Source organism: Rhinoraja longicauda, chromosome 6 (assembly GCF_053455715.1).
Source record: "Rhinoraja longicauda isolate Sanriku21f chromosome 6, sRhiLon1.1, whole genome shotgun sequence".
NCBI lineage: Eukaryota > Metazoa > Chordata > Chondrichthyes > Rajiformes > Arhynchobatidae > Rhinoraja > Rhinoraja longicauda.
The window spans coordinates 52,338,917-52,627,274 of NC_135958.1; the positions used below are offsets into that span (position 1 = coordinate 52,338,917).

Sequence of the window (288,358 nt, forward strand, 5' to 3'; positions counted from 1 at the left end):
GTGCAGATGCTACCTTATACCAAAGATAGACACAAAGTGCTGGAGTAACTCAGCGGGTCAGGCAGCATCTCTGGAGAAAAAGGATGGATGACACTTCAGGTTGGGACCCTTCTTCAGACTGAAGAAGGGCCCCAACCCGAAACGTCACCTGTACTTTTTCTCTAGAGATGCCGCCCGACCCGCTGAGTTACTCCAGCTCTTTGTGTCGATCTTCGTAGTAAAACCGTTTGACGTTAAAATATAGAAACTTTGAAAGATGATTCAATCTGCAGGAATGAGCCTCCATAGTTTCCAAACTCCCTTTCCCCAGGAAGGAGTGACTGACTGACGATGATTGAACGTAAATCTCATTATTAAAAGCCTCCTTGAAAGCCATCCTTTACTCTCTGCGCTGAGTTTAATGGATGCTAAATGCACAAATGCGGCAATTACTTGAAATTCATGGGGGTGCCGACAGCAAGCCTCGGTTTTCGTGAGGTTAATGGACGAGCGGTCCAAATTGTCTCACAATTTGTAGCAATTGGCAAGTCGTGGCATAAATCCTCCTCACCACAAATTACCGGACAATTTACACGCCGATAAGGACACATTTTTCAAATTTGCCATTATTTTTTTTCAGAGTATTCGCTGCCTTTGTGTAAAATAAATTTATTGAGACCGTGATCCATAATATAGTCTGGTGGTGAGGGAGTGATTTATATACCCACACTGACAACGAAGAGAGGAGAGCATTTTACTTCCACTTAGTTTAATTAATGGCATAGTTTAAGGTGAATCTAGTTTTCTTCATTCAGAATGTAGGTAACTCATCTTTACTGCATTGAGCGTTCAATAAAATGATACTACAAATTGGGAAAATGCTAGATTTGAATAGCAGCCTCTTGATAATCAAAATGGCAGGTACTGGATGTTTTTTAAAACGGGAAGGTTTCAGATGCCCTTACTGTGTGTTTATTCATCCTTTTCATCTTCTTTCAAATCCTCAGGTAACAGCAACCAATTCATTGTTGAATCTTATCATATCATATATATACAGCCGGAAACAGGCCTTTTCGGCCCTCCAAGTCCGTGCCGCCCAGCGATCCCCGTACATTAACATTATCCTACACCCACTAGGGACAATTTTTACATTTACCCAGCCAATTAACCTACATACGTGTACGTCTTTGGAGTGTGGGAGGAAACCGAAGATCTCGGAGAAAACCCACGCAGGTCACGGGGAGAACGTACAAACTCCTTACAGTGCAGCACCCATAGTCAGGATCGAACCTGAGTCTCCAGCGCTGCATTCGCTGTAAAGCAGCAACTCTAACGCTGCGCTACCGTGCCGCCAGCCAAAGACAGCAGTCAAGAGAGGCATTGCATTGATGGCGGCACGGTGGCGCAGCGGTAGAGTTGCTGCCTCCCAGTGCCAGAGACCCAGGGTTGATCCTGACTACGGGGGCTGTCTGTATGGAGTTTGAACGTCCTCCCCTGTTTTCTCCGGGAGCTCCGGTTTCCTCCCACACTCCAAATACGTACAGGTTTGTAGGCTAATTTGGTTCAGTAAAATTGTAGCATGTGTAGGATAGTGTTGGTGTGTGGGGATCACTGGGCGGCCCAGATTCAGTGGGCCGAAGGGTCTGTTACTGCGCTGTATCTCTAAACTATAAACTTGGAGCATAAAGAATGGCAGATCAGATATTTGAAAGGTCCTTAAAATAGCACACAGTTCACCAAGCATGTTTTGCCTCTGCTAACAGCAACTGATACAAGCAGCATCTCAGCAGAGTTCCAACAATACTGTGGGAGTGCTTGCATCAGATGGACTGCAGTGGTAGAAGAATGTGGTTCGCCATCACCTTCTCGGAGGCAGTTACCAATGGACAATAAATGCTGGCTTTGCTAGTGATGTTCATTCCAGAACAATGACTAAAATAAAGTTCACGTAAATGTTGTGTGCGGCAGCAATAAACGAGTAGATGCACAGTTCCCTCTTGGCAAAGGTCGACAGCAATGGAGGAATTTGGATGGCACGGTCGAGTTGCAGCCTTACAGCGAATGCAGCGACGGATACTCAGGTTCGATCCAGACTACGGGCGCCATCTGTACGGAGTTTGTACGTTCTCCCTGTGACCTGCGTGGGTTTTCTCCAAGATCTTCGGTTTCCTCCCACACTCCAAGGACGTACAGGTTTGTAGGTTAATTGACTGGGTAAATGTAAAAATTGTCCCTAGTGTGTGTAGGATTGTGTGAATGTGCGGGGATCGCTGGGCGGCGCGGACTCGGTGGGCCGAAGGGCCTGTTTCCGCGCTGTATCTCTTAAAAAAATCCACTGCATGAATGCTCAAGGGCATCTGAAGATTAAGACCTCAGACTTTGGATGAAACATTGTCTACCAGCAGCGATGCAAGAAAGTCAATCATATGATGGGAATAGCCAAGGATGCAGGATCTATCAGTGTATTTCACATTTGACCTAAAGCTGCACCCGTCAGCTACCCTCATCATTCAGTGCATGGTAACACAGCTCCCATTCTCCTAGACGTGAGGTTGGCTTGTAAGTACAGGTTGCTACAGCTAAAATAGGTGACAAACAGGTCACTTTTCCCGACAGGAGCAATAACATATCCAATAATTGGTGGGAGTGAATGTTCACAGGTTCATCAGTGATTGGAGCAGCATTAGGCCATTTGGCCCATCAAGTCTACTCCGCCACTCAATCATGGCTGATCTATCTCTCCCTCTCAACCCCATTCTCTTACCCTCTCCCCATAACCCCTGACTAATCAAGAATTTGTCAATCTCCACCTTAAAGATATTCATTGACTTGGCCTCCACAGCCGTCTGTGGCAATGAGTTCCACAGATTCACCACCCTTGGTGAATGTTTGTGGATGTGGAAGGAATGTTAATCCAAAACGTTGCTTTGTCCAAACTGATGCCAGCTTTCTCAAGTAGGATGAGAAATGATGAAGGTGCGGCACTCGAGCATGAAGAAGTGTTCCCTCTGGCGGTACATCAAACGTTTTGAATCTCGTTGCATGAGATAGGAATTTATAGTGTAATGAATAAAGAGACAGATCTTTACATCTCTTGCTGGAAAGGTTCAGGTGTGATGTAGACTTGTCCTCCAGTGCTGCTACGTTATATCTATGGTCATGTTGGTCGGTGCTAGGAGCTTCAGAACAAGAGTGTGCCCTTTAATGTGGACTAACTGCGAAGGCACACATCCGTGATCTCATTACATTCCATACTGCAGTCACCAGTCAAGCTGCCACCACTGGGGTGGTGTTACATTGGCACCCCAGTCCATCAATCCTGATGTTTTTAAAGACCTGCATTATCTGCAGTTTAGAAGAATGAGAATGGTGATCATTTTGGAAACTGGTCACTCATCAGCAACCAAGAGTACAGTCTTTGGTTTGAGTACAATTAATCATCTGGTAAAGTAGCACCTAAAGATGCACCAACTTCAGTGATTCCATTGATAATAAATGATTGAGGTATGACAAAATGAGGTGTCACGGTGGCGCAGTGGTAGAGTGGCTGCCTTACAGCGCCAGAGTCCCGGGTTCGAACCCGACTACGTGTGCTTGTCTGTATGGAGCTTGAACCTTCCCCCAGTGACCTGTGTGGGTTGTCTCTGGGATTTCCGGTTCCCTCCCACACTCCAAAGACATACAGGTTTGTAGGTTAATTGGCTTGGTATAATTATAAATTGTCCCTGATGTGTGTAGGATAGTGTAAGTGTGCGGGGATCGCTGGTGGGTGGGGACTCAATGGGCCAAAGGGCCTGTTTCCGCGCTGTATCGCTAAACTAAACTAAACTAAACACATGGAAGTTATTTCCCACGGCTCAGTTATCCTCTGGTTACTTAATCTTACTGATTTGTTTTGTATTATCTTATATTTGTGCATTTTGTGTTAATGGCCCAGCAAGTAGAGATTGTTCTGTTGCCATTACATATGACAATTACACACTCTTGACTCTCTTAACTCTTGAAACTCTCAAATTAGGACTCATAATCCCAAATTAAGGGATCAAACGTTTGGGACTGTAACCTGGGATTGATTTTCTATTTGGGAGGCTGCTAAACTTTGCAACTCCTGCAATACCTTCTCATACATCTTGTTTCCCTCTCGCCCGACTCTGTCCGAAGAAGGCTCTCGACCCGAAACGTCACCTATTCCTTTCCCCCGGAGATGCTGCCTGACCCGCTGATTTACTCCAGCCTTTTGTGTCCATCTACCGACACTACAATTGATACACTCTCATACAGATGCAGTGGTCACAAGTTATGGTTTCGGAACGGAAAGACGAGGCGACCTGTGGAGACCGTTTAGCGGCCGGGCGAGTGGGCGCTGGGCACGGACTGACGGCAGCTGCAAATGCAACCAGCGGCATCCTTTTGCTCCAGTACCTTAACTCTGGCCAGTTGCTGAGTGTAATTGAGTTAAGAATGCTGTTTTGTTTTAAATTTGTGGGAAATCTACCGAACCAGCCCAAATGATCAAGTAATTTCAAATATAAACTTACACTCAGTGCAAAATGGGTTTCAGAGATTCGTTGCTTTATTTATTTTAAAGTCCATTAGGATGCACAGCCCCTGCTTAAATCCATCACCGTTGTGAGTCTTCGCTCATTGTGTCCATATGAGGCTAGAAATGTTAAGTTGTATTTTTTGAGCTGCAAGGGCATTAATAAGCATGAATTAAAACCTGGTAGATTGACACAAAAAGCTGGAGTAACTCAGCAGGACAGGCAGCATCTCTGGACAAAAGGAATAGGTGACGTTTCGGGTCGAGACCCTTCTTCAAACTTATCTATATACTAAAACACTTGTTTGTTTGTTTGTTTGTTTGTTCCTGAACTACAGCCAACACGGTACATGATAGCGCGACAATTTTAGGCCCACCTTACTCACTGTCGTCCCTTTGGTGCTAATGGAAGAAGTTTCATTGAAATCGGTATTATATTTTTTAAGTTATTCACATTTTAAAGTTTAAATCTATCTCCTAGGGATGGAGGGGGGAAGGAGGGTGGAGGGAGGGAGGGGGAGGAGGGAGGTTAAGGGGGGTTGAGGGGGATGGAGTGAGGGGGATGGGAAGGGGGAGGGGAAAGGGGAGGGGAAGGGGGGAGGGGAAGGGGAGGGGGCGAGGGGAGGAGAGGGGGGAGGAGGTAGGGGGGAGGGGGAGGGAAGGGAGAGGGGAGGAGGGAGGGGAGGAGGGAGGGGAGGGGAAGGGGAAAGGGAAGGGGGGAGGGGAGGGAGAGGGGGAGAGGGGAGGGGGGAGGAGAGAGTGCTGCACCAATGCAGGGGAGGTTTGGGCCCAGCGGGTCCACTTGGTCTAGTGGTTTACTTATAATTTATCCGTGTTGCACAGCAATCTAATCAAAGAATGGTTCATTGTAGTTATTTAGAAAATTAGTTTTCACTTATTTATAATCAAGATTACTCTTGGATTAGCCGCTCCAATTAAAATGATTATTTTTTTATGATAAGCCCATTTCCAAAACACACAACGTTGCCACACTCAAATATATCAAAGGATTATTAAAAGAAAACTTACACTTTCAAACACAGTCCAATTGTGCTGGTTCGCGGCAGTGTTTGCATTTGCTAATTTGTAAGGAAATTTGAGCAAACTCTAGGGGGAAAAGGCATTTCCAAAACTGGGCGCAAGGCAATTGCGTCACTAATTTCACTCAAAGCAGAAACTTGACTCATGTTTACTGAGGTGTGATCGGTTCCCAAGATTATCCAGCGAGAATGATGAGAGAAACTGCCTCTTTATGCTTTTATGCTATTTCAAATGATGCATTTGACAATCGATATCTTTATATTTCTACAGAAAAGCGTAGCATAGTGGCGCAGTGGTAGAGATGCTACCTTCCAGTGCCAGAGACCCGGGTTCGATCCTGACTATGGGTGCTGTCTGTACAGAGTTTGTACATTTTCCCAGTGACCTGCGTGGGTTTTCTCCGAGATCTACAGTTTCCTCCCACACTTCAAAGACATACAGCTTTGTAGGTTAATTGGTTTGGTATAAAAGTAAATTGTCCCTAGTGTGTGTAAGGTAGTATTAATGTGTGCTGTATCTCTAAACTAGAACTGAAAAAAAAATTAACGTTGAAGGGCTAAGGGAGAAAGTAATATTGTCCAAATAAATAATATTTTGACAGTTCTTTTGCAGAAGCAACACATATTTGACTTGATTGTCCTGTGCAGTTGATGTTGTATTGAGTTGGATGTGCAGTGCCTCAGGGTTGCTGAAAGTAACATGTAACATATTAAGTAGAAAATCAGATGCTATGCCTCATGTCAAATATCTCTTTTGCTGGGATCATCAAGCTCACAGGTCTAATTGCATATACAATTCCACATAGACCTTTAAAATCCTAGGTATCATTCACGTGACAGCCAGTGGTGAAATGAAGTGCTCTAGAAATAGAAATCAGTCTTCATCTTCATCTTCATGACAAATAGGTCTAGAATCGAGGAAAGGAATGACCAGTGACAGGACATCTTACCCCTAAAATCTGTACTTTTGTTATATCGCATGGAACTTTAACTCCTTACCCCAGCAATCGTAAAGAATTTATGTTCAACCTGTCAGCTACATCGGTGGGGCAACGAGAAATGAGTAGGCAATGTTAGGATGAAAGCAATAACATGCCTAAGGCATTGGTGATTAGTCTGGCAACTCTTATTAGTTTAGAAAGGGTGCGAACCTGCCACAAAAATGCAGCTTATTTGGGCACAGCAGAAATTACACAAGGTTAATAGATTCCATTAAAACACTGATCAGTTTTTTATTTATCCCACTAAATAAAATTGTAGTCTAGAAATCAGTTTTTGGGTGCATCAGCTAAATGAGCAATATATTGGTGTCTGGCCACTGCAATCCACTTCTGAAATATGGTTCTACTGGTTGCAACAGATTCATCTTTCAGAAATGGACTACAATGTACGGCTAGTACCTGTTGTAATTTAGGACATGCAATTGATTACTGTCCTTAATGCTGGTTCTCTGAGTTACAAATACATTGCCCTGTTCAACAAAAGTTCAAACTGATATTCTTCATATTCTGACCTCACAATTTGTATGAATATATTTAATTCCTTTTATGGAAAGTTAAGCTAAATATATTTGGGCACATATACATGCTGAAAATTGAACAAATATATTTCTTCCGATCAAGAGAGATTAAGTTTGACATGTCATTTCTACTCACTAGATTTTCCTTGAGTTAACTCAAAAAACGGAATAAATAACAGATGCATAATCTTTCAGTTCATCACAGTGAAGTAGAGACTGCTGATTACAAATGATATTGTTATAAATACCCGTAAATTTTATTAAATGTGTGCTTTTTAAAAACTCATAAATGAGGTAAAAGAAATAATCCGGTACAGAAGTAAAGAAATCTCAGGTAAAGAAATCTGTGAATAAAATATTAAAGTAACACAAAGAATTTGCAATTCTGTAAAAATAACAATTTCCACTTACGATTTTGGTAGTTTTGAGATAAATGTCTAAACCTCTAAATAATTACGTTAAACTGAACTCTAATGCAAAGGTCTAAATTGCTCATTCTATATTCTCGTCTAATATGTGACTATTGGTTTAAATAAATAATTCAGGAAAAATCGACCTTTGAACAAAAGGATAAAGCATTCTTGCTTGCAACAGCTTTCTGCTTAAATTTATCAGAATATCTTTCATTTTTTTCAATTATTTTATTATTTATAGTCCTGTTGTGAAATATCTTACATTTTTAACATTTCAGTTATCCCAGCCAAAGTTCTGTCCTGTCATTTGGTAAAACTTCATGTTGAAAGGCCTGTAGAAGTCTCTCAGCCTTCGAATGACATCTGGGTCAATGTTGGGATGAGTTCTGCCCTTTGTTTTGCCCAGGCAATGGGGCTTACTGCTCCCCTCTGGCTTCTTCAAGCAGAGAAACCCTTTTGTCTTGTTGAAGTAAAAATGTTTGTCCGTGATGATTCTCTTCAGACCCAGGAAGTCTTGTACTTTGCCCAGTTCTCTGGCCGGGTCATTGATTAACCTCTCGCCACTCACAAACAAGATTTGTCCCATTGGGAAATAGAGAAGCCAATTCTCCAGGTGCTTGGCATAAATACCAATCTGGATAGCATTCCAGGAGGTATCAATTAAACCCGAAGTCCTGTTTTTGAAGACCAAACTCTCAAAACTGGGTATGTTGGGTTTCTTTGAGAGAGCTTGTGTGTAGTCAGAGATAGCTCGGGTGACCGGATCCCGGACCACCAGTATGAGTTTGGCGTCCTTCGACATTGCATAGATTCGGGCAGCTGCTTCCTTGGTGACAAAATAACTAGGGGTCTTCTCCATGGTGACTTGCCCATCGAGTGTTTTCGGCATCAGGTTTCTGTGGAAATATAAATTTGCATTTTATAAAAATATTGGAGTTTTACTTGTACTCATTTATAAAACGACTCACTAAACCTTGTTCTAATATGATCAAAATAGAAGTCAGTTTCATTGTTCAATGGAACTTTAATGTCACCTGTAACTAGGTGCAGTGAAATTCCTTTGTTGCTCACAGTTCATGCTAGGTACCCATCATACCTTGTTGAATTCCCCTTTGAAATCATGGGCAGCACAGTGGTGCAGCGGTAGACAATAGACAATAGGTGCAGGAAGAGGCCATTCGGCCCTTCGAGCCAGCACCGCCATTCAATGTGATCATGGCTGATCATTCTCAATCAGTACCCCGTTCCTGCCTTCTCCCCATACCCCCTGACTCCGCTATCCTTAAGAGCTCTATCTAGCTCTCTCTTGAATGCATTCAGAGAATTGGCCTCCACTGCCTTCTGAGGCAGAGAATTCCACAGATTCACAACTCTCTGACTGAAAAAGTTTTTCCTCATCTCAGTTCTAAATGGCCTACCCCTTATTCTTAAACTGTGGCCCCTTGTTCTGGACTCCCCCAACATTGGGAACATGTTTCCTGCCTCTAACGTGTCCAACCCCTTAATAATCTTATACGTTTCGATAAGATCTCTTCTCCAGGGATACTGCCTGACCCACTGAGTTACTCCAGCACTTTGTGTCAATGGTGAGAATCATTGCCCATGATGGCACCCAAGCCAGGTGACTTTGTGTGCTGGTCACAGAGGTGGATCTGCAATCACGCATTACAATTGCTCCACTCTTATAAGCCTCTACACTAACAGCAGTATTTCTTCCCTTTATCATGTATTTGTACACTATGGATGGCTCGAATGTCATCATGTACTGTCTTTCCACTGACTGGTTAGCACATAACAAAAGCGTTTCACTGTACCTCGATACACGTGACAATAACCTAACTAAACCTAAACTAACCTAAACTAAACTAACCTAAACGACACTAAACTAACCCAAACTAACCTATCATTCATGTTGAGCCTGGGCCGTGTTAAACCTGACACCAGTACAGTAGACTCTCCAAATGGGGCAACTCAGCTGTCAGGAAAAGACGAGGTAATTATTTTTTGTATTGTTTACTTAAGTTAATTTCAATTTGAAGTCAGTTTTAATGTGTGTGTGTGTGTGTGTGTGTGTGTGTGTGTGTGTGTGTGTGTGTGTGTGTGTGTGTGTGTGTGTGTGTGTGTGTGTGTGTGTGTTCTTTAATTTAGTTTTTGTTTTAGAGAAACAGATCCTTCGACCCACTGAGTCCACGTCGATTACCTTGTCACATTAGTTTGCATTCACTTCCTACACACTGGGAGCAGTTTTACAGCAGCCAATTAACCTCCAACGCCGCATCTCTTTGGGATGTGGGAAGAAGCTGGGGCACCTGAAGGAAACCCAAGTGCAAATTCCACACGGGCAGCACCCGAGGTCAGCGTTAAACCTGGGTCTTTGGCGCTGTGAGGCACCACCTCCACCAGCCTCACCATTGTGCATTGTAGAAATATAGAGCCAGCACCGCCATTCATTGTGATCATGGCTGATCATTCACAATCGGTAACCCGTGCCTGCCTTCTCCCCATATCCCTTGATTCCGCTAGCCCCTAGAGCTCTATCTAACTCTCTTTTAAATTCATCCAATGTATTAGCCTCCACTGGCTTCTGTGGCAGAGAATTCCACAAATTCACAACTCTCTGGATGAAAACGTTTTTTCGCAGCTCAGTTTTAAATGACCTCCCCTTTATTCTTAGACTGTGGCCCCAGGTTCTGGACTCCCCCAACATTGGGAACATTTTTCCTGCATCTAGCTTGTCCAGTCCCTTTATAATCTTATACGTTTCTACAAGATCCCTTCTCATCCAGTGAATACAAGCCCAGTCTTTCCAATTTTTCCTCATATGCCAGTCCCCCCATCCCGGGGATTAACCTTGTGAACCTACGCTGCACTGCCTCAATAGCAAGGATGTCCTTCCTCAAATTAGGAGACAAAAACTGCACACAGTACTCCAGATGTGGTCTCACCAGGGCCTTATACAACTGCAGAAGGACGCCTTTACTCCTATACTAAAAATCAGGACCTCTTTACTCCTATACTCAAATTGAGTAATAGTCTATAATATATAATATGAATAATATTTTTTTTACAATTTCTCTATTTTAACTTGTCTCAAACAGGCCTGTTATATCAAAGATATTCATTTAATAGTCATTAATGGCCATGAATTTGGGGACACATATTAGAGCTATTCTGTCTGTGCACACACCTGCTACCCTATATCGGCCCCTATACTACATGCCAAATGCTGGTAGCTTTGATGCTAGTAGAAGACTGCAATGAGATAGAAGACAAGGTGGAACAAACAGCATGGCTTATGTGCAGGTCTCCAGCAATGATGGGAGATCTGAATATTTGCCCCCAATAAAACATCTCCAGATTTCTTAAGGAAGCATGAGCAAGAAAATAAAATGTTATTACCTGCCAAAGTATGATATGTACCAAAAGGTAATCCCCATGTAAAGTATAGGCATCTAGATAGTTTATGTTCATAAGTGATACGAGCAGAATTAGGCCATTCGGCCCATCAAGTCTACGCCGCCATTCGATCATGGCTGATCTATCTTTCCCTCTGAACCCCCATTCTCCTGCCTTCTCCCCATAAGGGTTGTAAAGGGTTTGATAGGCAGATGATTGGAACAAAGGACAGAGATTAGAGCAGAATGTGAAAGAGACAAATTGAAGAGTTGCAAATTGTGAAGCCAGAAGAAGGAACGTAATAGGAGGTGGAGGGGAGGGGGAGGGGAGGGGGAGGGGAGGGGGAGGGGAGGGGGAGGGGAGGGGGAGGGGAGGGGAGGGGGAGGGGAGGGGGAGGGGAGGGGGAGGGGAGGGGGAGGGGAGGGGAGGGGGAGGGGAGGGGGAGGGGAGGGGGAGGGGAGGGGGAGGGGAGGGGGAGGGGAGGGGGAGGGGAGGGGGAGGGGAGGGGGAGGGGAGGGGGAGGGGGAGGGGAGGGGGAGGGGAGGGGGAGGGGAGGGGGAGGGGAGGGGGAGGGGAGGGGGAGGGGAGGGGGAGGGGAGGGGGAGGGGAGGGGGAGGGGAGGGGGAGGGGAGGGGGAGGGGAGAAATAGGTGTGAGTTCCGGCAAGTCACATCCACGTCTGAGAGTATATTTATTCACAAAATGCTGGAGTAACTCAGCAGGTCAGGCAGCATCTCGGGAGAGAAGGAATGGGTGACGTTTCGGGTCGAGACCCTTCTTCAGAACTGCAGATGCTGGTCAGGCAGCATCTCGGGAGAGAAGGAATGGGTGACGTTTCGGGTCGAGACCCTTCTTCAGAACTGCAGATGCTGGTCAGGCAGCATCTCGGGAGAGAAGGAATGGGTGACGTTTCGGGTCGAGACCCTTCTTCAGAACTGCAGATGCTGGTCAGGCAGCATCTCGGGAGAGAAGGAATGGGTGACGTTTCGGGTCGAGACCCTTCTTCAGAACTGCAGATGCTGGTCAGGCAGCATCTCGGGAGAGAAGGAATGGGTGACGTTTCGGGTCGAGACCCTTCTTCAGAACTGCAGATGCTGGTCAGGCAGCATCTCGGGAGAGAAGGAATGGGTGACGTTTCGGGTCGAGACCCTTCTTCAGAACTGCAGATGCTGGTCAGGCAGCATCTCGGGAGAGAAGGAATGGGTGACGTTTCGGGTCGAGACCCTTCTTCAGAACTGCAGATGCTGGTCAGGCAGCATCTCGGGAGAGAAGGAATGGGTGACGTTTCGGGTCGAGACCCTTCTTCAGAACTGCAGATGCTGGTCAGGCAGCATCTCGGGAGAGGAGGAATGGGTGACGTTTCGGGTCGAGACCCTTCTTCAGAACTGCAGATGCTGGTCAGGCAGCATCTCGGGAGAGAAGGAATGGGTGACGTTTCGGGTCGAGACCCTTCTTCAGAACTGCAGATGGTTTGTTATTATTCCTCTTACATTCTAAAATATTTATTCACATTCCCAATAATAATTTGCCTCAGGTTCTGATTTATGGATTTAAAATATTTTCATCTCGGTAGTTCCGTCCTGCACCCCTTCCCCTGGGCTGGGAACTTTAGTTCATTGTTTGCACTCTTTATTTCATCCTGCCCCTAATTGCCAAATCGTTTACACCCAATATAAATAATGGCAGCCACAAGATTGATTGCCTTCTTCCATTCCAAACTAGTCCCATTTGCAATTATCCTTTATTTTCCCAAATTAAATCAATCTTCAATCCTGAGATAAAGACAAATTAAAACGCAAGTCTGTTCGTAAAGGAACCCAATTATTCACACAATACGCTCGCTTCAGCTCAATCCTAATTGAGTCTTCATTAATCTGCCAAAGTATTTCGAGACTGGAACAAGACTTCAGAAAAGTCCAAATTAAAATATATCCAATTTGCAAGTCTTTGCATCACAACCCTGTAATTTTCACTTGGTAACGTAAATTCAAACGTAAATAGCTGATTTTTTCCCAAAAAACACTGATTGTTCACGGTATTGATTTCATGTGGTTGGCTGTGATACACACTGGCCATTTTCTGTTTGCTGTGATCATTCATAAAAGAAAATAGCTGGACTGTATTTTATGAATGATACATGTTTTGGCATCATTACATTTTACACTGTAAATTAACGACATGATTTGGTTCACTGCAACTATGTGTTTCAATCACAAGTATGCTTGGTTTAAATTTACGTTAAGATTTAGATTTAGAGATACAGCGCGGAAACAGGCCCTTCGGCTCACCACGTCCACGTCGCCCAGCGATCCCCGCACATTAACACTATCCTACACACAGTAGGGACAATTTTTACATTTACCCAGTCAATTAACCTACATACCTGTACGTCTTTGGAGTGTGGGAGGAAACCGAAGATCTCGGAGAAAACCCACGCAGGTCACGGGGAGAACGTACAAACTCCGCACAGACGACGCCCGTAGTCAGGATCGAACCTGAGTCTCCGGCGCTGCATTCGCTGTAAGGCAGCAACTCTACCGCTGCGCCACCGTGCCGCATAACCAGTAATGAGTACAACAAATGCTAGAATGTATGAACTGCTATTTTAAGTTTTGAGTTTTAGTGATACAGTCCGTGATACAGTAGTGAACAGTCCATGCTGACCAGTGATCCCCAGCACATTAGCACTATCCTACACACTAGGGACATTCTTTACAGTTTTATCAAAGCCAATTAACCTACAAACCTGTACATCTTTGGAGTGTGGGAGGAAACCGGAGCACCTGGGGAAAACCCACGCACCCACGGGGAGAATGTACAGCACCCGTAGTCAGGATTGAACACGTGTCTCTAACACTGTAAGGCAGCAACTCTACCGCTGTGCCACCATGCCACCCCAATGTATTCCTGTAATCCATGTAAACTGTATTCCTCTCTGCGGAGACTTGCAGCATCGGCCAGAAATTAGCCTCGAGGCACTTTACAGCCAACAAGGCACTGGCCATTTTGTGGGCACAATAACAAGGAGGCCTTTGATTGAAGAGAATTGCTTTCAATCCTCAGCACCACGTGGCTTCCCCTAAAACGTGGTTTCAATGTCAGGTCATTTGTTCCCCCAGCAAAACCCCCCAAGGCACATCACCGCAGAGGCTATTGGAGTGAATCAGAGAGGCAGAGAGATGAGGTTTACCCCAGTAGCAGCCAGCAGCCTCACACCTCCCAGATGGAGAGGTTGGGTCGTGGAATATCAAAATATACTTCCCCACTCCTGCTTTTCATACCAGCAGGGAAAGCAGATCAACACTGAGTTATTGCTGACTGATTTCTAAGTGGAGTCCAATGGCAATACAGATGGTGTGAAGTTATCACCTCCGTTCAATTAGCATAAGAAAATAACTGCAGATGCTGGTACAAATCGAAGGTATTTATTCACAAAATGCTAGAGTAACTCAGCAGGTCAGGCGGCATCTCGGGAGAGACGGAATGGGCGACGTTTCGGGTCGAGACCCTTCTTCAGACTGCTCCGAAGGTCAGGGCTGAAGCCATGGCTCTGGTGCTGTGAAGCATCAGCTCTCCTAGCTGTGCCACTGTGCTGCCCTACACTGAACAGACAAAACTAGTTTAGTTTAGTTGCGTTGAGTTGAGTTATATCCATTCTAGGTTGAACTGAGGCCACTGAGGCCACCTATCCTGATATCTACCACCACACGATCTTTAAAACCTGCTGTACTTTGATATTAAATGCCTCCAATAACTCCTTTGGCCCACAATTGTCCTTAGATGTTCACTGGTAAATTAAAAAGCTCCAGCTTGTCCCTTGCTGAAAATATGAACTTATTTCTTTCTTTCAGAGGGTGCCTGGACTCCTGTGCATTTTGCTGTTTTCTTACTTGTATTCCCAGATTTCCTTTTAATCTCAACAAATCACTGACGGGTGGCACGGTGGCTCAGCGGTCGAGTTGCTACTTTACAGTGCTGAGACCCAGGTTTGATCCTGACTTACGAGTGCTGTCTGTACGGAGTTTGTACGTTCTCCCTGTTTCCGCGTGAAGTTTCCCCGGGTGCTCCGGATTCCTCCCGCACTCCAAAGGTTTGTAGGCTGAGTGGCTCTGGGTAAAGATTGTAAATTGTTCCTAGTGTGTAGGATAGTGCTGGTGTATGGAGATCACTAAACGGCATGGACCTGGTGGGCTGAAGGGCCTGTTTCCACACTCTCTGAATTAAACAGTGCCACATTAATTGACCATGCGGTGTTGGTTGCACCAGAAGATAAAATGTGTAAAACTTCTACCTGTTTCTTTTCATTCTGAAGATGAACTACTGAGAAGAAAAAGTAGGATTTTGGAAAAATAGATTCACTGAGGGATTTACTGAAGTACAAAGTGAGAGGTGGGAAGATCTGGAGAAACTTACATTGAGTTAATCTGTGTAACTCAACAGAGTGGTGGTGACATAACTGGGATTAATATTAGGCAGCTGACAGCTTTGCATATCAACATCTAGACTTTATGGTCATTATGATGGGCATTATGTGCCACAGCATTGGAAGGAGCTGTAATGAGCACCCAAGGCGACAATTCTAACAAATTGATGTCATCTTTGTTATCACTATGAGTTGCCGATTTACATACAGTACTTTTTCAGAACACAGTGAAACTAGAACAAAGAAAACAAAATTTCAGAAAAATATGCCGTTGCTTTATCTCCTGTTTGACGGTATTATTGAGATTAAAAAAGACTCAATGTGCTGGAGTAACTCAACTGGCAGTATCTCAGAATGACTTGAATAGATGACATTTCGAATCGGGACCCTTCGGACTGATTGTAGAGGGGGGAGAAAGCTGAAAGGGAGGTGGGGGTCAAGACAAAGGCAGGCAAGGGATTCTCCCCACCACTGAAATCAGTCCGAAGAAGAATCCTGTTGTACTTCGTGGTCCGGTACCTGTTGTACCTTTAGTGACTCTGGACGGACCACAAGTACACGTGTATTAAAGGTTACAATGCTGGAGCTCAACTCCAGGCTGTTTATTCCGTGGTCATCTGGATCCAGAGTGACCACCCAATCACACCAACCTCTTATATACGCATTCCTGCACATGCAAACAAAGTAGTCCATGGGATACACAAAGTAGTCCCAGGCAATATCACAACATCCCCCTTGTCTTATAAAAGAAATATATATATATATATATATATGTAACAACAAACTCTAAACACAAACGTTTTTTTGAAACACCATAAAACATTAACAAATATCAACAGTAACGTGCAGGTTTCTTACTGGCACGTCCCGAACGTGTCACATAATCCCCATCATCATTACGGGCCGGTCGTTCCTCCGCTTCACATTGGGTCTCAACCCTATCGCTGTCTGGGGGGACACAATGGGGACCAACCCCCGGCTTCTCCAGTGGAAGATCTCTCAACTGCACTCGATTCCTCCTGAACCGATTTCCATTCGGCGTCTCAATAATGTAAGACCTTGACTGGGGTTCGTCGCAGACCGATCTCACTTCTGCTGGAACCCAGACCTGATTCGCTCTATCCAGAACCCGGACCTTCTGTCCAGCGTGCAATGGCAACAAGTCATGTCTCTTAACCGAACTGTCAAACTGTGCCTTCATATTCTGCTTACGCTCCTCAAGTCGCTCAAAGGTCCTCTGCCCTTCGTATGCCTTGTTCATGTCAAGGTTCGTGGGGAGAGGCGTCCGAATCTGTCTTCCAAACATCATCTCCGCCGGTGACGGTAACTTGGAATCAATCGGTGTAGTGCGCAAGTTGAGTAAAGCTGCTGCTACACTCTGTCTCGTTGCCAAGGACTTCTTGATAACAGACTTCACCGTTCGTACCATGCGCTCAGCCAGCCCATTCGACTGAGGGTACCTAGGCGACGACGTTGTATGGGTGATTCCCCATTGCTTGCACATGGACTGGAAAGCTTCACCCACAAATTGTGGACCATTGTCGGAGATGATATCCGTCGGTGCTCCTAGTAGACCAAACATTGCAGTCACCATATTAGCAACCATGGCACTCGTGGTGCTAGTCAGTCGGTTCACCACCGGAAACTTGGAATGGTAATCCACCATGACAAGATATTGAACGTTGTCAATTTCAAACATGTCCATTGCTATTTTGGTCCAAGGTGTGACTGGTATCTCATGTGGCATGAGTGTTTCCCTCATTTGCTCTGGCATGTGCATCTGGCACGGACTACACCTTCGGACAAGGTCATCAATGTGTTGGTTCATGTTGGGCCAATAGACCATTTGTCTCGCTAGAAGTCTCGTCTTCTCAATGCCTTGGTGGCCAACATGAAGTTGCTGCAATACATCCTGTCTCATCGACTCAGGAATGACTACTTGCCGTCCTTTGAAAATGGCCCCATTTGACATGCCCAACTCATCTCGAAAAGACCAGTAGGGCCGCAGGTCGGTAGGTATCTCCTGTAGGGTCGCCGGCCATCCGGAATGGACATACTGCATAACCCTATGCAGTATAGGGTCACGACAAGTTTCTGTCTGCAGCTCCACCCTTTTGAGTTTGCCGAAGTGTATCAAGTCGACACCTAGCGTGTCCTCGATGTTGTCGAAGAAGATGCTCTCTACATGTAAATCGAGATCTATGCTCTCTGTCTTCTCCGGATTGGGCAGCCTGCTGAGAGTGTCAGCAATGATCATCTCAGCCCCAGGTCTGTGCTCTATGGTGAAGTTGTATCCTTGCACCTTGATGAGCAACCGCTGCAGTCGGGGTGGGGCACTCGTGAGTAGTTTGCCGCAGATAGTGACAAGAGGCTTGTGATCAGTCAGCACCTTAAAATCCCGCCCAAATAGGTACGTATGAAACCTTGTGATGCCAAAAACCAATGCAAGGGTCTCGCGTTCAATATTGGAGTAGTTGGACTGGCATGAAGACAGTGCCTTCGAAGCGTACGCAACAGGCCGTCCTTCCTGCGAAAGGCATGCTCCCACTCCTTTCATTGACGCATCTACCTCAAGGGTGACAGGAGCATCAGGGCGATAGTACTGGAGGACAGATTCCCCCTGTATGCAGCTCTTCAGGTTACAGAACGCCGTTTGGTGGTCTTCTTGCCACAAGAATGGGACATGTTTCTTCAGCAAATCCCTCAAAATGGCGACCAGGTCAGCATACTTTGGGATGTAGGGCGATAAAAAATTCATCATCCCCAGGAACCGTTGTAAATCTTCCTTATCTTGTGGTGTTGGCATCTTATGAATGTCCTGCACCTTACCAAGATCTGGCCGAATGCCTGTGTCTGAATATATTGTCCCGAAGAAGTTGATGGAGTTAGCCTTCACTACGCACTTAGCACTGTTGAAAGCTAGTCCTTCCCGGGACGCTGCCTCTAACAGCTTCTGTAGATTATAATCATGTTCTTGCGCTGTGGATCCCACTATGACAATATCATCCGCAATGCAGACGCATCCAGGAACCTGTTCTATGATCGTGTCCATACGCTGCTGGAATATATCCTGACTCACCGACAAACCGAAAGGCAACCTCCTGTAGCAATACCTGCCAAAAGGCGTGCAGAACGTGGTAAGTTTTTGGCTAGCCTCATCAAGTCGGACAGACCAATAACCCACTTTAGCATCGAGTTTGGAGAACAATTTCCCATTGGCAAAAGCCGGATTGATCTCCTCAAGTGTCTGGATCTTGTGCGGGCAACGTTTGAGACTTGCATTCAAACGCTTCGGGTCTAGGCATACCCTGATTGACCCATCCTTCTTAACGGAGGTGGTTATTGAACTGCACCAGTCCGTGTGGTGAGTCACCTTTCGGATGACTCCATCATTTTCCATCTTGTCCAACTCAGCCCGCAACTTGTCTTTGAGATGGATACTACATTTCCTTGGCGCATCAATGTGTGGTGTGGCCTCCTCCTTGAGATGAAGGGTGGCTGGCCCCTTGAAGTTGCCAATCCGATCAAACTGATTAGGCCACCTCTTCATTAGGTCCCCCACCGAGTTGAAACTGTCTTGCTCCTTCCGAGCATCTGATGGGTGCTCCTCTGTTCCCATAGCATGTATCGTGACAACCTGAAGTTGCTTAATACCTGGGAGGCCTATGGCAGCGGATCCTGCCACGTCTACCACGAAAAATTCCTGAGGACACCACATCGACCCTTGGTATCGGCACGAAACGGATATAGTTCCAACACACATGATTTCCGTCCCATTATATGCTGTCAGACGGACTTTGCATGGTCGTAGGTGCTGCTTGTATTTGTCATTGGGATACATGTCTCGTATGATCCGAAGGGGAAGAGTATTTCCTCCAGCCCCGGTGTCTATCTTCACCTTCAGTCGATGTTGCCCCTTCATTGACGGGCATTTGATGTTCAACACCGCAAATGCCTCATCACCCATTGGAGGCATCCTGTCCATACCTGAAATGGTGATATTATGGAAAGACATATCCGATCCTTCCTCTTGACTGTCACAGCACGATGCATCACCATCATGGGACTGCTGCTGCACCTCGTCAACTCGCTTGTATTTGCCCCTGGACCATTTAGATGGGCGCACAGGATCCACTTTATTCCTACAGCATTTTGCCCAATGCCCTTTCTTGCCACACTTCTTGCATGTGTCGCGATACGCTGGGCATTGCCTGGGCTTATGAAACAAATCACAGTAGCCACAAGGGTTTTGTCTCTCATCCTGCGACTTCTGTTTCGTCGACCCTCGTGTCTTGACAGCATCAATATGGCTAGACCCGGGCTCTAAATTTGCAATGCACTGTCTGCCCGCTGCAATGGCCTCATACTGCCTGCCTAACGTAAGCACCTCTGGAATGGTGTGACCTTTAGGCTTCTGTATAAGCTCTCGCTGTAGACCTTCATGGGGCGTGGACGTGATTACCAACTCCATGACTCTGTCAGTGAGCTCCTGCTCAGTGAAGTCACACTGGAGACTTTTTTCGCGACACCGGGTCACAAACTGAGCAAGCAACTCCCCCGGCTTCTGGCGATACTGCATCAACTCCAACCTGTGGACCCTGAAATTTACCTTCGTCCTCAGCTGGTCCTCAAAAAATGCCCATATGCACTCCGGTTTGCTCCGATCCTCCACACTCAGACCTGACGCATTCAAACGACGAAGTCCTTCCACTCCCAAAGCGATTTTTATCTTCGTGGCCTGCTTAGATTCCGATGCAACTTCTAAGTCTTCCAGGCACAGTTGCAACCTTTCCTTGAACAGGGAGAACTCAGTGGGGATGTCCAGCACTTGCCAGTTCATTTCAGGTAACCGAGACATATTATTTGCACTATATGGCGGAAACACGGTAACTTGAACAATTATAAACAAAACCAAAAACAACCGTATCACAGGACCCCAACCTTTGCTATCAGCAAATCTATAGCACTATATGCATTTACAGAAATAAACATACATATACCATAGTATTAAATGCAAACAGTAATCTTGCAGTATTACACACAGATAAGCACACAAAGCAATGTCCAAATCTTCCCTTCAAGAAGCAGACTGGCCGTGTAGATCAGCGTAGCGTAGGCTCTAGATGGGTGAAGGTCGCTGCTCCACTGCGATGATCTGCCTCGCAACGAAGGGGTCCAACGATGGGCCCGCAACGATGGGCTCCAATGATGGGCTCGCAACGATGGGCTCGCAACGATGCAGCTCCCAGCTGCTGTAACCGCGGTGCGATCGGGCCTCGGCTGCGGTGCGCGTTGGCCCCGCCCACAGGTGCTCCCGGCCGCTGCCGCTCAGTCGACGCGTGCTGCCGCTGCCTCGGGCCCAGGGCCTTCCCGACTCACCGGTCGCCGCGCCTGGGTAAGGATGCAGTGCCTCGGCCTTACCGGTCGTCGCGCCTCCGTGGGTGGTCGGTCCCTCCGGTCGCCGAACTCCCCTGCGATGTCGGGTCTCACCGGTCTCTGCACTCCCCCGCGATGTCGGGTCTCACCGGTCCCTGTCGGTGACGGTGTCGTCGTCGGTGTGGGCCTTCACACACCTCCCTCAGCAGCTTGCAACGTCCCGTCGGCAGCTCAGCGCTGACTGCAGATCAGGTAAGTGCACATACACGGTAGGCCCTGTCGAGAGGCAATCCAGCGTCCCGTACGAGCTGGAAACTACTCTTTATTTCTGTTTCTTTCCCCTATGGCACTAGTTTAATTATTTTCGTAGTATAATTTTCACCAAAAACTTTTTTAATTTTTTTTTTTTTTTTAATGACTTGTGAACCTTTTCCGCTTGGGTTTCTCTTTACCTTTCTAGGCAAATCACCAAACCGCTGCCACCATGTTGTACTTCGTGGTCCGGTACCTGTTGTACCTTTAGTGACTCTGGACGGACCACAAGTACACGTGTATAAAAGGTTACAATGCTGGAGCTCAACTCCAGGCTGTTTATTCCGTGGTCATCTGGATCCAGAGTGACCACCCAATCACACCAACCTCTTATATACGCATTCCTGCACATGCAAACAAAGTAGTCCTTGGGATACACAAAGTAGTCCCAGGCAATATCACAACAGATCCCAAACCAAAACGTTGCCTATTCATGACCTCCACAGAGATGCTTCCTGACCCACTGAGTTACTCCAGCACATTGCGTCTTTTTTTAGTAAACCAGCATCTGTAGTCCCACATGCCTAGTACTATTGAGATATTCAGTAGATTAAAACATTTGGACTGAGGTGACCATTTTGTTTTTAAAATGTCTTTTATATTTGAAAATATAGAATGGCTTGGCATAAATTTCTGGATAGAATGTCATAGACTTTTGTCAAATTCAAATGTTGTTCTCTGTTTACCTGCACAAGAGTGATAGACTATCTATCAATATCACATTATCAGGAAGAAAGGCTGCAAGGTTATTGAAACTTGTTCTTCCTCCAGAACTTGACCTCAGGAACAGCATCCATACATCTTACCAGAGTGGATATCAGTAATTTATCGGTCGTTAGACTTTAAAGATACAGTGTGGAAACAGGCCCTTCTGCCCACTGAGTCCGTGCCGACCAGTGATCGTTCCAGTACACTAACACTATCCTACACACTAGGGATAATTTTATAAATTACCGAAGCCAATTAACCTACAAACTTGTATGTCTCTGGAGTGTGGGAGAAAACCGGAGCACCCAGAGACAGCAAACATCCTACGTGATCTCTCCTTTAGTTACAATTTTACATTCCTGAGTAATATTCTCGCATCCTCTCCAATACAATCACATCTCTCCTGTATTGCAGTAATCAGCCCTGGTTGCAGCACAGCATCCGTGGTCTTTTTCTTAGAAAGTCAGAGTGGCGCAGCACTGAAATAGGTCCTTTAGCCCACCAAACCACCACCACCCATCTAGCACCTTTAAGTGCTCATCCGACACGAACCCCATTTAAATTTTCTTGCATTCTCATCCACGCCCTTCTTCATCCAATCGTCCAGAGTCCCTCAACATGGTCGATACTCACTCACAGACTAGGCCAGTCAACCCCCAAACACGCACATCTCTGGAATGTGGGAGGACACCGGAGCACCCCGGGAAAACCCACGCGGTCACAGGCAGAACGTACAAACTCCATACAGACAGCACCCATGGGATCGAACCCGGGTCTGCGGTGCTGTAAGGCAGCAACCCTACCGCTGCGCCACTGTGCCGCTCATTAAATGAATAATTCTTTACATTTTATATTTCATCTAATAAAGAAACCCATTCTTTAATGGCTTGTTTTAACTATCCTACCTACCTGTCCTGCTCCTTCCAAAGTCCTGTGGACCTGAGGTCTCTCTATGGCTTCGCATTTCTCATTCTTCGCACAGATATCGTACGTTCCCTTGTCTTGTTGCACCTGTCAAAACTAATTACTTCATATTCCCCTGGTTTAAGGTGCAATCCTCATTTTCTGGCCCGAATGACATTGTAAACTTTTTTGGCTCTGTCATAATGACTCAGCTACTTTTTAAACCATCTGCAAACTTCATTATTGTGACACCTACATATAAGTCTTGCATCTGCGACAAAAAGCAAGAGCTTTTCAGACTGAAGAAGGGTCTCGACCCAAAACGTCACCCATTCCTTCTCTCCCGAGATGCTGCCTGACCCGCTGAGTTACTCCAGCATTTTGTGTCTACCAACATTGGATCCTGTTTGCCACTTTCCATTGGATTCCAACCACCTTTATTTTTATGATCATTCTGTCAAGAGTGATCTTGCCAAAAACCATGCTAAATCCACATCGATTCATTGATCTTCCTTGCTAGCTCCTCAGAAATTCAGTCAACATGACCTTCTCTTAGTAAGTACAGGAAACCCTCATTAGAATGGGCCATGGGGAGGGGGTGGGGTGGGTTGGGAATGGTATTCATTATTGCCAATTGTCTGCTATAATTGAGTAAGATATTATCATTCTAGAAGCAAAGAACCGCAATTGTTAGTTAATACACAAAAGGACACAGAGTGCTGGAGTAATTCAGCAGGTCAGTCAGCTTCTCTGCAGAACATGGATAGGTGACGTTTTGGGTTGATACCTTTCTTCAGACCCTCGGTCCGGAACCGGGCCTGGAGTCCGGATGAGTTGACGGCCCGGCCTGCTGGTGGCCGGGGGAGAGGTGAGAATCGGCGGAGTCATTGGTCGTGGGCTGCGGGCGGCCGGAGTGCAGGTAAGGGTCAGCGGTGGTGATGGTGGTGGTGGTGATAGCAGGTGAAGCCTAGAAGTGGCAGAGGAAGCTGTGTGGGCCGGCGATGGTGGCAGAAGGCACGGCCTGGAAGTGGAGCGGGCGGGGGGTGGCGGGGGCATCTGGCAATGTAAGCGGCAGTGAGGCGGCGCCGGCCGGGGGTGGCGTCCGCAGCCAGCAGTGGGGGGACATCTGCCAGTAGGTCCATCCACTATAACCAAGATCCATTGTAAAGAGGTGTGTTAAAATGAGGGTTTACTGTATATGCTGACTGGTCCTGGTTAAGCAGTGCCTCACTGAATTTATACAGCCCCTCCAAATTAATTCCAATCATTTGTCCATCTCTGAAGTTAAATTTACTGGGTTAACATAGAACACAGAACAGTACAGCACAGGAACAGGCCCTTTGACCCACAACGTTTGTGCTGAACTTGATGCCAAGATAAATTAATTTCATGTCCTGCACATGCACCAGATTCCTCCATTCCCTGCATATAGACAATAGACAATAGGTGCAAGAGGAGGCCATTCGGCCCTTCGAGCCAGCACCACCATTCAATGTGATCATGGCTGATCATTCCCAATCAGTAGCCCATTCCTCCCCATACCCCCTGACTCCGCTATCCTTAAGAGCTCTATCTAGCTCTCTCTTGAAAGCACTCAGAGTATTGGCCTCCACTGCCTTCTGAGGCAGAGAATTCCACAGATTTACAACTCTCTGACTGAAAAAGTTTTTCCTCATCTCCGTTCTAAATAGAAACATAGAAACATAGAAAATAGTTGCAGGAGGAGGCCATTCGGCCCTTCGAGCCAGCACCGCCATTCATTGTGATCATGGCTGATCATCCCTGATCAATGCCTTCTCCCCATATCCCTTGATTCCACTAGCCCCTAGAGCTCTATCTAACTCTCTCTTAAATCTATCCAGTGATTAGGCTTCCACTGCTCTCTGTGGCAGAGAATTCCACAAATTCACAACTCTCTGGGTGAATTTTTTTTTTCTCACCTCAGTTTTAAATGGCCTCCCCTTTATTCTAAGACTGTGGCCCCTGGTTCTGGACTCCCCCAACATTGGGAACATTTTTCCTGCATCTAGCTTGTCCAACCCCTTAATAATCTTATATGTTTCAATAAGATCCCCTCTCATCCTTCTAAATTCCAGTGTTTACAAGCTTAGTCGATCCAGTCTTTCAACATACGACAGTCCATATGTCCATATATGATATCCATATGTCTTGTCTAAAGTGGACACAAAATGCTGGACTAACTCAGCGGGTCAGGCAGCATCTCTGGAGAAAAGAAATAGGTGACATTTCAGGTTGAGGCCCTTCCCCATGCCTTATCTAAAAGCCTCTTAAATGCCACTATTGTATCTGCCTCCACCACCACCTCTAGCAACATGTTCCAGGCATCTACCAGTCAGTGTAAAAAATTTGCCCTGCTTTAAGGTTCACCCCTCTGACTTTAATGCTACAGTCTGCTCCCAAGTTATTTGACATTTCCACCAAGGCAAAATCTAACAGTCTGCCCTATCTATGCCTCTCATAATTTTATATACTTCCATCAGGTGTCCCCTCAGCCTCCGATACTCCGAGAGAAAATGATCCAAGTTTATTTTGAGTGAGGGTTATTTTAACTTCGTTTATACATTCTTCCCAGTTAAAACAATGACATCACATCAACAGCCCTCCAATTCTGTGGCAGCACTCCTGTAAGCCAGGGATAATATAATATGGAGCACAGAACAGTACAGGACAGGAAAAGACTCTTCAGCCTCTACCTATACTAACCACAAAAAGCTGGAGTAACTCAGCTGGACAGGCAGCATGTCCCGCAGAGTTACTCCAGCATTTTGTGTCTATCTTCGGTTTAAACCAGTATCTGCAGTTCCTTCCTACACATTTCGTCTGCACTAACCACAATGTCCATCTAACAAATCCCATCTGCTCGCCCCTGGTTACTGTATATCCGTCTATTCCCTGCCGATCCATGTGTCTGTGCAAAATAACACTGCTAATATTCATATCATCTGCAAATGTACTGATCGGACCACCTACATATCTATTCAGATAATTTATATCTATCATTAACAACAAAGGTCCCAGCCCTGATCCTTGTGGAACACCACTGGTCACATGCCTCCCAGTCAGTGACCCACCTTTCCACCTCCACCCTCTGTGTATCACTTTTACTATAACAACATTTAAAAGACATTTGGACACGTGCATGGATTGGAAAGGTTCAGAGGTTTATGGGCCAAACGGCAGGCAGGTGGAACTAGTGTAGATGGGGCATCTTGGTTGGCATGGTCAAGTTGGGCTGGAGGGCCTGTTTCCATGCTTTATGACTCTATGACTCTGTGGCCAAGCCAATTTTGTATCCAGTTTACCAATTCACCATGGATCGCATGTTGCTTAATCTCCTGGACTAGGCTATCATGAGATACCTTGATAAATTATTTACTAAAATCCATGCAGACATCATCCACTGTCCGACTATCATCAATCATCTTCATCAGTTCCGCAAAAATCTCAATACAATTCGTAAATCTGGGCCTTCCCTACACAAAGCTATGTTGACATTCCCCAAAGGTCCACGTTTTACCTAATGTGAATAAATCCTGTACCTTCTCCAATAACTTCCCTTCCACTGATGCGAGACTCAGTTTATTCCTTCTCTTCTTCTTTTCTCTGTCCACCTGTTTACAATCCATGTCGGTATATTATCCCCAATCCTTTTTGTGCTTTAATTCTGAACACCAAGCTTTCGGTTGAAACTTTACCAAAGGTCTTCTGAAAACCCAAGGTCTCCCTTATCTACTCCAGCAGTTACATTCACAATGAAATTCCAATAGGTTTGTCAAACGCGATTTCCCTTTCAAAAATCAGTGGTGACTCTGTCTAATCTTGTATTTCTATTTTCTAAGTGTCTTGTTTTCATGTTGACTAACATTTTCCATTCTGCTGATGTAACACGAACCAGTCTCTACTTCTTTTGTCTTCTCTCGACTCCTTGCACAAAGTAGTTTGGTTACATTTATCACGCCACAATCCGCAGGAATTGTTCCATAATCTGTAGAGTTTTGCAAGATGACAAGTAACGCATCCTCTGTTTCCATGGCTTCCACTATTATTATTTTGGGATACCAATTATCAGGCCCCAGAGACATTAGCTTCCAGTCCCGTTAATTACTCTAGCAATATATTTTCACTAAATATGCTTTCCTTTAATTCCTTTTCGTTACTCTTTCTATCCTGGCATTTCTAGGAGGTTATTTGTCTTCTTCTTTCATGAAGACAGAACCTATTAGCACCTATTTTCTACGTTTCTATATTTCCAATATGTCCTGATATCTCAATTGGCCCAATTCAAATCAGATGAGCAATCTAGCAAACAGCAAACCATTGAAGATCAGTCTGAAGAAGGGTCTCGACCCGAAACATCACCCATTCCTTCTCTCCAGAGATGCTGCCTGTCCCGCTGAGTTACTCCAGTATTGTGTGTCTACCAAAGTATTTGTATCATTGTTGTGTCATTTCTTTGTTCGCCATTCTCCCATTTCCGTAAGTTTATTGGCACATTAGGAGACCAAAATATTGTTATATTCCAGGTGTGGTCTTTGTAACTTTAGTTTAGGTCAGTTAGATACAGTAAGGAAACAGGCCCTTCGGCCCATCGAGTCCACACTGCCCATCCATTACCCGTTCATACCAGTTCAATGGTATCCCACTCTCTCATCCACTCCCTATGCACCAGGGGCAATCTTTGGGATGTGGGAAGAATCTGGAGACCGAGAGGAAACCCACGCAGTCACAGGGGGAAAGTGCAAACTCCACACTGACAGCACCCGAGGTCAGGATCGAACCCAGATCTCTGGGGCTGTGAGACAGCAGCTCTACCAGCTGCAGTAGTGTGTGGCACTAACCCTAGCTATACTGAGTACCCTAACATTGCTTTTTTTCTCCATGTCCTCTAATAGATTTGTTTAATGCAAATGTATATATCTTAAGTTTTAAATGAACACTCATCTTAACATTTAATTGTCACAAGGAAGCGAGTTCCAGATTTTTATAATGACCACCAACCAGTGAAAAGAGTGTATATTGTGTAGGAAGGAACTGCAGATGCCCATTCAAACCAAAGATAGACACAAAAAAGCTGGAGTAACTCAGCGGGGCAGGCAGCACCTCTGGTGAAAAGGAATGGATGATGTTTTTGGGTCGAGAACCTTCTTCAGACCTTCTCTATATCTCCCACATCAGTTCCTGCTAATACCCTAAAAAAGTTATGAGCTAGGCATTAAAAAATAATTGTCATGCTTTCAGATATGAGAATGGCTCTGTTTGTGAAAAATAGGCACGTTTATGAAGATGATCATTTATTTGCTCTCTGCCAAAAGCCTTATTTTGAACACAATTCTGCTTCAAGGCCTCATTTGTAAATATACTGCACTGCAAATTGCACAAATAAAATATATCACACAGCACAGAAAGTGGTCTTTCAGCCCATTGAGCCTGTTCGGGCTCTTTGTAAGAACAGACATGTAAAGAGTGTGGCTTATAACCTGAGCTTTACAGTGTTGCACTTCTTTTGAGATTGTCACCATGCACACATCTGTTTGTGTGTTTGAAATCTATAGCGATGTTATACTAAAGCTAGCTGCTTTTGGCAAGACACAAAGGTTTCTTTTATTTACAGTTAATGTGCTCATGGTTATAAGATTGTGGGTTGGATCAAGAGTGCAAGAGTAGATTATTAATGATTTACAGCTGTTTTCTGCCACTTCAATCTATTTTGAAGTTCAGGGAATTCAAAATGCGAAAGTCAAAAGAACAGTTCAATTATTTATTAAAACTGCTGGCACTGGTTGAAGGAGAGCTTTGTGTACAATAATTCAACCCATAATAGCAGTGCCCAGCAAAGCATGTTACATTCTGAAAGCTAAATCTAAAATGAAAGGGACTTGCAGGAACCACTCAGTGCGATGCCTTGGAGAAGACCAACTGCGGATATTCTTATAGATTGACTCTCGCTGGGAATCCGCTCAATAATCCAGACAGGTGAACACTAGTTTCCACTAGTGGAGAGTCTAAGACCAGAGGGCGCAGCATCAGAATAAAAGAACATACCTTTAGGCAGGAGATGAGGAGGAATTTCTTCAGTCAGAGGGTGGTGAATCTGTGGAATTCATTGTCACGGCAGCTGTGGAAGCCATTGGGTAACTTTAAAGCGGAGATTCACAGATTTTTGATTAATAAGGGTGTCAGGGATTATGGGGTGGAGGCAGTGGAATGGGGTTGAGAGGGAAAGATAGATCAGCCATGATTGAACAGTGGAGTAGATTCGATAGGCCAAAGAGTCTAATTCTGCTCCTATTATGATACGATACAATACGATAGAACTTTATTTATCCCGGGAGGGAAATTGATCTGCCAAAAGTCATGAAACACAAAGTACATGAAACATGAAATTAAAGTGATGAGGGCAAAGGATTGGGGATATGCAAAGATTTGGGAAGGTGGGGGGGTGGGGGGAGAAGGGGAGTCAGTCTACCCCACGACAGAAGGGGGAGGAGTTGTACAGTTTGATAGCCCCAGGGAAGAAGGATCTCCTGTGGTGTTCTGTGCTGCACCTTGGTGGAACCAGTCTGTTGCTGAAGGTGCTCCTCATGTTGACCATTGTGTCATGGAGGGGATGAGCTGTTCGGCAGATGCTCGGCAGTTTGAGGAGCATCCTCCCCTCCAAGACTCCCTCCCATGAATCCAACCCCACCCCCCAGGACGGAGCCAGCCTTGCTGATGAGTTTGTTAATCCTAAATTATATTACTTGTGAATTTACGTTTATGTGGCTTTGAAATGTCATACCTGAATTACAGCTATTTTATTCCAGACTAGCTGCCTTGTCAGACTCGTATATATGCCTAGAGATTGAAGCTCACCCTGTTTTGGAGTGCTAAATGGGTGCACATTTGGATAACTCGCAAATAACATAGTGAAATTGTTGAAACGAAACGGAATTCTTATGTGCAGCAACACAACAAATATACATGAAGGGGTTTCTGAGCATAGGATCCTAAGTTGCTTAATGTCGAGAGGCTGCAATTATTTTCAACTTCGACTGCGGACAAATGTGAAGCATAGGAAAAGGTGCGAACAGATGTTGTAGGCTAAATATTGCTGTCCCTTTACGAGGCTTTTAATTCATGCACCTCACTGTAAGGTGGGTTGTTCCATAAGCAAATAGTTATTTAGTTTATCATCCCGTGTACAGGGGTACAGTAAAAAAGCTTTTGTTGCGTGCTAACCAGTCAGCAGAAAGACAATACATGATTACAATCGAGCCATCCACAGTGAACAGGTACAAAATAAAGGGAACAACATGAATAATGTTTAGTGCAAGATAACGTCCAGTAAAGTCCAATCAAAGATAGTCCGAGGGTCTCCAATGAGGTAGATAGCGGTGCAGGACTTATAGAATGGTTCAATTGCCTGATAACAGCAGGGAAGAAACTGTCCCTGAATCTGGAAGTATGAGCGTTCACACTTGTATACCTCTTGCCTGATGGGAGAGGGGAGCAGAGGGAGTGGCCAGCGTGAGACTTGTCCTCGATGATGCTGGTGGCCTTGCCGAGGCAGTGTAAGGTGTAGATGGAGCCAATGAAAGGGAGGTGGGTTTATGTGATGGTCTAGGCTGCATCCACAATTCTCCATTGGTAAAGACAAGAGTAACCACTGTACACCAGATGATGTCAGGCGATGCATGACTGAAGCTGAGCCAAGGTTGAAGCATTAAGCAGCATCGTGCGTAGGCGACCCACCTCCGGATCACTGATACCAGATGTGACTGTTTCCAACATCTGAAGTATGGTTTACATGAGCAAGGCATCTTTGGTTATAAATCAATCCAGCTTGCAGGAATAATGTGTCAGAAATCTTTTTTCAATCCAAACTAGCAAAATCAAATCAGGCACTGATGGCATTAAATGCTTGTGGACCAGTACACTGTGATGCACAAGGAATCGTGACACAGTCAAGGATAAGTATCCCAGAAATGGCAGCAGTTTGAGGCAACAGTGGATTAGCTGGACAGCACTGCAAATTAATATGAACTTTGGTTACTCTTGTCCCATTGTGAGTCAACTTTAAATCCAAGGCATTCATCATCTTTAATAAAGTACAAAGTGCTGAAATATCTCAGTGGGTCAGGCAGTATCTGTGGAGGACATGGATGGGTGACGTTTCGAGTCGAGATCCTTCTTCAGGCTGATTGCCTTGATCTCTCCAAAGCTTTATTTTGTCCAATATTCTTTGGGAACTCAAGAAGCTGGCACTCTTACATGACTGGTCTCATTGTGAAATCCTATTTCCTTTGACCCCCCCCATCCTCCTTCACTACCACCAGTACCACCCTCCACCACCTTCTCTCCCCAACCCAACTTTCCAAATGCTGGTGGCACTTTCTCAGTTTACTGCACAATGTACTGTGGACGATAACTCCATGACAGACAACCTTTCTTGGAACTTTACTGGGAAGAACAGCAGGAACAATGTACGGAATGAAACTATAGTTCTGCCCAAGAAGAGACGTGTCATTTGCCGAGGTTTTAGATTGCGATTGACTGATTAGATCTTTATTGGACCAGTCAACTGGTAAGGTAAACCCTGTGAACAGCTCTTGCTCTAGCAAAGATGAAATAATTTTAAAAATAAAGATGACTTTTTATTATTCAAGGCTATTCAAGGAAACATATTATTTATTGCTTGAATTTTTCAGTATAATTTTGATGTAGTTCATGGATACAGAAGGGTCTCGACCCGAAAGGTCACCCATTCCTTCTCTCCAGAGATGCTGCCTGTCCCACTGCGTTACTCCAGTATTTTGTGTCTACCTTTGGTTTCCTGTTACTTTTGTTTATTAAAAAACATCACACAGGATAAACATCACCTTTCAAAGAGCAACTGAATGGAATTGGATTACGAACTCAAAACTAAATCAAGTGCCAGCTTAATTATTTCTCTGTCACATATTCAACTTCTTTTTTTGCATTGGAGAGGACATTTTGCTTTTCATTCCATAGGTGTCCGTGGTCTAAGTCTTATGATCACACCACTGACCAGCATGGTCCTACCTTGCTGGTTTAAATCAAAGGTTGACACGAAATGCTGGAGTAAAATGTCAGCGGAACAGGCAGCATCTCTGGAGAGAAGGAATGGGTGACGTTTCGGGTCGAGACCCTTCTTCAGACTGAAGTCTCTTCAGTCAAAATGAAGTCTCTTGTTTGGACTCAATTGAATATTCCCAGCATAAAAACTGTACCAAATGACAAATGACAAAAAACTTGACTTGATTTGATTTGATTTGTTCTAACAACACATAATTCACATCGATGTTGCAAACAGTTTTGGGTCGAGACCCTTCTTCAGTCGACCCCCAAATTCTTCAGCATTTTGTGTCTCCCTTTGGTCCACAACCAAGCGGAAATGGTCGACATTTATTTAGAGATACAGCGCGGAAACAGGCCCTTCGGCCCACCAAGTCCGCGCCGCCCAGCGATCCCCGCACATTAAACTATCCTACACACACTAGGGACAATTTTTACATTTACCCAGTCAATTAACCTACATACCTGTACGTCTTTGGAGTGTGGGAGGAAACCGAAGATCTCGGAGAAAACCCACGCAGGTCACGGGGAGAACGAACAAACTCCGTACAGACGGCGCCCGTAGTCAGGATCGAACCTGAGTCTCCGGCGCTGCATTCGCTGTAAGGCAGCAACTCTACCGCTGCGCCACCATGCAGCGGTCACATGGTTCATTTGTAAAGTGAAATGAATGAAGATGTCAATTCTGCATGGTTCACATTTTTCTGTCAGCTGTGTACTTCATTTCTGAAAATTATTTTAAAAATCTACTCACCAAGAGACTGCAGAAGTAGGGTTTTTTCAATACTTATTAGTTAAAAACAAAATATTTAAATATTAAATATATTTATTGCAGGAGTATTTCCTTTATCTGGTTGGACAGAAATTGCGTCATGAAACAGGTTGGTCATGAGCGTGGGTCATGGAGCGACACAGTGGGGCAGTGGTAGAGTTGCTGCCTCACAGCACCAGAGACCCGGGTTCGATCCTGACTACGGGAGCTGTCTGTACAGGGCTCCAACGTTCGCACTGTGACCGCATGGGTTTTCTCCGGGTGTTCCGGTTTCCACCCACCCTCCAAAGATTTGCAGGGTTGTAAGTTAATTTTCCCTAGTGTGTAGGATGGTGCTAATATACGGGATGATCGTTAACCAGCGTGGACTCGGTGGGCCGAAGGGCCTGTTTTAGTTCAGGGATACAGTGCGGAAACAGGTCATTCAGTCCACTGAGTCCACGTTGACCAGTGATTACCCCGTACACTAGCGCGTACAAACTCTGTACAGACAGCGGCCATAGTCAGGATCAAACCCGGGTCTCTGGCGCTGTGAGGCAGCAACTCCACCTCTGCGCCACCGTGAACTACGTCTCTACAGTCTAAAGTCTATAGTAATTCTCCTGATCTACTTTCAACAGTATTGAATAATTTACCATTTCCCACCCCCCACCCTTCCAAATTTGTCCTTTTTTCCCTTTCTCTTATCTCCAGGGGAGGTCAGAGATCCCATGGGTAGGTACAGCATTAAGGCTGTGTGGGATTTACTGGTAGAAGCAATAGATTCTACATCCTGACCTTCACATTTCATATAAGAGCACAGAGCCTAATTCTCTTAGCAAAAATCCAATGGTCTTTATTGCCATCAATGAAAAAGGCAGTCCATAGAAACACAGATATTACTGTAGATAAATTGAAACTCTCACTCGGCCACTCGGTGATGAAAATCCTGCCGAGAATTGTATGAAGTTAAACAGCAATTGAAAGCAATTGAAGCAAATGAAAATCCCGGGGAGAAACAGTAATCTATTTCTGTTATTGAAAAAGAAGCAGTTGAAATGAATTGCATCTGTGAAGAGAAAGAATACCTGGTATTGACAGAATAATGAACAGCTATGACCGTGATGAAGGATGTCAGAAATGTGAAAGTCTGAGATTTTTTTTAATGTGTTCAATAAACAAGTCAAACCATCAGTTGTTTGAAATGAAGTGAAGAATTTGAGGTAAACTTATCTTTTTGGCCAAATGACAGAAATAGTAATAGGGGCTGAGTAATTACTGAATAATTCTGAATGTTACTGTGACTGGGGTGGGAATAAAACCTCTTGGTAGACAATGGAATGCATATGTGGAAAAGGGAAAACAGTGAACGAGTAGGATTGGGTTCGTGGAGTGAAGAAAATGGAAATCTGCTGGGATTACTCCAGAAAGATTAATAAACTGTCAAAAGTGAACATTGAAATCCCATCGATCAAGTCTGAAGACGAGAGTGGGAAGAAAAAATAAAATAAAATGAACACATGATGTCTATTTCACCAGAATGCTATTCGCTGGAAAAGAACAAACATGGAAAATGTAATATGTCTAGGCAAATTCAAATGCACAATGGAGAAAATGTCAATTACCAACTTGGACTAAGCTGACTTGGCAGCAAATATAATAAATGAGGGGAGACACAAAATGCTGGAGTAACTCAGCGGGACAGGCAGCATCTCTGCAGAGAAGGAATGGGTGACGTTTCGTGTCAAGACACTTCTTCAGACTGATGTCAGGGGAGTGGGCGGTGCAGAGATAGAATGTAGTCGGAGACGTGCAGTAAGACTAGTGGGAGAACTGGGAAGGGGGAGGGGATGGAGAGAGAGGGAAAGCAAAGGCTGCCTAAAGTTAGTGGTTAACAAATGAGTCATTAACAAATGAGGGATGTGTAGGAAGGAACCGCAGATGCTGGTTTACACCGAAGATAGTTACAAGAAGCTGGAGTAACTCAGCGGGTCAGGCAGCATCTTTGGAGAAAAAGAATAGGTGACGTATCGGATTGAAACCCTTCTTCAGACTGAGAGTCAAGGGAGAAGTAACCGAGATATATGTAAAAGGTACATCGAACAAATTAATGAAAGATGTGCGATAAAAGGCAGATCAGGGCCAGCAGCGATGATCAAGGATAGATGGAGCCCACAATGGTCCGTTGTTGGCTGTGGGAAAGGTGATTCAAACAATGAAACTCAGCAGGACTACAGTGAAACTAGTACGACGACTGGAGTGGGGGAGGGGTGGAGAGAGAGGGGATGCAAAGGAGGGAGATTGGTCTCTGCTTCAGGATGTGATTTAAATTTAAAGAGCAGCACGAGACCGCGTTGTGTCCGAGCTACTATCAGAGTTTGGCGGAGTAAGGTTGATTTGCTGGCATTGCTCTAGTGTACCAAATAAAAATTGATTTTTGTATCATTGCCGAAGGATCTGCCCGTACAGAACTTAGATCCAAATTTTTCAGAAAAAAATTACTTGTGAAAATGTCATGGAGTATGGCTTGCTTGTGGTAGAATGAGCGGAGACATTGGAAGGAGGTTGCTGCTCGCAATAGACAATAGACAATAGACAATAGGTGCAGGAATAGGCCATTCGGCCCTTCGAGCCAGCACCGCCATTCAATGTGATCATGGCTGATCATTCTCAATCAGTGCCCCGTTCCTGCCTTCTCCCCATACCCCCTGACTCCGCCATCCTTTAGAGCTCTATCTAGCTCTCTCTTGAATGCATTCAGAGAATTAGCCTCCTGAGGCAGAGAATTCCACAGATTCACAACTCTCTGACTGAAAAAGCTTTTCCTCATCTCCGTTCTAAATGGCCTACCCCTTATTCTTAAACTGTGGCCCCTGGTTCTGGACTCCCCCAACATTGGGAACATGTTTCCTGCCTCTAACGTGTCCAACCCCTTAATAATCTTATACGTTTCGATAAGATCCCCAATGGAACAAGACGTTGATGGTGTGGTTGTAATTGAGCTAGTCTGGTGATGCAGCCCTGCAGAAAGGCACCATTTGAACTGCAGGATAAAATATCACTTAATACAACATCGAAACAGATTGTACAAGAGAATACCAGGGCGGAGTTTGTACGTTCTCCCTGTGGGTTTTCTCAGAGATCTCCGGTTTCCTCCCACACTTCAAAGACGTACAGGTTTGTAGGTTAATTGGCTTGGAGTAAGTGTAAATTGTCCCTAGTGTGTGTTAGCGTTAGTGTGCGGGGATCGCTGGTCGGTATGGACTCGGCGGGCCGAAAGGCCTGTTTCCGCGCTGTATCGCAAAACTAAATTAAAAATAAATGTAGTTGATCATTACTGCTGAAGAAGACATCGGCAATCTGTAAATACCTTTGCAACTTCCATTGGGAAATCATTAATATGAACCAATGAGTCATTTCGGAAAAAAAATCTGAATATTACACTCTGATGGGGTGGGAACAAAATCTCATGTTAGACCAAACTGAAGCATTGCCCAAGAAATATAAAGTGGCTTAATTAACTCCAGTCTTACAGAAGATAGACGCAAAATGCTTTAATTCGTTTGTTCTCTATCTCTCTACATTACCGTCTTTACCTCTCGTTTCCCTTTCCCCTGACTCTAGTCTGAAGAATGGTCTCAACCTGAAATGTCACCCATTCCTTCTCTCCAGAGACGCCGCCTGTCCCGTTGAGTTACTCCAGCATTTTGTGTCAATCTTCGGTTTAAACCAGCATCTGCAGTTCCTTCCTACACATCCAGTCGTACAGAGGTGCACCAAGAACTAGAAGCAGTAAATTGCTGCTGGTAACATTTTAGAAGACACCTTGGGAGAGGGTATAATGAAAGGCCAGGTTAAGTATGGTGCCAGAGGATTAGCATCGATCGAAGGGAACAAATATTCTGTGCTTCTTTGACAAAGTGATATTGGTAATAGAAGCCCAGACTATGATAGATTCAGATATCACTGAGGCCACAATCTTTGACGTGTCTGTGAATGGAACTGTGTTATTAACAAACCCATGGTCACTAGTGGAATGCTGCAGGGATTGACACCGAAGTCATCCATGTCTGCAGTGCAGATAAATGGTTCGAACTGAAGGCAGAAATAGAGCGAAAGAACTTTGCAGATATTGCAGCAGAATAATGGACAAAGCCGAGGTAATGTGTCCAGGGAAGTGAAAAAAACCCGTTGCAATATAAATTTAAGTTGCAAACGATAACAAGCTCAACAAAACCAATAGCATTGTGCAGCAGCAGTAAGGAAAGCTAATTGAATTTTGGGATTTATATCCAGACTGATAGAACATAAATCCCAGGAGTTGGAAGAAGGGATTTGCTATTGCAAATATTTCTCCTCGATCTCCTACAGGGATGTCATGTAAGAGTTGCGGGTGGAGCAGAGGTTGCTTGAGTATTCTAAAATTGCTGGTTCATCCATAATACTCAAAAGTACAAAGGGTGACTTTAGACATACAACATGGAAACATAGAAAATAGGTGCAGGAGTAAGCCATTCAGCCCTTCGAGCTAGTACCACCATTAAATATGATCATGGCTGATCATCCAAAATCAGTACCCCGTTCCTGCTTTTTCCCCATATCCTCTGATTCCATTTGCCCTAAGAGGTATATCTAACTCTCTCTTGAATACATCAGGCCCTTTGGCCCACCAGGTCCACGCCAACCATTGATCACTTGCACTACTCTCCCACCCAAGGACAATTTATGATTTTACAGAAGCCAATTAACCTACAAACATGGACTTCTTTGGAGTGTGGGAGGAAACCGGAGTACCTGGAGAAAACCCATGCAGTCACAGGGAGAATATACAAACTCCGTACAGACAGCACACGTAGTCAGGATCAAACCCACGTCTCTGGCGCTGAAAGGCAGAAACTCCCTGGGGGAGTGAAATGAAAGACGTTTCTTAGTACTGATGTAAACATGACTATCAGTATATAGCTAGATTTTCTCTTGACCTGTGGCAGAAAGGGACGGCACGGTGGCGCGGCGGTAGAGTTGCTGCCTTACAGCGAATGCAGCGCCGGAGACTCAGGTTCGATCCTGACTACGGGTGCTGTCTGTACGGAGTTTGTACGTTCTCCCCGTGACCTGGGTTTTCTCCGAGATCTTCGGTTTCCTCCCACACTCCAAAGATGAACAGGTATGTAGGTTAATTGACTGGGTAAAATGTAAAATTAAAAATTGTCCCTAGTGTGTGTAGGATAGTGTTAATGTGTGGGGATCGCTGGGCGGCGCGGACTCGGTGGGCCGAAGGGCCTGTTTCTGCGCTGTATCTCTAAATCTAAAAAAAAAATCTAAATCTAAAAGAATGAAGCCTTTGGGACTCCAGAAGCCAAAAGGAAAACTACGAATCAAATGAGATAGCTTTTTGTTCATTGTAGTAGGTTGACGCTATAGTACTGTGTTCAGCTCTGGGCGCCCTGATACAAGAAGTATACCATCAAACTCGAAAGAGTGCGGAGAAGATTTGTCAGGATTTTGCCAAGACTCAAGGGCCTGCACGATAGGGGAAGGTTGGGCAGGCTGGGACTTTATTCCTTGGGACGCAGGAGGCGTATAAAAGCAGCATATCAAAATTACAATATTGCTGTCGAGCCATTAACTGCATGCGATAAAGAGAATTTAACCTTCAGCACACAATGCCCTTGATGGTAGAGTTCATTAAAGCTAAACCTTTAAATTCATTTTTATTCATTATTTAACTTCTAACATTATTATTTCATTTGATGGTAGCCGTGACTCTGTGTGTCCCCTGAATGATATTCATTTCAAATAAATTGTTGGGACACATACAATATGAATATAATTTCCAAAGGAAATTAAATTCCTGGTACCTAATAGGTACTGTAATAGAAATAGTCAACTTATTTCCAGAGACTGCTATTTCACTTAAATAAGTCATTTTTTTTCACAACGCATTTTTTTTCACATCACATCTCCCAGGCTCCACTGGCAATTGGTTGTGGCTGCTGTTTTCGACAGAAGGATAGAAAACAAAATAGTCCCAGGTTTTTGCATAACGTACAATGCAAGTTGCATTCAAATTTAGAGAAAATACATGACAGCAGCTCATCTTTTTACAGCCAAAATAGACTGCTGTGGAGCATTTTTAATTTGTTTTCTCAATTTAACAACCAATCAATATTTCCATCATCTGTTCATCAATAATATTTAATCCAAATTTTGCACAAATAAAAGTTTTATTTTCGTAGTCAGGGAGCTGTACGTAACTTGCCAACATTTTATTACTACCCAAAGATAATTTACCGTACTTTCATCGACATCAATAATATCTGACCTTCAGCTGAATTTATCTCCTCCCTCAGTTAACACGATGATACTATTGGGATTCCACAGATTGGGAAAAATAAACTCTTGCATTTCATGTCTCCTGAGTATTTTTGAAAATGTAGTAACTTATTTGACCAAGTTAAGGGCACACAAATAGAAACGAGATAAATACTTAGGAAATCTGTGAATCTGCAGAAGGGTCCCGATCTGAAACGTCACCTATTCATTCCCTCCATAGATGCTGCCTGACCTGCTGACTTCCTTCAGTACTTTGTGCTTTGATCTAGGAAATCTGCTGGTGATGATGCTGTTTGAGAGATAACTAGAGATCAGGGCAGAATGGGTGTCTCACAAACCTATTTGAAAAAGGGCTGAGGGAACTTTCATTTCATCTGAGATTGATTTAATGTCTTACTGTCAGCATAGATCATGTATTTAAGTGTCTCGAGTGGCGTTGGAATACCTGATTCGGAGACAACAGTGCAACCACTGAGAAAATAATTCAGAAGAAACACGCTGAAACATATTTTATGATGTGTTAAATACAGACCTAATATTTGTACCATGCATGTGAATATTGTGAATATTGACCCATGCGTCATCGAGCCTTCCTGATTATCGGTTCTGGGATTAATGAGGAAAAATAATGATAGTTGTGTAATGGATGTGTAAGTTAAGAAGGAGAGAGGGATAAAGTTTAAAAAGAGATGTGCGAGACAACTCTTTTTACACAGAGGGGGGGTGAGTGTCTGGAACGTGCTGCCAGGGTTGGTGCTTGAAGCAGATACGATAAAGGTATTCACCAATCAGCCAAAACATTGCGACCACTGACAGGCGAAGTCAATAACATTGATTATCTTGTTCCAAGGGCACCTGTCAAGGGGTGGGATATATTAGACAGCAAGTGAACAGTCAGTTCTTGAAGTTGATGTGTTCAATGCAGGAGAAATGAGCAGGAGTAAAGACCTGAGCGACTTTGACAAGGGCCAAATTGTTATGGTCAGACGACTGGGTCAGAGCATCTCTGAAACGGCAAGGCTTGTGGGGTGCTCCTGGTCAGCAGTGGTGAGTACCTACAGATGGAGGGACAAACCGCACACCGGTGACAGGGTGTTGGGCGCCCAAGGCTCATCGATGCGTGAGGGCAACGAAGGCTATCCCGTCTGGTCCGAATCGACAGAAGGTCTACTGTGGCACAAGTCACAGAAAATTTTAATGGGAGGAATGTGTCACCCTGCTGCGTATGGGGCTGCACATGGAGGACCAACAGCATATTAGGCAGGTGGTCATAATGTGTTGGCTCATCAGGTCATAATGTTTTGGGTGATCGGTGTATAAGAGGCTTTTGGATAGGCACATGGATATGCTGGGGATGGAGGGATATGGATTATGTGAAGGTAGATAAGTGATGGTCTTGACATCATGTTCGGCACAGACATTGTGGGCCGAAGGGGTCTGTTGTTGTGTGTGTTCTAAGTTCGATGTGTCAACTAATGCAGGCACAGAATCAGACTAGCTGGCACACAACAGTTGCTACATTTTATTGCAGATAAAGCATTTCTTTTGGGAGTAAGACCAACAATAATTTCTCTGGAGCTGGAAACTTACAGAAAATGTGATTGTTCTCACTCGTGTAAATTTTGCAATGACCTGAGTACAAGAAAATAACTGCAGATGCTGGTTGCAATGACCTGAATTGCCCTGGAATAGTGATAGGATTGTCACACTCAAAGCCAAAGTCAACTCGGGCAATACAATGAGAGCTTTACTCATATAATTGAGAGGTTTTGACTCTGAACAGTTTAGGGATGGAAATGTATCTCGTGTGGAAATGTAGAATGTTTAAGCAGTTAATTTTTCTGAAGTCATGCCATCTCCAATTCCACAATGAAGGAAGTAATATGAATGCTTAACATTCCAAATTAGCACATACCATTCACACGCAGAGGATTTAGGCCATGTGGATATGATAAAACCAATTGGTTTGTACGATGATAATTATTTTTCACAACATACAATAACATTACTTCCATATCTCAATGTGCATTTAACCAATAATCAATAAGCCACCAACAGCCAAGTGCAAATCCGTGTATAAAATATTATTTAATGCACAGGAAACATCTGCTAAAATACATCAGGCCAAAAGGGAAATCTTCCAAAGTTTGGTTGAATTTTACCACAGAGCTACAAACCAAAAGGACTGAAGTTTACTGCATGAAAAATAGGAGTGGGTCTGCCTCTGGAGAAAAGCCATTGATACATACGACCTTGGGCCCTGCATGACACACAGCATGCCACTATCCTGCAGCAAACTATTTTCTGTGCAAGTGAGTAGCCCTTTAAATCCATTCTGCCTTCATTTCTTTAAAGGCTTGAATAAGCGTTCCATGATTCAACAAGGCATGGCATGAATAGAACACATTTCAGTGGGGCATGTTAATATTTTGTGCTTGAACAGGTAATAAAATATGAAATCATTCATTCATGAGATACTTTCATATTCTTGTCACATTGTATAATCTTCCGTTTACTTCATTTAACACCGTGCCACTGAACGAATGCAGTCACACAAGCTTGCATTACCCTCTGCTGCTGCTGGGCGGGAGGGGGGGGTGAGAGAATAATGCGTCCAAATAAATCAACGTGGCAAAAATTCACAATGAATTCAACGTGGCAAAAATTCACGAGATTACCGAGGCACAGCTAACCCCACTGATAACTCTAAACTCTGCTGCATGGTTAGATTTCTTAAACGGAGAAATAGCTGCAATTTCTGACTCATTGCTGCCTCCGCTCATCGGCCTGAATGATATAAGTGAGATGCGATTATCCAGTTGAAGCACAAGCAATGTAGGTTTGCATTCATCTCAATGGAAGGAGCCACTCAAAGTAGATAGCTGCCTGATAATATAATTAGAATGGAGCCCATGGCCTAGTCTGGAACTCATACAATCTTCTTTTGCTGTTCTAAGAAACATCCGCGCCTGGTGGAATTAAGCATAAATTTGGCCGATTATGAGTAAACGGAACTGCAGCAACCTCAAATCAAATCAAAGCTTGCTCCGGAAATGCAGCAATGATCACTTCTTATAAAAGTATACAGTCTCATCGCATTTAAGGACTATACCGCCACCTGTTACACTCAGGGAGTCATCCAGCATGGAAACAGGCCTTCAGCCCAAATTGTCCACGCCAACTAAGATGTCCCATTTACACTAGTCCCACCTGCCTGCATTTTCCCCACATCCCTGTAAACCTTTCCTATTCGTGTACCTGTCCAAATGTCTTTTAACTGTTTGCACAACCCACCGTACGCATAGATCTTCCCGATATACCCGTCAAGATAAATTATCAACATCTATGCGAGAACGGCAAAGGTAAGATCAACAGCAGGCAAACAACAGCAGAGAAACACATGAAGCTCAGGTCAACACTGTTACAGCCGAGGGATTAAGATTTGGTGAAATATGAAAGCCATAGAAACAAGGAAGCATCTCTGGATGACTTGTAGCCTTTTGAAGACATCACCATGAAAGGATCCACAATCAGAGCATCAAAATATTTCACAAAACTCTATTCAAATGTGTAATTCTCCAAAGTATTCAAAACGCTTCTATTAGAAGTAAAGAACAATAGATGAAACAGCAACATCAACATATCAGCCTATGCATTAAATCCAAAATCATTAAATATTACTTGTGAGCACAAAATGTTTTTCCCCCCTCCACCCCTTCTTGTGTTGATTGATTATAGGAGATACAAGATGGAAACAGGTCCTTCGGCCCACTGAGTCATGCTGACCGCTATTCACCTGTTCATTACTTGTTCTATGTTATCCCATTTTCTCATCCACTCCCAACACACGACATACTCGAGGCTATTTACAGAGGCCAATTAACCTGCAAATCAGCACGTCTTTGGGATGTGAGAGGTTACCGGAGCAACCAGAGGGTGGTGGCGTATGGACCAAGCTGCCAGAGGAGGTAGTGACGGCAGGTATTATAACAGCATTTAAAATAGTGGGACAGGTACATGGATAGGGAAGCTTTAGAGGGATATGTGCTAAACATATAAGATAATTAGGGGATTGGACACATTAGAGGCAGGAAACATGTTCCCAATGTTGGGGGAGTCCAGAACAAGGGGCCACAGTTTAAGAATAAGGGGTAGGCCATTTAGAACAGAGATGAGGAAGAACTTTTTCAGTCAGAGAGTGGTGAAGGTGTGGAATTCTCTGCCTCAGAAGGCAGTGGAGGCCAGTTCGTTGGATGCTTTCAAGAGAGAGCTGGATAGAGCTCTTAAGGATAGCGGAGTGAGGGGGTATGGGGAGAAGGCAGGAACGGGGTACTGATTGAGAGTGATCGGCCATGATCGCATTGAATGGCGGTGCTGGCTCGAAGGGCTGAATGGCCTACTCCTGCACCTATTGTCTATTGTCTATTGTCATAACGCAGGCAAATGGGACTAGCTTAGATGAGGCATCATGATCAGCACGGACGAGTTGGGCTGACAGGCCTGTTTCCGTGCTGTTTGATTCTATGACACCCTGAGGTAACCCATGGGTTCACAGGGAGAATATGTGAAGGACCAACAAACACAATGATATGAAATCTAAGAATATCAGAATGTTTCTCTTAATTAACACACGGAGAAGTGTAGGCTTGTTACATAATTACGTTTTGTTAACATTTCCCCTTTCTAAGCACATTGTGTTTCCTCCTTAGTGCTGTGTGCATTTCCATCCTCAATACGTATTATAGGTGTGGTTGTGAAGAAAGCAACCATTGTTTTACGCCCTGCACAGCAGCGAGTCTACATAATTATTCACAGATAAAAGGGCAAGTAAACTTGTAACTTGCACCTTCAGAAATGGTACCAAAAAAACTCCATCATCTATACATGCAAAAAGGCTGCATTTCATTTGAAGAAGGGTCTCGACCCGAAACGTCGTCCATTCCTTCTCTCCATTTACTCCAGCATTTTGTGTCTATCGTCGGTTTAAGCCAGCATCTGCAGTTCCTGCCTACTGCATTTCATTTTACACATTTATTGAAATTGTGTCAAGATTTTAAAAAAATCAAATGGACACATGCCTACTAGTTGGCAGCACAAACAAAACATTTGCCACTGTTTATGGAACAGATAGAGTGATTGACACAATGGCTGTGGCAATGTAACTCCATTACAGTTTTGACAGCAATGACCAATTGCTTGTGGCTTTGACCTTTCCTAGCTGCCAACACCTGCCCATCCCAGCATGTTCTCCATGATTGTTACTGCAGCTGTGTGTTGGCTGCCTTTACATGTATAGTATTGGGTCTCTGTGACCTTCACGTGATCCGACTCAGAGGTCATGTGCTTGCTCTCAGGAAGTGGCTGGGTTTCTACCACACATGTGAAAGTCATTCATTACATTGAAACAAAGGTTCTCATGTGACCCATTTACTTTCTCACCTGACTAAACAATTTGGACATTTACACCCCTTGGAGTACTGAGTTTCCTTGCTACCTTTAAAAAATCTTGTGTGTAGTTTTCGTAATAACTTCAACCTACCGAGCTTGTAACCCTAGATCTCTGAGCATTATAATTAAAAGAACAAATGGAACCATTTTCAGTCTAATTGAATCAAAACTATCAAAAGCCAGTGCGCAGTTTAATTTTGATGGACAAAATCCTGCCATTGCCCTTAAAGGTGAGTGTAATGTAATACAATATAAACATCGATGATCATAAGGCAAACAGATTAATACATTCCAACCATATCATAAAGGAGAATTAAGATTTATGCATTTGTCCTCCACCATTAATTTAAAAACATGTATTTGTATTTGTTGATGCTAATGGAGGCTATGCACAATTTGGTTGCCTTATTTCTTGCATTATAAAAGTAACCATAAATGATATAACTTTGTTGTAAAACATTTTGAAATATCCCTTGATTTGTTCCATCAATAGCTCATCAATAGTCGTTTATTTGTCACATACACATAAATGTGTAGTGAAATGAAACATTACCCGCAGTTGAACAATAAGACCAATAAGAATAATCAATAAAAATGCAATAACACATACAATCACAAACTAACACCAAACAAAAAGAAACATCCATCACAGTGAGTCTCCTCCAGTCACCTCCTCACTGTGATGGAAGGCCACAATGTCTTTCTCTCTTCCCCTGCCGTCTTCTCCTGCGGTCAGGCTGTTGGAGTTGCCACGTCGGGGCGGTCGGGGCTCCCGACATTGAAGCCCCCGCTGGGCGGTGAAAGGTCCGCGGCCTATTTCAGGCCCTTTTTCATACCTTTCATTCTTTTGTTCTTTGTACCTTTTCCGACCTCCAGTTTCCCTCTCCCCTGACTCAGTCTGAAGAAGGGTTTCGACCTGATATGTCACCTAATCCTTTTCTCCAGAGATGCTGCCTGACCCGTTGAGTTACTTCAGCATTTCGGGTCTATCTTCAGTGTAAACCAGCATTTGTAGTTCCTTGCCGCACACTCAGATTGGGATATGTGCTTTATAAATATTGTCTTTTCAACATATTGCAAGATAGTGCTAAGTAGCAAAAATCACTCCTTGATTTGCTAACTCTGATTTGGTACCTAAAGCTGAAGGTCACCCATGTTTTTCATCCCAAGACAGTTGGTAATGTATTACCCAAACAATGAAAGTTTTGCGATTTTTTATTTTTTTAATTTTTTTAAGAGAGACCAGTAAACTTTCCCTGCCTTGCATCAAGCATCAAAATAAACTTAGAAAGTCACAGTCATACAGCACAGAAATAGGCCCTTTGGCCCACTGAGTCTGTGCCGACCATCAACCAACTATCTACACTAATCCTTCATTAATCAACTCAAGTCAATTTTATTTGTATAGCACATTTAAATACAACCCACGTTGACCAAAGTGCTGTACATCAGTTCAGGTACTAAGAACGAACGTACAATGGCACACAAACATAACAGCACATACATAAACAGTTCACAGCGCCCCCTCAGAGGGCCTCAAACGCTAGGGAGTAGAAATAGGTTTTTAGCCTGGACTTAAAGGAGTCGATGGAGGGGGCAGTTCTGATGGGGAGAGGGATGCTGTTCCACAGTCTAGGAGCTGCAACCGCAAAAGCACAGTCACCCCTGAGCTTAAGCCTAGACCGCAGGATAGTCAGTAGCCCCAAGTCGGCCGACCTGAGGGACCTGGAGATAGAGAGGTGGGTTAGAAGATTTTTTATATGGGGGGGGGGCAAGCCCGTTTATGGCTTTGTATGTGAATAGGAGGAGCTTGAAGTTGATTCTGTACTGTACTGGGAGCCAGTGGAGAGAGGCCAAAATCGGGGTGATGTGGTCCCTTTTACGGGTACTCATCAGGTGTCTCGCTGCGGCGTTTTGGACCAATTGCAGGCGGGACAGGGATGATTGGCTGATCCCAGTGTATAGGGAGTTGCAGTAGTCTAGGCGGGAGGAAATGAATGCGTGGATGATTATTTCAATGTCGTCAAATTGGAGGAATGGTTTGATTTTAGCTAATGCCCCTACTAATCCTGCATTAACCCTATTTTAATTATCCCCACATTCTCATCAACTCCACCCGGATGTTACCACCCACCTGCACATTGTAGGCAGTTTAGGTGGTCAATTAGTTTACAAGCTCACATGTCTTTGGGACGTGGGAGGGAGCCGGGGCACTTGGGAGAAAATGCAAATGCAGAGAGCACCTGAGGTCAGGATTGAAACTGGGTCTCTTGCACTGAGGGGCTGTGCTTCTACTTTCTGTGTCACTGTGCGGCCTCAGAAGACGTTTTGGGTGTTAATGAAAGTTTCTCTTTAGTTTCACCTTTCGAGATACAGCATGGAAACAGGCCCTTCAGCCCACCAAGTCCGTGCTGACCAGCAATCCTCATTCACTCATTCTATCCTACACACTTGGGGCAATTTACAGAAGCCAATTAGCCTACAAGCCTGCACGTCTTTGGAGTGTGGGAGGAAACCGGACGGAGCAACTGGAGAAAACCCACACAGTCACAGGGAGAACGTACAAACTCTGTACAGACAGCACTCAAGGTCAGGATCAAACCCGGGTCTCTGGCGCTGTAAGGCAGCAACTCTACCGCTGCGCCGCTGTGTTGCCCCTTGTTTTAATTACAAAAGTCGACTACTACAGTTTAATCATACATTGAATGGAACATTTCCTGGCAAGTACTAATATAGTTCTCCCGCTCCTCTTCAGTCAGGCTGCTGACTGACTTCACTACCGAGGTATGATTTTCCAGCAACTAAAACTCTAGGTTTCTCCAGCTCAGATGAATCTCCCTGAAGTTCTAGTTTTGCGGCTTCTTCTGTATTGAACTCTTCTTCAGGTTCATTTGTTTCACTGTCTGATTTTCATTTGAATTTAGTGTTGAAGTTAGATTTCTTTTCAGTTGACATTTCTTCACGCCTTGGAACTCTGTGTTAAACTGGGATTTTTTTTTGGTTGCTGCTGGCTTATACCCCTGTTGGATGTCATTGGAAACATTGGCGTGACTTGCACTCCCCTTTGTCCGTCAGTAACATAGAAACATAGAAAATAGGTGCAGGAATAGGCCATTCGGCCCTTCGAGCCAGCACCGCCATTCAACATGAACATGGCTGATCATCCAAACTCAGTAAACTAGAGAACTATTGGTGAGGAGCTCCTCATCGGTCTATCTATTGCATGCTTCCACACCCGAGCATTACAGTTCCTCTGATGGGTAGAAGGAACTGCAGATGCTGGTTTACACTGAAGATAGATACAAAATGCTGGAGTAACTCAGAGAAGGAGTGGGTGACGTTTCAGGTAGAGACCCTTCTTCAGACTCAGATTCAGTCAAACATGACCTGCTCATTATGAACAAAATACATATTAAGCAAAAAATGCTAAAAGTGCAAAGTAGTAAAGGCCGTTAATTTAACAACATTTCCAAAACTGAGTGTCGCTGAGGACAATGAAACTGAATCTTAGTAGAGGAGTCCAATACATGGGAACCATTAAATCGTGTATTTGATGCAAGTGACTAAAATGGAATTTCCTAAAAACCACTTAGCAGTGTGAGTGAGCAAAAACAATCAACAACAAGTCTTCTTGCAATTGATATTATGAGGACCACCATGAAGAGAACATTACTGAAATACTTACAAACATATGTCTCTATGGAAAGATAGCAGAACATTTATATTCTGTGGTTATTTGGGATTATTCCAAACAACCGAGAATTTAGATTTGCAAGATAAAACTACTTGTGGCAGTCCCTGGTTCCGACTGCAAGCCTGTTAAATCAATTTCAAGTCGAAACCCAGATGTCAACATCTGTCTGTACAGGACTAATGCTGTAATTGTGAACACTGAAATAATTTATCTGCAGTACGTTCCAATAGTTCAACAATCCCAGTAGATTGAAGCCCAATTATCTGTTACTCTGTAGAGGTAGAATTGTTTGCATAAGTTTGAACAACATTCTTTTTCATTAAAGTTTTGTATATTATCTCAATGATCTTTAGTCACCCTGCAGGGATAAATTGATCTGTGGGAGATATTCAATTTTTTTGCCCTCTGTTATCAGACTCCTAAACTCGGGTTGCCAACTTCCTCACTCCCAAATACGGGACAAGGTGACGTCACCGCCCCGCGCCCCACGTGACCTCACCCAGCCAGCGGCCACGTGCTCCCGTTCCACCAATGGCGTCCGCCCGGACGTGGCCGCTGGCTGGGTGAGGTCACGTGGGACGTGGGGCGCGGGGCGCGGGGCGGTGACATCACCCTTTGTCCCTTCTTTGGGAGTGAGGAAGTTGGCAACCCTACTAATACGAGACAAGGACGGTCCCATATGGGACAAACCAATTTAGCCCAAAATACAGGATGTCCCGACTAATACGGGACAGTTGGCAACTCTATCCTAAACTGTCCTTCCATAACCTAGGGTACTGTTCAATTCACCTCTACCCCAGTATGGACATTGGACTTTGTCTATGGAATTGATGTGCTACAATGCTCAGAACTATATTCTGTGCCTCTGGCACTCTGTATCTTCCCCTTTGCTCTATCAATTGTGCTTGAGAATGACAGAGTCATGGAGTCATGGAAACAGGCCCTTCAGCCCAACTTGCCCACACTGACCAACATGTCTCATCTACACTAGACCCACCTGCCTGCGTTTGGCCCATTTCCCTCTAAACCTGTCCAATGCATGTGTACCTGTCCAAATGTCCCTTAAATGTTGCGAAAGCACCTGCCTCAACTGCCTCCTCCAGCAACTCATTCCATACACCCACCACCCTCTGTGTGAAAAAGTTACCCCTCGGGTTCCTACTGCGTACAACCTAGTCGTATTGTTTAAGGGTTCCTATTATGAGAAACATATAAGGGGCAGACAGTCAGAACCTTTTTGTCCCCAGAATGGAAATGACACAGATTGGAGGGCATCCTTTAAGGTGAGAGGGGAAAGTGCAAAGTGGGGAAAGGCGAGAGTTTAAAGGAGATGTGTGTAGTTATTTTTTACTCAGAGAGTGGTGGGTACCTGGAACATGTTGCCAGGGGTGGTAGTGGAAGCAGATGTAATTGTGGCATTTAAGAAGCTTTTAAATAGCCATATGGATATGCAGGGAATGGAGGGAGAGAGATCACGTGCAGACAGAAGGGACTGGTTTAACTTGTATCATGTTCAATACAGACATTGTGGGTTGCAGAGTCTGATCCTTTGCTGTCATGGTCTAGGTTCTATGCACATCTTGTAATAACACTACAGATACAATCATAAAATGCAGGAGCATGAGGGGACCATGTGGCTCTTTAAGCGCACTCCACCATCCATGAAGATCATAGATAATCTGATATTTGGCAACAAAGCCACTGTACTGTATGCACCCCAGAAAGCTCAACTCCACAACACACCAAAGATCATCTGTTTCAGTGTCGAACATACTTTATAATTTACCATTTATAGCTTTCGAGAAATCAAAAGGTCCATGATCTGGGAGAAAAAGTTTCCTTACATCCAACACCTTTCCCCTGAAGTTATGCTTCCAGTTTCTAAAACCACCACCAGGAGGAAAATCTTTTAACATCTATGGTGTCTGGCCCACCCAAGATCCTATATGTTTCATTGAGATCATCTCCCATTCTTCTAATCGTCCATGAGAATGGGCTAAATGTGCTCAATAATCCCTCATAATAATCAGAGGAATTAATTTGATGAACCTTTTTTATAATGATTTCAATGATATTATTTCTTTCCTTAAACAAGAAGACTAGGTTGTACGCAATACTCCAGGTGTAGTGTATCAAATGCATGTGTGGATCATGTATAGACAGATGAGATTAGTTTACCTTGGCATCATGTACAGCACAGACATTGTGGGCCAAATGGCCTGTATTTTTCTATGTTCTATGTATTTTGCTCTTCATGTTCCTTATTTTAGTGTTCCAGCCTTATGCAATGAAAGCCAACTTTTCATCCACTGTATTTTTCTGAACACCAACATTTAATAACCTTGTACCTCTTAAAGGTTTTTTTTCTGCACTGCTGACTAAAGTACAGTACATAGTTTTACACTTTGGTTTAGTTTTGAGATACAGAGCGGAAACTGGCCCTTCGGCCCACCAAGTCTGTGTTGACCAACGATCACCCCGTACACTAGTACTATCCTACACACGAGGGACAATTTACAATTTTTACCAAAGCCAATTAACTGACAGACCTGTACGCCTTTGGAGTGTGGAAAGAAACCAGAGCACCCGGAGAAAACCCATATGGTCACAGGGAGAACGTACAAACTCCATACGGACAGCACCCATAATCAGGATCGAACATGGGTCTCTGGTGCTGTAAGGCAGCAACTCTACCGCTGCTCCACTTGACTGAAGCAGAGTGGTTATTTTAGAGGATTGATCTTCACAAGTAATTAGTGTCAACAACCCAGGGAACTCTGTGGAATATGTTGGGAAGTCCAGACAGTTGGGTCAATTGTATTTGTCATTTTTTCCAAAAGAAAGTCAAATCTTTTGAAGCGTGGATGTTGCTTACATTTTCCAGCACATTTTGGAGAATGAATTCTAGGCTGCAGCCACCTCAGGGAGTGGGGTATTGGCTTACTGCAACCAGGAAAGCATAAATTCGTCATTTCCCACTGCCAGCAGTCAGCTCATAGTTTAAATATTTAAAATCTCACTGCTGGTATTCTGTCATTTAATGGCCAAAAATGAACAATGTCAACAAAAGGGGAAAGAAGCATGCCTGGCCCCACCATGACAGAGAACCACATCGATCCACACCGGGGACAAACAAGTCACAGGCCTCTCCAAATAAACATGGCAAACTTGCTCTGCCTTTCTATAGCGTGACCTAATGTTTTACTCTAGACTTACAAAGGAATGCACAAAAAGATCAACAATGATTCCAGGTACTTTAATACCTAGGTAATTCAATTTATTTAATTTAAATTCATTTCCCATTGAGAAGGTGCTTGTGAGCCACTGGAGTGAACCAACACAGCCCATCATCCTGTTACCTAGGAAGTCCCTAGATTCTCATCAGATGGAAATGAAGCTTTCCTAATATCCATCCATTGGGCGACACAGAGGTGCAGCAGTAGAGTTGCTGCCTTACTTGTTGCCACAGGTTCGATCCTGACTACGGGTGCTATCTGGACAGAGTTTGTATGTTCTCCCTGTGACCAAGTGGGCTTCCTACGAGTGCTCCGGTTTTCTCCCACACTCCAAAGTGGCTTCGGATAAATTGGAAATGTCCCCTGGTGTGTGTAGGGTAGTGCTAGTATACGGGGATATCGCTGGTCGGTGAGGACTCTGTGGGCCGAAGCCTCTGTTTTCCTGCTGTATCTCTAAAGTCTATCTAGTGTTTGATTTTGAGGCAATGGTTTAGCCATATGGATATTAACCCTTATTCTTCCACGTTAGAGAATCTGGCGTGTGAAGAGAGTGCTCTGTATCATATCATATCATATCATATATATACAGCCGGAAACAGGCCTTTTCGGCCCTCCAAGTCCGTGCAGCCCAGTGATCCCCGTACATTAACACTATCCTACACCCACTAGGGACAATTTTTACATTTACCCAGCCAATTAACCTACATACTGTAGTCTCGGTGTTGGTGACTGGGTGCAAGGTTAAGCTTTGGGAGTGGAAATCAAGCAGCCTATATTGTCATAAATGATAGACACTGAAGATAGACACAAAATGCTGGAGTAACTCAGCGGGACAGGCAGCATCTCTGGAGAGAAGGACTGGGCGACGTTTCAGGTAGAGACATAAATGATGCTGAGCTTCTTATTCACAAAATGCTGGAGTAACTCAGCAGGTCAGGCAGCATCTCAGGAGAGAAGGAATGGGCGACGTTTCGGGTCGAGACCCTTCTTCAGATTGATGTCAGGGGGGCGGGGCAAAGGAAGGATATAGGTGGAGACAGGAAGACAGTGGGAGATCTGGGAAGGGGGAGGGGAAGAGAGGGACAGAGGAACTATATAAAGTTGGAGAAGTCAATGTTCATACCACTGGGCTGCAAGCTGCCCAGGCGAATGCTGGTACAAATCAAAGGTCCACTTTGAAGAAGTTCTCCTCCACTTCTGCAGTTATTTTCTTACACTACCTGAGCTTCTTAAGTGATCTTGCAGCTTCACCTATCCAGGTTTAGCACACTACATTCCAAAACACTACCGATTTGAGTATTGCTGGTAACAGAGAAGTTATTGAGCTTGAAAATGAATCTTTGCAGAAATATTTGACCATGCGATGCATGTTTAATTTAATTTAGAGATACAGCATGGACACACAAAATGCTGGAGTAACTCAGCAGGTCAGGCAGCATCTCTGGAGAGAAGGAATGGGTGACGTTTACGGTCGAGAGCCGTCCTCAGTCTGAAGAAGGGTCTCGTCCCGAAACGTCACCCATTCCTTCTCTCCAGAGATGCTGCCTGACCTGCTGAGTTACTCCAGCATTTTGTGATACCTTCGATTTGTACCAGCGTCTGCAGTGTTTTTCCTACACAGCATGGACACAGGTCATTTAGCCCATCGAGTCCAGACTAACCACCGAGCACCCTTTCACACCGCTTCTGTCCCATCCCACTTTATTTTAGTTTAGAGATACAGCATGGAAACGGGTCTAGCCAACTGAGTCCACGCTAACCATCGATCACCCGTTCACACTAGTCCTACGTTATCCCGCTTTCTCACGCACTCTCGACACACCCAGGGCAATTCACAGAGGCAATTAACTTGCAAACCCGCACATCTTTGGGATGTGTGAGGAAACCGGAGCACCCGGACAAAACCCACACTGTCACAGGGAGAACATGAGAAACTTCACACAGGCAGCTCCCGTGGTCAGGATCGAACTTAGATCGCTGGTGCTGTGAGGCAGTTACCAGTTGCGTGATGTACCCAAGCAGCTCAATGCCACATTGATGGAAAAGAAGTGGCCACAATTTACATTTTTCAGGTCAAACCTTAAACTATTCAAACACAAGTAAAACAGATTCCCTGGCACCTAGTTTCCTGGGAAGATTCATCCCTCAATTGGTCAACACATTGATCATTCATTTCACTGTTGTTGGTTGACCACTGTTACAGCAAACAAGCTCCTTCATTTGCTTTCAAAAAAATTGCCATGAAGCACTTCGGTGGGTGAACCGACAAGAATGGACAATCCTTGATAGACACAAAAAGCTGGAATAACTCAGCGGGACAGGCAGCATCTCTGGAGAGAAGGAATGGGTGACGTTTGCGGTCCAGACCCTTCTTACGACTTTCTTCGATCTAAACCAGCGCCTGCAGTTCCTTCCTATACAATGGATAATCTCTGTTCTTCCTTCTGGATGAATAAAAGGGAATATTGCCAACATTCTGCTGGCTCTCCACCTCAACCTAAATGAAAACAATTTGATGCCCCAGAGAAATTGTGAAACGAGTTGCCAACCGGAATGAACCTTGTAGAAACTTAACCCTGTCAAACGTAAACACCAAGTATGATAAGGTCTATTCTTGGGGCATTAGGTTGCTGATCTGGAGAAACACACAATGTTCTAGAGCAACTCCCTCAGAATAAAAGGACACGCCTTTAGAAAGGAGATGAGGAAGAATTTATTTTGTCAGAGGGTGGTGAATCTGTGGAATTCATCGCCACAGACGGCTGTGGAGGTCAAGTCAATGGGAATTATGGGGAGAAGGCAGGAGAATGAGGTTGAGAGGGAAAGATAGATCAGCCATGATTGAATAGAGGAGTAGACTCGATGGTCCGAATGGACTACTTCTGCTCCTATGACTTATGAACTCAAAGAGTCAGGCAGCATCTGCAGATAAGTGACATTTCAGATCGGGACTGATCAAGAGAAGTATGATTACAATCGCCCTCGCCGAGCCATGTGCAAATCTGTACTGCGTCTCAGACATATCTGTTCCATAGTTAATTTATCACAACGTACAGTAATATAGACAAAAACAAATCACTGTAGTAGTATTGTCAACAGATAAGTATGTACACAATTTAGCAGTCAGGGGTTGTCGGATCATGTCAATACTTCAGAATATCTACTGCCACTTATCGCAGAATGTTCCATTAAATATATGCACAACATGAAAATATCCTGGCAAACTAATTGCAGTTAATTAGATGCTTAAAGATGCCACGTCATCCTTTAAACAAAAATGATTAGCGTGTTTTGTTAACTAGATGTCTATGCTAATTGTTAGTGGCCTGGGTGAGGATTTAGTTTTTGCTGATATTGTAGACATAAATAAAGGCTTTGGGTAAAACTGTAGGGAGGAGTTTAATCTGTGTTTCTGTCTGTTAGAATGCATAGAATGATAGTGCACAAGCAACTTGCCTGTCTCCCACACCGGAAAGGTTCACGAGAAGAACTAAACATTTGCAGCAAAACTATCAAGATTGTCCATGTGTCTATTTTAAAAAAAAATCACATTCTTGGTGGAATAAATGTTTCAAACTCCCCAGTGTATGTACACACACATACATTCATTGCCGAGACTGGGTAAGAGCTAAAGGCACTGCTATGTAAATCACAAACCATATTCAGAGTTCTGACAGTGATTTTTGCAGAAAGGTTCAAAGGATGCACAAGTCCCATGGCAAGGCGCTTTCTAATGCATTACTTTCCAGCTCATTTTAAGTTCTAGCCCTTGCACCCAAAAAGGATGAACGAGCTACTGCATGCCATCTATAGTCTGGATTGATGCAAAATGGCTGATACATCAATAAGGATTCAAATAACATCAATGTTATCATGTTATCTCTGGAAACTCTATGTAGATACTAGGGTGCCAACCAAGAAACACCATCTACACTAGTCCCACCTGGCTATGTTTGACCCATATAGTCATTAGCGTGGAAACAGGCCCTACGGCCCAACTTGCCCACACCGACCAACATGGTCCATCTACACTGGTCCCATCTACCTAGTTTGGCTCATATCCCTCTAAACCTTTCATATCCATGTACCTACCCAAATGGTTTTTTTAAATGCTGTATGTGTGAAACTTTGGCATTAAACATGCAAGTCAAGAAGGTAAAAACAAGGGAAGCAAGGAAACAAAAAGAGTGTCAGATAAGTTAGATACTCAAGGGGCTAGTGGAATCAAGGGATATGGGGAGAAGGCAGGCACAGGTTACTGATTGTGGATGATCAGCCATGATCACAATGAATGGCGGTGCTGGCTCGAAGGGCCAAATGGCCTCCTCCTGCACCTATTTTCTATGTTTTTTTGCTGAGGAGAGGAGTGAAATGTAAAGCCAGAGGGAGGGATATAAATGGAAGGGAACATGGAAATGCGGGGGGGGGGGGGGGGGGTAATGGGAGAAACAGGTGCATATCAAGGTGGGAGTGAGGGGGCACAGGAAAAAGAGAAGGGAGAAAAAGGGAGGGTCTTACCTAAAATTGGAGAATTCAATGATCATACCCTTGGTTGCAAGTTAACCTATAATTCTCTTTTGAATCTGCAGTCTTTGTCTGCCCATCACGTTGTGCTAATTAGGTGTTAGAGCCTCTTGTGGGACATTTGGAGGGATTAGTGTTGGAGCTGTGAGACAAGGCCAGTGTGGGATTATTCAGTGGATGCCACAGATGGAGTTGACAGGCTGCCACATTATGCCTTTCAGAATGGATGCCTGGAGACAAGTGCAGGAGTGCTGGCCCCAACATACAGAAGCTGTAGAAACCATCCACCTCCCCCTCTCCCACATCTCCCCCCCAGGATTATCTCAGGGCCGCTGCCTACTTGACATTGATATCTTCACTCCAGCAACACCCAGTGACTGTGCGGCCGACACCAGCAAGTCAAGTGGAGGATACTAATGAGACCTGCAGTTAGACAACATGGAGCATCAGGAACAGGGTCTCTGGTTCACCATGTTGGCAGTAACCATGATACCAATTTAAACTGCACTACTACCTGCCTTGGTCAACATCGCTTCATTTCCTGCCTGTTCTATCTACAGGTAAATGCCTCAAACTTTTTACGTGTCAAGTGGCTGTTTAACTGCCCCTTAGACTTTGCTATCTATCTGCTTCCGCCACTTCCCCCTGGCAAAGTGTTCCAGCCACTGACCATTCTCTGTGTAAAAACTTGTGAATCTCCTTCAAACTTTCCCGCTCGCACCTTAAGGGTATGACCTCCAGTCTTTGACAATTCCATCCTGGGGAAAAAAGAACTGGCTATCCACCTGATCCATGATTCTATCAGGTCTCCCTAAAGCCTCCGGTGCTCCAGAGAAAACAATCTGTCTTTGTCCACCCTCTCCTTATTGCTGATTCTTACTAATCCAGACAACATCCTATTCTTCGACAGAAGAGCCTATTCTGCACCCTCTCCAAAGCCTCCACACCCTTCTTGTGAAGTGACGATCAGAACGGCACGGTGGCGCAGCGATAGAGTTGCTGCCTTACAGTGCCAGAGACCCAGGTTCGATCCTGACTAGGGGTGCTGTCTGTACGCGGTCCCTGAGACCACTTGGGTTTTCTCCGGGTGCTCCGGTTTTCCCCCACACTCCAAAGACGTGCAGGTTTGTAGGTTAGTTTGGCTTCAGTAAACGTTGTAAATTGCCTAGTGTGTGTCGGATAGTGCTCGTATATGGCGATCACTGGTTGGCATGGACTCGGTGGGCCAAAGGGCCTGTTTCCACGCTGTATTTCTAAACAAAAAACCAAGAACTAGAGACAATATTCGGAATGTGGTCTGTCCAAAGTTTTACACAATGCAACGTGACACACCAACCTTTATACTCAACATCCCAACTAATACACTGCGACACAGGGGTGGAGCTGCTGCCTTACAACTGCTGCCTCACAAGAGTTCGATCCTGACTACCGGTGGTGCCAGTGCAGAGACTACACGTTCTCCCTGTGACCACATGAGGAGAGGGTTTACAAACTCGGATTATTTTCTCCCGAGCATCGGAGGCTGAAGGGAGACCTGATAAAAGCACGGAAAGGGTAGACATTCAGGACTTTCGTCCCACAGAGCTCTGGGAGCTCTGGTTTCCTCCCGCATTCCAGACGTGCAGATCTGTAGTTATTTGGCTTCTGTAAGTTGCCCCTGGTGTGTAGAATGCAAAAGAAGGATAACGTAGAACTAGTACATGGGTGATTGATGGTCGGTGAGGACTCGGTGGGTCGAAGGGCCTGTTTCCATGCTCTATCTCTAAGCTAAACTAAGAAAGGCAGACTGATCACTTTGGTTCTAACATGCAGCGTGAGAGTAAAGACCTAGTCCAAAGTACAGTGAAGGAATCACATCAATCTTTATGTGGCTATAAAGATCTCCTAAACTTTAAACTAACACTTGGAGGCCATTAAACATTACCGTCCAACAGAGAATGCATTAAAATGACTGTAGTAAGAGTCTTACCTATATTAATACCATGTACATTAATCATAAACATTTTAACTTCAGTAGGTTTTTATTAATATTTGCTTTAAACCAAACACAGCTGTGTGGATCACCCCATTAATTTCATTTAACATTTCTGCTCTCCGTAAACTGTGCTCAATCTTTTACAATCTCAGCCCAATGAAAGCAGTGGAGTAGAAGTTCCCCCAGCTGTTAACAGCGACGCACGAAAGTGTTTTCGCTTTCTGTCATTTGCGGTCATTAGAGAAGAGCCACAGATTTCTCCAACCTTCACTTTGTAAAAGTTTCATGGAGCAGCTGTGGAAGTAATTGGTTTATTTAAAAGGAGACCATGTTAATATAAGACACAGGAATTTAGATGCACGTTAACTGGATGAAGGATGGCCGAACAGAGTGGATTGCGGGAGTACATCTGTGTTTTGTCCTGTCCCGTCACAAATGCAGGATGACATCCCTTTCCTGTAATGAGCCAGTTTAGCAACTTATGGAATATCAATCTGGCTTTATTTACAAGCCCAGTGCACAGAATTAGTGTCTTGCAGCAGGAGATAAGCTTAATGGAATAAAGGAAAAGCTAAATATAATTTCGATCTGCGCTCCTTCACAAAGTTTTATATTGGAATTTCAAGTCTGTGCTTCTTCATCACAACAATTACCTGCTTTCAATTGTTTGTTGTTTGCTGGATGGCTCATCTGATTTGAATTGGGCCAATTGAGATACAAGGACATATTAGAAACATAGAAAATAGGTGCAGGAGTAGGCCATTCGGCCCTTCGAGCCAGCACCGCCATTCAATATGATCATGGATGATCATCCAAAATCAGTACCTCGTTCCTGCTTTCTCCCCATATCCCTTGATTCCGTTAGCCCTAAAAGCTATATCTAACTCTCACTTCAAAACATCCAGTGAATTGGCCTCCACTGCCTTCTGTGGCAGAGAATTCCACAGATTCACAACTCAGTTAATCTGTTTCTTAAGCAGCCCGTACTTGTAATGGCATGGACAAATATTTGGTCAAACAGGTCCATGCCCACATGCCCACCAACTTCACTTTTGATTCTTTTTGCCATTATCCTATACCAAATGGCAATTTACAGTCGCCAATTAATCTGTCTCTAAGGAGACACTAGAAGGTGCAGATGCTGGTATCTTGTGCGTAGAACACAAAGTGCTGGAGTACCTCAGCAGGTCAGGCAGCATCTCTGGGTGGACTGTGGGTAGAGATTAAAAGGGCGATTTGAGGTGAAAAAAGGAAACAAGAGGGTGGCAGATCATTCGAGAGGAGTGAAAATAAAAGCCAGAGGGAGGGATATGGGTGGAAGGGAACATGGATGGGAGGGGGAGGTTGTTATTGGGACAGTATAGAGGGAGGAATGGTGCGCACTAAGGTGGGGACACAGGAGATAGAAGGGGAAAAAGGAGAGGGTGGTGCCTAAAACTGGAGAATTTGATGTTCATACCGTTGGTTGTAAGCTACCCTTTTATTATTTTTTCATCTCTAGCCTTTGACAACCCATCTGCAATCAACCCCCCCCCCCCCCCCCCCCCCCCCCCCCCTCACCTGCATCCGCCTATCACTTTCCAGGCTTTGTCCACCCCTTCCTCTTTTCCAGCTTTCTCCCCACTTCTACAATCAGTCTGAAGAAGGGTCCCCACCCAGAACATTGCATATCCATGTCCAGATATGATGCCAGATATGAGTTACTCCAGCATTTTGTGTTCTAATCTATCACTATTATGTCCGTTTTTTTGTTCTGACTCTTTCGCAGGCTCTGACTCTTGGTGTCTTGGCGTTCCATGGGTACTGGGTCTTCACCACCTTGATCCTCATGGTAGCCGGTATTAATTCGGACTGCAAGTATCAGAAGCTCTCCTCATTTTATTAGTGTATGTGTTCTTTCCATGTCTTGACTGAGCAGTTACTGAGAGTGGAAGCTCTGTGATTATTATTCCCAGCCCAGGCATAAAGAAATCAATGCCAGCGGCTTACAGTCATAGAGTCATGCAGTGTGGAACCAGGCCCTTCAGCCCAACTTGCCCATGGTCACAAACATGCCCCATCTGCAGTAGTCCCACCTGCCTGCGTTTGGCCCATATCCCTCTGAATCTATCCTATCCATGTCCAAATGTTTCTTACACGTTCTGATAAACAGCTTCACTGTTGTCTCTTACCAAACATCAGTTAACTTCGTGCAATCTGCAACTCAAACCATGGTAGGGTTGCCAACTGTCCTGTATTAGCCGGGACATCCCGTATATTGGGCAAAATTGGTTTATCCCGTATGGGACTGCCCTTGTCCCGTATTAGGCCCGGGGGCGCTGTAGGCCCGGACACTGTACACCCGGACACTGTAGGTCCGTGGCTGCTGTAGGCCCGGGCGCCGCCTAACAGAAGTTGCGTAGCAAACCGCCTCCCGGCCCAGGCGGCCAACATTGGTGGAGCGGGGTCACGTGACCGCTGGCTGGGTGAGGTCACATGGGATGCGGGGCGGTGACGTCACCTTTTGTCCCTATTTGGGAGTGAGAAAGTTGGCAACCCTAAACCATGGTAGCCTAACCTGGTTTGTAGGCCTCTGTTCGATGTTGTGGGGAACTTCACTCGAGACTGGTCAGGTCACTATCAGGACACTATGTGTGAGTGCGCGCGTTGTCCAGGCAGTGGAGCCTGGTTTCAAATCATTTTAATCTTCCTTGCCCATGAACCAAAGCCTTACATTTTTAAAAACATGTGTTAGCAGCCATAGTCTGAAGAAGCGCGCTGACACAAAATGTCACCTGTCCAATGTCACCTTTCACCTGGGGGAGAAGGAACGCGAGCTTAAGAGAGAAAATTAGAAAGGAGAAAGTGGAGAGAGAGTAGACATGGTGGGCCGAACGGCCTTTTTCCACACTATCACTAAACTAAATACAATCAAGTCAACTTCAAGTGCAATAGGTAGAGCAAAGGGGAGGAAATAGAAAATTATGGGGGAGAAAGGAGAGAGTGGGAGGACAGAGAGGGGGTGGTAGGAGGACAGAGAGGGGGTGGTGGGGGGACAGAGAGGGGGTGGTGGGGGGACAGAGAGGGGGTGGTGGGGGGACAGAGGGGGTGGTGGGAGGACAGAGAGGGGGTGGTGGGAGGACAGAGAGGGGGTGGTGGGAGGACAGAGAGGGGGTGGTGGGGGGACAGAGAGGGGGTGGTGGAGGAACAGAGAGGGGGTGGTGGGGGGAGGGGGTTTGGAGGAATTGAGCTTTGGAGAGCAAAGAAGGTGAGGGGAGATGGAAGGAGAGTGTGTCACCTATCCATGTTCTCCAGAGACCCTGCCCGACCCGTCCCGATCCGCTGAGTTACCCCAGCACCTTGTGTTGATCTTTGGTAGCAGGCAGCCAGGCTAAACGATTTTATACCTGGACCTCTTCCACTTTCATACCTGGATTGACAGCAAATCATCCTCAATGCTGAGGAACGTCTTTGGCAGAAGGTTGTACACAATCTGTGTATGGAAATCCCAGAATGTAACCTTCCTTTGAAAATCTGGTCCAAGGTACATTATTTCGGAGCAGACTAGCCTAGATGCATCCACCTGCCACACGAGTGGAGCATTAGAAACTAAACATTGTGGTCACATCAATCGGACTTTGGTTCACACCATGGATTCCTTCTGTAAACAGTCCACATGTGCCAACCATTCACCAGCCTCACCTCAACGCACAGAGTGGATCCGCAATCTGAATGGTCATGTTTAACCTGTTGCTCAAGTATCCATAAGCAGAAAACAGTGTCTAGAAATATGTATATTTGAGCGAGATCTACAAAGACTAAATCAAAAGCAGATTGTCCCGATGTTTTGCAATATTCTTTCCCAAATATGGAATGCTGTGAATTGTACCTTCTCTTTGACCATATGATCTACACAGCCTTAGATCAAACTACAATACTTGCCTTTGGAACTGATCTGCTGAGAGCTATATTCTGCACTCTATTTCCCCTCCCCCCCCTCGCCCCCCTTTGCTCTACCTATTGTACTTGAATTTGACTTGATTGTATTCAGTTCAGTTTGGTGATCCAGTGCGGAAACAGGCCATTCGGCCCACCAAGTCCACGCCAACCAGTGATCTCCGTACACTAGCACTATCCTACACACTCGGGACAATTTACAATTTTTACCAAAGCCAATTAACCTACAAACCTGTGGGTGTTTGTAGTGTGTGGGGAGAAACCAGAGCACCCAGAGAAAACCCACACAGTTACAGGGGGAACATCCAAACTCCGTACAAACAGAACCTGCGTCGCTACCGCTGTGCCACAGTGCTGTGCGCTCTATGTACGGTATTATCTGATCTGATTAGATCGCATGCAAAACAAAGCTTTTCAGTGTGTATCAGTACATATGATAATTATGAACCTAAACCAAGAAACAAGAAACTCACACCTTTCTTTTCATCTCTGGCCTTTGTCCAACCATCCGCCTATCAAGAAGCCTCCTCACCTGTGTTGGCCTATTACTTGCCAGGCTTGGTCCTGCCCCTCCTCTGTTCCAGCTTTCTTTCCTCCCCTCTACAATCAGTCTGAAATAGGGTCCCGACCCGAAACGTCAGCTAACCATGTTCTCCAGAGATGCTGCGTGACCCGTTGAGTTACTCCAGCACTTTACGTCTGAACCTGAACCTGCTATGTATTAGTCTTCATATTTTGGCTATGAATTGACTAAACACCCTATTATGAGATTACCAAACAAAATACATTTAATTATCCTACTCATGTAACTTTGATTTCAAGCTTTCAGCAGGAAAAGAGGCAGTAAGGCCTCTTCTTAGTTTAGTTTATTGCCATGTGTACCGAGATACAGTGATTTGATTTTTTTGGTGCGTACTATCCAGTCAGTGGGAAGATTATACATTTTTACAATCAAGCCATCCACCGTGTACAGATATAGGTTAAAGGCAATAGCGTTTAGTGAAAGCTAAAGTCCGATTAAAGATTGTCCAAGGGTCGCCAATTAGGTAGATAGTAGCTCAAATCTTTCCAAATACACAGGACAAGATGTTAGAAATCCAAAGTGCCAAATGTCAACTTGCTCCCGGTGGTCATAGGAGGCTTATGCACTCACCTATGCTCCTCCGATGTTGAGAAAGGCTGGGCAGGCACATCATTGGGGTTATCAAGTGGGCACCTACTTTCATCGACGTTTCGCTGATTGGACCCACGACGTCTCCAGTAGGCTCAGCAGTGCATTCTGGCGTCCCAGAACCACCCCCCTCTGCATCTGCCTAGCCGGCTTATTTGGGAGACAAGATGGGGTCTTTCCTCTTCAGCCAGAGGCATTATAGGTTGCCTGATAGCAGTTGGGAAGAAGCTGTCCCTGAATCTGCAGGTATGCATTTTCACGCTTCTGTGCCTCATGCCTGATGGGAGAGGGGGGAAGAGGGAGTGTCCGGGGGCAAGATTCAGCCTTGATTGTGCTGCTGGCTGTGCGGAGGCAGCGTGAAGTGTAGATGGAGTCAATGGAAGGGAGGTTGGTTTGTGTGATGGTCTGGGCTGCGTCCACAATTCTCTGCAATTTCATGCGGTCTTGGACGGAACTGTTCCCAAACCGTGCTGTGATGCATCCCAATAAAATCCTTTCCACGACGCATCTGTAAAAGCTGGTGAAGGTTGTTGGGGACGTGCCGAACTTTGGAGGAAACGAGGCAATAAATGGATCCTGTACACTCCTGGCAGTGCGGTTTCGGCCTGGGAGACTGAGGAAGCTGTCCAGTGGGAAGCAATGTGATGCGTTATTCCCCTTGTTCTGGGGAAATGACACACCACATCCTCACTGTTGGTGGGGTTAAGGCCAAAGTCAAAGTGTCACATTTGTTTACACTAGTTTTACTCTTTGCTGCCCATGGCAGTTCATTTTCTCTGCTCAACTAAGTTATGTTCAACCCACAATGAAACGCGATACCACCCCTATCAGACTCAACATACTCCCTTGGGTCTGACCGGGGTGGTATGACGAAACCTCACTGCAAAGGGTCAACAGATGGATGTCGACTTTAAAAGCGAAAGTCACTAAAGGTGCAATGCAGGATCACCCAGGGCCCATATTATTTGTACTTTCCCTCCTGAAATCTAAATAAGATGCTCCTGCATAAATCTGCTGCTCCTCCCGCCAGGCCAGTACGCACATATTCTGACAAGCATGCACAATCGCAGGGAGGATAAACTGGCTTTCAAGTTCCCAACCCCACTGGCATGTTATCAACAGATGTTCACAACTGTTGAAGTTACCTGCTCCATTGTGATAAAACTCTTGCCTGATCGGCCATGAGCTTGGATTGGAAAGATATTCCGAGAGAAACCCGATTCTGAACACGACTTCACGTTCATCCCAACCCGGAACGGTGTCCGAGAAAGGGTCCCGACCCGAAACGTCACCCACCCTTTATCTCCAGAGATGCTGCTTGACCTGCTGAGTTACTCCAGCACTCTGTGTCTATCATCACATACTAAATTAAGATATCCTGAATGTTAATTTACCGTGTTTGGATGTTGCCTTAGCACACCAAGGCGGTGAAGGACACCTGCCATAGTAGTTAACATTCACGCACATACATTAAAAGCTAATGAATGTTGGGTGGGACAGAACTGGTGTGGATATTTGTGTGGATGTTAAATCACAAGGCAGACATTTGCATTGCTCGGAGATCAAAGGTTGGTTTAACTGGATTTATGATCTGATCAAATTTGTGGTATTTTTCAAGCTGTCATGAAAGTGGCCCATTGCCCAGAGTGAGTCCATGTTTGATTGCGTCATATGTGAAGTAAGAATGCAGCAACAGTGTGGCAGACCTGCAAGAGTGCATTCATTCTCAAACCCAAGGTGCCAGCACCCACATGCCCAGCCAAACACGCCTCATAAAACTCAACATTAAATAGAAAGATGTCGTAGCAGTCGAAATTATTAAAGCACAATATGCTGTGATACGATCCCTTTTGGTAATATGATTGCAATATGTAAATATCACACAGGCAAAAAATGCATTGAATACACAAAGTGCCGGAGTAACTCAGCAGGTCAGGCAACATCTCTGGAGGACATGGATAGGTGACGTTTCAGCTCAGGACCCTTCTTCAGACTAATGGTAGTAAGGTGGAAAAAGCTGGAAGGGAGATGGGGACGGGACAAAGACTGGCCAGTGGAGAGTGGATATAGGTGAGGGGGTTAATGACCTATATCCACCCATCACTTACCATGACCGCAGGGAAGATGGGGTACACTAGATGTGCAGATCAGAAAGAGAATTATGGAGGGGTGGGTGGAATCAATAGAGGAATACTGGATGGAGTTGAGAAGAGGACCAAGGTTGATGATCAAGTGGGGAGAATTGTGGACAGATGAGTGGGGGGAGATATAGAGAAGGCGTTAATGATTTGGGCAGATGATCGAGGAATTAGGCAGATGACTGGGGGTAGCAGCTGAGAATACCGGCAGAAAGGTTGAGGATAAACCATAACGATGAAAATGTATACAGGTCACCCACTGGAGGATGGATGCATCTGACTCTGCAGAAGCAATCAGATCAGGTCCGGCCTTGAACTAATGCCAGACCAGGCCACTCCCTTCCAGCTGACATCAGCTTCCATGTTTTCTGCTCCGCATGGTAGAACATTGCATGTGAAGCCAAACGAGCACAGTATATTGGAGGCACAAGGAACTGCAGATGCTGGAACCTTGATTAAAACACAGAGTGCCGGAGGAACTCAGTAGGTCAGGCAAACTGAAGAAGGATCGCAACCCGAAATATCGTCTGCCCATTTCCCTCCATAGATGTTACCTGATCCATTGAGTTCCTCCAGCACCTTGTCTGTAGCTCAAGTGCAGTATGTTGTATGACATCACTGCGTGTGCCCAGCGACCCTCGTGCCAGCACGTGCTCGGCAACCATTTCAGTCAACAGTACTCTGCTCCTAATTTCATAGTTGTTCTCTGACTATAAAAGTTTGGCCATCACTGATTTAGAAGAACCTACCTTTTTATTTTCCTTAACCGTAGTCCGTTTTGTTCAGCACAATTCCAAAAACAGTTTAGGATGAGATACCTCCAGATCAAGTGTTAACTTTTCTAATTATTGTCAGTGTACCGTTTCTTCCTTGGCTATCATCCAAAAGCTTTATCTCCAGCTTTCTCTTCCCAACTACAATCAGGGCACTGACCCGAAATGTTTCCTACCCATTCCGTCCACAAATACAGGTCCAACATGGATTTTCTGGCACCCTTGTTCCCAGAAGCTTTCTGATTATCCGTTTTACCGGACCAACAGAGGTCATGGCCTCCAAGAGGAGTCCAACCGCACCGAAACGGCCCACCCCGGTCGCCAAGGGGCCGAGATACTGGCCCGCAAAGTCGGCCTTAGAAGCCTGGTAAGGGAACGGATCCGCCGGCTCTGGCCAGGCCACAGTTCCAGAGCCCCAGCCACAGGGGGCAACTTCTACCCACCTGAACAATGGATTGGCCACCCATTAGCATACTTTCTATGTGGGAACCTGCAGTGTGTCATTCGGCAGATGTTATCTCTACAGTACAACTGCGCCTACACTTCAGAAGCACTCATTTACTGTAAAGCACAATAGCACAACCTGAGGTTATAACAGGTAGCATATAATAAAACGGGAGCAGGAGTAGGCTACCAGGCTCTTCAGGCCTGCCCTGTCATTCAAGAAAATCATGACTGATCTGACCCAGACTTAGAGTCATAGAGTCATATGGTGTGGAAACAGGCCCTTCGGTCCAACTCAAAGATACTAGAGGAGCAAGATGAATCACTCCATCGAAATCGCTTATACTGAAATGTAGTACGCAACGGAGTGGAACGTCCGCCATTTTAGTACGCAAAACCCGGCATTCGCTATGCCTCTCGCAGTGCAATCAGTGTTTTGGGGGAACAGTATGTGTGATGATACCATAAAAATGCAGAATATATCTCATCTATCAATTCACAGATATTTATTACTTTTCTTTTAAAATGTTTCTGCACGTTTCTGCCTACTAAAATGGTGCCATGACATACTACGGTTTTTAGGGTCGAGTGGTCTATCTTGCTCTGCTCTATTATCTTTGGTCCAACTTGCCCAGGCCGACCAACATGTCCCATCTACCCTACTCACACCTACCTGCGTTTGACCCATATCCCTCTAAACCAATCTTATCCTACTACCTATCTAAATGTTTCTTAAGTGTTGTGAATGGCTTTATCCAGACTTCGGTGCCAATTCCCTATAATCTCTCAAAGTCCTTTATTAAAACAAATGATCTACTTTCTCTTTAAATACCTCTTCCAACAATTGAGCCTCCACAACTCTCTGGGGTAGAACATTTCAAAACATTCATTACCCTCTGTAAGAAGAATTTCCTTAAGCAATTGATGCAAACCTTTTCTATTTCTTTTTCTTCGTTATACTGCTGTTGACTTATGCTCCTCCAGCAATGATACACAGTTTACTGGGAGACTGGCACAATGTTGAATGGCTAGCAAGCAGACGGAATGAAGGAACATTCTGTTCCACATATTTCACGCAGACTCCATGGTGACATTTGAAATAAATTGGTGACATTTCCATTCTGGAATTTAAAAGAACTGGAAGGTAAGGCTGAAATACCACATATATATCCCGTCAGAAATGCTGGCAATACTTTGCAGGGCTATCTTTAGAAATACGTTAAAACACAACAAGGGTCTCGACCCGATACGTCACCTTTTCCTTCCATCCAGAGACACTGCCTGTCCCGCTGAGTTACTCCAGCATTTTGTGTCTAACTTCGGTGTAAACCAGCATCTGCACTTCCTTCCTACACAAGTTTAGTTTAGTTTAAAGATACAGCGCAAAAACAGGCCTTTCGGCCCCCAAGTCCGTGCTGACCACTGATCCCCGTACACTAGAACTATCCTACACACTAGAGATAATTTGCAATTTTAACCGAAGCCAATTAACTTACAAACCTGTACGTCTTTGGAGTGTGGGAGTAAACCGGAGCACATGGGGGAAATCCACGTGGTCACGGGGAGAACGTACAAATTCCGTATACACAGCACCCGTAGTCAGGATCAAACTCGGGTCTCTGGCTTTGTAAGGCAGCAACTCTACCGCTGCTTGACCCTGCCGCCCCTGCATGTTGTTTTAATTTAAGACCGATATTCTTGCCAGATATGTTAAAAAAGCCCTACCCAAAATATAAACTCACCATCATCTTCACAAATACTACAAACTGATCTGTGTTGGAAAGAACTGCAGATGCTGGTTTAAATCGAAGATAGACACAAAATGCTGGAGTAACTCAGCGGGACAGGCAGCATCTCCGGAGAAAAGGAATGGGTGATGATTCGGGTTGAGACCCTTCTTCGGTCTCGACCCGAAACGTCACCCATTCCTTCTCTCCAGAGATGCTGCCTGTCCCGCAGAGTTACTCCAACATTTTGCATCTACAAACTGATCTGTTGCAAACATTTCATATATTTACTTTGTTCAGTCGTTAATATTTATTATACATTCGGTGTTTTCCGTTAACTGAATTGTGTCAAGATGGATCATCCTGTTTAAAACTGTACAATCACAATGCAGGAAATAGTGTGGAAACATTTGCACAAATGACTGAAAATGTAATGTAAATATTTGACTGAAGAGTATAATTTAGCCAAAAGAGTAAAATACTTTTGGATTCAGATTGTCTGACCACTGATGCGTAACTGTCAGATTGTGATATAATGATTTATAATTGCTTATACATGGGCCTCATGAGCAACAGCAAAACAAGCATCCATGGATTGACATTATCATAACTCCAGTGAACCTTGGATGGAATCTACTTGAATACATTACTTTCAATCAGTTGAAAATCTGCTGTCATCTTAATTTATGTGTGAGTGTTTTCATTAGGATGCCAAAACATCAATTATACTGTACAGCCTTTTGAAAAAAGTCCAATCCATCTACTTTTTCTGGTCATTCCTTATATCATTATTAGCTGGATAATGACGGAATAGAGAGGTCACCGTGCCTACATATCAGACATTACCCATTAATATTAATGTGTGGATTAAATTAGGCAAGGATTTCAAAGACTGGAGGCAAAATTCTTCTTTTAGCAATCAAATAAAAATGTTGGAAAAAATTTAAGACTAGAAATTCGTTTTGCTGATATTAATAGGGGAATCCTAAATGCTTTAATGGGATGTTTGATCCTAAGTTCATTCATCTATTAGCAGACTGCTGCAATGGTCTCCGTGAAATAAACGTCAAATAGATAGGAAGGAACTGGAGATGCTGGTTTATACTGGTAAATGCTGGAGTAACTCAGCGGATCAGGCAGCATCACTGGAGAATAGGAATGGGTGACGTTTTGTGTTTGAACCCTTCTTCAGTCGTTCAAATAGATTCTTCACATAGATTGACCCATCTCAGAACCCAGTCACATCTTAAAATTGTTGCTGGGAATTCCATGAGAAATCCTGCAGATCGAGGAGTGATTCTATATTCATCAGATGAGAAATAAGTGAAAGAAGTGGACTCTCCAATCTTCTCGCAACATCGGCCTCAGGAAATAGTCCTTAAAGACTCACGCCCCACAACACTTGTGTCAATTTGCTGCTTCAGATGATCTGTGATCTCTGAAAACTATCAGAACAGCTCACATTGTTCATGCTAACTCTTAGAATCCTTGCTTCAGGCCGTCTCTGCGAAGCTCTGCCACGTTACACCCTGTGCGTAGGGGAGAGGGTAGGGCCGAAGATGTCCTGGTTGGGTTGCTCCTGGGCCTGGCCAAGCTAGCCATCCGCGACTCACGGCGCCAGGCGGAAGAGGGCTCTGCCCGAGCCAGCTGCCTACCCCTTTTCCGGGGTTACGTCCGCGCCCGGGTGGTGTTGGAGAGGGACTACGCGCTGTCCACGGGCACCCTGGAGGATCTCCGGGGCCGTTGGGCACCGCGGGGGATTGGATGTATCCTGGATGGGGATTGTAATATAATTGTATAATAGTTTCAATTGGTATATTTGTTTGTATAATATTCTGGTGGTGGGTTCTGTTTTGGTTTTATTGTATTGTATATATTATTTTAATATTTGAATAAATATTTTTGATTAAAAAATTAAAATTAAAAAAAAGCTCTGCCACGTTTGACTCTGTCCTGCATCGTGCAAACCAAACTGAAATTGAACTGGAAGTTTTTTGGTGAATTCACCTCTCTTTCTTTCACCTCTCTTATGATTTCCCACCATAAGTGCTTTTCGAGCAAGGAGGTTGCCTCCTGCATGCAATGTTCTTCTGAAGCTTTTGCAGTCTTTTTGATTTTATCCCGGGTAGGGAAATCAACGACCAGAGGACATAGGTTTATGGTGAGAGGGGAAATATTTAATAGGAACCTGAGGGGTAACGATTTCACTCAGACGACAGTGGGTACCTGGAACGAGCTGCCAGATGAGGTACTTGAGGCAAGTACTATAACAGCATTTAAAAGACACTGGGACTAGAAAAAAGGAATAGTGAAGTTTTGGCTCAGAACCCTTCTTCAGACTTATTCCATTTCTCCAGAGATGCTGCCAGACCCGTAGAGTTACTCCATCATTTTGTGCCTATATTCGGTATAATCGAGAATCTGCGGTTCCTTCTTACACATTTGCAACTACTTGCTTGCTTACAAGGCCAGCAGTAAGGTCATCATAAAACAAGGATTCAAAAAGGAAAGTAAAGACCTATGCCTTTATCAGTGGAAGAACACAGAACAGGAAACATAGAGTGCAATGCAGGACAGGCTCTTTGGCCACTATGTTCATGCCAACCATTAAAGTAATCCCCCTGCCTGCACGCAATCCATATCCCTCCATTCCATGCATATCCAAGTCCCTTTCTACAAGTCTCTTAAATGTCACTATCACGAATTCTTCCACCACCACCCCTGGCAATGCATTCCATCCACCCATCACCCTCTGGAAAAATCTTACTCCACACATTTATTCTTTGCCCCTCTCACCTTAAAAGTATAAATGTGAAGTCGTTTAGTTTTAGTTTAGTTTAGTTTAGAGATACAGCACGGAAACAGGCCCTTCGGCCCACTAAGTCTGCGCCGACCAGCGACCCCTGTATACTAGCACTATCCCACACACACTAGGGACAATTTACCATTTTTACCAAAACCAATTAACGTACAAACCTGTACGTCTGGAGTGTGGGAGGAAATCGGAGCACCCGGAGAAAACCCACGTGGTCACAGGGTGCACAAACAAACTCCATACAGACAGAACCCATGGTCAGGATCAAACGTGGGTCTCTGGTGCTGTAAGGCAGCAACTCTAACGCTGCGCCACCGTGCCGCCCCTAATTCTACCAGTACAAGATTTATTTTGTACTTCCGTTTGTTCAGTACCGTAAACAAATGTAAACACAGTGCAAAGTTCTTGTGCTATCAGGCAGAACTTGGCATTATGCCGGATTTTATTACCAGACTGTTTAATCAAAGAGATAAGTTTCAATGAGTGAGTTAAAGGAGCAAAGAGAACTGGAGGGGCAAACAAGGTATGCCCCAAACATAGTAACCAAGCAACAGAAGCAAGGTGAGCAATAGAATGATAGAGCTGTAAGGAAATAACTGCAGGTGCTGGTACAAATCGAAGGTATTTATTCACAAAATGCTGGAGTAACTCAGCAGGTCAGGCAGCATCTCAGGAGAGAAGGAATGGGTGACGTTTCGGGTCGAGACCCTTCTGATCAGTCTGAAGAAGGGTCTCGACCCGAAACATCACCCATTCCTTCTCTCCTGAGATGCTGCCTGACCTGCTGAGTTACTCCAGCATTTTGTGAATGATGGAGCTAGTCAGCACAGAAACAGACTCTTCAACCCATCATGTCTATGTCAGCCTTTCAGCACCAATTTACACTATTCCCATTTACCAGCGCTTGGCCCATAGCTTGCTTTGTTTCCAATTCACCTCATCAGTGATGGAATAATGAATATCAGTGTTGCAAGTTGTGGAGGAACAGAATACATTGGAGGACTGGAAATGTTATTCTTGAGCATTTGTGGAAAATGTGATCAAGTGGACAGGTTACAAGGCACAATGGCTAAATTTAGCACTTGGAATATCTGGTGTTTTATATCTAAACTTTATATGCCAAAGCCAGCAATACATTAACAGTTTCTTCATTGCCTATGACAAATATGAGATGATCACTTCGTCATGACACCTCCGATGCAGTAGCAACAACCTAAAACTTCACCAAATTTTTCAAATGGCATCAAATGTCATGACGATTGAAATTGTGCAAACTTTGCATTCAGTGCGATGTGGAAAGTCAAAAAGCATGCACCAGAGATGAATGCAGAATATCACACTGAAGGCTCTGCGATCTGTCGTGACAGGATGAACATATCAAACGGAAGTAGCAAGCCATTGGGGCTGGAAGCAGCAATGATCTTTGACAAGTGAACAGCGCATCAAACAGTTTCAAAACTTACCATCCTTTGGGAATACTTTTGAAGTGCTCCTTAACTTTCCTAGCTCCCATATCAATTTCTAACTGGAAATATATATATAAATTATGCACATGTAGTTTTCTTTTGGCTGGTTAATTTATCCCATTATAAAGCGCGAATATTTGCACATTGTCAGAAAATGATTTCAGAAGCTACATAATACTGGAATACCTTCCTGTGTATTTCCATTTGCCACGTTGAACAAAATTCCAATTACAGTATGTACACTTCGTGATCCAGTAACATTATCATTTAACGTTGGTGACAAACAGGATTGATTTTCAAGTTGTAGAAGTCTTGGTGCAAATTGTTTTCTGTTTTCTTAAACAAAATTTAATGGGAGGTAAATTTGATCATCCCTTGTGGCCTAATCTAACAAGCTTTACACATGCATTAAGTTAAGTTCCAATTTCCATCCCCATATCGCCTCTCTTTTAGAATATTAAACCACACAATCATGCGAAACGTATAAGATTATTAAGGGGTTGAACACGTTAGAGGCAGGAAACATGTTCCCAATGTTGGGGGAGTCCAGAACCAGGGGCCACAGTATAAGAATAAGGGGTAGGCCATTTAGAACTGAGATGAAGAAAAACTTTTTCGGTCAGAGAGTTGTGAATCTGTGGAATTCTCTGCCTCAGAAGGCAGTGGAGGCCAATTCTCTGAATGCATTCAAGAGAGAGCTAGATAAAGCTCTTAAGGATAGCGGAGTCAGGGGGTATGGGGAGAAGGCAGGAACGGGGTACTGATTGAGAATGATCAGCCATGATCACATTGAATGGCGGTGTTGGCTCGAAGGGCCGATTGGCCTCCTCCTGCACCTATTGTCTATTGTCTATTGTCTAAACATCAAACTTTTTTAAAAGGGTCCAAGGAAGTCCACAATGTCTCCTGTCCTGCATTCAGTTGTGAGACTCCGTGTGTGTATGTGCATACGTGCATGTTCACAAAACAGTGTACACTCAATGAACTGATACTGGCTTGCATGTTGTTCAGGCTTCGCATTGTCTCTAAAGAGAGCAAGAGCTGCCCACGGCTCCTGCTCCCGACCAGTCACCAATACTGTTCTGATGTCCAGTGAAATCCAGGGCAGCCTCAGTTGGGTTGCTGAGAAAACGACCCTGTTCCATCTTCTGCACTTTGTTGCCCTTATTCACTCTAGCTACACCATGAGCAACGTAACTTAATAGCCGGACTATTTCATAAACCAATTCAGAAAATAGAGGTGCCAAAGGACTTGGGAGTGCTGGGGTAGGATTCTCAAAAAGTTGATTTGCAAGTCAAATCGGATTTAAGTAAGGCGAATGCAATGCCAGCATTTATTTCATGAGCGCTAGAATACACAAACAAGAATGTAATGCTGAGGCTTAATAAGGCACTGGAGTACTGGATGATATTAATTGTCAATTTAATTGTCAACTTTGATCACAGGAATATTGTACACCTTGGAATAATTTAAAAGGCTTTTGGACAGGCACATGGATATGCAGGGAACGGAGGGATGTGGGTCACGTGCAGGTCGACCAGAAACGTCACCCATTCCTTCTCTCCAGAGATGCTGCCTGACCCACTGAGTTACTCCAGCATTTTGTGTCTACCTTCAATCTAAACCAGCATCTGCAGTTCTTTCCTACACTCTATGTTCTATGAGGTCAGCAAGCTTCTGTTTTTTGGGGTTTTTTTTTACAATAGGTGCAGGAGTAGGCCATTCCGCCCTTCGAGCCAGCACCGCCATTCAATGTGAAAACACTTAATATACATTTTAAGATTTTAAAATCAGTTTTGATCATTTCAAGTAAGTATTTACACTAAATTTACCACATACATAGTGCCTTTTACGGTTTTGATCTGGCCTTTTCTTTGCCACGGAAGGCGGTGGAGGCCAAGTCAATGGATATTTTTAAGGTGGAGATAGATAGATTCTTGATTAGTATGGGTGTCAAGGGTTAAGGAGAGAAGGCAGGAGAATGGGGTTAGGAGGGAGAGATAGTTCAGTCATGATTGAAGGGTGGAGTAGACTTGATGGGCAGAATGGCCTAATTTTGCTCCTATCACTTATGACCTAATGACCTGATGAGAATAGAGATTATCGATCTGATGTTTTTGATTACTGATTAGGATTTGCAGTAAGTTCACCAGATATAGTTAAGTGCCGGAAAAAAAGATGTCACAGGCTGAAGTTTCCATCAGTTGCTATGCGCCGTCGTTGAGTGATTACTTGGAAGTGGGAGCCATGTGTATCATTGCAGATACTCCTGAATACATTTACTGTACAAAACTGAAAGCTTGATGGATTACTTAACAATACCGAAAATGTGAAAGGAATTGAATAACCTCGAGAATATACAGAATAGAGCTGAATAGAATTTACAAGACTGAATCCAATGTGGAATAAAACCTATATTGTGTAAGCGACAGTTCAAACAAAATCGGAGCCAGATTTCAAACAGTGAGAGGTGGTAATACATACCTAACCTTTTCGTTGGCACAGACTCACAAATAGGTTTCAACAAGATGACTTGTGTAGCAGTGAAAATCTTTCCTTGTACTGCCTGCCTCTCAGCTTGAGTTTCTATATTTATGTACCTTTGAATGAAATTGAATGGTGTTTTGCCAGCAATTTACACCATGTAAAGGGAATTTTTTCAAACTCTGGATAAACTTTCAGGAAACCAAAGGGAGATATTTGTTTAAAATCCTGCCAAATAATCCACTTGCTCTAAAGATTTTCTCACCAGGAATCAAAGACCGCGCACCATGGTCAGGTCGGTGTTAGGTGTTGGGTCCATGCTAGCAGATCATTCTGATAACCAAAAATAATTTCCACTGCGACACCTGAGATACTAAAGGAAATTGATGTACAATTCTGTAAAAGTAATTGTACCAGTCATGTAGCACTGGAGCATAGAAAGAGGCCTTTCAGCTCACTACATCCATGCTGACCACATCCATGGAAAACGCAAAGAGCTGGATGAACTCAGCAGGTCAGGCAGCATCTGGGAGGAAATGGATAAGACCATGTTTTGGGTCTGGACACTGCAGTCTCATGGAGCAGGAGGGAGAAAGCTGGAAAAAAGAGTTGGGAGTAAGCCGAAGCCTGATAGTGATAGGCGGTGGGTAGAGAAGGATGCACGGTGGCGCAGCGGTGGCGCAGCGGTGGCGCAGCGGTAGAGTTGCTGCCTTACAGCGAATGCAGCGCCGGAGACTCAGGCTCGATCCTGACTACGGGTGCCGTCTGTACGGAGTTTGTACGTTCTCCCCGTGACCTGCGTGGGTTTTCTCCGAGATCTTCGGTTTCATCCCACACTCCAAAGACGTACATGTATGTAGGTTAATTGACTGGGTAAATGTAAAAATCGTTCCTAGTGTGTATAGGATATTGTTAATGTGCAGGGATCGCTGGCCAGCGCGGACTCGGTGGGCCGAAGGGCCTGTTTCTGCGCTGTATCTCTAAATCTAAAAAAAGATCTAAAACTGCACATGCTGGTTTGTGCCAAAGATAGACACAAAATGCTGGAGTAACTCAGCGGGACAGGCAGCATCTCTGGAGAGAAGGTGGTCCATTGTGGGCTCCATCTTTCCTGAGTTATTCCTGCTTTGTTCTGGACTTCCCTTACCTCTAGTTGCCCCCTGCTATATACCTGCAGCATCTATATACAGAAACTCTCGTTTGTTTGTTTGTTTGTTCCTGAACTACAGCCAAAACGGTACACGATAGCGCAACAATTTTAGGCCCACCTTACTCACCGTCATCCCTTTGGTGCTAATGGAAGACGTTTCATTGAAATAGGTATTATATTTTTTAAGTGATTCACATTTTAAAGTTTAAATCTATCTCCTCGGGAGTGAGGGGGGAGGGAGGGACAGGGGAGTTGGGAGGATAAGGGGGGTTGAGGGGGATGGAGTGGGGGAGGGGGAGGGGAAAAGGAGTGAGGGGGAGAGGAGGGAGGGGGAAGGGGATGGGAGGGGAGAGGGGGTGAGAGGGAGGGGGGGAGGTGAGGGTGCTGCACCAATGCTGGGGAGGTTTGGGCCCAACGGGTCCACTTGGTCTAGTCTATCTTAAGTGGTGGGCAATTACAGGTGTCGGGGAGGGAGGAGGAGGGGGGTGATTGGCCAATGGAGGCAAAGGTGAGTGGTGGAAAGGAACTGGAAATATGAGACTTGTGGATGAGAGATGAATGTGTGGAGGAGGGGAAAGAAGCAAGGTGAGTAGGGTAGTGAAAGATGGTGGGAGAAATTAGTATGCAATGGGGTGAACAGGGTCAGGAGAAAAAGAAGGGGGTTAGGAATGTATTACATGAAACTGGAGAATTCATCATTCACATTTTGTATCTGCCAATTCCCCACCTCCCGCCATCTGCATCCACCTATCATGTGTAAAAAGTTAATAAGTTCGTAAGGCATAGGAGCAGAATTCGGGAACTGCAGATGTTGGTTCATACCGAAGATAGGCACAATGTGCTGGGGTAACTCAGCGGGTCAGGCAGCATCTCCAGCAGCCTGAAGAAGGGTCCTGACCTGAATCGTCATCCATCCTTTTTCCCCAGGGATGCTGCCTGACCCACTGAGTTACTCCAGCACTTTGTGTCTATCTCCGTCTATCACTCTTGCAAGGCTTTACCTTGCTCCCACCTCACCTTTCCATCATTCTCCCCTCTCAATTCATTCGTCTGAAGAAGGGTCATGACCCAAAAAGTTGTCAGTCCATTTCTTCCACAGCCCAGCCCGCTGAATTTCTCCAGCACTTTGTTTTAACTCAAGATTCCAGCATCTGCAGGTTCTTTTTTCTCCATCTGACTGCTTTGAACTAACCTAATCTCATTTAAGACTGTCTTGCCCCTCCTCTCTTCCAGCTTATTTTTCTCTTCTCCTGCCATCAATCCGAAGAAGAGTCCCTACCCAGAACCATCAACTATCCATGTTCTCCAGAGATGCTGCCTGACCCGCTAAGTTACTCCAGAACTTGTGTCTTCTTTTGTAAAGCAGCATTTGCAGTTCCTTGTTTCTTCATTTAAGTCCCTGTTTCTTTGTCTAAGTTCACTCTAACGATCCGGCATCAGAATGAGGGATCCACGGCCGTAAGGCAGTCGGGGCAAAGGAACTCGTTCTAATTTGTTAAATACCATGTAACCAATTAAGAATAGAAAATCAGCAGAAATTTAAAAAATCAACTGAGCTGCAATTGAGACGCTTGTCCATTTGTTTCACATGATTGCTCAGAATATTTTTCTTTTTAGTTTTAGATATACAGCGCTGAAATAGGCCCTCGGCCCACCGAGTCTGCACCGACCAGCGATCCCCGCACACTAACACTCTCCTGCACTAGGGCCAATTTAAACATTTATAACAAGCCAATTAACCTACAAACCCGTACGTCTTTGGAGTGTGGGAGGAAACCGTAGTTCTCGGAGAAAACCCACGCAGGTCACGGGGAGGACGTACAAACTCCGCACAGACAAACACCAGGATCGGACCCGGATCTGCGGTGCTGTAAGCGCTGTAAGACAGCAACTCTACCGCTGCGCCACCGTGCCACCCCATGTCCTGAGTTTACCACCAAAGGAAGCAAAGAAGTTGAAGAGTGGGTCATGGTATCTGCCTCTCTAGTACATTCTAGTGGATAGATCAACATCAGCAGCCACACAGACAAGAGTCAAATTCAACCTTTCACTTCTTTGCAAGGGTTGATACTCAAAATAGAAATTGCCAAGATTAAATTAGCCTTTTTTTCTGATTTTTCTGTGTGCTCTCTTGTGTGGAGTACGACATTTTTTTGTAACTTGATTAACATTTAAACTGTGTTTATTGCCTCCAGCAAAGTACTCCGTACACATGCACTGGGTACCTTGAGGCTTACGGAAATCCAGTGCATGCTATGGCCAGTAAACAGAGGAGCAATTTGGCACTGTGAAGTCTCAATGATGGCATTGCAACCTGAGACACACGCACGCACAAACATGTGCACGCACATACACACACGCACACGCGCGCAGCACACACATACACACACGTGCATGCACACGCGCACTCACACACATACGTGCGCATGCACAAGCACGCACACACAAGCACACAAGGGCACACATGCACAATCGCACACACTCGCACGCACACACACGAACGTGCGCACACACACACACACACATGCGCACATACACACACACACGTGCTCACACACACGTGAACGTACACACATGTGCTCACACACACGAACGCACAGACACGTGCACGCACATTCACACACACACACGGGCACACACACATACTCGCACACACACACGTACACCTCCCACTGCTCCTATGCTTGCATTGCTACGGAGCCTTTCCAAACTATTGACTGCACTTCTACTCCACGCAACGAACACTTTCCAAGGAATTCATGCTAATGTCTCCAGCATCTCCACACTGCAGCAATCCGCTATTGTGTGAAATATTGCAGTAAAATACATGCTGATGGACAGAATGCTTGTTGGATGAAAGAATATGGTCTAAATGTAGCTTGCAGTGCTGCCATTAACCTAATACCTTTTGCATCTCTGGTGGAAAATATCATAATGTGTTGGTACATCACCCCATCCCCTATCTCCCCCGCACACCCATTTCTTCCCCCCCACCCCCATCCCCCTCCCCTGTGCGCCACCAGCACCCGCTACTATTGGTTTAATCTCTGGCCTTTGACTAACCATGTTGCTAGCAACCACACTCCCCCTCCCTTGCCTGTGTTCACCTATTGCCTGCCACGCTTTGTGCTGCCCCTCCTCTCTTCTAGTTTTCTTTCTACCCCCCTCAACAATCAGTATGAAGAAGGGTCTTGACCGGAAACAACACCCATCCATGTTCTCCAAAGATGCTGCCTGACCTGCTGGGTTACTCCAGCACTTTGTATCTTTTTGTTGTAAACCAGCATCTGCAGTTCCTTCTTTCCACATGATGTATTGCACTGCTGTCTCAATTCTCAAACGATAATTTACATTCATCTATATTCGTTTGCTGCAATCCTGAATAGGGACCAATTGCACATTCTACATAACGCTATTTCTTGTGGGGCAGCACTGTGGCATAGCTAGTGGATCTGCTCCCCCACACCAGCCGAGAGCCAGGTTTGATCCTGACGTCGCATGGTGTCTCGGTTGGGTTTGCACATTCACTCGAGTGATCGTGCGTGTTTCCTCTGGGTGCTCTAGTTTCGTCCCACATCCCAAAAACTGATGAGTTGGTAGGTTAATTGGCCTCTGCAAACTGGCTCGAGTGCGTCAGCGAGTGGTAGAATTTGGGGGGGGGGGGTTGAAATTGTGTGAGTTTTTTCTCCAGGATCTCCGGTTTCCTCCCACACTCCAAAGATATACAGGTCTGTAGGTTAATAGGCTTGGTATAATTGTAAATTGTCCCTAGTGTGCGCAGAACAACGATTTTTAGTGTGGGGATTGCTGGTCGGCGTGGACTCAGAGGGCAGAAGGGTCTGGCTCCGAGAACTAAACTGAACTATCCCACTCTCTTGCAGTGTGCAGCGGTAAAGCCAATTGCCGCAGGGATTTTAAAAAGGGGTAGATGATCCACACATGCCTTCTGACAGCACGGGGATAATCATACCCCAGGTATCCTGCAGCAAAGTGTTTCGATGTTATTACAGAAAAAAAGGAATCAGATTGTGCCCTGAAGATTTAGGTAAGTGCAGACTGTCCCAGCCTGGTCATGTCTGCACTAAAAGCCGAGTGATGCTTAAGGCTTAGATAAGAAATTGCTCCATGTCTAAGGTAATACCAGCGGTCGACATCCAATTTGTCTGGGAAGGTTTTTTTCCCTCTGAACTGCTTTAGTTTCCGTGTAACCATCGAGCCTGCAGATGAAGTGACTGGACAGGGAGAGGCAGTTGGGTCATATAACTCCTTGGAAGAAAGACATTAAATCATTCTGCAATCAAATTCTTGCCCTTGAAATAGACAGCTTCTCACCAGCCACTTGATTAATCTGTTTATTTTGGTAATACATTGAGAATGACAATTGGCTAAGATTGAACCATCTTGTCAAAGCAGGGACAGACATAATGATATATTAAAAAAACAGAAATATAATGTCTTTTTCACTAGCACAGTGCCACCGGACGATGTAGGAAATGTGGGCCCACTCCCACACACACAGTCCATTTGCACCTTGCAGGAACACTGAAGAAAATATTCCAATAAATCTTGCTAAACATCATTTTTAAATGCCTAGTTTTGTTTTTTAAACACTTCATTGATACCAAGCTGTCAAAGACAACACTGCCGGTAACCTTTGATTTAAAACAAATAATAAACTTAAATGGCTGATCCTGTCAAATCCATGGTTGATAGTCCAGTTTCCAGCATCACTCCATTTTGATTAACAGGGTAAGGTTGTTGGCTTTGGACATGAGATACTCCTGAGTTAGATACAGCATAAATCAGATACAGGTTAATGGTTCTCACTCTATCCAAGTCTGACCAAGCTAATACGCTAACATTTTTTTTTTAAATTAGACTTTTAGGGGATAGTGCCTAAAACATGGTGACTGTTTGTGTATTGTGTATTGTGTATTGTGTATACCCTCGGACTATCCTTGATCGGACTTTGCTTGCTTTACCTTGCACTAAATGCTATTCCCTTATCATGTATCTATACACTGTAAATGGATCGATTGCAATCATGTATTGTCTTTCTGCTGACTGGTTAACACGCAACCATAGCTTTTCACTGTACAGCTGACAATAAACTAAACTGAGTATGGACTCAGTGTGGTCTGCAATCTTACACTCTTATACTTAGTATGATTGTGTCTAATGTATAGTAGGATTGTTGCTGAACTGTATGCTAAAAAGAGTTTCACTGTACTTGGGTATTTGTGATAAAAAGAATAATTGATCCACTGAATAGTAGATGTCTTAAATGGTGTCACTGAATAACATTTACCCCACCCTAAAACCATCAATTAAGCCAGTGCTAGATCTCATACTGGCATCAGTGTGGGAATCTTGCAAATCACATAGAACACAGAATACAGCAGAGGAACAGCCCACAATGTCCACGCCAAACATATTGTCAAGGTAAACTGCGTAGTCTGAAGAAGGGTCCCGATTCGAAACGTCACCCACACTTTTTCTCCAGAGATGCTGCCTGACCCGCTGAGTTACTCCAGCCACTTTGTGTCTATCTTCAACTTAAACTGATCTTCTCTGCCAGCACACGATGCATATCCCTGCATTCTACGGACAAGCTGGATGCAGGAGAAATGTTCCCAATGTTGGGGGAAGTCCAGAACCAGGGGCCACAGTCCAAGAATAAAGGGAAGACCATTTAAAACTGAGATGAGAAAAAACTTTTTCACCCAGAGAGTTGTGAATTTGTGGAATTCTCTGCCACAGAAGGCAGTGGGGGCCAATTCACTGGATGAATTTAAAAGAGAGTTAGATAGAGCTTTAGGGGCTAGAGGAATCAAAGGATATGGGGAGAAGGCTGGCACGGGTTACTGATTGTGGATGATCAGCCATGATCACAATGAATGGCGATGCTGGCTCGAAGGGCCAAATGGCCTCCTCCTGCACCTATTTTCTATTTTCTGCATATCCATGTGCCTGTACAAAAACTTCTTAATGCTGCTGTTGTATCTGCCTCTGCCACCACCCTTGGCAGTGCAACCACCCCTCGCTGTGTAAAACCTTGGCTCCCACACAGCTCCTTCAAACTTTGTCCCTCGCCTTAAAGTTGTTCCCACTGCTCTTTGAATCACCTTGTAGCAGAAGTTCATCTGTGGTTTAATGGGTCAAACTTGAAATGGAATAACGTTTAGGTATTGGGTCTATGGAATTGAATTTCAGTCAAAGATTTCGACCTTCTATCCTGCATTTAGTGTGTAACAATAGAGAGTCCAAAGAATAACAATAATTGACTTCAGGCGATGAATGTGTGTTCAACCAAGCAGATGCAAGATTCCCTGTCAACCCTTTGTTCTCAAGACTGAAAGACTCAGTTCACCAAAACCACACATCTGTTTACCCTATAACACAGCACTTGCAATTTTCACAACGTTTTTTTCAAGCCAAGGTAACAATAAATTATTAAGCAAGTAAGACTACGGAGAGCAAATTAAAAAAAACTGCAGATGCTGGAAATCTGAAACAAAAGTAGAAAATGATGAAACACTCATGCTGAAGATCTGATGATCAGCATGAAATGTTAACCCAATTTCCCCTCTTTTCACAGATTCTGCCTGACCTGATGAGTGTTTCAAGCATTTTCCATTTTTTGTGATGAATTTCTGAGACCCTGAAAGCCCAGAGACCACAATTCCATTGGTCATCCTAGGACGATCGCAACAGTCCTCCAGCGTTGAGTTTATTGAGTTGAGTTGAGTTGCGTTTAATCTATTATCACGAGTACCGAGGTTTTGTTACACAGTGAGTGGTGAGTACCTGGACTGCATTCCCGGGATGGATAGAGGAGGCAGATACGATAGTAGCATTCAAAAGACATTTGGATAAGCACATGCATACGCAAGGAATGGAGGGATATGGATTATCATCATCATATATATACAGCCGGAAACAGGCCTTTTCGGCCCTCCAAGTCCGTGCCGCCCAGTGATCCCCGCACATTAACACTATCCTACACCCACTAGGGACAATTTTCACATTTACCCAGCCAATTAACCTACATATACCTGTACGTCTTTGGAGTGTGGGAGGAAACCGAAGATCTCGGAGAAAACCCACGCAGGTCACGGGGAGAACGTACAAACTCCTTACAGTGCAGCACCCGTAGTCAGGATCGAACCTGAGTCTCCGGCGCTGCATTCGCTGTAAAGCAGCAACTCTACCGCTGCGCTACCGTGCAGGCAGATAAGAGTTGGTCTTGACATCACGTTTGGCACAGATTTTGTGGGCAGAAGGGCCCATTCCTGCGCTGTACTGTTCTATGTTCTTTGAGTCCATGTTCCTGCATATCCTTGAACTACATCTTATTTTCCATTTGCTCCTGAATTGGTCAAGAGAATGGGAACATGAATCGCAAGGAGACCCAATCCAGCTCACCCTGTCACATCCCTGCAAGGAGCTGCCCAAAGAATTCAATACCTAGCTGACTTGGATAATCCACTCTAGCAATTGGCTGAGTTTTGAATGCCCATTTGGATTTGCCTCTGAAGAAAACCAGGAATCTGATTCTCCATTGTAACATCAAAATAAATAATCACTGGTGTTTGTGCTTAACTACCTCACTTTAGCAAGTGCTGATCTATGAGACCGAAGATGCTGGATTAACTCAGCGGGTTAGCCAGCATCTCTGGAGAAAAGGAATAGATGACGTTTCAGGTCGGAACCCTTCTTCAGACTGGCAGTCTGACCCGAAACGTCACCTATTCCTTTCCTCCAGAGATGCTACCCGACCCGCTGAGTTACTACAGTATTTTGTGCCTATCTTCAGTATAAACCAGCAGCAGCAGTTCCTTCCTACACATACTGATCTATTTAGACTACAGGCAACACCACACACTGTGTGTTCAACGTATCTTTTGTTTATTTGTGGGGTTTGGACCATACTGACAGGGCAAGCTTTTAATAACTAACAGCGGTACAGAGGAGGGGTTCAGCTGCCTCCTTGAGCTACTGGAGTCCATGTGGTACAAGTGTACACACACACTGTTGGGGGAGTACCGTCATGTGTTTTCACAAGCATTTTCATGGAATTTTTCATTTCTCAGCCAGGAATGTCCACAGATCAACACAGGGCTGGTTCACAGGCATTCAATATTGTAGAAGGTTTGAATCAGCAGGTTTAAATATTGCTGGTCACACTATGCATGTGCTGGAAGGAACACCGAGGCTTGTCAGAACAACACTGAATCAATACGTAGGAAAGAACTGCAGATGCTGGTTTAAATCGAAGGTAGACACAAAATGCTGGAGTAACTCAGCGGGTCAGGCAGCATCTCGGGAGAGAAGGAATGGGTAACATTTCGGGTCGAGACCCTTCTTCAGTCTTCAGTCTGAAGAAGGGTCTAGACCCGAAACCTCACCCATTCCTTCCGAAATGCTGCCTGACCCGCTGAGTTACTCCAGCATTTTGTGTCGTTCACTGAATCAGTGTCATTCCTGTGTCCATCATCATCAATCTGTGGCTTCAATACTGAGGGAGAGTGGTAGAATTCCCAGACTATAGGAATTTGGTAGATAGTGTACCAACATGCCTATTTTATAAGCACCTCCTCGCCCACTTAATTCAGTTCATTGTGCTGAAGTGGAAATGATTGAGAGCTTCAAGTTCCTTGGAGTTAATATTACCAATGATCTGTCATGGACCAAACACATCGATACGACAGCCAAGAAGGCCCACCAATGCCTCGACTTCATTTGGAGACTGAGGAAATTCAGCTGGTCTCCAGTGACCCTTGCACTAGAGAAAGCATACTGCCGAGTTGCATCACAGCTTGGTTTGGGAACAACTCTGCCCAAGACTTCAAGAAATTGCAGAGTTATAGATGTGGACCAGTCCATCACACAGAGTAGACTCCCTGACATTGACTCCATCTACACTTCACGCTGCTTCCGAAAAGCAGCCAACATAATCAAAGACTTGACCTACCCAATGAATGAAGGTCATTCATTCTTCTCCCCGCTCACGTCGGCCATAATGTAAAGACGTTTTAAAGCACGTACCACCTCACTCTAGAATAGCTTCTTTTCCTTTGTTATCAGGCTTTGGAAAGGTCCTTCCATAAGCTAGGCTACTATCTGATTCACCTCTACCCCATTGAGGACATTGGACTTTGTCTTTGGAACTGATACGCTACAATGCTGAGGACTATATTCTGCACTTTGTATCTTCCCCTTTGCTCTACCTATTGTACTTGACTTTGACTTGATTGTATTTTGTGTAGTATAACTTTTCACTATTAATAAACCTAAACCTAAACCAAAATTCTTTGTTATGGTTCCAGAGTTACTCAACTATTGAGTTGTCAGGTCAGACAGTGTATGGTATTGAACCTCGAGAGACATCCCTGCAGAGCCTGGTTACATTTTCCCCTGCTGGCCACACACAGACATTTCACAACAAGGGATCACGAGCGAGCAATCAGGACAGAGAGCATTGCCGAGATCTTCCCCTTTCCAACACGAGATGCTGAGGGTAATTGCACCCTCAAAATATGGCTGCCAGGTCAAAACCATGCAAATCTGAATGGATTATTAACAAACTGGATCATAACAAGAGGAATTGAGTATAGGAGCAAAGAGGTCCTTCTTCAGTTGTACAGGGCCCTAATGAGACCGCACCTGGAGTACTGTGTGCAGTTTTGGTCTCCAAATTTGAGGAAGGATATTCTTGCTATTGAGGGCGTAACCTAGGTTTACTAGGTTAATTCCCGGAATGGCGGGACTGTCGTATGTTGAAAGACTGGAGCGACTAGGCTTGTATACACTGGAATTTAGAAGGATGAGAGGGGATCTTATCGAAACATATAAGATAGATTATTAAGGGGTTGGACACGTTAGAGGCAGGAAACATGTTCCCAATGTTGGGGGAGTCCAGAACCAGGGGCCACAGTTTAAGAATAAGGGGTAGGCCATTTAGAACGGAGATGAGGAAAAACATTTTCAGTCGGAGAGTTGTGCTGGCTCGAAGTGCCGAATGGCCTCCTCCTGCACCTATTGTCTATTGTCTAAACATGGGTTCCAGGGTCCCCACGTATCAATATTATCAGCAGCACCGGAGACTCTACACAAAGGGTCTAATTAGTGTCCACACTGAATTCAGCGCAGCAGTATTCACGGCATCCTTTATAGTTGTCTAACCAACTTCAAATTGAAATGAGAAACTTTATTACACCATGCTTTATGACTCTATGACTATGTTTCGTGGGTTCACATTAAGTGTTCACCCTTGGAGGAGGTACCAACCAAACAAATTATCTACACCAATCAGCCAAAACATTATGACCACCTGCCTAATATGCTGTTGGTCCTCTGTGTGCAGCCCCATATGCAGCAGGGTGCGATGCATATTGTGACACATTCCTCCCGTGACCACCATTAAAATTTCAGTGACTTGTGTCACAGTAGACCTTCTGTTGGTTCGGACCAGACGGGATAGCTTTCGTTGCCCTCGCGCATCGATGAACCTTGGGCGCCCAACACCCTGTCGCCGGTTTGTGGTTTGTTCCTCCTCGAACCACTGTCGGTAGGTACTCACCACTGTTGATCGGGAGCACCCCACAAGCCTTGCCGTTTCAGAGAATCTCTGACCCAGTCGTCTGGCCCTTGTCAAAGTTGCTCAGGTATTTACTCCTGCCCATTTCTCCTGCATCCAACACATCAACTTCAAGAACTGACTGTTCACTTGCTGCCTAATATATCCCACCCCTTGACAGGTGCCATTGTAACAAGATAATCAATGTTATTCACTTCGCCTGTCAGTGGTCATAATGTTTTGGCTGATCGGTGTATATCATTAGTGGAACACTGACCCTGATATCCTTTAATGTTGGCTTTGTCTAAACAATGGCAAGTCTGTGAAATTTGCTCTGCTGTTCCATGCAATGAGTAGCATTATAAACCATTTTGTGTCTACCTTTGATTTAAACCAGCATCTGCAGTTTTTTTTCCTACAGAACACGCTGTGTTTGATATGTCCCCTGTTTGATAAAAAGAATAAAAAGGCAGTTCACAGTAATCCTTGGATAGGAAAGAAGAAACATCAGATAGGTTCACTTTCCTGATGTGTAAAGATTCCCCCTTGAAACCTAAATAAATGCAATTTCCCAACGAAAACATTTATTTTAACAAAAACTACTGGGGCAAAGTTTGCACAAAGTGAACAGACATTCGAACAGACATTCTCAGTATCTCATCTCCGGCCTTGCAGTATCAGGAATATTGGACTTTAAAGTGAACTGCCAATAGAGAATTCCTTCAACCCAACCTGACGATGATTCGGCACAGTTGATCTATCTATTAAAAAGCATTCCAAGGAAGTGGGCCTGAAAATACATGCTGCCTTTCTTGCCCACAGCTAGTGGATATCAATCACAGCCCAACGCACTTAATAAAGTTCCGCCTGCATTTTCTCACATATGGGTTTGGAACTTGGTGGGTGTCAGGAAAAATTAAATAGATCCACTACGAGCAATAGGAAAAGGGTAAAAAAAAATTACAGCAGAAACGAACAAATCAAACATTCAAAGCAATTTACCTTCCAGTGCATTGTGAAACAAGGTCACCTTCCATTAATTGCCTGAGAACTGCAGATATAAGTCACGAAAACAATTAACGCAGAGTTAACTTTGTTCATCAGATTAGAGCTCTGGTGAAGGGGGGTGCTGATTTAGACCGAAGGGACAATGGTTGCCTTATCATTAATGTGCATTTTTATCTTACTGTAGCATTTACTAAGCAATTACATTAGTCATGTCAGGAACTATACTTTTAAGTTCCTGATAAAAAGTCAAGTTTGAGCTTTATTTTCAAACTTTACTCTTCATGGGCGGCAGAGTGGCGCAATGGTAGAGTTGCTCCAGAGACCCAGGTTCGATCCTGACTACAGGTGCTGTCTGAACGGAATTTCTCCCTGTGACCTCTGGGTTTTCTCCGGGTGCTCCGGTTTCCTCCCACACTCCAAAGACGTGCAGGTTTGTAGGTTAATTGGCTTTGGTAAAATTGTAAATTGTCCCTTGTGTGTGTAGGTTAGTGTACGGGGTAATCGCTGGTCGGCACGGACTTGATGGGCTGAAGGGCCTGTCTCTGCACTGTATTTCTAAAGTCTAACACTTTAAAAATGCATAATTTAAAATACTGTTTGCAACATCGATGTGAATTATGTGTTGTTAGAACAAATCAAATCAAATCAAGTCAAGTTTTTTGTCATTTGTCATTTGGTACAGTTTTTATACTGGGAATATTCAATTGAGTCCAAACAAGAGACTTCATTTTGACTGAAGAGATTTCAGTCTGAAGAAGGGTCTCGACCTGAAACGTCACCCATTCCTTCTCTTCAGAGATGCTGCCTGTCCCGCTGAGTTACTCCAGCTTTTTGTGTCTATCTTCATTTTAAACAGGATGTTCACATTCTTGTGGTATCTCCAACCACGTTGACATTAAAAGTTGCCCCTGTGGTTATTGTCTCCCGGATATACCCCCTTTAATTTTTATAGATATAACTCTTTTTTTATTCTCTCTTCTCAATAGTTTATAGTTTTTTTTTTCCTTTTTTTTTTTTTTTTCCATTCTTCTTTATTTTTATTTTCTCTCTTTAAAATTTTAAAAATTGAAGCTATGTAAAAATTTTGTAACAAATTTGTCTTTTATTTCTATCTGTACATATGCTTTTCAAAAAAACAAAAAAACAAAAAAAAAAGTTGCCCCTGTTAATGTGATGTGGCAAATGCACATATGCTCTAAGCAATGGTAAATATTCAAACTCCAGTGGCATTATTGATTTTCCTTGTACCTCTAATTAACACCAACAATCGGTTGCCCATCTTATCAGGTTGCCCATCGCACTGCTGCAGTGAACTTTATGAAATGCTCTGTCCTGCACTATGACACCACCTCCAAGAAACTTATTGATTGTGTAGGAATGAGTCTCCAAGATAGATTTAATAACATTAACATGCTTCTTTTTCATTTATTTATTCATCGGATATGGACATCGCTAGCATTGGTGACACTTATGGTCCGTCACTAATTGCCCCAGGGCTGTGGAGGTAGTTAAGTCAACCACATTGTATTAATGATTCACAAACATTCCTTCCTCGTCTTCTGCTGCTCATGAAGCAAAAAATATATCATTGTTTTTTCAAGTATTTCACATCCACCGAATTACAGAACTTATAGTATGGGGCCAGACGCCTCCTAAACACCTCCCTTGCCTCACAGTGCCAGAGACTTGGGTTTGATCCTGACATTGGGTGCTGTCTGTGTGGGGTTTGCACGTTCTCCCTGTGAGTTTCCTCCAGGTGCTCTTGTTTTCACACACTTTTTACACACAAAGGGTGGTGGGTGTATGGAACGAGCTAACGGGGGAGATAATTGAGGTAGGGACTATCGCAACGTATACGAAACACTGAGACAGGCACATGGATAGGATAGGTTTAGTGGGATTATGGGCCAAATGCAGGCAGGAGGAACTAGTGTAGATGGAACATGTTGGTCGGTGTGGGCAAGTCCGGTCAAAAACCTGGTTCCACGCTGTATGACTATGAGTTTAAAGACTTACAGGTTTATAGATTAATTGGCCTCTGTAAATTCCTCCTAGTGTGCAGGGAGGGGAACACCAAAGTGGGATAACATAGAACTAGTGATCAATGGTCAGCGCGAACTCGGTGAGCGGAAGGTCTTGTTTCCATGCTGTATCTTTCAATCAGTCCGTCAATTAAACCCTATATTTTGAATGTAGTGCTCTGAGGTCTTCACTGTAGCCAATGGACATACTGTGGATGTCAGCATATGGGTAACAAGTCCACACATGGAGCTTACATTATCAATTCACACTTCATTCTTCTAATAAAACTACAACTTGTAAATCCCGACCTGGGATAGTTAACTTGGTTTCTTCCCCACTTTTCTCCCCCTTACACAGTGGCTTAGAAATGCTGGAGTAGTTCAGTAGCCGAAACAACAGCTACAGAGAGGGAGAAGCAGAGTTAATGTTTCAGGTCAATAAGTACATCTCCCTCATCCATGGCATTTTGTTTCAGCTGGCCAAGGGACAAAATACACCCAATTTAAACAATTTCATTGTCAACAGGTTACCATAAGCTCTGATTAGTTTGTCATTTGCTCATATTACATTAACCTAACTTATGCGTCATAGACCATTTCCACTGGTTCATCACGAACAGTCTTTCCACATCATTGACTCTCTTCAAAATTATTGCAGAATTGTTCTGATTTAGCCCTCTCATCTTTTTTCGCAGCCGATTAAGTTAAGAGCTGGGAGCATCTATGCTATCCGTTTGTGAACTCTCTGAATTAACTTGATTAAAAATACTGGCACGATTCTAGTCCTTGCTTTTCTGTTTCGGCAACTTGAAAAAGCCATTTGGCTTCAAAGGTCTCAGTGCTTCAATTCCTGACCTTTACATTCAGTCATTTACCAGTGCCATTGGTTCATTCTCCTTAATTTATTGCACTTTTAAGGAGAAATAATTTGTGGTAATTCCTCGGCCTGACAGCCCATCAAAGAGCATATTTACTATGATATGGACAGGCTGCAAGCTATCGCAAATCTAACCTTTACCCAGTTCTCCATAAGGTGAAAGATACCACGTGGCCAATCACAGGCACAAGCTCAGCAACCTAGTTCATATATCTTCCTGCAGCTAATGGTCTTTGATGTGGTTCATGTATATCTGACAATCACCAGCAAAAAAATAACTTCTTCAGCATTTTAAAATGGAGATGTTATGCTTTAATGTGGGTGTTGTTTCAGACTGCCATAGTGTTTCAGAGAAAGCGGTTGACTATATGTATTCGATCCCTTGCATTGGTAAGATAGTATAACTTTCCGATGACTGGTTAGCATGCAACAACAGCTTTTCACTGTACCTCGGTACAGGTGACAATAAACTAAACTAAACTAAATTATCATTGCTTGTGATGGACCAGTAAACTTGTTGAGGTAAGCCTCTACCACATGGCTAACCTTTGGATGAACTGATCAATATTTACTGACGAAGATAGACACAAATTGCTGAAGAAACTCAGCGGGATAGGCTGCATCTCTGGATAGAAGGAATGGATGGCGTTTCAAGTCGAGACCCTTCTTTAGATGTCTCGACCTGCAACATCACCCATTCCTATCCAGAGATGCAGCCTGTCCCACTGAGATTCTCCAGCATTTTGTGTCTATTTTCGGTGTAAACCAGCATGTAGAGTTCCCTCCTATACAATATTTACTGCCGTCTGCCCCAAGTTAATTGATGTTGCTAAAGGTTCTCCCTCCTTGCATGCTTTGGCCCACTGAGTCCACACCGACCAACGATCGCCCGTACACCAGTTCTATCCGACATACTAGGGTTTACAGAAGCTAATTAACCTAAAAACCTGCACGTCTTCGGAATGTAGGAGGAAAGCAGAGCACCCGGAGGAAACCCACGCGGTCTCAGGGTGAATGTGCAAATTCCACACAGACACCATCCATAGTCAGGATCAAACCCGAATCTGTGGCGCTGTGAGGCGGCAACTCTACCACTGGGCTACTGTGCCACTGGTATTTTAGTTTTATTTTTAGTTTAGTTTAGTTTTCGAGATACAGAGCGGAAACAGGCTTTTCGGCCCACCGGGTCCGTGCCGACCAGCGATCCCCGCATATTAACACTATCCTACACACACTAGGGACAATGTTTACATTCACCAAGCCAATTAACCTACATACCTGTAAGATCTTGGAGAAAACCCAGGCAGATCTAGGGGAGAAGGTACAAACTCCGTACAGACAGCACCCATAGTCGGGATCGAACCCGGGTCTCTGGCGCTGCATTCGCTGTAAGGCAGCAACTCTACCGCTGCGCCACCGTGCTGCCCAATTGTTCATTCTCACCGAAGGCAATCCCCACCATTCATCTCAGTGGATCCACACTTGTCAGGTTCCATTCATATCCAGTTGTGGCCAAAGTTTCTACAGCTGTGACTCCTCCTCCAGAGTGCCATTAGAAATAATTCCACTCAGGCCACAGCTGCACATGACGTTGGTGAGGCCGTATTTGGAGTATTGCATTCAGTTTTGGTCACCCTGCTACAGGAAGGTTGTTGTTAATTTGTTAAGATTGCAAAGAAGATTTACAAGGACGTTGACAGGACTTGAGGGCCTGAGCTATTGGGAGAGGTTGGGGAGGCTAGGACCTAATTCCTTGGAGCAGGGAGGATGAAGAGTTATCTTGTAGAGGCATATTATATCATGAGGCAAATAGATAGGGTAGGTGCACAAAGTCTTTTACCCAGAGTAGGGGAATCAAGAACCAATGGACTTAGGTTTAAAGTGAGAGGGCAAAGATATAATAGAAATCTGAGAGGCAATTGTTTCACACAGAGGGTGGTGGGTGTATGGAACAAGCTGCCAGAGGAGGTAGTTGAGGCAGGGACTATAACAATATATAAAAGACATTTGGACAGGTACATGGATAGGAAAGGTTTGGAGGGATAGAGATCAAATGCGAGCAGGAGGGACCAATGTAAATGGGACACCTTGGGCGAGATGGGCAAGTTGGGCCGAAGGACCTCTTTCTTGCTATATGACTGTATAACTCGATGGTCAAATTCATAATGAGGAAGTTTAGTTTTTCTGATATTGAAAATATGGAATATGCATCTTGCAAATCCTATGCTAGTTGTTGGTTGGTTGATATTTATATGATAAAATTACTTCTTATTAGTTAAAAGAGGGATTTAATTCTCACCTTGTTAAACCCCAGCATTCAATCCTAACCCTAACTCGATGCAAAATTAAATACCAATCTTACAATAAAACAAAATTTACAATGTGAATCCGAACCACATAACTTGACTGACAACCAGAAATATTCCTGGAAATTGAGAATGAGGAAATTTGCACACACACAGATCTGCATATCTTGTTTGTGACAATAATATCATAAGTCACACGTACAAAGATGATTAAAATGTCATGTAGCGGCAAAAACAATCATAAAACGACAAGTGAAGTCAAAACAAATAAATATAAGAAATCTTTCTAATTCACTTGAAATTCACATCAACTTTAATTTGAGGTAAAAATCCTATTGCTGTTAATGCAGAGAACCATCAATAACAATAGACAATAGAACATGTTTCCTGCCTTTAACGCATCCAACCCCTTAATAATCTTATACGTTTCGATAAGATCCCCTCTCATCCTTCTAAATTCTAGTGTATACAAGCCTAGTCGCTCCAGTCTTTCGACATATGACAGTCCCGCCATTCCGGGAATTAACCTAGTAAACCTACGCTGCACGCCCTCAATAGCAAGAATTGGGACCCTGTTTTTAAAGTAGTTGTGTATTTCAAAAGTTAGCGCGTAGGAAAATGAGAAGGTGAAATCGGGCTGTGCAGGGCTGGGGAACAATAAGGTTGGAAGTATTAGAGGGCAGAGCGCCGGAATTGGTGAGATCAGTGATAGTGTTAGTGAGAAGGTAAAATCGGGCCGTGCGAGAAGGGTCTCGACCCGAAACGTCACCCATTCCTTCTCTCCAGAGATGCTGCCTGACCCGCTGAGTTACTCCAGCATTCTGTGATACCTTCAAAAGTAAGCGCTGTGAATATATCACTCGTGCAATGCATGTGCTCAAATATTGACCATCAGTTACACTAACCTCCTGCACAGTTTTTTCCATTAACTGGGAGGTGTTTTAAAAGGACGCCTTGAAAGCACGTTTAGTATAGTTTAGTTTAGTTTAGTTTAGTTTAGTTTAGTTTAGTTTAGTTTAGTTTAGAGATACAGCACAGAAACAGGCCCTTCGACCTACCAAGTCCGCACCGACCAGTGATCCCCGCACATTAACACTAGCCTACACACACACTAGGGACAATTTACAATGATACCATGCCAATTTACCTACAAACCTGTACATCTTTGGGGAGTGGGAGGAAACTGAAGATCTTGGAGAAAACCCACGTGGTCACAGGGAAAACGTACAAACGTCCATACAGACAGCGCCCTTAGTCAGGATTGAACCCGGGTCTCTAGCGCCGTAAGGCAGCAACACTACCGCTGCGCCACCGTGCCGCCCTATAAAGGAGAATGTTAAAGGAGGCTGTGGCATTGTTCGTGTAATTGTGAACATATCTTGATGAAACAGGGCACAAAGTGGCAGGAATTCAGCCTCTGTTTTATAAATAGTAACTTCTTCCTTCTGCTCAATAAAATCACTGCAACCGTATTTCGTGAAACTGGTGTTCACAAGAACCTTGAATGATTTCCAAAGAATGTTAATCCCTGGACTCCTTTGTTCAGATGGCGTGTTAGTAATTTCTTCATTTCACTCTCCTGATCAGTTATTTTTATTAGCCTTTGAGACGTAAAGGATAAAGCATTATAAAGTCAACAGTAGCTTCAAAATGCTATTGTGATGCCATGTTATGTTTTAAGTACCGATTTGTTTGATTTGACTATTTCCGTAAATCATTTCGGAAAAATGCTAGGTATCTGTTTAATCTTCACTTCATTTCTATACTGCCACACACATGCAACATACCTTTGATCACTCAGCACTGGTAACTGCATTGTAAATTGGACACTGGGCCTGTCTAGTTAGGAAGACTAAATCTGGGCATAAAGTTGGCTTTCCATCAAAGAGAAAGTTAATTGGCCAACTCTGAGACACAGTTTATCATTCGCAAGGAATCTGATTTAGGACTAGGTTGATTCAAGTGGAAATTGGACACTCCATTCTGGAGAGATTGCAACTAAGTCCCTGGACTATGACAGGGAAAAGGGGTGTAAGTAATCTTGTTAACTGAAAGAAAACCCTTGAGGGTATTTGATCTGTTTGGAGTGCAGAAGATGGAGTGGCAATGTAACTCATTGTAAATCAGTCGATGTGCTTCACCATTGAATGAAACATGAACTGGTCAAAAAAAGAGCACATCAAGGCGTTATTTGTTCTTATGATTTAGCTCCAGTAGAAAGAACCTTGGCAGTTTTGATCACCATCAGTTGCTAAATTGAATTAAAAAAACCACATCACATTCATAGTGAGATGCTTAGGATAACAGCAAGAGTTCCTAATTTTGAGGCAACAGTTCTTCATATTCCATCCAGCCCTTTTGTTATGCCAAGCAAATGTGCAAAGAATTGGAAGCGAGGGTAGTAGAGAGCATTAGCCACGCCCAAAGGGGGTGTCACGGTGGCACAGCGGTAGAGCAACTGCTTCACGGCGCCAGGGACCAGGGTTCGATCCTGGCTACAGGTGCTGTCTGTATGGAGTTTGTACGTTCCGGTTTCCTCCCACATCCCAAAGATGTACAGGTTTGTAGGTTAATTAGCTTTGGATGTAACTTGGCTCTGGTGTGGTAGGATAGTGCTTGTGTATGGGGATCGATAGTCAGAGCGGACTCGGTGGGCCGAAGGGCCTGTTTCTGCACTGAATCTCGAAACTAAACTAAAGTCGAACTTGGGATGACGATTGCATGCACACTGGTTCACCCGCAGCATTAAGGACACCTTCAGAAGCAGTAAGTTTAAAGCACTGCGTGACATCCCATTGTTGCCCATTCAAGGAAGCTCTAAACAGCATCCTCACTGGTGATGAGAAAATGAGCTCCACCAATGACTCCGTTGGTAAATGTTTCTCTTGTGCAGAATGATCTCGTCATCAAACATTGTTAGTTTAACCATAGTCAGGCAGACCAATCCTGACAGCAAGTCACACACAAAACAAACATCCAGATTAAACTTACAAATTATGTGCAGGAAAGAACTGCAGATGCTGGTTTAAGTCGAAGATGGACACAAAATGCTGGTGTAACTCAGCGGGACAGGCAGCATCTCTGCAGAGAAGGAATGGGTGACGTTTCGGGTCGAGACCCTTTTTCAGTCTGAAACCGAAACGTCACCCATTCCTTCTCTGCAGAGATGCTGCCTGTCCCGCTGAATTACTCCAGCATTTTGTGACTACCTTAAAGTTACAAATTAGTCAGGTTCTCTCAAAAAGTCTCTTGTCCCAGATGAGGCCTGCTCCCCCATGAAGAACTCCAAAGTGAATGGTAGTTACATAGCCTTAGAATCATAGAGCTATATGGAAACAGACTCATTGGCCTGACTCGTCCATACTGACTGTGTTGCCTAGTCTAGCTAGCACCACTTGCCCATGCTTGGCCCTTACCCTTACAAACCTTTCCTGTCCATGCACATGTCCAAGAGTCTTGTAAATGTCACGACTCTATGTGCCGCTACCACTGCCTCTGAGCTCATTCCATATATGGACCACCCTCTGTATGGGAATCTTTCCCCCTCACTTCGAACCTATGCCCTCCAGTTTTAGACTCCACTACACAGGGGAAAACCTATGCAAAAAAGACATCTATCCATGTCCTCCAGAGATGCTGCCTGACCTGCTGAGTTACTCCAGCACTTTGTATTCTATTCATCTGCAGTTCCTCGTATCTCCATGATCAGGTCCAGGGGGTTTATCTAACTTTATGCCCTTTGAGACCTCCAGCACCAACTCTTCCACACAGACCCTCTTGAAGTATCACTGTTAACTTGCCCACATTCCTTTGCATCTACAGTAAATACAAATATCAAGTATTAATTTAACACTTCGCCCACCAGATGTGGCTCCAGACATAGATGACTGTTGATTTTGAAAGGGTCCTCTTCTCTCCCTCTGTTATGGAACAATGCCCAATGGTTATCTGGCCCTTGGGAGAAGGAGAACATTGAAAAGGATAGAGGATATAAGTTTAAGGTGAAGGGGGAAAGATTTAATAGGAATCAGAGGGGTAATCTTTTTTTACACAAAGGGCGGTGGGTGTATGGAACGAGATGCCAGAGAAGGTAGTTGAGGCAGGGACTATCGCAACATTTAAGAAACAATTAGACAGGTATTAGAGCGATCAGGATAGGATTAGAGGGATATGGCACAAACGCAGGCAAGTGGTACTAGTGTAGATGGGACATGTTGGTTAGTGTGGGCAAGCTGGGCCGAAGGGTCTGTTTTCACGTTGTATGACTCTATGACTCTATGGGTAACATATGAACTCAAAAGCAAAAGGAATAACATTTAAACTCAAACTCTCCAACTACTCCATTTCTAAGCAGTACTGTCAGAACTGGTACAACAGTAAAAACAAGTCTGAATAATTCAACCCCCCTGGTCCAATTTATAATTCAGCAAATGTTTCCTTCCTAAACTCTATTTACAAGGGAAATCCACTCTAATTTGAATCAATTTAATCCATATCGACAATCTCCTTTGCTTATTTCCTTCTTCATTTGCAAGAAAATGAGAACTGTTTATCTCAAGTGTAAATCAATACAGATTAAAGAGCTCTCTCTATTTGTGTCCCATGATGTTAGTGAACAGTGTGAGGATTGGAACAGTTTGATCATTTTGTGTTGAGTGTGCTTCACTTTCACTTGTGTTGAGTGTGTTTTGCGTTTCCTTTGAGCTGGTTTGAAGAAACGTAAACAATAAACAAGAACAAATCCTGTTCCTGGAACAGACAGGAACACGAGAGGAAGAGATCGGGTAGACGCACAGGGATTCTTGCCCAGAGGAAGGGAATCAAGAACCAGAGGACATTGGTTTAAGGTGAGGGGGGGGTAAGGTTTAATAGGAACCTGAGGGGTAACTTTTTCACACAAAGGGTGGTCGGTGTCTGGAACGAGCTGCTGAAGGAGATAATTAAGGCAGGGTCTATCGCAATGTTTAAGGAACATTTAGACAGGTAGATGGATAGGTTTAGAGGGATATGGGCCAAATGTAGGCCGGTGGGACTCGTGGAGATGGGACATGTTGGTCAGTGTGGGAAAGTTGGGGCAACTGTATAACTCCAGGACTCTAAATCCCAAAATCAGAGAACATTAACATTGTCAGAAACAAAAATAATATTCTTGTAAATAATACGTTTTGTATGATGCCAAATGATAATTATTACTGCCTAATTAATGTAACAGCTATGATCCCATGAATGATTATCGTGTGTCACTGTGTTCCTCCCAGTTTACAATTGTCATTATATTTTATATTTATTTAGAAATAAAGTTCTAAATAATACTCATTGATAGACACAAAATGATGGAGTAACTCAGTGGGTCAGACAGCATCTCTGGAGAAAAGGAATAGGTGACATTTTGTGTCGGGACCCACTCAATTCTGTCTGATCGTATCAAGCTAGGAAATGCCAGGGTCAGTAATCGATCTATGCTGAGTAAACTGACCTGTGTACTGGGCGATGGGTAATATATACCATGACTAAGCTTAACATCACCAAGTTTAGCAGGGGAATATTAGCCAGATTGCTACCATGAGCAAAAACTGCTGCCCCGACCTCATTGTGGGTGGACATCTGTGGAGACATCTGGAGATATCCTTGCTAGAATGGTGAATTCAAGATTCACATTCACTTTTATAACCAGCCATAGCTATGAAGAAGAATAAATGAACTAGGCATGTTCAGCCTCACCTATGTAATGATTTGGGTTTCAGTAATTTCTCACATTGATATAAAAACTGTCAAAATGGCAATTCCCACCTTGCCACCTGAATCGTTCAACACAACGCAAGGGGGGAGGGTCAGTTATTCACGCAGAGGCAAAAACTGTTGCGTCTGACAGCCTCCAGAATGGGGGCAGCACAGTGGTGCAGCGGGTAGTGCAACTGTCGCACAGCTCCAATGACCCAGTTCCATTATACACTCCAGGGCTGCCCCTTGTTTGCTAAGGGAACCCCATGTAGTCATAGGGCCCTGGAATGAATGCGCCAAAGGGCCTGATTCCAAGATGTATGACTTCATGACCTTGCTGGAGGTAAGCATGGAGCAACAGGAGTAGAATACTAAAGTCAACAACACAACAGATAAAAAATGATGTGGCTCATCTTTTCCTCTCATGTAATAGACCATATCATCTTTTCTCATCTACAACATTCCAAGGATCGTGGGTAGAACTATAAGCAGACAGGTGCATCAATTATGTGAAGGAAGGAACTGCAGATGCTGGTTTAAACCGAAGATAAGACACAAAATGCTGGAGTAACTCAGTCGGTCAGGCAGCATCTCTGGAGGATAGGAATAGGTGATGTTTCGGCTCGAGACCTTTCTTTGGACTGCAGAAGGTTCTTGACCTGAAACGTCACCTATTCAGACTGAGGAAGGATCTCGACTCGAAACGTCACCCATTCCTTTCCTCCAGAGATGCTGCCTGACCGGCGAGGTGCTAGCGGTCGACACTATCTGGCACAGTTTGGCCATCCTTTGGACACAACATCAGTGATCTTGTGCACTGACGTTAACAGTAAGTAAAATCAGGATCCACGATATGATCCAACATCACATAGTCTTTGTCCAACCATCTACCTATCAACCCACCTGTATTTGTCTATCACTACCCAAGGTTTGTCCTGCCCTCACGTCTCTTCCAAATTTCTCTCCCGCTTGACCCACCTCAATCAGTCTGAAGTACCAGTTAAACGAGTACTTTGGTTCTGTCTTCACTAAGGAAGACAGAACCAATCTCCCACAAATACTAAGGGACCGAGGATCTAGTGCGAGGGGGGAACTGAAGGTAATCCACATTAGTCAGGAAATACTGTTAGGTAAAAACGGTTGGGACTGAAGGTAGATAAATCCCCAGGGCCTGATGGTCTGCATTCCAGAGTACTCAGGGAGTGGACCTAGAAATTGTGGATGCATAGGTGATCATTTTCCAATGTTCTATGGGCTCTGGGTCAGTTCCTGTGGACTGGAAGGTAGCCAATGTAACCCCACTTTTTAAGAAAGGAGGGAGAGAGAAAACGAGGAATTATAGACCAGTTAGCCTTAGATCAGTAGTGGGGAAGATGCTTGAGTCAATTGTTAAAGATGTAATAGCAGTGCATTTGAAGAGCAGTCACAGGATCGGTCAGTTACCACGGATTTATGAAGGGAAATCCTGCTTGACTAATCTTTTGGAATGGTTTGAGGCTGTAACAAGTAGAATGGATAAGGGAGAGCCAGTGGATGTGATGTATCTGGACTTTCAAAAAGCCTTTGACAAGGTCCCACACAAGAGATTAGTGTGCAAAATTAAAGCACATGGTATTGGGGGTTGGGTATTGACATGGATAGAGAACTGGTTGGCAGACAGGAAGCAAAGAGTAGGAATTAATGGGTCCTTTTCAGAATGGCAGGCAGTGACTAGTGGGGTGCCGCAAGGCTCAGTGCTAGGACCCCATTTATTTACAATATATATTATAGATCTTATAGAAACATATAAAGTTCTTAAGGGATTGGACAGGCTAGATGCAGGAAAAAATGTTCTCCATGTTGGGGGAGCCAGGGGTCACAGTTTAAGAATAAGGGGTAGGCCATTTAGGACTGAGATGAGGAAAAACTTTTTTACCGAGAGAGTTGTGAATCTGTGGAAATCTCTGCCACAGAAGGCAGTGGAGGCTAATTCACTGGATGTTTTCAAGAGAGAGGTAGATTTAGCACTGAGGGCTAACGGAACCAAGGGATATGGGGAAAAAGCAGGAATGGGGTACTGATTTTGGATGATCAGCCATGATCATATTGAATGGCGGTACAGTCTCAAAGAGCCGAATGGTCTACTCCTGCACCTATTTTCTATGTTTTTATGTTTCTATGAAGGGACCTGTCTCCGAAACATCACCCATCCATGTTCTCCAGGGACGCTGCCTAACCCACTGAGTTACCCCAGCACTTTGTGTCTTTTTTTGCAAACTAGCATCTGCAGTTCCCTGTGCCTCCATCACATGGCCCTGTCATCATGCCCCTTCAACTCATTAAACATGATGCTTCTCTTTTCTTAACAGGGAGGTTACTTGGGAGTAGGGTTGCCAACTTCCTCACTCCCAAATAAGGGACAAAGGGTGACGTCACCCTTTGTCCCTTATTTGGGAGTGAGGAAGTTGGCAACCCTATTAATACGGGACAAGGGCGGTCCCGTATGGGACAAACTAATTTAGTCCAAAATACGGGATGTCCCGGCACATACGGGACAGTTGGCAACCCGACTTGGGAGCAGAAGGTGCTGTCCTAACAGCAATGATTAAAGTTGACAGTAAAGGAGTAATGAAGCTAATTAATTATTGACGAAGAGGTGATTTGTTTTTAGGAGCTTAGCATGTTCCAATTAACACTATCTCCACCACCCCTCCCCAACACACACATTGCCTGCAAGCCCAGAATACCACAAGGGACCAGGGATCCTGATGCTGGACCTGATGATTAAGAAGTTAGCAATTGTTCCCGAGGATCCTGTCAGGCCACTGTTATTCTTTGCAGAACAAGCCTCTGAAAGAAGGGAATTAAAGGATTTTATGGAAGAGCTTAGAAACAGGCGGTAAAAGTCGATCTCAAACCAACACTGATATAATGAGCCCCTCCTGCACCTTTGCATTAACTCTCAAACTGTACGCACTTCCTACAGTTGCCATTTATTCACAAAATGCTGGAGTAACTCAGCAGGTCAGGCAGCATCTCAGGAGAGAAGGAGTGGCCCATTGGAGAAGGAATGGCCCATTCCTTCTCTCCTGAGATGCTGCCTGACCTGCTGAGTTACTCCAGCATTTTGTGAATAAATACCTTCGATTTGTACCAGCATCTGCAGTTATTTTCTCATCCTACAGTTGCCATGTAACCGCTAACTAAACTACCCTCCTATGTTAAAGAATCAGGCAGCGCAGTTGCTCAGCAGTAGAGCTGCTGCCTTACGGCGCCTGAGACCCAGGTTCGATCCTGACCACGGGTGCCGTCTGTACGGAGTTGGAACGTTCTCCCCGTGACCTGCGTGGGTTTTCCCCGGGTGCTCTGGTATGCTCCCACATCCCAGTGATGTACAGGTTTGTCGGTTGATTGGCCTCTGCAAATTGTCCCTTGTGTCTAGGATAGAACTAGTGTAAGGTTGTTCGCTGGTCAGCGTGAAATTGGTGACCTGATGGAAGGGCCTGTTTCCACGCTGTAACTCAACTAAAGATAGGAGCAGCACAGTGGCAGAGCGGTGGATCTGCTGCCTCACAGCACCAGAGACCAGGGTTAATTTTCCCCGTGACCGTGTGGGTTTCCTCCGGGTGCTCCGGTTTCCTCCCGTATTTAGACTTTAGACTTTAGAGATACAGCGCAGAAACAGGCTCTTCGGCCCACCGAGACCATGCTGCCTAGCAATCACCCCCATACACTAACACTATCCTACACACTAGGATACAACTACACACTATCCCACACGTGGGTTTCCTCCGGGTGCTCCGGTTTCCTCCCACATCCCAAAGACATGCAGGTTCGTCGGTTAATTGGCCTCTGTAAATTGTCCCTGGTGTAAGGAGCGGATGAGAAAGTAGGATGACATAGAACTAGTGTGTATGGGTTGTAGATGATTTGTGTGGGTCGAAGGGCTTGTTTCCATGCTGTAAGAAGGAACTGCAGATGCTGGTTTAAACCGAAGATAGACACAAAAAGCTGGAGTCACTCAGCGGGACAGGCAGTATCTGAAGAAGTGTCTCGACCCGAAACGTCACCCATTCCTTCTCTCCTGAGATGCTGCCTGACCTGCTGAGTTACTCCAACATTTTGTGAAATAAATACCTTCGATTTGTACCAGCATCTGCAGTTATTTTCTTACACTAACTAATACTTGTATATTTAAAGAGCCAATCGTATAGTCTAAAGGCCCTGTCGGCCAATCCTTTACCCATTGCACTTAAAATTGTTTTAATAATTCATGTTTGGAATTGCAAATACTTCAAAAACTCTGCTGACAATGGATAGACTCTGAAAGGTCCAGATTCCATCTCCCTTTCACTGCGGCCCCAGTCACTAACTCTTTTAACTCCAGTCACATTCATGTTTGACTCACTTGGGTGATACTTGCCAGACCAGGATTCAAGCACATTTTCTTCCCAAAGAATTTAAAAGACACAACAATGAAGTGAGAGCTAACCTTCCTGTCAGATATTAAAGATCTCATTAAAAAGAAATGTTGCACTAATGATTTGCTTTCTTTGCGAGGAAAATTGAGCCTGCACTTCATATGGTAAGGTAACTAAAGCAAGAACTTGGTGTTTTCCTGAAACTGGCCCTTAATTTTTTTAGACGTTTCAGAGGAAACACTGGTTCAGATGTTACACATTAACACTGACATCTGAAAACTTTTATAAACCGTTTCCCCTCGGATGAGAAACCATGAACATGAAATTGCTTCAGTGCAAGAATCCAACTGCACAGTCGTCATTGTCAAATAGTCGGAGTGGAGCCCTGCAGTTTAACCCAAAGGTGGGCTCAGAGGTCCCCTTGGTCAATGCTTGACCAACAAGCAGATTAACTAAGTGGGAGTTAACAGGAGCAACGCATTGAATTTGGTGTTCTTCATCAAGAAAGTAACTATGAAGATAACGTTAAAATTATGCATACATTCCACAAGAGCCTCTCTTGATGTCCTCTGTTAATCCTACAGTCGCCTAACACCTTCAGAACATTGTGCGAGTCAAGTGCACATCTGTATTTTGACATTTGAGCAGCTTGATTGTTGTTTAGTTATTGAATGTTCACACCTCCTTTCCATAGTTTTAATTTCCTGCTTACACACAACACCTTTATCCCTGCTTTTGTTGGATGTTTTAATGGGCTTCAACCTCCTAGGATCCCTCGACTGCTTTTGAGAGACAGACTCAGCAATAATTCAACATCAAAAAGTTCTCTCTAATGCCATATTTTTGATAAATTAGTTTTAGCTTCATTATTTCTTGATAAGGCTCCCTTGATAACTAATTATCGTTTCCTTAAACCCATTAAACCCAATCAGTTTGAAATGCACCTTATTAATATGCTAATATGTCTTTTGAAAATCATGAATCTTTCTTAATAAAACTCAGTGTGCTCTTCGGAATTTATTCCTCATAGCAGTTGTCGAAGGCAGTCAGCTGATCTTGTTTAATCGTGGAGAGTCAAAGTGCTGAGATTTAATTCAATATTTGGGCAATCAGCGCCTCTATGCTATTTTGCTGTTCAACCTCTCCCTTATTAGTCCTTATTCATATGATGCACGAATTGGTGCAGCGGTAGAGTTGCTGCCTTACAGCGCTTACAACGACAGAGACTCAGGTTCAACCCTGGCTAACGGTGTCTGTCTGTACGGAGTTTGTACGTTCTCCCCATGACCTGCGTGGGTTTACTCGGAGAACTTCGGTTTCCTCCCACACTCCAAAGACGTACAGGTTTGTAGGTTAATTGGCTTTGGTATAATGTAAAAATTGTCCCTAGTGTATGTAGGATAATGCTAGTGTGCGGGGATCGCTGGTCGGTGTGGACTCGGTGGGCCGATGGGCCTGTTTTTGCACTGTATCTCTAAACTAAACTAAACTAAATAACTCTCCAGTTTATATTAGGAGAAGCCAGATTACATTATCAATGAGCAGACATGAAAACGTAGACAAATGACTTAAATGTTTCTGTTTATCTTAATAAGACATTTCTGTAACACTAAGTCAAAGCAGAAGGAGCATATTGCAAACTCTGTTGACCATTTAACTGTTCGGCAATTCTGGAAATCAAAGCTGTGTCCAACTGTTCAGGAAATAGTGTAATAGACAATGGAATCCCATAAAACCCCTTCCTAAGACAGCCTTATAAAATGGTCTACAGTTTTCCAAAAGCATGCTGTAGCACCCGTTATTCATGTTTAGTTAAGTGCCATCATAGACTGCCACTTTAGAAGCAAACTACTTTGAACTGAACTAGGGAGTGTGGAAGCCCTTCTAGAGATTCTACCGTTAAAGCTTTAGTCCCTGGATATATTAAATACTTGGATCTTGGCTATTATTTATGAATTGATAGGTGCATGTACAACTTCAAATTTCCAATTTGGAGAATGTTACAATTGAAAGACGTACAGGTATGTAGGTTAATTGACTGGGTAAATGTAAAAATTGTCCCTAGTGTGTGTAGGATAGTGTTAATGTGCGGGGATCGCTGGGCGGCACGGACTCGGTGGGCCGAAGGGCCTGTTTCCGCGCTGTATCTCTAAATCTAAATCTAAATCTAAATCTAAAAATGTGTTTTAAAAATCCATTTGATGTGCATTGCATGTTACAGTAAACTTCGAAGTAAGTTGAGAAACATTTTAGCTTTTACAAATGGCGACTTTGCTATTTGCCAAAAGTTAATGAGGCTTTGTGGAAAAGAATTCTGGTGAATTCTGATATTTATTGAGTTTTTTTTGTTGTCTGGTTGCAATTTTAAAAAAGTACAAAATCTATAAAAAATATTGAGTTTGCAATGTCTGAATTCAATTCAATCTTTAAGTTTTGAGATAAGGCAACAGTGAATATGGAGAATAGGTAGACATTGGTGAAGATGATTTAACATTACTGGAAAGCTGCAATATCCAAAAAAGAATTGGCAAAGAAACCAAAGAAAGTGAGTACAAAATTAATCTACCAGAACTTTAAAAAACCATGAGATTCCTATAGATTATATTCAGTTATAGAGTTATAGTCCTTCAGTGTAATTTCCCGATTTCCCTAATAATTTCTGACAAACCATGAGTCCATGAGTGACTTTTGATTACAGAGTTAGCAAAAGCAGTTCATACATTCATAAGTGATAGGAGCAGAATTAGGCTATTCGGCCCATCAAGTTTACTCCGCTATTCAATCATGTCTAATCTATCTTTCCCTCTCAACCCCATTCTCCTGCCTTCTCTCCATAACCACTGACACCCGTACTAATGAAGAATCTATCAATCTCCGCCTTAAAAATATCCATTGACTTGGCCTCCACAGCCGTCTGTGGCAATGAATTACACCGATTCACCACCCTCTGACTAAAGAAATTCGCCTTCATCTCCTTTCCAAAGCTACATCCTTTTATCCTGACCTTTATGGCTTCCGGTCCCAGACTCTCCCACTTGTGGAAACATCCTCTCCACATCCACTTTCATAGTCATAGAGTTATACAGCATGGAAACAGGCCCATCGGCCCAACATGCCCTCACCAATCAACATGTGCCATCTACACTAGTTCCACCTGCCTGCGTTTGCCCAATATCCTTTGGCGGCAAGAACAGGAAAGCAGAGTATTACCTGAATGGTGACCGATTGGGAGAAGGGGAGATACAACGTGACCTGGGTGTCATGGTGCACCAGTCATTGAAAGCAAGCATGCAGGTGCAGCAGGCAGTGAAGAAAGCGAATGGTATGTTGGCATTCGTAGCAAGAGGATTTGAGTTTAGGAGCAGGGAGGTTCTGCTGCAGTTGTACAGGGCCTTGGTGAGACCGCACCTGGAGTATTGTGTGCAGTTTTGGTCTCCTAACCTGAGGAAAGACGTTCTTGCCTTAGAGGGAGTACAGAGAAGGTTCACCAGATTAATCCCTGGGATGGCGGGACTTGCATATGAGGAAAGACTGGATAGACTGGGCTTGTACTCGCTGGAATTTAGAAGACTGAGGGGGGATCTTATAGAAACATATAAAATTCTTAAGGAGTTGGAGAGGCTAGATGCGGGAAGATTGTTCCCGATGTTGGGGGAGTCCAGAACCAGGGGTCACACCTTAAGGATAAGGGGGAAGTCTTTTAGGACCGAGATGAGAAAACATTTCTTCACACAGAGAGTGGTGAGTCTGTGGAATTCTCTGCCACAGAAGGTAGTTGAGGCCAGTTCATTGGCTATATTTAAGAGGGAGTTAGATGTGGCCCTTTTTGCTAAAGGGATCAGGGGGTATGGAGAGAAGGCAGGTACAGGCTACTGAGCTGGATGATCAGCCATGATCATATTGAATGGCGGTGCAGGCTCGAAGGGCCGAATGGCCTACTCCTGCACCTATTTTCTATGTTTCTATGTTTCTATCCATAAACTTGTCTAATTGCTTCCTAAACATTGCGATAGTACAACTACCTCCTCTGGCAGATCGTTCTATATACCCTCACCCTTTGTGTAAAAATGTTACCCTTCAGGTTCCTATTAAATCTTTCCCCCCTCACCTTAAACCTATGTCCTCTGGTTCTCAATTCCCCTACTCTGGGCAAAAGACTGTGCATTTATCCGATCTATTAGTCTCACGATTTTGTACATTCCTATAAGATCAGCCCTCATCCTCTTGTGCTCCAAGGAACAGAGTCCTGCAGCTCAGGCTCTTGAGTCCTGGCAACATCCTCGTAAATCTTCTCTGCATGTTCTATTCTTGAGTCAGATCTATGATTTAGAATTAAGTAGTGATGTATTCACCCAGTTCCTAGCTTCATATTGGGACTACGCTAGAATATAATGGGCCAACAAAGTGAAGAATATGAACAAATATCCAACTTTTCTGTAAAACGCATCTCGTGTTGTTTTCTACTGATGAAATTTTCTACTGAGAAAAACTAAATAGGATCCCTTGTCCCGCTGTAAAAAGAATCATTTCAGATCAGTCACAAAATGCTGGAGTAACTCAGCGGGTCAGGCAGCATCTCTGGAGAACATGGATAGGCAATGTTTCTGGTCGGCTCTCTTCTTCAGACCCAAAAGATCGCCTACCCATGTCCTCCAGAGATGCTGCCTGGCCCGCTGAGTTACTCCAACACTTTGTGCCTTTTTTGGTAATCCAGCATCTGCAGTTCCTTGCGTCTGCATCATTTCAGATCCACAGCATTCCCCTAGGTCTCAGATATTGCACGTTATATGTAAAATCTATAAAGAAAGTGGAGGACAACGTTTAATTTTGTATGTGAATATTTTGAGCATATTGGTGACTTCTTAATGTGACTTCTGGAAATTGTTCTTTCATGAAATATAGCTCCCTTTAATATCTCATTTTAAAACTCATGTTTTCTTTTCTCTGGAGTTCTTAGCACTTGGGGGCTGAAATGGCTTGTGTCTTTTGGTCAGTTGAGTTGTGAAATTGGGAAACTCTGATATTATGATTGGGAAGCGACATTATCTCATTTATCTGCAAATTGGCAAAGCCCCAGATGGGTCATATTGAAAAGTAGGCACTTGCGATGCAACTTTCATATTTTCAACAGCAAGAAGTCATTTGTTACATCAAACACTATTGGCAAATTGATGTTATTATATCACCAAGCAAAGTTATTATATCCTCTAGTGTCTGCAGACATGCTAAGGCACTGCTGTCTTGTGATGCTAATCGAAATTCTGTGCTGGGAGCGTGGGGAAGTGATTTTTCTTTTTTTCTCCAAGGCTTTTGTCAACACAGTTCTTGAGTTATGTATTGCAAAAATATTAATAATAAGGAAAGTGCTTCCTTTCATTTGTAACCTGCCACCTGCTTCACAACATTTGAAGCGGGTGCTGGAAGGGATGGGTTTGTAGCTTTTGGGGTGAGGGGCGGTGAAAGGTGAAATCTTGAGGTCAAATCCCTTCATCATTGGAAGAAAAGCTGCATCCTTTCTCCATTTCAGTTTAGAGTTTAGTTTAATTGAGAGCTACAGCATGTGTATCGGGCCCTTCGGCCCACCGAGTCCACACCGACCATCGATCACCTGTCCACTCTAGTTCTCTGTTATCCCATTTCACCATCCACTCCCTACACGCAAGGAGCAATTTACAGAGGCCAATTAATTTGCACATCTTTGGGGTACGGGAGGAAAACGAGGTCAATGTTTCAAGGTCCCAGAGGAAACCCACGAGGTCACAGTGAGAGCGTGCAAACTCCACACAGACAGCATCCAAGGTCAGGATTGAACGCGGGTCTATGGCGCTGTGAGGCATCAGCTCTACCAGCTGCGCCACTGTGTCACAACCTTAAGGCGACACTTCCGTTTTCTCCCCTTCCTTTAACCTCTTTAGTGTTTCATCCTGTTATTCTGTTACCAGACGTAACAAACATCTCAGTCACCTAATAAACTGGTGTCTGATCTTTAAACGTTTCCTTCTCATTTTGTTTTTGACAATCTTTCCATGTTGTGTGGATTCTAGTTAAACGTCAAACAAATTTTTGTTTCTGAGGTGGAGCTGCTGTTTCCAAAATGCTGGTTTATTTTTTAATATCCGATTTCTAGCATTTATAATTGTTTTCATTCGAAACAATTGGGTGCTTGTGTTAAGTATGGACTGTTTGAGCTTTATGCTTAACCCATCGCCTCTCCATTGCTTCCTACTGACTCAACGCTTATGTTTGCAACAATGGTCTGTGTACCCTTCCTATCACAACCTGACATCAGTCCGTGTGAAAGTATACTTGAGTTCTTTATGCTGCTTTTCAGTCAACAAAAAAATCACTGAAAAAATAGTCTGTTAGCATTAAAATTAATATAAACATTATTATATCACAAACATTATAATTTGCTATTAGTGCAAAATGATTAAGATCAAAAATAATGGCTAGAGAATATACAGAGTCATTAATGGTTACAGTATAGTATCTGAACGTACAAAAGCTAAATATCACCTGACCAAATAAATAGAGTTAATGGGTCTAAAGACACACTACCAACTATAAATCCCCTCCCAGTCACACTCCATCCTAAGCAGTTCAGGAAGGCAACTCACCACCATCTTCTGAAAGGTAGTTAGGGGCAGGCAATATAATACTTGTCTTGCCTGAAAAGGTCACCTCCAGAAAAAAAAAGTTACAAATAATAAAACAGATTGTTAAAGTCTTAGGATTGATCCAGGTTGAAAAGGGAAGGTGGTGAACGACAATGCTTAGAGTCATCGAGTGATACAGCGTGGAGAGAGGCCCTTCAGTCCAACTCGCCCACTCCGGCCAATGTCCCAGCTACACTAGTCCCACTTGCCTGCGCTTGGTCCAAGCCTGTGCCACACCTGGTTTAAGGAGGAGGAATCTGATGGAATTCCTAAATGGTGTACACATATGGCCACATAGGGCGTCACAGTGGCACAGCAGTAGAGTTGCTGCCTTCCAGCGCATGGGACCCTGGTTCGATCCTGACCACGGGTGCTGTCTGCGTGGAGTTTATACGTTCTTCCTGTGACTGCGTGGGTTTTCCCCGGGTGCTCCGGTTTCCTCCCACATGCCAACGACTTGCAGGTTTGTAGGTTGATTGGCTTTGGTGAAATTGTAAATTGTCCCTAGTCTGTGTAGGATAGTGCTTGTGCACAGTGTTATCGCAGGACGGTGTGGACTCAGTGGGCTAAAGTGCCTGTTTCTGCGCTGAATCTCTAACGTCTAAAGTCACACAGCCCCAAAAGCCTATCTCTACGCCAATACCCTTCCCTCTTCCAAATGTGTATCCAAGGCAAGATCAGGGTCAGGATTAAAGTATGATGATCCTTCTGTAGACAGAGGGCCTACATTCAGTCTCATGGACAGTCACAATTTCGAGGAGGTGCTGGAGGGACTGGCGAGAGAGGAGAGTGAATGTCAATGGAGTCAAGATTCAGCAAGGTGAGAAATTCGAAGGGGGGAAATTGATCTTAAAAAAAAGTTCATCTTAATTCTTCAAATCATTTCAAAATGGGTTCAAGAGACAATTTATTTCATTTACAGCAGAACTGTAAACTATTCAGTTCTGTTGATCATCTATATCTGTGGATTATTTTGGCTGTACAACAAAACTGGGCAGGAGGATCAAATAATCAAAAAGATTCATTTTGGGAGATTGGTTTGTTTTCATCCATCTCTATGAGAACACACATTTTGCATTAGCCATCAATTCTCACCCAATAGATTAGATTTAAAAACTGATACCTAGAAAATGGGAAGAATAAAAGCTGGATCAACTTTCAGTTTTCAATTGATCTCATTCTAATTGCATGAGGTTTGGTTGAGTTCCAGCCTGCACCTGAAATGACCAGCACAAACAATGTAGGATCAAAGCATTGCCATCAATGGGATGGTTAGAGATCAAGCATGGAAACAGGCCCTTCGGCCCCCCGAGTCCATGCCGACCATCGATCGATCACCCATTCACACTACTTCTATGTCATCTCACTTCTACATCTACTCCCTCCACACTAAGGGCAATTTACAGAAACATAGAAACATAGAAAATAGGTGCAGGAGTAGGCCATTCGGCCCTTCGAGCCTGCACCGCCATTCAATATGATCATGGCTGATCATCCAACTCAGTATTCTGTACCTGCCTTCTCTCCATACCCCCTGACCCCTTTAGCCACAAGGGCCACATCTAACTCCCTTTTAAATATAGCCAATGAACTGGCCTCAACTACCCTCTGTGGCAGAGAATTCCACAGATTCACCACTCTCTGTGTGAAAAAAAACTTTCTCATCTCGGTCCTAAAAGACTTCCCCCTTATCCTTAAACTGTGACCCCTTGTTCTGGACTTCCCCAACATCGGGAACAATCTTCCTGCATCTAGCCTGTCCAACCCCTTAAGAATTTTGTAAGTTTCTATAAGATCCCCCCTCAGTCTTCTAAATTCCAGCGAGTACAAGCCGAGTCTATCCAGTCTTTCTTCATATGAAAGTCCTGCCATCCCAGGGATCAATCTGGTGAACCTTCTCTGTACTCCCTCTATGGCAAGAATGTCCTTCCTCAGACTAGGAGACCAATTAGCCCGCAAACGCACATGTCTTTGGGATGTGGGAGGAAGCCGGATCACCCGGAGGAAACCCACGCGGTCTCAGGGGGATCGTGCAAACTTCACGCAGACAGTACCTGAGGCCAGGATGGTGCTCGGGTCTCATGCGCTGTGAGGCAGCAGCTCTACCTGCTGCGCCATCGTGCCGGTCATCATCACCGCGCTAATGTCCACAAAGGAGAAAATAAGGAGGAAGAACTCTCCTGAGCTGAGGGTGATTTGATGGTCTTGGGATGGGGGGGATGGGGAGGCAAAGAGCAGAGGGAAGTGGAGAGGAGGAAAGAAAGGGCAGACAGCATGCAGCATTCAACGTCCAAGAAACGTGTAGAGAGCTGGGACCAGGATAATGCTCATCATTAGACCGAGGTAAAACCACTGAGTCACAGAGTAAGGAGTTGGAACCTTTAAAGCGGAGAAGAGGAAAACAACTCTGAATAGAAATGCAGATTTTCTGTAAATGGTGGCTCAAATATATAATGCCTAGAAGTTGGATTGCACTGTTGGTGAACTAAATGTTACCGCATTTTACCCTAACATCCAATAAGGTCATAGAGTCACACAGCACAGAAACAGGTCCTTTGACCCAACTTGCCCATCTCGACCAAAATGCACCATTTACACTGGTCCCACCTGTGTTTGGCCCAAACCCCTTTCTGTCCATCTACCTGTCCAAATGTCTATTAAATATTCTTATTGTACCTGCCTCAACTACCTCCACTGACAGCTCGTTCCATATACCTACTACCTTCTGTGTGAAAAATTGGCCCTCTAGTTTCGTGGCCAAAACTACAGTGTCTCAGTGAGGACCCGTTACTTCACTTGGAAGTTGCAAGATAGATGCTGGAGCATGGCAAATCTCTCTGTGTTGCTGCAGAAGAGGGTCTTTTGTACTCGGTAACAGTATGATCTCACTGGATAGCATGCAGAACAACCATTTAACTGTATCTCTGGACACATGACAATAATTAAATTAAACTGACTAAACTGAATGTATTGCTGTTAACTTGTTTTAATGTGATTTAAAGTCAAATATTGTCGGTTGAACATTAGTTGCTCCAGTTTCCATCAATAAGGTAGAAATTATCTTTGTGCGTGTTCATGACATAATTACATGTGAGAATAAAGTTGGAAAAACATCAGCCGAATGAAGGAGATGCAGAAATGATGGTAGCCAGTCCAATTTCCCAAAGGGAGCAGCTCCATTGGACATATGCAGTACTATGGGCAGCATGGTGGCACAGCGGTAGAGTTGCTGCCTTACAGCGCTGGAGACCCGGGTTCGATCCTGACTAAGGCTGCTTGTCTGTATCGAGTTAGTATGTTCTCCCCCTAACCTGCGTGGGTTTACTCCAGGATCTTGGGTTTCATCCCACACTATGAAAGCGTACAGGTTTGTAGGTTAATTGTTTGGTCGAATTGCAAATTGTTCCTAGTATGTGTAGGGTAGTGTTGCTGTGCGGGGATCGCTGGTCGGCACGGGCTCGGTGGGCCGAAGGGCCTGTTTCCGCGCTGTATCCCTCAACTAAACTACAAATAAGCACTACTGTATTAAAACCTGCACGGATTGTATTTTGTGCATTCTTTACACACATAAGAAAAGGTGGATGCAAGTGCTGCAACCTCCAGACATGATATTCACTTGCTGCTTTTGATTCCTCACTTAATCTTGGGTAGTCTCATCCTTCATTGCTTCAGTTATCTGAGCATCTGGAACTGACCTGAATCTTTTCGAAGGTTATCAAGTAAAGAGGAAGAAGCAGCTGACCCCGACCCCGACCCCACTGAGGCTCAGAAGCTCAGGCTTCTGCCTCCATTTTTCAACCGAGCTGATAAAATATTAAAGCTGTAAATAGGATTTAAAAAAGGTTTTTGAGCCTCGGGCAATTCCAGGATTAGATCTGACGAGGCTCTGGAATTCTACTCTTAAAATAAGTTAACGCTTTCGTCCCCACTGCAAGTGCGCTGTTGCCTAGGTGACAAGTACTTACCAAGAGAGCTGCCTTTTGTTATTTGACAGTGCAGCTTCAGAATGGGGTACGGCCCAGGTTTTAGTCTTTGTTGTAATGTAGATCTATCACAACGGCAAAGAGGAAGGGAACAAGGATGGGGGCTAGGGTTGTCCAGCGTGGTTCTTCTTTAACTATCATGGCAGAATTTAACATGGGCCACACCACTACTTCACATGGAAATGGTTGAATTTATAGAAGAATTGGTGCTTTAAATGAGCAACAAGAAGGGAGCAGGCAGGGACAGCTAATTTTTGGACAATAGAATGATGGTCATGGAAGAGAAAACAGATTTGCAGCCAGCATTACTACGTAGTGGAAGATAGACACAAAATGCTGGAGTAACTCAATGCGACTGGCAGCATCTCCGGAGAAGGGTCTCGACCCGAAACGTCACCCATTCCTTCTCTCCGGAGATGCTGCCTGTCTCGCTGAGTTACTCCAACATTTTGTGCCCATCTTCTGTGTAAACTAGCATCTGCAGTTCCTTTCTGCACAAGTCGTGGAAGATTTCATTTCAATTGGTGTAATTTGAAAGGCATGCATTTCCCTAATTTTTTTTTGCTGTTTCCCAAGTAATAAACTGGAGATCTTCCCAAAAATCTCATCCAGTCCTAAAGGACAAGCTGGAAATTGCAGAACTCAAAGTGATGTTGGTCCATTAACTTTATTACCGCTGGTCACAGCAAACTGATGTGAAGCATAAGCTCAAAACTAATTGGCCAAGTGGGAGAATTAACTCGACCAGGCAGAACATTCGATGCTTCTGTGTTCTTGCCTGTGATCTGAGGAATGTCCATTCAAAATTAAAACAAATCCATTCAAAAACAAAACGAGAAAATAACCAATAACATGCCCTCCACACACATCTGTCAATTTATGCCAGGGAGCCAAATGCTCTCTCGGCCGCGTTAAGAAGCATCAAACAAACCAGCGTTGTGAGTAGGATGGAACTGCAGATGCTGGTTTAAACCGCAGATAGATACAAAACGCTGGAGTAACTCAGCAGGACAGGCAGCATCTCTGGAGAAAAGGTGGGCCATTGTGAGCTCAACCTTTCTTCAGTCTGAAGAAGGGCCTCGACCCGAAACGTCACCTATTCCTTTTCTCCAGAGATCCTGTCTGACCCTCCAACATTGTAATTGTTTCTGATCATTCAGGCACAATTCAGGTACAAGTAATTGCAGATGTTCGAATTTTCAGCAAAGCTGGTGCGAAAGAGGAACTCAGCAGGTCACGCTACAATCAGTCTGGAGATGGGTCCCGACCCGAACGACTGCCGACAATGGTACAGCGGTTGAGTTGCTGCCTTTCAGCACCAGAGACGAGTGTTCGATCCTGACTACGGGTGCCAAGTGGGCTTTTCTCCGGGTGCTCCGGTTACCTCACACATTCCAAAGACGTGCAGGTGTGTAGGTTAATTGCCTTCTGCAACTTGCAACTAGTGTGTGGGATGTGAAAGTAGGATAACAGGGAAGTAGTGTAGGGAGTGATCGTTGGTGGGCGTGGGCTCGGTGTGCTGAAAGGCCTGCTTCCACACTGTATCTCGAAACTAAACATCCTCCCCACAGATGAGGAGTTCCTCCTGCTCTTTTTTTTTAAACTGATAATTAATGTGCACGAGTAATTATTCCTACGGTGCATGCTGAGACTTGTCCCATGGCACCCTTAATTACTGTTCACCTTATCACAACAATAGCTTCGCCATTTCTGAAGAACATGCCTGGCGTTGTCAATGGGAAGATGATGCCACCTGCTGAGATGTGGTTATAATCTGTCTCAATTTAGCCACATAACGCAAAATGGAAGGTCTATTCAGCATGCAAGCCTTTGTCAGTTCTTCACACCGTCAACAGATCCTCTGCAGAAGAAAACCCACGCAGACACGCGGAGAAGGTAGAGACTCCATGCAGACAGCACTCCTAGTCAGGATTGAACCCAGGTCTCTGGCACTGTAAGGGAGCTACTCTACTGCTGCGCCACTGTGCCGTCTCATATTCCCATTAAAGTGTCGCCATGCTTATTTGGAAAGTGTTCGACGTGAAAAAGTCTCGTAAGCTTAAACCAAAGATGCATTGGGGAGATGGAAGTGAAGTTACTTTGTATGTATGGGTTGCAGAGAGAAACATTGAAATTCTGATGGGATGGTTCATAAAGTCGGCTTGAAGCAACAACACTACCTTGGAGACTACAATTTCCAATCTGGAAAACCCTTAAACCAACGATATTATCCTATAACCTCCTCGTCTATTTTCCTTCACAATTACTTCAAACGATGATTGAGGAGTTTATCTGAACAATTATCTGTCAGCAAATAATTGTTCAGATAAACTGCAATAAAAATCACAGGCAAGATGGTTGAACGCAGAATGAAAATGTGGTGTACCTCACAGTTCATTACCATCCACATTCCCTCTTCCCATTCCCTTGAAGACCTTGACTCCAAAGCTTACATAGCACATACTAGCCCATAAGGCATAGGAGTAAAATTAGGCCATTCGGCCCATCAAATCTGCTCCACCATGGCTGATCTATGTTTCCTCAACCCCATTCTCCTGCCTTCACCCGGCAACCTTTGACGCCTTTACTTATCAAGACGTGGTGACAAATCATTGTCTCTTGGTGTAGCCATTGTTTGATGGGCACAGACATTCTGTGTGCAGTTCACTGAAATGGTGACTGATGGAAACTTTACTTTAGACTGCAGAGATACAGTGCAGGAACAGGCCCCTTCAGCCCACTGAGTCCGCACCTTCCAGAGATCACCCCGTACACTAACACTATCCTACATGCACTAGGGACAATCCTTACTGAAGCCAATAAACCTACAAACCTGCACATCTTTGGAGTGTTGGAGGAAATCAGAGCACCCAGAGCAAACTCACATGGTCCCAGGGACAAACTCCATACAGACAGCACCCATGGTCAAGATTGAACCTGGGTCTCTGGCGCTGTAAGGCAGCAACTTTACTGCTGTGCCACTCACTGTGTGCCACTATCTGACTATCAGGCCCTCCAACCAGACTATATTCTTTTCCCAGTGTCTGTGTAAATGTAATTCATTTTAATAACCAAGAGCTGGTATTTTATTTCTGCCTACTTCAGCTTCCCCACTCTCCATCCCATACCAATCCCGAGGAAACATTTATATCAACTTTGCAAAGTCATCTGACTCAGCAAAGTGCTGGCAAATTTCTTCCTTTCTCGTTTTTTGCTATTCTTAGTGAAAGGAACTTGGCATGGAAATCCAAAGCTTTTCACTTTCTGTCTACCTATTCTGCTGCTAGTTATGCTGTAAGAATCAACCATTCTTTTTATACAAGCCTAGCCTCTGCACCTCATGCAGCATCTGTGGAGAGAAGGAATGGGTGATAACGTCACATATTCCATTATCTCCAGAGATGCTGCCTGACCCGCTGAGTTGCTCCAGCATTTTGTGTCTATCTTCGGTATAAACCAGCATCTGCAGTTCCTTTCTACACCTAGTCTCTGGGAGTTCTCGAGTTGTTTGACTACTATTGGGCTTTTTGATGATCCTCACACATTCCATCTCAATGTTCCCCTTCCCCATCCCACAAACCGTAGGCAAGCCCAGTTCATGGGGGATTTTCCAGTTCTCCAGTTCGGATAGCACAAAGAAGAGTGGATGAAAATTGAGTGGTCGAAATAGACTTTTTAAAATAACCTCAAGAGCTGCTGTTTGCTCAGCTCTGCACCCTGAGTAAAACTCAAGACGCCAATATTTGGGAAATCCTTTCTGGAGAAAGAAACTAAAGCTGTCATCTCCATCATCAAAGTTAATACAGACAGAATGTTTGGCCACAATTTTATTGCGTTTGCCATGAATGTTCTCAGCCAAGAATAGAGTAATGTAGCAAGATGAACTGAGGGAAAATGTACTCGTATTGACTTCCTGCAATATTTTTATTGTACAGCCCATGACTCTGGTACATCGAGTCTTTTTGAGATTTTGGAAAATAGTGAGTGAATCAATATGGAATGGAACATTAGATGCTTGAAAGTAATCTTCTTTATTCATAAGTTCATAAGCTCCAGGAGCAGAATTAGGCCATTCAGCCCATCTAGTCTACTCCACCATTCAATCATGGCTGATCTGTCTTTCCCTCTCAGCACCATTCTCCTGCCTTCTCCCCATAACCTCTGACACCCGCACGAATCAAGAATCTGCCTTAAAAATATTTTGTGGTAATTTCACTGGACATACTGTACTCTCAAAAACAAACTTTACACATTTTTGTATAGTCTCCACACCTTAACACAGAGAGACATGAACACTATCAATTCTGAGGCTTAGGGCCATTTAACATCACTAATCTGAAGAAGTAGATACAAGGAACTGCAGGTGCTGGTTAATAAACAAAAGGACACAAAGTGCTGGAGTAAGTTAGCAGGTCAGGCAGCAACTCTAGAGAACATGGACAGGTGACGTTGTGGGTCAAGACCCGTCTTTGGACTGATTGTAAGTGGGGGGGGGGTGGGTGGGAGAGGATAGCTGGGAAAGGGGAGAGGCAGGACAAAACGTGGCAGGTAATAGGTGGACACAGGTGAGGGGGGGGGTGGCAGGCAGATGATTGGAAGAAAGGCCAGCAGAAGGTGTGAGACATGATTGAAGAGGTGTGAATTGTGAAGCCAGAGGGAGGAAGGTAGTGGGGGGAGGGGGAGGGGGATAGAGAAGAAATAGGTGGTGATCCAAGTGAGGCGCAGGGGAAGGGAGAGGGAGAAAAGCGGCAATGTGGGAGAAAGGGGCGTGAGGAAGGGGAGGGGGTTAGTTGGAGATGACCTAAATTTGGAGGATTCGGATCCCAACCCAAAACATCACCAATCCATGTTCTCCAGAGATGCTGCCTGGCCCATTGCATTACTCCAGCACTTTGTGTCTTTTTTTTTTGTAAAACTGCATCGGCAGTTCCTTGTGTGTCTATAGGCGGCACGGTAGCGCAGCAGTAGAGTTGCTGCTTTACAGCGAATGCAGCGCCGGAGACTCAGGTTCGATCCTGACTACGGGTGCTGCACTGTAAGGAGTTTGTACGTTCTCCCCGTGACCTGCGTGGGTTTTCTCCGAGATCTTCGGTTTCCTCCCACACTCCAAAGACGTACAGGTATGTAGGTTAATTGGCTAGGTAAATGTAAAAATTGTCCCTAGTGGGTGTAGGATAGTGTTAATGTACGGGGATCGCTGAGCGGCACGGACTTGGTGGGCCGAAAAGGCCTGTTTCCGGCTGTATATATATGATATGATATGATATGATAACTAGCTAAATGCTGTTTATGACAGAAGGGGGAATTACCACTGCGTGCGCTGACTTACAAGAGCAGCACTGGTTCAAAAAGTGCAGAAAAACTTACGCAGGCAATTTGTGGCAGAGTAATTATGGCTTACCTTTGTCAGCAAAAAATTCCAAGTTTCTGACAGTTATAAATGCCAACAACTAAACTTCTTTCAATGTGTCACATTAATCACGCATGCAGCCAAATAAAACACTTGGCTCCAATAAGCATTATTCTAAAATATACTAGTGGCAACCTTGTTGTCATCAGTCTTGCCTGATTTTGTGCTGCTGTCTTTGTTAAGCAGCTCATTTTAGGTTATTCATGTTTGCTCAGTGCAATTAATCGATCCATGCCCAATTTCTCTTCTCTCCCAAGATATTTTGCAGAATGATAAATTAGCAGCCACTAAAAGAGAAAAAAATTACGCAAGGTACCAATAATTCTTTTTACCGAGTTGTTGTAATGTTCTTAACACATTAAATGATTCCAAAGTTGTTGCTGGTTCATTTTGATGATTTATTTTGCTCATTTCCTGACTCATTTGAAGGTTTATTTTTCACGAGCATCACTTGGAATTGATTAAAATCTAAGCAAATTGATTTAATCCATGCTTCAACTGCACCTTGGAGTATAGAGGATCAGAATGGAATACAGAGAGCAATTTCGGTCACCAAATCGTAAAGTGAAGAGGAGGCAAACAAAAAGTCACGAGGATAGTACTTAAATAGAATTCTCATCAGGAAAGGACAAGTAGTCCAGGTGTGGGAAGGAACTACAGATGCTGCTTTAAACAGAAGACAGACACAAAAAGCTGGGGTAACTCAGTGGGTCAGACAGCATCTCTGGAGAAAAGGAATAGGTGACGTTTCGGCTCGAGACCCTTCTCCAGACTGAGAGTCAGGGGAAAGGGAAACGAGAGGTACAGACGGTGATAATAGACAATAGACAATAGGTGCAGGAGTAGGCCATTCGGCCCTTCGAGCCAGCACCGCCATTCAATGTGATCATGGCTGATCATTCTCAATCAGTACCCCGTTCCTGCTTTCTCCCCATACCCCCTGACTCCGCTATTCTTATGAGCTCGATCTAGCTCTCTCTTGAATGCATTCAGTATTGGCCTCCACTGCCTTCTGAGGCAGAGAATTCCACAGATTCACAACTCTCTGACTGATGTAGAGAGGTATAGAAAAAATGAATGAAAGATATGCAAAAAAGTAAGGATGATAAAGGAAATAGGCCATTGTTAGCTGTGTGCCTGGTGAGAGCGAATACAGAAAATGAGACTCAATAAGGCGACTTTGAAGCTTTGAAGCTGGTACGACTTGGGTGGGGGAGGGATGGAGAGAGAGGGAATGCAGGGGTTACTTGAAATTAGAGAAATCAATAATTCATACCAGTGGGTTGGTGTACCTTCTGATGAGGATCGTAGAATCATACAACACGGAAACAGGCCCTTCAGCCCAACGTCCATGCTGACCAGGATGCCCCATCGAAACTAGTTCCATTTGTCCGTGTTTTGCCCTCTAAACCTTTTCTATCCACAAGCCTGTTCAAGTGTCTTTTATATGTTGTTTTAGTTTTAGTTTTAGTACTACCTCCTCTGTCAGCTCATTCCATATACCCACCACCCTCTGAGTGACAAAGTTGCCCCTCCACTGAATCGTAATTCCACTACCCTGGGTAAAAGCCTCACTGCATTCACTCTACCTATTCCCCTCATGATTTTATACAGATCTACAAGATCACCACTTAGCCTCCTGTGCTTCAAGGAATAGAGTCGTAGCTTGCCTAACCTCTCCCTCTAGCTCAGGCCCATCAAGTCCTGGACTAGGTGGGCCGAAGGGCCTGTTTCCACGCTGTACCCATAAAATCTAAAATCTAAATCCGAATGAAAGTCAATGAAACCGCAGATGATGGAAATCTAAAATAAAAACAGAGAATGATTTTTTAGATTTTAGATTTTTTTAGATTTAGAGATACAGCGCAGAAACAGGCCCTTCGGCCCACCGGGTCCGCGCTGCCCAGCCATCCCCGCACATTAACACTATCCTACACCCACTTGGAACGATTTTTCTAAAAACATTTGCCCAGCCAATTAACCTACAAACCTGTACGTCTTTGGAGTGTGGGAGGAAACCGAAGATCTCGGAGAAAACCCACGCAGGTCACGGGGAGAACGTACAAACTCCATACAGACAGCACCCTTAGTCAGGATCGAACCTGAGTCTCCGGCGCTGCATTCGCTGTAAGGCAGCAACTCTACTGCTGCGCCACCGTGCCGCCTTCAGTGGAGAAGAATCTCAACAAAGACTGGTTAGAGTGTGAAGTGTGTTTAGTTAGATGGGACTTGACGCCATTTCTGAATATGGTTTCCAAATAGTCTCACTCAGGAAATATTTTTAAATGCAAGAGACAGGACAATAACGCTACTCCATGAGGAGGCCTTCAGAGCTGAGCAAATCCCCTTCCTTTCACATACAGAGCTGGACTCTGGAAGTTCTGACTGGATCCGTAAGGAACAAAAATGATCGCTGAAACAATATGAATGATGCTTGCTGATTGCTATGTGTAGGAAGGAACTGCGGATGCTAGTTTATACCAAAGATAGACACAAAATGTTGGAGTAACTTAGCGGGTGAGGCAACATCTCCAGAAAAAATAATGTGCCATTTCAGGAAGGACAGGTGACAGTCTGAAGAAGGGTCTCGACCCGAAATGCCACCTATTCTTTTTCTCCAGAGATGCTGCCTGACCCGCTGAGTTACTCCACCATTTTGTGTCTATCTTGATGATTGTTAGTTGAACTCCAGCCTCTGATGAGATTAAATCCATTATGACAACTGCACCATGTGCAAGGACTTCCTTGCCAAGTTTAGGTATTCATTGAGAAAACTTCAGGGGATCAGAAAGTACAAGGAGCTAGCTTTTACTACATCAGCTTGATTGGTTATGAAAAGCCAAGTTCCAATTTTAATAACATTAACACCAAGAGGGCTGAAGTAATCTAGCACGGACTGAATCTGAAACCAAATTTGGAATCTACCTCTTTAATGATTTGACTACAGCCTGTCCTCATCAATTCAACCATTGAATAAAACCGAAATCTGTCCTTTTGCCAGTTCTCCCCATTGTATGTGATGGTTTATTTAATATCCAATTAAAAAATGAACAATTTCCAACCAAACAATTCATAAATTAGTCACTGTATATATCACATGAACAATTGTTCGCTGACATATATATAATAAACCAATTGAAATTATTAACATACTTTGAAGTGTGAATTGATTGCTTTCTGACAGTTGTTTTTATTTTCATTTTGTAAATATGCCAAGATTATTACATTACTAGACCAAGGGGCCCAAACCTCTCCTGCATTGGGGCAGCACCCTCTCCTTCCCCCCTCCCCCCTTCCCTCCCCTCCCTCCCCTCCCACTCCCCCTCCCCTTCCCAACCCCCCCACTCCATCCTCCTCTACCCCCTTTCCCTCCACCCCCTCTCTCCCACCCTCCCCCCTCCCTCCCTCCCTAGGAGATAGATTTAAACTTTAAAATGTGAATAACTTAAAAAATATAACACTGATTTCAATGAAACTTTTTCCATTGGCACCAAAGGGACGACGGTGAGTAAGGTGGGCCTAAAATCGTCACGCTATCATGTACCGTTTTGGCTATAGTTCAGGAACAAACAAACAAACAAATGAGAGTTTTAGTATATAGATGTAATTGTGGCCAATAAAACCCATGCGATTCCAAGTTGTTCGATAAAACATGAATCACGTGCAATTAAAATTCAATCAAAATGAAATTTAACACTGATTTTTTGGGGCACATTTATCACCTCGTTTGATCCATTATTATTGACAATATATTGACCACCCAATGAACCTCCTCTGCTGCCGAGTTTTCTTTGAGATTCAATATCCTTCAATCAATACGTCTTCCAGAGGTGCCGCCACACCTGACGCCTTCCGGAGATTCCGCTGAGAAGCCGAGGCTGGAGCCTGGCGGGCTGGGCCTCGCGGGTTGGAGCCTGGCGGGCCGGGCCTGGTGGGCCGGAGCCTGGCGAGCTGCAGCCACGCTGGTCAGAGGTGGAGCCTCGCGGGTCGACGAAGCCCGCGGCCAACGGTGCCTGGGTCTGCAGAGCCCACGGCTGGGGCCTGGGTCGGTGCCACCGAAGCACCAGGAGAGGACCCGGCAGCATTAATGGAGAGGTCGGTGCGGCGGTCGATGATGGCGCCGACCGATGGACGAGGACGGACCTGGTGGAAGTGAGGAGGCCGCTGCCGGGGGGAGGAACAATGGAGGACCCGACGTGGGGGGGACCGCCGTGAGGGAAGGATGAGAGGGTATATAATCGTATAAGATTATTAAGGGGTTGGACAAGTTAGAGGCAGGATACATGTTCCCAATGTTAGGGGAGTCCAGAACAAGGGGCCACAGCTTAAGAATAAGGGGTAGGCCATTTAGAACGGAGATGAGGAAAAACTTTTTCAGTCAGAGAGTTGTAAATCTGTGGAATTCTCTGCCTCAGAAGGCAGTGGAGGCCATATCTCTGAATGCATTCAAGAGAGAGCTAGATCGAGCTCTTAAGGATAGCGGAGTCGGTGGGTATGGGGAGAAGGCAGGAACGGGGTACTGATTGAGAATGATCAGCCATGATCACATTGAATGGCGGTGCTGGCTCGAAGGGCTGAACGGCCTCCTCCTGCACCTATTGTCTATTGGAAGGGGGAAGAGCAAAGGGGGAACTGGCGTGGGGGTGGGGGGTGGGGGGAAGAATTTGTACATTTGTAAGTGACCTTTATGGGCAAAGAATTTCACTGTGACTTGCCACGTGTGACAATAAAGTATTCAAGCCAATTCAATTCTTCCCTGTGGAGTATGGAGGAGGTTTGTACATCATTTTGGAAACATGCTTATCAGCTTGAACCACAAGCTAAGATTATTTTCAAAGATTGAACCCATTCAAAATTGAAACCCTTGCGAGCCGAGGATATGAAGTCGCTCAAATCACTGGGAAAATAGTATTTTCTTGGAAATCATAGAAATGTAACACGAGGTAAAGTGAAAATCAGTGCTCTCATAGAGGTGATAACCTCGAAGCACCTTCTGGGATTGGCCTACAAATGATCAATCTTGCCTATAATGCAGAATGTTCTCTCTGAATTGAACAGCTTGTATTTCTCTCGATCGCAGTTTAAAGTTAATGTGCAAACCCTCTGACTGGGCACCAACATGTGAATCGGGTCGTGTGCACGTCCACCATTCCCATGACACGCACATCGAGAAAGTGTGGTCATCAATAAGCTGCACGGTTCAACAAGGACGATCATTCTTATCGGGCAAGGCACGACTGTTTTAGACGTTAAGACTTTAGAGAAACAACGCAGAAACAGGTCCATCGGGTTCGTGCCAACCAGCAATCACCCCGCACACTAACATTATCCCACACATCAGCGACAATTTTACAACTTACCACAGCCAATTAACCTACAAACCTGCGCGTCTTTGGAGTGTGGGAGGAAACCGGAGCACCCGGAGAAAACCCACACATTCACGGGGAGAACGTACAAACTCCGTATAGACGGCACCTGTCGACAGGATCGAACCTGGGTCTCTGGCGCTGTAAGGCAGCACCTCTACCGCTGCTAGACACAAAATGCTGGAGTAACTCAGGAATAGGAATACTTTATTGTCACATGTGACTAGGCACAGTGAGATTCTTTGCTTGCATAGACAATGTATACAAATAGCAGCCACCTACGACACTGATAAAGTTACAAAGCACGCCGGCTCCCCCTTTTGTCCCCCACCCACCTTCCCACCCCCCCCCCCCCCCAACAGTTCCCCCACGCCGGATCCTCCATTGTTCTTCCCCTCCCCCTTCACGGTGGTCCTCCACGCTCTCATCGGCCGTTGACCGTGGTTCGATCCGCGAGGCATTGCCGCCACCGTTAGGCTTCACCACCGCCGAGGCCCCATCGTCATGAGGCTTCGCCACTGCCGCTGCCGAGGCTTCACTTCTGTCGACGCCCCATTTCACGCCTCCGTGGTGCCAACCCGGGCCCCATCCGCGGGCTCCGTCGTCCGACCCGGGCTTCTATCCGCGAGGCCCCGGCTGGGCCCTGACCCCGGGCTTCCACGCGGCGATCCGGGAGGCATCGAGACCGCGGCCCCTGGATAAAGGCCGCCGGCCGCGTTCCCAGTCCCGCGCGGCCCATCGGGAAGCCTTCAGCGGGTCAGGCCGCATCTCTGGAGGGAAGGAATGGGTGACGTTTCGGGTCGAGACCCTTCTTCAGACTGCCTCCACCGCTGCACCATTGAGCCGCCCGACTAGGACGTGTACAGTATGAATAAGCGGGGTACAGACATCGCTGGTGATTATCAGGTCCACCCTCTACCACTGTAACCGCAGCCATGGCCACTGTTCCCCCATCCCTCATCATCCTGTTTTTAAGTAGGTGCACTTTGCCTGCATCACCTTCAATTGCTGCTTCAAGTCATGTCAAATTGCATGGTTAATCCCCTGTGATTTTGAAGGATGTCTCAACAATAGGATTGATATCACAGTGGCTGAGCATTCGCTGTTTAAGTTGTTTAGTTGACCTTGTTCCAGAAATGTGTTTTTTAAATAAACCGTACTAGCGATTTTCACACAGATCAATGAATTAGTCAACCTCAATAATGCAAAATAAAGGTGATTTGCTTTCCCTAATGCACAACCCTCAAGAAACTGAATCTGCCGCTGCTGCATTTGGAAGATTTTGTGCTCATCAACTTCAGTTGATGTCAATGCTGGAGTTGAAATCTTTTCCAAATTCCCTTTGCTCCAGTGTCAGCAATACATTTTTATGGATCAATATTACATCATTTAAACTTTCCCTGAGGTTTCACAAGCAGCATGACTTCAAAGTAAATCTCCTTTCGCCCATTATCAATAGAGAAGAAATCCTGGAATTCATTGCTTAATTTTGGTGTGTGATTGCACTGACCACAGGACTGTAAAATTCAAGGTAACCCTCCCCCTACCCCAACACTCTCCCTTCCCCCCCACCCCCCCGCATGGAAACAAGCCCTTCGACGCCCACCGAGTCCAAGCCGACCATCGATCACCCCCGCCTACACTAAGTTCTGTGTTCTTCCACTTTCTCATCCGCTCCCTAAACATTAAGGACAGTTTTACAGAGGGTAATTAACCTACAAACCCTCACGTCTTTGGGATATGGGAGGAAAACGGTGCACTGGGGGGAAACCGGAGCACCCAGAGGAAACCCACGCAGTCACGGGGAGAAGGTGCAAACTCCACACACACACACAGCTCCCAAAGTCAGGATCGCACTCGGGTGGCTGCAGTGTGCGGCAGCAGTTGAGCAGTAACTGAGTAAGAGGTACATTTCTGGAGGTGCTCAGCAAGTCCGGCAGCATCTGTGGAGGAAAATGGTCAGACGATATCTAGTGTCGGGATGAAATGTAGTGTCAGTGCATCAGACTCTCTGTCAGGAACGGTCCCAACCTGAAACATCGTCTGTCTAGTTCCCTCCACAGACGCTGCTTGACCCACTGAGTTCCTCCAGCAATTCGTTTTTGTTTTACAGACCCAAAAGCCGAGTTTACCTTTTGTTATATTCAAATCTATTTCTCCAGCTGATCCCCATATCCTCTAATTACCTTGGAATCTCAAAATGAGCTCATCAATAGACAATAGGTGCAGGAGTAGGCCATTCGGCCCTTCGAGCCAGCACCACCATTCAATGTGGTCATGGCTGATCATTCTCAATCAGTACCCCGTTCCTGCCTTCTCCCCATACCCCCTGACTCCGCTATCCTTAAGAGCTCTATCTAGCTCTCTCTTGAATGCATTCAGAGAACTGGCCTCCACTGCCTTCTGAGGCAGAGAATTCCACAGATTTACAACTGAAAAATCTTTTCCTCATCTCCATTCTAAATGGCCTACCCCTTATTCTTAAACTGTGGCCCCTGGTTCTAGACTCCCCCAACATTGGGAACATGCTTCCTGCCTCTAACGTGTCCAACCCCTTAATAATCTTACATGTTTCGATAAGATCCCCTCTCATCCTTCTAAATTCCAGTGTATACAAGCCTAGCCGCTCCAGGCTTCAACATATGACAGTCCCGCCATTCCGGGAATTAACCTAGTAAACCTACGCTGCACGCCCTCAATAGCAAGAATATCCTTCCTCAAATTTGGAGACCAAAACTGCACACAGTACTCCAGGTGCGGTCTCACTAGGTCCCTGTACAACTGCTATACAAGTAGTATAAGAAAATAACTGCAGATGCTGGTACAAATCGATTTATTCACAAAATGCTGGAGTAACTCAGCAGGTCAGGCAGCATCTCGGGAGAGAAGGAATGGGTGACGTTTCGGGTCGAGACCCTTCCTCAGTCTGAAGAAGGGTCTCGACCCGAAACGTCACCCATTCTTTCTCTCCCGAGATGCTGCCTGACCTGCTGAGTTTACTCCAGCATTTTGTGAATAAATCAACTGCTATACAAGTTCTTTTATTGTAATTTTTATGTTGAGTATGCTCAATGACAAAACATCCACAATCCTCGCGGGCAGAGTATCAGTTCAAAGATTTGGAACCCTAAGCAGAATGAAATTTCTCCTCATCTCTTGCCCTGAGACTTCACCTCCCACTTTTAGATCCTGTGTGAAGTTAGAAAAGTTTACCTTGGACTCTCATATCTTGGTCACCCTTATTGATGAGTTCCAATTCACATACCTTTAAGAATGTCACTGCTCTGGTGATGCTTTTTTGCCTCCGTCAGAAAGATGTTAATCCATATACTAAAACTCGGGTTTGTTTGTTTGTTTGTTCCTGAACTACAGCCAAAACGGTACACGATAGCGTGCCAATTTTAGGCCCACCTTACTCACCGTCGCCCCTTTGGTGCTAATGGAAGACGTTTCATTGAAATCGGTGTTATATATTTAAGGTTATTCACATTTTAAAGTTTAAATCTATCTCCTCGGAAAGGACGGAGGGAGGGAGGGGGGAGGAGGGAGGATAAGGAGGGTTGAGGGGATGGAGTGGGGGGGAGGGAAGGGGGGAGGGGGAGGGGGGTGGAAAGAGGGGGGAGGAGGAGGGGGAGGGAGGGGGAGGGAGGGGGAGGGGGAGGGGGGAGGGTGGGAGGAGGAAAGGAGGGAGAGGGGAGGGGGGAGGGGGGAGGGGGGGGGGCAGAGGGTGCTACACCAATGCAGGAGAGGTTTGGGCCCAACAGGTCCACTTGGTCTAGTGACATCTAAATCTCACAACATTGCTGCAGTAACTCCAGCTTAATGTGGCACCTCGAATGCAAGCAACAGAATGGATTGGGAAACAGCCATACTGCTCTGATTTAAAGAGAGAAGACGTGTCTTTGTGTACACCCAATTATCACGAACATTGACCTCACCACCCTCGAAGAAACCTACAGTAAGTGCTGCCTCAAGAAGGCAGCTGATCACATCAGGACAGCATTCTGGCCACGCTCTCATCTTGCAGGTACCATCAGGAAGGAGGTGTAGGAGCCTGACAACACCTATCTCCAACTTCCTCCTCTTAACCATCAAGTTCTTGAACCACCCCATGCAACCCTGCCCCCAACTCTCCCTCAGCATCGAACTACTATGGAGATTTTGTAGGTTGCACCACATACCTTGGCTCACACTATTATGCCCTGGTTAGCTTGTAAAACTGATAACTTATTGTGTTGTTGTTTCATCTATATTTAGTTCTTGTGTTGTTGCATAAGTAGGCTTGTAAAGCTGCAGCGTGTAAGAATTTCACTGTTCCTTTACTGGTCCATATGAAATTAAATACTCGAGACTCTTCCCTGTAATAGATCTTCAAGAATATGAGGCTGGGTCTTCAATGATCAGCCCCAGAGCTCCTTCAGTTGTGAAGGTCTGAGCTGGCTGAGTAACTGGCCCACAGTAATAAAGACCATTGTTTTTCTGTAGTTCTCCATGCTCTCTACAGATCCCACATTTGTTTAGTCTGCATCTTTGTTACATGGAGCAATAACACCTCATTTATGAATCATTAGCCTTTTGCTTTGTGCATTTCTCATTTTAAAGCCACCTGTGACAACGAATTCCACAGCTTCACCACCATCTGACTAAAGAAGTTCCTCCTATCTCCTTTCTAAAGGTGCGTCCTTTTATGCTGAGGCTATGGCCTCTGGTTCTGGACTCTTCCACTAGTGGAAACATCCTCTCCATGTCCATGGTATCCAGGTCTTTCATGGTTTGATTATTTGCATAAAGCCCCCCCTCATGTTTCTAAACTACAGTGACTACAGGCCCAGTGCCGTCAAACGCTCATCATATGTTAACCCAATAATCCCCGGGATCATTCTCGTAAACTTAAATCCAGGTAACTTAAGTAAGTGTAAAACTTGGAATTTAAAATCCTATTGACATTATAGTGGATGCAACTCTTGTGATGGAATACTAAGCTGGAACACTAACTGATGTTATGTTCTCTATGGATGCTGCCTGACCCACTGAGTAACTCCGGCACTTTGTGTCTATCTTACACAAACTACTTATTTTCCCTGTACAGCAGCGTGTTCCCAGAATTTATCGGCTTTATTTCAGATGTCCAGAACTGACGATGTCTTTGCATTTATTAATTTGTTGTCCTTCATGTTTATGAGGCAGAATCTATCTTTCGGAAAGGGTTCAAGAAGGTGGCTCACCACATCTTTTCAAAGACGGTAAAGAACGAGCAATAAGTGCTGGTCAGGCCAGCAATGCCCAGATCATAGGAAAATGAATAAATGGCAAGTCAGGAGACCCAGGCGACTGTGAATTCGTAAGCCTTTTGCAAAGCCTTTCACAGTTCCCATTTTGTGCTGCGTTGAGCAAAGTTAGAGCAAACTATGTTCATCAATTGTACGATGCTCCTCAATCAGCCCATTAATGGGAATTTCTCCTCTGTGGCCACCAATTTTCCCATCAACACTGGCACTCTGAGATTTAATTTGATTTCCAAGCAATTTCAGTGTACAGGATACAAATAAGCATTTCACAAGCTAATAAGCTGGACGGTTGCCCATCCATAATGAAGAGCCTCTCTTGGGATTACTGAGAGAGGGGGTGGTGGGAGCCTAGGCTGGTGGGCGGTGCTTGGACGCTGGGGACTGGTTGGTGGTTTCTGAAGAATACAGTGTGCCAATTCAGTTTCTCACTGGTTCTCTGTAATCCCATATTGCTGAATGCACTGGGGCTAAGAGTTATTTTTGCTTAAAAAGTAAAAACTGATTGATAGGCTTGAATTTGTAGCAACATAATTTTCAGTGAAAATGTATTGAAGTGTAGGCAGCTCTGATATTGTGCGATCCAACTTGAGTGTAGGTGAGTCTGAAGAAGGGTCCTGACCCGATATGTCACCTATCCTTTTCCTCCGGAGATGCTGACTGACCTGCTGAGTTACTCCAGCACTTTGTGTCTCACTGGAGTGTAGGTGATAGATAGTCCCTTGCATGATCTCCACAGAATCCAGACAAGTAAAGTGATGAGTATATCTTATCTCAACCACTCAATGCACCCATATCAAAGCAACATTTAACGCATCAACAATTGCTGGGTTTATAACCATTCTTGCTATAATTGCAGGGAGGAACTGCAGATGCTGGTTTACACCATAGACATAAAGTCAGCGGTAACTCAGCGGAACAGGCAGCATCTCTGGATAGAACGAATGGGTAACATTTCATAAGAGAGAAGGGATATGTATTTGTATATAATTCTTCAATGGAAGAGCTATCTATCCTTCTATTTGTTTTCACTAAAAATTATGTTGCTACAAATTCAAACATGCCAATCGATTTTAGTTTTAATCAAAAATAACCGTTAGCCCTAATGTACACAGCAAAATGAAATTGTCAAGCTAGAAAGAGTGCAGAGGCGATTTACGAGGATGTTGCCAGGACTCGAGAGCCTGAGATTTTGGGAGAGGTTGAGCAAGCTAGGACTCTATTCGTTGGAGTGCAGGAGAATGAGGGGTGATCTTATAGAGGTGTACCAAATTATGAAATGAGTAGATCGGGTAAATATACAGAGTCTCTTTCCCCAGAGTAGGGGAATCGAGAACCAGAGGACAAAGCTTTAAGATGCAGGGGGAAAGATTTCATAGGAACCTGAGGGGAATCTTTTTACACAAAGTGTGGTGGGTATATGGTACGAGCTGCCAAACGAGGTAGTCAAGGCAGGTTGTAAAATTTAAGAAACATTTAGTTCATAGATGGGCTAGGTTTAGAGGGATAAGAGCCAAATGAAGGCAGGTGGAACTTATGTAGATGGGGCATGTTGGTCAGTGTGGGCGGTCTCCACCTGTCGCGTCTCTATGACTCTACAGAAAATGAGTAGGAAACTGAATCTTGCCATCTCCACCATCCAAGAACCCCTCCCCCCCTGAAATTTGGACAATCTCAAGATGTATTAAAACACTTTAAAGTTAATTAAGTCACTAGCAATGAATGGAATATCACAAGGTGATGCCAGCTGTGAGCTGATAATGATCAGGCGGACGGGTGGTTTTGGTGGCCTGAGTACAGGCTTTCATGCTGGCCAAGTTGACCAGGGCGTTGATCATATTATTCTTTAAAATAGCTCCATATAATATTTTGCTTTCATCTGAAATGGCTGAAGGGGTCTTGGTTTAACGCCTCACCCAAAAGAATGCATCTGCACTCGTACAGGTCTCTCTGAGCACCGCACAGCAGTGAGTATTATTTTCTTAAATGACCTCATTGTGCTACAGACTCTTTCAGTTGGAAGCGTCATGCAATGTGCTGGGATACCTGGAACGTTGAATGAGCCCATTTATATTGCAGACACACGTCTAACGACTGGCAGTGATGGAAAAACCGGCAAAAGGAACCCAATTTTAACTTTCCCCTTCTGGCTTCCAATTTTCCCTAATGTTGGGAAGAGGGTTGCAGAACCGAAAATCGTAGCAGTCTTTGCACAATGCAGGCAGTGATGTTCACAGTGGCTGCAGTCTCACCAACATCAATTACTAAATCACATTGATTCTAATTTTAGATTTTCCCATCCACCTGAATGTATACTAAATGGTTTAGATCCATGATCGAGTGAGAGGTTTTCAGTCATTTCTTCACGATACAAATTAATAAGCACTTTAAAAGCAAATTTAGTTTTTTTTAGTTTAAAGATACAGCAGGGAAACAGTCCCAAGTCCACACCGACCATCGATCACCTGCTCACGCTAGTTCTACGTTACCCCGCTTTCCCATTCACTCCCTGCACATGAGGGGCAAATTTAAAGAGGCCAAGTAGCCTACAAACTCGCACGCCTTTGGGATGTGGGAGGAAGCTGGAGCACGCCAGATGAAACCCAAGCATTCACAGGGAGAACATGCAAACTCCACGCATACAGCACTCGAAGGTCTGGATCAAACCTGGGGTCTCTGGCGTGTGAGGCAGCAGCTCTACCAGCAGCACCACAGTGCCCCCCTTTATTCAGAGCCATTTAGATACAGTGTGCAGGGGGGGGGGGTGTCTAGTCCTTGTGAGACACACTCTACTGGAAAGAGCAAAAACTAGCAGAATGGGATGGCATTCCAGAGAGCATTTGTAAAAGACGAAAAGTCCAAATTAATTTAATTTCTTTCTGAGATTGACAATAATTTCTGTGGCTATTGTTCAATTGATCAAGGGAAGTGGATTGGGAAATCCCAGCGCTATTCCGATGAACCTTGAAACATTAACCCTGCTTTTCTCTTCACACATGTTGTTGGACATATTGCGCTAGAACGAGCAGCAATTGCTTGCTTTCCCTCTTGAGGTTAGACCAACAGTGTTGATGAGATTGAGGAATCAGAAGGCAATTGATGAGTAACTCGTTATAATGGAGGACCATTCAACAAGGAATGCATGTTACACACAAGTTTTCGTTCCCAATCCCGAGCGGTAGACAATATTGACAATAGGTGCAGGAGTAGGCCATTCAGCCCTTCGAGCCAGCACCACCATTCAATGTGATCATGGCTGATCATCCACTATCAGTACTTCGTTCCTGCCCTCTTCCCATACCCCCTGACTCCGCTATCATTAAGAGCTCTGTCTAACTCTCTCTTGTCTCACCATTCATTGAACAATGCACTGACCCCCTTCATCCACTGGTTCAAATGGCACTTTCATGATTTGATGGCACAACAAGGTGAATGTTTGTTCCACAAGTGATGGGCCGAATGGCCTAATTCTGCTCCTAGAACTTACGAATTTATAAGTGCTTTTCCAACTTCTCCCCATGATCCAATCCCACCAAAAATCAGTAACTGTGGTTTTTTTTCCTTCGCTGTTAATTATTGATGGAGAATAAGTAAAGTTTTCACTGCGTGACAATCATGGCACACCTGAAAAACATTTCTCCAGGTGAGACTCGGAAATAGTATGGAGAAAAGTACACTTTGAATGCTTTGACAGAGGTATTCACCCCTGCTTAATGAAACTGGTGACACCTTTGGAAGATGTCATGAAATTACCCACAGTTGATGACTGAACATCTCTGCAGGTTAAATCAAAAGTCTCTCAACACACAATTTACCTGGGCTTTGGTCCAGGTTGGTTATTATTGTAAATATTCAAATTAACTACCACGGAAATAAAATGCACTATTAATTTTTTGGGGTCACGGGATAGGTTAATTCAACAGATTAATATTTATATTAGCTAACATTAAATAATTTTAAATGTGGATATCAATTAATACTTAGAAACTGTGGCAAAGTTTTTCTTTTCATTTTGCACGCAAACGCCATCGAAAGCTGCCTCAAGATAATGTCGAGATTAAAGAACAGGGCAAAACACAAAAGGGATAATTAGTTAGTCAATATAGATTTCTCTAAATGAACAGGATGTCTTAATGACACTAGAGAATGTAATGGTAATGAAGTCACTATAACATGGTTAAGGCTAATAAGCACCTATCACTGTGGAAAAGTAGCCCATAGGGAAATTAATTCCATGTTGATTTTCATCAGAAGTGCCTTCATTGTGTGATCATTTTCTAAACTCCCCAAAACAGAATTAGATAGCGACTTTTCTGAATCATCTGCAGATTTTGTTATTTTACGTGGGTTTCTTAGTCATTTCTTCCAAAAAGAGAATGCTTCTATCCAGGATAAATTTCTCATTAGTGCCTGTCCTTCAGTAGTTCACAACATAGTGACATTACAGCTTTTACAGCTCCTGACTAGAATAAAGATTCCACCACCACCCTCTGCTTCCTTCCATGGAGCCAAGTTGCTATCCATTCAGTTATCTCTCCTTGGATCCCATGCGATCTAACCTTCCAGAGCAGCCTACCATGCGGAACCTTGTCGAATGCCTTACTGAAATCCATGTATACAACATCTACAACTCTGCCCGCATCTACCTTTTTGGTCACCTCTTCAAAAAAAACAATCAGATTTGTGAGACAGATTTGCTGAGAAAATAAAGATTATTTTTGTTTTGCCAGAGGAGGAGTAAGTAAGGTGTGACCTGACAGATATCTTCAAAATTATGCTGGGTTTTGATCTATTTAAGAAGGGTATCAACTGTTTCTTCTGGTAGGTGGGTTAATAACCAGAGATCACAAGTTTAATATAAGTGCCAACAGAGATTGTGGGATGAAGATCCTTCTATGGGAAGCTGGCAAGAAAGCGTCCTAGCACAACTTCCAAAGGACAATTGGACATGTGTTTGAAGAAGACTAATTGGCAATGTTGGACCCAATTACCTCTTAATATCAACTGATGTATTGAATTAAAAAACTCTAAATCACTTTTTAGTCCAACTTAATTAATGTTAGCACTCAAGTGTACATGCTAATAATTTTACATTTAATTTAATGTTCCAATTTATCATTTCTTATAGTTAATCACAAGACGTGGACTCCAGTGCTACCCATTGGTGGTGAACTGGCCGGGTTCACTCTAACTCTAGCTCGGTCGGTAGTCTTCTCTGAGCGATTAACAGACTCTGAGCAGAGTCTTCCTCTGCAGTGGTTGTTCTCAAGATCATTGCTACCGATGTCCTTGATGGCCCCACTGAAATTACCACGCTCTAAGACTTTGTGGATTCCGGTTATTCAAGCATTGGACAAGCAAGACATGTCCGATCCATTTTATAAATTTCTCACGGTGGATAAGAGGAACACATCTATTCCTTGTTCTGGTTTCCATTCTCACTTTTAGTGACCTGGGCCCCTTTGAGGTGAAGCAACCTTCGTCCATCAGTTGCAGTCTCAGGTTCCCCTCCCTATTTATATCAGGCCAAAGAATTTGTATAGAGTTTACTTCTATTCTCAAAATTCACATAAAGTTGACTTATTTTCCATCATTTTTGTTTACTTTCGTTTAGAGATCCAGCACGGAAATAGGCTATTTGACCCACCAAGTCCGCGCCGACCAGCGATCCACGTTACGATAGCACACACTACACACTAGGGACAATTTATAAATTTTACTGAAGCCAATTGACCTATAAACCTGGATGCCTTTGGAAACCGGAGCACCCGGGGAAAACCCACACGTTCACGAGGAGAACGTACAAACTCTGTACAGACAGCACCCGTGGTTCAGGATCAAATCCAGGTGTCTGGTGCTGTAAGGTAGCAACTCTACCGCTGCGCCACCGTATCATCAGTGCCGCCAGTACATGCTCGTACAAGGTTACCTGCGAGCCTATGGCTAAAGCAGGACATTGTTAAAAATACTGAGCAGTGGATTTAAATTGTCCAGCTCCTTCAAAGAACCAGCCAGAGGCCCCAGACGCTCAGTGATTCTTTAATTTGGAACTAATTACTGAATTCATTAAGTATTTAATACACCTGTTCAACATTGGAAACCTGTCAAAATTAAATGTGTTCTGCGCTGAATATCCTATCTCTGTGCTATAAAATAAATTCAACCATAAAACATTGTTCAGACATTCATAATGTTCAGAAACAAAGTAGTTTCATGTTATGTACACCAGGGTACAATTAAATTCCTTGCTCGCATGGATTTTGCAGAGTAAAGAGTATACAGTAATACTGCCTAAAACAATAAGCAGCAATAAATGTAAAATGGCAGAATAGTGCTGTCGGAAGTAGTGCAAAAAAAATCTCTGGTGCAATAACAGAATAACCGAATGAGGTACATGTTAAGAGTAAGAAGCACATTGCCCAAACCTCCGGATGAGGCTGCAAAGTAGATGATTGATTTCTGACTCTGATAACAGTGGGGAAGGTAGGAGCGTGGTTCAGTTTAGTTTAGTTCAGTTTAGTTTAGTTTAGAGTTACAACGTGGAAGCAAGCCCCTTGGCCCACGGATTCCGCGTCAACCAGCGATCCCCACACACTAACACTATCCTACACACATCCTACAATTTTACCACCCCAATTAGCCTGCAAACCGGTACATCTTTGAGTGTGGGGAGAAACAGGAGCGCCCGGAGGAAATCCACGCAGGTCACGGGGAGAATTCCACACAGACAGCACCCGTAGTCAGGTTCGAACCCGGGTCTCTGGCGCTGTAAGGCAGCGGCTCTACTGCTTCTCCACTGTGCCGCCCTTAATGGGGTTGAGAGGTAAAGATAGATCAGCCATGATTGAATGATGGAGTCGGCTCGATGGGCGAATGGCCAAATTCTGATCCTGTGACTTGTGAACTTATGAACTACAATCTGATACCTGATATTTAAAGTAACTTCTCCCAGAAGGTAAAAGGAGGAAAGGAATGGCCCGGGTGGGCATATAAATCAAACATACATTGCTTAAATTCATGGAGCCTTAAGACGAGGGTGACACACAATTGATTGATCTTTAAATTCATCGTGAGGAAGATAAGTGTACAGAAACAGCAGCCAGCCATTCCTCCAGTCTTTTTCTCCATTTAATTAGATCATGATCTGCACCTTAAATTATCTGTCCCGATTCTGTAACCCTAAATCCTCTCAGACAGCAGCCATGTATCAATATCAGGTTTGACATTTTCAATTGACCTGGCCCCGACTAGGTTAAAGGAGAGAATTCCACAGTTCTACGTCCCTTCATATGAAGAATTGCCTCTTGACAGCACCATTTAAACAACCTCCCTCTCTAATCTAAGGTTATGCCTTTTGTTCAGGACGACCGTCCCAGAGCATGTACTTCTCTATTTACCCTTAACTACTTTAATCGCTCTAAACAGCTCAATCATACTCCAAAGACCTGCAGAGGCTGGTTTATACTGAAGAAGAGTCCCGACCCAAAACGTCGCCCTTCCTTTTACTCCTGATCCACTAGGTTACTCCAGTACTTTGAGTCCGTCTTCCATTACAACACTACGCTTCCTCTTCCTGCCTGAAGATGAAGACTGAAATGCATGGCGCCAGTGAAGAGGACTGTGAAGTGTTGGTCAAATGAGGCACAGAGTCTTCGGGAATATGGGACCGCATTTAGTCAGCGAACTGAGTCACATTCAAGGATTCGTCAGTGGGCCTGAAAGAAGATGCCATAGTCATCACCGACTTCATAATGAGAAACGTGGACGAGTGTATTCCAAGTGTTCACCAACTCGAAGAACTAGGAGACTTGTAATCTGTTGAGACCCAGGCTGGGGATCCAGTATCATACAAGATAGTCTGGTATGACTTCCTAACGGCTTAAGGTGGAGCTAAGATGGAGTCAGAGATGAACGTTCGACAGGTGTGGCATTGCTTGTACACCGTCACCAGCGACAAAGTGAAACCGGGTAGCATAAGTGATAACGATGCATAATTTCCAGATGAGATGAACCCCTTTCCACGCACGCTTTGAAAGGAAGAACAATGACACACCTACACGAGCCCCACAGCCCCTGAATATGTATGTCTCTTCAAATTCAAATTGATACGCAGGTTCGAGATACATGAACCACAATTGCAGGAAACATTTGGCCTTGTGAAGTTGACCACATCCATTTTAGATTGAGAGGAACAAGTGTGTACGAGTTTCTGTTACTTGTTCTCATCTCCATAGATTCAGAGTTTGAGGAAATGGTCTGTTCTGGTTGGAGTCATGTATATTTTGCTTTAATTTAAAAGTGCCCAAGAACAGGGCACCAAATAAATGTGGTGAAAATTAAACAGGGTTAAATAAGGAAATGCTGACCTAACTGATCATTTGGCATGAAGCTGCCACAAACAGCAAGAGGACAGCAAATATCTAACTCCCATCGACGCCTGGAAATAATATGTCCAAGAACATTTTAAATGAGGGACAAATAGGCTGAGGCGTGTAAAGTTGTACCAACGATGTTGTTGTACGGTGTGAGATAACGTCTTTTGAATGAGATGTTAAACTATTGCCACATTAGTCCTCATCAAGTGGATGAAAAAAGTTCTGAGCAACTATTTTAGAGAAAGAGAGGAGGATTCTCCTCATGTCCAGGATAATGTCAGACCTTCAACCAACTTCACCAAAGTGGATTGTCCACCCCTCAGATATTATTACATCAATGAAAGTCAAAACAGCTGCCGATGCTGAAATAAATTCAGAAAATGCTGGAAACACTCAGTAGGTCAGACAAAATCTACGCCAGTTAAACAGAGTTGATGTTTCATGTCAATGACCTAAGTATCACTTTCTATCATTAACCCCTACGCCTTGATTCTCTTAATATTAGCATTTCTTGAAAGCTATCAAGGTGGCACAGTGGTACAGCGGTAGAGTCACTGCCTTACCGCACCAGAAACCCGGGTTCAATCTGACTACGGCTGCTCTCTGTATGGAGTTTGTGTATTCCCCCTGTGACCACGTGGGTTTTCTCCAGGTGCTCCGGTTTCCTCCCACATTCCAAAGACGCATAGGCTTGTAGGTTAATTGGCTTCAGTAAAAATTGTAACTTGTCCCTGGTGTATAGGATAGTGCTGGTGTACAGGTGATCGCTGGTCGGCGCGGACTCAGTGGGGCTGGTTTCGCTTGTATCTCCAAAGTCTAAAGTATAGTTGCTGGAGTAACTCAACACGTCAGGCAGCGTCCGTGGAGGGAATGGATGGATGACATTTCGGTTCAGGACCCTTCTTCAGAATGATTGTGGTAGGGTGAAGAAAACTGGAAAAGAGCGGTGATATGGGACAAAACCTGGCAAGTTGGTCGGTGGATCCATTCATAAATTCACATTCTGCTCAATATTATTTCTATTTTCCGTAGTACTATTTCCCGAGCAATAGATCTGAATAATTTCCCTACTATTGATATCATGTTAACTACATTATGGTTTCCGTGTTTTTCTCTTTTCCTCCATTCGTAAAAAGTGCAGTTGAATCTCTACGCTGCATTGTGTGGGATCTGTGCCAGATCCATGGACAACCAGTCTTCCATTTACTTCATAGCCATCTTCTACAAACTCTTAGATTGCACAACCTGGAGGAAAAGAGAAAACCCACGCGGTCACGGGGAGAACGTACAAACTCCATACAGACAGCACCCATAGTCGGGATCGAACCGGGGTCTCTGGCGCTGCAAGTGCTGTAAGGCAGCAACTCTACCGCTGCGCCACCGTGCCGCCCAGGTGTGATAATCACGGTGGTGGCTACTGGTAGTGCAGCTCCGTCGTCCTGGGTTGGATTGTGGCTTCTGCTGCTGCCTGTGTGAAGTTTGCATGTTATCCCTGTGAACATGTGGTTCCATCCCAAGTCACAAAGGCTTGCCGGTTGCTCGATTAATTTGCTATTTTGTAAGATATTACGGCAGCAGCATGTGGATAGAAAACAAAGCACGGGTTTTCAGAACACGCTGTTGCCGGTGGGCATCTTCTATATTTTACAAACGTACACTGCGTCTACTCACACATATTCACCAGACTGATAAGATCATTAACATGAACAAAATCACACTATTCTGGTACTCGGTTCATACAGGTATGTAGGTTAATTGGCTGGGTAAATGTAAAAATTGTCCCTAGTGGGTGTAGGATAGTGTTAATGTACGGGGATCACTGGGCGGCACGGACTTGGAGGGCCGAAAAGGCCTGTTTCCGGCTGTAGATATATGATATGATATGATATGATAAAGTTACAGTTACCATTATATACACTATCATTATATAACTACACTTTTATAAATTCCTCCAGTGCAAACAGATGGGGGAATCAGAAGGGATTCAGGGGGGATGTGAGAAGGAATAGATTACTGGGAAATAAGTGGAGGAATGGAACTGATAGCATGTAATAAGGAACTGCAGATGCTGGTTTCAACCGAAGATAGACACAAAACGCTGGAGTAACTCAGCGGGACAGGCAGCATCTCTGGAGAGATGGAATGGGTGACGTTTCGGGTCAAGACCCTTTTTTGGACTGATGGAAATGATAGGATTACTCTGAGATTTGATGACTTCCTTCTACACAGTAAAGAAATATGAAAACAATCGGAAAATAACAAAAGCTCCAGAAAGTTGATCATGTGAAACCATTCTAAGAAGCAGTTAAACACAAGGTTGAGATTTCAGAAGGATTGCCAACTGCTGTAGCCCAGTGCCTTCAGAGAATAAAACTGAAGATAAAATACTTGCCAAGGGTAACAAAAAAATAGTACTGACAGAAATATCTCGCATTAAGAGTGAATGAGACTAAAGAATAATTCTGATTATATTGTTAACCAAACCATTGCAAAGTCAAACCATCCTTATCTCCAGGAGTTCTTGCACACCTCTCCTGAATGATCAGAAAACTGGACTGAACAAGAAAGAGGGCAGGGATAAATAAAACAATTCATGTTTTAACACTTGACCACAGTTTGGTTACTGGTACGAGGTCCACTCCACGTTAGGATCAGAAGTCTTTGACATATTTAGCTGACTCTTATCCACTTTGTTTTAACAGTCAGGGCAACACAACGGTCAGTGTATTTCTCAGACTCAGTAGCTGCTATCTCGCCTTCCATTAATTCAGCCAATAATAAACAATTAGCCTGATAAATCCAACTAGATCGAAGCAATTTGTCCTGTGCCTGGAGGTTAACTTTATCTGCACAGGCTAATTAAGGATGTTATAGTCACAGCGGTCTTTATATTTTGTCCATCAGCTCCTGTGGAGAAGATGCACAGTGACACGGCCCATGCTGTCTATAGTCCACATCCTTCTCTGCAACTCTACTTCCTTAGAAGATTGAGGAGATTCAGTATGTCCACGAATACTCTCTTGAACTTCCACAGGCGTGCAGTAGAGAGCATATTGACCCGTTCCATCACGGCCTGGTTCGGCAACTTGAACGCCCAGGAACAACGAAGAAGACTGCAAAAAGTGGTGAACGCTGCCCAGCCCATCACAGGTACTGATCTCCTCACCATCGAAGGGATCTACAAAAGTCGCTGCCTCAAAAAGGCAGCCAGCATCATCAGAGACCCATACCGCCCTGGCCATGCTCTAATTTCACTTCTGCTGTTGGGAAGATGGTACAAGGAGCCTGATAACTGTGAAAACGCACACTACCAGATTCAGCGACAGTTTCTTCCCAACTGTTACCAGGCAACTTAATCATCCTACCACAACCAGAGAGCAGTGCTGAACTACCATCTACCTCTTTGGTGACCGTAGGACTATCCTTGATCAGACTTTGCTGGATTTACCTTGCACTAAATGATATTCCTTTATCATGTATCTATACACTGTAATCACTCATTGTCTTTTTGCTGACTGTTTAGCATGCAACAGAAGCTTTTCACAGTACCTCGGTACATGTGACAATAAACTAAACTGAACCAAACTGATAACTGGAACGTCCAGGTTCAGGAGCAGCTTCTTACCTACAGCCATCAGGCTATTAAACATGACAACCTCCAAATAGGCTCCAAACTATAGAGATTTGGGGACATTATTTTTGACATTTGCACTATTATTGTTTATTTATATGTCTGTTTGTATATATAATGAACTTTGCTTTATTATGGGCTTTACAAAATACTGTTCATTTATCTAGACATAAAATGCTGGAATAACCTGAAGGGTTGGACCCTGAAGGGTCTCGACCAGAAACCTCACCCATTCCTTCTCTCCCGAGATGCTGCCTGACCCGCTGAGTTACTCCAGCATTTTGTGTCTACCTTTGATTTTAACCAGCATCTGCAGTTTTTTTCCTACACTGTTCATTTATCTGTTGTGCTGCTTCTGCAAGTCAGAATTCCATTGTTCCGTTTCGGGACGTATGACAATAAAACAATCTTGAATCTTGAGCTGGTAAATGAAGCATGAAGCAGTTGCAGTGGTACCACCTGCCGCACAATCCACCCCTTACCCTAATTGTGCAGGAAAGAACTGCAGACGCTGGTTTAAGTCGAAGGTAGACACAAAATGCTGGAGTAACTCAATGAGACAGGCAGCATCTCATCAGTCTGAAGAATGGCCTCGACTCAAAACATCACCCATACCTTCTCTCCAGAGATGCTGCCTGTCCCGCTGAGCTACTCCAGCATTTTGTTTCTATTTTACCCTAATTGTCCTGGATTAGCTTAACATTGTCCTGGATTGACACAACACCAGAATAGAAGTCGTACCATGTTGGCACGAAGACAACACTGCTGCATAAATTTGGGGAGGTTTTGATGGAAAACATTCCGAGCAAGTTCACAATCGTGTCCACAACACCTACAGCATGTAGGCTTGGATAATGGTGACCGAGGCGGTGATTTTGTTAAACTCCACTAACTCCTTGTGCTCCCAGCAGATTGGCTTCAGTGTTCAAAGTGTATGATGCTCTGCCTTTGGCTAAGTGGAGCCAGGCATGGTTTACTGCAAACTCAAAATTAGCCAAGAGCACAATGAGATGACTGCTCACAATTTCCCAGAAACTCTGCATTTGCATAATTATTCCAAGTGCCTTTGGCCTTTTGCCTGATTCTGGAACAAGAATGCCGTCGTTGAAATTTAAAGGGAAATTCAAAGGTAACTGGGCACATAATAACGACGTCCATTCATCACTGGTGGGTGTGCAGGCAGTCACAGTTGTGGTTTCTCCACCACCTGACTGTCGTGGGCAGGGTGATTTGGGAACAGCTCTGCCCAAGACCGCGAGAAATCACAGAGTTGTAGATCCAGGCATGTGAGTGAAGTCAAAAATAAAAAAGAGGAAAAGAGCCGAGCACTTTTTTGACCCCCCCCCCCCCAATTTTTTACAACGGGGGGGGGGTCATAAAATTGGAAATTTACAAATAAAATTAACCTTAAACTCAAAGGCAACTAGGCAGGAACAATGGTTCAGCCCTTGCTGGTAATACCTTTGACCACTGCTGGACATTGAGGGGTTGTGTCCAGTGGGGTCACACCTTAAACAAGGGGAACAGTATCACCCCAGGGGCCACACGAACAGCAAGGGTATTTTGTGTAAGGCCAGGTGCTAACACTGAGTGTGACACTGCTGAATATATAGGCACTAAGAAAGCATGAAAGGTTTTTGCACGGTTTTTGTTTTGTAGATATTTTTAATCGTGAACAGATTATTTTTAGAATACATCAACAGAACGAAGCTTTAATAATGAAGGTGTTGTTCACCAAAGATAAGCGCTTACATGGAGTGAAAGGAGGCAAAGAAAAGGGAGCCTACAGCAAGTAGATGAGTTCAGCACCTGCTGCCTGTCCTAGGGATGAAGTGGAGATGTGAGCGCGTCAGGTTGATAATTACTCTGCTCTGTGCTCCCCTCAAGGTAGCAGTGCATCACGTCTGCCTCATGGTGGTAGCCAGTCACAATGGTGTCCACAAATTGTACAGGACCAGGCAATGAAAACAGTGCAAGGTGTTCATGTAGGGATTATAATGGGGCAAGGGCATCCAACAATCCCCACCAGCAAACTGAAGGTGCACGCGGATATCGCAAAGTGTTGCCAAAGTCACATTTGCAGTACATACAGAACATGCCAAGTGGTTGCACATCACTGCGGCAACTCATGCAACCAATGGGCGGCGTGGTAGCGCAGCAGTAGAGTTGCTGCCTTCCGGCGCCGATGGCCTGGGTTCGAACCTGACCACGGGTGCTGTCTGTACGGAGCTTGTACGTTCTCCCTGTGACCGTGTGAGTTTTCTCCGTGAGCTCCAGTTTCCTCCCACACTCCAAAGATAGGTTGTAACGGTTGGCAACCAACCGACAGGGTTCTATATCAAAGACTACCCTGCCCTTCCCAAAGGCACTGACAGCCACATTAACTGAAACGTGCCACTTTCTTTGTAGGTAGGGCTGAAAGTTTTTTCCCCCGTCAAAATGGCAGGCAGATACGGGCGGCAAAGAGGCAGCATATTTACAGGAGATGACTGTCCATGGAGCACACACAGAAGAGCTTCAGCAGCTCAGGCTGCAGGTTGTGTATATGTGCCACAGGATGTGTGGTGAGCTTCATAAGTTCAATCGAAGGTATTTATTCACAAAATGCTGGAGTAACTCAGTAGGTCAGGCAGCATCTCAGGAGAGAAGGAATGGGTGACGTTTCGGGTCGAGTCCCTTGTTCAGACTGATGTCAGGGGGGCGGGACAAAGGAAGGATATAGGTGGAGACAGGAAGATAGAGGGAGATCTGGGAAGGAGGAGGGGAAGAGAGGGACAGAGGAACTATCTAAAGTTGGAGAAGTCGATGTTCATACCACTGGGCTGCAAGCTGCCCAGGCGAAATATGAGGTGCCGTTCCTCCAATATCCGGTGGGCCTCACTATGGCACTGGAGGAGGCCCATGATAGAAAGGTCAGACTGGGAGTGGGAGGGGGAGTTGAAGTGCTCGGCCACCGGGAGATCAGTTTGGCCAACGCGGACCGAGCGCAGGTGTTGAGCGAAGCGATCGCCGAGCCTGCGATTGGTTTCGCCGATGTAAATAAGTTGACATCTGGAGCAGCGGATGCAATAGATGAGGTTGGAGGAGGTGCAGGTGAACCTCTGTCTCACTGACATCTGGAGCAGCGGATGCAAGGCTCTCACCATAAGTTCAATGGTGAGAGCCACAGCTGTCCTGTCTTTCCCGAAAGCACAGACATGCTCAGGTATCTGCTGGGTGGGGGTGGCTAAGCTGGAATCAAAGGGCAAAATCTCCCTGGTTTTTTATTCCTCCTTCCCGAGTCAAGAGCTGAGCAAAGTAGGAATCAGAGTAAGAGACTCCCTGGGTCCATCACTCCCTAACGCCTCCAGGCACTCTATCCACCTTCTCTGAACAGAAAACTCTCCAAAGGAAATTAATGCAGCTGAGGAATTGGAAAGAAAGCTTTTGTGGATTGCTGCCAGTGTCGATGTAAATATTTAATAGGAACTGCATCTGCTAAAGGCCTTTTTGACTAAACATAGAATACATTTAGTTAAAAATGGCAATGTTCGTTACCAGAATATTCATAGGGTGAGACATATTTTCTATAAAGAAGTCATTATAAGGCATGATTCAGATGGTTTAATTTGCAGAGCCCTGTTGTACAGCCAACTGGTCCGTTTAAACACTGCAAGCACACATTCTGGTAGATCCATTGAGATAAAATAACAGATAAGGCTTGCGGAGTTTCCTGAACATTAATCATCTTTCCTACTAAACATAGGGAAAATCTGAGGACCCTTGTGAATCTGGCCATAGCCTGCATGCTGCCTCTCTTCACAACAGGACTGACAATTCTTGTGGTTATGATGGAATTTTATTCCATTTTTTTTCTATTGTTTGCATGCATTTTAATGACCTTTAATTATCTTGTGGTTATTGTGGAATGAGCCATCCTGGAGGTCACCCCCTTTTTTTCTGATACCAATAACAAGGGCTTAACCCTTTCCAAAAACTAAGACATTGTCTGAAGAAGGGTCTCAACATGAAATGTCACCTATCCACGTTCGCCAGAGATGCTGCATGACCCGCTGAGTTACTCCAGCACTTTGTGTCCTTTTGTGTACTAACCGGCATCTGCAGTTCCTTGTTTCTACAAGGCAGCGTGCATTTTGTTCAATAATTATGCACTTACACTTTATAATGGTCGGCATGGACAAGTTGGGCTGAAGGGCTTGTTTCTGTGCTGTATGACTCCAATTGCCACAGAGGACATTCTTTCCCTATTTTCCTCTCTTCCATTCTCTCCATCGCTATTTCTTTCTCTTGTCCTCACTCTCAGTGTTTGAGGGATGGCCCCATCAGACTCTTCCCCTCAATGTCCAGCAGCGCAAGGACCGTAGACTGTGGTCCTCCCCCAAAGAGCCTTGGCATTGTCTGCACCAAGCTTCAGTGCGTCCCTCAGCACATCCTCAGAGTCCGTTCCTCCCCATCAGATGCTCAGCTCTCTGGAAAAGCCAAGTAGAGGTACGCAGAAAGCAAATCCATGTACCTACCACTCAGCCCAAAATCACTTCAATATTTTGCTGGATTTTGCCAACCAATTTAGCAGCTATTTGGGTCTGTCTTGATATTTTGCTCCTATTTCCTTTTTACTAATTTTACTAGCAAATTACTTGAATATGATCTATTCCAGAATAATGAGGAGACAGAATCAGGAGCAGATAACAAAGTGCTGAGGGAACTCATCTGTGGAGGGAAATGCCCAGACTCAAAATGTCATCTACAGATGCTACCTGATTCACTGAGTCCCTCGAGCAGTTCATTTTCTTGCTCAAAAATAATCTTATTTTAAGGACATGTTTCTGGAGATGCCCTTGGTGTTAATCCCATCAAAATTGCTGCTAAGAATATAGGCATTAGGTGCCACCGGCGTTTCTTGATTACAATGAAACTGGAAATGTTTATACGGTAGCCCCTTTTATTCATAATCACAGTGGATGCTGGCTGCATTTAGAACTGAGATGAGGAAAAACTTTTTCATTCAGAGAGTTGTGAATCTGTGAAATTCTCTGCCTCAGAAGGCAGTGGAGGCCAATTCTCTGAATGCATTCAAGAGAGAGCTAGATAGAGCTCTTAAGGATAGCGGAGTCAGGGGGTATGGGGAGAAGGCAGGAATGGGATACTGATTGAGAATGATCAGCCATGATCACATTGAATGGCGGTGCTGGCTCGAAGGGCCGAATGGCCTCCTCCTGCACCTATTGTCTATTGTCTATTGTCTATTGTCTATAAAACTGAAGGAGCCCAAGTATATATGTTGAGTGACGTTTCGGGTCAAGACCCTTCTTTAGACTTCTTCTTTTCGACCTCGACCTGAAACATCACCCATGTCTTTCCTCCAGTGGTGCTGTCTGACCCGCTGAGTTACTCATTTTGTGTCTATCTTCGGTTTAAACCAGCATCTGCACTTCCTTCCAGCACAGATACAAGTTGGGTTCAGCTCCGATCAGGTGTATATTCCGATGAACTTTCCTGCCAGCCGGCCAGGTCACGGTGATTTGCTCAATGTTATTGGCGTGAAAGTAATAGGTTTGGGAACATTTTATTTACAGTGATGGTTGGGTCAGGTTGGGTCGAGTCTGGGGGGGTGGGGGGGGGGGGGGGTGGAAGGAATAAGTCCTGGGTTTGTAATGGCCATAGTCGGATCGGGTTCAAGTGAGGTTTCAATTTTATATTCAAACAGACCTCTAAATCACACTGTGCCTCCAACATGTGGTTTTCTTCAATGTTTTACCACAGTAGCAGTCAAAATGACATAATTTTTTTGTGTTGATTACCTATGTTTCTTCCTATTTTGTGTTTACTTGCCATTTACTAAGTTTTGTAAGGATATGTTCATGAACACTTCTCTTTTCTAATTTCCTGATTACCATTTGTGCAGTTATTATGTATTCCAAACTATTATCCATGCTTCATCACAGACCACGGAGATCAGAGGAATTACTCCTATGTTGTACAAAAGGGGCCATGGTGTAATCTGAGTTGTAAACCTATTAACAGGGGAAAGCACCAGGTTAATGGCAACTTCCTGCCAGAGAAGGAATTTATAGAATGATATAAGTTGCAAATGATTTGGGATTTTCAGCTTCTGTACACAGCAATCGCCAACAAGTGGGAAACTTCACAGAACGTTTATCGGTTATCTATTATTTTCCTGTTTAAAGTAACGCTTATCAAGGAAATGTTTAACCCAAAACCTCTCAGAACCATGCTTTAATTAATTAAGTGGGAGCCTTTAATAATCTCCCGAAGAGATGCAAACTTGAGTTAAGGAAGTGTTTTGCAGATAAGCTGCAGTAATGCTAATGGATAACTCAGAGCGGTGGTAGTTTAGTTACTGCGAGGCCAGAATTCAGCAGAACTTTAAATAGCTTAATGCTGTTGGTAATTGAGTTTAGTGCATAAATGCTTACTTTTGTTCATGAATTTTACATTCAACGAGAGTGCTGTTAATAATGTAAAGTGGATCCTGCACCACATTGAAAGGAATCTGTGGTGCTTTCACTCTGAAAAATAGTGTGCCGCAGTAGAGTTATGGAGTCAGAGGTCACTGTCAAGTTAATGGCCAAGGTAATGGCCATTTCTTATTTATAGACAGACTGTACAGAAATGTCAGTAAGGCACAGAGGCAGGGCTGAATACAAATATGTAGAGGCTGCTTTCCAAAATGTGCTGCTCCAGCATTGGAATCGTGAAGGTTTAGTTTAGTTTTGTTTTGTTTAGAGATACAGCACGGAAACAGGCCCTTCGGCCCACAGAGCCCTCACCGACCAGCGATCCCCGCACACTAACACTATCCTACACACACTAGGGACAATTTGCACTTATACCAAAACCAATTAACCTACAAACCTGTACCTCTTTGGAGTGTGGGAGGAAACTGAAGATGTCGGAGAAAACCCACGGGGTCAAGGGGAGAAAGGGGGTCAAGGGGGTTAAGGGGGTCAAGGGGGGGCACGGTGGCGCAGCGGTAGAGTTGCTGCCTTACAGCGAATGCAGCGCCGGAGACTTAGGTTCGATCCTGACTATGGGTGCTGTACTGTAAGGAGTTTGTACGTTCTCCCCGTGACCTGCGTGGGTTTTCTCCGAGATCTTCGGTTTCCTCCCACACTCCAAAGACGTACAGGTATGTAGGTTAATTGACTGGGTAAATGTAAAAATTGTCCCTAGTGTGTGTAGGATAGTGTTAATGTGCGGGGATCACTGGGCGGTGCGGACTTGGTGGGCCGAAATGGCCTGTTTCCGCGCTGTATATAAAAAATATAATATAAAACACAAACTCCGTACTGACGGCCCCCATAGTCGGGATCGAACCCAGGTCTCTGGCACTGCAAGCGCTGTACGGCAGCAACTCTACCGCTGCGCCTGTCAAGGTGACATCAGAAGGTAACATCTCGCTCCTTGCCTTCCTGTCATATAATATAATATTTATTCTGTTTCTCCATTAAACATAAAGATACAACAGTGAAGTTACCAGACTGAATCTTGTCATTGCTAGTATCTTTTACAGGATAGGTGTTAATGACTGTCTATCAACTTCTCAAATTTAACTACACATCCACCACCAATTTTCCGGCAACTGGTGGTCCTTCCCCCACTTTCATCCGGATGTAATCACTACCCCTCCCACCCCCCCTTCAAGACATCCCCCCAAACTGTGACGCCTAGGCAGGGTGAGGCGGTCGATCTCAATCTCATCGGGACTTCCGCGCCGATCGATGGGGTCGAATTTGCCCCCTGCGGCCAGGGCTCTGGAACTCCGGCCGGGCCGGAGCCGGCAGATCCGTTCCCACAGCCGACGTCAGCAGCTGACTTTGCAGGCCGGAATCTCAGACCCCCAAGGCCACGACCTCTGTTGGTCCAGTGAAACGGATAATCCAGAAAGGCTCTGGAACCAAGTGTGCTGGAAAATCAGTGGTGGGCATGTATGTTGATGAAAGTCTAATTTCAGAATAATTAAAGAATATTCATGTTTTATTGTTTTTCATTTCCTTTAGAAACATAGAAACATAGAAAATAGGTGCAGGAGTTGGCCATTCGGCCCTTCGAGCCTGCACCGCCATTCAATATGATCATGGCTGATCATCCAACTCAGTATCCCGTACCTGCCTTCTCTCCATACCCCCTGGTCCCTTTAGCGACAAGGGCCACATCTAACTCCCTCTTAAATATAGCCAATGAACTGGCCTCAACTACCTTCTGTGGCAGAGAATTCCACAGATTCACCACTCTCTGTGTGAAAAAAAACTTTCTCATCTCAGTCTTAAAAGACTTCCCCCTTATCCTTAAACTGTGACCCCTTGTTCTGGACTTCCCCAACATCGGGAACAATCTTCCTGCATCTCGCCTGTCCAACATAGGAAACGGCGCCAAAATCTGTTGTTTTCTCCTCACTCTCAACTGCTTACTTTGCGGCCTTTCCCTTTCTCTGGCTAAAGAGGTACCTGTAGGCTGCTCCGTTCACTCTTGTCTCAGCGGATCCCCTTCACTGAGTCATGCAGCACGGAAACAGGCCCTTCGGCCCTTTGCAGATGCCACAGTAATCGACCAACTATCTTCGGTTTCTTCATCAATTACCTGCCTTCCAACATAGGAAACGGCGCCAAAATAGTGGCGACTGTGCATTAGTGGTTGTGCAAAAGAACTGTACTGTGTTGTGCAGACGCACAGTAACAATAAAGAACCATTAAACCATCGAGGTTTGAATACTGGCAGATAATGCAATGTTCAATTAAGCAGGCCATGGCCACATGCATAAAGTCTTGGACAACATTTGGGCATGGGCTAATAAATTTATTTTAGTTTAGTTTAGAAATACAGCACGGAAACAGGCCTTTCAGCCCACAGAGTCCGCACCGACCAGCGATCCCCACACATTAACACTATCCTACACACACTAGGGACAATTTTACATTCATATCAAGCCAATTAACCTAAAAACCTGTACGTCTTTGGAGTGTGGGAGAAAACCGAAGATCTCGGAGAAAACCCACGCGGTCGCTGGGAGAACGTACAAACTCCGTACAGGCAGCACCCGTGGTCGGGATCGAACCCAGGTCTCTTGCGCTGTAAAGCAGCAACTCTATCGCTGCGCCACCATACCGCCCTGCAATGATGAGTAAAGTGCGGTGGAACATCATCACCATCAACTGCCCGAGAGTCACCATTGATCAGAAACTCACCTGGATCAGCCACATAAATTCCATATCTTCAAGGGTATTGACAGGTGAGTGGCTCACCTCCTGACACCCCAAAGACTTTCGTTAACGACATGACCCAAGTGTGGAATGTGATGGATTATCCTCTACTTACCTGGCTGCGCACAACTCTAACAATTCTCAACATCATCCAAAACAGCTTGGCTGGCACCCAACAATCTTTTCCCCCCGTCATCCACATACAGTGAGTACCAAATGCTCTAATACTTTAGAGTCTGTTTAGTGATCGCAATCAAAGAAAAATATAATTGTAGTTAAACTGTCGCAGTTATCTGATATGGAGATTAACCAGAAGATAGACACAAAATGCTGGAGAAACTCAGCGAGCTAGGCAGCATCTCTAGAGAGAAGGAATGGGTGATGTTTTGGGTCGAGACCCTTCTTCAGCGTGCAGTTCCTTCCTACACTTAATGTTAACCTGCCTTTCTAACACCAGACCAATTCCTTTATATCCATAAAATCCTGACTCCATGTCTGATAATTATTTACAGTAGGAAGTTCTCAGAATACGCATTGAGCTTACAGTGGGTAGTGTATTTAGAAAACAAAGATGAACAAGGTGTTCCCCTCTGGGATAGATAGATGGATATTCCTAAAGTGATCTAATGGTAACTGACAGACAGTTAAAAAATGTTTCATTGATTTGTAAGTGGAGGATGTGCAATGATAGGTTTGTTTCTGTGCCACTAAAGATTTAGATTGAATGATACGATGATAACTCTTTATTGTCTGTCATCTTTTACTGTTTTGCTTTCTCTCCCGCACTATCTCTGACCACTGAACCAGTCTCTTCCCTTCGAGTCTGACCCTGCCCCAGTCTATTCTCCTCCCTGACCCATTGCCCTGTACATTGTTGGTACAAAATTGGCAGGTGGGGAGAGAACAGCTGCTTCAGCAAGTCCATCCCACACAATGATAGCTCAATCATCACGACTGAACACTCTTCCACTGTGTGTACCACCACCCCCACTCCACCACCCACAGCAATGGCATCCCCTGGGAGAGACAGAGAAAACACACAGGGGAAGTAAGATAAGTTTATGCCCTGTCTTCTGAATACACGACACTCTAAACCTCTGACCTGCTGTCCCCTACACTAATGCATCTATACCCAATCCTCTTTTTTTTGCTTTCTTTGTTTAAATAAATCACAGTAAGTTTTATTTTAATTAATGTAGTAATTTTGCACATTGCGTAACCGTGAGACAAGGGAAAAAATAAAGCTTAAGTTATGACAATAGACAATAGACAATAGGTGCAAGAGGAGGCCATTCAGCCCTTCGATCCAGCACCGCCATTCACTGTGATCATGGCTGATCATTCTCAATCAGTACCCAGTTCCTGCCTTCTCCCCATATCCCTCGATTCCACCAGCCCCTAGAGCTCTATCTAACTATGCCATTAGCTTTCTTCACTGCCTGCTGCACCCACACTCCAGCTTTCAGTGACTGGTGTACAAGGACACCCAGGTCTTTAAGAGCTCCAGGTCCGCTATCTTTAAGAGCTCTATCTAACTCTCTCTTGAAAACATCCAGAGAACTGGCCTCCACTGCCCTCTGAGGCAGAGAATTCCACAGATTCACAACTCTCTGGGTGGAAACGCTTTTCCTCATCTCCGTTCTGCCAAGTCACTAATGCCAAAAATAATTGAAATCCGCAGAGTATTTGTTTCATTATTACAGATTCCCCTTCAATCCACAGACAGCAGAAATGGCAGTTCATTTTCCAGTGCTGACATTATCAATCTTTCTTCCGATCTTGTTTGGACCCTGTCACTCCCCATTAAAACACCAGTGTGAATACCACTGAGTGAAAAACTGGGGAAACATAACCTGAAGGCATTTGATGTTCTCACTCTCTCCCACCCCACGGTATAGGATAAATTAATTCAATATTTATTATTGTTTATTATTAAGAAACACTTAGACAGGTACAGATAGGACAGGTTTAGAAGGATATGGGTCAAATGCAGGCAGGTGGGACTCATGTAGCTGGGACATGTTGGCCGGTGTGGGCAGGTTGGGCCGAAATGCCTGTTTCCACGCTATGACTATGATTCTTATTCCTGCTCAAATACATTTTTCCCTATTACCACTCACACAGCGTTTCCCCAACACCATTAGTTCACGATGTCTCAGATAATACATGTTTTGGCTCAAAGCAAATGCATCTTCTCGCCTGCAATTCCCAAGCAGCAGAACTCTGTTTCTGGTTTGCCTGCGTACTCAGATTGTTCTGGTTTGCAACATCTGCTCCAGTGGTGAGGAAAATTGGCCGTGCTTGGCTCAGGTCAACATGTGCACACGAAACTAATTAAAACCCACACAAATTGACATGCCTGGCTCCATCTTTAACTTTGTTAATGACCACTCGAGTTCCAGGCATTGTTGAAATCTGAGCGAATTAAAAGACACTTCAGAACGTCCCGTATACCTGTTGGGGCAGCACAGTGGAGCAGCAGTAGTTGCTGCCTTACAGCGCCAGAGACCCGGGTCCGATCTTGACTACGGGTGCTGTCGGTATGGAGTTTGAACGTTCTCCCTGTGGCCCGCAAGGGTTTTCTCCGGGTGCTCCGGTTTCAGACCACTCTCCAAAGACGTGCAGGTTTGTTGGTTAATTGGCTTTGGAAAAATTGTAGGATAGTGTTCGTGTACGGGGATCGCTGGTCAGCACAGAGTTGGTGGGCAGAAGGGTCTCTGTTTCCATGCTGTATCTTGAAACTAAATTCGATGAAAGCTTCCACGGGTCCACCACCAATGTTCCGGCACCCTTGGTTCCAGAGCCTCTCTGGATTATGTTTTTGCCGGGCCAATAGAGGCCACGGCCTCTGAGAGGAGTCCTACGGTACCAGAACGGTCTGCCTAGGCATCCAAAGGACCAAGAAGGTGAAGGTGTGGAATTCTCTGCCTCAGAAGGCAGTGGAGGCCAGTTCGTTGGATGCTTTCAAGAGAGAGCTGGATAGAGCTCGTAAGGATAGCGGAGTGAGGGGGTATGGGGAGAAGGTAGGAACGGGGTACTGATTGAGAGTGATCAGCCATGATCGCATTGAATGGCGGTGCTGGCTCGAAGGGCTGAATGGCCTACTCCTGCACCTATTGTCTATTGTCTATTGTCTATTGTCTATTGACACCGGTCCGCAAAGTTGGCCTCTGAGGTCTGCTATGGGACGGTCTGCAATCAGGGCCCCGACCGCAGGCGGCAAATTCAACCGGCGGAAGCTCTAAAGGGGTTGAGATCAATCGCCTACCCGATCTGGACACCTCATTTTCAAGGGGGATTTCAAGTGTGCTCTCATTATTTTGTTCGGACTATAGGAGGCGCCAGACTATCAGCTGCCAGAAAATTGGTGGCGGCCCTGCGTGCAATATCTATTTCAGATCAAGGAAACCTAATTCAAATTAATTGTTCAACCTCTAAATCATGTCAGGCCAAATATGCCTCACCTTGTGCAAAATATAACATCTTTCTGAACAAGTAATTAGCCTGGGAGCTTTTTCTTGCTTTTCATGGTGGAAGATCACTTAACATCTTTCAGTCATCTTTTTGATAACAGGCACGTTCTCGGTGAACTTCTGCAGAAGACAGCTTAATCATAAGCTTTACCTCACTCGCCTAAGGCATTTCAGAACTCTTCCAGGTTCGTGCAACCAAAGCTATCACAAAAACTGAAAACAAGGATGAATCTTGTCCAGAAACTTGCTGAAAAATCCTGAGGGGAAACACTTCACACTGCAAAGAGTAACTCAGCGGGTCAGATAGCATCCCTGGAGAGCATGGATTGGTGACGTTACGGGCCGGGCACCTTCTTCGGACTCCACACTACAACACTGGTCCTTCTAGACTCTGAGGCAGAATACAGTCCTGCAGGCACCATATAAAACACAGCAAAATGCCACCATGCAATTGTACAGACACTTTTAAACTCATTGCCAATCCCATGGTCCCACTTGCCATTCAACACAGTTCCAACATTCTACATGAATTGGAGATGTTCATAAGTAGCATCAACCAACCATTCAGTACTAATTTTAGTTTTCACTTTAGAGATACAGTGTGGAAAAAGGCCCTTCGGCCCACCGGGTCTGCGCCGATCAATGGTCACCCATGCACTAGATCTATACTCTGCACTAGGGAATTAAACTACAAACCTGTGCATATTTGGAGTGTAGGTGGAAACCAGAGTACCCGGAGAAAACCCACACGGAGAACGTACAAACTCCAGGGAGCACAAGTGTCTGTACAATTGCATGGTGGCATTCCAGGGAGCACAAACTCCGTACAGGTAGGACCCGTGGTCTGGATTGAACCTGGGTCTCTGGCGCTGTAAGGCACCTCCACCACCGCGCCATCCTTTTTCATATTTTTTAAAATCTGGAAATGGGGAAAATACAGGCACAGGTTGGCCAAAGCACCACAAAATGTATTCAAATCACTCTGGGCCATTCTAGGAGAGAGCATCCAACATCTCCACCCACACTTATGCGTTTTACTCATGCACTAAAGAATATCCCATGTGGCTGGTCCTCCATAGCTGCCTCAACAAGGGGCACCATCAATTAGTATTAATGCATCTGTGCTAACAAAGGTGAAGAGTTGAATTATGCCCTAGACCTTCCAGAAGAACAGAGTGCTGAAAACACTTTCACGATGAAGTTGTACTGTTGGCTGTATATCACATTGAGATCGTTCTGGACATCGGTGGAACTGGCGATCGGTTGTTATCTAGAGATGTCAAAGTGCTGCAGAGTCACATTTTCATGGAGCTACTAAACTAGCATCCAAGGGCCCCAACTGTAAAATCGTGATCAGCAAAGGAAGTTATGGGTCCCAGCCTTCAATGGGTATACATAGAAATAGGGAAAATAGGTGGAGGAGTAGGCCATTCGGCCCTTCGAGCCAGCGTCGCAATTCAATATGATCATGGCTGATCATCGTAAATCAGTACCCCGTTCTAGCTTTCTCCCCATATCCCTTGATTCCTTTAGCCCGAAGAGCTATATCTACCAAATAGACCCGAGTTAGCAGATACCCGTGGCACTATCAGTGAAAGCAAAGCAGAGGACCATTGTACTCTGAAAACAGACACAAAATGCTGGAGTAACTCAGCGTGACAGGCAGAATCTCTGGAGAGAAGGAATGGCCATTGTACTCTGTCTCGGCACTACTTCCATTGCATCACAGTGTAGCACAGTGGCATAGCTGGTTGAGCTGCTGCCTCAGAGCACCAGGGAGCCCAGATCGATCCTGACCTCAGGTGGAGATTGCATGTTCTTCCTATGACCGCGTGGGTTTCCTCCGGGTGCTCCTGTTTCATCCCGCATCCCAGAGACGTGCAGGTTAATTGGCCTCTGCAAGTTGTCCCGAATGTGTTGGGGATGGATGCGAAAGTGGGATAACGTAGAACTAGTGTGAATGGGTGGTCAATGGTTTGTGCTGTCTCCGTGGACTGAAGGGCCTGTTTCCATGCTATATCTCTAAAATTAAACTAAAACATCCCAACGAGGATTTAACATTGCTTTGTAGATCAATCCAAAACACAATGGCTGGCCTAAGAACCATATTTGGTAGAGGCTTACAAATTATAATTTACTGTAGAATGGCATGGAAGCATATTATGTCCATCTTCATACAGCAAGAAATATGGAGGAAAATGCAAAGACTGAAAAACTAGCGTTGATATAGCACCAGGCATGACACTGGGACATCCAAGATGTTCTCCAGTACAAGAAGAGCTGTTTGTAATATACAATAGACAATAGACAATAGGTGCAGGAGTAGGCCATTTGGCCCTTTGAGCTAGCACCACCATTCAATGTGATCATGGCTGATCATTCTCAATCAGTACCCCGTTCCTGCCTTCTCCCCATATCCCCTGACTCCGCTATCCTTAAGAGCTCTATCTAGCTCTCTCTTGAATGCATTCAGAGAATTGGCCTCCACTCTAATAGAGACACAAGAGTCCTGATGCATGGTCTCCACCCAAAACATTGACCATCCATCTGCCTTCAGATGCTGCCTGAACTTCTGAGTTTCTTCAACAGATTGTTTTTCGCTTGCTTGTAATGGGAAACGTACAACAGCTGGAGAGTTCATAAACATCAATGCAATGAATATCAGATCTATTTTTAGTGATTTAGGATGAGGAATACAAATGGTGAGAATGACTCAACTCTTCCTCAGAACTATATCATGGGAAGGCAGTAGGATCTAAAGTTCAGCTGGCAGGTCGTGATATCCCCCAATCTCTGAGCAATGCCAATTTCTAGCTAATTATAATCAATAAATTACTAATTCAAAGCTCGGAGTGAGACCAGGAGAAACTGCCATCTACAATTTTTTGTTCCCTTTATTTCCAGCAAGTAATTTGCTTTTAGTCCAGTAATTCAACGATCTGTACACAGAAATTGGCTTAAAATAGAAAAGGGCTATAGATTTGGAAATTTCTCCGCAATCAATTAATTTGACTGATTACTCATTCCCGTTTCTGACAACTACTTTTTCTTTCAATACTGCCCTTTAAAATGTACCGCACGTTTGTCCGAATATCGCACCTATTTCCTCCCACAGTCATACAGTTTGAACAATATTAATAAACAGTAACTGATCTCTCCAGTTAAAAATCTACTAATGATTCTCACAATCTTTAATTGCATGGTTAATGGCATTGTGAAAAACAATCTTCACATCCTTTACGAGGATGTTGCCAGGTCGCGAGGGTCTGAGCTATAGGGAGAGGTTGAGCAGACTGGGACTCTATTCCTTGGAGTGCAGGAAGATGAGGGGTGATTTTATAGAAGTGTACTCATGAGAGGACAGGTGGAAACAGTGAGCATATGCTGCCAGTCTACACAGAACTAATCTGTTGTGGACGCACAGAGACTCTTGCCCAGGTTAGGGGAATCGAGAACAAGAGGACATAGGTTTAAGGTGAAGGTGCAAAGATTTAATAGGAATCAGAGGGGTGACCTTTTCATACAAAGGGTGGTGGGTGTATGGAACGAGCTGCTGGAGGAGGTAGTTGAGGCAGGGACTATTGCAACGTTAAAGAAACAATTAGACAGGTTCATGGATAGGAAAGGTTTAGCGGGATATGGGCCAAACGCAGGCAGATGGGACTAGTGTAGATGGGACATGTTGGGCGGTGTGGGCAAGTTGGAACGAAGGGCTTGTTTCCACACTGTATGTCTCTATGACTACAGCACGGGTAGTTTTTTTTAAACTTGGAAGCTCTATCGAAAGAAAGGAGTCTGCAGGAAACATTCACTAAACATTTTTTTTGTGCCAGCAATTAGTGTGTGATTATTTTTCACCTTGAATTTCTCTGGCTTATTTTTACTGCTGGTATTTCAAAGTTATGAACAATCAAACCAGGTCGGTTCAAGGGGAAAATTGTCTGATTTGGATCCAAAAGGTTATACACCATTACAGCATTCGAATGATGGTTGCAATCAGCCAAAAATAACGATTGTATTGAATTCCCCTGAAGCTATTCCTGATACTCTACGTGCAGAACAGTCTCCCTGCAATCAACAACAGATTAGTTCTGTGTTGACTGGCAGCATATGCTCACTGTTTCAATCTGCATCCATTAGCTTCACACCGCACTGCACTAACAGTGGTACCCTGAGCAGTCTCTGCCTCTGTCAAAATACTAAGACGTCACAAAATATTTTACATTAAAGATCACAAAATCGTGGACATAACAATGGATTCCAAACAGGAGGGAGAGTCAGTGAAAATGAAACATGTTGAACAGATGATATAATTTAAAGGCCAATTTTTTTTTTAAGAGATCCAGCTTGGAATCTGGTCCTTTGGCCCACTGGATCTGCGCCCACCAGCAATCACCAGTACTAGTTCTATCCTACACTCTGAACATTGTTGACTGCATTGGTGCTACCTCTTGTACCTATGCAGAACTCACTGACTTCATAAATTTCACCACTAATTATCATCCAGCTCTTAAATATACTTGGACCATCTCCGACACCTCCCTACCGTTTCTGGATCTCACCATCTCTTCTTCTTCTTGCATTTGAGGCAGCAGAAATTATGTAACGCCCTCCAGGCGCTGTACCCAGTGCAATGTGCTGTTGACAAGGGCCGTGAGGTCTACCCCTCCACCAGGGGGACGGAGGACAGTGCAGCCCAAACCACCCCCTCCCCAGGTACTTTCCCCTGCAACCACAGGAGATCTAACACCTGACCCTTTACCTCCCCCCTCGACTCCATCCAAGGACCCAAACAGTCTTTCCAGGTGAGGCAGAGGTTCACCTGCACCTCCTCCAACCTCATCTATTGTATCCGCTATTCCAGATGTCAACTTCTCTACATCAGCGAGACCAAGCGCAGGCTCGGCGATTGTTTCGCTCAACACCTTCGCTCAGTCCGCCTTAACCAACCTGATCTCCCGATGGCTGAGCACTTCAATTCCCCCTCCCATTGCCAATTTGACCTTTCTGTCATGGGCCTCCTCCATTGTTATAGTGAGGCCCAACGCAAATTGGAGGAACAGCACCTCATATTTTGCTTGGGCAGTTTACAACCTAGTGGTATGAACATTGACTTCTCTAACTTCAGATAGTTCCTCTGTCTCTCTCTTTCCCCTCCTCATTCCCAGTTCTCACACTAGTCTTCCTGCCTCCTACTACATCTTACCCTTGTTCCGCCCCCTCCCCTGACATCAGTCTGAGGAAGGGTCTCGACCCAAAACGTCACCCATTCCTTCTCTCCCGAGATGCTGCCTGACCCGCTGAGTTACTGTGTCTACATTTTTTGTCAACACTCTATAGAGATAATTTACAGAAGCCAATTAACCTACAAACCTGCATACCTTTGGAATATGGGCGGAAATTGGAGGAAACCTGCGCGGTCACAGAGAGAACGCACAAACTCCGTGCAGACAGGACCTGTAGTTAGGATCAAACCAGTGTCTCTGGCTCTGTGAGGCAGCAACTCTACCGCTGTGCCACTGTGCCACCCATTTGTTATTGTAGAATGGAGTACAGAATTCAACACGAAGATTAATATAAACTTGAAAATGTATTTCAAGCATAGACTAAGGGAACAATATCAGGCATTATGAACATATTTTTTTGGAAAGGATGATAACATTGGATACAAGGAATTGCAGATGGTGGAATCTTGAGTAAAACACTAAGTGCTGGAGTAATTCAGCAAGTCAGGCAGCATCTCTGGAGAAAATGGATAGGAGACGTTTCAGGTCGGGACCCTTCTTCGGACTGATTGCAGTAGGGAGAGAGGGGGAAAAACTGGAAGCGATTGAAAAAACAGGATAAATCGGGGCCGACAACAGATGACCTCTGGCATGGAGATTCCCTGATAGGCTGATAGTTGGGGAGAGACCCGTGTGAGCCCCGTAGGAATATATAAGTGCGAGCCGTGGAACGAGTTAACTGACTGTTCGAGTAAGAAGCCTTCTTCAGAATGCTGGACCTGATTCTGAAGAACAAAAGATTAATTCCCTTCCCTTTTCTCTTTTCTAGCTTCTGGGAGGAGTTGCAGAAGCTGGAAAGCCTGGACATCCGGACTCAAGAACAGCCTTCTCCCCACAGCAACAGGAGTCGTGAACTAATCACCCCCACCTTCGCACACCCTTCCCGGAGGTTTCGGCTTCAGGTTTCATCTGAACCTTCAGCAATACACGGGTTCCAGCAAGATGCAGTACAGAATGCCACAGGAGATCCTTCTTCCCTGTAGCTATCAAACTGTACAACTCCCCCCCTGCTGTTGTGAGGTAGACTGACCCCCCCCCCCCCCCACCCCAATGTTTGCACATCCCCAATCCTTTCCACTCATCACTAGAATTTCATGTTTCATGTATTCTGTCTTTTATTACTGTTGGAAGATCAATTGATCTGGGATAAATAAAGTTCTATCATATCGTATCGTATCATCGGTGCTGCCACAGACTAACTCTACCAACCTCAGTTATTGTGTCAATACACTTTTAGCACTAAAACTTTTAGATTGTTTTTGCACTCGACCCAGTCATACAGCGTGGAAACATGCCCTTCGGCCCAACTTGCCCACACCAAACGACATGTACACCTTCAGATTGCACTACAATCTCTGCACCATTCTGCAGTTTTGAAATCATCATTGTATTTGTTGTCATATTAACCACTACTCTAAGTTTACTGTCAACTCTGTGAGCTTCGTCCCAACAAGGAATTTCATCACCATCCTCATCTTTGGACACCCTGTGCGTAGGAGAGAGGGTAGAGGGCCGAGGAGGTCCTGGTTGGGTTGTTGCTCCTGGGCCTGGCCAAGCTGGCCATCCACGAGTCACGGCGCCAGGCGGAAGAGGGCTCTGCCCGAGCCGGCTGCCTGCCCCTTTTCCGGGGTTACGTCCACGCCCGGGTGGTGTTATCGAAACGTATAAGATTATTAAGGGGTTGGACACGTTAGAGGCAGGAAACATGTTCCCAATGTTGGGGGAGTCCAGAACAAGGGGCCACAGTTTAAGAATAAGGGGTAGGCCATTTAGAACTGAGATGATGAAAAACTTTTTCAGTCAGAGAGTTGTGAATCTGTGGAATTCTCTGCCTCAGAAGGCAGTGGAGGCCAATTCTCTGAATGCTTTCAAGAGAGAGTTAGATAGAGCTCTTAAGGATAGCGGAGTCAGGGGGTATGGGGAGAAGGCAGGAACGGGGTACTGATTGAGAATGATCAGCCATGATCACATTGAATGGCGGTGCTGGCTTGAAGGGCCGAATGGCCTCCTCCTGGACCTATTGTCTATAGTCTATTGTTCGGGAGGGACCACGCGCTGCCCACAGGCACCCTGGGGGATTTCCGGGACCACTGAGCACGGCGGGGGGTTGAATGCGTCCTTGACAAGGGGTGTAAGATAGTTGTATAATAGTTTATTGTTTGTCTTGTATTATGGTGGTGGGTTCTGTTTTGGTTTTATTGTGTTGTATATATTATTTTAATATTGGAATAAATATTTTTGATTAATTTTTTTAAAGGAATTTCATTTCACCCTGGCCTTTCTAACAACAAACTGATCTATAAGTGTCTGCAATGTTTGACGTTGGAAACAATGTAAAGATTAATGTTATAAAAATGACCGTGGACCATAAAGGAAAAATAATTATGTTATTAACATCTTTAAAGTGAGCTTTAAATTCTACAACTGAAAATTGGTCATCAAAGAAATCTATGACACCATGGAATCACTATTATTTTAAATTCTGAATGGGTAGAACACAAATATTAAAAGCATAGGAAGGAACTGCAGACGCTGGTTTAAACTGAAGATAGATACAAAAAGCTGGAGTAACTCAGCGGGACAGGCTGTATCTTCCATATTATTAAATATTATCACAATATTAAAAGGCCTGATTAAAGCAAAAATGTTAAAATACTTTTTTTGCAAATTGAGGGCAACTTTCCAAGGGGCAGCAGGTAAGCTGCTGCTGCTGCTGCAGGTAAGAATCCCATTGTTCTATCTGGACATATGATAATAAATCTCTTGACTCCAAACGGGCTTCCCAGAGGAGGGGCAGAAGAAGAGTCCAATGTCATACGCACGCACAATTCATGCAGGAATTTGGCAAGGAGATCAGAAAAATAGCCCACACTATCCCCAAACTACAGGGAGTAAAGTTTGTTGGAACTATCGGAGGGAAATTTTTAAGAAGATGAGATGCAGATCCTCTGGGACTTTGGGAAAAAGAAAATATTTGGATAAATTGAGACTCATGGAAAACCGTTGCGAGGGGCCTAGCTGGAAGTTGTGAGCCTTAAGGCAATAAAAACTTGGACTAGGATCCTGGATCCTGGATCCTAGTGGGAGAGAGGTAGAGGCAGATGCAGATATTGTTGCTGTGCTGGAGAAAGCTTGTCTTGGTAAAAGAACAGACATGTGAGAATCAGTGGAGATCCAGATCACACAATGTCCAACGATCCTGCATGCTTTCACCACGAGGAACCACTGGAGGTCTACATTGGCACAGGACAATATCGATATTATGGCCTTAAGCCTGAACAAGCAAACAAAGATAATTATTCACTGCCTCAAGAGTCAAGAATCAAGAGTGTTTTAGTGTCACGTGTCCCAGATGGAACAATGAAATTCTTACTTGCAGCAGCACAACAGAATATGTAAACAATATAATAATCAACAAGAAAAACTGTTTCTCTTCACTTTCCTGAATTGATTCTCAACTTATGAATTGTGCCCAGGGCCTGGAGTTTGTGCTGATGATCATAAACAATGCATTCGGTTTTCCCATATCTAGTTGTAATAAATTTCTCCTCATCCACCTTAGCTGTCGTTTGTACAGAATAAAGTGAATGACAAATCTGAGAGAATGGATTAGTCTAGTGAAATAGACTGAATTTCACCTCTATGAAGTATAAAGTTTGGAGATAGGGCGTGGAAACTTGCCCTTCGGCCCACCGAGTCCACGCCGACCTTTAATCGCCCGTATTACTAGTTCTATATTACCTCACGTTTACCTCCCACACGCTAGGGGCAATTTACTGAAGGCAATTAACCTACAAACCTGCACATCTTTGGAATTTGCAAGGAAACCGGAGTGCCCAGGGAAAACCCACGCGGTCACAGGGAGAACGTACAAAGTCCGTACAGACAGCGCCTGTAGTCATGATCGAACCGGGGTCTCTGGCACTGTATTGCAGCATCTCTCCCGCTGCACCACCGTGCCACTCCTAAAGATGTAAAACTTAATATTACGCCTTTGAATGGTATCACCAAGGGATGGTTTACAGATGCAAAATTAAAAAGACCCAAAGTTAAAAGCTTGGGAGATTCCACTGCTAGTGGTATGGGATTGGAGGAGGAGCAGGAGACTCCGTTGTTTTACGCTCTTGAAGGTCTTTAATATTATCCGCCAGTAATTTGCTCCTGTACAAATGAATTCCAATGACATGACTGCTCATTCAATGTTCCAACTCCGATGGCCCAACTGTATCCACATTGAATTGAATTTGAATTGAATACATTATTGTCAAATGTGGCAAGTCACAGTGAAATTCTTTGCTTGCATACCCAAGGTATGCAAATAGTCGCCACATAAAGGGTGCTGACAAAGTTACAAAGTACCCCCGTGCCAGGTTCCCCTTTGTTCTTCCCCCGTTCCTCACGGCCGTCCCCCCAAGCCGGGTCCCCAGAGTTCTTCCCTCTCCCTCATGGAGATGAGTGAAGCACTGACCCGCGAGGCTCTGGCCTCGGCTTCTCAGCGGCAACCCCGGAAGGAGTCTGCCGCAGTGGCACTTCCGGAAGAATGATGCACATGCGGAGGGAACCCGAGGATTAATGACCCAGAACAGATTTACAGACATAACCTTTCTTGATACAGAGTTTCTCTTCAATTACTATCCAAAACATCGAAGGATCTCTCAGCTCTTATCTATATTCTAACTCAACCTGTAGAAACAAAGAACTGCAGGTGCTGGTTTATACCAAAGACACACACAAAGTGCTGGAGTAACTCAGCGGGTCAGGCAGCATCTCTGGAGAAAAAGGATAGGTGATGATCCGGGTAAATCAAACTGTTAGTCTGCTTCTAAGTGTGTGCTAATACAATTGGCTGAACCTATAGCTTGAGTGCAAATTCGGACCGGACCCGAACCCTAGGGGTATCTTTTCACACAAAGGGTGTATGGAACGAGCTGCCGGAAGACGTAGCTGAGGCAGGTACTATCGCAATGTTTTAAAAACATTTGGACGGGTACATGGATTGGATAGGTTTAGAGGGATATGGACCAAACACAGGCAGGTGGGACAAGTGTGGATGGGACGTGTTGGTCGTTGTGGGCAAGTTGGGCTGAAGGGCCTGTTTCCACGCTGTATGACTCACTGTCTTCCCCATATCCTCTTCTTCCCCTCCAGGCACTGACACTGCTAGGAACACTGTCTGAAGAAGGGTCTCGACCCGAAACGTCACGCATTCCTTCACTCCAGAGATGCTGCCTGTCCCGCTGAGTTACTCCGGCTTTTTTGTGCCTATCTAAGGAACAGAAAGAACCCTTTATGTGAAATGGGATTCGTTGTGTGACAGGTTTTAAGAGTGGTGTGAAATAGTTGCAAACTGCACGCAAACGTGGAGCGTTACCTCAGCCCTCAGTTATTTTCAACGCTCTCTCATTTTCTGACGATACTTGCATCGACACTGGTAACTGAAAGGATGCATTGTCACTCCTCTGACGCTTGATCAATGGTCACTGATCCCTGTTCCAACTCCTCCCTCTCATTATGTCATGACTGAAAACAGGTTACATGAAGATTAAATGCTTCTACCAGAGAGTCAGGTAACCTTTCATTATTTCCCTTTAATCCTGCATAACAACAGTGTCAGAATACCACTAATGCTCCATTACACACAAAACAACTAGAAAGAAAAGCCTGAATTTCCCTCAGGACATTCAGTACCATATTGACACAGATATTGATTTTACCAAATGTACTAAGAAATCCATTTAGAGAACTTCTGCTAAATTTTGTTCTACTAAATTTCTGGGTTTTTTCCCCTCACAAAACTGTGGGCAGGCTAATCCCAGGAAAAATAGTACCTAAAAATAAGATTAAAATGCATGGTTTATTTTCTAATTATGTTTAAAACAATTGGTCAAAAACATAAGGAATTATGTTTGGGCGTGATGATGAGATTAGATAAAACTGGTACATTTAGATTGCAATGCTACTAATGTGAGATTTCATATACATTCCAATTAAATTTAATATGCTTAGAACCCAAACTGCTGGAGGATCAGGCAGCATCTCTGGAGGACATGGATAGGCGACATTGTGGGTCGGGACCTTTGTTCCTGCCTGACCCGCTGAGTTACTCCAGCACTTTGTGTTCTATGCAAGATTCCAGCATCTGCAGTTATTTGTGGCCTGAATTTAATATGTTGTTTGATTTGCACAAACTACAGGCATGGAGGGAGAAAGGGTGAATTCAAAAAGGGCGGCACGGTAGCGCAGCGGTAGAGTTGCTGCTTTACAGCGAATGCAGCGCTGGAGACTCAGGTTCGATCCTGACTACGGGTGCTGCACTGTAAGGAGTTTGTACGTTCTCCCCGTGACCTGCGTGGGTTTTCTTCGAGATCTTCGGTTTCCTCCCACACTCCAAAGACGTACAGATATGTAGGTTAATTGGCTGGGTAAAATGTAAAAATTGTCCCTAGTGGGTGTAGGATAGTGTTAATGTACGGGGATCGCTGGGCGGCACGGACTTGGAGGGCCGAAAAGGCCTGTTTCCGGCTGTATATATATGATATGATATGATATGATATGATAAAATCCAGAGAGATGCCACGCATTAATAGTTCAAAATGAACAAACCGCTGTCGAAATTAATGGTATCATTGTTGGTGACTTTGATATCTCTGAAAATCAAGATATTTCTCATACATTCCAAATAGTGCAATCAAGGATCACAGGAAAATATTGGAGCCTTTATGTTGGTCAAGATATGGTAGGTGTCGATAATCCAGATCATCCAACTGATAAAATGAACACCTGCAAACAGGAGAGAAATTATCAGTGGATGTTTCAGTGGAGTATCTCAGATTAATATCAGAAGAATCAATATTTTCACCTTACTGCACGGTGGCACAGCAGTAGAGTTGCTGCCTTACAGCGCCAGAGGCCAGGGTTCAACCCTAACTACGGGTGCTGTCTATACAGTTTGTTTGTTCTCCCCGTGACCTGCGTGGGTTTTCTCTGAGATCTTCGGTTTCCTCCCACACTCCAAAGACATACAGGTTTGTAGCTTAATTGGCTTGGTAAAATTGTATAAATGTAAAATTGTCCCTAGTGTGTGTAGGATAGTGTAGGATAGTGTTAATGTGCGGGGATCGTTAGTTGGTCCAGACTCGGTGGGCTGAAAGGCCTGTTTCCATGCTGTATTTCTAAACTAAACTAAACAAAAAAAATATCAGAACCCAGATTACATTATCAATGACCAGTCATGAAAACGTACACAATTGACTGAAATATTTCTCTTCATCTTAATAAGAAATTCCTTTAATACCACCACCTCAAATCAGAAGGAGCTTATTGTAAACACTGTTGACCATTTATTTAACTGTTAGGAAATTCTGGAAATCAAAGCTGTGTCCAATTACTCAAACTATCTTTGAACGGAATTTGCTGGACTTTATCTTGCACAAAACGTTATTCACGTTATTCCCTTTTTCATAGATCTGTACACTGTGGATGACTCAATTGTAATCATACACAGTATAGTCTTTCCGTTGACTAGTTAGCAGGCAACAAATGCTTTTCACTGTACCTCAGTAAACGTGACAATAAACTAAACTAAAGATAAAAACCAAGAGTGCTTCTTCCCGGACAAGCCCGTTTTCTTTTTATTCTGGATAAAAGGAACAGCAGATGCTGGTTTACAAAAGTAAAGAAACAAAGTTCTGGAGTAACTCAGTGGGCCAGGTGGCACGGTTGTACAGCGGTAGAGTTGCTGCCTTACAGTGCTAGAGAACACTGGCACGAGTGGACTGTAGTCTGACACCAGGGTCACAGGGAATCTGGTGTGGCAGCTGACTGGAGGGACCTCACCGGCCAAGTGATTGAAAAAAAGTTTCCCCCAACTCCCCCCCCCCCCCCCCCACCCACCCACCCTTCACATAAAACAAACTGAGGAACACTAAAACATACTTTTAATACGTACTTAAAATAACAAAGAGAGAAGAAGAAAGGACAGACAGACTGTTGGCGAGGCAGCCATTGCTGGTGGCGCCACCCGGTGGATATGATGCGGTGAATGAGAGGAATAGATCAGGTAGATGCACAGAGTCTCGTGCCCAGAGTAGTTAAATCGAGGACATAGGTTTAAGGTGAAGGGGAAAGGATTTAATCGGAATCTGAGGGGTAACTTTTTCACACAAAGGATGCTAGGTGTATGGAACAAGCTGCCCGAGGAGGTAGTTGAGACTGGGACTATCCCAATGTTTATGAAACAGTTAGACAGGTACATGGATAGGACAGGTTTGGAGGAATATGGACCAAATGGGACTTGTACAGCTGGGACATGTTGGCCGGTATGGGCAGGATGGGCTGAAGGGCCTGTTTCCAAGCTGTATCACTCAATGACTATTGGGCTCCACTCTTTCTGATCAACTGTTGACCAAAACAGTAGGTCCTTCTACATTTTGTGGCTACTTTTCTGAGAAGAGTATCTCACAGATGGAGTTCAGATTGTCTAGGTTAACATTGCAACATAACCAGAGGTGGTATGTTTTCAGGTGGATTAGTAAGCAAGCCTCTGTCAGATGGCTGGACAAACACCATGAACAAGCTCAGCCAAGAGCAGAGAGGTTATAGAGGCACAAGAAACTGCAGATGCTGGAATCTTAAGCATTAAAACACAAAGTGCTGGAGGAACTCTGTGGGTCAGGCAGCATCTGAGAAGGCAGAATGAAGAAGGGTTGCGATCCTCCCTCCATTCCCTGTCCACTCATCTGTTATTCCCTCCACAGATGCTGCCTGACTTGCTGAGTTCTTCCAGCACTTGTTTTTTTGTGCAAGCAGAGAAGTTATCCCTCATTTTCTGGCGACTTTTTATCACCCAATAAACATCACAAAAAGGATTATCGGATCATTAGCATTTTATTATCAGTGGGAGTTTGCGTGTGAAAATTGGCTATTGCATTTCAATGATACTTAATTGTCTATAAAGTACTTGTGGGGTAGTGTACTGTGTGATTATAAGTCTCTTTACCAATGAAGCCAACACCACTACCAGTAGCACTGTGGTTAGCTACAAAGACTGCACAAGCTGAACTTAACCAAGGCATTTCTAATACTGCAGAGAGAGAAATTGTTCCTTGCTATGGCCTAGGCATGGATAGTTTGTCTGTTTGTCTGTTTGTTTCTATGTTAATTGTATTTGTAAAGCGCTTTGTGCATGTGTTAAGGCGCTATATAAAATAAATATATTATTATTATTATTATTATAATAATTCAATGCTGCATTTTTTTCTTTTGGTTGATGAACAAAATATTTGAAAATCTACCTGGAACAGAAATAGAATTCATTTGGGATTATCATTCCAATACGTTTAGTACACATTGAACTGTCAGATCATGACAAAATGTTGTAAATGTATTTTAGTTTCAGCCACAAATGGAACTTATTATAATCTGGGTCAGACAGCGTCTCTGGAGAAAAGGAATAGGTGACGTTTCGGGTCAAAACCCTTCTTTCGGATCAAGAAGATCTTGATCCAAAACGTCACCTATTCCTTTTCTCCAGAGATGCTGTCTGACCCGCTGAGTTACTCCGGCTGTTTGTATCTATCTTCCATTTAAACCCGTATCTGCAGTTCCTTCCTACACATATAATAAATTGGATTATGTCAGTTAAAAAGGTGGTAGTGGAGTACAGTAGATAACTGGTACCATCATTGGACAGAGCACTGAACCATTAATCCAGGCACATGAATTTAAGGCCCAACAGTTCTTAAATTTAAGTACTTAAATAATCCTGGTATCCAAAATAAATAAAAACCTGTCTCAATAACAAGACTTGCTATCAGTAACATTCAACACAGATCGCACATTGGCCCCCTCACGGTGGTGCAGTGGTAGAGCTGCTGCCTAACAGTGCCAGAGACCTGGGTTTGATTCTGACTACAGGTGCTGTCTGTACGGAGTTTGTACGTTCTCCCTGTGACCGCGTGGGTTTTCTCCGGATGCTCCCATTTCCTTCCGCACTCCAAAGGCATGCAGGATTATAGGTTAATTGGCTTAAAAGAAGTGAAAGGATAATGCACAGATATTCACCACTTCACTGCTTCTGATTAGGTTAGATTGCAGAGAATCCAGTGTGGCTCACATGGTCTATTGCAGCTAGTCATGTTCAATATTCCCGATCTGCAATGTTATTGTTTTCATTAGGCATCGTAATGCAACAATTTGGAAGATAAGGGTTGAGTTATTTTGTTTTTTCTATTTTTAACAAAGTTATTTTGTTTTTTATATTTTTGCCTCTGAGTTTTTCGAGCTTAGAGTTTAGAGATACTTCATGGAAACAGCCCCTTCGGCCCACCGAGTCTGCACCGACCAGTGATCCCCATACACTAACACTACCCTACACTCTAGGGACACTTTACAATTTTACCAAAGCCAATTAACTGACAAATCTGTATGTCTTCGGAGTGTGGGAGGAAATCGGAGCACCTGGGGAAAACTCACGCCGGGAGCACGTACAAACTCCGTACAGACAACACCCGCAGTCTGGATCGAACCCGGGTCTCTGGTGTTGGAAGGTGCTACCGTGCCGCCCCGTTCTACTTTTATAGTTTTGGTTTAACTTTTTTTGGATAAATGCAACCCCTGAAGTAAAATGCGAAATGTGCGAGAATCGCCGGTCGGTGCCAACTCGATGGGCCGAAGGGCCTGTTTCCGCGCTGTGCCTCTAAACTAAACTAAACTAAACTGAGACCACCAAAATAATGTTACTAAGCACTAGAATGAAAACAGAAAATTCTGGAGATACTCAGCAGATCGGGCAACATTTGCAAGAAAGAAAGCAGCATTAATGCTTCAGGAAAACTGCCCTTCATCAGCCTCTCCTGCTGAGTATCCACTATATGTTCTGCTTTTATAGACAATAGACGATAGGTGCAGGAGTAGGCCATTCGGCCCTTCGAGCCAGCACCGCCATTCAATGTGATCATGGCTGATCATTCTCAATCAGTACACCGTTCCCGCTTTCTCCCCATACCCCCTGACTCCGCTATCCTTAAGAGCTCTATCTAGCTCTCTCTTGAATGTATTCAGAGAATTGGCCTCCACTGCTCTCTGAGGCAGAGAATTCCACAGATTCACAACTCTCTGACTGAAAAAGTTTTTCCTCATCTCTGTTCTAAATGGCCTACCCCTTATTCTCAAACTGTGGCCCCTGGTTCTGGACTCCCCCAACATTGGGATCATGTTTCCTGCCACTAATGTGTCCAACCCCTTAATAATCTTATACGTTTCGATAAGATTCCCTCTCATCCTTCTAAATTCCAGTGTATACAAGCCTAGCCGCTCCAGTCTTTCAACATACGACAGCCCCACCATTCCGGGAATTAACCTAGTAAACCTACGCTGCACGCCCTCAATAGCAAGAATATCCTTCCTCAAATTTGGAGACCAAAACTGCACACAGTACTCCAGGTGCTACAGATTTTTGTTTATGAATCGCTGGATTCTAAAGGGGTGGTGCAGTTGGTAGAGCAGGTGCCTCACAATGCTAGAGACCTGAGCTCAGGTGCTGTCAGTCTAGAGTTAGCATGTTCTCCCTGTGACAGTGTGGGTTTCCCCTAGGTGCTCCTGTTTCCTCCCACATCCCAAAGACGTGCGGGTTTGTAAGTTAATGACCTGTGTAAATTGCCCCCCTGGTGTGTAGGGACTGGATGCAAATGTGGGATGACATAGAATTTGTGTGAATGGGTGATCGATGGTAGGCGTAGACTCGGTGGGCCGAAGGGCTTGTTGCCCTGCTGTATCTTCAAACTAAACGAAAAAATTATGTTTCTGGTAAAATGAAAATTCATCAGCCTCTTCTGTTGAGTATCTACAGCATTTTCTGATTTGATTTCAGATTCCCAGCATCTAAACTTTTGCTTGGCTTTAACTCACTGGACATAAAACTGCATAATGCCAACATCCACTCAAGGCAGGAGGAGGGTTACCACAGGTTACCTTCGAGGTGGAGTAATCTAACTCAATGCGCATGAAGTATGCCCATGTTTGTGTAATAAATCTGGTAGCAAGCCCAGTTTGACACGGTCCACATTTCTGCTGCCAAGTTCATGGATCAGAGTTAGTGGTGTAATCCAAAGCAGCCAACTCATTGAAATTGGTTTACTTTAACCCACGCTGAACAAGCATCCAGCTAAAAGTGCCCTAATCCTTTTTTTTCATAATTGCACTTCCAGAGCCACATATTAGTTTAAAAAAACACATATTGTGACATTGCAGCTTTGAAGAAAAATGCACCGTGCATTAACTAGCCACTGCTTTTCTCTTTGTACGTTCCTGTCTGTTCTTTGTCAGACAGTAGGGATAATCAGTGCTTGCAAATGTCCTAAAGCCTTGCAAGACTCAAGAGGACTTTAAGTCTGAAGAAAGGTCCCAACCCGAAACGTCACCCATCCTTTTTCTCCAGAGATGCTGCCTGACCCGCTGAGTTACTCCAGCACTCTGTGTCTATCTCAAGAAGACATATCTCAATAAGATTTATATTACTTAATGTATTAAATGTATTAAATCTTTTAATGTTTATGTTAAATAATTAAATATTTAGTATATTTCTAACAACAACCAATGGCAAGATCAATACTTCTGGCAGTGAGTTGCATGATTAAATATACATTTTTGTAAGTCACATATCACACACCCACAGAAGAGATCAAATGACTGAATGTATTTTTAAGGTTGGCTGATGTTGTTGTTGTTGTTGTTGTTGTTGTTGTTGCTCAGTATATTTGAAAAGTCTTGGTTCCTGAAGGATGGTTTATTCCCCTAGTTATTTTGGTATGAAGAAGAAATGAGAATTTAGTTCAGTTCAGTTTGGAGATACAGCATGGAAACCGGCCCTTCGGCCCACTGAGTCCATCAAAAATTGGTCACCCGTTCACACGAGTGCAATGTTATCCCACTTTTGCATCCAATCCCTACACAGGAGGGGCAATTTACAGAGGCCAATTAACAATTGACTTTGTAAGGCAGCATCTGTGTGAACAGAAACAGAGTTAAACTTTCAGGTTGAAGACTTCATCATAAACGAGTCCTTTTCACAGATGCTGCCTCACATTGGCAGCAAAGCAGAAAGTTCGTTTTCGCTTTGGGCGGCACGGTGGTGCAGCGGTAGATTTGCTGCCTTACAGCGCAGAGACCCGTGTTCCATCCTGACTACGGGTGCTGTCTGTGCGGAGTTTGTACGTTCTCCCCGTGACCTGCGTGCGTTTTCTCCGAGACCTCCGGTTTCCTCCCACACTACAAAGACGTACAGGTCTGTAGGTTAGTTGGCTTGGTATAAATGTAAAATTGTCCCTCGTGTGTGCAAGGTAGAATCAATGTGTGTGGATCGCTGGTCAGCATGGACTCGGAGGACCGAAGGGCCTGTTTCTGCGCTGTATCTCTAAACTAATAAACTAAACTAAATAACATTTAAATCATGACAAAGTAAGTAAAATAAAGATTAGAGTACATAGACATTGCACAAAAGGAGACATTTTTAATAATCAGAATAAAATCAACCTGTTTTAAAAAATTGCAAATTAATTACTGTTGGAAGAACATGTTTGTAAAGTTAGGCATTAATGGTCAGAAGATATTTTTCAATATTCACTTATTACATTGAAGAAAACGATAGTTACTCCTCATTGTGCAATCTGAAACTCTGACATCAAGCAAGAGAACGAGGCAATGATCTCAATGCTACTTAGTAAAGTGATTTCTGTGCACATTCCACTGCTGAAAATCGAAACAGTGCGCCTTGTGGTGAAATGCAGTATTACTGCCATTAGCTTTCCAGATTCCCATGTTTCATGCAACCTGTTAAGATGCCAACTACCCATGAGTTGACGAGACAAAAGGCCAGCACGTTTAGATAGACAAAAAAATGCTGGAATAACTCAACAGATCAGACCGCATCTCTGGAGAAAAGGAATAGGTGACAGAACGAGACCCTTCTTCAGACTTAAGACTTTAGTCTGAAGAAGGGTTCCAACCCGAAATATCACCTATTCCCTTTCTCCAGAGATGCTGTATGACCCGCTGAGTTACTCCAGCATTTTCTGTCTATCTTTGGTGTAAACCAGCATCTGTAGTTCTTTCCTCGTGCAGGCTTCCACTTTCATCCTATTATTTTTGTTAGTTTTAGTTTCAGAGATACAGCACAGAAGCCAGGTCCTTCGGCCCACCAAGTCCACACCGACCATCGATCCCCGTACACGAGCACTGTCCTGCACACCAAGGATGATTTCCAATTTTTTTTAACCAAAGCTAAATTAACAGACAAACCTGTACGTCTTTGGAATGTGGGAGGAAACCAGAGCACCCGGAGAAAACCTATGCAGTCGAGGGGAGAACGTAAAACTCCGTAGACAAGATCGAACTCGGGCCTGTGGCGCTGTAAGGCAGCAACTCTACCACTGCACCACCACGCTGCCAATTCTTTTTAATAATGAATGAGTGCTGACAGCTTTGTTGATATTTGCAAAGCAACATCCAGTTCAATTAGCCTCCCACAGGTGCATAGGTAAAATTACCAATGTGTGCACAGGCATTGTTTAGTTACTGAGGAATTTGCATCTGAATTGATGTTTGTTGCTGCACATACAGATGTTACAAGAATAACATTGGTGAAATGGAAAGGGCAGGGCCAGACCATGAAGAGCTATTTTTCACAGGGTTTAATTCATACTGAGTTTAAAGACGGGCTTGCAAGTGATCTTCGGGGACTGTACAAACGAGCTTATTTTCTTTATTTGGGATTCAATTTAAATTACAAATAAGCACATCTGGTTTGGCTGAATCAGAACAGGAACTATTTTTCTCCAAAACGTATCATCCAAAATGGAACGGACTAACCACAAACCACAGCGCTCTTAACTTTGCATATGCTTTTCCATCTCCAAGTGTATTTATCCATTCTGCAGCTGGCTGCACTTCCTATTGCTTTTCGATATTACTTGTAAACCACACGCAACTTTGGAACACAACAGAGAGAAGTAATTTAGTTGCTCCAGCTTTTGCTGTTTGCCATCAATGTGGCAATACTTTTAGTGCTGGAGCGACATAAATCATACAGTATAAGCACAATAAGGTGTGCCTTGACATCAAAGTTTAGAAGTGGCTCAGTAACCCGCTGAGTTACTCCAGCTTTTTGTGTCTATCTTCTTAAATACAGAAGATAGATACAAAAAGCTGGAGTAACTCAGCTGGAGTAACTCCAGCATCTCTGGAGAAAAGGAAAAGTTGACGTTTCGGGTCGAGACCCTTCCTCAAATACAGATGTGGGTACTAGGGAACTGCAATGCTGGTTTACAAAAAAAATACACAAAGTGCTGGAGTAACTCAGCGGGTCAGCCAGCATCTCTGGAGAACGTGGATAGTTGATGTTACAGGTCGGGAGTCTGAAGGGTCGACATGTGTACATCCATGTTTCAAATACAATATTAACAAATTAGAAATGAGAGAGTGAATTTAGAAGACCAAATTCCTATGATCATTTATTTATCACGTGGCTTTTACCACATTCCAACAGACAAAAGTGTAAAATGTTGCCTTGTTTTCAAAATCAGAAATTCCTCTATTTAAAATGATTGACCTGCTTGGTGAGAAAATTCTTTAGGCTTTACTTTAGACTTTAGAGTTTAGAGATAGAGCACAGAAACGGGCCCACCGAGTCTGTGCCGACCAGCGATCACACAATAGGCCAACACTATCCTGTAAACTGGAGACAATTACACTTTTTTTTTACGAAGGCAATTAACATACAAACCTGTAAGTCTTTGGAGTGTGGGAGGAAACTAGAACACCCAGAGAAAACCCAAGCGGTCACAGGGAGAATGTACAAACTCTGCACAGACAGTACCCATACAGTACAGGATCAAACCCGAGTCTGTGGCACTGTAAGGGAGTAACTCTACCACTGCATCACCATGCAGCCCTTATCCCTGGTTCTTGTGCATACTGCCTACAACAGGCCCAAAACCCATGTTACTGCGCAGAATGAAATCAGTTTTAGGCACGATCACAAAGGGGTGACAGTGGATCAACATCCTTTCCCATTTTCTAGCCTTCAATCCGTACATCTGCACACGATCACACTATCACATATTTGAGGTTCTTAAAAGTACCCGTCTTAAAAGAAGAATCTTTTTGGAATCTTACATCATAAACATCTTAATATTTGCTGATAAGGACTGCTCGGAAATGAACCGCGCCTAGCAAGTCCTGAGGCATTTGAAGTTTTTGTTAATAACTGTGTAAGGACTAAAAGATAGAATAGTGAATGTATTAACATGTTAAGAATGCAGGCAAATTGATGACAGCGCCATTACTGTTCTTACCTGTTATGTAGTGAAGTTGTATCTACTGTTTGCTACAATGCAGAAAACAACTTGAGATACCTTTTCGTTTATGGCCAATGTATAAACAAAATCATGGTTTTACTCCCTCTGATCTAGAGCATGTGTTCATGCTGGAGTTTAAACCCATTCTAGAATTGAAAGACCCAGTTGAATGCCACACCTCTGACGTATCAAGGGACAGTTTGTGGAAAAAAGAAACAGTAAAAAGAGATTATTACTCTCTGTAATAGGCAGTATATAAGGAAGAGGATTTATCACATCACATAAGGTTTATGAATTCAGGGCCCTCATTGATTTTGTAACAAATATCCAATCTCAGATTGACAGATTCACAATGAAGATAAGGTTCTGGTAAGACGAATCAAGTTGTCCCTTCCATCATTCCAAAATGTTCTCAACTGCTCCCAAGAGTTAGCTCACGGAGAGGTTTGATAGAGGTTAACCATGGATTCTGATTTAGAGAGAACCGAAAGAATAGGAGTGAACTATCTGAAAATTTACTTGCATCTAAATATTGCAGGAAACCACTTTGACGACATCATTCGGAGGGAATACTGGAGAGAGCACAGTCAACAACATTTTTAATAGAAACACCTTTGAATTTCTTAAATTGATGTACATGGGGAGATAACATCAAATAAGGTCTTAAGGTTAAACAGAATTAAAGACAAATGATGATTGTATTAGAAATGTCCAGATATTATTGTAATGTTAAAAAATATATTTTTACTTCAATTAAATATTATAATGCTTTATTTATAGGTAACTTATGATACCTATTGGGTAAACAAAGCAGTAAACATAATTTTACTGGGAGTGTGCAATACAAAATTGACATACTCAATGCCATTGCTGCTCTGAGATGTTGCAATTACAATGTGACATCTTTAAATGATAAATTATCAATTCAAATAGGATAACTCGAAATATTGGCAAAGACAGAAGGCAAAAATTTCTAAGATGGAAACATTCTGCAAATGGAATAAAGTGGCAGATGGATACTAAATCAATGAAAATCAGAAAATATCCTGTAAATCTGCAATTAAAGAATCTCTGCAAATACTAAGTGAAATCTGTTTTTATTGCCTTTATGGAATAGTGCACCACAAAAGGAGATTGTAATTTGCATTCTTCAAAGATGTTGGTCACTGATGCTAATGATTATAAAACTTATTGCTGACCTGTCCAGTAGGTGACTGTATTAAAAAGATACACAGATATAGAGACGCAAAAACACAGCTCGAAAAGACGAACTAGTGGATTAGCAGTTTTTTACAATTACTTTCTAACAGTGACAAATGAATTTACTTTCAAAAGCTGGGAACTGTTCTGAGAAATATTATTAATTAAAAATTAATAACTTAATTAAACTTGTCAGTTTAGGTATTATGATATCGAAGCCACCGGAAAAATAATGGTAAAAACAATTAATTCTTACAAGGAAGAATGGTTCTCTGGGCTAATTTCCTGGCTCTTCCAGTAACTTCTCACTTCAATAAACTTTTGGATATGAATGAAAGCTTCCATATTCTGATCCTGTAGCCTGTTCTTGCAATGTTATTAACTCCCATTCAGTTGGTGGTGAAGTAAAAATTATGCTATTTCTTTCACTCTTTTGACACACAGTTCTTCAATAAAGAAATTAAAAAATATTTCGCAATTAAGGTAAATGGGTTTTTTCAAGAGTCATATTTAAACTTTCAACATTTAACTGTGTCCAAAAATCAAAAGTTATCAGCAACGTTTGATCCATGTTCAGCTGTGCAAAATTAGGCACTTGTAGTTTAGAAAATAAGTAAATATATAATAAAGTGAAATATGTTTTGGTGTAATTGCATTTAATTAGTAAATAGAATCTGTTACATAAAATATACCAATCAAGTCAAAAAGAGTGAGCAGTTATCAAATAATAATGCATAAAGATGTTTTGCTGCGTATATTCATGATGCACTATATCTTTGGCGGTATTACAACTGTCTGCTAGCAGATGTACACAAATTAGTAGTATCTTCAACTATTCACCTGACTTACTAAAATATTTTTTCACCAGAGTTTTTTTTTCTAAAATTAGGGACATTTACATTTTGTTTTAATATGTAAATTCCATGTCTTTATTAATTTAATAACAATCAATATTGTGATAAAATTATCATTATCATTACGTCATTTTACGTTAAAAGTCCTGGTGTCATTATCAATGAATTGTTAGATGACTTATGAGGTTGGTAGGACCGAAATTTACTTCAGTAACAGGAATCATGGCCTCAAGAACTTCTGACCCCGGAGTGTGGACTCAACTCATCTCCTGATTAGCAATTCCTTCACGTTCAGTTGTTAGAGTGTGAACCAAACCATGCTCTGATTTAAGATCTAATCTTAAACCACCGTACCTGTTGAATTTATACCAGTGATACACTTATAATCAACTCAAAAGCCGGCAAAATCGCTGGAGTTCGTTTCTCTGTTTGACTCCTTTAAAACTTCTTGGGGTTGCAAAGTGTAACGCGAATCTCAGCGTTGTTCCCACTCAAATGAACAGCCCGTTAAATTAAATACAGACGGTAGCCCGTTCTAAATCTGGTGTGCGTTAGCTTCGTTTACAGATAGATTTCAGCCAATTGATAATTCATATATACATATTTAAATCATATGAAAGGAAAGGGTCCAGTCGCTGCTGATGGCCCGATAGAAATGAGATGAGTTGATAATGAAATTTACACTCAAAAAACCTTCAGGCTTAGTTTTATTATTGTCACGTGTGGCGAGGTGTTTGTCTTACATGCTGTTCAATCTGGTCAGATAAAATATCATGCACAAGTACAATCGAGTCAAAGTCGAGCACAATAGTTAGAGCGAAGGGCGCAGAATATAGTTCTCGACATAGAAAGAAAGACACAAAATGCTGGAGTAACGTAGCATGTCAGAGAATGTGTTAGAAACTGTAGCTGCTGGTTTAAACCGAAGATAGACACAAAGTACTGGAGTAACACAGCGGGCCAGGCAGAATCTATGGGGGGGAAAAGTATAAGTGACGTTCGGGTCGAGACCCTTCTTCAGACTGAATATGACTGAATATTGCTTTGCTGTTCCTTGTTCTCAGCATTGCAATGCACCAGACCAACAGTTTAGGAAGTGTTTCCGCAGAATACCACGTCGCTCTATGAACTATCTGAGTTCTGTGCTTTGTAAACCCTCCACTATTTCTTATCTGAGCCCCAGTGAAAGGAAGCCACTGTTAACGCGTATAGTTGTATACGTCCAGTGTTGCCCAGCCACTCTGCAATGGGAAAACAGACCGTGCTGGCGTGCCAGCCCACTTCACAGTCGCCTCCAACCCATTATTTGGCTAACAGTGGCAATATTTTTTTTAATATTTTCTGCCATAACGACCGGTCTTTATTTTTGGCTGTCGAGAGCCAAGAATCAATCTGTCGACTGGTCCAAGAATCACTGAGCAAAGCGACTGGATACTTTCTGGGAGTTGGCTCACAGCTCGGCGCTGATACAATACAATACAATATATCTTTATTGTCATGCAATACAATATATCTGTATTGCGCCTGCCAGAGGAAAGTCGCCTTGTATGTGAACAAGAAATTGGAAACTATTTTAGTAAAGCTGCAAAGATAGCCTTTGTTACAAAAACAATTCAAAGCTGAAGCCACGATCACGAGAAACGAATGTGGTGCACGGATTTCAACCAGAAAATCAGCATTGATGTCAAACAGCGACTGTTCAGCGTGTGCACGACAGAAGTCGGCTGTGACCTGTGTTTAGTTTATACATGTTCCCTATTCTGGAAGTTCATCACTCCTGGAAGATGTTTCGTCCTCTCGGGAGCTCTAGATCAACAAGTGAGTGACTGACTGCTGGTGGCTAGCTGGCCCGTGTGTGTGTGTGTGTGTGTGTGTGTGACTGTGTGTGACTGTGTGTGTGTATGTGTGTGTGTGACTGTGTGTGTGTGTGTGTGTGACTGTGTGTGTGTGTGTGACTGTGTGTGTGTGTGTGACTGTGTGTGTGTGTGTGACTGTGTATGTGTGTGTGACTGTGTGTGTGTGTGTGTGTTGTGACTGTGTGTGTGTGTGTGTGTGTGTGTGTGTGTGTGTTGTGAGTGTTGTGACTGTGTGTGTGTGTGTGTGTGTGTGTGTGTGTTGTGACTGTGTGTGTGTGTGTGTGTGTGTGTGTGTTGTGAGTGTTGTGACTGTGTGTGTGTGTGTGTGTGTGTGTGTGTGAGTGTTGCGACTGTGTGTGTGTGTGTGTTGTCTTTACCTGTACCAGCGCAATCCCCTGTCGTAGTGTCGGTCGAAGAAGTGCGGCTCTTCGCCCACGGCCCTGATGTCGGGGTGGACGCGGACAAACTCCAGCAGAGCCCGGGTGCCTCCTTTCTTCACCCCGATGATGATTGCCTGCGGCAGCTTCCTCACGCCGTCCTCGCTGAAGCTCAGGGTGCCGGGCTCCAGCGACCTGCCGACCCTCTCCTGCCGCTGCTTCACGCCGGCGGGCAGCAGCCTCAGCCTCAGCTGCTCCCTGAAGTAGTGCTCGGGCAGGTGTCCGCTCAGGTAGCCCCGCACCTGTAGCCTGTGTAACAGCCTCTCCCTGTGGAGCTCCTGCTGCCACTCGCCGAAGCCCCCAGCCCCGACCCCAGCCCCAGCCCCGACCCCAGCCCCAGCCCCAGCCCCGGCCAGGTAGCGCTCCTCCTCTGGGCTGGGCATGGTCATGGTCATGGACATACTGTGGCACAGGTCCGGCAGGTAATACAAGAAGTACAAGCACATCGTCAGCGAGCACAGCATCACCGCCGTCCTCCGGCAGACAGTGGCGGGCAGAGCATCCAGGCAGGTGGAGAGAGATGCCATAACGTGGAGCAGCAGACCGGGCTAGGCTGGCACACATCAACTTGGTCCAGGCACGCATCAGCGTTGGACAGGGGCTTTATTCATGGGTGTCATTGTGACTGTCTGGTGCTTTTAATGTGTGAGTGAGAGTGTGTGTGAGATGAATGAGCAGTCGCCGTGCTGGCGGCTTGTTGATCCCGGGCTGTGGTTCGCCGCCCTGGTGCATCTTTCAGTGTGTGTGTGTGTGTGTTGTCCACATGCAGCAACTCCACAGCCCCGCCGCCAACCCCCTCCCCTCCCCTCCCCTCCACACACGCCGCCAATCGCCGGCCGCCGGGTGGGCGGCACCTCCCCAGCAAATGGCCCTCGGCGGCGCCGGGCTGCTGACAGACTCGGGGAGAGGGGGAGAGGGAGAGGAAGGGGGAGAGGGAGAGAGAGGGAGGGGGGGAGAGAGGGAGAGGGAGGGGGAGAGAGGGGGGAGAGAGAGGGAGAGAGGGGAGAGAGGGAGAGAGGGGAGAGAGGGAGGGGGGGAGAGGGAGGGGGAGGGGGAGAGAGAGGGAGGGAGGGAGGGGGAGAGTGGGAGGGACCGAGGGAGGAGGGGGGGGAGAGGGAGAGTGAGGGAAAGTGGGAGAGAGAGGGGAGAGAGAGAGGTGGAGAGAGGGAGGGGGAGAGAGGGAGGGGGAGAGGGAGGGGGAGAGAGAGGGGGAGAGGGGGAATCTCTGTCCAAGATTCACACAGCTTGGGAACAGGTCCACACTGACCAACAACTACACTAGTCCCACCTGCCTGCGTTTGGCCTTATCCCTCCAAACCTGTCCTATTCAGCTACCTGTCTAATTGTTTCTTAAACGTCGCGATAGTCCCTGCCTCGAACACCTCCTCCGCAATAGACACAAAATGCTGGAGTAACTCATGGGAGCAGGCAGCATCCCTGGAGGGAAGGAACGGGTGACGTTTCGGGTCGAGAACAGTCTGAAGATGGGTCTCGACCCGAAACGTCACCCATTCCTTCTCTCCCGAGATGCTGCCTGACCTGCTGAGTTACTCCAGCATTTTGTGAATAAATCGAGTTACTCAGCAGGTCAGGCAGCATCTGTTAGATATATTAAGAGTGCATTACTCTTAATATATAGAAACATAGAAACATAGAAAATAGGTGCAGGAGTAGGCCATTCGGCCCTTCGAGCCTGCACCGCCATTCAATATGATCATGGCTGATCATCCAACTCAGTATCCCGTACCTGCCTTCTCTCCATACCCCCTGATCCCTTTAGCCACAAGGGCCACATCTAACTCCCTCTTAAATATAGCCAATGAACTGGCCTCAACTACCTTCTGTGGCAGAGAATTCCACAGATTCACCACTCTGTGTGAAAAAATGTTTTCTCATCTCGGTCCTAAAAGACTTCCCCCTTATCCTTAAACTGTGCAAGAGTTACTCCAGCACTTTGTGCACTTCTGTGCATTAACCAGCATCTGCAGTTCTTTGCTTCTACCGCAGAGTTACTCCAGCATTCTGTATCTACCTATGATGTAAACCAGCATCTGCAGTTCCTTCCTTCAGTGTGTCTTCTCGTACAGGCTCAGGGCTATCGACTGACCCGACCAGTTACTCCCGCACTCTGTGTCTTATTTTGCAAACCAGCATCTGCAGTTCCTTGTATCACCTCAATTAATCCACCAGGTTTCCTCGTTCGTGAAAATAGGCTCCGTCTGTAAAATGACGCCTGATAATGAAATAAGTGACGCATATTTGAAGGGGGGGATGGTATCTGGCCAGGAGACCACTCCACCCTGGATTAAAATGAGAATCCCACTGAAGAAGGTGAAATAAATATCATGGTGTAAGACAGACACGAAATGCTGGAGTAACTCAGCGGGACAGGCAGCATCTCAGGAGAGAAGGAAGGGGTGACTTTTCGGGGCGAGAAGCCGGGGGTCTCGACCCATTCCTTCTCTCCAGAGATGCTTGCTGCCCGTCCCGCTGAGTTACTCCAGCATTTTGTGTCTTGTCTTCGGTGCAAACCGGCATCTGCAGTTACAACTATCACCAGGAGCCAGTTCCCGCTGCAGTTTGCTAAACTGGGAGCGTTCGTGTAACACTCGGACACAAGGAAGGGGCAGATTGATTTGCAACGTTGAGCGGTTTGGAGACCGGTCTCCAGGCGGGGGCTGGCAGTGAGGAGGAGGAGGAGGCGGCGGGGTCTGGTGTCTCTCTCTGGCCGCTGGTTGCTGGTCCCTGCTCGGGTCACCCAGGTGGCGAAAGGCGCCGAGGCAGCAGCGCTCGCAGCTGGCAATGGACTCGAGCAAAAACAACCCCGCCGCGAAACACACGGTCGCAGGAGACTGTAAACAGCGGCCGGAACAAGGCGACGTCTTGTCAGATGGGAAGATAATTGATTTTTATTCAAAGCAGCTGCTTTAATACACTCTTAACATATCGCAAATCGTAGCCGATTGCCAGTCCCCGCGGGGCTACACCCGTAAACGGTTGGGCAATAGACGTTGCATTGTACAAAACACAGCGCTTTAGGCACAGTCTCCAAGTCAGGGACATTCGAGTGACTACTGTACACGTTCAGATGCAGACAGTTTTCATTGACTCCTTCAGAGGTTATGCAGATGGCATAGTTCAAAGGGGACTAAAAGGGAGATAGAGACTGAAAGAGATTAATTACTTTAAAAAGAAATATTTTATTAACTTGTAGAACGGATGTTACAAATATAACATAAATGATGAGATATTCCTTGATGTTGACGTTATATATATATGCATGTCAAAGAATAACACACACACACACACACACACACACACACACACACACACACACACACATATAACAAAGAGTAATACTCCCAGTATATCTACATCTATCACACACACATATCGTCAAAGAATAAAGGGATAATACGTATCTACATATCTATATATTTATAATATATAACAAGGAATAACACACACACACACATTTACATATATAATATATGTTTATAAAGAAGATATGTGTATATATATATATATATATATATATATATATATATATATATATATATATATAACTTCTATATAAAGAATAATATATATTTATATATAAGATATATATACATATATATATATACATATATCTTCTATATAAACATATGTTATATATGTAAATGTGTGTGTGTGTGTGTGTGTGTGTGTGTTATATGTAAATGTGTGTGTACGATAGAACTTTATTTAACTTTATGTGTTTGTGTGTGTGTTATTCCTTGACGTTATATATTATAAATATATATATATATATATCGAAGATGGACACAAAATGATGGATTAACTCAGCGGGACAGGCAGCATCTCTGGATATATACATTTGTAGAAGTATATATATATAACCTGCAATTATATTCTACGATTATATATACATCCATAGAATATCCATATAAAACGTTCCAAATGTAACGTAAATGATGTGTTATTCTTTGATGTTGACGTTATATGTGTGTCCGTCGAAGAATAACATTCTGTGTCTATACACACGTGTGTGTGTGTGTGTGCGTGCTAGATAGATAGATCTAGATATACCGGGAGTATTGCTCTCTTGATTTGTTTTAGAAGAGGCCACAGTTCTCGGCGGACGATTGTTTTTTCCAACTCGAGAGTTCCAGCATGGTGTGGAGTTATTCTATATATGTTGCTCCACAATGAGTTTCTGTCGCTGTCGATTGTATTTTACCACCCGAAGGCCCGAGTCATGTTGGCGACACAGTGACGATCTCAAGACTGGAGATAACAGTGTCAAACATGAAATCAGGGAGACGCTTTGTAAAGTGGGAACATGTCTTGGTCCAATTTGAATTCCGTTTCTTCAACAAAATATGAACTGAAATGATTTTATCCGATGTATCAAATGAGCTTGATGTCATTACACACCGCTCCTCCCTTCAATTGATCATTACACATTGAACCTTGAACTCCTCATTATTGTAGGTGTTTGCAGTGCGTCCATATTCTCAGCCATTTAGGTCACATTTACATAAAAATGTAAAACTGTACCACACCCATCAAAGGCAGCCCTATATATCACGTATATTTGAAGGGTGTGGGTTTTTTTTACCAGTCGCCTGGGGGATTGAAAGCAAAAGCGATTAATATAGTCAGTGACATTAGGAACTGCAGATGCTGGAATCTTGAGCATAAAACAAACTGCTGGAGGAACTCAGCGGGCCAGGCAGCATCTGTGGAGGGAAATGGGCATCGTATTGGGTCGGTACCATTCCTCAAGCCTCCGTCTATCCAATTCCAGTAATAGAGACACGCAGCACGGAAACAAGCTCTTCGGCCCATCCCGTCCAAGGTGCCCCACCTCAGCTAGTCCAATTTGCCCGCGTTTGGCCCGGGTCACCCTCAAACATTCCTGTCCAAGTGTCTTTTAAATGTTGTCACAGTACCTGCCTCAACTACCTCCTCTGGCACAAAAATGCTGGAGTAACTTAGCGGGCCAGACAGCATCTCTGGAGAAAGGAAATAGGTGGCGTTTCTGGTCGAGACCCTTCATCAGACGAACACCCTGACTCTCAGTCTGAAGAAGGGTCTCGACCCTAAACGCCGCCCATTGCTTCTCTCCAGAGATGCTGCCTGGCCCGCTGAGTTACTCCAGCTTTTTGTGTCTATCTTCGGTCTAAACCGGCATCTGCATTTCCTTCCTACACACCTCCATTGGCAGCTCGTTCCATGCACCCACCAGCCTTTGAATGAACAGTCTGACCCGCGGAATTACCCCAGCAGTTTGATTTTTGCTCATGTTTCCAACATCTGCCGCTTCTCGTTTCTCGTTGTCCGCTGAATACGCCGCGTCTACCCCAGTCTAAATTGCAAAACTTCCCTTATCATATTAGCAACACTAGTCCGGGAGAACAGAAGTCTCCGAGACAATGTGTGAGGAATTGTGTGTCGCCTAAAGATCAATACTAGACGGCTGAGAATCTGTACAGAGGTTGAACGCTGACCGCTGGAGAAGTCAGCGACCAGCTTTTCACTGCTATTAATTCTCAAGTCCATTTGTCCCAAGGCGAGCTAAGAAAACGGGGCCAAACTGATTTTCTCACCCCGATCGTTTCTGGTTCAGTTAGTTTTTGTCCAGTTTTTGTTTAATTCTGTCACTTGTTGCGTGTTAACATCTCGATCCCCCACTTCGTTGCATCGATTTAACCCGGTTTTGCTCCAAACTCCATTACGCAGCCCACCAAAGACGACCACTTTCCTTATCTTTTCTTGCCTTGATGGGACTTGATTATTTCAACACAAGCGAAACAAGAACACGACCAAATGTTTCACATCTGCTGCCTTATTTTTTTTCCTTCTTGTTGTTTTCTTCCCCTGCTTTCTGGCGGGGCAGGATTTGCATGAAAATAGCCAAGTCAGTGCTTCAATTTGTCCACACATCATTGCCCGAGTAAAGGAGAGCGACCCCCGCTCCACCATATGCTGCTGCCTCCACAATAACAGGGCGAGCCGATAGTTAACAAATCACCTCAGTACCATTTATATTTTAAGACCGGGGAAGATGAATTGTGGGAACCGATGTCCGCGAGTTGTTTCAAAACGGGCTGCACAAATAAGGCTTATTATTAAGTTATTTAGTAAAACCATACTCTGTGTCACTTTGTTCAACATTGGAACTTTCCGCCCACAAGTTCTATCCTCACATTTGCATCAATACTTACAAGTATGCCGTGTTAGTTTACGATTGTGTCTGTGTTTAAATTGTCATCTAAACTTTTTTTTATTTCCCCCAAATGATTAGAGAGGCGAATAAAAATACACTGGAAGACCTGAACATAATAGTTGCGCTTTTCTCGCCAATTTAAAATTTAGTCAATTTAATGAATTACAGCCCGACTTCTTCAGAACATCAACATTTCAGTTAGAAGTTAAAAGGGGAAAGTTTGTGTTTAAAAAGCTGGTTACGTTACAAAGTTCAAATTGTTAAATCATTGACAATTTGCCAGAAGTTGAGTTTCAATTAGTAAATATGATTTGTTATTTTTAATGACAAGTTTATCTAATGCACTTAAAACGCCGAAGGCAACTTCGACCCTAAAATGTACATTGAAATGAAGTTTGTTTTCTATCATTGATTGTAAACTGTCGAGCCGATGAACGTCGGAAGCCTCTCTAGCCTATCTGCAATGGTACTTGTAAACTTTCTACAAACTTTTGCAGAGACACTAAACGCGAAGAATTCTTAAACTTAGAGACGCTGTGAACTATTTAGATAATGAGATAGTGAATTCAATTATTCAAAAGCATTATCTCTTGTTCGATTAGTAATTTTAATCATCTAATTACTGATTCGGACGTTCTCTCGTCGCGGATAATTTGTTAAGGAAACGAATATTAGTATATACCCCGGCTGCACACACGAATCCCAATGTATTACTGGAGCCGAGATCTAAATCAAATACATTTCATTTTCTTCGTTTTCATCTGTAAATTCCCATTCCGCGATGCAATTAGAATGGTTCCAGGATATTAAGATTGCAGAACCGTCTTTATTTTATTAAGACATCTCAGGCGCTGTTGGTAAAAGTTACTTCCCCGCCCCCCACACACGCTCGATCTCTGGAATTTGGAGCTGAGAGTGAACGCATTCTTGCCTCTAAGAGGCAGTAACAACCAATGTAAAACGCCTCTCGCTGACTCCAGAATCGGAAACGCCTGCTGCTGCATTTCTGAACGCCCGGGCAAAGCCAAATTACAAGCTGGGAAAGAAAAATATATTTTGTTTCCGAAATAAACCAATCGGCAGTAAAATGAGCACAGACTTTTTTCCTTTAAACAATCGTTCAATGGTACGTTATTGCCACATGTACCATTTGTATACATTGTGTATGCAAGCAAAGAATTCCACTGTGCCAAGTCACATGTGGCAATGAAGTATTCCTATTCCCACCAAGGCACATTGAAATTAATTTTTTGGTGCATGCAGTTAAGTAAAAATCCCGCTACACATCCCGACAAATATGCACACGTAAGTACAAAGAGTATAAGAACAGTAGATTGCAACGAGACCCTTGCAACTATTAAAACCAGTCCTCGATTCTTCCAAACGACTCTTTTCGTGGAAGTATAAAAGTCAGATCTCTCAATCCTAATACATCGACAGTTCATTTGGTGCATCTCCATACCACCATTCCTAACCAGGCCAGCATTTAAATGTACACACCGGAGTATTTATTAGTGCTGAACAACTTTATTGAAATTTTTAAAAACACAACTTCTGAATTATTAAACTGTAAAGAGTTAATATCCAGCTACACGCTCCAGTTACTGGGAAGGACGCGCTGGGTATAAACATTTAACATACATCAACCCTTTCCTTGCAGGGATATGTCGGACAGAGTGATAAATGAAGGCACAGCAAACGAGAAATTAACGGAGTGGTTTGTGTTGGAGACCGAAGCGACACAACGTGCGTGAAATGAATGCAAAAATGGAACTCAGAATAAACCGCATCAAAAGTTCTGAAGCTGAAGTAAATGCAAACGCTCGGGAGATACTCGAACATGACAGATGCTGGAGGCGAAAATCAAATAAAACAGATTAAATAATGCTGACACGAGTTAATGTTGATGTATTTATAAGGGCGCTTTATTAAACGATACTCGAAACTGCCTCGTTCATGTCTGAAAGGCAGACCTACAAAAGGCATTTGGAATGAACCAGACACACTGTTTCTTTCCTGTAGGAAATAGCTGCTAGTTAAAACTCTGTTCTGAATCTGTCCTGCAAGAGGAAATCTGAGCAAGATCCAAAGGCCTTCATGACATGTTCGCCGATGCAATTGTAACTAAGCCAGGCGAGTCTGAAGAAGGGTCTCGACCCGAAACGTCACCCATTCCTTCTCTCCCGAGATGCTGCCTGACCCGCTGAGTTACTCCAGCATTTTGTGAATAAATCGCTCTGTAATAATGTGCAGGAAGGAACTGCAGATACTGGTTCAAATCGAAGACGGACATAATCTTTAGTTTATATATTTAGGAACAAAAGAGGAATTGATTTGTCCCACCACCGCCCCCTCATGACAACTTTTTAATTATTTATAAAATGCATTGGTGTCTGTGTTTGTTTGTATAACGTGACGGATTGTTACTGCAATTGCCTGCTTCATAAAACAAAATGTTTCAGGCCAAGCACATTATAGATCCTCTGTGCGCCTCTGCTCCCCACTGCCTTCACCCGGAGCTAAATAATTAAAATAAAATAGCTGGAATTATAAATATCCACTTTACTGTTCAAGTCTGGTCACTTGGAAAATAAGTAATGAGGATCATTCGTTAATGTCAGTGAGGCGTGCGATGCGTAGCTGTTCTGGGTCTGTTGTGGGGTGTTTTTTTTTCCTTCTCTCTCTTTCCCCTCTCCCCCTTCTTCCAACAACCTGCCGCTCTAATTAAATCTTCGGTGCCTTGAACACAAGTTGAACCAGCCACGCCTGAAGGAGCGGCGCTAAAACTTGTACCCCTTGATATGGTTTTATGTTTGGAAGTAAAAAGTAGGAGGCGGGAAGTACTGCAGATGCCGGAATCTTGAGCAAAACACAAAAGTGCCTGCAGGAACTCAGCGGGTCAGGCAAGGCAGCATCTGTGGAAGGAGATGGGAGGGCGGGGTGTTCCAAGCCGGGTCCCTTCTACAGACTGTACGAGAGAGGCAAGTAAAACAAAAGCAGAGTGTTCAAACTGTTTTCACATCCTTACTGAACTGTTCCCGCACACCAACCAGCCTTTCTGACGATTGCACAACTTATTCGCAAATAAAAGCCTATATATTAAAACTCTCGTTTGTTTGTTTGTTTGTCCCTGTACACGACAGCGTGACAATTTTAGGCCCACCTTACTCACCGTCGTCCCTTTGGTGCTAATGGAAGAAGTTTCATTGAAATCGGTGTTATATTTTAAAAGTTATTCACATTTTAAAGTTTAAATCTATCTCCTGGGGGGGGGAGGGAGGATAAGGGGGTTGAGAGGGATGGAGTGGGGGGAAGGGAAGGGGGAGGGGAAGGGAAAAAGGGGGGAGGGGGAAGGGGGAGGGGAGGGGGAGGAGAGGGTGCTGCACCAATGCAGGAGAGGTTTGGGCCCAACGGGTCCACTTGGTCTAGTAGCAACTAAACCCAGCCACCCAAGCATAACTCTGCATACAGTATGAGGGAAATCTGAACTAGAAATGGGAATTGTAGAAGCAATCAACTCAGTTCATGGCATTCTATTAGAAAGGGGTTGGGGGAGGGGGGGGTACACTGTTGTTAACAGGCAGGGAAAGGGGAAGGTGCTAACAAGAGAGAGGTGGAAGAGACAGTGGTCTACTCTGGATACTACTCTACAAAATGCTGTAGGTCAGGCAGCAACTCTGGAAAAAATGGATAGGCGAAAAAAAGCTTTTCATTGTACCTCTACTGTAGATTAGTTTAGTTTAGTTTATTGTCACATGTACTGAGGTACAATGAAAAGCTTTTTTTCGCGTGCTAACTGAAAGACTATACATGATTACAATCCAGCCGCCCACAGTGACACATGATAAAGGGAACAACATTTAGTCCAAGATAAAGTCTAGTAAAGTCAGATTAAAACTAGTCTGAAGGTCTTCAATGAGGTAGATAGTAGCTCATGACTGCTGAGTCATGGTTGGTTCAGTTGCCTGACAGCAGCTGGAAAGAAACTGTATCTGAATCTCTGGATCACGGCCTTATACCAAACTTGGACCAACAAACTGGAATCCAAAACTGAGATAAGAAGATCTTGACATCAAGGCAGCACTTGATCAAGTGTGGCATCAAAGAACCCAGGTAAAGCTGAGGTCATTGTGATTTCCAAGGAATAAGACCCTGGTGTTGGGAGTCATATCTCTCACAAAGAACAGTGATTGTGATTGTTGGAGCTCAATATCGCAAACCAAGGGCATCACTGCAGGACTTTGAGGCCAGTGTCTTTGATTTCAGCTATTTTATTAAGTGTTCTTTCTTCCATCATAAGGTTAGAAGTGAATGTGATCACTGATGATGGCACCAAGTTCAATTTCATTTGCAACTTCTCAGCAAATGAGGCATCCCCTCCCTCCATGCGACAAGTGTTATACAACATTCAAGCATGACGAGTAGCAAGTGATATCCGTGCCACTAAAACACAAAACAAATACAGGCCCACCACCCATTTTACAGCGATTGATGGTCCGGCCCCTCTAATCCGGACAGAATCCCTCCCGGAAGTCCCCCCGAAGATGTGGTATCTAGGCCGGGGCCGATCTCGACCTCATCGTGCCTTCTGTGGCTGCTCAGCAGGTCGAATTTGCCCCCTGCAGCCAAGGCTCTGGAACTCTGGCCCGTCCTGAGCCGGCAGATCCGTTTCCATAGCCAGTTTCTGTGGCCAACCGGCTGGTCGAATCTACCGGCCAGGGCTTTGGAACTCCAATCCGGCTGGAGCCGGTGGTAGAATCGCTGCCCTACAGCTCCAGGGACCTGGGTTCGATCCTGACTATGGCTGCTGTCTGTATGGAGTTTGTACTTTCTCCCTGTTACTTGCGTGGGTTTTCTCCGGGTGCTCCGGTTTCCTCCCACACTTCAAAGAAGTGTAAGTTTGTAGGTTAATTGGCTTTGGTAAAATTGTAAATTGTCCCTAGTGTGTGTAGGATCATGTTAGTGTGCTGGAATCGCTGGTTGGCGTGGACTCGGTGGGCTGAGGAGCCTGTTTCCGCGCTGTATCTCTAAACTAAACTAAGCTAAACTAAACTAAAGATTGCTCAGCACAGTTTCTCAAGAGCAATTATGGATGGGCAATAAAATACTGGTCGTAATCTCAGAAAATATCAACCAAGACTAAGTGACAAAATGACAGTGATGGAGTGCAGGATGGAAGTAGCTATGAGTGACACAATGAAAGGAAAAAATTACCGGATTGGAGGAACCCGAAATGACAGATTAAAGCAGAATCATTAACTTAAAACTATCGGAACAAAATACAAAGGTTGTTTCTTCAATTCATGGCACATTGAATGTGTTAAAAGTATAGTTCTGGAACTTTTTCACTGGAGCTGTGTTGAGAAATCAAACTCTCCCCTCCAATGTCCCCAACCACCAATAAGTAGAATTATGGGATGAATCATAGAACACAGAAATATGTCACCTAGCCCAATTTTCTAACAACTTAATAGTTTTAATCTTTATTAAATGGCCCGTGAACCCATTGGGTCCAAACCTCTCCTGCATTGGTCTAGCACCCTCCCCTCCCCCACTCCAAAAGTGCACAGCAAGATCCCAGGGTATATCCGAGGTTGTGGCAGCCGGGTAGTCTCCCCTGGGACCGAACTTAGTTCTTTTTAATTGGTCGTAATTATTACCACTGCAAATATTGGACGTCTTTCTTACTCCGAATCCTTCTTTTCTCCATCGCTCTCTTCATATCTTTTTCCGTGCTGAATTTATCTTTCAATCTCTGGACTTTTCTTAGCCAACTTAATGTTAGTCAACATAATCAAAGACTTGTCCCATCCCCGGTCATTCCTTCTTCTCCCTAGTCCTATCGGGCAGAAGATACAGAAGCGAAGGGATGCACTACCAGTCTCAGGAACAACCACTCCATTTATCAGGCTTCTCAACGGTCCTTCCATAAGCTATGGTACTGTCTGATTCACCTCTACCCCATTGAGTACATTATATCTATGGAACTGCTGCACTACAAGGTGGAGAACTATGCTCTACATTCTGTCTCATCCCCTTTGATCTACTTACTGTATTTGAGTTTGCTTTGATTGTATTTATGTATAGTTTGTAATTTGTGGATAGCATACACAACAGAGCTTTTAACTGTACCTTGGGACAAATGACAATAATAAAACTAAACCTGACCCAGTTCTTTCTTTCTTCAAACTTACACATCACTTCATACTTACACTTCGGCTACGGGAGTCAAGATCATCCCGTCAACGGAAGGTTAGAAGCCCCCGACCGCTGGAGGACAAAGAAGGTTGAACATTTTTTTTGCCTTCCATCACAGTGAGGAATGTGGAGGAGTCACTGTGGTGGATGTTCATGTTAAAATGTATTTTGTGTGTCCTGTCGCTTTTTATTGGTATGACCGTATGGCAAATGAAGTTCCTCGTATGTTGCAAAACATACTTGGCTAATAAAGTATTATTGTGATTGATTGTGACTGGTTGTGGCATTAATGGCCACAACTTTGTGGACGGCACGGTGGTGCATCTGATAGAGCCACTGCCTCACAGTGCCGGTAACCCGGGTTTGATCCTGATCTCGGGTGCTGTTTACACATCCGCCCTTTAACCCCATGGGACTCCTCCCTGAGCTCCTTTCACGTTCCAAAGATGTGCAGGGTTGTAGGTTAATTGGCCTCTGTAAGTTGCCCCTAGTGTGTGCAGAGAGTGCATGCGAAGGTTGGGTAACATAGAACTAGTGTTGATAGGTAGGCGCAAGGTGGAGCATAACTCAGTGGGCCAAACAGCATCTCGGAAGAGAAAGGATGGGTGACATTTTGGATCGGGACCCTTCTTCAGACTGCAAATGGCTGATCGATGCACGGCATCAACTTGGTAGGCCGAAGGGCCTTTTTTCCATTCTATATCTCTGAACAAAATTAAGCTTTCAGCAATTCGCATTTACGTGGTCATGCAGCTATGTCAACAATTCAAACCTCTTGCAAACGGTGCTGCAGAAGTAAAATAGTCGATGGCTGAAAAATTACTCCCGGAGTGGGATGGGATGGAGCATTCACTGGGCCAGTGAGGTTTGGATGGGGGAATGGTTTGTCCCCATAGATGCATTTGAAGGTGGTTTCTGGCTGACTGGAGACAGCCGATCCATCTCACCATGGGGTCCCTATGGGACGAAGTGAGGCTCATTTAATAACTAGATAGATTTAACACATTGCAACTCTGTTTTGTTACTATTTTTGTTCCAGCTCTAGATCCCAATGTTGCCAAGATGTGTGGAACTAAGTGCATTTTCAGATTGCACCATAAATCTGATCAACCCACCTATCCATTAAAAAGGAGTTACATGAAAAAAATTGGCAGATTTTTAAATTCAAAGTGGACAGATTTATTTTGGTTCAAAATGTGTCCCATGAATGCGATCACAATAGTTTCAATCATAATTTAAGATTTCATAGAATCGGGGCCGCACGTTGGCTCAGCGGTAGAGTTGCTGCCTTTCAATGCCAGATACCCAGGTTCGATCCTATCTACGGGTGCTGTCTGTACAGAGTTTGCACATTCCCCCCGGGACCGCGTGGATTTTCTCCGGGTGTTCCGGTTTCCTCCCACACTCCAAAGACGTGCAGGTTTGTAGGTTAATTTGACTTTGGTAAAAATTGTAAATTATCGCTAGTCTGTAGGATTTGGAGGGCCAAAGGGCCTGTTTCCATGCCGACAAACGATGTATCTCTAAACTGAAACTAAACTAAATAGAGTCGTACAGCAAGGAAACGGGCCCTATGTTATCATCCACACGCCTGCACACCAGAGTCATTTTACAGAGGACAATTAATCTACTAACATCCACATCTTTGGAGTACAGAGGGAATCTGGGATGCCCGGAGTAAACCCATGTGTTCACAGGGAGGACGTGCAAACTCTGCACAGACAGCACTCGTAGTCAGGATTGAATTCAGGCTGCTGACACTGAGAGGCAGCAGCTACCAGCCCCATTACTGTGCCACGGCTATGAATCTGTGTAATTATATTTGATGTTGGGATGCATATCAAAAATGGACCAATAAATACTTTAAACCAGCATCAGCAGTTGCTTTTCCAACATACCTCTTTCTGTATGTTGGTCTCTTTAATTACCATCACGTACCTTTTAAAATGGTTGAATTTGAATGTTATCGCAGATACATACACATTTTTTATATTTCATTTAGATCATAAGATCATAAGACATAGGAGAGGAATCGAGTCTTCTCTGCATTTCATCATGGCTGATCTATTTTACCCTCTCAACCTGATTCTCCTGCCTTCTGCCCATAAGCTTTGACAGCCTTTTAATCAAATTTTTAATTTAATCTAATTACTAATCTAATTTTTAATCTAATTAGTAATTAATTTTTCTTAAAATAATCCACAGTTGTCATAGAGTCATAGTCATAGAATCATACAATGTTGAAACAGGCCCTTCGGCTTAACTTGCCCTCGCCAACCAACATGCCCCATCTACACTAGTCCCACCTGCCCATATCCCTCTAAAACTGTCCTATCCATGTGCCCGTCCACATGTAGTTGCTTTTATCTTTCTCATTGACCTTAGCCCAAAAATGATGTAAGTGTGTAGTGGGAGAAAGGGGAAGCTCCACCAACAGTGGAATGGTTATACATGACAAGGACTCCATGATTAATAGTCATAAAGAGATACAGCATGGAAAACAGGTCATTTGGTCTATCGATTCTGCATTAACTAACAAGTAAAGATTTTTCCATTAATCCTGCACTAGATCCATCTTCTCCTCCTCACATTCACATCAATTTCCCCCTCCTTATCCCACCAAATTCTACCCCTCGTTAACACAAGAGGGGAATCACATTGGTCAATTCATCACCCAACCTGGGCACAGTGGTGGAGTTGCTACCCTACAGTGCTTGCAGCGCCAGAGACCAGGGTTTGATTCCAACTGCGGGTGCTGCTGTATGAAGTTTGTACGTTTGTACGTTCTCCCCGTGACCTGCGTGGGTTTTGTCCGAGATCTTCGGTTTCCTCCCACACTTCAAAGACATACAGGTTTGTAGGGTAATTGGCTTAGTATAAATGTAAATTGCCCCTAGTGTGTGTAGGATAGTGTTAATGTGCGGGGATCACATGTCAGCGCAGACTCGGTGGGCCAAAGGGCCGATTTCCGCGCTGTATCTCTATAAACTAAACTAAACTAAAAAGTCTTTGGGATGTGGAAGGAAACTAGAGCACCTGGAGGAAACCACATGGTGTCAGAAAAAATATAACGGCACATTGATGCAATTATAAAGAAAGCTCACCAATACCTCTACTCCTCTAATATGAAGTTAGAGAATCATAGCGCTGGGTTTTAAAATGCCAAAGAGAAATATGAGACGCTGTTCCTCCAATTTACCTTTAACTCACTCTGACAATGGAGGAGGCCCAGGACAGAAAGGTCAGTATGTGAATGGGAAGGGGAGTTAAAGTGTTTGGTAACCGGGAGATCACTGTTCATATTTCTTTTGGGCAGCATACCACCCCGTAGTACGAATATTGATTTCTCTAACTTCAAGTAACCCTTGCATCCGCTCTCTCTCCGCTCCTTCTCCACCCTAGTTGTCATACTGGTTTTACTGTCGTTCCTCTGTCAGTATAATCGTGACCATCTATCCCAGAGCCAACAGTAGCGTTTGGTTTGCCCCAGATTTCCTCGATTATCGTTGATTTTTGTGTATCTTACATAATTTCTTCTAAGTGCCATTTCTATCTCTCGTTCCCCTATCCCCTCACTCTCAGTCTGAAAAAGGGTCTCTTCAGAGATGCTGCCTGACCCGCTGAGTTACTCCATCATTTTGTGTCTATCTTCAATTGCATCTATCTTCGATCACATTAAAGATCACAGCTATAGATTTACTGTCTTTGTTTGATGCAATTTTATCTCAACTTGAGCAGTATTCTTAATAAATGATTTGTTAATTTAAATAAGCTTATTGCTTGAATAAAAATATAATAAAGTCCTACAATAATCCATAGGATTAATTATTGTTTAGGTTAGATTTTTATCACCACTGAGGCCCGGATATTTGGAATCTGGAATCTGAAGAACATCCAGTATCTGAAACTATGGATAAATATTCTCTTTTTTCAGGTGTTGGAGCTCTAATCATCAATTTCCAAAGTTTTCTCTTTCATTTTAGATTTCCAACTCTTATAATTTTCCAAGTACTTTATTGCTCACAATGTAGGTTAGGTTTTGGCACCGCAGCAGAGTTGCTGCCCTACAGCACCAGAGACCTGGGTTATAACCTTGACACCGGGTATTGTCTGTACGGAGTTGGTACGTTTTCCCCGTGACTGTGTGGGTTTTCTACATGTGCTCCCATTTCCTCCCACATTCCAAAGACAGATTTGTCGGTCATTTGGCTTCTGTAAATTAGCCCTAGTGTGTAGGATAGAACTAGTGCATGGGGTGATCCTGGTTGGCGCGGACTTGGTGGGCTGAAGGGCCTGTTTCCACGCTGTATCTCTGAAGTCTAAAGACTAAATGTTTATGTTTGTCACATATGCGGAGATGCAGGGAAAAGTTGTAAATGTTGTTTCCTATCCAATCAGGTTCGATAATACAATACATAAATACAATCACATATAAGCTAAGCTCAAGTACAGTAGTTAGAGCCAACATGAAGATATAGAGTGCAGAACATATTTCTCAGCAAAGAAGAAATATTAGTATGTGACCATATCCAGGCTCAAAATTACAATACAATCCGAAACGATACGATAGAACTTTATTCATCCTCAGAGGGAAATTGGTCTACCAACAGTGACAACACACAACAAAGTACACGAAAACTTGAAATTAAAAGTGAAAACAAAAAGAAAAAGACAAGCAACTGTTGGCTGGCTGCCATGTGCGCAGCGCCTTCACCGGAACGAACGATCAAACAAACAAATGAATGCAGGCTTATCCCCTGGGCAGAGGATTCTAATACAAGAGTGCCCCCCCCCCCCCCACATCAGGTCCCCCTTTGTTCTCCCACCGTCCCACACAGCAGTTAACCAACGCCGGGTCCTCCATTGTTGTTCACGGCGGTCCCACCAAGCCGGGTCCTCCATTGTTCTTCACGGCGGTCCCCACACACCAATTAAAGCTGCTTCTAGATTTATACCCAGGTTACACATCCACAGTTACAACTTCATAGCATTGTTTAGAAGCATTTACTCTTCCAACAGTTCTACACTTTCTGTAAGGTGAAATGCTTCCAGGGGGTATGGGGAGAAGGCAGGAACGGTGTACTGATTGAGAATGATCAGCCATGATCACATTGAATGGTGGTGCTGGCTCGAAGGGCCGAATGGCCTACTCCTGCACCTATTGTCTATTGTCTATTGTAATGTGTGCAGACTGCAAAATAATTTGGATAAATGCAAATGCATTCTGTAGTGGCTTCCTAGTAGTTGAATGTGCTTCCTCACTTCTGCCTGGTGGCTGCTTCAGAGAGCTGGTTCATTCAGCATTATGGAGCCTGAACATTAAAAGATCAATTTCATTAATGGCCTCAGAATTTCTCGACTAATAATGATCATCTAAATTTCAGAGATTAGATTACCGCCTACAACTTGCTTTCCAGTCTCAGTTTGTATAATATATTGCTTCAACTGCCTTTGGTATTTTCCATTTTATTTTTGATTGATTGAAGGCCGTCCATGTATCAAATAGTTGATCCCTGATGATGTTTTTAAAAGGAATATTTAATTCATTGCAAAATTAATAAGCATAAATTTCCTACTAACTGAGTTCAGCAAGATTTATGGCAGCTGCCATAAATTATGTTCTTTTGGCAACCTTACCAAGGGTTTGTAACCATCTTAAATTAATATTTTCCTAATTGGACACAAACCCAACAGCCAATACAGTTGTAATCTTGTGAATCACCTGGACTTTTTTGGATTGCCAAATACATCTATTATGCAATAAACATTAACAGATGCTGCACAGATAGCTATAACTCAATCCTGGGCTCTGTGGATATATGTAAACTGCCCAGGCTCCATTCCTATGCTTTGCAAAGTCACCCGGTCCTTTGAATTAGATAGTCTTGCAGTTCCTTCTACGGTCAGCCAAATATAAACAAAGAACCTTTATTTCATCGTACAAATGCAATCTATTTTCAGACGTATTGATCTGTTATCTCCCTCCGTTTATGAAGCAAAGAGAATTTTACAGATCAGGAGTGAGCTAACCTTAGTCCATACGATCTTACAAGAATGCTTTGCATGCCAGTAGTGCTCTACCCATAACATTGATCCAGGCAGACCCCTTACAACATTACTGGGCAAATAAGCTCTAAACTATTTCAGAGAATGTGTAATAAGATATTCATAAATTCATAAGACATAGGAGCATGATAAGGGCCTTTGGCCCATTGAGGCTGCTCCGCCATTCAATCATGACTGTTCTATCTTTCCCTCTTTCCCCATTCTCCTGCCTTTTCCCTGTATTCTTTGACACCCTTACTAATCAAGAACCTATCCCCTTCTGCTTTAAAATTTCCCAAAGATGGCCTCCACAGCCGTCTGTGGCAATGAATTCCACAGATTCACCACCCTCTGGCTAAAGAAATTCCTCCTCATCTCCTTTCTAAAGATACGTCCTTTTATTTTGAGGCTGTGCTCGCTGGTCCTAGACTCTTCCATTAATAGAAACATCCTCTCCAAACCCACTCTATCTAGTCCTTTCATTATTTGGTACGTTTCAATGAGATCCCCCCTCATTCTTCTAAACTCAAGTGACTCCAGGCCCAGAGCCATCAAGCGCTCATCATACGTTAACCCAATCATCCCTGGGATCGTTCTCGTAAACCTCCTCTGGACCCCTTCCATTGCCAGCACATCCTTCCACCGAAATGACCTGATGACCTTATGGCCTTATGATATGGGACCCAAAACTGTTCACAATACTCAAAATGCAGTCTGACCAGTGTCCTAAAAAGACTCAGCATTACATCACTGCTTTTATATTCTAATCCTCTCAAAATGAATGCTAACATTGCATTCGCCTCCCTTACTACCAATTCAACCTGCATATTAACGTTTCAGGAATCCTGCATCAGCACTTCCATGCCCCTTTGCACCTCTGATTTCTAAATCATCTCCCCATATTGAAAATGGTCTCTGCTCAATACCACTAAAGTACATGACCGCACACTTTGCTGTGCTGTATTCCATCTGCCAATGCTTTGTCCACTGTCCCAACCTGTCCAAGTCATTCTGCAGACACTCTGCTTTCTAGACACCACCTGCCCCTCCATGTATCATCGTATCATCCTCAAACTCGGCCACAAAGCCATCAATTCCATCATCCAAATCTTTAATATACAAGTAGCACGGATAATAGCAGGGATCCCTGCGGAACACCACGAGTCACTGGCAGCCAACTAGATAAAGTCTCCTTTATTCCCACTCTTTGCCTTCTGCCATTCAGCCAATTTTCTACCCATGCTAGTATCTTCACTCTAATACCATGTTAGTATCCTCCATCTAATACCATATTCCTCTTATTTTTGTATCTACCACAAGCTATGGGGTATTGAATCATTTAGGAAACAATGTGGTAGGTTTATCATTAAATAAGTACATTATTACTGCTCTGACTCCCCAAAATAGGTTTGCACAGCGGCACAGTTGGCAGATGCACTGCCTCACAGTGCCAGAGACCAGGGTACACTCGTGTCCCCGGTTGCTGTGTCTGTATGGACTTTGCATGTACTACCTGTGATCGTATGGGTTTCTTCCGGGCGCTCCGGTTTACTCCCATATCCCAAAGATACTGCCACATCCCAAAGACATACGGGCTTGTAGGTTAATTGACCCCAAGTGCTTAGGGAGTGAGAAAGGGAGGTAATACCGAACAAGTATGAATGGGTGATTGATATCGGAGTGGACTCGATGGGCCGAAGAGCCTGTTTCATCAATCAATCAATCAATCAATCAATCAATCAATCAATCAATCAATCAATCAATCAATCAATCAATCAATCAATCAATCAATCAATCAATCAATCAATCAATCAATCAATCAATCAATCAATCAATCAATCAATCAATCAATCAATCAATCAATCAATCAATCAATCAATCAATCAATCAATCAATCAATCAATCAATCAATCAATCAATCAATCAATCAATCAATCAATCAATCAATCAATCAATCAATCAATCAATCAATCAATCAATCAATCAATCAATCAATCAATCAATCAATCAATCAATCAATCAATCAATCAATCAATCAATCAATCAATCAATCAATCAATCAATCAATCAATCAATCAATCAATCAATCAATCAATCAATCAATCAATCAATCAATCAATCAATCAATCAATCAATCAATCAATCAATCAATCAATCAATCAATCAATCAATCAATCAATCAATCAATCAATCAATCAATCAATCAATCAATCAATCAATCAATCAATCAATCAATCAATCAATCAATCAATCAATCAATCAATCAATCAATCAATCAATCAATCAATCAATCAATCAATCAATCAATCAATCAATCAATCAATCAATCAATCAATCAATCAATCAATCAATCAATCAATCAATCAATCAATCAATCAATCAATCAATCAATCAATCAATCAATCAATCAATCAATCAATCAATCAATCAATCAATCAATCAATCAATCAATCAATCAATCAATCAATCAATCAATCAATCAATCAATCAATCAATCAATCAATCAATCAATCAATCAATCAATCAATCAATCAATCAATCAATCAATCAATCAATCAATCAATCAATCAATCAATCAATCAATCAATCAATCAATCAATCAATCAATCAATCAATCAATCAATCAATCAATCAATCAATCAATCAATCAATCAATCAATCAATCAATCAATCAATCAATCAATCAATCAATCAATCAATCAATCAATCAATCAATCAATCAATCAATCAATCAATCAATCAATCAATCAATCAATCAATCAATCAATCAATCAATCAATCAATCAATCAATCAATCAATCAATCAATTCATAAGTGGTAGGAGCAGAAATAGGCCATTCGGCCCATCAAGTCTACTCCGCCATTCAACTATGGCTGATCTATCTTTCCTTCTCAACCCCATTCTCCTGCCTTCTCCCCGTAACCTCTGACAATCACAGTGCTCCAATGCAGAATATCATCCATCAGCTTTTCATAGCAGTCCCATTTTTACCACATAAAATACAATACACAATCTAAATTATTATATTGCTCATCTTTAGAATATTTAGGTATAGAGTTTGCAATGATGTAATATATGTTGCATGTTCTCAATACATTTTCTAAATATATGTCCCATATGCTCTCAATGAAAATGAATGAAAGTAGGAGTTTATATGTTTCCTTTTTAATTGAACTGACTTGAAATAGTTGTACATTTGACACTCACATTGATATATCGGCCATAATATTATTTATTTAACAAAAAGACGTTGATGACACATGAGTTAGAAATCTGAAGTTGGTCTTATTTAAAAGTTGTTCAAGTTTTGACAGTAGGTGGAAGTCCTTAACTTGGTTTATATAGGTCAAGTTTCCTGCCAAGAGGTTATCAAGTTAGTGTGTGGAGGGGTTAATAGTGCAAAGTGCACATGAAGGTTATCAAATACTTTTTTGGTTCGAGTTTTGAATTTGATATACTGTCACCGTTATTTTTAATTTAGTTAGAAACATAGAAATAGAAAATAGGTGCAGGAGTAGGCCATTTGGCCCTTCGAGCCATTCAATATGATCATGGTTGATCATCCAAAATCAGGACCCCGTTCCTGCTTTCTCCCCATATCCCTTGATTCCATAGTTTAGAGATACAGCGCGGAAACAAGTCCTTCGGCCCACCGAGTCTGCGCCGACCAGCGATCCCCACAAACTTACACTATCCTACACACACTAGGGACAACTTACACTTATACCAAACTAATCAACCTACAAACCTGTACGTCTTTAGAGTTTGGGATGAAACCGAAGCACCCTGAGAAAACCCACGCAGATCATGGCAGAACGTACAAACTCCATACAGACAGCGCCCTTGGTCAGGATCGAACTCGGGTGTCTGGCGCTGTAAGGCTGCAACTCTACTGCTGCGCCACCGTGCCACCCTGATAGGTAAGGAATATCATCTCAGTATCTGGGGATACTAAACTGCCACAAACTGTTTACTAACTTAGAAGCCTGATTATTCTTGAAGATTCTGAATGCGTGACATCTGTGTTCTTAAAATTATTGTGAAAAAATCAGCGTTATTCTTTTGTAATTGTGGGATTATTTCAGCAGTTTAATTACCCTCTCTGCCAATTACATAAATTTTCATCACCATTAGGCTTAAACGTTTAGAGATAGAGCATGGGAACTGGCTCTTTGGCCCACTGAGTCCACGCAATCACTCATCCATTAGCACCATCCGACACACTAGGGACAATTTACAAAAGCTAATTAACCTACAAACTTGTACATCTTAGGAGTGTGGGAGGAAACTGGAGCACCCAGAGAAAACCCATGCGGTCACGGGGCGAACGTAAAATCTCTGTACAGACAGCACCCGTAGACAGGGTTGAACCCGTGCCTCTGGTGCTGTAAGGCAGCAACTCTACCGCTGCGCCACCATGCCGCTTTTCCTCCACTCCCCTTCCATCACCCCTTCCATTTCCCTACACTCCCCACCCATCAGTCTCCACCCAACACCACCACTCCATTTCTTAATTTTTTGAAGTACACTGAACCCATGAAACTATGTCTCAAGGAGATTGAAAAAAAACCTGCAGATGCTGGTTTAAATCGAAGGTAGGCACAAAATGCTGGAGTAACTGAACGGGTCAGGCAGCATCTCAGGAGAGAAGGAATGGGTGACGTTTCTTTCGGGTCGAGACCCTTCTTCAGTTATTCCAGCATTTTGTGTCAAACTATGTTTCAAGGTGTGTATTATCTTTTCAGGAATGTCATGTTATCTGACAGTGTGGTGCAGAGGAAACAGTGAGCATTCAGATGGGTCCATTCTGCGGGTCTATGATTTGGTGATCTTGGAGATAAAGCAATAGGAACGACATGTTTATAGAATGTCAAAGCTGGCTACTTACAGCCTGCCCTTTAGATTTTGTTATCTATTGTTATCTATAATGCAAGTAATAATTTCAATGTTCTAAATGGAACATATGAAAATAAAACACTCTTGACTCTATTGTGTGCTGAGTTTTTTTTATAAACTTCCTTGATAAGGCATATCCACACCTTGTTCTGGCAAGTTTGGTTCTGCTGTAAGTACCATCATTATTTGGAATGGCATAACCCACTATTACCTGAGCTTTGAAACTTATTATTTTATCTCTCGGAGAACACGGTTTGCAATTTAATCGCTGGTCTCAGTGGCGTTAGTGGGATTGGTGTTTCCCCCCCAGCCTCCCTACATTTACAATGAGCCAGTCATGCCTGGGTCTAACCTAGAGATTTAATAAATGAGAAGCCATGAGAAGTCCTTATTCTTTGGTGATTTCCCTTCACTGGTGGTAATAGAGGCCTTAATCTAGAATCTGACACTATGATAGCCTTTCTCTCTAATCCTTTTTTTTGCAGCACACAGATCCTGCATGTATACAACCATCCCTGGGTCTGCCCATGACCTGATAGTCATAGCTTCTGATGTAGTCATTTCCTACATTCTAAATAATAGGAACCTAAGAGCCTTCGGATAGATCATACTAAAGATTTTCAAGATTTAAAGACAGTAAAGACTTTAGTGAAGATCTTTCTGAAGATCCTCTGAGTAAAGAGCTTTTGGCAGAGATGTTTATGCTGTGCAGTGAGCCCTGCATGTCCACAACCATCTACAAGGGAATGCAATGGTTCTTTGTTGTCAAGTACTGTATGTACCTCACAGTGACATTTCTGCACATCACCATTTCTTGGCGCCATTTACAAAATAACACAATTCCAATGTCCAAAGTGTTGGAAGTACTGTAGCGCCTCCAATCCAGGTAAGCCCAGGTAAGCCCAGGTAAGCCTCAGGCTGCTGCAGGGCCTCCTCTATCGCTCTCGGCCCGCAAACCGATGTCCCTCTCCTGGCTCCACTGTCTCTGCGTCCCGGGGGGGTGGGGGGGCACCTCCTGCAGTCGACCTTGAAGGCACTGGAGGCAATGCCTCGGTCCCTCTTCCACCGGCCCTCTCCTCGTGTTCTCTGTCTTCCTCGTCTCTTTGGTCTTCAGGGCCGAGCTCTGAGCTCCTCCTGCAGGCAGCGGCCCACTGGGTCCTTCTTCGCAGCAACCCAGCCCTGCCGCCAGTTCCACCTCGTGCCCTGCGGCCCGCTGAGTCTTCCGGTCATTCTTGTTCCGCTCCGCCCCGCATCCCAGGAGCGTTCTGCTCAAGGTCAGTCTGTGACACTCCAACAAAGCTAACCTACCGATTGTAGTCATCTCATGGCAGACATTTTTTTTAGATTTAGATTTTAGACATCTTAACTTTAAGATAAAGTGGCGCTGAGTGTAATTGTAACATAGAAACATAGAAACATAGAAAATAGGTGCAGGAGTAGGCCATTCGGCCCTTCGAGCCTGCACCGCCATTCAATATGATCATGGCTGATCATCCAACTCAGTATCCTGTATCTGCCTTCTCTCCATACCCCCTGATCCCTTTAGCCACAAGGGCCACATCTAACTCCCTCTTAAATATAGCCAATGAACTGGCCTCAACTACCTTCTGTGGCAGAGAATTCCACAGATTCACCACTCTCTGTGTGAAAAAAAACTTTTTCATCTCAGTCCTAAAAGACTTCCCCCTTAAACCTTAAACTGTGACCCCTTGTTCTGGACTCCCCCAACATCGGGAACATCTTCCTGCATCTAGCCTGTCCAACCCCTTAAGAATTTTGTAAGTTTCTATAAGAATTGTAGGTCCCCCCCCCCCCCCGGACAAACTTAAATTGATCTTAAACTATCTCTACCATCTCTTTTGCATGTCTTGTACCTGTGTCAGCTATTTTCCAGAATTTTAATCTGTATCATAATTAATATTTGAAATATTACAGGTGGGAAAACAAAAAAATCTCATTAATCACAACATGATTTTTCTTCAAAGGAATAATATTTTAGGTGGAAAAACGAAATTCCAGTAATCTCTATATCTCTGTCCCTTTGACTAGTATCCTGCTGCAGGAAAGATGTCATTAAGCTGGAAAGAGTGCAGAGATTTACAAGGTTGTTGCCAGGACTTGAGGGCCCGAGCTACAGAGAGAGGTTGGGCAGGCAAGGATTTTACTCCTTGGAGTGCAGGAGGATGAGGGGTGATCTTTAAGATTCATGAGGGGAATCAATAGGGTAAATGAGTAGAGTCTTTTACCCAGAGCAGGAGACTCAAAAACCAGAGGACACAGGTTGAAGGTGAGAGGTGTAAGATTGAATTGGAACCTGCGGGGGGGGGGGGACGACGACTTTTTCACACAGAGGGTGGGGGGGTATATGGAATGAGCTGCCAGAGGAGGTAGTGAGGCAGGTACAATAGCCACATTAAAAGACATTTGGATAGGAAAAGTTTAGAGGCATATGGGTGAAACACAGGCAAGCGGGACTGGTGGAGATGGGGCATCTTGGCTGGCATGGGCAAGTTGGGACGAAGGGGGTGTTTCCATGTTGTATGACTCTATGACTCAATGTCACCTATAATTTTGTTTGCTTGCTCTTATTGCCTGAGTTAAATGTATCAGTGTTGCTGATGAAATGCCATTCTGCAAACGCACAGGTCCTTGTGGCACAGTGGGGTTTCAATTGGAGGACATCTGTATTTGTGCAGGAAGGAACTGCAGATTTAACGTTTCCATGTTTTTCTTTTCTCCAGTGTTTACTGTGAATCTGAGCCAGTTACTCAGCTGACTTTATTGATCTGTTATCGAATTAGAATTAGAGTTATGGAGTCAGAGGATATTAGGTCGTAGAGAAATACAGCAAGAAAATGCCACGGGATCCACACCAACGATCTTGCATCAACATTTGCACTAATCTGACACTAACTACTCCATTTTATCCTCCCCACATTTTCTCAGCAACTTCCCCACACTCCCCATTCTAATACACATCTGCACATCAGGGGCAATTTATAATGATCAATTAACCTACCTACCGACCTGTAGATATTTGGGTGCCTGCAGTCACCCATTCCTTCTCTCCCGAGATGCTGCCTGACCCGCTGAGTTACTCCAGCATTTTGTGAACACCCACATTCTGCCTGTGTGGAAAAAACGGGCATCGCATTGTTGATCCCCTTTAAGTAAATGCTGCCAAGACTCTGCTCTGAACCTCTGTGGGCAGTCTGCTCCACTGGGAATTGACTGAACTCAAATTACTGTAATCTTAGATGGAGAAGTCTTCCATTATCTCCATTTCCCTCTCAGTCGATTCACCTTCCTGGTGCTGAATAAAGCACGTTCCAAACTGAAGCTATTTGGCCATAATTGTCTATCCATATGTACACACTCCATGCCGACTGTTCCCTGCAAGCATTTACTCCACTTGGTTCAGGCAGAGTAAAAATATTGCTGAACAGTCTGTGTTCAGTATGTAAACACCTTTAATTTATTACAGATGCATGGTTTTGTAAAACAGCCTTTAAGCATTCTGAAATGTGAAGTGAAGTTAACCAACGAATGCCTTGTTTACACATTGGCCTAGCATCTTAATCCTGGTTTAGCACTGTATCCATAATGTTTAATTAAACTCTGCTTTCCTCTTTATCCTGCATCTCCATGATTGTAATTTATTTTTTACTCTTTTCCCTTAAATTACACTCCAACATGCAAGTGCCAGTTTTTGATATATGATAGGACATACTGTATGTCTTAAATATTTAAACGGCTTTTGCCACTTCCCAAACTTTCCAACCATCAGATGCCCTCTGGGTGAGTACATCTTTCCTCACCATCCCTCTAACCCTCTAACTCTTCCACCAGCCAGGATCAATGTATAGCCCTTAACCCTCTATTGGATATCATTTGTGTAGCAGCACCAACCTGGCAAAGCACTCTAATACACATCGGAATTGGAGCAGGCAAAATCAATAACACGAACAGATATCAGTCTGAAAACTAAACATATGAGCGAAAAGCAATTTTTTGGCGAGTCAAAAGATGGAGAAGGAGTAAGAAAGAGGCAAGAGTGGACACTGGACGCTGGAAAATGATGCTGGAGAAGTGATAGGCACAAATGCTGGAGGAACTCTGTGGGACAGGCTGCATCTCTGGAGAGAAGGAACGAGTAATGTTTTGGGTCGAGACCCTTCTTCAGAAGTGATAAAGAAATGGCAGAGGAAGTTAATAACTTTTTTGCATCAATTTGCAGATGATACTAAGTTGGGGGGTAGTGTGAATTGTGAGGAAGATGCAATAAGGCTGCAGGGTGACCTGGACAGGTTGTGTGAGTGGGCGGATACATGGCAGATGCAGTTTAATGTAGATAAGTGTGAGGTTATTCACTTTGGAAGTAAGAATAGAAAGGCAGATTATTATCTGAATGGTGTCAAGTTAGGAGGAGGGGGAGTTCAACGAGATCTGGGTGTCCTAGTGCATCAGTCAATGAAAGGAAGCATGCAGGTTCAGCAGGCAGTGAAGAAAGCCAATGGAATGTTGGCCTTCGTAACAAGAGGAGTTGAGTATAGGAGCAAAGAGGTCCTTCTACAGTTGTACCGGGCCCTGGTGAGACCGCACCTGGAGTACTGTGTGCAGTTTTGGTCTCCAAATTTGAGGAAGGATATTCTTGCTATGGAGGGCGTGCAGCGTAGGTTCACTAGATTAATTCCCGGAATGGCGGGACTGTCGTATGTTGAAAGGCTGGAGCGATTGGGCTTGTATACACTGGAATTTAGAAGGATGAGGGGGGATCTTATTGAAACATATAAGATAATTAGGGGATTGGACACATTAGAGGCAGATAACATGTTCCCAATGTTGGGGGAGTCCAGAACAAGGGGCCACAGTTTGAGAATAAGGGGTAGGCCATTTAGAACGGAGATGAGGAAGAACTTTTTCAGTCAGAGGGTGGTGAAGGTGTGGAATTCTCTGCCTCAGAAGGCAGTGGAGGCCAGTTCGTTGGATGCTTTCAAGAGAGAGCTGGATAGAGCTCTTAAGGATAGCGGAGTGAGGGGGTATGGGGAGAAGGCAGGAACGGGGTACTGATTGATAGTGATCAGCCATGATCGCATTGAATGGCGGTGCTGGCTCGAAGGGCTGAATGGCCTACTCCTGCACCTATTGTCTATTGTCTATTGTCTATTGTAATCTTCCCAACAGAAGACACCAGCAACGTGCCTGAAATTTAAGAGGGTCAGGGGTGGAAGTTAGTGGAGTGGCTATTACTAAGGAGAATGTGCTTGGGAAGCTGAACGGTCTGAAGGTGGATAAGTCACCTGGACCGGATGGACTACACTCTAGAGTTCTGAAAGAGGTGGCTTCAGAGATTGTGGTGGCATTAGTGGTGACCTTTCAAGAATCACTAGAGTCAAGAGGGGTTCCAGATGATAGGAAAATGCTAATATTACTCCGCTGTTCAAGAAGGGAGCGAAGCAGAAGATGGAGAAACTATAGGCCGGTTAGCCTGACGTCTGTGGTAGCTAAGATTTTAGAGTCCATTATTATAAAAGATGAGGTTCCTGAGTACTTAGAAGCACATGATAAATCAATGTAGTTTGGTGAAATGGACATGAACCTGTTGGAATTCTTTGAGTAAGTAAATAACAGGATAGACAAAGGAGAGTCAGTGAACACGGTACTAGCAGAGATAGAAGTTTGGCTGAATGGCTGAAGGCAAAGAGTGGCACTAAAGGGGGCTTTTCCTGGTTGGCTGCCAGTGACAAGCGGTGTTCCCCAAGGGTCGGTGCTGGGGCCGCTACACTTCATATTGTATATCAATGATTGGACGGGTGCTGCACTGTAAGGAGTTTGTACGTTCTCCCCGTGACCTGCGTGGGTTTTCTCCGAGATCTTCGGTTTCCTCCCACACTCCAAAGACGTACAGGTATGTAGGTTAATTGGCTGGGTAAATGTAAAAATTGTCCCTAGTGGGTGTAGGATAGTGTTAATGTACGGGGATCGCTGGGCGGCACGGACTTGGTGGGCCGAAAAGGCCTGTTTCCGGCTGTATATATATGATATGATGATATGATATGACGAGGGGATTGAAGGCTTTGTGGCCAAGTTTGCAGTTGATACAAAGAGAGGTGTAGGGGCAGGTAGTGTGGAGAAAGCAGGGACTCAGCGGCAGGACATGGACAGGTTGGGAGAGTGGGCTGAGAAGTGGCAGATGGAATACAGCATAACAAAGTGTGGAGTCGTGCATTCTGGTCGTAGGAATAAAGGCATAGACTATTTTCTCAATGGGGGGAGAATTCAGAAATCAGAGGTGCAAAGGGACTTGGGAGTGCTGGTGCATAACTCCCCAAAAAATAATTTGCAAATCAAATTGGTAATAAGGAAGGCAAATGCAATGCTCGCATTTATTTTGAGAGGGATAGAATACCAAAAAAAGGAATGCAATGCTGAGGTTTTATAAGGCAGTGGTCAGACCACATTCTGAGTATTGTGAGCAGTTTTGGGACGCATTTATCTGAGGAAGGATGTGCTGGTGTTGGAGAGGGTCCAGAGGAGGTTTACAAGAATTATTACAGGGATGATTGGGTTAACATATGATGAGCATTTGATGGCACTGGGCCTGTACTCGCTGGAGTTTAGAAGGATGAGGGGGGACCTCATTGAAACTTACCGAATAATGAAAGGCCTGGATAGAGTAGAGAGGCAGTTTCCACTAGTGGGAGAGTCTAGCACCAGAGGCCACAGCCTTAGAATAAAAGGACGTACCTTTAGAAGGGAGATGTGGAGGAATTTCTTTAGTCAGAGGGTGGTGAATCTGTGGAATTCACCGCCACAGAAGGTTGTGGAGGCCAAGTCAATGGATATTTTTAAGGTGGAGATTGATAGATTCTTGATTAATACGGGTGTCAGGAATTATGGGGACAAGGCAACTTATGCACTTAAGAAGTTATGAAATAGGAGCAAGATTGGGGGTCATTTGGCTGTTTGAACATGCCCACACATTTGTATACCCCAACAATGTTTCCATACTGTATCTCTAAAGAAAATAGGAGTAGAGCAACCGGCAGCTCACACACAAGCCCTGCCATTCAATATGATCATGGCTCATGTATCCCAAGCCTCACCTCCTCTCCGGTACCTTTCCCCCGAAGCCCACAATTCCCCAATCTCTCTCAACAATTTCTATTTTGCTCCCTCTTTGACTGCCTTCATTGATCTAGTGTCCACAACTCTCTGTGGGAATACCAGAGATCCACCACCCTCTTTGAGAAAATAACCCTGCACGCCTCAGCTGTAAATAGTCACCCCCTGATGTTAAACGTTTGACACCTCATTCAATATTCTTCCACTCGTGGAAATATCTGAACATCTACCCTGCTATCTTCTCGCAGAATCTTATATGTTTCAATGAGATCAACCCTCATCCTTCTAATCTCCAAAGAATACAGATCGAATGTCTGGAGCTGCTCCTGAAAGGACAACCCTCTTATCCTGGGGGTTAGCCCGATGAATCCCTTTTGGATTGCCTTCAATGCTCGGAAAACCTTTTCTAAATAAAGAAAATAAATAGTGTCACCAACACTCCGCACTGTTGTAACTATTTTGCTCTGATTCTAAACTCCAGTACTTTTGCAAAACAGGCCTTACACAATTGCTTTTCCATGTATTGCTGCATCTGCAAGCTAACATTTTGTATTCAATGCTCAAGAAAACCTTAAAAATCTCTACATCCCATTCATTTGCACAGTCTCCGTCTAGATAATCATCTGCATTTTGATTCCTCCCATTGAAGTGCATGACCTCTTGCTTCCCCACATCAAACTACATTTATCAAGTTTATGCCCATTCATCGGGCAACACGATGGCGCACCGGTAAAGTTGCTGCCTTACAGCGCCAGAGACCCGGGTTCGATCCTGACTATGGGTGCTTGCCTGTACGGAGTTTGTACATTTTCCCTGTGACCTGCATGGGTTTTCTCCCACTTTCCAAAGACGTACAGTTTTGTAGGTTAATTGGCTTGGTATAATTGTAAATTGCCCCTTGAGTGCTTAGGATAGTGTTAGTGCACGGGGATCGCTGGTCGGCGCGGACTCGGTGGGCCAAAGGGCCTGTTTTCGCGCTGTATCTCTGACTAAACTAAATTAATTTAACCTATCCGTCATAACCTGGGACAGAGTACAAGTACAGTCACAGCCTCACTCCTATTTTTGCATCAGCAGCAATTCTAGATAACTTACTTTCTGCACCCTCTTCCACGTCATTACTATTGATCGTAGATAATTGAGGCCCAACAACTGATCCGAAAGGCACTCTGCCTTTCAAGTCAGAAAAGTATCAATCTATTCCAATTCTCTCTCTCTGATACCATGATCTTCTGTCCTCTGCACCAGCCTTTTATGCTGCACTCTATCAAATGCCTTCTGGAAATCCAGATATACCACATCAATAGGCTCCGCACTATCTATTCTGTTTGTTAGCTGCTTGAAGTACTGCCGTAAATCTATCATATGTGATTTTCCTCTCATAAACCACAAAGTTAGATAACATGAAACTTTAAAAAAATGATTAGCCATACCTTTCCAGAATATATTCCAGCATGTCACCAACAACAGATATTCAGCCGACTGGCCTGTGGTTCCCTGCTGTTCCTCATCCTTGGACATAGAGTGATGAGCTATGTTCACTTAGTTTGAACATAGTTTAGTGTGAACAGTGGAGCACATGACCAGGTCCGAACATGATGCCAATTGAAACTAATCTCCTTTGTCTGCACATGATCCTTGCCCCTTCATCCCTTGCATATCCACATATCTATCCAAAAGCCTCAAATGCCACTTCCATATCTGCCTCCACGACTTTCCCCGGCAGCGGACTGCCACCCACCATTCTCCATGTTAAAAACTTGCCCACATATCTCCTTTAAACTTTCCCTCTCTCACTTCAAAGCTGTGCCCTCTAGTCTTTGACATTTCCACCTTGTAAAAAAGATTCTGACTGTCTCCCCAATCTATGCTTCTCGTCATTTTATATGTTTCGATCATGTATATACTTCTTTATATACATCTTTATATACTTCTATCATTTATATACTTCCATCATATCCTTCCATCAAGTTCAGCCTCTGAATCTTTAGTGAAAACAATCCAAGATTGTCCAAACTCACATGAGAGCTAAAACCTAATCCAGCCAGCATTCTGATAGACTTCTTCTGCAGCCTTTGTAAAGTCTCCAGATCCTTCCTGAAATGGTGCAGTTTAACAGGTGTTTGTCTTCTTCATTCAGGGCCATATGTGAAAGTCCAGGGCCACCATCTCCAGTCCAGCAAGAGTTGGCATGACTTACCCAAGTACTCATTGGAATATTATCAAACTAAATTTATTACCAGGCAGTTCGTTTGTGCAAATTAGACGGCAGTTTCTGTGATTCTTTGCACTTTGGTTTGGACACTTGCAGACTTTATGAAGAAAGATGATATATTGTTCAATCTGTACTTTGGCATATCTTGCATTCTTCCTTTCCAAATTTGCCGTCATACAAAAATATACTCAAAATGCCATGAATTCAACTTGCTTCCAATGTATGAACAGTCATGTAACGTAAGCACTGTGTGTAAAACTTTGGAGTGACTTCTTGTGGTTGATATATCGATTTTGTTTTAAATTCAGAAAACTTTTCTGACATATATGACATTATTTTGAAGATGTACAAGTTGAGAAAGAAATGTTACACACAGGAATAGCAAACTAATGGGAGAATTCAATAGTTAAACAGGCTTCATGCACAAAGCAAAATTATGACCTTGTAGAAGCAAGGAACTGCAGATGCTGGTTTACAAAAAAAGACGCAAAGTGCTGGAGTAATTCAGTGGGTCAAGCAGCATCTCTGGAGAACATGGATAGGTGACGTTTCTGGTCAGGAACCTTCATCATCCATTTAATATTATTTCTCTAATAAAGTGATGCACATTATACAATTCCCGATCTCTGCTGGAACGAGGAGATGTCAAATTGGGCACTGTTCCATCCACATCAGTTTTGAAACATGAAATTGATCCAACATTGGTGGGAAGCTAGGAAATAAATTACAGGGCCATCGTGGCAGAGATATTTGTATCATCGATGACATGGATGAGGTGACGTATGACTGGAGGTTGGATGATGCGCCTTTATTTAGGAAAGGGATTACATGGAAAAGCCTGGGAGTTACAGACCAGCGGGCCAAACATGATTGGTGGGCAAGGTATTGGAGGAAATTCTCAGAGGCATCATCGACATGCATTTGTAAAGGCAAGGATTTATTAGGTGGGTTCAGTCAGCATTCTTTATGCATTGGAAACCACATCTAACCACGGATTGATTTTTATCAAGGGGTTACCAATAAAGTTGGAGGGGTCAGTGCCGTTGACATTATCCACATCGACTTTAGCAAGGCCTTTGATAACGTACCACTTGGTAGGCTGGTCTAGAAGGTTAGATCATATGGGGCCCAGGATAAGCTAGCCAATTGGATACAAATTGACTTGAGGCCAGGAGAAATGGGGTAATAATGAAGGGTTGTTTATCCTGGAGGCCTGCAAGAAAACATGTGCCACATGGATCGGTGCCTGGTCCACGATTGGTCATTATTTATATTAACAATTTGACTGAAGAAGGGTCTCCACCTGAAACGTCACCCATCCCTTCTCTCCAGAGACGCTGCCTGTCCCGCTGAGTTACCCCACCTTTTTGTGTCTATGAACAATTTGAGGATGCGGGTGATATGGGAGTAAGTTTGCAGAGGAAACTAAAGTTAGTTGAAGGTATCACAAAATGCTGGAGTAACTCAGCAGGGCAGGCAGCATCTCAGGAGAGAAGGAATGGGTGACGTTTCGGGTCGAGACCCCTCCTTCAGACCTGAAGAAGTGTCTTGACCCGAAACGTCACCCGTTCCTTCTCTCCTGAGATGCTGCCTGACCTGCTGAGTTACTCCAGCATTTTGTGATACCTTTGATTTGTACCGGTATCTGCAGTTATTTTCCTACAGTAAAGTTAGTGGTACAGTGGACAGCGATGAAGGTTATCTAAGATTACAGCCAGATCTTCATCAATCATACCAATGGGCATATGGAATTTTAATTCAGATAAACATGTGGTGTTTCATGTTGTTATCACAAACCAGATCTAGAGTTAAACAGCAAATGTTAGTGCTATGGGTAGTGTTATAGACCAGAAAGACCCAGGTGTATAGGTACATAGATCCTTGAAAGTGGTGACACAGGTAATTATCGACATCAAGCAATTATTAAAGCAAAAGGAATAACCATTTGTCTTAAAAGTTACTGAATTAACTCACTAATTACCAGTGAGTAGTAAAAAGTGTTGGGTTCAAGGTTTTACAAGGATTTAATTAATACCAGCTGCTAAAATGTCAACCATAAATGCTTCTTGTACTTTAAGATCAATGTGTCAGTGGTATTTGCATTCAGTAAACCTGGAGTCTGCAATGGGATATACCATAATAAATACAATATGTTAGATCTGATCATTATAGACAATAGACAATAGACAATAGGTGCAGGAGTAGGCCATTCGGCCCTTCGAGCCAGCACCGCCATTCAATGTGATCATGGCTGATCATTCTCAATCAGTACCCCGTTCCTGCCTTCTTCCCATACCCCCTGACTCCGCTATCTTTAAGAGCTCTATCTAGCTCTCTCTTGAATGTATTCAGAGAATTGGCCTCCACTGCCCTCTGAGGCACAGAATTCCACAGATTCACAACTCTCTGACTAAAAAAGTTTTTCCTCATCTCTGTTCTAAATGGCCTACCCCTTATTTGTAAACTGTGGCCCCTGGTTCTGGACTCCTCCAACATTGGGAACATGTTTCCTGCCTCTAACGTGTTCAACCCCTTAATAATCTTATACGTTTCGATAAGATCCCCTCTCATCCTTCTAAATTCCAGTGTATACAAGCCTAGTCACTCCAGTCTTTCAACATATGACAGTCCCGCCATTCCGGGAATTAACCTAGTAAACCTACGCTGCACGCCCTCAATAGCAAGAATATCCTTCCTCAAATTTGGAGACCAAAACTGCACACAATATTCCAGGTGCGGTCTCACTAGGGCCCTGTACAACTGCAGAAGGACCTCTTTGCTCTTATACTCAACTCCTCTTGTTATGAAGGCCAACATTCCATTGGCTTTCTTCACTGCCTGCTGTACCTGTATGCTTCCTTTCAGTGACTGATGCACTGAGACACCCAGATAACGTTGTACATCCCCTTTTCCTAACTTGACACCATTCAGATAATAATCTGCCTTCCTATTCTTACCACCACTTATCTACATTAAACTGCATCTGCCATGCATCCGCCCACTCACACAACCTGTCCAAGTCACCCTGCAACCTCATAGCATCTTCCTCACAGTTCACACTGCCACCTAGCTTTGTATCATCTGCAAATTTGCTAATGGTACTTTTAATCCCTTCATCCAAGTCATTGATGTATATTGTAAATAGCTGCAGTCCCAACACCGAGCTTTGCAGTACCCCACTAGTCACTGCCTGCCATTCTGAAAGGGACCCATTTATCCCCACTCTTTGCTTTCTGTCTGTCAACCAACTTTCTATCCATGTCAGTACCCTACCTCCAATACCATGTGCTCTAATTTTGCCCACCAATCTCCTATGTGGGACCTTGTCGAAGGCTTTCTGAAAGTCAAGGTACACCACATCCACCGGCTCTCCCCTGTCAATTTTCCTAGTTACATCCTCAAAAAATTCCAGTAGATTAGTCAAGCACGATTTCCCCTTCGTAAATCCATGCTGACTCGGAACGATCCTGTTACTGCGATCCAAATGCTCCGCAATTTCTTCTTTTATAATTGACTCCAGCATCTTCCCCACCACTGATGTCAGACTAACTGGTCTATAATTTCCCGTTTTCTCTCTCCCTCCTTTCTTGAAAAGTGGGATAACATTAGCTATCCTCCAATCCACAGGAACTGACCCGGAATCTATAGAACATTGGAAAATAATCACTAATGCGTCCACAATTTCTAGAGCCACCTCCTTAAGCACCCTGGGATGCAGACCATCAGGCCCTGGGGATTTATCAGCCTTGAGTCCCATCAGTCTACCCAAAACTTTTTCCTGCCTAATGTGGATTTCCTCCAGTTCCTCTGTCACCCTAGGATCTCTGGCCACTAGAACATCTGGGAGATTGTTTGTATCCTCCTTAGTGAAGACAGATCCAAAGTACCGGTTCAACTCGTCTGCCATTTCCTTGTTCCCCATAATAAATTCCCCTGCTTCTGTCTTCAAGGGACCCACATTTGCCTTGATGATTTTTTTCCTCTTCACATACCTAAAAAAGCTTTTACTATCCTCCTATATATTATTGGCTAGTTTACCCTCGTACCTCATCTTTTCTCCCCGTATTGCATTTTTAGTTATCTTCTGTTGCTCTTTAAAAGAGTCCCAATCCTCTGGCTTCCCACTCTTCTTTGCTTTGTTGTACCTCTGCTCTTTTATTTTTATGCTGTCCTTGACTTCCCTTGTCAGCCACGGGTGCCTCTTACTCCCCTTAAAATCTTTCCTCCTCTTTGGGATAAATTGATCCTGCAACTTCTGCATTATTCCCAGGAATACCTGCCATTGCTGTTCCACAGTCTTCCCTGCTAGGGCCTTATCATTGTGTCATAGATTTATACATCACTGAAACAGACCCTTCAGCCCAACGTTTCCGTGCCGACCAAGTTGCCCACCTGAGCTGATCCCATTTGCTATTAGATCAATGACAAATGGCGGGACTGTCACATGAGGAAAGATTGGAAAGACCAGGCTTGTATTCACTGAAGTCTAGAAGGATGAGAGGGGATCTTATGGAGACGTATAAAATTATACAAGCTAGATGCAGGAAAAATGTTCTCAATGTTGTGGGAGTCCAGAACCAGGGGCCACAGTCTAAGAATAAAGGGGATGCCATTTAAAACAGAGGTGAGAAGAAAAATGGCGGGACTATCATATGTTGAAAGACTGGAGCGACTAGGCTTGTATACACTGGAATTTAGAAGGATGAGAGGAGATCTTATCGAAACGTATAAGATTATTAAGGGGTTGGACACATTAGAGGCAGGAAACATGTTCCCAATGTTGGGGGAGTCCAGAACAAGGGGCCACAGTTTAAGAATAAGGGGTAGGCCATTTAGAACTGAGATGAGGAAAAACTTTTTCAGTCAGAGAATTGTGAATCTGTGGAATTCTCTGCCTCAGAAGGCAGTGGAGGCCAATTCACTGGATGAATTTAAAAGAGAGTTAGATAGAGCTCTAGAGGCTAGTGAAATCAAGGGGTATGGGGAGAAGGCAGGAACGGGGTACTGATTGAGAATGATCAGCCATGATCACATTGAATGGCGGCGCTGGCTCGAAGGGCCGAATGGCCTCCTCCTGCACCTATTTTCTATGTTTCTATCATTTCAATCCATGTAGTAGTCAAAATTACTTTTAAACATTGTAATTGTTCGAACTTATTTTAATTTAGAGATGTGGGAATCTTTAGGTACATTATCCCAGAGCCCTGAATGAAATTCTCACATTACCCAGCTTTGGAATAAGGATGTTTATGGCTGTTGCTATATCAACTGCCACGGCTGGACGATGTTGCTATAATTTCACTGTCGCTTGAGCAAAAGCAAGAATCAAGTTGTTGTAAACAGCACCAGACTCAGCATGGGTCCAGTGTTTTCGCAGTGGAAACAAAGCATTAATGAAATATAGTTTTGAGTGGTGCACTTAAATGAAGCAGACTGAATCTCATTTATTCTTTCAATTGGCCCCTGAAAAAAAGGTGGAAAACAAATTAATTTAAAGTAGAATGCTGTGTCAACTGAAAAGACAAATTGAAACTCAATTTACTGTGATAATTCATCTCCCAGTTTGTAAGGGCATTAATTGTGACCTTAGAAGGACATTTTTTTAAATATTCACACAAGGAATTTCGGCTTTGCTGCCAAGGTCATCATTTATTGCCCAACATTAATTGCACTTCAGTAGGTGGTGGTGAGCCACTGTGCTGACCTTCTGCAGTCAGTGTGATGAAGGTACCCTCACTGTGCTGTTGGGCAGGGGGTAAGAGGATTTTTAACTCATTGACAAAGAAACAACAGCAGTCTATTTCCAAGTCAGCACGGTGTGCAACATCAGGGAGATCCTGTGTAATGCGTTCCCATGTTTCTGCTGCTCTTATCCCAGGCATCAGACCCCCCCCAGAAACTAATTCAAAGGAAAATACAAAGTCTGGAGAAATTTAGAGGGCAGCACAGTGGTGCAGCGGTAGAGTTGCTGCTTTACAGCACCAGAGACCCGGGTTCGATCCTGACTACAGGTGCTGTCTGTACGGAGTTTGTACGTTCTCCCTGTGACTGCGTGGGTTTTTTTCCAGGTGCTCCGGTTTCCTCTAACTCCCCAAAAATGTGCAGGTTTGTAGGTTAATTGACTTTGATAAGTTGTAAAAATTGTCCCTCGTGTGTAGGATAGTGTTAGTGTACGGGGTGATCACCGGTCTTGTTTCTCGTGGGCTGCAGAACCTGTTTCCGTGCTGTAGCTCTAAAGTCTGAAGTCACGAGAATTTGTGTGTCTAGAAAGTGCTCCAAAATAAGTCTTAGCTGTAAGGAGAGATTGGACTGACTTAGATTGCTTTCTCTGGCATGCCAGTGGTTAAGGGGAGACCTGATAGAACTATATAAAATGATGAGAGGCATAGACAAGGTGGATAGTCTGAACCTTTAACCCAGGGTGGAAATGTCACGGACTAGAGGACATCGTTTTGCCGAACAGGGCAAAGTTTAAAGGAGACTAGACCAAGTGGAGCCGTTGGGCCCAAACTTCTCCTGCATTGGTGCAGCACCCTTTCCTCCCCTCCAGCCCCCCTCCCCTCTCCTTCCCTCCACTCTCCCCCCTCCCCTATCCCTCCTCCCTTCTCCCCCCTCCCTTCTCCCACCTCCCTTCCTCCCTCCCCCTCTCCTCCTCCTCCCCCCCTCCTCCCCTCTCCTTCCCCCCTCCTCCCCCCTTCCTCTCCCCTCCCTCTCCCCCTTCCCCTCCACTTCCCCTCCCACCCCACTCCATCCCCCTCAACCCCCCTTATCCTCCTTCCCCCTCCCTACCCTCCCCCCCTCCTCCCCCCCTCCTCCACCCCTCCCTCCTCTCCTCTCCCCCTTCCCCTCCCCTTCCACTCCCACCCCACTCCATCCCCCTCAACCCCCTTATCCTCCCCCCTTCCCCCTCCCTCACCCCCCTCCCTCACCCTCCCCCCTCCCTCCCTAGGAGATAGATTTAATTGTGGATAACTTAAAAAATATAACCAATTTCAATGAAACTTCTTCTATTAGCGCCAAAGGGACGACGGTGAGTAAGGTGGGCCTAAGATTGTCGTGCTATCGTGTACCGTTTTGGCTGTAGTTCAGGAACAAACAAACAAACAAACGAGAGTTTTAGTGTATAGATGTGTGGGGCAAGTATTTTTTACACAGTGGGTGGTGGATGCCTGGAACGCTTGGCCAAGCGAAGTGGGGGAGGCAAATACCATAGTGGGGTTTAAGAGGCTTTTAGATAGGCATATGGATCTGCAGGGAATGGAGGGATACAGGTCATGTGGTGGCAGGTGAGATTAGCTTATCTTGGTATTGTGTTCAGCATGGTCATTGTGAGCTGAAGAGCCTGTTCCTGTGGTGCACTTTTCAATGCTCAATGTTCTTTGTTCAAGTTAATACAGTGCTCCCTCTTTATGGTGCACCCTCTTTCCCATGGGAACCCTTGATGGAAGGAGGGAATATTCAGGATGGAGAACTGGGTATAAATCAAATCGGCTGTTTTCCCTATATCATACCGAGCTTCCTGAGAATTCCTGGTACTCTTGTTGCACTCATCCGAGCCGGTGGACTGACTTGCGGACTGGTGAAAGAGTTCGGGGGTAAATGGAGCTGATCCACTCACACCTGGCCATCAAAAGCTGAAATGGCCTTGCAACCATGGGTTTTGATGTAAAGACTTTAATTGAGTTACTATAAGAAAATAACTGCAGATGCTGGTACAAATCGAAGGTATTTATTCACAAAATGCTGGAGTAACTCAGCAGGTCAGGCAGCATCTCAGGAGAGAAGGAATGGGTGACGTTTTGGGTTGAGACCCTTCTTAATTGAGTTACTGATTGGTGATTACTCTCAGGTAGTTTGTGGTGGGGAATCTTGATAGCGACTGAACAACTAAACAAACCTGCAGTGTTTCTATTACCATGGCCTGCAAGCCTTAACATATAACAACTACAGCATGGAAACAGGCCTGTCCGGCCCTACCAGTCCACGCCGACCATTCTCCCTGACCTAGTCTCATCTACCTGCACTCAGACCATAACCCTCCAATCCCCTCCTATCCATATACCTATCCAATTTACTCTTAAATAATAAAATCGAGCCAGCCTCCACCACTTCCACCGGAAGCCCATTCCATACAGCCACAACCCTCTGAGTAAAGAAGTTCCCCCTCATGTTACCCCTAAACCTTTGTCCCTCAATTCTGAAGCTATGTCCCCTTGTTGGAATCTTCCCCACTCTCAAAGGTAAAAGCCTACCCACGTCAACTCTGTCCGTCCCTCTCAAAATTTTAAAAACCTCTATCAAGTCCCCCCTCAACCTTCTACGCTCCAAAGAATAAAGACCCAACCTGTTCAACCTCTCTCTGTAGCCTAAGTGCTGAAACCCAGGCAACATTCTAGTAAATCTCCTCTGTACCCTCTCCATTTTGTCGACATCCTTCCTATAATTTGGCGACCAGAACTGCGCACCATACTCCAGATTTGGCCTCACCAATGCCCTGTACAATTTCAACATTACATCCCAACTTCTATACTCGATGCTCTGATTTATAAAGGCAAGCATACCAAACGCCTTCTTCACCACCCTATCCACATGAGATTCCACCTTCAGGGAACAATGCACAGTTATTCCCAGATCCCTCTGTTCCACTGCATTCCTCAATTCCCTACCATTTACCCTGTACGTCCTATTTTGATTTGTCCTACCAAAATGCAGCACCTCACACTTATCAGCATTAAACTCCATCTGCCATCTTTCAGCCCACCCTTCCAAAAGGCCCAAGTCTCTCTGTAGACTTTGAAAATCTACCTCACTATCAACTACTCCACCTATCTTAGTATCATCTGCATATTTACTAATCCAATTTGCCACACCATCATCCAGATCATTAATGTAAATGACAAACAACAGTGGACCCAACACAGATCCTTGGGGCACTCCACTAGACACTGGCCTCCAACCTGACATACAATTGTCAACCGTTACCCTCTGGTATCTCCCATTCAGCCATTCAGCATTAGTAGCAGATTAGAATTTATTTTGCAAAGGACCATTGCAGCAAGGTGAGGCAGAGATTCACATACACTTCCTCAAACCCTGTCTATTGAATTAGATGCTCTCGATGTGGTCTTCCCAATATTATGTTCATGTTATCGGAGCAGAATTAGGCCAAGGGGCCATCAAGTTTACTACATCATTCAATCTTGGCTGATCTAGCTTTCCCTCTCAACCCCACTCTCCTGCCTTCTCCCCATAACCACTGACACCTATACTAATCAAAAATCTATCTATCTTTGCCTTGAAATATCCATTAGCTTGGCCTCCACAGCCTTCAGTGGCAATGAATTCCACAGATTCACCACCCTCTGACGAAAGAAATTCTTCCTCATCTCCTTTCTAAAGGTACGTCCTTTTATTCTGAGGCTATGGTCTCCGGTCTTAGACTCTCCCACAAGTGGAAACATCCTCTCCACATTGGCTCTATCTAGACCTTTCACTGTTCGATAAGTTTCAACAAGGTCTCCCCTCATCACTATTGGTTAGACCAAGTGCAGATATGGTGACCACTTTGCTGAGTACTGATGTTCCATCAACCATGGCCATCTGGAGCTGCCGACTGTTCTCCATTTGAAAAGCCCTCCCTGTTCCCACACCAACTTGTCTGTCCTTGGCCTCCTTCAGTGCCAGGGTGAGGCCAAATGCAAACTGGAGGAAGGTAGACTGCTTCTCGGTAGTCTACAAACCAAAGCATGAACACTGAGTTCTCTCATTTCAGGTAACTGCTCTCCCTCGGTCGTTTTATCCACCCAGATCCTCCCACTCATACCTCTCTTCCCAACAAACATTCCGACCATCCACACCACACCTCTTCCACACCCACTCCATCTGCCCATCACCTACACTTTCCTCCCTCCACTGCCCCCACCTGCCCACTCCACATCTCCAAGATCCCCACTTTCTTTCCCATTAGATTCCATCATCTACAAGCCCTTGGTTACCTCCAACGATGTACGTCCCAGCCTCTATCGTTATCTCCACTCTTCTCACCCACACCTAAGTCTATCCACCGCTCCTCCCTGGATCCATCTATCACTTGCCAACTCTTGCCACTCACACTTCTCACCTCATGATACCGGCTATCACCCATCCACACTTTCAGGGTCTTGACTGAAATGTCGACTGTCCATTTCCCTCCACTGACGTATGTTGTTGGTTTCAGTAGCAGGGGGCCAGGACACTCCCCGCGAGCAGGCCCAATTCTCCCGCAGCGGTCGGACGATGGAGGAGGGCTCGCCCCATGGGCATCGTGGCCTGTGGAGAGGCCGGCGCGGAGTGAGCGGTCGGGGCGAGGTGGTCGGGTCGGAGCCCCGAGGTCGGGTTGGGTAGAGGACGAGGAGGTAGGAACAGGCCAAAACAAAGCAGGCCCGGTATCAGAAAAACTGTTCTGGTCTTTATTCACAAAATGCTGGAGTAATTCAGCAGGTCAGGCAGCATCTCGGGAGAGAAGGAATGGGTGACGTTTTGGGTCAAGACCCTTCTTCAGACTGATGTCAGGGGGACAGGACAAAGGCTCGAAGAGAGGAGGAGAACTTCTTCAAAGTGGACATACCTTGAGGAGAAATCGCAGTGGAGCAACAAGTCGTATAAGAAGATAACTGCAGATGCTGGTATAAATCGAAGGTATTTATTCACAAAATGCTGGAGTAATTTGCTGGACTGTTCTGGTCTTCTCTTACCTCCAGTTCCCTCCCTTCTACTCTCAGTCTGAAGAAGGGTCCCGACCCGAAACGTCACCTTTTTCTCCAGAGATGCTGCTTGACCCTTTGAGGTACCCCCGCCCTTTGTGTCTATCTTGGCATAAACCAGCATCTGTAGTTCGTATCTACACAACGTATTGTGGGATGTTGTTTTGTTGTGGTATCTCGTGTTAATGACTATCATGAGTGCAGGAGCCCCAGGCAGCAAGTGCTGGGAGTCAGGCTTGGAAAGAACTACACTTGAACCTAATCTTATACTTGGCTGAAAACTGGCAACCATTATGTTTGAAGCTGGAAGTTATTATTGGCTATAAGCTGTTTTCCCACCCCATCAACTCCCAGCTCTGTAGAAAATGATCTTGTATATATTCCATGAAAACTTTGCAACATTGGAGTACGGCCGCATTTGAAGCCAATACTGGCAGCTGCATTTACTGCTTCGTGACCTGCACTAGACTTCATCCAACAGTTTAATAATTGGAGATTGTCCTCCCCCAAATATCTGCAGCACCTTCAGGAAGGATTACATAAACCATAAACCCCAGGAACAAAGAATTGCAGATGCTGATTTACAAAAAATAGACACCAGGTGCTGGGGCAACTCAGCAGGTCAGGCAGCATCTCTGGAGAACATGAATAGGTGACGTTTTGGGTCGGGACCATTCCTCCTTCTCACATAAACCTTCATGTGTTCTCTGTTGAATGTTTTGTCTTATTGAACAGTGCAACCTTTTATAAGACTATGGACCTGTACAATCACTAAGAATTAGGACTTTTCAACTGATATTCATTTATTGTCCTTGTTACTATGTTTATTTTTACAGTGCTGCTTTTAATGCCAATAATAATCTTATGAGAAATCTAGGTCATTGGTTGTATTGGGGACATTTAGGAATTTGAGTGGAAGACTACATTTTTTAAACATTGATCTTTTTATTCTGTTATTGACGCACAAAGTTACTGACATTTATTTTTAAAAAACGTTAGTGTATGAAGTTGGAAGTGACTGTTTGTGTCCAATGCTGAACCATTATTCCAGGGCAGGTATTGGCATATTTAGTAGAAGCAGCAAAAAAGGTTAATGAGAGAGAAGCAGAAAGAAGAGCAAAAAGCAAATAATGGTGCAAGTGTTTGTGTCACCAACGACTGTGAGGGTTTGGCCATAAGGTCAAAAGTGATAGGAGCAGAAATAGGCCATTCGGCCCAACAAGTCTACTCCGCCATTCAATCGTGGCTGATCTATCTCCCCCTCCTAAGCCCATTCACCTGCTTTCTCCCCATAACCCCTGACATCCGTACTAATCAATTTGACTTCATTGAAATAGTTTTCAGTGAAGGATTGCTAGTTGCATCAGAATGTGCTGCCATGAAGAAAATTCTGGGTTTTTAAAAACATTTAAACAGTGGGCAAGTCCAATATTTGAAGTTAATTTGTCAAGTTTTAGTCTCCAATGATCTCCTGAATGGAAACAGATGCATTATTCCAGGGCGGCACGGTGGCACAGCAGTAGAGTTGCTGCCTTACAGTGAATGCAGCGCCGGAGACTCAGGTTCGATCCTGACAACGGGCGCCGTCTGTACGGAGTTTGTACGTTCTCCCCGTGACCTGCGTGGGTTTTCTCCGGGATCTTCGGTTTCCTCCCACACTCCAAAGACGTACAGGTATGTAGGTTAATTGGCTGGGTAAATGTAAAAAAGAATTGTCCCTAGTGTGTGTAGGATAGTGTTAGTGTGCGGAGATCGCTGGGCGGCGCGGACCCGGTGGGCCGAAGGGCCTGGTTCCGCGCTGTATCTCTAAATCTAAAAATTTCACAATAAACCTGGTGGCTATCGTGGATCAGCGGTTCCTTACAGCACAAACAGTGAGAGATTAATTTCCGTATTTTATTCAGAGGGATTCCAGGTACTGATCCAATCACTGGCAGTGATGTGGGATTCAAGTAAGGACTACTGTTTGTGCCCTGGAGGGGTAAAACCAGAGCCCAGATACTGACCTCAGCCAAATGTATTTTAACACATTCATTTAGACACAAATACAAAAATAGTCACAATAAATTAGATTGGAATATATCCAGAGGCCTTTTGAATGATTGAGAAACCTCACTTTTGTGTTGTTGATACAAAGCAACTTGAGTAACTCAGCAGATCAGGCAGCATCTCAGGAGAGAAGGAATGGGTGACGCTTCGGGTCGAGTTGTACCTTCGATTTGTACCAGCATCTGCAGTTATTTTCTTACAAAGCAACTTGAGGTTCAGTTGATAAACCAAGTAAAATAGAAAGTGGAGCAAAACACAAAGCACTGGAAGTACTCAGTGGGTCCGGCAGCATCTGTGGAAGGAATGGACAGGTGATGTTTTGGGTTAGGACATAACAAGATATAATGTTGGTGATGTTTTGAGTGCGGGAGAGAGAAAACCTTTTTTTTTGCATATCTTTCATTCATTTGTTCTATATCAAGGTTTTCAGGGTCAGTTTATTGTCACGTGTACCAATTAAAGTACAGTGAAATTGGATTTATCATAGAGCCATACTAAAAAAATGTTCAGTGCAGCTCCAGTGGTCCCTCTGTGTTCTTGGTGGCCCCCTCCATGGCAAGGCCTCCCTTTGTTCCTCGGCGCCCCCCCCCCCCCCCCCCCCCCCGTGCCGGGTCCCTTGGTCAATGATGCAGATGGGTAACACAGACCCCTTTTTCCCCATCCCAAGTGCCGAACACTAGATCCAATTGTGGCTCAGCTGTCAATAGGCCTGAGACTGAACGCAGCATCTTCCTCTAGTCTATCCAGTTCACCTGCACTCCAGTTGCTACACTTACCAACAGCCCGGTAATACAGGAGTATACATTTAAAAGCCAGGACTGAAGTTTTAGTCGAAGGAGAGTTTCAATGTACTAATATATGCTTTAACAAAGACACTTCTATCAAACGTAGATGAAATCAAGCCTTTAAAAACATTTCTGAAGCCCGGTCGAACTTACAACAGTTTGTATAAAGTGGTCAGCCTCCTACACAAATAAATTTAGTTTAATATAAGAATGCCACTGTTGAGAAGACATGCCTGGGTTTCAGCATAGACTGACTCCTTGCACCTATGTATTTGTAATTGAAATGGATAACAGCTGTAATATCTCATCAATATACATTGCACACAGTTCCTGACTGGAGCAATGCGAACGGGAAAATGTCAAGTATAGGTTTCAAAGAAACCCGGCTTTGTAAAATGGCTTTAACAAAAATATTTATAGACTTTGGGTTAATAATGACATCATCACATGCATCAGACAGGGCAAGGGGGAAACCATTATGACATCATTGATTTAGCAAGCAGGAAAGAGCCGCTAAGTGATATAATCTGTTTTAGGAGGCAAACCAGTCGTTTAGCAACATTGGTGTTAGATCAGACCTCTCCAACACAAGGCTAGCATTGTCAGACAGCTCACTAATCGTTACACAGCGAACTACACAGCTAAGCTGCATCAACATTATCGACCTCTTCGAATCTACGTACTTATATCAGGGGCAACAAAAATAAGCGACAACAATTAGGTCTGCCAGTAATACACTGTGGGGGACCTAAATAATGCCAAAGTTCCAGACTTAGAACTTGGTGCTGCCCCGATGAGGTCTGGTAATTGGTGAAGGCTGCCACTAATAAACTGCAGATTAACCATTAATCATATAAAAAAATGTATTCCTTTTGACACGTTTTCATGTTTTACAAAATCCACGCTTTACCCTTTTGTAAAAATATTTTTCTTTCATCAAAGGAAATTATGCTTTGTTTGCACTTCATGCCTTTCTGCTACCTGTTTCCAGATTTTCGTATGGTTAATTTAATTCAGACAACTTCTACGACCTTCACAGAACCTGAAAAATGCAGGTTCTTATGTTAGGTAACTTGACCGGTGCGTCATCACTGGAGGCAAACTTTGAATAAATCACAGCTACTTTTTTAAACATGAATTATTGCTATAATAGTAAATAATAATAATAATTAATTATAATAATTATTGGAATTTAATAATTATTTGTGTAGGGTTCGGTCATATCTGAATAAGATCCACATTTTGTGTCCTTCAAGCCCTTATTCATTCATAGGGAAGTTACAATATGTAGTTTAGTATAGTTTAGAGATACAGGACAGAAACGGGCCCTTTGGCCCAGTGAGTCCACACCAACAAGCGATCCCCGCACACTAACGCTATCCGACACACACTAGGGCCAATTTACAATGACACCAAGCCAATTAACCAACAAACCTGTACGTCTTTGGAGTGTGGGAGGAAACTGGAAATCCCAGAGGAAACCCACGCAGGTCACGGGGAGAATGTATAAACTCCGTACAGACAGCACCCGTAGTCAGGATTGAACTCGGGCCTCTGGAGCTGCAAGGCAGCAACTCTACCACTGTGCCACTGTACCGCCCATAGTAAGTAATATGTAGAAACATATTTCCCTGTCAGTAAAGAACCAGGAACAAACTGTGGGTTTACTTACTGATCCAATTCACATTAGAACCGTTTGCTTGTCATTTAAACATAGCTCTGAGCCGAACATACCATAACATATTTACCACAACAATCTACCTTGAGTTTCCCTCGATCTAAAAACTAAAAACTCTCTTATTTTGTATTATTTTCATTCCATTACTTAACCCATAGTTCAACACTTTAGCACCCTTTTCTGTTCTCTGACTTGCAATTGTCCTGAAATGGTTGCAGTGAAAACTATCGGGTTCACAGTGTGGGGGGTATTGATACCAACGTACCAAAGAATACAACATGATTGTCCACTACGATACCCTGTTGTTTATATGTTCATAAGATATAGGAGCAGTAGTAGGCCATTCGGCCCATAGAGTCAGCTCTGTCGTGATATGGGTGATATATTTTTTTCTGCTCAACCCTATTGCCTTCTCCCCATAACCTTTGACACCCTTACTAATCAAGAGCCTATCAATCTCCGACTTGGCCTCCTCCACCGCCTATGGCAATGAAGTCCACAGATTCACCACCCTCTGGCTGAAGAAATTCCTCGTCATCTCTATTCTAAAGGTACATCCTTTTATTCCGAGGTTGTGACCTCTGCCCCCTTTCCCAATGCCGGACTCAGGAGGTTAGCCACAGACTATGGTGGGAGAGGGGGTGTCTTTTGGAAGCTGCAGGAAGACATGGGTAGGAGGTTGAATCTAAAGTCTTAAAGAGTAGAGTCTCTCAAAGTCTTTCCATAACTTGCAATGTTAAATTAGTCTGACACTCGCCACACACATTGCACGTTCGATAAGAGACAGAACTATTCTCACTGAGAATTTGAGAGTTCAGCTATAGTTTTGATCAAGGGACATAAATACTACACAAATATATAAAACCAAGACACTAACCAAAGGCTAATCAACTTTTTGTTGCTTTAATCTCAATTGCCATGTAATGGCTCAGATTTTCATTGAATAATCAATGCAGAGAAAATATGTTCCTCATTATACCTCAATGTCTACTTACAGCCAACCTGCCCTTTTAGACAATAGACAATAGGTGCAGGAGTAGGCCATCCCCACTTTTTGAAGATGCAAACTCATGCTCAGTTAATGTTCTATGACTAATGGTAAGCTCAATAGTAACTCTTGATTGACCATTATACCATGTCCGTCTCTGGACAGTGTAGCTTTTAGACTTGGCACCAGAGCTACATCTGCTCCTATCCCAACCACAGGCGCAAGTTGTCCGCCTTCCCTAAAATGTGTTGAACAAAACAAATTTCATCTTTTCTTTATCAGACCCAGAAATAAATTCAAAGGAAAATATGAGGGTTGGAGAAACTCATAGGATGGCAGAGTAGCGCAGGCGTAGAGTTCCTGCCTTACAAGCCAGAAATCCAGGTTCGATCCTGACTACGGGTGCTGTCTGTGCGGAATTTGTACGTTCTCCCCGTGACTGCTTGGGTTTTCCACGGGCACTCTGGTTTCCCACCATACTGCAAAGACGCAGGTTTGTAGGCTAATTGGCTTTGGTAAGAATTGTAAATTGTCCGTAGTGCGTAGGATAGGGCTAGTGCGCGGGGATCGCTGGTCGGCGCGGACAGGGTGGGCCAAAGCGCCTGTTTCCGCGCTGTATCTCTAAACTAAATTAACCGAAGGCAGGCAACATCTGTGGATGGCATAGGCAGATGACGAGTGGTCAGGACCTTTCTTTAGACTGCTGCAGTGGAGGGGTAGTGGGAGAAAATGAATGGAAAGGAGGTGGGGTGATGGCTGGGAACTGATGGGTGGATACAGGTGAGGAGGGGTGGTTGGCAGATGAGTAGAAATAATCAGCAGAGGTGAAAAGAAGGCTGTTAGATAAGGTGAGAAGAGAAGCTTAATGTAAAGCGACAGGGAGGGATATGGATGGAAGGGGACAAAGGGCAGGGAAAAGAGGGGCGATCAAGGAGAGATAAGTGATTCTGACATGGGAGCGATGGGAAATGAGCACACAGAGAAGGGGAAAGGTATAGGTACTGGAGTGGTGGGAGGAATGTGTGTGGACTGGGGTGGGTGAGGCCGGGGGGAGGGGGGGGGGGGAGAGAAGGGGGATATCAGCACAAACCAAAGCACAACCTAGGACCTGACTAATCTCGAAGGGTCTGCTTGACACTTCATTGTGAATGACATTGTCAGTGGATATTTCTCAGGCCAAGATAGATTGATTCTTGATTAGTGCGGGTGTCTGGGGTTATGGGGAGAAGGCAGGAGAATTGGGTTAGGAGGAAAAGATAGAGCAGCTATGATTGAATGGCGGAGTGGACATGATGGGCCGAATAGCCTAATTCTTCTCCTATCACTTATAACCTTATGACCTGATGACACGTGTCAACTACTTGGGACACAGTGAACGTGATGCTGTTGGGAGCGGAGGGATGGAGGGTGGACGTGAGTAGAGGAGAGGCCTTGGTGAGTTTGGGTTTCCTCATAAGCAATGAAGTTTTAACTCTCCGTATTGGGAAGGAAGGACTTCAAGGCGCACCATGGGAACAAGTAGGGGACCACTAATGCATCTCAAGGCACTAAATGACATGCCTGAATGCTTCAAAAATGCTGTTACAATACCAAAAACATCATGTCCGCAGGTATCTTATAAAGTGGAAGATTCTTCCAGCTCTTGAGAAATCAACAATTCTCGAAGTGAATCCCCTTGATCTTGCAAATGGGCTGGACGAAACAGAACACTGCAATTCAATTCCAGTTGAAGTCTTGCGTTGGCAACACTTTAATCGTGTTGCAGCAGACGATTCTCTTCAGAAGCGATTGTATTATCTGGGTAAGTCTGGCTGGGCTGAACTCGGGTCTGCCTGAGTGCCTCCATCTTCACTTTGAATTTTGAGACGAACTAACAGAACAAGGGAAGTTGGCGTGCAAAGGATATCAATGTGGAAGCAGCTGCATTGCATTCGGCATTAATGTCAGCAGCTTATTCAGGGAATATTGGCATAAACACTCGTATCTGGAGAGGCTGTGACCGCATTTATTGGACCTCAGGATTCCAGAGGAGCTTAAACAAATCATTACGAAGTGTGATGTCTGTCTGGTTTACTGCAGTAATCTCGATGAGATTGCAGTCAGGCCTTTTCACAGTTTAGGCATGGCCTTGTGAGGTAAATAGACATAACCTTCATGCCCCCTCCCCTGACATCAGTCTGAAGAAGGGTCTCGACCCGAAACGTCACCCAATCCTTCTCTCCCAAGGTGCTGCCTGACCCACTCAGTTACTCCAGCATTTTGTGTCTACCTTCGATTTAAACCAGCATCTGCAGGTTTTTTTCCCACATGACCTTCACGATGTGTGTGACCATGAGAGTAACTTTATCAAAGTAACCAGCCTCACTAAATGCATAGTGTTAATGGGATTACTAAGAGAGGTTTGGAAGATGTGTGATACCCAGCGAAGGGCAAAGGTCCATCCAGTCTTTGCATTGTCAGCTCATGCCATATTGGCCAGGAATTGGGTATTGAGACAAATGGGGCAATACCACACTAACTGCAAAACAAAGAATACTCACAGAAAGGTTAAATGATGCTTCACAACATCCAAGGAGCCTGGAGAAATATGTGTAGATTGATGCGTACCTCGAGCAACATATGTGTCAAAGACGTCAGACTTTATTTTCCAGAGCAGAACACCGTTACATCCTTAATATTTCCTCTGGGGACACCCTTTGATGCTCTAAAGCGATGCCATCGGCTTTATGAACCGGAATGCAAAGGCATAGAAAGAAACACATGCTGGTGATATTAATTAGCACAGAGGAAGCTCTCTGGTCCGAGAACTGTAACACACACAAGCATAGCTGGTCTTGGAAGTCAGAGAGTCAATGTCCTGCAAGAATCAGTGTCAGTCGACCCATTTTCTAGGTAGTATTTCTGAGACAGTCGACTTTTCTAAAACACCGATTCTCACAAATTCTTGGATGTCTATAGAATGAAAAGAAGAGGAAAGAAAAGCAACAGCAAGACCTGGATCTCCTGCTAGTTAGGCATCGGTCATAAAATATAGCATAGACACAAGGAACTGCAATGCTGGGTTACAAAGAAAAACTACAAAGTGCTGGAGTAACTCAGTAGGTCAGGCAAGTTCACTGGAGCTCATGGAAAGGTGACGTTTTGGCTCGGGACCCTTCTTCAGACCGGCAGTAGTGGGGGATGTGGAAGAGAGGTGGTGGTGGGACAAAAGTCCGGCAAGTGATAGGTGGATACAATTGAGGAGGAATTTTGATTGGAAAATGGTTTGACAAAAGCCAGAGATGAAAAGTCAGAGTGTGAGATTCAGAGATAAAGATAGCAGAGACATGGAATGTAAGGGGAGGGGAAGGAATACAAGTGGAAGGGGATGGGGGGGGGGGGGGTGGAGTGGGGAAAGGAAAGGGAAGAGCATGTAAGGTGTGATCAAAGCAGACAATGATCAAGGACGATAAACCATTGTACACTTCCTTGATCAACATCTGCTTTGATCTGTCCTTTTCACACCCTATATGATCTTTGCACCCTTCCATATCTTTAGTTTCCCTCTAGAATTTGAATAGAATTTACAATAGGTGCAGGAGTAGGCCATTCGGCCCTTCGAGCCAGCACCACCATTCAATGTGATCATGGCTGATCATTCACAATCAGTACCCCGTTCCTGCTTTCTCCCCATACCCCCTGACTTCTCAGTATGAAGAAGGGTCTCGACCTGAAACGTCACCCATTCCTTCTCTCCAGAGATGCTCTCTGTCCCGCTGTTGCTCCAGCATTTTGTGTCCATTTAATTTTGTTGGATTGCTGGATTTGTTGCATTGTTGGACTTTCAGTCATTCGCAATATTTTTTACTTTTTTTCAGACTTTTAGAGATAGAGCACAGAAACAGGCCATTTAGCACCCCGAGTCCACACCGACCAGCGATCACCCAGTGCACTAGCACTATCCGACACGCTAGGGACAACTTACAGTTTTACTGAAGCTAATTAACCTACAAACCTGCATGTCTTTGGGGTGTGGGAGGAAACCTGAGCACCCAGAAAAAACCCACGCTGTCACAGGAAGAACATACAAATTCCGTACAGACAGCACCCTTAGTCAGGATCGAACCGGGGTCTCCGGCGCTGTAAGGGAACAACTCTACCTCAGTGCCGCCCTTTATTTCTAGGAATAAAATTCTCCTTACTTAATGAGTAAGTTTTTTTTTGTGTTCAAAGTATAATGGAATCACAATGTTCGTTCAATATAATGGGATGAGTTTTAGTAATGGAATGTACTTGGCTTTTGGAGTAGGTGGGTTTTAACATAGGTGGAATTATCATGAAGGAATTTCCAGTTAAATTTCCCAAGCTGCTGGTATGCAAAGCAGTGGGGACATACTTTCACCAATATTTCCTTAAGGATAGTGGGTAGCCACATGGAAATGCCATGATTAGATTAAGTTGGACGCACTGTTTCCACCTTAAAATTAAGTCTAAGACCTCCTCAAGCTTGGCTGTACCACCAAGGTTACTTTCACCGAATCGGTTCCTTTCGGAACCTTGATGGCTTGGTCAACAAGATCATAGTGTATGATGCTTTGGTTGCCTCCTGATAGATGCCAGCAATTTGATCCCAAAGCGACGGCTACAGTAGAGCAAGAAACAACAGTAGGGACAAATGTTGCATTATGCCGCCTCTAGGATCTGTTTCTTCCTTCAGTAAAATGCTTTTTGTCACATTGGGTTCAATGGTTCAATGGCAGTTTATTTGTCACATGTACCGCGGTATACAGTTCAGTACAAGTATCACTAGACATATGCACTTAGATACAACTTAGATAAGCGTTTCAGATACCGTACAAGTGTACAGCAGTAGCACACTGAGGCGCGTACAGAGTAGCCACAATTTCAATTTATTCACAAAATGTTGGAGTAACTCAGCAGGTCAGGCAGCATCTCGGGAGAGAAGGCAAGTCCCACTTTGAAGAGCAGGGTTCTTGACCTGACCATGAAGGCAAGTTGACCTGGTGGCTTTGCAGTGTCGGCCTGGCCAAGCGTAACCGTCGGTGTCCTCCGCCGCTGCTCCACTGCTGTAGGCCGCGTGCGCGTGGCTTCTTTCTGAGTCACGGAGTAATGCCATTTCTGAGCTAATCCCGAGCATGCACTGAGGCCATCCTCCATCATGACAACATCCTCAGACCCAGAAATACTTATTGCTATAATTGTTGTGTCACCCTAAAGAGGCAAATTACCACTTACATTCCTCCTTTTATATTTAAGAAATGTAATTGAATTTAATTTAATTGCCATTGAATTCTTACCACCTGGTTTAAGGGGTGCTGGCTCCAAATTTAGTAAGAGGCTTGCAGTTTCTTCTCTCCCTCCGATTATCCAGTTAGAATTTTAGCCAAACATCTTGCAGCAATTGTTAGCGGCATAGTTTCTTAGCTAGGCTAGAAATATTCACAGAAAATTAACAAAATACTGATTCCAATAGCTTTCATTAGATTATATTTGTATATATTTATACGTATACTAGACCAAGTGGACCCGTTGGGCCCAAACCTCTCCTGCATTGGTGCAGCACCCTCTCCTCCCTCCCTCCCTCCCTCCCTCCCTCCCTCCCTCCCTCCCTAGGAGATAGATTTAAACTTTAAAATGTGAATAACTTAAAAAATATTACACCGATTTCAATGAAACCTTCCTTAGCACCAAAGGGACGACGGTGAGTAAGGTGGGCCTAAAATTGTCATGCTATCGTGTACCGTTATGGCTGTGGTTCAGGAACAAACAAACAAACAAACGAGAGTTTTAGTATATAGATTTGCTAACACAAAAAAAGAACCATGACATCATAAGACAGCATATAAAAGCTTGATGTCCTTTGTATTACGGAGTAATTCACACAGCAATGAAAATATTAATGCAATTTAATATCATTTAAATCCATTAAAAACAAATCTATTCACCTGTTGTGCAATCTAGCCCAATGGAATAATGACGAGTCACATATGTAATTGTTTGTAAGTAAGTACTGATTGTTTCCTTTCAGTCAAACATTTATCTGCCTTATCGTCAGGTATTTCTCTGAGAGATCTTTGTTAATTTGGCATTAAATATAATGTAGTGGAAGATTGCTTAATACATAACATTTCAAATTGTTTTACTTCACGAATTACAAATTATGCAAACGATCTTGAAAGGCACTTGGAGCTTTGCAAAGATTGAATGAAGTTGCTATGGTCTACTTGTGGATGGTGGTGGTGCAGTATCACATTTAAAACCTGTTGTTACAAATCTTGCTCTCAAATTACCATTTATTGTGTTCCTGATGGATGACCCATTATAGTCAATGGAAACAATCAAATCTTCAGGAGATTGACTCTCGAGACTCAGTTAGTTATAATGAAGCTTGTCGCTTTCAATGCATTAACATTGTGGAAATTCTTCCTCTCTAAGTATCTATACGCAAATGCTGATACTTGCATTTCATCCTATTTACATTGCATAGATCACAATAACGTCAATAAGATTGTCACGTTTATTACTTTAATTTAAGCAGTGGCTCATTCCTATTATACTACTTTCTGATGCAGGGAAGCAAAACACATTGAACTGCAAAGAGTATGTAACCTCTGTAATTTATATAGTATTACACGATGTTTCATACAAATTACAGTTTCTAAACTGGATTTAGGCTACATACAAATCTCTTTGGATGCTGTTTCAACTAATCCCATCAGCTAAGCCTTGTGTTTCTTTTGGTTTCACATTTTTACCTATCTCAGCGGTAGAGTTGCTGCCTTGCAACGCCAGAGACCCGGTTCAATCCTGTTCACGGGTGCTGTCGGTACAGCGTTTATACATTCTTCCTGTGTCCTATGTGGGTTTTCTCTGGGTGCTCTGGTTTCCTTCTACATTCCAAAGAAGTACAGGTTTGCAGGTTAATTGGCTGTAGTAAAAAATTGTAAACTCCCACTAGTGTGTGTAGGATAGTGTTAGTGTACGGGGTGATCGCTGATCGGCACGGGCATGGTCAGCCAACGGGCCTGATCTGCATTATATCTCTAACTAAACTAAACTATAGACCCATATAGGTGAGTTCCTTCTTTCTGACATCTCGCTGGATAAAGACATCTCTCCAGAACTCATTGTAAACTTGATGAATGGAAATGTTATGTTTGTAGCTGCTGGTTCCAGGGCCTCTAAACATTATCTTCTCTACACTAATTCCTTCATAACCGTACGGTCTTCTATTAGATTAACCCTACATCAGATGTTTTGATGAACAAGGAAACCATAAACAAAAATGTAACAATCACATTCCGGCCTTTGTGAGCCGCCGGATATATTGATTTATTTCCACTACCTTCACTTCATTGAAGATTGTAGACATCCCAGTATTCCAATACTCCCTGTTTTCCAAATTCCAACTAAGATGGCACTGTGGTGCAGCAGTATAGCTGAGATCTGGGTTCAATTCTGAGTATGGGTGCTGTCTGTACGGAGTTTGTACCACAGTGCCACCTTAGTTCTCCCGGTGACCTGCGTGGGTTTTCTCCGAGATCTTCAGTTTCCTCCTACACTCCAAAGACGTGCAGGTTTGCAGGTTAAGTGGTGTGAATGTAAAAAATTGTTCCTAGTCAAGTCAAGTCAAGTCAAGTCAATTTTAATTGTATAGCACATTTAAAAACAACCCACGTTGACCAAAGTGCTGTACATCTGATTAGGTTCCAATGGAAAAAAAATGAAACATACAGTAGCACGCAAACAGTTCACAGCGCCTCCTCAATGAGCCTCAAACGCTAGGGAGTAGAAATAGGTTTTGAGCCTGGACTTAAAGGAGTCGATGGAGGGGGCAGTTCTGATGGGGAGAGGGATGCTGTTCCACAGTCTAGGAGCTGCAACCGCAAAAGCGCGGTCACCCCTGAGCTTAAGCCTAGACCGCGGGATAGTGAGTAGCCCCAAGTCGGCCGACCTGAGGGACCTGGAGTTAGAGAGGGGGGTTAGAAGATTTTTGATGTAGGGGGGGGAGTGTCCATTTAGGGCTTTATACGTGAATAGGAGGAGCTTGAAGTTGATTCTGTACCGTACAGGGAGCCGGTGGAGAGAGGCCAGAATCGGGGTGATGTGGTCCCTTTTACGGGTACCCGTCAGGAGTCTCGCTGCGGCGTTTTGGACCAGTTGCAGGCGGGACAGGGAAGATTGGCTGATCCCAGTGTATAGGGAGTTGCAGTAGTCTAGGCGGGAGGAAATGAAAGCGTGAATGATTTTTTCTGTGTCGTCGAATTGGAGGAAAGGTTTGATTTTAGCTATGGTTCGAAGTTGGAAGAAGCTGGCTTTTACCACAGCGTTGACTTGCTTATCAAATTTTAATGCAGAGTCAAATATCATGCCGAGGTTTTTGACATACGGTTTGACTAGGCAGGATAGACTTCCAAGACTGCCTGTTATCAATTTGATGGAGTCGGGGGGGCCGAATAGGATGACCTCAGACTTGCTCTCATTTAATTGGAGGAAGTTCTGTGCCATCCAACATTTTATGTCCTCAAGGCAGTGTAAGAGGCTGTTTAAATTTGACTGGTTGTTGGGTTTCAGGGGGAGGTAAAGCTGAGTGTCATCGGCATAGCAATGGAAAGAAATGGGGCCTAGGATGGAGCCTTGTGGAACTCCGCAGGAGAGGCTAGCTGGAGCAGAGGAATAACTGCCTATGTTGATGGCGAAACTCCTATCTTTGAGGTACGAAGCGAACCAGCTCAGGGCAGTGCCATCAATGCCAACCGCGTACCGGAGACGGTCAATAAGGATGGTGTGGTCCACTGTATCGAACGCTGCGCTGAGGTCGAGAAGGAGCAGGATTGCACAGTCGCCGGTGTCGATGGCGAGAAGCAGGTCATTGTGTACCTTCAACAAGGCAGACTCTGTGCTGTGGTGGGCTCTGAAACCTGACTGGAAACTTTCCAGGATGGTGTTTTGGTGCAGGTAGGGCACTAATTGGTTTAGAATTGCCTTTTCAAGGACTTTTGACAGGAATGGCAGTTTGGAAATGGGTCTGTAGTTGCTAGGCAAGGTGGGGTCTAGGTTAGGTTTTTTCAATAGGGGCTGGACCACCGCGTGCTTGAAACTGGTTGGAACAGTGCCAGTAGCCAGAGAACTGTTGATAATAGAGAGGATGCTGGGACCGGCTATTGCAATGACATCCTTCAGAAGGGCAGTGGGGGCAGGATCAAGGGGGCAGGTTGCAGGTTTCATAGCGGAGACAAGCTTTGCAAGGGAGGATAGAGTGACGGGTTGGAAGCAGTCCAATTTAGATGAACAGACTAGTGAGACAGCTAGGTCACGGGTGGGAGGGGAAATGTTCATTCTAATGTTCTCAACTTTGTTGGTGAAAAATTTAGCGAATTCTTCGCACTTAGCAGGGGACCCAACTAAGCTGGTACTGGGGGCGGGACATATGACAGAGGTAATTGTTCTAAATAGGACCTTGGAGTTATGAGAGTTTTTGGAAATAAGGTCGGAGAAGTATTGTGCTCTAGCAGACTTTACTGCTTCCTGGTATTTGAGAAGATTGTTTCTCAGAATTTCGAAGGAAATTTGAAGCTTGTCACATTTCCACCTCCTTTCTGATTTTCTGCACTCCCTTCTTAGGGCTTTGGTGGAGTCATTGAGCTACGGCCGACCTTTGGGCTTAGGCTTTTTCATTTTAAGGGGAGCGATAGAATCCAGGATGGAAGAGCAAGTGATATTAAATAAAGAGGCGAGATCCTCAGTGCTGAGATGGGGGGGAGAAGCCTCAATAGTGCAGATGTTGGGGGCAGCTGTGAGAGCCTCGGAGAATTTACTGGCAGTCAATGAATTTATGTCGCGGGAGTAGCGAACAGGGAGATGAGATTTTGCGGGAGATAAAGGCAGAGATGCGTCAAAAATGATAGCGCTGTGGTCCGATAGACAGGCTTCAGTAGTTTCAATGTTGTTGATTGGGAATCCGGACGATAACACTAGGTCGAGAGTATGGCCTAACTTGTGAGTGGGTCCCGTGGTGTGAAGAGTCAGATTGAAGGACTCAACCAGGTGCATAAATTCACTCACAAGAGGCTTAGTGGGACAGCAAACATGAATATTAAAGTCACCAAGAATCATGATCCGGTCAAATTTGGGCAAAATGCTCAAATTTTGAGCATCATAGTGTATGTAGGGTATTGTTAATGTGTGGGGATCGCTGGTCGGTGCGGACTCAGTGGGCCAAAGGGCCTGTTTCCGTGCTGTATCTGTAAACTAACCTAAAAAAAACCAAAATAATAATGTGCTTCAGCAGGAATAGGGGCTTTGACTTATTTGTCAGAAATCTCATGTGGAAAATTATGTTTTTTTAGCCCTCTCCACTGCAGGGGACAAAGAAAGAAACAGAGTGCACGGGAGGTGAAGGTTTCTAGGCTCAGATTTAGTCTGAAATGACGTCCTGTTGATCCAGCAGATGATTGTCATTTGCGTTTGCCAAGTCTCCCTGCACAGAATTGCATAGAATACCCACTCTTCCCTCTCTCTCTCTCACTCCCCCTCTCCAAGAAGTGAAAGCAAAATAAAATTGTAATAGCATTTGCATTAATGGCCACTTGAGAAGACACGAATGGAACATTAAACAAATGAAATGCAGGGAAAGTAAGGATTAAAATCAAAGAAACAGCATGAGCAGAGGTAAAAGTAAATATATTGAGAGAGAAGAGATTACTTCCAGAACAAGCTGAAGGCTCAATTTAATCAGGTGGATACCAGCTAACTGTCGCAGGGCCTGATAGAGTTACAAGCCAAACTTGGGGGTGTTCTTGGGCAACAATGCATTTCTACTGCATGATCTCAATGTCTGTTTTGAACACATAGGCACAGTCCCCCATTCCCTGTGTCCCTCTCCCATTCATCTCGGTGGCAGGTCAGGGCTGCTTTCACGAGGGTGAACTCTTGGAAAGTGGTCGGCCTGGACAGAATCCTTGGACAGGATTCTGAAATTGTGCGACAATCATAGACTTCAGCGTATTTATTCACAAAATCCTGGACTAACTCAGCAGGTCAGGCAGCATCTCAGGAGAGAAGGAATGGGTGATGATTCGGGTCGAGACCCTCAGTCTGAAGAAGGGTCTTGACCTGAAACGTCACCCATTCCTTCTCTCCTGAGATGCTGCCTGACCTGCTGAGTTACTCCAGCATTTTGTGAATAAATACCTTCGATTTGTACCAGCATCTGCAGTTATTTTCTTACATTACATAGACTTCAGCGTCATCTTCAACCTCTCTCTACGGCAGTCTACTGCCCCGATCTACCTCAAGGAAACCTAAATTTTTCCAGTCCCCAAGAAAAATAAAATGATCTGTCTCAATGACGACTACCTCAGCTCTAACATCAACTATAATGAAGTGTTTTGAAATGTTGGTAATGGGCCACATTTGTGACAGTCTGCTGGAGAATCTAGACCTCCTGCAACTCAAATAGAGGAAAAATGTGCCTGCAGAGGATGCCATCTCTCTTGGATTCAGCCTTGGGTCATGTTGACAAAAAGGCCACCGACGTCAGGATGTGTGGGTGGGGGGGGGGGGGGGGGGGCTGGTTTATACCAAAGATAGACACAAAATGCTGGTGTAACTCAGCGGGACAGATAGCATCTCTGGTGAAAATAAATAGGTGGTATTTTGGGTCGGAAAACCCTTCTTCAGACTGAAAGATAGAGAAGGCCGGAACAAATCAGGGCCGGCAACAGATGGCCTCAGGAAGGGAAGAGTCCATAATGGCCCATTGTTGGCTGGGGAAGATGTGCTAATGACAGGGATGCAAGCATGTGAACAGTGGAACTAGTAGGATGACTTGGGTGGGGGAAGGGGGGAAAGAGGGGGAGTGGGGGGGGGGTGGAAAGAATGCTATTGATTGACTAACATTAAGCCATCAATACCATGTTGATAAATGGGTTCATTGTTAAATGCCTCCATCTGCAAGTTGCTTCTGGACTTCCTGGCCGGCAGACCTTAGTCAGTTAGAATTAGTGGTAACATTTCCTCCACTCTGACCCCAAGGTTGTCATCCGTCAGGGATGTGTGCTTGGTCCCTTGCTCTTCCCCCTGCACACCTATGATTGAATGGCCAATTACATCATCTGTAATATTCCAGATGATATCACTGTCGTTGGCAACATCTACGAAAAGGATAAGATGAAGTGCAGGAAAAGGGATTGAGCAACTAGTGTGGTGGTGTCAGGCCAATAACCTAGTGTTTAACATTAGCAAGGCAAAAGAGTTGTTTGTTGACATTAAGGGCCTGTCCCACTTAGGCGATTTTTTAGGCGACTTGGCTGTCGCCACACGGTCGCCAGGGTGACGCCTGTACGGCCGTGAGTCATCTCCAAAGAGTCCTAGCGTTTTTCTGGTCGCCGCTGGATTTTGAGATGTTTAAAAAATTTCTGCGACTGTTGGTTTGACGCCAATGATCGTAGCTTGACGTCTCCTGACGTAGGCGCTGTCGTAGGTTGGCGCCAGGTTGGCGCCAGGTGATGTAGGCTGTCGCCGGTGCTGACTTCATTGAATTCCATTGGCGACTACCTACGTCAACCTACGTCAACCGGTGACAGGTACCGGCGTCAAAACCGGAGGCCAAAATGACGTGAATTGTCTTCAGTTGTCGCCGACAGGGTCGTAGCTTGTCTTGGCTTGTCGCGGGTAGACGTAGGTTGACTTCAGTTGTCGTAGGTTGTCGCCTGTGTGGTCGTAGGTTGTCGTAGATGCGATCGTAGGTGGACGTCCTTAGTCGCGACGATTGGGTCGCGGTTGTCGGTAGCTTGCCGTAGCTTGACGTTGACTAGGTGGTAGGTTGTTGTAGCTTGTCGTAGACATTGTCATAGGAGGGGTCCAGTCGCCGGTTTTTCGGCGACCTGCTACGACTATGACAGTCGCCGGCAGTCGCCTAAAAAATTGCCTAAGTGGGACAGGCCCTTTAGGAAGCTTGGGTTGTGAGCACAACCCTACGCTCTACAATGGAGCTTCTGTAGAGATGGTCCTAGGCATCATCAGCATCCTGACCTGATCCTTTCACATTGATGTGGTGATCTAGAAAGTACATCATTGTATTTAACATCTTCAGCGTCTGAGAAGATTCGGCATGTCCACAAGGATTCTCTCAAACAACTCCAGAAGTGCTGCAGAAAGTATTCTGTGGGATGCATCTCAGCCTGGTGTAGCAACTGCTCTGCTCTTGACAGCCTGAACCTGCACAGAGTGGTGAACACAGCCCAGTCCATCGCAGACTGGTCACCTCCTGCCATCCAGTTCATCTTCACAGTAGGCTACATCAGGAAGGCTGAAAGTATTGTCCCATCTCCCAAAGATGTGCGGGTTTGTAGGCTATTTTGGCCTCTGTGGATTGCCTCTAGTGCCTAGGGAGCGGGTGCAAACGTAGGATAACATAGAACTAGTGTGAACGGGTGACAGAAGGTCAGTGTGGACTCAGTGGGCCGAAGGGCCTATTTCTATGCTGTATCTCTAAAATGAAATGAAGAATAGGTGGGTGGTGGAGGTTGGTGTTGCGATTGCAACTAGCAGCCCTGGAACACTGTGCTGCTAAATACTTGCATAATAATTATTCCGTGATGGAAATGGCAGGATAGAGAATAGTTTTTTCAGAGATTAACTTAACAGGGCTCAAGGTGGAAGCTTCTTGATTTATTGAGCACAAGAGAACTGAGAAGCAATCTAGCCTGGAACCTAGTGCCTGTGCACCACACATTTCAAATATCTATAATGGATAATTTACATTTAATGCCAGCACCAAACTCTCGCTGATTTTTCTTTCAAACATCCACGTTAATTTGATGATCATTGGTCATTATAATGCACTGCCAATTTAGTTCATCTTGCGAGTAAATAAAACATAGAACATAGAAAAACACAGCTCAGGAACAAATCCTTCTGCTGACAACGTCTGTGTCGAACTTGACAAAATAAACTCATCTCATCTGCCTGCGCATGATCCATATCCCTGCATTTTCTGTATATCCACGAGCCTGTCTAAATGCTGCTTAAACGGCACTATCATATCTGCCTCCACCAACAACCACTGGCACCCACCATCCTCTGTGTAAAAAACTAGCCCCACACATCTCCTTTAAACTTTGCCCCTCTCATCTTAAAGCTAACACCTCTCATCTTTGACATCTCCACCCTCGAATAAAGGTTCTAACTGTCTACTCTATTTATGCTTTTCATAATTTTATATACCTCGGTCAGGTCCCCCCTCTGACACACCATCTTGATTAGTGCAGGTGTCAGAGGTTATGGGGAGAAGGCAGGAGAATGGGGTTAGGAGGGAGAGATGGATCAGCCATGACGGAGTAGACTTGATGGGCCGAATGGCCTAATTCTACTCCTATCACTTATGACCTTATGACCAGGGGAAATAATCCAAGTTTATCCAACCACTCCTTGTAGCTACAAATCTCTAATACACACAGCATTCTGTTAAAAAAATAGCTTTTGAAACAAAAAGTTACTAACTATTTCAAAACTTCTCTGTTCTCCTAACAGTGAGACTCATCGGGATTTCTCTTCTAGCAACTTTTGCCCCATCAGAAAAAAAGACACAAAGTGCTGGAGTAACTCAACGGATCGGGCACTATCTCCAGAGAACATGGACAGGTGACGTTTTGTGTACCTAAAGACTATTATTTGCCATCAGAGTATATTGTTAATGTGTGTCCATTGGCAAATTTGTACCTCCTTCTTTACCTCTTTACTAAAAAGTATTTGTCAGCCTCAACAAGAATTACGAAGTGTCTCAGTGCTGTAACAATATCATCTGGGTTCAGGTGACATCCTAAACAGCCAAACTGAAGTTTAAGCAGTTTACAAAGTCATCTGAGCCCCCTGCTTGTGTTTCAGGCTTGTGTTGTACACTTGACTACCTGCTGTTTGCTGCAAAGTGTACAATGAAAGGTTAATGAGATCATAACCAGTTGATTGTTGCAAGATGTGCAGTGAAAGGTTAAAGAGATCACAGCTTTGAGATAGAACCAGGCTGTGTTATTAAAGCAAAACAGCATCTTGCCTTCAGTGCTGCCCTTATTGTGCTAATCGGATAAAAGATTAAAATAAAGACTTGGTAAGTTGACACTGCAGTGCAACTTGACATTGAGTTCTGGATGTCCATTAGTAAATTAATAATACATTATACTCATTATAAACATTGAATGAAAATATGGGATAGAATTTCATTCACAAAACTCCGATAAATAAATTAGTGTGCCAGCTTAACCTGGAGTAGAACAAGATTGCACACGTTTTCAAGACCATTGAAAAGCTTCCTCCGCTTTAGGTAGGTTTTAGTTTCCCCCAAGCACTCTACAGTTACACTACCACAGGTGAAGTGGCAAACATAGCATTTGCGTGATATTAGATTTCCATTCCCACAAATAGGAAACATTACACGACTTATTTATTTACCAAGTTCGCGTACTTTGCTTTCCTCCAGCCACGCTGTTTGAAGTCCAACGTTAAAACTATATGGTGCTGGGTATATGGAACGAGCTGCCAGAGGAGGTAGGTAGTTGAGGCAGGTACTGTAACAACATTTAAAAGGCATTTGAACAGGTACATGGATATGCAACAGTTAGAAGGATATGGGCCAAATGCAGGCAGGAGGGACCAGTTTAGTTCAAAAGTTATAGGAGCAGAATTAAGCTAATCGGCCTATCAAGTCAACTCTGCCATTCAGTCATGGCTGATCTATCTTTCCCTCCCAACCACATTCTCCTGCCTTCGCCCCATAATCCCACCCCTGTGTAGATGAACCATCTTGGTTGGCATGGGTACATTGAGCTGATTTTATACTTTTTAGTTATTAATTGAATCCATGAGAAGTTGTTTGGACGTAAAATCAAAATAGTAAAGGGTGGTATATTGATGGAAAAAAATTGTTGGTAAATGTAAATTATTTTTTAATTGTTATGCGTTATCTGGCAGCTTTATGTCTACAAAAAGACCACAGTTCAAGGTTTGCACAACTGCCACTGAACTCTGCCTCAAGGTACAATTTACTCCAAATTCGGGGATAAGGAGTGTAGGAAAGAACTGCAGATGCTGGTTTAAATTGAAGGTAGACACAAAATGCTGGAGCAACTCAGCGGGTCAGGCAGCATCTCTGGAGAGAAGGAATGGGTGATGTTTTTGCTCCAATACTCAACTCCAATACTCAACATACCGCTGCGCCACTGTGCCGTCCTTTTGAACCGTATTGACTGAATAATTGCAGGTCCGACTCATTGATTAGGTACATAACTAGTAATTGAAAGTACAAAATCTGTTCTCTGATGACGATATGGCACCCAGGCTAAACGTCATTTCAAGCACTGCTCCACAAACGACAAGCTGTAGTGTTATAATTTTAACTTGGAATAGTAAAAATGGCAATATTTTTTCAAATGTTGGCTGCTTCACAAGCTCTTTCAAATGACAGTGGTATTTCCACACAATATTCCACAAAGCTGGGGAGAGTTTGCTCTACAGATCATGAAATAAGCTGGTAAGCAATAAATCACAATACTTAAAAAAGCAGCTTGTGGCTGTGGGAAATCAAAATCACCTCCCTTGAGCTGACTAAAATCATACCATTGTCTCAATTTGTGGAAGTCAAACAACTTACACTGACATTATGTGTGGTTGATTGGAAAGTAATTTGGGTTCAAATAAGGTACAATGTACCCAGGAGTTAACATGAGTCTCAATGGTTAGCTGCTAAATTGGTTATGAGTAATAAATGAAACAGGTCTATTGCTTGTTTGCAGATAATGACTGTACGTTCCTACCAGTTTTTAGGAAAGAACAAAAGCATTCTTTTGTATGTAGAGTCCCTTCAGGAAATTACAACATAGTGTAAAAGCCCACATATAATTTAGTCAGTAATTGACCTATTTAGTACAAGGATCATTAATTTTCATTCAGGACAGTAAATGCCTGGTTTGCTGAAACGTTTCAGCTGTCGAAGTATTACATTTAAACTGTGAGAGACTCAGAAGCAAAATGTTATGCCAAGTTATGACCAATCAAGGTGATCAGCTTTGATAGCGGCTAGCTTTAATTTTGTTATACTTTTCAATTGGTTAAGTTTGCAATTTTCATAAGAAATGATGGTAAAAGGTCTTTGTGGAGAGGTAGAACCCCCAAAATGTCTAGAAAACCATAACTGATACAATCAGCTATAAACTATGACAGCATTCAGCAACTTGACTGGTGAAGGCCGCTTCAAGGCATTGTTTTAGAGATACACCGTTGACACAGGGGCTCTTTGGCTCACTGAGTCCACGCCGACCAGCAGTCAATCCCACACAAAACCTACAAACTCGCACGTCTTTAGAGTGTGGGAGGAAACCGGAGCAACCGAAGAAAACCCACGTGGTCACAGGGAGAATGTACAAACTCTGTGCAGACTGTATCTGTCGTCAGGAAGGAACCCGGGTCTTTGCCACAGTAAGGCAGCAACTCTACTGCTATGCTTTTTGATTTTGAGGTTTATCTTCGAGTGGTAATTTTTGTTCCCTACTGTGACAGCACCCCCTCCCTCGGATGCCTATCACTGGCTGACGGGCCAGGAGAGGCCAATTGGTAACAGTTGGATCCAATTAGCTGACATCAGATTAGCCACCTTAACCTCATCAGCCCATTCCTTACAAGCCTGAGACACCAGTGCTTCTTCCTGCCCACAGGCAATGTGGGACTGCGCCCACACACAGAGGCAAAGACTGAGCCGCCAGGACAACCATCTTCAAGCCCAGAACTGAGCCACCAGGATAAACCTGAGACCAACAGTGCCCTCTTGAGACAAGGGTGAACTGCAGGGAGAAGCCAGAAATTGCCACGTCTCCTTCTTTGAAAACCAGGACTGATCTACCGGGACAAGCCCAAGATCGCCAATGCCACAAAACATGCACCCTGACATGACGGACAGCGCCCTGTGCGGTCTTGGACTTTCTTACCACCGTAAATAAAATATATCATGTGAGTTCACCCTACTGTGAGTCTCTGGCGTTGTGAGGCAACAGCTCTACCAGCTGACTGTCTCATTCTGACACGAGGCAAATATATCCTATCAATTATTAAGTATAAAATACCAAATGTTTGCTATCTTAATGTCTAGATAAACTGTGAAAACAAATGTATTGCATCAGTTGCAAATCTGAAGTAGGAGTCCTCTGCATTTAGTTTCCCTGTTCTGTGTGTCAGGAAGAAAGCGAAGATCTTGTTTGCAAGCACATTGGAGTTTTTGCTGCACGATGCTTCAAGGAATATTTATTTTTAACGATAACATTTATTGTGAAATGATAAATATCTGCATTAGCAAGTTATATGAATGGCCTGAAATGTTTTCTGATTTCTACTTGTGTTATTAGCCAGATCCACATGCCTTCCATCCGGATGGTCTCATCATGTTGGGCTTAAACTTGTAAGTTAAGTCGTTAATAGCTGAAACTATGTCGTTCAGCCAGAATCTTTCCTTCCATATCCATCACAACATCCATGTTTTAAAGACTAGATCAATCATAAGCATAAATTGCTTTTTTTTTTCCAAGGAAATCTGAATCATAACTTTCTCTGTATTCACTTATTGTGCCTGATCAGATTTATATTACTCATTTAAAATCTCGAAACAAAGAACTGCAGATGCTGGTTAATACACAAAAAGACAAAAGGTGCTGGAGTAACTCAGCAGGCCAGACCATGGATCCATGTACTCCAGAGATGCTGCCTGACCTGCTGAGTTACTCCAACACTGTGTCCTTTTGCATTTTACATACATATGCTTCCTCAATGCATTTACATTTCGGGGTTTAGCTTAGAGATACAGAGCAGTCCCTTCAGCCCACCGAGTCCGGACCGACCAGCGATCCCCGCATATTAACACTATCCGACACACATTAGGGACAATTTACAATTTAGCGAAGCCAATTAACCTGCAAAGACCTACATCTTTGGAGTGTGGGAGAAAACTGGTGCACCTGGAGAAAACCCACACAGGCCATGGGGAGGACGTACAAAATCCATACAGACAGCACCCGCAGTCAGGATCCAACCCAGGTCTCTGGCGATGTAAGGCGGCAACTCTGCTGCTGTGCCACCCCATCCCATGATGTAAATAATTATGTAAGTAATAGTGGAACTTGTATATAAAATAAATCAGTGTAGGTAAATTGCTATCATAGGCCCTGATAAACATTGTGAAACATGTCTGGTCTATCTTTGACCACCTTGCTGTAACACTGGGGTATTGTTTGATAATCATACTATTCTGCTAAATTGTCTTTTTGGATATTCTGATAGATGATACGTCTGTTTGTTTTTCCTTTTCACATTGGACTGTTGGTTTTATTGCAATCAATGAGCTGATGTTAACAAACTACGAACTAAATGCTTTATGCAGAGATAATTCATGCCCAAGTCCATTGCCTTAACTACTGGTACAATTCAAACATTACTTAATTATAAAATGTTGTTGGTTTAAAATTACTCTTTGGCAATTTAATCTCACATTTGTTTTTCTACCATCTTCTCACACATCAACGATTGAGCAATAAGCTCTTGGGATACTTTAAGAAACAAAGCACAGAACTCTGATGGTTCATCAAAGAACATTGTACATAGTACAGTACCACACAGGAACCATTCATTTAGACCACAATGCCCATGCTGAACATGACGCAAGTTAAACTAATCTCCTCTGCCTGCATGTTACCAAAATCCCTCCACCCTCTGTATGCATTCTATCTATGCCTCTCATAGAGTTTACATCAGAGAATCCTGGGAGGATTAAGGGGAGACGTTACAGGAGCTCAGGAATATAATCTTCCAAATTCCATCAAAGATAAAAAATTGCCAGAGACTTTGGTATGCACCACAACATCCTTCCTCCACCATCTGTATATTTCACCCGAGACCTCAACCTTAAGCCAGTCAGTCTTTGTAAGTTATTATAGTCTTTCAGCGAGGAAATGGGCCATTCGGCCCAACGTGCCCATGCCGATGAACATGCCCCATCTACACTAGTCCTACCTGCCTGCTTTTGGCCCATATCTCTCTAAACCTAACCTATAAATGTACCTGTCCAAATGTTTCTTGAACGTTGCGATAGTACCAGATAGTGGAATACATAACACGAGATGGATGTACCAAGCACGTAAAGAGTGTGTGTCCCAGGGAGTCGCGCGCGATGCGGGAGTGTCCTAGGGTGCTGCGTGGGCCTGATCCACCCGCCGAACACGCCCCGGTAGGCTCGACTCGCCCCACAGGCCTCCCAGGGGACTGCGGAGAAGCTGGGCGGTGAGGCCTGCCTGGGCCAAATGAGCCTCAACGGAGGCAACAATGGGAGCCTTGGTGGCGGCAGTGGGCGCCTCGGTGGCAGCATGAGCCTCGACAGCAACACGAGCCCCGGCGGTGATGGGGCCTCGGCAACAGCGGGAACCTTAGCAACAGAGGGAGCCTCGGCAACAGCTGGAGCCTCGGCAACAGCTGGAGCCTCGGCAACAGCTGGAGCCTCGGCAACAGCTGGAGCTTCGGCAACAACTGGAGCCTCGGCAACAGCTGGAGCCTCGGCAACAGCTGGAGCTTCGGCAACAGCGGGAGCCTCGGCAACAGCGGGAGCCTCAGTGGGAGCCTCGGCAACGGCCGGAACCTTGGTGGCGGGTGGGCCTCGCGATCGACCCGCGATCAACGGTCGATGAGCCTGAGGGGGGAGGGGAAGACAATGGTGACCCGGCATGGGGGGATCGCCGTGAGGGACGGTGGGAGAACAAAGGGGGACCCAGTGTTGAGGAGAGGGGGGGGCACTCTACTTTAGAATCCTCTGCCCAGGGGATAAGTCTATGTTTGTTTGTTTGTTTGTTCATTTGTGCACACGGCAGCTAGACAACAGTCGCTTGTCTTTTTCTTTTGGTTTTCACTATTAATTTCAAGTTTTTGAAGTACCTTGTTGTGTGTTGTGACTGTTGGCAGACCAATTTCCCTCTGGGGATGAATAAAGTTTTATCGTATCGTATGTTTATCAAAAAGCCGCTCAGCATGGATTTCTCAGGACACGTCTCGGTTAGCTGAGTAGCTAGAATCTTATCATATCATATCATATCATATATATACAGCCGGAAACAGGCCTTTTCGGCCCTCCAAGTCCGTGCCGCCCAGTGATCCCCGCACATTAACACTATCCTACACCCACTAGGGACAATTTTCACATTTACCCAGCCAATTAACCTACATATACCTGTACATCTTTGGATGTACGTCTGTACATCTTCTGCAACAACACTTGAGAAGTTAGGTAATGGAATAAAGTTAACCAAAAATAAGGAAATTAAATAACTGCAGATGCTGTAATTCTGAAATAAAGACAGAAAGTGATGGATATTGCCAGCAGATTGGGCAGCCTGTGTGCAGAGGAAAATCAAGTTATCAGATTCATGAAACCTCCACCCATTGTGCCCACTCCAAATGTCCAGCACCCATTTAAACTAATGCTGCTATGTTGTCCCCACATTCTCACTGACTCCACCAAGATTCAACCACTCACCTACACTCCGGAATCTATTTCAAAAGGCCAATGCATCTATAAAGCTCTGCATCTTTGGGATGTTGGAGGCACCTGGATTGGCAGGGAACATCCGTATAGACAGCATTGGAGGTCAGGACTGAGCTGCAGGCTGGACCTGTGGACAGTGGCTCCACTGACTGCCACAATGCCACCATGACAGTTTAAAATCAAAACCCTTTGTCAGTTCTGATGAAAACATCGTGTGTGAAGAAGGGTTTTGACCCGAAACGTCATCTCCAGAGATGCTGCTTGATCCGCTGAGTTACTCCAGCTTTTTGTGTCTATCTTTTGCAAATGAATGACCTCCACTACCTAGAAATACAGAAGTGTGCATATGTAACACTACTGTCTGCAGCCCGGTGGTATGAACGTCGACTTCTCCAACTTCAGATAGCTCCTCTGTCCCTCACTTCCCCTCCTCCTTCCCAGATCTCCCTCTATCTTCCTGTCTCCACCTATATCCTTCCTTTGTCCCGCCCCCCTGACATCAGTCTGAAGAAGGGTCTCGACCCGAAACGTTACCCATTCCTTCTCTCCCGAGATGCTGCCTGACCTGCTGAGTTACTCCAGCATTTTGTGAATAAATCGATTTGTACCAGCATCTGCAGTTATTTTCTTATACTACTGTCTGCAAAGTGCTTATCTTGTCAAACATGAACCTGACTTGGAGATAAATAGCTGTTCTTTTTATCAATACTGGGTCTAAATACTAAAACGTTTCATCCAAGAGCACAGTATGAATACTTTCACTTGGAGGGCTCCAGTGATTCAAGAAAATAAAAACAGATAAACTTTAAACCATCAGCAGGTCCAAGTTAAACTTTCAGGTCAAAAACATCTTATCATTTCTGATGAACAGTATTTACTTTGAAACATTGACTCGCTTTTTCATTCCAATATGTCGCTTGACTTTCTGAGTGTTTCTAAGGTTTTCTGCATTGGTTTCAGATTTCCAGTATCTGCAGTTTTCTAGGTTTTCAGTTTCAAGAAGGTGCTTGTGTTAAAGTTATGGCAAGGGATGCTAACTTTGCCAGAAAATAATCCATTGAAGGAAGTATTGCATTTCCATACTTTGATATGCTTGTCATTTTTAAAGCTCATTTTCTTTTTAAATTATCCATTGGATAAATGACTTAAAATGTTATAGTCTTTATAGTAACAAAATTTAGGAAATATGGAAAAATGTTTACAGGACATCTTGAAGCCTTTGTTTGAGACCAAGCAAGAGTATATCTCAGTCTTGGTCCATTAACTTAGATTTAAGATCTCTCAGCCATCCATTTCTAACAATGCTCCTAGTCCAAATACTGATATGATTAATCTATATTAGCTGCATATCTTTCATTCATTGTTCTTTATCTCTCCACATCACCGTCTATATCTCTTGTTTCCCTTATCCCTAACCAGTCTGAGGAAGGGTCTTGACCCGAAATGTCACCCGTTCCTTCTCTCCAGAGATGCTGCCTGTCCCGCTGAGTTACTCCAGCTTTTTGTGTCTATCTTCATATTTTATCAATAGGCATTTCTACAGTACATATTCTTTACTGCACCAAAACAGCTCATCCAGGCAAGCGGAGAATATTCTATCATAAACCTGCCATGCATCTTGTAAATGGGTGGAAATGGTAGATTTCATTTGCAAATCTAATTTGCAAATAGGGTCGTATAACTAATTGACATTTAAGAATATCTTGTAACCAACTGACATGCAACCACAGGGGGATTGTAAGTGTTGGACATCATTAGTGCTAACCCATTAAAGAACGTGTTGCTATTGGAAAGAAGACAAGGAAGGATAACATGCCAATGCCTTGGCAATGATAAATCTTCACTGATGAATGATTTGGGCTTTGACAATCAGAACAGAACTATTATTCATGTTATTTACAAATTGCCAAGTTGCAAAAACTCTGGGCAGACTTGATTGAAAGTAAAATAAATAGACTAAATGAGACTCTAAAGTTTGTTGCATTCCAAACGCAAATAAAGCCGTTTCAAAAAAGATATGGCTGGTATGTTGTAGTTTGCAGCTACAGTTTAGATTAGTTTAGAGATACAGCATGGAAACAGGCCCTTCGGCCCTCCGAGTCCGCGCCGACCAGTGATCCCCGTACATAAGCACTATCCTACACATTAGGAACAATTTACAATTTTTTTTTACTGAAGCCAATTAACCTATAAACCTGTACGTCTTTAGAATGTGGGAGGAAATTGGGGCATCCAGAGAAAACCCACGTGGCCACAGGGAGAATGTATAGATTCCATACAGACGGCACCAGTTTTCAGATATCCAGCACCTGCAGTTCTTTGCTTGTGGATTCTTGTTTGGTTGAAGAGATATACTCTTTCCAATATTGACATCTTCCTGCTGAGAAACAGCAACATGGAAATACGCGTTTTTCTTGTGACTAATTAATTGATAGTCATGCCCAATTTATTGTAGTTCCTATTTTACTTTTAACTGGATGTTTATAATGAGAAAGATCATTTGGTTTCTTGTACCATTACTGCTCAATTGTCAAAGACCAGCTAATCTTCCCTATCACTGTGTATCAAATAACGATTCATATATTTCCTAAAACAGTGCCTCGGTAAGCCTTCCTTGTAACAAAGCAATAATCAGAGGAATAAATCTCCACTCCTGCATTCTTAGTGCACTTTTAAATGAATGACTCCACATCACTGACTGAGAACCAGAGTAAACCGTCACTTCCTCTCATTATATTTATTCAAAATGCTTCATTAAAAAAAACAATCAAATCTTGTCCCTGGTTGCATCTGGGCCTAAGCCCCCAGCTATTTACCAATACCTTCCTGAGAAATGTAAATTCCCGGACTGCAGACGCATGTCTATAATATTAAATTATAGAACATTATTGTTTGCGCTTTAATGTAAGAAATCTTTGAGCTCCAATTGTGGGAGCTATCAGCCAGATTCATGATGACCAGGGCTCAAAAGCACACACAATGCGTGACTGCTGGATGTCTGAAATATATTTAATGCTGCTTTAACAACAGAGGTGTCATTTTGGAGTTCAATGCTCCAACTAGAAAAAAATCTCTTAATCTTCTATGCCTTAACATTAATTTACTGGCACGATGATATCCATCTCAGCACCATTTAATGGGATTATCACCTAATTAAAGGTTAGTGAAAAGCAAATAAAATTGTGGATGCTGTAAATTTGAAATAAAAACCAGACGTACTCAAGTCTGTCAGCATCTGTGGAGAGACAAACCCAAAAAGTCTGTCAGCATCTGTGGAGAGACAAACCCAAAAAGTCTGTCAGCATCTGTGGAGAGACAAACCCCAAAAGTCTGTCAGCATCTGTGGAGAGACAAACCCAAAAAGTCTGTCAGCATTTGTGGAGAGACAAACTCATCAAGACTGGCAGCATCTTTGATGACAAATTTTCAACAAGTCAGGCAGCATCCCTCTCTCTCTAGAGAGAGAATGATTGGTCGTTTGATTGCTTCTGTCTGATGATACACATCTGTAAGTCTTTGGTGGGACCTGGAGTTGTTTCACGTTGGAGAACTTCACTTTAGACTTTAGAGATACAGCGCGGCAACAGGCCCTTTGGCCCACCGAATGCGTGCCGACCAGGACCCCATACGCTAGCACTATTCTACACACTAGGTACACACAAACCTGCACATCTTTGGAGTGTGGGTAGAAACCGGAGCACCCAAAAAAAAACAAAGTAGTCACAGAGAGAATGTGCAAACTCCATACAGACAGTACCCGTAGTCAGGATTGAACCTAGGTTTCTGGTGTTGTAAGGCAGCAACTCTACCACTGCACCACTGTGCTGCCCAAATTGATAGAAATAAGGATAGCAGATGCTGAATAGGTGTTTGCAGACATAAACAATCTCCTTCCAACACATCCCCAGGTGTACAGCACTATGTCCATCTATAACCCACCTGATACTTATTTCTCATTTTTCTTTCAGGCCTCATCGGTCAACCAAGTAAGTTGCCTCAATAGACTGAACTATCTTTCAAAAACATGATTTTCTTAATATACACTAACAAAGATGACTTGTCAGAAAGTAACTGCCGATGCTAGTTTAAATCGAAGGTAGACACAAAATGCTGGAGTAACTCAGCGGGACAGGCAGCATCTCAGGAGAGAAGGAATGGGTGACATTTCAGGTCGAGACCCTTCTTCTGAAGAAGGGTCTCAACCCAAAACATCACCCATTCCTTCTCTCCTGAGATGCTGCTTAACAAAGATGACTTTATTGTTTTAGTCAATCTAAATGTGTTTTGATTTCTATTTAATTACAAATAAATTGCTCTGCTCCAATTTCAGAGCACTAAAGCACCATGGCTTGGATCTTCTGTGCCACATCTGGTCTCTCTGAAAAGATTGGGATATTGGTTCCCATCCTCCAAAAGAGGCAGCTCAAGAATAATGGAGAAATGCAAGGAAAAGACACCATGATCTCACCGTGATTTCTACCGAATTTTGCATTAATACTAAAAAATATATAGTTTCCCGTACGTTCAAGGAGCCCCAAATGTAAAATGCGGAACGGCTGCTGAGTTACTCCAGCATTTTGTGTTTATCTTTGGTGCAAAATGCGGAAGTCAGCGACTCATGTCATCTTCTCACAGCAGGCATAGGCTGCACCAAATAGGAGGGCCACCAAGATAGAAGGGACATGGTCTGAGGCTCAGTACCTCAGCAAATCAGGAGAAAGGGCTTTCCCCCTCTTGGGGAGAAAAGCTACTTAGGGTGGCACAGTGGCGCAGTGGTAGAGTTGCTGTCGTACAGCACCAGAAATCCAGATTCAATCCCGACTATTGGTGCTGCCTGTACGGAGTTTGTACATTCACTGTGTCTGTGTGGCTTTTCTCTGGGTTCCTCCCTGGAAACCTGAATGGTTTCCTCTCACAGTCCAAAGACATGCAGGTTTGTAGGTTAATTGGGCTTCCATAAATTGCCCCTAGTGTTGAAACTAGTGTAAGGGCAATCATTGGTTGGGTCTGGCTCTGGGGGCCGAAGGGCCTGTCTCCCCATGATATCTCTAAACTAAACATATCAAACATTCTGATCATAAATCCACCCTCTTTTGATCAATCCTGTGCAGGACATTGGCACGTGTTTGCCCCATTCTTGTTGCAGTGGTTGATTTCATCTTCTATGTTTTATCTTTGCAGGGTATTGGGTGAGACTTCGTTTTTGCCCCAACAACCACCTAAACCCCATGGCCTAACCTGAGCAACCAGGGCAGTTTGAGATGTAGGAGCAGCAGGAGCTGGAGCGGGAGGATATTGTAGAGGGTTGAGGAGAATGTTCAAGATGAACACTAATTGTTATCGGTCCTCAAAGGTCATAGCATCTTGCCAGATGCTGATACAGCAAACAGGGGAATAGACTGATGCCCTGGCGTGAGTACAATGTGCGGGATTCTTAGGCATAGCGGGTGGCATGGTGGAGCAGCGGTAGAGTTGGTGCCTTACAGAGCCAGAGACCCGGGTTCGATCCTGACTACGGATGCTGTCTGTATGGCGTTTGTATGTTCTCCCCATGACTGCGTATGCACACACACACACACACACACACACATATATAAACACAGATACACGTACGTGTGTGTGTGTGTGTGTGTGTGTATATATATATATATATATGTTTGTATATATACACATACGCACTGAACATTTTTTTCTCCTTTATTATATAGTTTAGAGAGTACTATGTTTACATATTCTGATGTGCTGCTGCATGTAAGAATTTCACTGTTCTATCTGGGACATCTATATACTAAAGCTCTTGTTTGTTTGTTTATTTGTGATTGAACTACAGCCAAAACAGTACACGATAGCTTGACAATTTTAGGCCCACCTTACTCACCATCATTACTTTGATGGTAAAGCAAGTAGTTTTATTGAAATCAGTGTTATATTTTAAAAGTTATTCGCATTTTAAAGTTTAAATCTATCTCCTAGGGAGGGAGGAGGGAGGGAGGGAGGGAGGGGGGGAGGGAGGGAGGGGGGGAGGAAGGTGGATAAGGGGGGTTGAGGTGGATGGAGAAGGGGAAGGGGAATTGGGGAGGGGAGGGGAGGGAGAGGGGAGGGGAGGGGAGGGAGAGGGGAGGGGAGGGAGGGGGAGGGGGTAGGAGAGGGTGCTGCACCAATGCAGGAGAGGTTTGGGCCCAACGGGTCCACTTGGTCTGGTATGACAATAAAACACTCTTGGCTCTTCACTCTTCCTATCAACAACTAGAGAGCAGTCCTGAACTGCTATCTCCCTCATTGTAGACCCTCAGAAGATCTTTAATCGAACTTTATCTTGCACTAAACGTTATTCCCGTTATCCTGTATCTGTACACAATGGCTTAATTGTAATCATGTACAGTCTTTCCGCTGTCTAGTTAGCACGCAACAAAAGCTTTTCACTGTACCTCGGTACAGGTGGCAATAAACTAATTACCTCACCTTTGCTTTTCTTTTGTCGTTTTCTTCCAATTGCACTGAATTTGCCTATTAGAGTGATCTATATGAGTGATCTTGCCTTTAAGGTAAATCCATGAAGTACTTATGCAACAAAAAACACATTTTTCTAACTGCACATGTAGATATTAATCTAGGTTTAATAGCAAGACCATTTCTGCCCTTTTAATTATTGAATCTTCCCCCCCCAAAACAAAAATGTGTCTAATTCTTGAGCTATTCCACATGGCAGACTTGCTGGCATTTTATTCAACATATTTGTAATGTTTAGAAGTTAAGCCTTAAGTAACATCCACCATGTGATTTTTCTAATCTTATAATCACGCTCTCTGCTTTGCTGTTCCTCCACACTTTCTCTGCTTCTCCGGCTTTGCACAAAGAAGCTTCCTGTTTCCACCTTATTAGTTCCCTTCATAATTTGAAACTCTTGAATCGAACCCTCAATCTTCTTTCCTGTAATGAGAACAAGTTTGGATTCTCTGTGCTGTGTTATTCACAGCTCCCTGATCTAAGCTCTGACACCCTCGTAGTTATCTTTTGTGCCGTTTCCTCTGATCCTGGATATTATCTGCAGTACCCAAACTTGGATGCAAAACGCTAATTGCAATTTCATTGATTCTGTATGCAGCATCAAATCAATATACTTGATGGGGTAGGACCAGTACATATTATGGAAGTTGGTTATTGCAGGACTGGATAAAGATGTACTGATTATATAAGTTAAAGCAGACACCTACTCGTACTTTGAGGACTATAATCCAATCTGGGTGTTCAGACGAGCTTTATAATCCTCTGATCCATGTCTGTTGTGCTTAACAGCATCAGTTGAATTTCATAATTGGATTAAGGTTGTGAAACACACTCTCAGGTATCTGTCATTTCATTTACTTTTTATGGAAGCAAGCTCTTGTGTTAAACAATGTCAGAAGACATTAATATTTAAGGACGCTGTGGAAGTGGTGAATCGTTGCAAGCCCCCTGTGAGATTCTTTTCCGTTTCACATGCTTCACTGTTTCACCACCTCATCTAAAGCAGATCTTCTATGCCTGCAAATAAGGACCATTGACAGACAATTTTAATTTCAAATGGAAGCCCCAAGCTCCAAGAAAGCCACAAAGATAATCAAATCTGTTTGCTCAGTAGCTGACAGCAGCGAACCATATATTTGCTCTCCACTGTTCTATCAAAGTAACTTATGTTATCAGTGGAATGAATCATTGTCATGCAGCTGTTTTAACTTTGATCACTTATTTAAAGATCACATAGTACATTGGCAAAATCGTGCTAAATTAACTCAAGGCAGTGTGGTACAGTAAAAGTAACCATTTGAGTCAAGCAGTGACATTAAACTTGTCTTTCAGCATTAGTCATTTATTTAATATCAGCCGCCAAACATGCTCATCCCCCTGCCATGCTTCATAAGTCAGTGAATCTTTCTTTCTCCTGATCAGCCCAATTTAAGTCGTTCAAGCAGTATATGGTACAAAACCATTGTTTAAATTAAAAGAAAAATACAGCAGGGAAACAGGCCCTTTGGCCCACCTAGTCCATGCCGACCATGGATTCACACTAATTCAATGTTATCCCACTCACGCATCCACTCCCAACACATTGAAGGAACTTTAAATAGAATGTATAACCTACAAAGATAGACACAAAACGCTGGAGTAACTCAGAGGAATAGGCAGCATCTCTGGATAGAAAGTCCCTTAAGAAGGGTCTCAACTGAAAACATCACCCATTCTTTCTCTCCAGAGATGCTCCCTGTCCTGCTGAGTTACTCCAACATTTTGGGTCTATCTTCGGTGTAAACTAGCATCCACAGTTCCTTCCTACGTATAACCTACAAACCCGAACATCTTTAGGATGTGGGAGAAAACCAGGAACCTACAACATCACAGGGAGATGGTGCCAACTCCACAAAGACAGCACCGGAAATCGGGATGGGATCTGGTTCTCTGGCACTGTGAGGTGGCAGCTCCATTGGCTGCACCACCGCTGCCCTAAAACCATTATTGACCACATTATGATCATCATTACGTTTATTCTTACCAATTCAGCGGCACGGTGGCGCAGCGATAGAGTTGCTGCCTTACAGCGAATGCAGCGCCGGAGACTCAGGTTCGATCCTGACTACGGGTGCTGTCTGTATGGAGTTTGTACGTTCTCCCCGTGACCTGCGTGGGTTTTCTCCGAGATCTTCTGTTTCCTCCCACACCCCAAAGACGTACAGGTTTGTAGGTTAATTGGCTGGGGCAAATGTAAAAATTGTCCCTAGTGGGTGTAGGATAGTGTTAATGTGCGGGGATCGCTGGGCCAAAGGGCCTGTTTCTGCGCTGTATCTCAATCTAAAAATTCAATAGCTTGTCAAGTTATTTACTGGAACCAACAAGTGAACAAGTTTACACCAGCTATGTAGTTATGCTACAGGTAAACAATGTCTTTCTTTCTGCACAAGCTGATAGCTTTCTAATTTCTGGACCAAACATGTTTTCTTCATATTTTGCTAAACCATCTCAATCTATGTATGTATGTAATTCATAAGGCGGTACAGTGGCACAAATATAGAGTTGCTGCCTTACAGCACCAGAGATTCGGGTTCGATCCTGACTACGGGTGCTGTCTGTATGGAGTTTGTACGTTCTCCCTGTGACAGCATGGGTTTTCTCAGGGCGCTCCGGTTTCCTCTCACACTCCAAAGATGCGCAGGTTTTGTAGCTTAATTGGCTTCTGTGAATTGTCTCTCTAATGTGTAGGATAGAATTAGTGTATGGGTGATCGCTGGTCAGCGTGTACTGGGTGGGCCGAAGAGACTGTTGCACCTTGTCTCTCTAAAATAAATACCGTTGGTCGTTTTAATATCTGCTGAAAATTGCACAGAAAGATCTTGCAGTTCTGATCATCCATTTAGCAGTAATATTGGGCCAATGTTCAGTGCCATCAATGTTTCAAAAAAAAGGAGTGAGCTTTAACTTTCAATGTCGTCTTTCCACAGAAGCCAGCTTCACAACAAAAATCGACTTTAATCAAAACGGGAAAAAATCTTGCTGGTTCACACAGCTAATCTGGTCTGTAATCCTTACATCCTGTTGCAACATAAGACATAATTCCTGACGAATTGAAATCCTGACAACTAAATAAATAGCATTGCATTGTGCCATACACATAATTGCTGTACGGCATAATGTAATGTTGATGATTTAATTAAGCTTGTTCACAGAGTAACTGGAAGGCACCAATTCGGACAATACTTCCAAAAGAAGCCTAAAGCCTGTGAAAGATTATATATCCATAGAAGGATCTTTGGGTGATTTTCCACAGAGCTTCCACTGAGAGTATTACGTCACAAAAGACCCTATGGACCCAATACAACATTTTTTTCAGAATCCATCCGTCACAATAGTTCGTAGAACCTACACTGCTATGTTGTCAGGAGCATAACAACGCTTGCTTTTGTTAAATGGATTGCAGTCTGACAAGTGTTGCCCTGTGAAATCCAATTTCTGGCAGGCACTGCCAGATCTGTAATTTTGCCCACCAACTCGACTGGTGTAAGTTGGAGACACAAGGAACTGCAGATGCTGGAATCTCGCACAGAACACCAAGTCTTTACAGGAGGGCCCTTCCTGGTGGGGAATGGAGGTGTAAAAGCACTGGGCGTCCATGGTAGAGATGAGACAATGGGAGCCTAGGAAGTGAAAGTTATTGCCGTGTTGAAGAACATGTGAAGTGTGTCGGACGTTGGAATGAAGTTTGCCGGCGGGTCCTGATACCTTCCTGGTGGAGCATGGAGGAGTAAATGGACTGGGCGTCCATGATAAAGATGAGGCGATGGGGGCCTAGTAATTGAAAGTCCTGACCTGCTGAGTTACTCCAGCACTTTGTGTTCTGTGGTGTAAGTTGGAACAATTCTCCTTCAGCTCCTTTTGATATGAATCTTTGAACCCTTATGGATTGCCTTATTTCGATGAAAGCCGCTTGCAACTAGGTTGTATACATCTAAGCCACGGAATTAAGAAAAGTTGAGGATTGTCCCGAAAGTTCAAGGAAAGTTAAGAACTCTGAGTCCTTAAGAATAGAGCAGCAGCAGTTTAATATTGAACTTGATTCTCTGCCTTCTGAATTCATTAGTTCTCCGGTGGTCTGCAAAGATGTGTTCTCAGCCCCCTTCTTTACTCCTTGTACACCCACGACTGCGCAGCCATGTGCAAATCTAACTTTACAGATTTACAGACAACACCACCATTGTGGGCCGGATATCAAATAATGATGAGATGGAGTTTAGGAAGGAGATCGAGAACCTCGTGTCCTGGTATCGAGACAACAACCTTTCTCACAATGTCAGCAAGACAGAAGGGATAGTGATCGACTTTACATGCCCCAGATTGCAGTGACGGCGCTGAAGTAGAGATGGTTGAAAACCTCAAATTCCTAGGAGTCAATATCACCAACAACTTCTCCAGGACTATCCATTTGAAGCAATGGCCAAGAAAGCACACCATTTCCTTAGAAGGCATAGGAAGTTTGGCATGTCCCCTACAACGCTCACCAACTTCTGCAGATGCATCATAGAAAGCATTTTATTAGGACGCGTCACAGCTTGGTTTGGGAACAGCTCCATCCAAGACCGCAAAAAATTGCAGTGAATTGTGGATGTACCCCAGTCCATCACACAAACCAACCTCCCCTCCATTTACTCCATTTATACCTCATGCTGCTTCGCCAAGGCCAACAGCATAATCAAGGATGAGTTGCACCCAGGCCATTCCCACTTCTCCGCTCTCCCATCAGGCAAAAGGTGTAGAAGTGTGAAAACGCACACCTCCAGATTCAGGGACAGTTTCTTCCCAGCTGTTATCAGGCAGCTGAATTATACTGCCACAAACAGAGAGCAGTCCTGAACTACTATCTACCTCTTTGGTGTCTCTTGGACTATCCTTGATCGGACTTTGTTGGCTTTACAAAGCACTCAACGTTTTTCTCTTATCATGTATTTATAAACTGTAAATGGCTCGTTTGTAATCATGTATTGTCTTTCTGCTGACTGGGTAGCACGTAACAAAAGTTTTTCACTGTACCTCGGTACACGCGACAATAAACTAAACTGAACTGAATAGTTTCATTTTTTAGTTTAGTTTAGAAATACAATGCGGAAACAGGCCCTATTGCCCACTGAGTCCACAGTGATCAGCACTACCCTATCCTAGTAGTTCTATCCTACACACGAGGGATCATTTACAATCTTTATTGAAGCCAATTAACCTACAAACCTGTGCATCTTTGGAGTGTGGGAGGAAACCAGAGCACCTGGGGAAAACCACACTGTCACGGGGAGAATATACAGACTCCGTACAGACAGTACCGATTGTCAGGATCGAACAGGGGTCTCTGGCAAGGCAGCAACTCTACCGCTGCGCCACCATGCCGCACTACTTGTGATTTTATTCTGCTCATACTTACCTGGGTCAATCTGAAGATCTGAATGAGATGAAGGAAGAATGGGAGTAGATTATGGCGTGTTTGTATTTATGTATAATGTCATCTGATTTGATTGTTTTGCAGACAAACAGCGCTTTTCACTGTACCTCGGTACATGTGACAATAATAAACCTAACCTAATCTACCTATTGAAAGGTTAAATCATTTTCTTTGATTTAAAAGGCTTATCATTTGCCTGGCATAGTTAAAGTTAAAGTCAGTATTTTTATTATAGTCTGAAAAGGGAACAAATTCTCACGTTCTATTCAAATTAATGGCCAGCCATTTCCCTCAACAAATGGAATTAAACACCATCGACTATGTAACCATATGCATATTGGCCTTATAAAGAGATTAGAATTAGTGCTCTTTGAAGAATGAAAGGTAAAATACTTGATTTAATTCCAATGACATATGATGTTAAAAGGAACTGCTAATAATGGCAGCCAGTGAGTTATGAGTGTTTAACAAGGACTGCACTGACAAACTATTAATGGCTCCCATTTATATCCAGGTTCTCATAAGTATGAAATTCAGACAATTTGCTGCTGCTATTTAATTTGAAATTCATTTTGTGATGGTAAGATTTGCAAGGTTAATTGGAGTAATTTTAATTTCCTCTGATTATGCTATTTAGTGCTGTAGGGAATAATCTGTACAATATGTGAATGGGGGTTATCTGCAGCTATTAAACGAGCACATCTTACTGTTACTGATTTTTGTGGAGTTTTATCAGCAATCCTTGTTCCAGCTCCTCATAATAAGTTTGTCTGACTCAGCCAAGGCTTTGAATAACCTACCATTGCCCACCGCTTGCATTTTTAATAATAGAACTGTTTACATTCTTTGGCTTCTTCTGTTTGGAATAGAGACATCAGAGGGTCCTGGGGGATTTCTGCCTATCTTAGCTGCTTACTGTTGGGATTTGGAATTATCTGTGGGTTGATTGCCATGAAAAAGCAGCCTGGGTCAGATCTCGCAATGTCACAGCTTTGTAATCTCCGCTGTAGATGAGGAAACAGCTGCAACACAAATGAAAAATAAATGAATAAAATAAAGCACTGATTTTCAAGACTTTCTCCATTTGATGACACAATCGCAATGATGCCTGTCTGTATTAAGTTGCTGCTTTAGGTTACATTGCTGTGACAGATTCAATATTTAGGAATAACCGGCATAGTGGTGCAGCAGTAGAGTTGCTGCCTTACAGCGCCAGAGACCCGAGTTTGATCCTGTCTATGGGTGCTGTCTGTACGGAGTATGTACGTTCTCCCTGTGACCCGCGTGGGTTTTCTCCGGGTGCTCCGGATTTCTCCGACATTCTCAAGATGTGTAGGTTTGTAGGTTAATTGGCTTTGGTAAAAATTGTCCCGATGGGGTGGGACAGAACTGGAGTACGGTTGATTGTTGGTCGGCGTAGATTCGGTGGACCGAAGGGGGGTTTGCACGCTGCATCTTGAAACGAAACGAAACTAATCAAGAATGCATTAGATGAGTTTATCCCAACAAGATCTGGAACAAATAATGTAAATCCTGTGAAACATTGCAAGCAGTGCACTACAATGCTAATTACTCAATTATACGTCAATGAAAAAAAAAAAAAAATCAGATTATGTCAATGGAACAGAGGTAAAATGTTATGATATGATATAGTAAATGATTCCTTTGCCTATTTAAATTTTTTCTTTGTGTAGGTTTAGGTTTAAGTTTATTGTTGTCGCTGTGCCAAGGTACAGTGAAAAGCTTTGTTCTGCGTGCTATCCAAACAGATCAGATGTTATACATAGATACAATCAGATTAAACTCAAGTACAATAGATAGAGCAAAGGGGAAGAAATGGAGTGCAGAATCTAGTCTGCAGCATTGCAGTATACCAGTTCCAGAGACAAAGTCTAATGTCAGAAGGCAGTGGAGGCCAATTCTCTGAATGCATTCAAGAGAGAGCTAGATAGAGCTCTTAAGGATAGCGGAGTCAGGGGGTATGGGGAGAAGGCAGGAACGGGGTACTGATTGAGAATGATCAGCCATGATCACATTGAATGGCGGTGCTGGCTCGAAGGGCCGAATGGCCTCCTCCTGCACCTATTCTCTATTGTCTATTGTAATGAGGTAGAGGTAAATCGGACATTGCCCGAGCTTATAGAAGAGCCGTTCAGAAGCCTGATAATGGAGAGGGAGATCTGTTCCTGAGTCTGGTGTTGCGTGCTTTCAAGCTTCTGCACCTTCTGCTGGACAGGAGCAGGGAGAGGAAGGAATGTTTGACGTTTCCAACAGACACATAACAATCATTATCAGCTGGTTGGTCGACAACTGGTGCATGTAACACAAGTTATGACCCTCATTTGGGGCATTACTTTTGGAAAGATTCACTGTGATGCTAAAATATAGAAAGCTTGCATTGACGTGATCCTGAGGAAAGGAAGTGCTTTTATTTCCCACGTAGCTTTGTGTGACAGCTGTTACACAAATACCCATCAGTTAGTCTCGTTTTTGAATTACAGGAGTTGCTAATTGCCAAGTTAAATGGGAGCACAGTTACTCTGACGATGCGGTCTTTCTCCAAATCAAAACCCCACAGAAATACTACAATGCCAGGTGAGAGGGCAACTTTGCATTTCAATAGGTGCTACATCTGTTGCTGAGAGTTTTTAATGTTTTTCGCAAATTAAATTGGACATTGCCTGCACTATTTGTAGGTGGCGCAACCTTTAAAGAAATATTTCCTTTGACAAAATGTATAAACATTTTTTTTTTTTAAATCATACAATTATCCTGACATTTAGGATAAGTCAGGTGAAAATTAATTCAGGACATGCTATTAGGATTATTAGTACAAAATGTTAATAATTTGATGAAAGTATGCCTTCTGTACAAGAATTGAAGGCAGATACAAGGAGCAAATGATCATTGTTCCTAAATTTCACAGCTTTAAATATCCAAACAGTAATGTCCAGGTTCAGGAACAGTATCTTCCTGACAAGCATCAGAACACTACAAACTCCAATTAAACTCCGAACTATGAATTCTCTGCCACAGAAGGCAGTGGAGGCCAATTCACTGGATGTTTTCAAGAGAGAGTTGGATTTAGCTCTTAGGGCTAACGGAATCAAGGAACAGGGTACTGAATTTTGATGATCAGCCTTGATCTTATTGAATGGCGGTGCTGGTTCGGAGGGCTGAATGGCCAACTCCTACACCTATTTTCTATGTTTTTATGAACTGCCTGGGTTGCCCTGGGGACTTCAAGGTTTCAAGGTCAGTTTATTGTCACATGTACCAATTGAGGTACAGTGAAATTCGAATTACCACTGGCCTTTGTCTTTGCATTATATTGTTATTTTTAATTTTGTTTCTTTTCTTTTTGTGTTTTTATCATGTTATCTATTGGAGTACTATGTTTACAACCTGTTGTGCTGCTGCTGCAAGTAAGATTTACATTGTTCTGTTTTGGGACATTTGACAATAAAACATTCTTGACTCTTGATTCAAAGAGAGTTGGTTCAGATTTAGACATTAGACTTTACAGATACAGTGTGGAAACAGGCTCTTCGGCCCACCTAGTCCGCGCCGACCAACGATCACTCCTTACATTAACACTATCCTACGCACTCGGGAAAATTTACAATTTGCAGCTGCAGCAGCTACAAACCTGTATGTCTTTGGGGTGTGGGCTGCCCGACTGCTTTTGCATGTGTTACAAATTTGTGCACAAATTTGTCCTTCGCGTCACAGAGTTAGACAGTACAGGCACAGGCCCTTTGGCCCTACTTGTTCATGATGACCAAAATGCCCTATCCAGGCTAGTCCCATTTACCTGCATTTGGCCTATATCCCTTTCAACCTTTCCTATCCATGCACCTGTACAAATACTTTCAATTTCCTGGCAACGTTTAAGGTCTATAGTGTACTCCAATCTCTTTCATTGCTTTCCTGTTGTTCCTTAATTCAATCCATATCGTCTTTTTCGGTGATGCTTACAAAATATATCCCTTTTTCCAACTGTGATTATTTATTTAATATACTAACGCACATCCCGACTGGGTCTACCAAATTTGAAAATGCTTCAGCGAGGGATATTAAGCTCTCATTGCTGCCTCTAGTGTGGCACGGTGGTGCAGTGGTAGAGTTGCTGCCTTACAGCGCCAGTGACACAGGTTTGATCCTGACTACAGGTGCTGTCTGTATGGAGTTTGTACATTCTCCCTGTAACTTCCATGGGTTTTCTCTGGGTGCTCCGGTTTCCTCCCACACTCCAAAGACGTACAGGTTTGTAGGATGAATTGGCTGAGTGTATGGGTTGATCGTTGGTCCGCATGGACTTGGTGGGCCGATGGGCCTGAATCTGCGCTGTATCTCTAAAGTCTCTCTTGAAGACACTTCTGTAATAGTTACTCCCACGTGGTTCTCAGTGCCTTCAGCCTGTCTAACTGATGCAATGTTTCACACCTATTAGCTCTGTATGTAACCCATCTCCAGAGCAACAGATGAAGAGCAATAGTGAAGTCCAACTTCCAGCAGCGGTCTTTTCAAATTAAAGGGTTTGTGAATGCCATGCGTCTTTAAAGAAAGAAACAAGGTTTGCGTTATTTTCATCAGAATTTGTTTTCCCGAGTCGTTAGTCATTCACATCAGCTAATTCCTGTTCAGGTAATTTCAGCAGATGTTTGCATTTAGGAATGCATTTTTAATCAGTTTATAGGTCAGTATTGTTATACAGACGGTTTGTGCATCTCTGTAGTGGAGATGGTAGACATTGCCAAGTTTACTAATGGTTATAACACGATAAACTGATAAGTAAGGAAGTTAAATATAGAAATGGTTGTTTGCAAACTGAAATAATATTTAGATCAAAATTCCAAGTGAATACTTAAGCATCTTACAGCATTGTGGTATGCACAGTATTGTTGAAAGGTTTAGAGTGGTGCCTGGAAGATTGATGGTCTCACGGCCAGTCCTGTGATGTTTACGTCATTTGAACAGTCTACATCCTCTATTATCAAGATTGCTAACAGAGAAAAACTGTATTAATGTTAATATGGATATAACATGTCAATTGATTAGTTTAGTTTAGTTTTCTTTGGGAATACAGCGTTGAAACAGGCCCTTCAGCCCACTGAGTCTACGCTGACCAGCGAATCCCGCACACTAACACTATCCTACACACACTAGGGACAATTTACAATTTTTACCAAAGCCAATTAACCTACAAACCTGTGCGTGTTTAAAGTGTGGGAGGAAACCGGAGCACCTGGAGAAAACCCATATGGTCATAGGAAGAATGTACAAACTTCGCACAGACAACACCCATAGTCAGGATCGAACCCGGGTCTCTGGCGCTGTAAGGCAGCAACTCTATCGCTGCACCACCATGCCTCCCTAATACATTCTTTAAAATGCAACAAACCTGAAGGTTGATTAACTATTCATTAGAGGAAGTGGGCTAAAATGATTAAGGGGAATAATGATATAAATGGCAGAATGTATTTCTGGAGATTATAAAGAATGACTGAAGCACTACTGAATAAGGAGGCCACCAGATGAATAGCTAATTCTCCAAACAGCGTGTGAATCTTCGATTTCTCTCTCCTACAGTGGGAATATATAAGAACGAAGGGGCCAGACTACTAGTGTATCTTGTTCAATTATCTATCTGATAAGTCATTACTGGATAACGTATCCTGCAAAATAAATGCATCCAGCAGGGAGGTTTAGCTCATCATTTAGCACCTAAAAAGCACTCCGGCTTAGGAGTATCACTGTTTGAAATAAGACTGGTACATCACATAACACCTTTTGTGGCATTATTTTCATAGACATATCATAAAGGTGGTAAATCAGGAAGAGAGCGGTGTTTAAATGTGAACAATTGCCTTTTAGCTGCTGAATAAAACTTAACGAAAAGAACCTTTCAAGCAGGCAGCTGCTGTTAATGTGTTAACCTTTTTTTGTTAGTAGATTTTAAAAAGACAAGTAAGTTCAAATGTTCCATTAGCTATGCCAAAATAATTAATTATTCCAAAAGTACACACTACTATTCACATCAAATCTAACCTTATCCATCTTCTTGAGTTGTTCCACCAGTGATAAGTTTATGTTATTTAATTCCAAATAGCTGCAGTCTTTCAACAATGTTCTGCATTAATGATGCACTGCGACCTATACAAGTTCTTCAAATCTGACAAGGAAGCTCTGTAAGAAGTGTGATCATTGAAAGATAAAAATAATCAACGTACAGATACAGGATCAAAAGATAGATCGGCAAGGTGAGAAAAAAAAATGTTTGAAAGAAACGATATTTGGAGCTTCATCTCTTTATCTACAAGAAGAAATCGTGCAACGTATATTGGCTATTTGAAGAGATTGTTGTTAAATCTGACTTCAGTTTGAACCAGGGTTCTCAGCATGTCAGGGCTGCCTGACCCATAGTTTTCTCACTCCTGCCTATTTTAACCGGCCTCTTTCCAGACCCCTTTGTCCCAGCCTGATTAAGCAGCAAATCCACTGGATTCCCTGTGTCTCCGTCAGCCCGAGTATTATGATCCCTCGGAAGGAACACCTGCCTTCGGACAAGACGACCCTCTGCCACTTTGCCCTCTCACCCCGCAGAGCAGCCCAGCCAAGCAATGAAACTCATCAAATGTATAACTGGCGCATTTGGGACTCCAGAGCCACAACCCCAGGGTTGTGCAGTGAATATCTTAACCTTTCCAACGCTGTCATTTTCTGGTGTCGTGAACTGGAAAGCCACCGCAGGTTTCCTCCGCATTTTCTTTTAATCTTGACGTCTCTACCACTGTGCACACAACCCCCCCACCCCCACCCCCTCCGCCCCCCCCCAGGTCACCATTCTCCTATCCCACCTGGTCCTTTCTCCCCCTTCCATTTTAATTTTATTTTCTTCAAAGCTTTACTCAGTACACGTTTACACATCATATTTTCAGATGACTCATGCAGTCATTTAGCCCGCTTGATCAGCTTGGAAAAGTGCGTCGGATGAGGTTGCATTTTAGTAAAATGACATTATTCTCCTCGCTTTCTCCTTTCATCACCGTGGATGCCCTCTGCTTCTTCAAACAGAGGAGGCAACTCCCCTGTGGTGAACGCTGGCACTTTATTCATCCTATGGGGAAGGAATCGCAAGGAGTGCTTATTACAATTCACATATGTCCACTTCTCACGCAGTGCCTGTTAGTGACCAGGAGTAGAAATCTTGGCTTGTTTACACTAACCCTTTTCATCTGGTGACATTGTGGTTCATCATAGAGCTCTGACTCATACTGTGGCCTAGACCCATCGAACGTAGATCGTAGAACAGTACAGCACAAGAACGGTCCTTTTGGCCACAAACTGTGGCTTTGCTTACTGATTGAACTCACATTAGAACCGTTTGCTTGTCATTTAAACATGATTCTGAGCCTAACATACCATAACATATTTACCGCAACAAACTATCTCAAAGGACAGACATTTCTTTGTACCTCACAATCCACAATTTCCCTTGATCTAAAAACTCTCCTGTTTTGTGTTATTTTCATTCCATTACTTAACACACCTCAAGTATGGTTCAACATTTTAGTACCCTTTTCTGTTCTCTGACTTGCAATTGTCCTGAAATGGTCGCAGTGAAAACTATCGGGTTCACAGTGTATTGATACCAACGTACCAAAGAATACAACATGATTGTCCACTACCACACCCTGCTGTTCATGAGTTCATAAGACATAGGAGCAGAATTAGGCCATTCGGCCCATCGAGTTTGCTCCATCATTCAACCGTGGCTGATATATTTTTCTTTCTCAACCCCATTCTCTTGTCTGTTCCCCATAACCCTTGACATCCTTGCTAATCAAGAACCAATCAATGTCTGACTTGGGGATGAAAACTCTGAATATCTATCCATTCTCTGTTTTTCATAGTTTTATATGCTTCATTTGATCACTCCTTAGCTTCCAGCAAGACAATCCAAGTTTGTCCAACCTTTCCTCATAGCTAATACATTCCAATGCAGGTAACAAGGTGGTAAACTTCATCTGCACCCAGATACTTCCAGATCGTTTCCGTAATATCGCAACGAGAATTGCACACAATACTCTATATATGACCTAACTAAAGAGTAATTAAGCTGCAATGTGACTTCACTATTTCTACACTCAAAACCATGACCAATGAAGGCAATCATGTCTTATGCCTTCTTTACCACCCTGTATCCTTGTGTTGCATCTTTCAGGGAATATGGACTTCAACCCCAAGACCCCTCTGTACATCAATGGTCCAAAGGGTACTGTCATTTGCAATGTACTTTCCTCTTGCATTTGACTTCCCAAATGGAACACCTCACACTTGTCTGGATTAAAATCCATTTGCCATTTCTCTGCCCAAATTTCCAGCTGATCTATATCAACATGTTCATTTGCCAACTTTCCTCACTGCCCATAATTCCATCAAATTTTGTGTCATCTTGTGTTATTAATTTTCATCCAGATCATCTGTATCACACATAACAGTGGTCACGCAACAGATCCTTACAGAGCATTACTGGTCACAGACCTCCAGTCAAAGAACACCTCTCCATTACGATCAAAAACAGACACAAAGTGCTAGAGTTTCTCAATGGGTCAGGCAGCATCTCTGGAGAAGATGGATAGGGGATATTTCAGGTCAGGACCCTACTTTAGACTGATTGTGGTGGGGAGGGAAGGGAAAACTTGGAGAGGGGAGGGGCAGGACAAAGCCTAGTGAAGTGATAGGTGGTAACCAAAGGGCTATTGAACATTACAAACGCCAACAAGACTCCGAACTACAAACTTACTGGGTTGCACTGGGGACTTTGGGCATTGTCTTGTATTTGTGTTATGTTGTCTTTTTTTATTCATTGAACTTTTTTTGTTTGTTGATTATATTAGCCATTGAGGACAGTGTTTACAAACCTGTTGTCCTGCTGCAAGTAAGAATTTCATTGTTTTACTCCCGTACATATGACAATAAAACACTCTTGACCTTTAACTCTTCTCACATGATATGCCGCAAGAAGTACAAGGGAATGAGGAGAGATAGAATGAGACTTTTGAGATTGCACCTTTGTGAACCAGCATGAGAGCAATGGGCTGAACAGCCTCCTTTTTTGTCATTGCAAGCATAAGTAATCTGTCTAGAACAGGCATGTAGGTTCGCGAGCGCTGCAGAGGATCAATCCACGCAAGGCTGTAGGCCCGGACAGAGTCCCAGGACGGGTACTTAAGGACTGTGCTGATCAGCTTGCTGAGGTATTTACAAGGATCATCAATCTGTCTGTATCTCCGGCAACGGTCCACGAAGTGCCTGAAGTCAGCCACCATAGTGCCGGTGCCGATAAAAGCAAGCATCAGCAATCTGAACGACTACCGTCCGGTTTCCCTCACACCGATAGTAATGAAGTGCTTTGAAAGGTTGGTCCTCCCCCACATCAAAGCCACCATCCCTGCCTCTCTAGACCCACATCAGGTCGCTTACAGAGCAAATAGATCCACAGAGGACGCCATCTCTCTGGCTCTTCATACCGTCCTGACTCACCTGGAGAGACAGGGCACATACGTGAGGATGCTATTTATAGACTATAGCTCTGCCTTCAATACTGTCATCCCCACCAAGCTCACCTCCAAACTCCACCAGCTAGGCCTCAGCTCGTCAATATGCAACTGGATCCTGAATTTCCTGACGGAGCGCCCTCAGGCAGTGAGACTGGGCCTCCACCTGTCCTCCACTACCACTCTGAGTACCGGCACACCACAGGGTTGTGTATTGAGCCCCATCCTCTACTCCCTCCTCACACACGACTGTGTTCCTGCATTCGCCACCATCGTCAAATTTGCGGATGACACAACGGTGATCGGGCTGATCTCCAACGGCAATGAATCAGCCTACAGAGCAGAGGTGCAGAACCTGGCGAGCTGGAGCTCAGAGAACAACCTGTCCCTAAACACAACTAAGACCAAGAAGCTAATTATCAACTTTAGAAGGTCACAGAATGCGGAATACGCTCCAGTCTTCATCAACCTGTTTCCACCAATCTTTCCACCACTACGCACAAGAAGCACAAGAAGCACAAGACCCCAATTGTATGCAGATGCCGAGAAGTGTATTCAGCTCGGGCAGAATAATTTCTAATCTTGTGATGTGGACTGGATAAGAAGAAGCTAACTCCAAACCCATTGGAAGTTCAGCTTGGACAGGGAGGGGGAGGAACAGTGCGTATAGTGACCCACAAAATTCTAAAAAATAGTCGGTGAGTTTGAACAAGTAGCTCAAAGGATAAAGAATTTAATGCGTTTTGTCCTTTGAGCCACTTTTTTAAAAAATTAAGACAACAGGCAATATTTATTGTCAGGCCAACATCACTCCATCAGCTTCAGCTGTTAATTTTAGAATGTGTCAATAAATTTAAAATGAGCGACGTGCTAAAAAATTCTAATTTAAGTGAATGCCTTATGTTTATTACAGAAGCTTTGAGTATATAAGTAGCATTTAGCATGAAATAATTATGCACCTGCCTAATTCCCTTTGCTGTTTACAGGATTTACTTGTAGTGCTGTTGAAGTCGTTTATTTCCACATCCTTCTTTTCAAACAACTACGGAATATTTAATGTCTTGTAACATTTGAAATTCACCGACCTTTCAAATGTTATAGTCGAAGCATCAATCTGTTCTCTTTCCAAGGATTGTTACCCCTCGTGTTTTGTTGGATGTGTAACTCACTTTCTCTCTCAATATATTTCAACATGTTTTTTGCTCATTATTGGTGAGTGCTCATTCATAGTATCTTCTGCTCATTTACATTAATGCTGCTTGTAATGCTGAGCGTGTTTTGGAAGTCCTAACTTCATGGAATAGTACAGGAAGCCATTCAGCCCACCTTGTCTTACACAATAGGAGCTATTACGATCAATCCCATTTTCCAGGCCTTGATTTGTTGCATTTTAAGGCACAGCAAATCACTTCTATTTTGTATAGACATTTAGAGATAGAGTGGAAACAGGCCCTTCGGCCCACCAAGTCCGCTCTGACCTGCTACTCTAGCACTATCCAACCCACTAGGGACACTTTTACAACTTACGGAAGTCGATTAACCCCCCCAAACCGGTACGTTATTGGCATTTGTGGGGGGAAACCAGAGTACCTGGAGAAAACCCACAAGGTCACAGGGGATGGTACAAATTCCGTACAGACAGCACCTGTAGTTAGGATTGAACCTGGGTCTCTGCTGCTGTAAGGCAGTAACTCTACCGCTGCACCACTGGGCTGCTGTTCTCCCGAGATGCTGCCTGCCCCACTGAGTTACTCCAGCACTTTGTGTTTTACTTTGTTAAACAGCATCTGCAGTTCCTCGTGTCTACTTCCTAGTTTTGTTTTCTTTCACTTGAGCAGTTTTTTAAATAACATATTATATTGCCTGATGACAATGTCAATTATCTTTTTTTAAATTTTGTTCTTGTATTGTAAACAGTGGAAAGCATTCAAAGACAACTTCCTCTGCAAGTGAAAAGAGAAAAGAAACTGCAGATGCTGAAATTCTGAAATAGACAGAAAATGCTGGAATTGCTCAGCAGGTCGGGCAGAATCAGAGAAGCTTCATGTTAGAGACACTGCCAGAACAGGGGAAAGAGAGAAAAACAAGTTTGCCTCTAAGTTACACTAAAGGTGAGCAGAGGGATACATAGCACAAAAGCAGACAAGGTTTCTGTAGAAACAAGGAACTGCTGATGCCTGGTTTACAAAAGAAGGCACAAAGTGCCGGAGTAACTCAGCAGGTAGTCTCTGGAGATCATGGATAAGGGACATTTCGGGTCAGGATTCTTCCTCAGACTGAAGAAGGGTTCCAACCTGAAACATCGCCGACCCAAGGTTTTTGTGGGAATGGGTTAGAGTTTCTCTGGCCAAAGGGTTTGGATTATGATAATACAAACCAGAAGCACATAATGTGTTGTCAATAGCACAGCAGGTCAGGCTGTGCTAATGGGAAGAGAAGAACTATGAAAGGCCCATAGGTAGGGTAGATTGTCAGAGTCTTTCCCTGGAGTGTGGCAATCTAAAACTGGAGACCATTGGTTTCAGGAGTGATGGGGAAAAATGTAAAGGAGATCTGAGGGACAAGTTCCTCACACAAATGGTGATGGTCTGACATTCTCTGATTATTGCCTCATTGGTTCTCCTCATGTCAACGCACAGTCTGATGTCATCTTTGAAAGTTCAACTGGCTCAATAATGTCCTGATCAATGACTTTAGCTTCTACTTTTCCTAAAGTCCAAATGGCGTTCTCCGCACTGGTTGTGCTTTCGGCTTGAAAGTTTCATCAATGGCTAACTTCACTTGCCGGCCTTTCATTTTTCCAACCCCTTGGAGTGAAATTTCTGCCTCATGTCATCATATGACTGCACTGAATTGACATGCACTCCGATGTGAAGCAATCCCAGCTCTCGAGCTGTACTTCTACTGAGCAGGGGTTCCCCCTTCTCCTCTATCACATGAATTCTGCATCAGTTTTTCTATCTCCGACTTCTACTTTAGTCGTGAACCATCCAATGGTCTACAATGGTTCAGTTGCGGTGTTGGATATAACTTCCTACTACACCTCCTTGACGTGCACTTGATTTTCTGCTGTTTCAAGCATTCCCACAGTGATCTGCCAATGATGTTGCTGTCGCTACCAGAATCTACAATTACTGGCACTGTAACACCTCCGATGGTCACTGCAACTTTCTCCAGATGGCTATCATTCAATGCAAACTGATAATTCCTTTTAACAGCGTGCTCACCAGGTTCATCACTCTCCTCAATACTTGTGAAATCACCTTCTGCGTGATGGATGTGAGCCTTCTTTTTCTGCCAAGGTCTGCCTCTCTAGTCACTGGACTTCCCTTTCCTCCTTCTCTTGGAAGATTCACTGTTGTTGTAATCATTTTTTCTTGTCCCTGGCCTTACTTTCACATTTCTTTGCAAAATGATCTGTGTCTCCACACATCCTACATGTTCTACCTTTTGCTGGGCAACATGCATCTTTCCCTATGTGACCCTTGTTGACACACCTGTAACATTCAACCTCACGTTCAGGCTTACTTCTTGGCCTACCTTAGGACAGCCAGTTAACTTGCCCAATCTTGGAATCTTTCAATTTCATGCTGTGAAATTGTCCCTCAACAGCTTCCAGTGCCACTGCCACCAACAAAGCATCATTAAGGTTTAACTCGCCCCTTTTTTCTCGCAGCCTTCTCCTGAGCTTGTCTGACCTGCAATGCTGGGCAACGTGATCCAATATCTACTTTTAGACAATAGACAATAGACAATAGGTGCAGGAGTAGGCCATTCAGCCCTTCGAGCCAGCACCGCCATTCAATGCGATCATGGCTGATCACTCTCAATCAGTACCCCGTTCCTGCCTTCTCCCCATACCCCCTCACTCCGCTATCCTTAAGAGCTCTATCCAGCTCTCTCTTGAAAGCATCCAACGAACTGGCCTCCACTGCCTTCTGAGGCAGAGAATTCCACACCTTCACCACTCTCTGACTGAAACAGTTCTTCCTCATCTCCGTTCTAAATGGCCTACCCCTTATTCTTAAACTGTGGCCCCTTGTTCTGGACTCCCCCAACATTGGGAACATGTTATCTGCCTCTAATGTGTCCAATCCCCTAATTATCTTATATGTTTCAATAAGATCCCCCCTCATCCTTCTAAATTCCAGTCAGCAGCCACATATCTGCATCCAACAGACACCTGTCTGAGTCTCGTCACAAATTGAGCAACAGTCTCGCCCTCTTCTTGTTTTGTTTTGCAGAATAAATGGCATTGAAATGTAGTATTCGGCACCACCACATAATGACTGTGTGTCTCCGTTCTAAATGGCCTACCCCTTATTCTTAAACTGTGGCCCCTTGTTCTGGACTCCCCCAACATTGGGAACATGTTATCTGCCTCATTGTGATCATGGCTGATCATCCACAATCAGTAACCTGTGCCTGCTTTCTCCCCATGTCCCATGATTCCACTAGCCACTAGAGCTCTATCTAACTCTCTTTTAAATGCTTCCAGTGAATTGGTCTCCACTGCCTTCTATGGCAGAGAATTCCACAAATTCACAACTCGCTGGGTTAAAAAGTTGCTTTTCACCTCGGCTTTAAATGGCCTCCCCTTTATTCTTAGATTGTGTCCCCTGGTTTGGACTCTCCCAACATTGAGAACATTTTTCCTGCATCTAGCTTGTCTAGTCCTTTGATAATTTTATACATCTCTATAAGATTCCCTCTCATCCTTCTAAACTCCAGTGAATACAAGCCCAGTCTTTCCAATCTTTCCTCATATGACAGTCCCTCCATCCCAGGGATTAACCTCGTGAACCTACGCTGCACTGCCTCAATAGCAAGGACGCCCTTCCTCAAATTAGGAGACCAAAACTGCACACTACACTCCAGATGTGAGTTCACCAGGGCCCTACACAACTGCAGAAGGACTTCTTTGCTCCTGTACTCAAATCCTCTCGTCATGAAGGCCAACATGCCATTAGCTTTTTTCACTGCCTGCTGTACCTGCACGCTTACTTTCAGTGACTGGTGTACAAGGACACCAGGGTCTCGTGGCACTTCCCCTTTACCTAATCTGACACCATTGAGGTAATAATCTGCCTCCTTATTTTTGCTGCCAAAGTGGATAACCTCACATTTATCTACATTATACTGCATCTGCCATGCATCTGCCCACTCACTCAACCTGTCCAAGTCACCCTGCAACCTCCTAACAAAGAATCTCTAAGCCTCTTACTCCACAAGGGAAGCAGGCTAGAGGCTGGGCCTCAAGTGTCTTTCTACCACTCCCGCCTCATATTTTTATCATATCATATCATATATATACAGCCGGAAACAGGCCTTTTCGGCCCACCAAGTCCGTGCCGCCCAGCGATCCCCGTACATTAAAACTATCCTACACCCACTAGGGACAATTTTTTACATTTACCCAGCCAATTAACCTACATACCTGTACGTCTTTGGAGTGTGGGAGCAAACCGAAGATCTCGGAGAAAACCCACGCAGGTCACGGGGAGAACGTACAAACTCCTTACAGTGCAGCACCCGTAGTCAGGATCGAACCTGAGTCTCCGGCGCCGCATTCGCTGTAAAGCAGCAACTCTACCGCTGCGCTACCGTGCCGCCCTGTTACTATTCTTATTTTTTGTTATTTTGGGCGAAGTTCACCCCTTCTGTCTCACTTTTATTTTTGTTACTATTTTCATTTATTTGCTGTTGTTTTGGGCGACGTTTTGATTTTGTTCTTCAGCGAGTCGAGCAAGCTGCTGACCTTAACTGAACTGGTGGGCACCGTGATCTGGATGGTGTGCAGGTAGAAATGAGCTTATCTTGGGCATAGACACTGCGGGCCGAAGGGCCGGCTCCTGTGCACTGCTCTGGGTTGTGATTTGTTTTTATTTTGTAACAGTGCAGGGCTGCTGGACAACAGCAACCCGACCCCGAACACACTCGTAGCCAGTTGCTAATGTGCTTCTTGTTTTATTTCCCCCGTCCCAGCTTCTAGCTTTATGACAGCGGACTCTTGAGGTAACAGTTGTGCTAATTTCATCGCACTGTGTACGTCGGCTGGTGGTTGGCATCTCACCATTGAGGGAGAGAGAGAGAGAGAGAGAATTATATATATATATATATATATATATATATGTATGTATATATATATATATAGATACAAGATACAAATAATTTATTAACCAGGTATGTAAGAACATACAATATATATAAAATGAGATATATAAAAATGAGAGGAACACTGAACTTTTTAATGTTTATTCTGGCTCCACTGAACAGAGTCCCAGCCCACTCAACCTCTGCCTTTAGCTCAGACCCTCTACTGCTGACAACATCCTTGTAAATCTTCTTTGTACCCTTTCCAGCTTGGCAACATCTTTCCTATAAAATGGTGCCCAGAACTGGACGCAATACTCTAAATGCGGCCTCACTAATGTCTTATATTATTTTATTATTATTATTATTAAAATTTTATTAAGCAGACTCATGGTCCATTAGAATACACATACAGTACACAGTATATACATATAAAATTAAATTAAATTAGAAAAGGCAACAATACCAATGTTTCCACATAGGTGACAGGTATCTCATGGCTCTGAAACCAGGATTTACCAGCAGCACAATGATGGAATTCTGAGAACCATTCAATCGGCATATAAATTTAAACATGAGATTCCTCAACAGGGCATGAAACGTATTGACTCCTGCACTACAAAACAGTTCACTTGCACTGCACCACCTTGGCTTTCTAAGCAATATGCGCATGCAGTCATTATAGGCAACCTTAAGTTTATGGATGCTTGACTTATTAAACTTTATCCACAAAGGAGCAGTGTAAAGAGGAGTACAGTACGCTCTAAACAGGTTTATCTTGACATTTCCTGAGCACCAGTGGAATTTCCTAACCAACATGTTAGCTTGTGCATACAACATGCGGCGCTGTCTATACATGTCCTCATCATTATAGAACTGCAACATGACCTCCCAACTCCCAACTTCTATACTCAATACTCTGACTGATGAAGGCCAATGTGCCGTACGCCATTTTGTCCATCCTATCTACTGTACCTGTGACTCCACCTTCAAGAAACCTTGCACCTGCACTCCTAGATCCCTCTGCTCTACAACATTCCCCCAGAACCCTACCATTTACTGTGCATTTCCTGCCCATGTTAGACTTCCCCAAAAATGCAACATCTCGCAGTTCTCTGTAGAGAAGTGCAGAGAGGATTTACGAGGATGTTGCCAGGACTTGAGGGCCTGAACTATAGGGAGGGGTTGAGCAGGCTGGGTCTCTATTCCTTGGAGTGCAGGAGGACGAGGGGTGATCTTATAGAGGTGTGCAAAATCATGAGAGGAATAGATCGGGTAGACACATAGAGTCCCTTGTCCAGAGTGGAGGAATCAAGAACCAGAGGACATACGTTTAAGGTGAGGGGGGAAAAATTTAATGGGAACCTAAGGGGTAACTTTTTTCACGCAAAGGGTGGTAGGTGCATGGAACGAGCTGTCAGAGGAGGTAGTTGAGGCAGGTACTACCACAACGTTTATGAAACATCTAGACATGCCATTCCTGTGCAAAATTAACAACAACTTCCAACACCAGAACTTGCACAGTTAAATATGGATCGTAATCAGCTGATGTCATTGATATCCTGCTCCTTCACAGGTTACGTTACCAAACGTCACAAGTCACAGGAGCAGAATTAGGCCATTCAGCCCATCGAGTCTACTGCGCTGTCTACCACATGCAGGCAACACGTAATCAAGTCATTTGGTGTGAACTTATGCATTATCTTGGTATAAATATGCACTTTCTTGGTGTAAAACCCATTGTAAATATTAAGTCTTGCAGAATGAGATAGAACAGTTTTATTAAATTGTATTCCGCCATAATCTTTGCTGAACATTTTGTCCCCAAGAATTTAACTGCATATCATATATTCTTTGAGTAAGTAGTCACATTTAATCCATGTAAGAGATTGCCATATCCCTCCAAACCTGTCCTAACCATGAACCTGTCTAACTGTTTCTTAAACGTTGGGATAGTCCCTGCCTCAACTATCTCCTCTGGCAGCTTGTTCCATACATCCACAAAAAGTGACCCCTCAGATTCCTATTAAATCTTTTCCCCTTCACCTTAAACCTATGTCCTCTGGTCCTCTATTCACCTACTTTGTTCAAGAGATTCTATGCATCTACCTCATCTATTCCTCTTATGATTTTATACACCTCTATAAGATCATCCCTCATCCTAGAACAAAATATATCCTCAACAAAATATATTTTGTTGAACTTTTCACAGCTCCTCTCCAGGATACGGCTGGGACTGTACCTGGCAATTATCGGTAAGCCAAACAGTTTGCAAATTGATAATGTGGTTGCCTGGCAATAAATAAATCAATAAATAAACAAATAAAAAAATAAATAATTAATAAACAAATAAATAAATAAATAAATAGATAAATAGATAAATAAATAAATAGATAAATAAATAGATAAATAAATAAATAAATGAATGAATAAATAAATAGATAAATAACTAAATAAATAGATAGATAGATAGATAGATAGATAGATAAATAAATAAATAAACAAACAGATAGATAGATAGATAGATAGATAGATAGATAGATAGATAGATAGATAGATAGATAGATAGATAGATAGATAGATAGATAGATAGATAGATAGATAGATAGATAGATAGATAGATAGATAGATAGATAGATAGATAAATAAACAAACAAACAAATAGATAAATAAATAAATAGATAAATAAATAAATAAATAAATAAATAAATAAATAAATAAATAAATAAATAAATAAATAAATAAATAAATAAATAAATAAATAAATAAATAGATAAATAAATAAATAAATAAATAAACAGATAAATAAATAAATAAATAGATAAATAAATAAATAAATAAACAGATAAATAAATAAATCTCTCTCTCTCTATCTCTCTCTATATCTCTATCTATCTATCTTTTTGACAGTAAAGGAGTAGAGGGATATGGGCCTAATGTGGGTAAATGGGATCAGCATTGGTATGAAGTTTGGTTGGCATGGATGGGTTGGGCCAGAGCACCTGATTTTCTGCTGTACAGCACTATGACTTCAATTTTCCAATTTCATGTAATATCCTCCTCCCCATACCCCCTCTCTTTCCACTGTTCCCATTCCCCACTCAGTGTGCCCATGTTTGTACCACTATCTCCCACTCCCCCAGCCACCCTTCTCCTTTCTCCTCCTCTGTACGCTTATCTACCATCCCAGAGTCGCCTACTTCACCCCTCCTCTTTCCCCTCCCTCACCCTTTCCCGCCCACATCCCTCACTTCAGCTTTACATTTCACTCCTCTTCTTATCTGTTACACTTTTGTCTCCTTTTCACTTCTAACCTTACTCCACGCATCTGCCGGTGAACTCCTCCTCACCTGTATCCACCTATCACTTGCCGGGCGTTACCCCACTCCCATCTCTCTTTTGCAGCTTTCTCCCTTCTACTCTGTCAGTCTGAAGAAGGGTCCTGATCTGAAATGTAGTTTGACCATTCCCTCCACAAACGCTGCCTTACCCACTCAGTTCCTTCCAGCACTTTGTGAATTGCTCTATGACTCAAAGACTCTGTGATCCAAGCTCATCAAAGAATGACCCAGAGCAGTAATGGCAAGTTCTGTAACATCTCCCAGTGAGGGTGTCAGGGGTTATGGGTAGAAGGCAAAAGAATGGGGTTGAGAGGGAAAGACAGATCAGCCATGATTGGATGGCAGAGTAGATTTGATGGGCCGATTGGCCTAATTCTGCATCTAGAACTTATGAACTTCTACAACACACTCCAAAAGCAACCCAGGCCTCACCCTTTCACACATATCTGCTTTTCCTGTCTGTCCCTCCACTTACCTTCTCTGAAATTACAAAATAACCCGTTTTCTATCTTTCCTAGTTCTGACAAAGTATCTCAGAACTGAAACATTAAATCAGTTTCTCCTTCCACATCCACCACCCGACCCACATTCATTCCATGCATTTTCTCTTTTTATCCCATTTTTCCGTTTAATGAAACCTCAGCCCCCCCCCCCCCCCCCCCATCATTATGTCATTTAGATACAAATTGGTGGCTATTGTGATGCCAATCAGAATATATTTTTTCTTGAGAATTTTTTTCCACATGCAAGATGCACAGCGGAATCTTGGGGTTGTAAGCCTTAACTCCCTGAAAGTGGCAGTACAAGTAAGTAACGAAGGCACATGGTACGCTTACTTTCATCAGCAAGGGGGGCATTGAGTATAAGATTCAGGAAATCATGACGTGGTTTTATAGGACTTTGGTTAGGCCACGTCTAGAGTATTGTGTGCAGTTCTGGTCACCCCGTTACAGGAAGGATGTGGTGGCTTTGGAAAGGATATAGAGGAGGTTTACCAGAATGATGCCTAGATTAGGGAGCATTAGCTAGAGGGGGAGTTTAGACAAACCTGAATTGTTTTCTCTGGAATGCCAGAGGTTGCCTGATAGAAAAATATAAAATTATGAGAGACATGGAATAGGATACACAGTCAGAATCTTTTGCCCAGGATGGAAAAATCAAATAGCAGAGGGCATAGGTTTAAGGTGAGAGGGGCAAAGTTTAAAGATGTGCAAGGCAAGTTTTTTATACAGAGGGTGGTGAGTGCCTGGAATGCACTTATAGGGCTGGTGGTTGAAGCAGATACATTAGTGGCATTTAAAAGACTTCCGGATGGGTGTGTGGATATGCAGGGAATGGAGAGATATGGGTGATGTGCAGGCAGTTAAGTGATTGTCTTGTCATCATGTTCGGCACAGACATTGTGCTGTCCTGTTTGTTCTATGTTCTATGTTCTGATATGAATCGGGGTGACCAGAACTAGCTCAATGTCAGACAGACTAGGATTTCATCTGATCTGTGCAACTATGCCTAGAAATTGGATTTCACATTGTGGGCTGTGATAAAACATCACACTGTGTAGTACCAGCGCTAAATCTGGTCCCTGGCCACACTCCAGCGTCCTTGCATCGAGCCATGGTCCTGGATGGAAATATTCAGCAATGCATGGCGAGATAGACACAGGGTTAACATTTCAGCGAAAGACCTTCCATTCAATGAAAAGGTTCTGATGAAAAAACATCAATGTGAAAAACATCAATGTGAAAAACATCAATGTGAAAAACATCAATGTGAAATCTCTTGCACTTTGCACAGTTGCTGCCTGACCTAAACACAAAGCACTGCAGTAACTCTGCGGGTGACGCAGCATCTCTGGAGGACTTAGATAGGCAATGTTTCGGGTTGGGACCCTTCTGCCTGATCTGTTCTGGGTCGTCAGTGTTTACAGTTCTCGCTGCATTCACTTTTCAAACGCCTGGAACCGGTTTTGTTTTTAAGGATGTAGATTGAGGTGAGGGATATGTTTCTATATCAACATTAATAATAGCCTGAATATTCCACACTGAGATGCTTGCATAAAATGGATGTGGCACTAATGCTAAAACCATTAAGCACTTTCACCACCTTTATCATACCTTTATCATGTTAACTAGTACAGTTCAGCTCTTGAATCCAAGCTGAGACTTGCTTTAACAGGTAAGCTAATAGAAGAGTCCCATGTAAAAGGAACTGCTGATGCCGGTTACAATGAAGACGGACACAAAATGCTGGAGTAACTCAGCGGGACAGGCAGCATCTCTGGACAGAAGGAATGGGTCTCGACCTGAAACGTCACCCATTCCTTCTCTCCAGAGGTGCTGCCTGTCCCGCTGAGTTACTCCAGCATTTAGTGTCTATCTTACATCCTGTGTAAATATTTCTGTTGCCTGAATGCTTTTCCACAGAACTACAACAAAACCATTTTCTCGAATGTGAAGTTAATTTCTCATTTTTTAAGGAAAGCTCAAAGTAAACACAATGCTATGATTTTTTTAAACCAATACTATTTATAAAAATCAACACTATCAGAGAGGTGACAACTTAACATAAGTGAGTAACATAATTCACAACATTGCCTCTGCTGCCTGTTATTGTCCCTTAGCTTAGCTTAAATTAGAAATACAGCAGGGAAACAGGCCCTTTGGCCCATCGAGTACGTCCCAACAAATGATCACCCGTACACTAGTTCTATCCTAGAACACTAGGGACAATTCACAGAAGCCAATGAAAACCTACAAACCTGCACGTCTTTGGAATGTGGGAAAAAACTGGTGAACCAGAGGAAACCCACACGGTCACAGGTAGAACATGCAAACTCTGTACAGACAGCACCTGTAGTAAGGATTGAACCCGGGTCTCTGGTGCTGTAAGATAGCAGCTCCACTGCCGCGCCACTGTGCTGCCCAGTTGGAGTCTTTTGAAAACTGAGTGACGCATATTGAATGGGGCTGATGCACTGAGGGAGTGGATCTGACACACAGAAGTCACCATTCTGTCAGTTGTGCCTTCAAAGCATCCCGGAAACAAGTTTAAAGGAGATGTACAGGCAAGTTTTATTTTTGCACACAGAGTGGTGGATGCCTGGAACATGCTGCCAGGGATGGTGGTGGAGACGGATAAGGCAGTTGCATTTACGAGGCTTTAGAGCAATGGATATACAGGGAATGGATGGATTGGATCATGTACAGGCAGATGAGATTTGTTTATCTTGGTATCATGTTTGCCACAGATATTGTCCTATTCCTGTGTAGTACTGTTCTATGTTCTACAGTATGTTCTATGTACTATGTACTATGTTCTGTTTACTCAGGTCTACTCCCCTGTTCTTTTCCCACATCATTTGTTTTTTTTCCTCTTTCCCATCAAATACCTCTCTATTTTGTTTCATATTTTCTGCTTCCCTCACTGTTTTTGTTCGATCATTTCACGTCTGTCAAATTCATCCTTTTGTTGAATTTATTCCGATCAGCTTGGTGATCAATAAAGATATCTTTTTTCCTGATTTATCTTAGCCAAATGTTCTCAGATTTGAATCTTTACCACCTCGGATGAAAGCAGCAGGGGCTACATTAGAACATGTTTTTTAGTGATATACGAAAAGGATTTGAGAAGAAATATAAATTGTCGTGACCTTCACAGCAGAGTCGATTATTTACATGGAAGCTATCATGAGGCAATGCTAATTTCTTGACAGCTGCTTTAATATCATTTATAATTTTCTGAACCTTCATGTCTCATCTTATTAGCTGACCTGCAGCAATGTAATCTCGTATTTGTTCTATTAGCTGCGTGGAACACCTTGTTTGTACATGCAAATCTACTCCAGTGAAGAGAAATCATGGACTTCTTTTGTAAAAGCAACAAACGATGATTAATGTGTTGGTTTTAATTAACATCCAGTGACAGATTAATGGTACACTTGGTGTGTCTTCCCCTCCCTGTGGGATGTGGGCACTGATAGGACAGGTGGTGAGAAGGGACACGCAATTCAATTTTCTTCCCATTTGCATGCATATGACAACCATCTGTGCTAATAACGGCACCACATCTCTATCAGGTACAGCATTAACAAAGCTCAGTCTCAGTCCAGATATTTCACAAAAATGGCCAACATTTGCAGCCCTGCGTTCTGAAATACAAGTTGGGTTTTTTCAGATGCTGTCTCCTTTCTGCAAGAGAACAAAACAAATGCTTTGCCAAACAGGAAAGCTTACCTTTCAAGTAACAAAGCATTAATGTGTCATTGCATTGGTTGTCATTAATTCCCCAATAATAACTTCTTGTGAGCAAAGCTATCCTCGACCTGACAGCTGATTTTCAATGTCAAAGAGCTCAGTTTAGTTTAGTTTGTTATTGCCACCTGTACCCCAGGTACAGTGACAAGCTCTTGTTCGTGCGCTATCCAGTCAAAGAAAGAACTATGCAGTAAACCCTCGCAACAGCGGTCGACGGTGGGATGGATGGCGTCCGCTATTGCCGATTGTCCGCTATAACCGAGTGAGGGGGTTAAGGTTTAACCCAAGGTTGGGAGGGAAGAAACACAGTGTTGGGGGGTTTAAATGAGTGGGAATTCCCAGGCAGGGGAGCCAGCCGCAGAGCCCCCGCCCCACAAGTAGTGCGTCGGGGACGGGCCCGGTACTCACGCTGCCTTCGTGCTGCTCGCTCTCTCTGCTCCTGCAATTGGAAGCTCCCACCGCGTGATGCCAGCTCACCGGGTAACTGGCGGATGTAGAGGGTGGTGCTACGGGAGCCTCGATCTGCTGTGCCAGAAACCTACTCTATGCCACTGGCCTTTCTGTCCTGGGCCTCCTCCATTGTTATAGTGATGCAAATTGGAGGAACAGCACCTCATATTTTGCTTCAGCAGCTTACAACTCAGCGGTATGAATATTGATTTCTCTAGAGTAACTTCAGGTAACCCTTGCATCCACTCTTTCTCTGTCTCTCCACCATCTGAGTCATTGTACTAGTTTCACTCTCATCCTGTTGAGTTTCATTGTCTGTATAATAGGGCGGCACGGTGGCACAGCGGTAGAGTTGCTGCCTTACAGTGAATGCAGCGCCGGAGACTCAGGTTCGATCCTGACTACGGGCGCCGTCTATATGGAGTTTGTACGTTCTCCCCATGACCTGCGTGGGTTTTCTCTGAGATCTTCGGTTTCCTCCCACACTCCAAAGTTGTACAGGTATGTAGGTTAATTGGCTGGGCAAATGTTAAAAAAAAATTGTCCCTAGTGTGTGTAGGATCGTGTTAATGTACGGGGATCGCTGGGCGGCGCGGACCCGGTGGGCCGAAGGGCCTGTTTCCGCGCTGTATCTCTAAATCTAAATCTATAACTTGTTTTCACCTAGCCCACAGCCAACAATGGAGCGCTTCCTTGATCATCATTACCGTTTTGCATACCTTTCATTCATTTGTTCTGTAGCTCTCTATATCACCGTCTATATCTCTCCTTTCCCTTTCTCCCGACTCTAGTCTGAAGAAGGGTCTTGACCCAAGATGTCACCTATTCCTTTTCTCCAAAGATGCTGCCTGACCCGTTGAGTTACCCCAGCTTTTTGTGTTCACCTTCTGTTGTACAGAGGTTTGTTATTGCAAGGGTTTGCTGTACATGAATACAATCAAGCCAACCACAGTTACAGATAAAGGATAAAGTGTTTCATCATGTTTAGCACTAACATTGTGGGCCAAAGAGCCCATTCCAATGCTGTACTTCTCTATGTTCCATGGTACGGCATCTAGTGTTCCCTCAATATCGTATTAATTTGGATAAACAGTTGATTAACAAAACTTCATTCCATCAATCCCCTTCTATTCAATACCATTGTATAAAATTTGTTATTTAAGCATTATTTAATTCAACCAAAAGCAACACTGCAGTATTAAAATACTTTGTTAAATAGTTTGCTCAAAGTTTGTAATTAAATTTCTAAAGGTGATGTTAATAAGTGATCATATTAGAAATATTCTGCAGATTGAGAGATTATCAAAATTGTAAAGCAAGCTAAACATGTTCACTTTGGGAAACTAATCTTGGCAAACCACAACGCATTCAGTTTAGATTCACCTTTATCATGGTTAGAATTAAAAATATGTGCAAAAACACATAATATTTCTTAACAACGAACCAGAGTTTAATTAAATAAGGTATTCAATCAGAAATGTGTAAGAAGGAACTGCAGATGCTCATTTAAACTGAAGATAGACACAAAAAGCTGGAGTAACTCAGCGGGACAGGCAGTATCTCTGGAGAGAAGGAATGGGTGATGTTTCGGGTTGAGACCCTTCTTCAGACCCTTCTTCAGTGACAAATGTTCATTTTGAGGGGTTCATTTTTGACCTAAATATTAATAATTCAATCTATAAGGAACATTGCTGTAAAACCATGGGGTATTAGTTTAAACACCCACCATGTGTGTACAGCTTCTAATACTGAAGTGTGGGATGGGACTCTATTATGGATGTAATATGGTTCCACAGATAATAATTCTCAGCTTTACTTAACAGCCCTAATAATTGAAACATTCATTGGAGCACAATATCAACAGATAAAATTACATAGCTGGGAGATGTCTTTTTCTGAAAAACTCACTGAGCTCAATTGAAATATGGCCGCCAGTTTGCCTGCCATGTGCCTCTTGTCAGCAAGATTTTCCAAAAGATGTTTTCTCTTGGTCCCTATGTAGGTACCTTTGTGCAGCAATGAAGCAGGATTTCTGTTTCAGCTTTGCTTGGTGGCTTTGCTGTTGCCTCAGTTCATTTATCTTGAAGGAGTACATGAGCAGCCCCAGGGAACTCCCTCTGTGCAGAAAATTG

At 43.8% G+C, this 288,358-nt stretch overlaps 1 protein-coding gene across 1 annotated transcript; it reads right to left on the reverse strand.

The window, feature by feature from the left end:
• Positions 1-7,191: 7,191 nt before the first annotated feature.
• On the reverse strand, positions 7,192-180,799 carry LOC144594462 (heparan sulfate glucosamine 3-O-sulfotransferase 3B1-like). Its single transcript, XM_078400958.1, has 2 exons — positions 180,007-180,799; positions 7,192-8,387 (listed from the first exon to the last, which is right to left on the reverse strand). Exons 1-2 carry the CDS (start codon positions 180,591-180,593, stop codon positions 7,766-7,768), a joined length of 1,209 nt encoding a protein of 402 aa, XP_078257084.1. The 5' UTR covers positions 180,594-180,799; the 3' UTR covers positions 7,192-7,765.
• Between the last annotated feature and the right edge of the window lie 107,559 nt (positions 180,800-288,358).

Excerpts from the sequence above, each read along its gene's own strand:
- LOC144594462 (XM_078400958.1), bottom strand. The coding sequence starts at position 180,593 with ATGGCATCTCTCTCCACCTGCCTGGATGCTCTGCCCGCCACTGTCTGC. Across the intron at positions 8,388-180,006 it reads AGGGGATTGCGCTGGTACAG|AAACCTGATGCCGAAAACAC; the intron begins GTAAAGACAACA and ends ATATTTCCACAG.